General features: G+C 38.8%; 4 protein-coding genes and 1 non-coding gene across 6 annotated transcripts; 4 read left to right on the top strand and 1 right to left on the bottom strand.

The window, feature by feature from the left end:
• Positions 1 to 15,862: 15,862 nt before the first annotated feature.
• Positions 15,863 to 35,301, top strand: LOC149066842 (BRISC and BRCA1-A complex member 1-like). Its single transcript, XM_089253192.1, has 8 exons — positions 15,863 to 16,704; positions 18,117 to 18,175; positions 18,365 to 18,485; positions 22,383 to 22,464; positions 24,941 to 24,965; positions 27,538 to 27,664; positions 29,660 to 29,746; positions 34,963 to 35,301. The coding sequence occupies exons 1-8, from the start codon at positions 16,360 to 16,362 to the stop codon at positions 35,122 to 35,124; spliced, it is 1,008 nt and encodes a 335-aa protein (XP_089109318.1). The 5' UTR covers positions 15,863 to 16,359; the 3' UTR covers positions 35,125 to 35,301.
• Positions 35,302 to 41,644: 6,343 nt separating this feature from the next.
• LOC149066840 (uncharacterized) lies at positions 41,645 to 90,622 on the bottom strand. Of its 2 annotated transcripts, none has more exons than XM_089253207.1 (13): positions 90,525 to 90,622; positions 85,834 to 85,979; positions 84,577 to 84,619; positions 76,472 to 76,526; positions 70,430 to 70,592; positions 62,680 to 62,722; positions 58,593 to 58,688; positions 58,169 to 58,332; positions 54,009 to 54,173; positions 53,803 to 53,866; positions 50,833 to 51,098; positions 45,939 to 46,060; positions 41,645 to 42,292 (listed from the first exon to the last, which is right to left on the bottom strand). In XM_089253207.1, exons 2-13 carry the CDS (start codon positions 85,968 to 85,970, stop codon positions 42,117 to 42,119), a joined length of 1,494 nt encoding a protein of 497 aa, XP_089109333.1. In that variant the 5' UTR covers positions 85,971 to 85,979; positions 90,525 to 90,622; the 3' UTR covers positions 41,645 to 42,116. The 2 variants fall into 2 exon arrangements, with proteins under 2 accessions (XP_089109333.1, XP_089109332.1); XM_089253206.1 differs by having other exon boundaries at positions 89,642 to 90,613.
• On the top strand, positions 75,635 to 75,708 carry TRNAT-GGU (transfer RNA threonine (anticodon GGU)). The gene has a single exon. It is a non-coding gene; the product is annotated as a tRNA-Thr (tRNA).
• Positions 90,623 to 119,598: 28,976 nt separating the features above from the next.
• On the top strand, positions 119,599 to 120,747 carry LOC149066839 (beta-1,3-galactosyltransferase 1-like). The gene has a single exon (XM_089253108.1). The coding sequence runs from the start codon at positions 119,599 to 119,601 to the stop codon at positions 120,649 to 120,651; it is 1,053 nt and encodes a 350-aa protein (XP_089109234.1). The 3' UTR covers positions 120,652 to 120,747.
• Positions 120,748 to 139,384: 18,637 nt separating this feature from the next.
• LOC149066838 (cyclin-dependent kinase 4-like) lies at positions 139,385 to 283,780 on the top strand. Its single transcript, XM_089253077.1, has 9 exons — positions 139,385 to 139,595; positions 157,422 to 157,529; positions 205,855 to 206,301; positions 262,607 to 262,748; positions 264,873 to 265,040; positions 269,774 to 269,883; positions 271,166 to 271,216; positions 281,761 to 281,893; positions 281,994 to 283,780. The coding sequence occupies exons 3-9, from the start codon at positions 205,943 to 205,945 to the stop codon at positions 282,159 to 282,161; spliced, it is 1,131 nt and encodes a 376-aa protein (XP_089109203.1). The 5' UTR covers positions 139,385 to 139,595; positions 157,422 to 157,529; positions 205,855 to 205,942; the 3' UTR covers positions 282,162 to 283,780.
• Positions 283,781 to 288,358: the final 4,578 nt, after the last annotated feature.

Genomic DNA, 288,358 nt, shown 5'->3' with positions numbered 1-288,358 from the left:
TACAACACTGTTGTAAAAATAAATACCAATTAACGATATTAACTTCCTAGTCCTCACGAGTAGATACAGACTCATTGAATGATTGAGGGAAGAGGCGAATGTCCTATGTCAATAATACAACTTTGCACTGAAGATTGTGGGGGGGGGGGGGGTTCTCAGGAGCCCTGTCCCCCAAGCCGACCAAAAATTTTATACTTTCGTAAAAATTTTACAATACCCTTTATATAATATAGTAACCAATTTCTGTTGATTTAAATGCTTTTTTAAAGGGTAGTAAGGGGCTGTTCAAGTATTACATAAGTAAATTTTTAGTCATTTTTGACTCGCCCTTGTCAGCAAAATTTCGTCATCAGCTCTGCCCCTCTGAATCCTAATGCATATTGGTGGGATAAGAGGCGTATACAGGTGGGGGGACCACAAGTCCATATATATATAAAGGGTATTTTCTTGTAAAATTTTCACCAAAGTATAAAATTTTTGGTCAGCTTGGGCCCGACGATCAAAAATTTATTTTTTTAATGTAAAAAATGTTTTTTTAATTGAAATTTTGGAAGAAAATACCTTTATATGTTGTTATAATCAATTTCTGCAAATTTTAATGTTATTTGAAGGCTATAAAGGCTAAATTTAATTTTTAATAAATTCATTGCGACCCACCCTGTAAGCCATATAATGATAAATCGCATAAAGGCCCTTGGCCCGCTGATCAAATATGGCCCTGGGGGTTATCTAATGCGGCCTGCCCTCCTCAAACCTATAACTTTGTAAAAATGAACAAGCGACACATTTACAGTTCGCCTAAATGCCCCATGGTACAATTCCAGAGCCCTTAAGTGGCCCCTTAGTGTGGTTCTACATCACTCAAGTTACCCGCTGCAGATTATTTGCATTCTCAGATTATTTGAGTGTGATCCGCAGCATATAATTATGGATCACTTGAGTGATGCGTGGCACATTTCCAGATCATTTGAGTCCGCGAAACATTTAGAGATCACCAAAGTGGTTCTGTGTAGGGCTTACAATAGTGGGGATTCTACTTCAAGTGCCCTCAAATTATCAAAAGGTTTTTCTCGCTTTTAACGCACCGAGTAAGATGCCATTAAAAATATTTAATATTTTCATAAAGGGAGATTGATGACGTAAGCATTATCCAATCCCCCCTTGTCATAAAAAAATCAGCAGATCGTAAACTCCCTCCCCCATCGATGCTGACGTAAGTTCTCTTTATAATGTCAATACAGTAGATTCTCAGTCTGGCGGGGGGGGGGGGGGTTTGAACATAGAAGAGGGAAAATGTCACTGTATTTCTGTGCACAGAATTTTGCATTATTTACAAATAGACTGTTTCAATTAACTTCCAGTAATCCATCACACTCCTATCTGATATGTGCCAAAATTGTCTAGAGTCTACTGCATATTCATTCTATCTATAACAATATGTCTCCCCAGTCCCTTAAGTATGATTATATAGGCGTTTCACTATATTCATGAACAATTTTGGGCACACCCGTAAAGATATTGCTGACTCTGTGAAGTGGCATGTCACCCACTAATGTAACTGTATTTAGCTACTGATGCAATGCAGGTTACATTTGACATTTTAATGAGACCCTCTGGTCTGTACAACTCACATTTTATCCAAGAGCTTGGCTGGCTGCAAGTGACCCACAGGACATGTGTTGTGTTGACAGGCCTACAAATCGTATAAATATTCAATCCTTAATTACACTTCACTCCTGAAGTAGAGATGGCAGCACCGAAAAATCAGATACAACACTAGGGTTACCAGATTCAAAAACTGAGAAAGGAGGATGCTTGTGGGTAACCCTTAGTAGCATCACTTATTCCAATTTTCACAAAAGATGGTGCCACTATTCCGACCAATAAAACCAGCCACAACAGGTATTCCCTCCTATATGAGCACGTGGGCAAAGAAATTGATTATAGACAAAGAAACAACGTCACAAACCTGACAAAAGAACAATGAAAATGAAATGAGAAAGAGGAAAAAGTTTAAGTCAATCGAAAATGCACAACGAAAATTAAAAAGGTTGGGGGTCATTCAAGTATTACATCATCATCGATGGTGGGGAGGGGGTTTGGATAATGTTTATGTCATCGACCAAACCCTTTATGAAAATATGAGTTAGGATTCAGAGGGGCAGAGCTGATGATGAAATTTTGCTAACAAGAGGGGGCAGGGTTTTGCTTACAAGGGAAAGGGGGTCAAAAATGGCTAAAAATTTGATTACGTAATACTTGAACGGCCCCTTGGGAGAAATAAAAACATATCTCGCAAATTCAATGATGTGCAGTCCTAAAAATCCACAGACAAAATCAAACTAAAGAGTAAATTAAACACACAATCTAAAAATAAAGAAAACACTCCAGAGTATGACCTAAAAAATTAAAAACATGCTTAGCAAAACTCACAAGAACGAAGAAAAAACCTTTTTAAAAAAAAAAAGTTTTTTACTTGTTTGGACATATTTTATGTCTTAAGAAAACTAGATTAACGAAAACCAAAAATACCACTAGGAGTTTGAACACAAACAGGGTCAGATTCCATAATTGCTCTCTGTTGAATCACAGCAATATCATGCTGCATTTGCAACATCACATTGTGTTCAGGGTTTAAGCTGGATAAAAAATTTCTTTCGCAAAAAAGCGAAAATGGGGGGGAAAAGCTTTAGCAAAATGTTACAATGCTAAGGGGCCATTCAAGTCAGCAGATTTTTAGCCATTTTTGACCCCTTCCCAGCAAAACACTGACTCCACCCCTTGTCAGCAAAATTTAGTCAGCAGCTTAGAATATTTCATATCTTCAAAAAGGGTGGTTGATAACGTAAGCAACCTTCAAAACCCCTCCCCCCCTTGTCAGCAAATCAGAAACCCCCCTTTCCCCCCCCCGATTCCGACGTAATACTTGAATGACCCCTAATGTAATGATTGATGGTTAGATGTCTACTCGTTGCCTACCTCCTGTATGCGTTTTTGCGAAAGTGGCTACTACTTTTTTCGCATTCTACGATTTTCTTTTGCATTTTGCAAAAAATGCGACCGTAGCTTAAACCCTGATTGTGTTGCTCATGTTGCATCGCTTCCATGCCATGCAACTGAGAAACCACCCTGTCCTGACCTCTCAGCAGTGATGACTGAGATTCAATGATCTGGTTGAGCTTCCTGCCAATAGAGGCTCGAAATTCAGCTGAAGTCAGGGCTCTTCCTGTTTTCCCGGCTGCAGCCCTGTGAGCTGTGTGGATTCGTCCACCTAGATCCTGCGGGACTGGTTTGTACTGGGGACGATGAGCTGTCGGGAAATTGAAACCTCTTCCTGCAATAACTTAATTCTGCCTAACTGAAAAGAGAATTTTATTTTTTTTCGACAACAAAACATTAAATATATTTAACAAAGCACTTTTTTTTTTGACACTTTCTATTTATATTCCAGTTTTGAAAAGTCCCTGCTTGAACAAATTTTCATTTTTCAATGAAATGTCCTCTTGTCTATCCCAACCCATTTTTCAAATTTTAAAAAGAACTTTCTATTCTAAAACCAAAATATATATATTTTTTCAATATATATTTTTAGAATTGTATACTTTCATGTTCCATCTTTTACAATTTCAAATATTATTTATCAATAGTTTATAGCCAAATGAAAATTTTCCCGGCTTTCTTTTCTTCTGTTTATGACATTTGCAAAACATTGGTTTAAGTCTTACAACACCAGTTGCCACCGATAAAATTTTGCATTGAAAAGCTGAGAAGAATGTAGCTATTACTTGAACCTCCTTTTAAATCAATTAGAATTGTAAATAAATTCGCAAACTAGATTTATTCAGAAAAAAAAAAGAGGCGAGTGATTTTATTAAATGTCCTTCTCCTGTCGTCAACTTTTTGTGAGAAATATATAATTAAAAATTATTTTCATTTTACCATGTGTTTCAGTTCAAAGACATCTATTATTTCTGAAAAGCACATGGTTTTTAACAAACTTAGTTTTTATCAGTGTTACAAAACATGCATAAATGTCTTTCTCTTGACAATAGGTAACCAGAAGGGAGGTTCGATCATAAGTTAAGGGGAAAAAATAAAATAAATCTAAATTTCTTGGTTGCAACATTTCAAAAGCTGCAGTAATGTTTCATCTAAAGACTGCTTTGAGAATGCAACTTATGCACAAACAGAAACAAATTAGAAATCTGTTGCCTCCCATAAACTTTATGAAAAAAGGAGTGAGAAACAAAAAAATAAAAATGTAATTAACAAAAAAATTGTTCAGAGTATCAGTGCGTGTCCAAGTTAAAAATCTGCTACAAAAATAGATAGAACATGTTACGAAATATACCGTAAATATGAAGTTAAGTGATAGGCGAAATGCCCTGCCGGATTTGCCTATCTCTTAACATGTGGTTGAATTTAAATTAATTTTTTTCACCATGAATTTTTAAGAAACTTCATTGCTGATTATATATTACTGGTAAACAGTTGAGCCTAGAGGCATACTTCCAGTTAGAAAAAGTTTTCAAATAACATGTAGTATTCAGATATGTCACTCATGTTTGAATGGGTTGTATATTTATTAAAATAAAACTATCAACTTTTTATACAGCCCCTGTGTGCCCCAAAACCTAATGACAGTTGTTGTCCTGTCTCTTCTGATGCAAACTAAAAAATCATGATTTTAAGTGCAATATTCACTGAGATATTCAAATTCGGAAAATATAGGAAATTTGGTGGGGGGGGGGAAGGGAAACACCATTAAATGTGGATAAAATGGTTTTCCCACATTTAACATTGTTTTTTCTAGTTTTCCTGTGTGTTCTTTGAATTCTAATATCTGTGAATATTGGTTAAATTGCTTGGATTTTTTTTGTTGGGATCAGAAGAGACAGGACAACAGCTTTCTAATTTGATTTCAGGCACATGGGGACTGTATAAAAAGTTGATATTTTAATAACTATACAACCCCTTGAAACATGAGTGACATCTAAATAGAACATGTTATTTGAAAACTTTTTTTAACTGGAAGTATGCCACTAGGCTCAACCGTTTGCCAGTAAAATGTCATACCTCCGTTTGCTATGCACCCAAATATTTCACTTATTAGTAGGCAAAAAAATGTCTATGAATTTTTTTTTAATTTCTTGATTGGCATTTTTTTTCTCATTTTTTTTATCTTATTCTGTAAGAATAACCCATACGCCAAATTTTTTTACTCCAAAACATAATGCAAAAAAACTGTTATAGATGTAGTTGCATCAAAAATGCATTCAATATGATTTCTCAAGTGTCCGAATGAATAAAATCTTTTGCAAGTGCTTTGGTGTGCCATTTAGAAACATAGTAAAAGGATCCTAAGAGAACAAAAAAGTAGTTACCTTTTTTTTGTGAATGTAAAAAAAAATTTCCCAAATGAAAAAAGAAGAAAAGACAAAAATTCATTGTAAGTGCATAACCACATAGGCCTATCTGAACAAAATGCATAACCAAAAAAAAATCTATTGCTTGTAAATTCTTAAATTTCGACCGATTGTCCAAAAATGCTTAAAATATGACCAATAGCTTGAAAATGCCCAAAATATAACTTGTCATAAAAAACATGACACATCATAAAAATCTGAGAAAATGTTATCGCATTCTTGAACATTACTTTGAAGAACAAGAGGCTTACTCATGAGCAGAAGTATGGAGTTGTTAAATAAATTATATTATTCATGAAAAACATGAGACTGGAGTAAGGATTCTTAACATATGGGGTTGCCAGGGACTTCCGAGATGGGTCGTACAAATTCACTTACAGCCAGGGATTCTTGAGCTATGGGTCACGGCCCAAACTAGAACTGCAAGGGATTCCTAGATCAGTCATACAAAAACCCATTTACAATCCTGTTGTAAATGCTTATTGCATCACTGGTTTCGATGAACAAACAGTCCCATGGGTCGCAAAGCTGATCTTTTTGTTGATTTTGTGTCGTGGATGACAAAGGTTAAGAATTCCTCGACTAGAGGTTAATGAGAACGATATTCATCAGTTGGTAAAAGAAAATTGCCAGGAGTTAATCACAGAGGAGCTGACGAATCTGCTTAGCAAAAAACTATTCTTAACCTTCCAAATGTTTTTCCCTTAACCAGTCGTGGATGTATTAGATGGAGTGACATATTATTTATTGACGGTCACTACTGCGTCGTCTCAGCCACCTCGTTGGGCATTTTGCCAGTTGTGGAGTTGTATTTGTAAAATTCATTTTCCCATATAATTAGGCTCCAATTGCCTTCCCTCCCAGAGGCTGCTCTTGGGTTGTGACAGGCTTCACGGGCACCAAATCTGAGTTGAAAGGGGAAAAGTTTTGTAGACTAAAAAAACCATGGTTATAGGAGCCATAAAAAATAACACGTAGTCCCACACAAGTAGAGATTTTTCCAGAGCCTGCCCCTCCCAGAACTTTTACCAAATATTTTACATCTTCACTGATTATTTTTCCTTTCAATGATCATGGCTCCACACAACCTGCTGCATGGCGATTGGACAAGCTGGGCTGTGGTTAGAATAGCATCTGCCCTGCTTAGAGAAAACTTGGAATCTTGTATTCCTGTTAATTTTGATAACAATCAGTCAAAGCATGTGAAAATGTGTGAAAAACACATGAACACTCATATCAATAAAGAGATATATGTTTTAGAGAGGAAAAAATCTCCCAAAAAAATTCTGGAAAGAAGGACGAAAGGGTTAATTCCCTAAAACGTATGAAGATGCTTGAAATGACATGAAAAAGGGAGGATCTCTGGTAACCCTAGTCATGAATGCCACTGCCGTAACCAGTGACATCTTAATGAATGGGTCCAGAACAAACAAGGGTACCTAAACTCAGAGGTTTAATTAATATATGCATGAATACAATATTTTCAATTGGGTCTCAATAAGTTAATAAAATGAACCCTCTGAGAAATACTTGGATCTTGTTGCTAAACTTATTGAGAAGGCTTAGCTGAAGTGATAGAATAGGAACCATCGGCTTAGTTGTGACAACAGACTGATAAAACAAATGCAAAAAGCAATATAGACTAGTCCTAAGATTATAAAACCAACTTCAGAATCCTGGGAATCCGCTATGCAGAGCCAGCACGATATCCACCCAAAAGACATTGTGTAGCAGGTTGACCACTCATGCAGCTGCTATTCTTGTTTTGTTCTGTCAGAATCGGGGTTTAAACTACGGTCACATTTTTCCCAAAATGCGAAAGAAAATCGCAGAATGCGAAGAAGTAATAGCCACTTTCGCAAAAATGCGTACAGGAGGTACGAAACGAGTAGACATCCAACCATCAACATTAGCATTGTAGCATTTTGCTAAAGCTTTTCCCCCATTTTCGCTGGTCATCCACTGGAAGCTACTACGACTGATAACAAGTTGAGTGTATTCATAAATAGCAGTCTTGCCCTAAAAGTTGTTTTGAAAACACAACATTTTTTATGGAAAAAAAGACATGATATACAAATTACTTATAATATACAGTAGAGTCTCGGTCATCTGAGGTTAATGGGACAGAAACTATCTTAGAATTTATTAACATTAATATGGTTATCCAAAACACAATTTAAAATGACTTACAGAGAGGAGAAATAAATATACAGGGTGAACTGCGACTAATCTGCCAAATGAAAGGGAATAATTGACGAGCCAAGTGGAGCATAAAACACCATAGCAACCCTGTCCTATCCTCTAACGTTTCAAGTTATGGTGGATAGAAAGATAGATCTCCCCATTAAAAATCTCACCACAGACAGCAACAGGCTTACAAATCTTTCATCCTCACACTTCACTCATGGTTCGAAAAAATTTATGGCAGCACTATAGCAAGCATTATACAGAAACAAACTTCATGTTAGGTTCATAACAAGTGCACACACATTCCAACATGCACCAATACACTGCACATAGAATCAATTTTATTCAAAAATTCACTGATTTTAACAATTTAAAATCTAGTGTTTTTCATCAAAGGGGCCATTCAAGTATTACATCAGTAGATATTTAACAGTTTTTGAAGATAAGTCCCCCCCCCCCCACCCTGTCAGCGAAACTGTGATCCCTTTCCCCCCAGTGTCAGCAAAATTTTCTGTTTTGCCCTTACCTCCTGATGCATATTGGGATCAAAGACATACTTGGGGGGGGGGGGGTTACGAGCCCCTATGACCCCCGAAAATCAAATTTTTCAAAAAATAATTAAATTAATGGAAGAAAATATGAATATATGTTACTGTAATCAATTTTTGTTAATCTCAATGCTATTTGAAGGCTAAGAACTCAAAATTGTTCGACAAGAAATTCACTGCAACCCATCCCCTAAGATGTTCATGCCTTCTCCAGAGGTTGATCCTGCGTATGCCTCTGAGTGGATTGCCCTTCAAAAATATACATAGGAAGTCTGACCACCACCATCTGACACTGTTGTAGTGAATTTGGCTATGCATGCACAGGGAATATTTTTTCACACGATTATATAGATTGAATACACTATATTTTTAACTTGTGTTTTCAGTTTATTAATTATTGGTTTATGTTACTCATTGATTAAAGGAGTGGTATAAATTACTGCTGCTTGTTGGTGTAAAGTACCTAGTGTATAAGTAACAAGCTCTCGTCTTTTTGTCATCATGGTATCTTTAAATTTCAGTGATGGTGATCACACACAGTCAATGGCAAAATAGTTTCTTAAAAATGCCCATTAGAGTAATTCTGAATCATAATTTAATATGTAGCTATTCGGGTGATTAATGGTAATTATTGCAGATGTGTCTAGTCTTGGCTAGCCAATGATTAACAATGTTTTTCCGAGTGCAAATTGGACCCACGCCACAAGTGATCAAGTATTTCGGGGAATGGTAAACAAATACAAAAAAAGTGGTACGTAAAGGTCTATAGAGGACTCATGAATAGAAGGGAATGTTGGTTCATAGTTCAGGTGCCCACTAGAGAAAGAGTTTTCTTATTTTCGCCATTCCCAGCAAAGATGTCATGAAGAATATTTCATAAAGGGTGATCGATGACGTAAATACCATTCAAACTCCCCCCACCCATCATCAAAATTCAACAAATCCGACCCCCCCCCAATCGATGCTGGCCCTGAAGTATAATGTGAATGTTAAATTGAAAGAAACGTATTTAAACGTGTATAACGAACCAACTTTACTGGGGTTTAATATTTGAAAAGATCTATAATACTATCCATGCAGGTACGTAGCATGCTTTCATGGAGCCCCCTCTGAAAGGGTTATTATTACGCAAATTATTATTCATACATTTTTTGTGGAGCCCCACATTTGGCTCGGAGCCCTGGGGCAATGCCCCGGTTGCCCCAGCCTAGTTACGGGCCTGTATCCATGTATAAGAAACTTCTCTTATTTTCCGGTAAAGGGTGGGGGTTACTAACACACGTTAAAATACGACAATTAGAAACAAACTCAGAGCAAGTAAAACTGAATTGAGGCTAAATGATTAAAATAAATAAGTTGATTGAATTAAATTAGTTAATTAGATTGAATTAAATAAGTTAATTAGATTGAATTAAATTAGTTAAGTTGATTAAATTGAATAATTACTTTAAAAAAAATCTCACTATTGTGACCAGTCACCCAATAACAGCTATTGTTTACAGATACAGATAGATTAACGTCCTCAGCTATTGTTTATTTACTTTAGTAAAAATCAAAACAATACAATACAATAATAATTATACAAGGCTCTCGGCTACTAGGACCATACCCTAATTCAAAACAACCGCCTACAATACAATAACAATTATACAGGGCTCTCGGCTACTATGACCATCCCCTGATCATTAAAAAAAAAAAACTGAGAATAGCGATGCCAAGATCATAACAAAAACATCTAGGAAATTAGAAAAAAGAAATTATGCCTATCAATTATACATTAACAGTCAATAATTAAAAAAATAATAATTGTCAAAATTAAATGACAACAAAAACCATGAATAATACATTGTCGCAGGTGATGACAACAACAAAAGCATAAGAATCATAGCACAGATAATGACAACAATAAAAGTATTGAAACAAAGCAAAGAATAGTAATACTGAAAAATTTATACACATATATATATATATACACACACACACACACATATATATATATAGTGAGTATCGATAGGATGAAACTTGAACACCAACAACTAGACGAAACGGGAACTACAAGTGACGAAACGTTCAAAGAGAGGAATAATAATATTAGGAGGAGTCGACGCAAAATCTCGCCAACAAGAGACCGGAAAATGAAGATTGCGGAAAGTAGCATTACGCACAGAATCATAATGACTGCAATAAAAAAGAAAATGAGAAGCAGTTTCCAAATTGTTACAATGGCTACACAATGGACTATCCGCCCTATTAATGCGATGTAAATACTCAAAAAGAGGAGCCCTGTTACAGAGGAGCTTGTAAAACATATTTTCAAATTTACCGGACGAAAAAAAGGATGAATACAATTTGCAACAATCATAAAATGGACGGAAATCAGGAAGTGTATTTTTAAGTGATTGAGTGAAATATTTTTTATATCGGGATTTAAAAATTGAGATCAGATCTTCTGGGTAGAGGCTGGAAGGGGTTACACGCTGAGAAGAAGCCGCAGTGCGAACGTGACTATCAATAATCTCATTAAAAGTAATGCCAGAGTGACCAGGGACCCAGATAATAGAAATGTGATTAGAAAGAGGGCTTGTGAAAACAAGCTGGTAATAAAGAAGAAAAATGACTGTAGGAGAATGGAATGAGAACGCTCGTGCTGCAGAAATAACAGATTTGGAGTCTGAGATTATGACAATGGGTTGCCGAGAACCAGGAATAAAAAATCGGAGGCCAAGAATGATTGCAAGAGCTTCCCCGGTAAACACAGAAGAGCTAGAATTGATAAACCATGTCTTGACGACGTTAGTTAAGGGACAGAAAGCACCGCAGACAACATGGTTTTTCTTAGAGGCATCCGTGGCGATGATGATGGAAGATGGGTCCAAGGAGTCTAAATAGTGCTGGAACGAAAGTTGCAAAGAACCATGGGGGAAACTTTTCTGAAAATCCAAGTCATCAGTGATGAAGGAAACGTTTTGAAGATGCCAAGGGTAAAAATCAAAAATAGGTTGAAGAGTGCTTGTAAGATTGAAATCAATAGTATCGGAAAAATTTTCCATTTTCGTCCTCAGAGGGGGGGCTAAACGTCTGAAACCTGAGTCCCACAGATTAGAAGGGCCCTGGGAGGGTGACGCCGTTGACCGAATGCAAGCAGAGCCACATCGAGATGAAAGGAGTTCAGTAAGAGTCGGTAATGCCAAAATCATTCTCATTTTGTCAATTCTAGTAGATATAGGTAAACCTAAAATCGAACGCAAAGCAGAGTGATAAATAATATTAATTTTAGAAAGAGATGAGCGAGAGGAATTGAACCAAGCATGTGCACCATAGCATAGAAGACCAGACACCATATTTAAGATAATGGGTTTCGTATACCTGCAAGGAACATTTCGAGAACGGAATGCGATGGACCGACAAATATTTAAAATAAAAGTGCCTTTAGTTTTAATTGTACTGAGTTGTTTTGCCCAAGTCAGAGATCTATCAAAAAAGACCCCCAGAATTTTTATGAAGGGATCAAAAGGAACAGACACTCCACCAATTGTAAATGTAGGAACATGAAAGGAACGTTTCCTAGTAAAAATTGAAAATTTTGACTTGGGAAGGGAGATAGTGAGACCACTGTCTTCGGCCCATTGCATGGTCTTAGATACAGCGAGAGTAAGAGAAGATTCAGCGGAGGATCCATCCGAACTACTTGCGGCCAGGAAAATATCGTCCGCATACAAGAAGAGATGAATGTTAGGAGGCAAGTATGAAGGTAAATCAATCGTAAATAAAGCGAACAGAAGAGGCGATAAAGAAGAGCCTTGAAGGAGACCAGTAGTAGGAGAAAACGTACTGGACTTCCTGCCTCTCCAGTGAATAAAATGGAGACGGTTGATGAGGTATTCATAAAGCCACGATAGGAATTTCTTATCGAACCCCATTCGTGCTAATTTGTTAAATAGAAGATCATGACGAACCGAATCATACGCTGCTTTCAAGTCTAAGGCAATGAGATACAAGACATGAGAGTTCTTGAAAGCATCCCAGATAGTGGACACAATGTCTCATAAACATGATTCTGAACCAGTTTTGGGGCGAAATCCATAAAAGCAGGAAGAGAACAAATTAAATTTGAATGAAATCCAATTTAATCTAAAAAGAATGAGGCGTTCGAAAATTTTGTTCACAGTGTTAATCAGAGTGAGAGGTCTAAAAGCAGAGGGTTCCGATGGTGAACGGCCAGGTTTTGGAATAAAGACAATTCTGCCTTCCTTAAATGAAGGAGGGATATAATTTGATGACCATAAATCATTGAACGCATGTAGAAATTCCAGACCTTTTTTTGGAAGACTTTTATAGACTCGTAGTGGGATACTGTCTGGACCCGGAGTACTCGATCTATCAGTCCGAAGAGCTCGCAGTAATTCTATATTTGTAAACGCCATATCCATATGTTCACCGAATGAATGAGGGGGCCCCACAAAGACATGAGGGGGAACCCTACGACCGCACGGGAAATGATGATCGCGGAAGAGGTCAATTTGATCAAGAGCGTCGGCATAAGAGTTTTGGGCAATGACAAAAAAAAGATGAGAGTTATCAAAAGATTTGTTTGCGACGTATCTATGACGTCTTAGTGTTGAATAAATCTTGGAAGGCGGAGAGAAAGGAAGTATCTCATCTGAAAGAAGTTTGACTCTCAGAGTGCGAAGGTGGCACCGGAATTTAGCAGACAACCGTTTGTATGAGACCCAGTTGTCTTGCGAAGGAGAAAACCTAAAATGACGAAAGGCCAGTTTTTTCTCCTTAAGGAGAAGACGCCCTTCTTTATCAAGAGAAATACGAGGGTAACGCGGGCGCCTGGTGATAAAGGAATTATTTTGAACCATTTCAGAAATGGAGGCATAGAGAGTATCAAACGGTGCGTTAGCGGAAACCCTACTTAAATCTTTAAGTAAGGATGCCCAACGAATTTTGTATGAGTAGTAGATATTGGAACTTGACAATGAGGAGAATGAGATCATAGCAGGAAGATGATCACTACCAAATAATGATGACAACGGTGACCAGGATAGTGAACGATGAACCTCAGGCGATGAAAAACACAAATCCAGATAGGATTGCGTGGTAGCACCATAATAGGTAGGGCAAGTAGGAGGAGTAAGGCAAACATTATTGGATAAATACCAGTTATAAAGAGCTCGGCCAGCAGTTGAATCAAAATGCGAATTCCACGCAGAGAAATGGGCATTAAAATCACCAAGAAGAACAAAGTCCCCGGAAATAAAATTGAAAATTTCATTAATAGCTGTGAAAGAGAAAGGAGATGAGGGCCGGTAAGCATTGATGAGGTATAACGGACGATCTGTAAAAAATATTTTGACAATAAGGAGTTCAAACGATGAATCCACTCTTTTCCAAATAAATTGGGAGGGGTAGATTGAACGAACTGCAAGTACAAGACCACCCCCGAAATCGTCAGGTCTATCAGCACGATAGATATGATAACCCGGAAGGAAGAAATTTTTTGATGGCTTCAAAAAAGATTCCTGAAAGCATAAAGCATCATAATCTAACATATAATTATGTATCGCTAAATATTTAGATGAAATACCCCTAACATTCCATGAGATAATCTTGATATTACTGTCAACATTATTCATTATATAGCAAATAGTAAAAAAAAAAAGGTAAGGAAAAAAAAACATAAAAATAACCGACTTTAGGGGAGGGAAAAAAAACAACAAAACAAGTTTGAGCACAATAACAATGAAATCTTTTCACTGAATGCAGAAAGAAAAACAAGGGGGGAAAAAAAAACTACGCACATAACAAAGGCAAAAAAGACAAAAAACATCGCTATCTACTTGATAACGATCGGGTGCGGGGGCACTCAAGTTCAGGATTGGGGCTCAGACCCCTTTTTTTGTCTTTTAATTGTTCGGCGTTGCTTCGCTCTTTCCGCGGGCGAAATGGAGAAATCATTACACTCGAATTCACTAGAGACATCGGAGATTAGACCTTTCTCAGATGATAGTGTGTCATTAACGTTTATACCAGAAGGACCGGAGGCCTCCATGTCCACAAGTGCACCGTCTGAAGCTGGCATGCACGTATTTCGGAGTGATGACTGAATTGAGCTCACGATCACCGGTATCAAGGATTTAATTGAGTTGTGGAGAGATTCTTGGAGACTAGCATTTAGCTCCTTGAGAACGATTTCTCTAAGAGCGTTTACCTCTGCATGAACAAGGGATCTGATCTCCTGTTTCAAAGAGTTAATGTCCGACGAAGTTGAAATATTGGCTCGACCAGCATACGACGTATCATTGGATTTGCACCTGGCTCGCGCAATGTTTATGGGGACATAATTTTCAGCTTTGTATTTGAGGACTTTCGCTTCAAAAACAAATGTCGGGCAATTACGGTCAGTGGCAAAGTGAGAAGCTTTGCAGTTTATACAAGAAACAGAGTTTTGACATTGGTCATAGTCATGGTTATCGCCACCACACTTTTTGCAAATTTGATTAGTAGCTCTGCAAAACTTTTTTCTGTGCGAATAGTTAAAACACTTTTGGCATTGTTTTGGTTGATCTATGAAACGGCGTGGATGGAAAATTAGGAACCACAATTTAACCTCACTTGGTATATTTTTACCAAGAATCGTGACTAATACCGTCTGCAAGGGATTATTGTCTTTGATGAAACGACGGACACTGATAACCTGGAGGTTTTCACTTTGGAGCTCATCTGCGATTTCGCAAACCGGAATATCAGTAGGGACATTATTGAGAACAAATTTAGATGAGATGGATTCTGTAAGAAGGAAAGGTTTGACAGGAATATCAAATATATTGACTATCTTCAAGATCTCCTTAGCTATTTGTGGATCACCTGTGGTAATCAGAAGCTCACCGGCACGGGTGAAGCGAATTTCATGAATATTTTTGGGGTTTGAAATTTGGCCACAAATGTATTGCTTCAAATCAATGGGTCTTGTTTTCGGAATAGCTTGCGGACCGGAAAGTTTGAGAGTAAAAAGACACGCTAGTTCGGAATGATCGATGATATCCATGTCGCAAATCGAGGACGACCAAACATTAAAAGGGTTAGGCACCTTACCTGTGCTAGCCGAAGCGAAGGTCTCTGACCCGGCAGAATTCATAGTTGTTTGGAACACCTTGACACTATTAGCCAGAAAATCTATGAAATTATCCCTGCTCTTGCGAAGGGCATTGTAACCACGTGGGAGAACAGAGCCCTTACCTTGAGTCCGAACTTTAAAAGATTTCACTTCAAATCGAAGAAATAATTTACGAACTATCAAAATAAATAATCACCGAACCACTAGAAAAGTATAGAATAATTCAAACACGTTGAAAGGAAAAAACGAGAAAAAAACAAATTTTTTTTACGAAAAACGCGAATTAACACTAAGGAACTACCACACGTGCCTTCACGTTCCAACACCGACCATCGAGATCAAAAATCAAAACAACCGCCTCTTTTCAGTTACAGTGGCACGAGGTTGTTGCCAGATGTAGATAAAAAATTCAAGAATATAAAATAATTTTGTAAAGCAATAAAAAAAAATTCTGTACTTGAAACTTTAAAAAGGGATGAAATAAATATTTTATTTATTCATTCCATATACTGTATTTTATTTATTTATTCCTTATTTGTTCTTTTTTTTTTATTCCTCCTGTGTGTTCAGAGTCAAGTGTCACAGCCGTCCGGATGCGTTCTTGAAATCGTTGTTTTGTAAACAACTATTTCGTAGCGTAATTGGTTATCTCGATGTTTTTCTAATTATATTAATTAATTTAGGTTGAAAATAAATTACTTTTAGATAGGAATTGTTTCTTTTTGAATTTATTCACAAATTTAGGAGATTTTTAACATGTTTTGATGTTTATTGCTTTGTTATATGAAACTTATCTTCAAAGTTTCTACGCTTTAGAATTTTTAATATGTTATTGATGCATGAAAGAAAATATAAACATTTAAAATTGTGATAGAAAAAGTTCACGAAAACTTTAATTGTGATTTTCATCAATAGCCATGAGTATTAAATGAAAAAATTGACTTATTCAAGTTTTCCGTTAAGTTTTCTTCGTCTTCTCCAAGTTTGAGAAATTGAAATTAATGAAAAGTACTTATTAAATTGATGAAAAGCATCATTAAGTTGAAAAAAGAGTCATTCGATAAAAGTTATTATTATGGAGAAGCAAGATACTGCATCTCAAGGTAATGAGAGTCCACATTCCCAGTCACGGGATAATGAGAATTTGGATACTGCCTCTCAAATGGAGAGATTATCATTAGAACAGACTGCATTATCCGAAGCGACAAATAAGGCTGCTGGAAGTAGAAAAGATAACGAAGATAAAAAAATGTCTGCAAAAGAGGAACAGATGAGTGATGATTGTGTGTCAAAAACTGCGAGCAGAGAGCCCGAACCATGTGTCAGTGAAGACGTTGCAGTTGAAATTAAGAATTCTGAGATTCAGAATGAATCTGAAGACCCTAGAATCACTCCAAGTGTAGATTGCCCTGAAAAAATAGTGAGTGAATGGATGATAATTTTTATATATTTTGATACTGATACAGTAGTTCTTTTTTTTTTTCTATGAATTTTATTCGAATTAGTTTAACCCCTAAGCTACTGGAATAGTTGGGGAGAACTTGCTCTCAAAATGGCTGGGGAAATTTTTTTCAGTTGTTTTTGTGAAAGATAGCTAGCATTCAAACTCATACGTTGCAAATGCTGTGATACCTCTGCTAATGGAGATAATTCGTTATGAAATCACGTTTATAAGCTGAGGCATTCATTAAACGATGAATCATTCTGCAGTGAGACCTATCCAAGATGGACACTGTATGAGACAAAAGCCTCTCTTCAACTGAAGCAAAAGATAGTTCCTTTGTTGAATAATGCTTTTATGCATGTATGCACCTTTATTATAAAATGGAATATTATCTCAGTCTCTTGAAGTTCCGTTTTGTACAAGTTTCATTGTATAGTATAATCCGAAAAAGGTAAGATACAAACAAGGAATCTGAGTTTGAACTCACAATCACCAACAAAATAGTGATTAAGGGCAGGGGCAGGCACTTTACCACTACTCAACAATGTACAATCATCCCAGGTATAAGCAAACTTGTTAGAAAATCAAGAAATGAGAAAAAATAAAGAAAGGTAGAATATATCATCATTTATGTGACATTTAAAGTACTTCATGTTAAAAAAAAATTCTTATTATCTCAGGATGATGTAGCACACTGCTACTCATCATCCCTGGATGATGGAAGTAGCTCCAGATCCAATGGCAAGCTACAAGCTCTGATGGATTTGTGAAGTGCAAAATCTACTAAAATGTCTACTTCACTTCGGCAAATGCTAATTTCAGTGATGTATTTGCAAACAAAAGGCTAAATTTCTCCTGAACTAAAACATTGATATAGTTTATTATAGGCACTTTTTTTACCACAAAAGCTGGTGCAATGGACAAATGTTTATTAAATTTGCCCTATTGTAGCTAGAAGGGTGTTTACAGAATTGGTGATTAAAAATTTTATCGACAATTTGTTTTTGAACTTCACCAATCTTTCTGTGCTTGTAGCTTGTTATTAAATACAGATAACTTGATGAACATATAGTGTCACCTGATGGGATTTTTTATGCTCTTCCCAAATGTGTGCTTAGTTTGCATGTAAATTTTTTAGACTCGACACATTTTTTTTCCACAACTTGAAAACAGTTCGAGATAAGACAGGGTGGTGGTAGGGGGTGTTTAATTTTCTGTTTGGGCTCGTCTATTACTCATTTTTGTTTGTCAGATTATTTGCAGTTTACCCTGTAAATAGGATTTTCACTGTGGTAATGGAGTTTGCTGTGCTTTGAGAGTATATGTGTGCCATGAAATTTCATTTACTCTGAATTTATTCATATAATTGTTATTTTTTTATTGATTAGGTTTTTTGCATCGACATGTCATCTGATATGAATGAATCACCATTCGATGTAGGAAATGGGTAAGTTTTGTTCCATTTTGCTTTCTTGCTAAGAAATTTGGCTGGTGGCCTAAATTTTTTCCCGATTTGTGAAGTCCTTTAACAGATGTTCATTTTAGGTGTGGACAAAGCCACTGATTTTACATACAATGATTTAATTTAGATCAAAAATTGAAATGTGTTTTAATTAATTAATTTTTTTGTTGATAGGGGCCTGTTTTCATCGCTGTGCATGGTGAAAAGAACGATAGAGATATTTATGTCGAACAAGCTGAAGATTAATAGCAAACATGAATTTGCAGTCATGGGTTTCCACAACACAGCTGTTTGGGTAAGTTTGATGGAACTTAGGTAACAAAGGCTTAATTTAGTTCATGCGTTGTCTTTTTTTTTTGACACAAAATAAAGTGTTCAAGACTCTGCCACGAGCTGGGCTGTAAGAGATCTCGGCAACGGGATAAGTCCAGTGGAATAGTTCTGGCATTCATTCATTTATTGTCATCTGAATATTATTTGTCCAATAATTGTGAGCAGGGTATGACAGGAAGTCAAAGTAATTTTTGTCATGGAAGTGGGCAAACATAATTTTTCCTCCCCTCTCTACTGTAAAAGCCAGTGATTTTACAATTGTATTTTATGTTTTACTTAAAATTTACCACCGGCTCCTCAAGATTGTCATCAGGGAAACTACCTCTAGCTCCTCTGTTCCTGCCCCAATTGTGAGTGGTTGTTACTTTTTTTTCATTCATTGTGAGAGAAAATCAAAAATTAACTTAGAGCAGAAATTAGCAAATTAATAAAATTAGCCAAAAAATATTGTCAATTAAATGCAAAATCTATAAAATTGAAGTCTGTCGAATCAAGGGTTGGTTGGCTACATCAGAGCTGGACAAATCACAAAATCATTTAGGTGCCGGAAAAACTTTTTTGGCATTAAATAAAATTTTCCTTTAGAAAAGGTCTAAAATAATGCTTATTTTGACTTTTTCAGGACATACTGACCCTCTTTTTGTTGGCAGATAAGCTACTATAAATGCCAAGCATTTTGTGCTGCTCTCTGCCTGCAATTCATTAACCACACAAAAAAAATTTTAGGTGCCAATAATAATTTTTTAGTCACCATGGCGACCTGGTGCATGGGATTTGTCCCGCCCTGGGCTACATCGTTAAAAAATCTTTATTTAGATCAGGAGTTCTTGACATGTTTTTTTGCATTCTACAAACACTGTACAAATAATATAGGTGCCAAGTCTCCCAGATTTTCCAGGATGCTCCTAAATTTCTACTCTATCTCCCGGGACTACAGAATTTCTACTCTATTTCCCAGACCCAAAAAATTCTTCTCTCTGGAATTTTGAGTGATAATAAAAAATCCATACTTTTAAAAATTATTCCTAAAGAATTTACCCAGAAAAAGAAATTTTGCTTTCATTTTTATTCCACGAAATGATGTCAAGCATTGTATAAATTGTTGTCATAGCTTCCAATAACAGAAGAAAAAAAACATTTTCGGGGGGGGGGGGGGGGGAGACAAAATTCACCAAACAGCGTCAGTTTGGCCTTTTGACATCAAAAATTGCCAAGATGACACATATCTGCTTTGACACCACATTTCCTTTTCAGGCCCGATGGTATTTTTTTGTTTACTGGTGTGATTTGATGTAAGAGTAGCAACATGTAATTTAACCTACTGGTTGGCGATGATTGGTGACTTAGTGTTAATCTTTGATGGTTTGCACAATGTCACGTTTGCAAAGGGAAAAATCACTGAAATTTTACTTTTAATAATGTTAAATCCCTACTTGTTTTTCAAAATCATTTTTGTTTGTACAGAATTCGGATCTGCATAAAACCTCCCTAATTTCTGATTCTCCAAAGTTGACAGCTATGCAATAAAACAAAGGCCACTAACCCCCTTTTCAGAATAATATTCAATATACAATAATGTAAAAACAATTGTTAATTGTTTTCCTCATCCTAGCTCATGCAGGTCCCCCTCCTCCCCCATCAATTTTGAGATTTTTTTAAATGGAAGACCAGGGCTTGCATTCACGCCTTGAATTCAGAAACATAATGATGCTGCAAAGATGGTGAGACTGGGCAGCGAAGAAACGACACTCATCAGGAAAGTAGACTACGATAAAAATATATTTAAATCATCACAGGACTGAACTTTTTCTGTACTGTATTTACTTCAGAGTATTCTGTATAACTGTAAGTGCATGTGCATTTTCTCTGTTATTTTGTTGTAAAACATGATTATCATGTTTGTAATGTGTAAAATTGTAACATTATTTGATGTTTAATAGGCTTTTTCTTAGCACCTCCCTATTATCTGATATTTTTGCTTATCCAGCATTCGCTGGCCCTTTAGTGTCGTATAAGCGAGACTCTACTGTATTATTTGTGGCTGAAAAAGAGGGGTGACTGCTTCTGCAAGATGTCCATTAAAAGGGGTTTTGATGTGTAAGCCTAATTATTCTAAGGAGTATTTATCCACTCGCTAGTGTTTGATCTGTAGCTTGCTAAAGGTACCGACCGACCTAGTAAAAATTTTAAAAACTACTTGTCAAACATCCTGAAATCTTTTCATCATTGTAATTCAATTTATATATGCTACTGTGTTTTCCTGCATTATGCGTGAATTATATTCTGCCACGTCTTATCTGCCTCTTTTTTTTAGAGGTTGGAAATAATCTCAAATGTAAATATTATTATAATTTATTTTTGTAACAATATTTTTACATGACTTTAACACACCAAAGTGCCAGAAAAACTGACACACCTACATAATATCATGTAGGTCCCCCCCCCCGAGCATTCAGAACTGCTGCAACATGACATGGCATGGACTCCACTAATGCGTGAAGATATCCCAAAGGCAATTAACACCATGATTCTCTCAAGACAGTCCACAATTCCATAACGATGTGAGGTCGTTTTATACAGTGCATTTGCAAAGTATCCCATATGTGCTAAATAATGTTCATGTTTGGGAATTTAGGTGGGTTACGGAGGATGCTGAAGTCAGACGAGTGTTCCTGGAGCCACTCTGTAGCAATATCTTACATGTGTGGTGTCACATTGTCCTGTTGGGATTGTTCAAGCCCTCTCAGAATGCACACAGGATATGAATGGGTGTAAGTCATTGGAAAAGATCTTTATGTACTAGTCACGATTCAGTCAGCTGTAGCCTTATCAGGGGTCCCATATCATGCTGACTACACATGTCTTACAGAGCCCTATGGAATGCCTACCAGCTTAAACAGTCTCCTGTTGGCATGCCGGGTCCATGGTTTTAAGGGATTTTCTCCATAGTCAAACACATCTATCAGCCCGATACAACTGAAAATACGACTCTTCAGACTAGGCAATGTGTTTCAAGTCATCAATAGTCAGATGACATTGCTGGCAAGCCCGAGTTAGGTGCATAGTTTTGTTCCTTGCAGTCATCAAAGGTGCTTGAGTGGGCTTTCGGATCTGAAAGCCCATATCAGGAAGATACCGTTGCACACAGTTCTCATGCTAAGACTTGTGATGACCCCAACATCAAAATCTATAGTGATTTAAGGCAGTGTTGTACATCTCTCTTGAAAAGATTCTTGACAGCCGTTGGTGGTCCTAGGGTTTTTTTTCTGCCTGCACCTTGGAGATTTGAAGTTTTTTTCTGGATTCTTTGTGTTTACAATATGCTCTTTCACTGGTTGTGCGTAAAATTACAAATATCATCTCTACCTCAGAAATGCTGTCACCCATCTCACGAGCGCAACTATTAAGCCACATTTGAAGTCACTTATATTGTAATAACCTGCCATTTTTAAAGCAGTGGAAAATTATAGAATGGTTTTCCTAGCTACCTGTTGTCTTATATAGGTGCGGCTGACCGCATCGAGTGACGTTAATTGGTTGCATTATTTCTTTATTTGCAAACACTTGTCTGTACCAGTTTTCCGGCACTTCAGTGTAGATGCAAAACATGAAAAATGGCCCCCACTTAAATTCCTCGTAATTTTATTATAGGTGAATAAAATTTTCACATGCAGATCACACACACACACAAACTATGACTTCCCCCTCCCCTTCGAAAGTGGTAAAATTTGTGTCTCTGTGGATTATATGCAGAAAATTATACAATACATGGTGCTTTAAGTGTCATATTTCTTATCATTGCTTTGATTGTTTAAAGTGTTAAAATCAAGTCTCATTATTATTTTGTTTGTCTTTAAAGGTGGTGAGTTTCACATCCGATATCAAAAAAATTAGTTCAGCTTTGGATCAGTTATATGAAATGAACATATGTGAAGATAGTGGTATCCTTTTTCTTAAATTTAAAAACCATTTACGATAAAGTATTATCTACCTTATATTTTACATCTTAATTGATAGTGCAAAGGACTTTCATCAGGAGTGTCGGAAGTGTTTTAAAGTGTGTCTACATAGGTCCACTCACTCTGACCTCTAGTTTCCTATGGTTTTGCTTCGCGAATTTCCTGTGCTTTTTATCACTCTATCTTTTGTTTTCTTCTTTTCTCTCCCCTTCTCCATGCACAACCTGGTTTCAACCGCAGCCTTGGCTAGGCTATAAAAAATCAAAGAGAGGCAACACTAGCTCCTCCCCCCTAGAATTTTTATCTTTAGCCTTCAAAAGTTTAGCACTTGTCTAGTGTACGTTGCTTGGCTTGTGGCGAAATAATTTGTGTTTAGCCATACTCATTAGGTTATCCCTTATTTTTCAACTTGTTAAAATTTAGCTCCCACACTATCTTGTTTCAATCAACAAAACAAAAACTATATGTGCAATCGGGTATAATTCATTCGGGCAACTGCTAGGTGACCCTCAAACACCTTGAAATCGAAGCATATATAATAAGCAATGTTAGTTCCCAGAACACAAATTATTAATTCCGTTCAAAAGCGTTATACTCTTCCCTATCTAGATCTTTTTTTTTTCTTAGAAAAAATTTTTAGGACACATCTTGGCAACCCCAGCAGTTAAAAAATCATTTTGAATACAGTTTCTAAAACAAAACTTGTTTCCTGCAACGATTTGTTTCGCAGATCATTGCGGGAGACCATAAAAATACCCAACTGCTACTAAATCCTCTTTTTTAGAAAAAAATAATGTTCAATGTGCATTCATTCACATTATGTTTCGATTCTATAAAAGTTATTGCTGTAAATAAATATGTGTTTCTCTTATAGCAGTTATATGCGTTATTAAAAAAAACTTAATACAGCCCACGCTTATTATAATGAACATTCCATTACGACGACCAGTGAAATAAGTGCCGCTGCGGTGGTTGAGTGGTCATAATGACGGACTCGCATCGCGAGGATCCGGGTTCGAACCCCACCATCACCGCAGTGGTGGTCGGCTGAAGTTGGTTTCCTGTGGTTCCCAACTTCGAGTCGCCAATGCGAGCCAATCTCCCCATTAAAAAGTCTCGCCACAGAGAACAACAGGCCTACAACGATTAATTATTCAATCATTACACTTCACTCATAGTTAGAAAAACTGGTGGAAGATGGAAGCACTACACATAACAAGCATTACACAGAAACAAACTTCACATCAGGTTTCACTACACATACACACATATTCCCGCATGTACCAATTCGTTAGAGGTTCAAAGGAATATGGACGAGGTGCATGTCTGGATTTAGTAGTAGTAGTGAAATAAGTCCCAAATCTTTTCCTGTGATGATATGCTTATATGTTTTCTTTCGATATAACAACCACTCAATATAATGTGTATTTTTGACAGAACTGGGCAGGGGGGTCGTTGTAATGAGTGGAGTGTCGACTGTATTTCTCAAATTTTTCCTGTTATTAAAAAAAATATTTTTCAAATTGAGACAATTTTCTTTCGGGGGGGGGGGGAGAGAAATTAGAGATTGAGAATGTTTTTAAGCAATTGCTTCTCTAAAAAAGTGGTCTAGAGATTGAGGAGAGTATATCGCTTTTGAATGGAATTAATCATTGTGTATAGGAAATCAACATTGCTTACAATGTTCCAACTTCAAGGCATTGAGGGTCGTCTAGCAGTTGCCCAAATGAGCTATGCTCGACTGCACAGATAGTTTTTTTTTTGTTGATTGAAACAGATTAGGGAGTAGGAGCAGAAAAATTTTAATGTTCAGGAAAATTACCTATAGCTAAGGGCAAATCCCAGCAAAAACCAAATCCAAAAAACAACTCAAGGACAACACATAGCACATGTGTGCCTAGGCACCTTTAAACCAGTTGGCTCGACTTGAATTATATATAAGAGATTCTGATTTTGTAATCAATTCCGAGAGTGTCTTAAAAAATATGTAGGAGCTTGAACACCCACTATTTTTTTTTTTTTTTTTTCAGACAAGTGAATGATGTGATGCATTTCTTGTTACCAAGCACTACAAGGATTGACGAATCCAAGTCTCCAGATCATCACAGCAACTAAAAACTTAGTGGATGTTAAATGTTACTGAATTAGAGCTGGATAATACAATTTTTTTTTCAAAAGTCCCAGAAAAAAAAATTTTTGAGCGGTTTTTCTAAAAAAAACTTTTAAGTTATTTTTGTCTGGCACCTATTTTTTTTCAATTCGTGAAGCCTTTTTTTAATTTGTGAATTCCTTACTGCGAAAGTAACAAGTACTATTGCTTTGTGGTTATTGTACTGATTGTTGTAATGGAATAGTCACCATAACAGATTGTCATTATAACATACAATCGTCAACTGTGGTATGATTATACTATCTGCAATTATTAATGAAATATTGTAATTTCTTTAACCTATGATAGCGTTGCCTTCAGTTTTCAAGTCTATGTAAGTATTTCAATCTTGTACGTGAATTCCCAAAATTCAGTATTTTTTCATATGTGACCCAAAAATTTAGGCACCTGCTATTTTAACTTCAAAATATAGAAAACAAATGGCAGCACATTACAAGAAACACGCACATCTCGTTATCATAAATATGTTTGGGCCACACATAATGTATGCTCAAAACCAGGGCTTGACAAATAACTATAAAATAATATTGGCATCTAAAATTTTTCATAAGGTATGTCCTCACTACTGCATCTTCTTTCAACAGCTTTCAACTTTCAATCTTGTTTTTTTTCTTTACCGCTGAACTCTATCACATGCCTCAAGTGGCGTGCCTTTTTTCTGTCTACACCTATATGGCTAAACCTTTTAATTCACATGCCAATGCAACTGCCGCAGTGAATGCAATTTCCACATTTTAATGTGAAAATATGTGAGGGAAAATTGCTCTATAAAAGACGGAATATATAGATGAAATTATTCAAAATTGCTCAACTTTGGAATAAATTAAAAATTAAATCAAGTCATTCGCCAACTTTACCCGAATATAGTCGAGTCAAAGAAATTAAGAAAACTGTATACTTCTATTTTGCTAAGTCGTAATCTCATACGTATTTAAATAATTTTTTTCGTTCAAAATTATATAGTCAGCGCAGCATTATTTTTCTCAAGTGTTTATTCATACACCAAAGCACTAAATCCGTGGTAATAGAAGTGAAAAACTTGAAATTTCCAAATTAAATGATTTTTCAAAATCAAAAGAAAATTATTTTATATGTTGTTTCAATTAATTTTTTAAACTTGAAATACCATACTTTTGACAGTCAGTAACAGAAAATTTCTTGTGCGCTCATCCCTAAACTTGGTGTGTCACTCGAAAGGTTGGTCCTGCGTACGCTTCTGGTTGCAGCTCTGATAATGTTCATGAAAATAAAATCTGCATAAAACTACAGTTTTTGAGAAAATAGCGAAGATTATTAGTGTGCTGAAGGGCTGAGGTCTTTTGAGGATTTATCAATAGGTTAGGGGCCGTTCAGGTATTACATCAGCAATTTTTTAGCCATTTTTGACCCCCTCCCAGCAAAATTTCGTCAGCACTGCCCCCTATCTCCTATTGCATATTGTTGGGATCAGAAACGTAAGTGGGAGGGGGTTATAGGGGCTGGTGCGCTTCCCCCAGTTGAAAAAACAATTTTTTTAATGTAAAAAAACATTTACAAAATATTAAAATTTCAAAAGAAAATATCTTTATATGTTATTATAATCAATTTCTGTTAATTTCAATGATATTTGAAGGGTAAAAACTCAAAATTTCTCTTTGAGAAATTCATTGCGACCCACCCTTCAAGTTAAACCCTTGACCCGTGGACCAAATGTGGCCCTGAAGATTATGTGATATGGCTTGCCCCAATCAAACCTAATTTTGTAAAAATGAACTAAGCAGCACATTTACAAATCGCTTAAATGAGCCGTGGCACAACGCCAGAGCATTTAAGTGGCCAGCAGCACATTTTCAGATCACTGAAAAAGGCCTCAAAGATCACTCTTACATTCAAAAGTCACCTAAGTAACTCGTGACACAGTTACAAAACACTTAAATGATTTGCGGCACATTTAGAGATCCCTTGAGTGACATATGGCACAATTTCAAAGCACTTCAGCGGCTCCCAGTGCGTTTCTACATCACTCAAGTTACCTGCGGAACAATCTCAGATTACTTAAGTGATCTGTGGCATAATTACGGATCACTTGAGTGATGAGTAATGTAGGTTTCCAGATTTGACCAAATCTGGAAACCTCCCCAATGCTGATGTTTCAAAGATGGCCCCTATGTGACAGCCAAATCAGAGTCTAAGAATGGCACAAAATTTTCTGATTTCATAATGATATTTCTTCCAACATAAAAAGGAGGGGGGAGGGGTCAAGTCTTGGGAATGGTTTAAAAACATTATTTAGGACTTTTCATTGGGAAAAACTATGCTTGACTCCTAGAAAAAATTTTAACTGCGGTTTAAACTGTCAAAAACTGCCAACCCTGCCCAGGTGGAGTCTACTGATGAACGGAGAAGTACAAGACAGCAGGTAAACTTGGAATGCTATCAGACAATCTCGACGTCGCCTTCTGTGGTGACCGGCTGCTAACATAACGACGATTCACTTTTGATCGCATCGCATTAGCATGCCTTCTGAAGAGATTACCACGCCACCATGCTGTTTAACGTAAACAATGAGGCAGGTGTCTCCTGATGATGATGTGGGCTCCGTCCAATAACCTCTGATCGCCCTCCAATGATATAACTTGGAACCACAGGTGAATTAATCAATTAATGAAAAATTTCAAATTTATTAATGTAAACAGCACTTATTTGAATAGGGTGATCCCTCTCCACTCGCTGCAGGCTTGATACCCTTACATACATACTCACAAATTAAACGCTGTACCCCTGTTTAGAAATGCAAGAAATTCTGTGTCAAAAAAAGAATTGATTTTTATTATTGCACGGAATTATCAGAAAGTCCTGTGTATATCAGGAACTCTACTTAATTGAACTGCATTTCTTCTCCGTAGATCTGTTGTAGCATCAGATTTACCTTCATTCCAGAAGCCTGAAGTGGTGCCGCCTCCATATGTCTTCAGAGTGATCTTGATTTATGGGAGGTCTCGCTGTCTGCCAGAGAATGATAAAGTTGAGAAGGTATATTTGTTCTGTAAATCAGTCACGCAGTTCTACTATTAGTTGGAAAAACACCAGAGCCCTCATCTTCTCATGTCACTTAGCTAATTTGTATATCTAACATAGATGCCAACTTTGAAGAATTAGAGAGTTTTACACTGATGCAAATTCTGTACAAAAATACAAAAAAGGGATTTTTTAAATGTTTTTCTCTTTACAAAAACATGACATTGTGCAAGCCATCGTCAATCATTGCCAATCAGTAGGTTAAATTACCTGTCATTACTAATTTCAAATCAAATCACGCCAACAAGAGACTCGCCATCGGCTCAAAACCAGACATATAGTGAAAGTAAATACAAGTCATCTCATCATTTCAAATGTCACAAGGCCGAGTCGACGTTGTCTGTTTGATGAATTTTGTCTTTCCCCTGAAAATTAAATATTTTTTTTTTGTTATTTGACGCAATAGTGATGATTTCCATTTTGCTTGCAATGTCTTTTCGGAGATTAAAAATGAAACCATTAGTCTTTTTTTCCAAGTAAATTCTTTGGGAATACTTTTCCCCCTGAAAGTATAGATTTTTTTACAATCACGGTCAAAATTTGGGAAGTATAAACATTTTTCTGGAGGCTGAGAGATGGAGCAGAAATAAGAGTTGGCAGCTATGATCTAGTATTCACCCTAGTACCATTCCGTTGGGCAAAGGAATCAATGCTTCTCCCTACTGCAAAAAATTTCTTAAGAAACACTGTATATCTCTACGGCTTGACATACATGACAGATTCGTGAATCATTCGATGGGATTATTGAATTTTAATGATGTGGGTTGAGGCAAAAAGCTCTCTTGGATTGAGTGAGGTATACTATATAGCCGATAAGTCATGGAACACTTTGGAATTGAGACCTTTTTCGAGTTTCTAGAAAAATACTTGATGAATTGTTCTGATCATGTAAACCTTATGCGTATACTCACTACCTCCAGTGATAATTTAGTAGGTGCGAATGTAAGCTCGTTCCCCATTTGAAAAAGTCTTTCTGCAGAGATCAGGCAGACCTACAACACGAACCTGAAAATTCAAGCATTTCCATGTTTACTTCAGAAAATGGAAGACAGACGACAGCACGAATGCAAACAGGAATAGCTTGACAACATAAATACGTTAGGGCTACAGATACACTCAGAACACACATTCCAGCATGTGCCAATTCGTTAGGAATGCTATAGAGGAATGTGTATAGGTGCATGTACAATTAAGTAGTAGTGGTGATAATTTAGTCACCAGTGTATTTAGCAGACTGACGAAAAATTAAATGAGAAAAATGTTTTGGTCAACCTTGTATCAGAAAAAGCTGCAAACGATTTCAACCTTGACAAAATATTTTACTTGCTATTTCCAAACATTTTTGTGAAAATTGCACGTATTTTCACAAAGATATGAATGTTTCTTTAAACATTTTAATTTTCATTGCACATAAGAACACACTTCTTTCAAAACGAGCACAACTCAGATCTAGTCATGTGCAATATACTACCTAGTGAGTAAATTTGTATGCCTAACAGTCAGAGTGCGTGTCTAGTATTGTCTGATTTTTCTGTGCTGCCATCTATATTTCAGAAGTGAAGTGTAATCAGTACCGTAACTAGCCATTCCTGTGCAAGAATTTGCATTTAAGGCTCCTTCTGGGCCCTGTGCGGGTGCACCTGCCTAGTAGTTACGGCACTGATATTTGTACCGTGTTTAGGTCTGTTGCTCTGTGTGGTTAGAGTTTTTAAAGGGGGAGATCGGCTCGTATTTGCGCCTCAAAGTTGAGAATCACAGAAAACCAACCACCACTGTGGCGACGGTGGGGTTCAAACACATAAGAATGCCCCAACTCATCAAAAATAATGCAGCAAAGCAACGGACTGACCAAATTGTAATTGTATAAATTCTATGTGTCTGTTCAATGTATGTTAAATGAGTTTCGTTTCTTTCTGTGAATTCTATCTATGGTTTGATGTTTTTTTTCAGGTGTTGAGCAAGTTGAAAGATTCACCGTATTTTTTCCTTGATATTTTATATATTCATGAGACACCCTCTGACGAAAATATGTGTCAGGTAAGCGATGAAATCTTATGAGTTAGCTCATTTTTCCCTTTAGACTGCACTAATGGGTTTGAAATACAGTAGACTCTGAATTATCTGGCGGGCTGGTTAACAGAAAAGTTGGATAGGCCAGAGTTCTATAAATATTAACTACTCCTACTCCCTACCCATCAGACACATCCTTTTTATACCAAAATCAGCTCTTACTTATATTTTCTGACCTCAAAGTACAGGCCAGTACTTAATAAATGTTTGTTCTGTACATCTAAACTGTACCGTTTTAAAAATTTACTACAGAAAAAGGAAATCTATCTAGCACTGCACAGCAGTGCTTTTTCATGATACGCCCATCCTTTGGGAACGCTTCAATATCTCTTGAACATGGGAAGCAGGGTGTGTCTGGTCTTCAAAGATCAGTGTTTTTCAACAGACCCCCCGCGTGATCATTTTCATGTACACTATCTACCAATAAGTATTTGGACACCTGTGATAGAAAAGAAAAACTAACTTTATTCAAAATCAATAGTTGGTAGAGCCTCCACGAGAGACAATTACACCGTGAACCCTCCGGGGCATACTTTCCACAAGTCCTTGTGTGACGGCTAGTGGTATTTTCTGCCACTCGGCTTGGAGAAGACATGTCAGTTCCTTCACCGATTTTGGACGGGTAGGGCACCCCTTAATTCGGCGATCCAACTTGTCCCAGAGGTTCTCGATAGGGTTCAGGTCTGGGCTCTGGGCAGGCCAGTCCATTCGATGAACCCCATTGGCACCATACCAAGCCTTGGTTAACCTCGCAGTATGACAGCTGGCATTGTTGTCCTGGAAGTAACAGGGGTCCACCCCGTAAAACTGCCACAACGTAGGAAGCACATTGTCATCCAAAATAGTGCAGTAGGCATCAGCGTTGAGCTTACCATGAATGGGGACCAAGGGTCCCAGTCCATACCAGGAGAAACACCCCCAGACCATAATTCCACCTCCGCCGAACTTGACTGTTGGCACAATGCATTCGGGCAGGAGACGTTCTCCAGGCAGACGGCAGACCCAGACCCTGCCATCCGAACGGTAGAGGGTGAACCTTGATTCGTCGCTCCAAAGAACCCGTTTCCACTGATCTACGGTCCAATTTCGATGTGCTTTGCACCACATTAACCGAGCAACGCGGTTGGCCTTTGTGATCAAAGGCTTATGGACAGCAGCACGACCATGAAAACCAATCAGATGTGCTTCCTTATGGATGGTATTCATTGAAACAATACTCCCGGATGCCTGTTGAAACTCCTCGCGGATGAGGGCCATCGGTTGGGTGCGGTTCTTCCGAATTTCTCTGGACAGCACCCGTCGGTCTCTATCTCCCAGTTTTGTTGGTCTGCCGACTCGGGGCAAATTCCGACAATCACAGCTCACCTTCCACTTCTTAATCACATAGGCCACTGTCGATTTTGGGTACTTCAGCTCGCTAGATATGTCCCTTAAGGATCGGTCATTTTTGTGATACCCGATAATTATACCTTTCTCGAAATCAGAGAGCTCCGAACTGCGCGGCATCTTGCATGCGACTAATGCAGACGTTGTTTCCTACACGATATATACCGGCGGAGGGCGTGACGTATCCCAGGACCGCAGATATCGTCATTTGCATAGGTGTCCAAATACTTATTGGTAAATAGTGTATTATCATTGCATGAAGGACACATTTAGTGTTGTGAAATTGTAATTTATTACTTCAATTTTTTATGATATGCGAATTATAAAAAACAACAAATTTTGTATTTGATGGAAATTGATCTTCCCCTACAGGGAGTCAGTGATGACTTAACCTTCACTAAAGGAGGTCCACTACATCAAAAGGGTTGGAAACCCTGCTATACAGTTCAGATGCATACACTTTCAAAATAAACAAAACATAAACATCTAATGTAGGCTAAGTTCTTATAAAAATTATTTTAACTCATTTTATTTTTCATTGATAAATGATTACACAAATATGAAAAAGGTAATATTCATTTATGTATTGTTTTTAAACAAGGCCGGATAGTCGAGAGTCTACTGTACAGCGTGATATCAAAATTAAACTTCTCCCAACTCACTAAGGATTGTGGAAGGTATTTTAATGATCCAAATACAAACAGACTACACACTGCTTCATTTATGAAAACTGTCTGTATCATAGCTGTAGGGCTTCCATTCAAAAGTGGAATAAATAGAACAGGGAAGAGGTGCTCTTCTCGGACAAACATAATCATAGTACAATTTTTTAAAAAATCACTCAAAAATTAATCTAAAAAAATGGAAAATTTTTCATAGCACTATTTTAGTATCCTATAAGATTGACTCGAGCGAAAACAAAATGTGAGAAATGATTTGCTAAGTTTCTTCCTTGGTAAGTCGTTACCAAAAACAGTGTACTAGCAACCACAGATAGTGCTTTTCTGTCTCCCCTGAGAATATATTACATTCTTTTTCCGTGGAGTCTTCCAAAGTCCAGTCTGTCAAATCTTTTCCTCGTGCATCGCACAGAAAATTATGAGAGAAGACATGTAAGTTTTTTAAATTATGGCCTTCCTTTGAGAACACTTGGGCCCGGTAGCCCAGGTCGATAAGATACCTAAAGTACCAAAGGATGTTTAGAGGTGTTGCGATTTCGATACCCGGTTCATCCTTGCCAAAAAGCTTTCCTGACACAGGGGTACATCAGAAACGGCGACATGGCCGCAGAAAAAGTTGCTACCACAGGGATTCCCCCATGAAGGGGTCAGCGCCCCAACCTCTTTTGAATCGGCAATAAATTGTAGGTCTCTGTCTAATTAGCCGCTGTGTGCAGAAAATGACCGTGGTGTGGCAAAAATGATTGAGAACACTTTTAAAAGCACAGTGCAAAATGTGTAAATTATATGGTCTAATGTGAATAAGTCAAAATGAAGCAGATGGTATTAATGCACTGTCCATCCTTTTCCAAAGCAGTGTTTATACAGGGTGATCCAAAAGTCAACCTGTTATAAAAAATTAATTTCTCAAATTCTACCAAGTTTTTTCATAGACAGCAGCACTATACTGTTCAAGATGGACAGCCTACATGGTGTCCGATTCTTATTGCTTTTCTGAATAGCAATCTTAAGACAGAAAAAGGAAAAGCTTTTCTTTCCTACTTGCCTGAGGTTATATTTCTCCCATGCTACAGATCCTTACCACAAATGAAAGCACTTTTACGCGATGTTCAACAGGCCATGGCAAAATGTCATATAAGAGGAAAAATCGTGCAATTGAAACTTCTTTGAAAATGAACCGCCCCATAGACCTCAAAGAAAATAACAAAAAGTCAATTGTATTTTGTTTCTTGTATAATAATAATTCTTGAGAAAAATTACCCACAACACCAAATTTTTCAAAATCACATTACACCACTGTTGCTTAAATCTTGAGTATTCTTTTTACCTTTTGAAAAGTTTTTTTTTTTGTTTTCAATATCAAAGCAAAGCAGATAATGCATTGAGTCCCCAACTATATAAAAGTTGTTCAAAAGAAAAAAACCGAAATACTGGATATCAGTGTTTCGGAAACCAAGCGTCACGTTTCTCAGAGACATCACCAACCTTTGTCGAGGGCTTCAAGGCAAGGCAAAGCTGCTTGTAAGTTAAGCGTACCCACTCAATGTTAAAGAAAGGCCGCGGAATTGATAGCAGCGCCATCTGAAGTTTGATGTGTCAAACTTGCCGATTGATCACGTGGCTTCCACGCTTCTCTTCCCCCTTCGCTTGATTGCGTTATTCCGATTTCAACCTTGATTTATTTTTCATTCTATTGCTACGGAACCTAAAAATCTTAATTCCCACTAAAGCGTACATTTTTTACTTCTTTATAGGAGACATACTTGTGCATTAAAATATAAATCACTCAGTAACAATAACAATGTTATAGACACTTCAACAGCTAAATCTATACTTGTGAACACCCGTCTTCGTGCCATTTTACACCCATCACATGCACGCAGACTTATTCAATAAATATAATTTTAGTTGGCCCTCAGAAGGCCCGTTTTTATAATTTTAAAGATGAACAATTTGCCAAAATAACCACGAGCAATAGCTAACCAACCTAACCGAGAGTCTTCACGTGAGAGTAAGTAAACAAAATGGCGCTGTGATTGGGAAATGCATTATGGGAAATGACTTTTCTACCCGATGCTAGCAGCCAATCACAGGCCAGCAGGCACCCATCTAAACAAAGAGGGCGCTGATACCGTTTGGCTGCCAGTTTAACGATAGGACTGTTTATGCTTACTCTTAATGCAGCTTTGCGGCAAGGTGTCAACATTGCTGATTGCCTGTTTAGTGCATTAAAAGAGGTTTTTTTTTCTAAACTATTCTGGGCATGGCTGCAACTAGGAAGGAACTTGGGAGTTCTGGTGACCTGGGCACCGGACTCAAATTTCATACTTTTAACTTCCCCCACAACATTAAAATGGGGTGCCTAAATGCATGCTTGCCCCGGCTGACCAAGCATCTGGTTGTAGCCTTGATACCATATCTCTGTCAACAGTCAGTCAATTAGCCAATAAGTTTATTGGGGCTTCTGAGGTGACAATATGCAATGAAAACAAATATTATACCCACACATTTTCTTAATCCACAATTACATTGATTCAATGTATAGAAATTATCATTTTCCGAACATTTGGAGTTTGAGTTCAAGTGAAAACGTCGAGTAATTGAAATTTTTGGGACTCATAAATATCCTGTTGTCTTTTTTGTTCCCGACCTTGTCTATGAGGGACTCCAGTCATTTGAACCACCACACAAATTTTTGAAAATTTGTCATGACCTGCCCTCACAAATTCTCGTGTTAAAAGGTTATTCACCCAGTTTACTAAAATATGCAATTGCGTTAATTCTGTGTTGTGTGTGACCAGTAAGATGCCATCCTCTGTTGTCCATTTTTCTGCAGTTATTTTCCTCCCCCATCCGTGTGTCTATTGCCTTCGTATGATGGACAATACACACAGAATTTGGGTTAGGATGGAGGGAGAAGGAATGTGCTCCCACACACGTGCTTCGATATCGTGACCAGATAAGATACATGTGAAGCGATATGTGAATCTAGTCATGTCAAACCTAGAAGTTTCACTATTACACAGAATTTTTTTAACATTGTATATTTACGAAACTTTTTTTAAAAATTAACATATGAAAGAAATATTTTCATGAATCCAATTATTGAATTTCTAGGAGATCTTTGAGCGACTGTGCGATTTTGATGAAAAGGGTACTTCTTATATATTCGAAGTCGGGCGCAATGCAACCAGCTTACACAACTGCATGGCGAAACTTTTGGCTCACCCATTACAACGGCCATTGCAGAGGAAAGCGTGTTATAAACTGAGAACTTGATATAGTGTAAAGTAGCTGAAAATGTGTTTCAGTTTCATGCGACTCGTCATAACCTGTAAAATGTATAAATTTTAAGTCAAAGTATTCAATTCAGTGTGGTATTTATATTTTGTGCGGGAACAATAATTTTCTTTTCAATTTGTTTTGCTATATTAAAGATTCCCAGTGATGCCTGAACTTGGTTTAATTTGTGCCTTGTATAACTCGATTATTTCACCCTGTTTGTGACAATAGCAAGATATTAAGGAAACATATTTTCTGGATATTATGCTGTGAACTGAGAAAGAAAGGTCATTTGGTCTCCACCAGGACTCTAACCCAGGTCCTCTTGTAAACCAGGCAAGCAAGCTATCATCTAGACCACTTGAGACGTGACCCTGCATTCCTTATTTCACACATTGGGGTGTGAGGAAGTAGAGGTATTAGACGAGTTCATGACCAGCGCAATATACAGAAAAAAAAAGTTCCCTTGAAATCTTGGATTGAGAAAACAAAGCCATCTACCTCTCGATTCCGAGATACATTAGGATGTTTTAGTCATAGTTCAAAGTGACCAAACATTTTTTTCAGCATGCATCTTCGGTAAATATTTCCTTCGCTTGGTTGTAATGTTTCAAGTACAATCAATCTCGTGTATAGAATATGAATGTTAGACACAAATAGTATATAGATAACTAGCTGTTACCTGTGTTCGCGTGTAACACCTAACCTATGGAGGCATCACTTCAAATAAGAATACCAACGGCCAAGAGAGATTGCTTTTTCCATGGGTATAGATGGTGTGTGGCGAGAATATGGAACAGTTTGCCATCAGAACTTGCATGCGCCTCCTATGCAAGATTTGCTTCCGCTATTGAATGTTTTGACTTGGTTCCGTATGCGAAGTGTTTCCCTTGTGACTATTATTTATATTTTTTATTATCATTTATTATTACTTTTTCAGTGTAAGTGCATGCCTTCTGAGATTATTGTAAATTTAAAAAGATCAGTATTGACACTACTACACGATCTATCGCAAACCAAGACCTAGCTGTAAATTAACAATTAGCATTAAGATGGTAGCTCCGCAAATAATTATTTAGGAGCTACCATCAGCAAACCATGTCCAGGAAGTTCTTACCCAAACCTTTTCCCCTCTTGACCGGTTATGGAAACATATTTCTAATAGAAAAGTATCTCGAAATAACATGCCCATTTCATACATGTCATTTACTTTACTAGGGTCCCTAGTAAAATGGGCATGTTATTTGAATTCAATAATTTTGCTACTTGAAGTATGTTTCCATAACCTACAGAAGAAAAATGCCCAGGTAAGAGCTCAAGAATGCATCACATCAGTGAAGTCAGGTTAGAGAAATGCCTCTCTTAATTTCCCCATTTCGGTTTTTGTCATGGATAGACCACCGTGTTGGTCAGTTCCAGGTAATGACTTTCTGGACACGCTGTATATAATATGCCATAAAAACACGCATATTTTCTTTATTACGCACCCATACAGTTATTGTGGTGAGTGGCCAAATGACTGATCCCAGCCTTGTGGTTATTTTAGTAACATAAAAATCTGTCTTTAAGACCTTTGTTTCAAACAGCACAAGAAAGGAATGTTGGAAAAACGCTTGCATCACCGTTGATAATCAATACACGATTGTTTTTACTCCCGCATCGAGCTTGTGGCTGAAAAAAAAATACATGCCCCGGGAATGTTGGGCAATAGATTTGTCCAGTCCAGATTGATAATCACAGCACTGTATGTCAGCCAACTGTCTCCAATATAAGAACAAATTCATAAACAAAATTACGCACTTTATACATAAATATATGGAATCATTGAACTCATGAGCAAAGGAGCATCAGGATACATCTAAACCAGCAATATTCTAGTACAATGCATGGTCATAACACACAAGCTGTGAACTGCTAGAAGGTGCTGTCATTGTGTGTGAAAGCACAAAGAGCAAGGAAAGATTGAGACATTTGTTGCTTTTGTAGTCTAGTATGCTCACCTGACAAGTGAGGACAAGGGTTCGATTCCCCGCAAGGGCAGTTGAATTTTCTCTCTTCCTTAAATACATCTTTATGTCAGCCAACTGTTAAAAACCTTCATATGGATAGTGACATCATCCTCGGATAAGTCGCCATCTGATGGCAGTGTCAGCAATTATGAGTTTGGCCCGAGTTATGTCTGGCCATCTGTGCAGTCCTGTTCAGTGTACACGAGCTCCAAGGAAAGATTTCAGATATCTGTCGCTTTTTTAGTCTAGGGTGCTCACCCGGTAAATGAGAGGATGTGGGTTCTATTCCCCGCAAGGGCAGTTGAATTTCTTAAATACAAATACAACGCCACAGGCACAATGCCCAACGAGGTGGCTGAGAAAAAGATGCCCATAACAAATATGGATGACATATTTCAAAAATACAGTGTCGTATATTTCCAAATACATCTTCACATTAGCCAGCGGTTAAAAACCTTTGTATGGATAGCAGGGAACGACGTCATCCTCGGAAAAAGTGCTGTTTTTGCCACTTATGATTTCTATCATGGATTTTGCTGAAGCTATGACTAAAACCAGACATGGCTTAGGTTCTGTCCCAAGGGGGATATAAGCACTGTACCATGAGGAATTGGGTCACACTGGAGAAGCAAATGAAGCGATGATTGGTTTCATGAATCGAAAAAAATTCAAACTTTGCATTTCATGTATGGTGCTGCAGATGGGAGTGCTCTGAAAACGCAGAGACTGTGAAACAAGTGTTTTCAGATAAAATGTACGTTTGTTAGAAAACCTTTGAGCAATTTCAACACTGTCTACATCAGTGTTTCCGAAAGTGAGCAATATCCCCTGGTGGGCAAGGGAATGGTCTAGGGGAAGGAGGGGGGGGGGGGTGATAGAAGCTAAGGTTATAACAGGATCCTATGGGTTTGCTTGAATTGGGAAGGGGCGATGTGAACAAATAGTTTGGGTTACTATATGATCGTCTCTCTTCTCGGCACTAGCTGAAATTGCTGTGATCACTAAGGGATACATACATTTTGTATTTATAAAATAGATGTGATAAATGTGAAATATATGAATTTCTGAAAATAAATGTGAAATATATGAATTTCTACACAAGTAAATGTGAAAATTTTATTTACTATTAAATCTTGATGATTTGCACTGTTAAAGGTGGAAATTGGTCATAATTTTGATCAGTACTTGCACCTCGAATCCTACTCTATGTGCTTTTAAATAATATTCTCTTTCATAAACTAGATCACTTTGTTGCATGCGATTGTTGAGCAATATATGTGCCTGGTTTAGGTAATCTTCCTTCAGTTTTTTTAAAACGAAGTTCTAAGTCATAAAATATGAGTTTATTTGAATTTTGCTTCCGAGTTCTGTAAGAAAATTGTAGAACTAATCCGCAATTGGAAACGATCAAACTATCCAATTCGAGCACATCTTATGAAGTTCATAGTCATGAAATCTTTTCAGCGCACCAACTGATTTTTCAAGAAAGAGAACTTTTTAAACAAATGCGAATGGCGAGTTGAAGAAGGGCACAATATTATCCTAGACACAGAGCAGCAATAACAGTTCAAATAAATCTACTGTACACATTACATCCAACACATGAAGCTTATTACCACACAGATATTTTGGCTGTCTGAAGCAGCATTATAACATCTAGATCATCTTTGCACCCAAATTTATTACTGGACGCCTTCTCCGAAAAAATATTGTTTCCAAGATGTGAAACAAGAGAAGGGAACTACCATCTTAACAAACAGCTACCTCTAGCAGTAAACCAGCAGACTTACAGTATACGAAGTTGTATACTCATCTCAGTATAACCCGAAACACGCAGAACTTTGGGAACAAGTATGTTAGGACCACGCATATACACACCATATTCCTGCTTGTACCAATTCATTAGGAATTCTCCAAAGAGGAATGTTTACGAATTATATGTACAGTTAAGTAATAGTAGTGTATTTCAAAAAAAAAAATGTTGGTACTATACTTAACTTTTTAAGGACAGCTATTAATTTTTTAAAATTTAAATTCATAACATACCATAATAAAGCAGCCATGATTACGCTTGAAAAAAATAGTTGTACTTATTGCTTTTAACGAACAAATACTAAATTTCAGATTTCGAAACTTTTTTTGCAAGTTACATATCTCTACCGATCACGATAGAGCCTTGTTTAGTGGAAAATAGTCTGTATTAAACCCTTTCTCTTGCCATGCAGGAGTGTGAGGATTACCAGAAGCCAGTTTCGCACAGACCCCAGTTAAATTCCTCAAAGGTTTTCAATCTGACACGTGTAAGGGGAAGCAGCACCCCATTTAATAAGGGCTCTAAAGTTAATTTTTCACATTAATTGAATACTTCACCTAAATATTACGAGGATCATTTGGTGTTGGCCAAAGGTCGTTGATGTCATGGCATAAGTCAATGCAGTGTGATCAGTAAACATTGTTCCTGAGACAAGCAACTTACTGTTTATGGTGAAATGTTGTCGTGGTCAATACTGCCATATCCCCATTCTACAGCAGTGAAAGAAATCCGGAATATATGCAAATCAGTGATGCAATCGCTGGTGATTAGTCGTATAACAACAGCAACCTTTTCACACTCGTATTTCTACCTCACTGGTTAACTCCACCTGGGGGAGTTAGGATGTCAGTCTTGGAACACCTCTCCAGTCCTTCGTGTTCCTGAACTACTAAGACAGCTTTTTCATAATGTAAAATCTACTGAGGTAAAAGAATGGACAAGACAAGTTGACTTCAAAACATCCAGCTACAATGAACTGACTCCCGTTGATTGGAGACAGACGACTTTGTATCCAATTTTATCAAAACTTATAAAATTTCTATAAATCAAACTGTTAAATATTCAGCGGAAACTAAAAGTAATTGTACAGAGTTCAATTCTACCCTCTTGTTGTGTTGTCTCGTGATGCTCATTCATGATCCTGATTGTGGGACGTGCATGCTATCAGAAAACAATTCTGGCCAGAACTTTCCTTACATTTCTCGTTTGCATCATCTATGAAATGCATGTCAGTATTTTTTTGATTCGTGTGAAATCCACCATCTTATTATGTGAAGTGATAGTGGCACTTTATGCATTTAAAGACTGCACCATCTAATAGTTCACAGATTGCATTACGATCATTCATCATGCATTTATGATGAAAATTGCTTGTGTATATAGATTTGTTTTATTACTATTGAAATCAACAGCATAGAGCTAACTTTGAAAAATGAGAATTCTGGGGTAATCGCATGGATTCGAATTCCGTACAAAAATAAATGTAAAAAGGATTTTTGAAAAACAAAATGTATTTTTCATACTGGGGTATGCTGTAAGGTTTTGGAGACCATACCTGCAGAGGGACATAGACTTGGTTGAAGGGGGTGCAGAGAAGAGCTACGCATGTCCTTATTGGCACACGGGGCTTGAGTTATGAAGAGAGACTTCGTTTTTTGAATATGTTTACATTGGATGACCGCAGGTGTCGAGGAGATATGATCGAAGTGTTCAAAATTTTCAATAGGATGGACCATGAATTTTTAGTACACCGCCAATCGACTGCTTTTACAAGGGACACCAGCATCGATTGGTGAGGGGCAAGGCTATGGTGTCGCAAGGAATTTTTCTCTAATAGGGTTGTTAATAAATGGAATAGCTTACCTCAGGAGGTAGTAAATTGTAACACAATTGACACGTTTAAAAAAATACGATAAACATGTTAGGGTAAATCGAGAAGCTATTCATACTTAGAATAAGACAACCATAAGTATTCTTTATGGGCATTGTATAATATTTTATCATGTGTATATATTGTTTACAATTTTTGTTAATTGCATTTTTAATTGGTTTGCTATATTTTTGAAATAAATGACATCCATATTTTTATGGGTATCTTTTTTTCAGCCACCTCGTTGGACATTTTGCCTGTTGTGGCGTTGTATTTGTATTGTTAAAATTGAAGGGATTTTTTCCCTTTGCAGAAATGTGACATCGTGAAACCACCATCGATTAGTGCCAAGTCATCAATCATCGCCAACCAGTAGGTTAAATTACATGCCATTAAATCTCTTAAATCAAATCTTGCCAAAAAAAAAAAATCACCAATTGGGCCCAAAACAAGACACACAGACTAACGGGAAATGGTCAAAGCAGATACAAATCTTGTTAATTTTGGATGTCGAAAGACCACATTGACGCTGGTCGTTTGGCAAAAATTTTGTCTATCCACCCCAAAATGAATTTTTAATGACTTGATAAAATGGCAACAATTTACATTATGCTTGTGACATCACTTTCGACATTAAAAAAAAACAAAAACAATGGTCTTTCCTCCAGTTAAATTCCTTAGGGACTTTTTACAATCACGGTTGAAATTCTGAAAATATAAGAATAGTCCGGGAGATGGAGTAGAAATTTGAGAGCCTCTCAGAAAATCTGGGAGATTTGGCAGCTATCATTGAATTTCGGGACATTACTATACATATAACACAAATGACAAGATCACAAAATTTATTGCTACAACATATTTATGGACAGAAATAGCCTGGTCATATTTTGACAAAACAGAATTTTCAGAAGATAACCTGAACATATGAATGATCAAATAGAGAGACATTCGCTACTAATGCGTAATGATCACAAATATACATATTATATATTTCATATACAGTTTAAAACACATTCAAGGTGCATTGCGACAATTTCCTTTCCAGAAATATGATAAAAATCAATATAATCACTTAGATTCTAAATGTTACACACACACAACACTGTTAAATAAATACACCAAAAGAAAGTATAAAAAAAAACTATTTACAAATTTGAAAAAAAAATCTAGTTGGAATTCAACATTTTGCAAATTTCTCGTTCATATACGTACTGGGTAACAATGAAACAAAGAGATATAAAGCAGTCTTCTTCCCAAAATCCTGTGGACAGCCCAAATTCCTAATATTAACAATACCCTAGTAATGACGTAAAGGTGTCAAATTCCAAACTGCAGAGCTTGTGCGAGGGATCCTCTTTATTCTTCTCATCCCGAAATCATCATCCACATCAATTTCTATGGGTGGGAAAAGTTCTTCAAGATTCTTTGGGGGGTGATAATGCTGCTTTATCAGAGCTTCTTTGAAGCGAATACCTGAAAGTATACAAGCATTATTAAAATGTAGATATGATCAATGAACTAACTCTACAACAGCAGAATAATGAAAAAACCAAATACCGCAAAACCTCCCCAAAATGATACACAATATAATAAATCCCTCACACTGATATTTCTTAAGACTTGTTTTGAAATGTCTAATGTTAGAACTCTGCTGGCTCTCGATATGATATAATCCCTCTACAACAGTATTTTTATTGGCCTGCAGAATATTGTTATATTGAAGTTTCACTACAGATAGCGCAGCAGTTGAGTCAGGTACTCAACTGCATATGTACTGCCTCTACGTGATCATAAGGCAGTAACATTGAGTGAAAATTTTTTGTTTCAAGAGGGAGTAACGTAGTTCGTCAAGATTGGTAAATGCAAGGATGTGACAGCATGGCGAAAAGGCACAATCGTGTTTGGCTGTGCCCATGGGCATACAGTGAGTGAAGTTGTCAGACTTGATGTTTCACTGCAGACTGTTTAACGTTTCTTCAAGTTGTGCAACATGCATGGTCATAAAACACAATGCCAGAACGGTGGACAGAAAAAAATCCTAACTGAGAGGACTAGAGACTAGTTTCACAGCTTGTGAATCAAAATCACTTCCAAACTCGACACGAATTACTGCAGTCAGGGAATAAAATTCCATCCCATCCTGTCTGCGAGAAAACATAGCGACGGAAACAGCATGCAATGGAAATTTGGAGTCTGGTACCTCACAAGAGGGTATTGAAGCAAATAAAGTTACAAGGTGTGTAATGTGGTCCAAGGAATCATATTTTTGCCTTTATTCATATGATGCATAGTGTCAAGACTCAATGAAGTATTTCATCTTCAATGTGTGCAAGGTGAGGTTCAGGCTGGATGTGGGTCTGATGTTTTTGTACTATGGATTTGGTGGAAAAGGTGCATGTGTGGTTTAGTACAGTAGAGCATCAATTATCTAAATACCAATCAACAGAGACGTTGATTATCTGAATACCAATCAACCGGAACATCAGCTAACTGAAAGCATTCCAGTCAGCAAATTCAAATTTGTGAGCCGTGTAATGTAGAAGTTCCGCTAGTGCTTCCCCCTCCTGGAATAAGTTCTTTATCAGATGAGTCTATCATGCATCTGAAGAGCCACCAAACAGCCAATTTGTATCAGAATTGGCTAAGCTGACTAAAGAATCTTCAGGATTTAAAGAATATGACTAGAAAAACATTCAAAACTGGAAAGAATGTGATGTTGACGATCCTGGCTATCAAAGTATTGACGGATGATGAAATCATTGCTAGTGCCATCGACAACCCTTGCAAATGAGGAAGAGCCTAGCAATGACCACCATGCTGAAAAATGACCATTCAGCGAGGAAGCTTTTCACTGCCTTGAGACGGCTATGAAGTGGTTAGAACAACAAGAATATGGTGCTGTCCAATTTCTGTCTTTAAAACGTTTGTGAGATTTTAACGGCAAAAAAAATTAGTCTCAGCTCTAAAGCAAAAGAAAATTTTGGACTTTTACTAAACTGTAGGCCTACTTTAATGGCCATTTTGAATTTGTCAAACTAGACTACTCAGTTCTTTGTCATTTGTAAGACTTGCAATATAAAATATATACAGTTTTGCATTTAATGCAGTACATCACTGTTTCTTTGTTTCATATTGCTCCTATGACACTGCCACAATTTTTTTCCGTGAATGATCGGTTATCCGAACACCCCCAGTCCGCAATTGTTTCAGAAAATCAATGTTCTACTGTACTCACTTCATTGAGGTGACTGCTAACATGAACCAGCATGCTTATTTTAATATTCTCGATGATCAGGTTAAAATCCTCATGATGAGTTTGCTGTTGACACTACCATTTCTCAAGATGACAATAGCAAAGTTCACAGTGCTGATTCCATGTGTGATATGTGTGTGATGAAAACTCACACTGTATTAAACCTCGATTGGCCTGCAAAATCACCTGACCACAACCCCCACTGAAAATTACTAAGTTTGCGTGGTTAATTTACTGTTATATTACTATTAATTTATGTTAAATAATGAATAGGGGTGCCAATTTCACCACCAAGACAGTAATGTTCCCCGTTTTTAAACCAATGAAAGTAATTTGGAAAAGATTTTGGTCCTAAAAAAATACAAGTTCTCTGCTCGCATTTTTTTGCTTTGCATAAAACTCTTGTTCTTTTCACTTTTTCCTGTTTAAGCATCATTCCATCAGATTTGCCATAGATTATGCATTTCTTTTCTTGCCTTTTGTTTTGCTATTGATATGACGATAATAATATTTGATTAATTGTATGCCGATTGATTGTCGCTGCTTTTGCTGTTGTGCCTGCTTCTTTGTTCCCCACTTACCCAGGTGCACTTTGATTCAAGATATATATCTGTTTCATACCCAATAAAATTGGTTTTGCTTATATAAAAAGGGCAGCCAAGTGAGAACATAGGCCAGGCATCAAAAAGTGAGTAACCCAACATTCATTTCTGAGGTAATAAATGTTCTGTCATTATCTCCAAAACTTATTTATCTCACTGAGATAATTTGTTCATCACAAGACAGCCAATCCCATCCTTGAAGAAGTTTGTGGACCGCTGGCAGAATTACATTCTGACCCTTACCTGAATGCATCTACAGCTCCCTAAAGATATGAAAATGGGAAGATTTGACCCACCCACGCAGAACATTTTGTGCTTTTCCCATATTGTTATGGGGGGGGGGAAGAGAAAGACAATGCTGCCATTTTTCCCCCACCAGTAAGCAAAGGGCAGAGCCAATAGTGGAAAAAACCGGATTTCTCGTCTACTGAACAAAAAAACCCAAAGCAAAAACAAGAATCAGATTAGAAGTTATCTGCTACCTGATTGCCCTAAGCATGGGAGAACCACAATCAATGCACCACATGGCAACACTTTACAGAAAATGAGGCACACCATAAAACGAATGAGTCGCGGAATGCTATAGAATAGGGTTATCATGCTTCATGAAACCACTTCGTAATAACTTTGTGAGGGATATGTTAGAAAAATTCGGTTAGGAAAATATTTCAACACCGTCTGTCATACAAGCCAATCTTGGGATAAAACTCTTCAGCAGTGGTAATGTTTGCTAACTGGGGGGTGGGAGAAAAATTCCATTTAAAAACACCTACACAAAACGAAAGCATGGTTATTTTCACTCAAGTTTTTCTTTAAACCCCTCTGCGTAGATCTCAGTATGTAGTGCAGCACCGGTGGCAAGACCCATTTGCGGATCGCCGTACTCTATGCACCTCACTCTACTCTTTCATTTGAAATTTTTCTGCTGCACCATCGCGCTTTATGAATATCTATGGCTAGCCTTAGCCTCTTAGAAGTGGAGTCATCATAATCATTCCCTTCGACAACATTTCTGAACTGGCTTGAAGGATTAATATCATAATTGTTAAATTCCATTAATGCTGAAAACAAAGTACATTAGCATTATATTCTAGGGCATCAGCCGAAACGTTACTTATTGAGGTCATAGAGGTTTTTGTTGTCTTATGTACATTTGACAAAATTATTTTCATAGCTTTGAAGAATGTTTCTCAGAAAATTATCTTAACAAAAAAAAGTTGTACAAAACAAGTATGCAAATCAAAATACAAAACATTGTACATACCCTGAGCCCAGGATGGTATCTGTTTTGATGTAGAGACATCATCATCATCATCAGACGGGTGTAGTTCACTCATGTCATAATTGGTGTAACTCATTTCTTCAGGACGAGGTGTCATTGTATAGCTAAGATATATTAAATAAATTTTTTTTCTTCAAAATGCACATCAACAAAAATTAAATGCATAAAAAGTATTGTACTGTGTTTCTCCAAAAATAAGATCTAACCAGAAAATACGCCTTAGCAGGATTTTTCAGGATGCTCATAATATAAGCCCTATTCCAAAAAAAAGTCCTAGGTTACAGAGATTGCCCCTGACTGCAGGTCTGGGTTCGGGCATGGATGCCTATTAACACTAATTCCCTAGACAGATTTTATGGGTCTCTTGGGAATATGCAAGAATTAAATTTTTTTATTATTTAAAATCATCAGCCAGACGAACACATTTTAACTTCCATTACTTTGACTAATGCATTGAGTTATAAAATGCAGTAAAACACCCACCCTTTTAACGGCCACCCTTCTCTTACCTGAATTAATAGATATTTGAAGATAAATTAATATATAGATTTTTTACATCAGAAAAATAGGACATACCACGAAAATAAACCCTAATGCATCTTCTGGAGCAAAAATTAATATAAGACTGGGTTTTATTTTCAGGGAAACATGGTATCATATTACATAGTTTGGTCTGCTTATAACAAGCTCTTTTGCATGTGTGAAATTCTAGTTAAATTCCTTCACTCGCTGAATTAGTTTTCAAGTCAAAATAATAAAATTTCAAAAATTAAATGCTTATAGCAAATATGCACCATATTGCCAAAAGTCTGTTCTTTTTGGAGCTTAGACATTTTCTCAAATTTCTGGAAAAATACTGGGCAAATCGTTTTGAAATTTTGGCCATAATAACCCTATGCTTGTACTCACAATTTCCAATGCAAATTTAGTCATGACTGCATTTAGAGGACAGAAAAAAACTTTTTATCTCAATCCTGTATGATAAACTGAAAATGGTTTGTAACTTTCACAAAATATTCTACTAACTTTGAACACAAGTATTGCACATTTTCATGAGAATAGCACATATATTCACGAATACATGTGTTTTCTATAAAAATTCTAATTTTCATTACATGTGTTTTCGCTTATAATATTCTTATATAGTGCTCAACAAATTTTTATGAAATTTACAGAAAAATTGGCACTTCACAAGCGACACAGTGTAGGAATTTAGAATGTGTTAATTTATTATTCAATGACACATGAGCATTTTTAGTAAATGATTTTTAATGGTATAAGCGCAGAAAATATCAATTTTATTTTTTATAATTTGGTTGCCAGTTATAGTGTAACTCTGGGTTGGTAAAAAAACTTTTTTTAAAAACCAAATAAAAAAACAGTTTAGTTTTAATAGCATTTGCATTAAAAATAACAAAATTTCTGAGAAATCATTCTAACTCCTAATTATTAAAACAAAATGTTTATTAATGTAATAAACACAATTCCCATATTAATTAATCTATAAATATTTCTTACATTTGAATGAAAACCAACTTTTGCAATTTAGTTATTTTCTAGCTTAACTCAAGGGAATATTTTGTTTGAGAATTCTCTTAATGTTATTATTAACCCTATAATAAAGATGTTTACCTCTCTCAGTTACTCGTTCAATATGCTTAATTAGGACGCTATAATTGTTTAAGCTACGGACACATTTTCCCAAAATGTGAAAGAAAATCGTAGAATGCAAAAGCGGTAGCCACTTTCGCAAAAATGCGTACAGGAGGTACGAAACGAGTAGACATCCAACTATCAATCATTTCATTAGCATTTCGCTAAAGCTTTTCCCACCATTTTCACTTTTTTGCAAAAAGAATTTTTATCCAGCTTAAACCCTGGACGCTAGATTCACAATATGCAGGGTGACTATAACTGAAGTTCTGATTTCAATGATTTCAAAACACTGTAAAATAGAAACCACTGGTCAGAATGACGAAAATTTGCATGAATGTTCTTGAGGCAATGGAATTTTGTATGGCGGGGGAGGGGACTTAAAAATGTAAGACAGATGACACTGTACATGGGAAATTTGCTTGCAAAATGGATATGACAGACAGGATATGACGGCAAAATGATAATGCAATTAGCATGACACAATTTCGTAATTCATGGAAACATCACAAAAATGAAGTCATTTAAACTACAACTTACATAAGAAATGTTAAATGTTGTCCGCCGTGTTCTGGCTGTGAGGTGGAAGAACAAAAGTGCTTGTAAAACGTGCTTGTAAAACTGTAAAAAGTGCTTGTTCAACAGCAGATCAGAGTAGGCCTATGCCATAGTAATGATGTGAATGTGCTTTCAATTCACCAGTTTGCAATCTGACCACTACACAACATTTTGGGGTATCCCCAAAGCCAAAAGTTGCAAGGGTTATAGTAGTGTTCATCTGTCAGGTGAACATGGCAGCCAAATGTCGTGTTATGTTATTATCAAAATGATTCTTCAGCAGCTGCTTCACTGGTGTTGCAATGTGAATCTTGATAAAAGTTGTGCTATCCACCAAGGCTGGACAAATCAAAAAAAAAAAATTCAAGTGCCAGCCAAATTCGTTAAGAGCGAAGCATGTTCCCCCCAAAAAACAGTCCTAATTTTTTTGTTTAAACTTTTCCAGGACTTTATGACCCACTCCCATGTTGGGACACATGGGGAAAAAATTGTGTTACACTTCATTTTAGCAATAATGTGTATAAAAGTTTAGGCGCCAAAACAGATTTTCTAATTGCCCTGGCATTTGTCCAACCCTGCTATTCACACACTGATGCTGTTGAAATGTAGAAATGATGTGGTTGCGCAAAATAGATGATTTCGCCAGCCAAGTACAGCATCATCTGCTTGTACCTTTTGAAGTGTTTTTTTCTTTCACCAAAGAAAATTCCATTGCTTCATGCAATGGACCCATGCAAATTTTTAAGCCATTCTGACCAGCAGTTCGCATTTTGGAATCGGAACTTTAATTATAATCACCCTGTATATAGCTGATTATTTTTCATAAATCACTTACTACTACATCCGAACCAAACGGTGACCCAGTACATTTTCCAAGGAATTTCTAACCAAACATTTTGTTGGGTGGGGATCACTGGTCACTTCACAAACGGGCCAATTTCGGGCTTATACTACTGTATGTACAGTAGAAACTTGATTAACTGTTGGTATTGTTTAAAATATATGGGGGGAAAATAATTCAATATTGAGCCTGGTGGCGATATAAAGTATGAGATGTGCTGCTTTTTATAGAAAGAAAATGAAAATGTCTGTGAGGTAATTAACTACTAGAACACTGGTCTGTCCTTAAGGAGCAGTCGTGTGTCTTTTTGGATTATAAGACAAACTGCCCTTGGCCGTGAAGTCACCACTGTTGTTGCTTCTTTGTGAAGGGAAAAAAAGGATGCAAGATAATACACCGCCACCACATATGTGTGATACAATCCTCATTCATGAATATGCTCAAGATAGAGCATCAGAATGTAGTACAAAGTTAGAAAATGCAATAAGAATGAGAAATTTTGATACTATATATAATTTTCAGCAACTAAGATACAAAGAAAATTTATATTCAGACCACTTTTATGTGATTTTTTGAAAAAAAAACTCCAGTTGGTTTTTTAAAAAAACTACTTGGCTAAAACCAACGTGGTTTAAATTAACAACCCTGGTGCAACTTATATAAAAATTCTGGTTGAATATCGCGCAAATTCAGAAACATGCACTCAATATCACACGCTGTAATTTAAATAACTCGCCGAAAGTACCTTGATGAAAACTGATTTTTTTCTAAGCAAATTTGTACTTTGCCCCAAAAGACTTTCAAATCATTAATAATTTTTATTATTGTTTATTAGTTTGAGACGACGAAAACTAGAAAACTAAAAAAGCAAAAAAATTCTATAAAGTGGGGGTACTTATTACTCTTGGATACTATTAAAATACAGTGCACATTGCTTAATGTGATCATATTGGGACTCTGGGGTTTCTGATAAGATAACCAATTGATACCTATATCTGAAAAGTCCTGGTTTCAAGTAGAATGACCACTGTGGACTACGTACAAAATTATTGGATGTGCTCCACATTTCCGTCTGGCATGAAGGGACAGCCAGGAGATTTCCCTTTACACAGACAACCTGTGTCTCAATGTTTATACCATCGTCTAATGCTCTTTTTGAGTGGTAGGAAGTTCAACACCAGGGTATTGTCAACGAAAAGCACAATGAACAGTTGTTATGGACTTGCACTTTGCGAAGCTTAGAACACAAAACGATTTCTGTTGTGCAGTCGCCATCTTGACAAACACTGAAGTGGCGGCCGAAGGAAGAGCGTTAGCGTTACTTATCGGTAACTGCATGAAACTCAAGATTTCCCTCTTTCTACCTATACATTATTCGATCAAAACGGATTAAAAGGTGATAGCTAATAGTTATGATTTTTTAAATCAGATGATTAGTTTTTAAACACCTTGTATATATTTTTTTTTCATTGGACGTCCCGATAACTAATGAATTTTTCTCATGTTATTATATTGATTCATTCCATACCTTGCGAAAGTGATAACAATAATACCTTATAATAATAATACTTAATAATAAGTATTAAGTATTAATAATAATACTATAATAATAATACTATAATAATAATACAATAATAATACTTAATAATAAGAATGAAAACATTCTTTGTGATTCTAATAAGTGGCATTGACTGTATTTTCAAACAGTTCAAAACTTTAACCACAAAAAAGAAAAATTTTCAATCATTTTATTTAAATTGTGTTTTTTTTTTAAATTGCCTACCATTTGGAAGAGATCATAAATGCATCAAAATGTAACATTACCTCTCAGAATTTTCCTTGTTCTCAGCAACGTAAGTTGTATTTAGCGCCGGTTGATTTTCTGGAACTTTCAGTGAAGCTGAGGCTAATTTGATTTTATCTGCTTTCTTAGCATTTTCTGAATTATACTTCAAAACATTTGCAGAATTGATCTTTGGAGTATTCAAAGCACCATTTTTGACAGAACTCACAGGATCCTTCTTTACCGATTTAACGGTTTCAATTCTTGAGAGGCCATCAATTTTCGTTTCAGGTTTACTGGGAACAACCTGAAAAAAATTTGCAAAGTTACGTGAAAAAAAAAACTATGGTGCTCTATATAACTTAGTCACAGGCTATTGGCAAAAGGGGGGGGGGGTAGATATAAACAGTGCCTGGACACAAATCACTAGAAGTAAAAAAAGAGGTAGGCTGTGTCATAGACACAGTTACAAGTTCTGACATGAATACATACATAATTCCTTGAATCATGTGTTAGATACTGACTTGATGGAATTTAGCATAAAGACTGGAAGAGTAGTTAAACAGAGTGACATCAGTATTCGAGTATGCAACTAATATTTAGTATTATATTCTTTCTTTCTTTCGTATCACCACCAGATGGCACTATATCTAATAATTATTATTGATGCTATTTTTCCGGCCCTTTCAGGCAGTTGTTCGTTTCTATCGGCTTGATTCATTTGTTCCTTTGCTCATGTGTAAATAAATGTTTTATATTATATTTTGAAACCTTGTGTTCTACGTATATATCAGCACATTCATCCATCGCATATAATCTGATTTGTCTTAAACATATCAATCAGACGACACCTCTGGCTTCTATTTGCATTGCAAATATCTTTATAGATGGAATGTAAAACAATTCCATTATGAATAGACCCAGAGTGAGAGGTATCATTGGATTTGTCTTAAAAACATGTATCAGACGACACCATTGACTACTATCTGCATTGCGAACCTCTTTTGAAATATAGCATGAAACAATTTCGTTACAAATTTGGGTTATGAGCGTGGTGTTCAGACTGGAAAAGGTATTAAAACCAGAATAGTATCATTTTAATTTTCTTAACTAGATCCACTCGAAGACATTGAAAACACTAATATATTCTGAATACTCCTCGTGATAAAAGCATTTAAAGCATTCGTTGTGCAACTTTTTGAGGATGCATCCAATATTATCAGATGATTTAAAACACTTACTCTCATAAAAAAAATAAAAACTTGAACCTTGATTAGAAATGCACTCGAAATTTCATTAAGGAATCAAATAACTTGATTTGTATTATTATAGCAGAGTACAGCGAACTCATCAAAATGAATGCATAAATACATAAATAAGCATAAATCAAGTAGAAATTCATGCAAAAAATCTAATCTGAAAACATTCTATTGCTTTGATAAAGTAAACAGTTTTTTAAATGTCCCACCAGGTAAGTCATAGCTGCCAACTTTTGAAAATGAAAATTAGGGAAATTTTCGCCCAGACCGGTATTTTATACTAAAACCACTCCCTAATAAATACAAAAGGGATTTTTCCAAATAAAATAGGGATTTCCCACACATAAAAGTTCAAGTATAGGGAATAAAATCCCTACTCAAAAATTGGAGTCAAATAAAATAGGAATTTTACACACATTGAGAAAGTATCTAGTTGCTGCCCTAGATAGACGGCACCACCTACTGAACACAAAGCACGCCAAATGCTGGGCACACACAAGCACACTGTTAAGTTTCACCATTACAAATCGGACATAGCTACCATATTCAGGTGTGAAAATATCTGGGAGTTACATGGTGACAGATCGAAGTGGTGGATCATCAGAGAGAGGAATTAAAATCATTCTACCAGGAAATCGCTTTACAAGGATTTAAATGAATAGGGAATCAAAAGATAAGTGTCTGACAGAGAGAGAGAATCTCATTTGCTTCAAATTTAAATCAGAAGATATTATTGAAAGAGCTAAGATTTTTTGAATGAAATGGAAAACCAATCAGAAGGGAATTAATAAGTCCATCAGAAGGGAATTAATAAGTCAATCAGAAGGGAATTAATAAGTCAATCAGAAGAGAATTAATAAATCAATCTATTAGTAAATATATAAATGTGTGCCTCTAACTTTCAATTAAAGTGGATCCTGCTTATAAAGTTTTTCAAAAAATTGTCATAAAAACCACTGTAAGCAGGAAAACACTTTAAACGGGAAATCTTAATGAGAATTATTCGAAGTTGGGACCACGAAAATAAGTCGAACCAAGTGGAAAAACATTCTAAATGGGAACATTATAAGCGGGATCGATTGTGTATTTGTTTTAGATTTATTACATGTGCTAAATTCCATGTTAAATTCTCAGTGTTAATGGGCTTCTTTGCAAGCTTTTCCTACTAAGTAGACAACGAAAGTAAATTAACCTTTGGATGGAACATGTTTTTAGAAATGAATTATTTGATTCACAGAGATATCTCCTCCTCTTATCCAGAACATGGCCTGCCACTCTGTCTCAACACAGAGATAGAAGCAGGTGATCAAAGACCTGGGGTATGCTCGAAAAAATTCCGAGATACCAGTGAATTATGGGGGAAGTGAGGCATACTTTTTTCAAGAGGGACCCACTTTAACTCAGAAGAAACCCATATTTTCTGAATAACCTGGGTTCTGGGATCAGGTAAATTATAGTACAGTGGCATCTCTGCAGGTGGGTGAAACCTAATGAAATAACACATAAACGAACTCATTTCTGGGGTAAGGCTACAAAGGATGAGTGAAAACTAAATATGCTTTTGGACCTAAGGAAAAAAGTCCTTTCTCTCTGTAAGGTTAGGAAATAATGATATTAGGATAATGCATCGTTTAAACAAAACAAAACTTTGTATATTTCGCGAGCAAATTCTCTCATGATTGGTTCCGCACATTAATAAATAATGCTGTATGAAGTTTGATTAACAGAAAAAATTCAAACCAACACACAGACCTTGATGACTTTCACAACTGGTAAAGCATTAGGTTTTTCTGAGTCAGAACAATCCGTTTGTTTCCTGCAACGAATGAAAAGGAGGGAAAAAGATTAAAAATGATAACATCAGCAGGATGAGAGAACTTGTCAATGGACTTATCTAGGTTAAAAAAAACTTTTTTTATCTCATCACATGACTTATCCACAATTATTGCGATTTCTACCTCTTTTTATTTTTCGGAATATTGTTCTGCTTTCCTTTGTCCTTTATGCTGTTCATTGTTTTCTCTTCCTTATACAACACACTGATCTTTTTGAGTCGCTGCTCGGTTTCTTGTTCAATTTGTTGGCGAGCACGCAAGTTCCTTTCCATCTTCATTTCTCGTTTCCTATGTGGAAAATGTAATAGGATATAAATACAAATATAATGCCACAACAGGCAAAATGACCAACGAGGTGGTTGAGAAAAAGATGCCCATATACATGGAGATTGAAAATATAATTTACATCTATAAATGAGAGCCTAGAGATTAAAATACCTAAAATATAAATGTGCAAATTATTAAGCAACATCTACCAATCACCTAATGTTACAACTTCCAATACAGTAATACCCTGAAGTTACATAATGGGTAAGACCAACGATAACTGAGTGTAATCCGTATAAGTCAGGTTATGATTCTGCGTGCAAATACATAAGCCGCTGTGGTGGTCGAGTGGTTATAGTGACGAACTCGCGATGCGAGGATCCGGGTTCGAACCCCACAGTGGTGGTCGGCTGAAGTTGGTTTTCTGTGGTTCCCAACTTCAAGGCGCGAATGCGAGCCGATCTCCCCGTTAAAAAGTCTCACCACAGAGAGCAACAGGCCTACAACGTTACAAATATTCAATCATTGCACTTCACTCACAATTTGAAGTATAGATGGCAGCACTGAAATATCATACACAACACTAGCTACACACTCAGACTGTTAGGTGTACACACTCACTTTGTTCCAGACTCTGCCACGAAGCTAGGCTGGAAGAGATCTCAGCAATGGGATAAGTCCGGTGGCAGAGACCCTGGCGTTCATTCATTCATTCGTGCAAATACATATAAATATTGGTTGATTGGGACCAGAATTCAGGGAAAACAATTTTTCTTCTTACAATTACTTTACTATGACTTCAAAAAATTTAACTCGCCTCGTGACCACAATCTAGTCCTTAAAAAAGACTGTATCCAATAAAAATCTGAGAAAAAAACATTTTAAACGCTTTAATAACACCTTCCTTTTGAAAGGAATAAGCTGTTTGTGTTTTGGAAACAAGAAAATAACTTTCTCTCGGGGCTTGAAATTAATTAGGAATTACAGACCAGTAAATTGTTATCAATGAGCATCACACTGAACTTTTTTTTTAGACTGATGATAAAGTTGGACTCCAGATATGAAATTGTGACATTGTCTGCAAAAAATTGCAGATACCATGCTAAAGAATTTCATTTCAATTAAATGGCAGTTTCATCTTTAGTATTCTCTCAAAAATCAATGTAATATAGTTTCATTACATGTGATGTTCTGATCGAATAAAAAAACAATGCTTATTTGATTATCACTTGATAATTTGAAGAATAATCCTGTGATTGTGTCTGAATTTCAGAAATGCAAATACAATGCAAATGCACAGAAAATAGTTTAACTCCAAAACCGCGTAAGTCAGGTCGTAAAGTAAGTCAAAAATGTTTTTCAATTAGTTTATGCTGGGGAATCACCCCCCCCCCCCACAATGGACACAGAGCGAATCAAGGAACCATAAACAATATGCTATACTGAATCACCTCCAGGCATTTGCAATAGTATAGCTCTTGTGAATAAAAGTACTTTTCACTCTATGAAAAATATAAATCCTAGTATTTTGTTTGTTTTTGCAAAAAAAAAAAAAAATACAGCATAGATCAACTTGCATGTTAAGACACTGATTTTTGGCGCTCTCATTTCTGGTCCATTAAAGCTTGTTAGTTTATTCATAAATGGTAAATATCTAGCCCTGTGGAAGGGTTCTATCTCGCCAGTAAAAAAAAGTACCAATACACACAACACTATAGCTTATATACCTAGGCTGAACATATTTCCTTGACTAAAAACAACAAGAAATCAGGATCTATACAATACATTTCCAATCATGGAAAGTTTTCAAAGGTAAGAAAAATTGCTATTTATCATCGAAATCACTTTAAATAATATTACCAATAGTAGGAAATGAAATGCTACTGCAAATTGCAATGGATTAAAATGTAATTCACAGGAAAAAAACCATTTAGTTTGACAAATTTACGAGATGAATACATGAAAATAATCTCAATCTTTGATCTGAAAAAAAAAAAAATATATATATATATATATACATAAAAAAAATCAAATAATGAAAACTTAAATAAGCTTAGTTGAAAATACAAGGGAAAAAATCTGACATTTTCATAATAAAGTCAGTACAGCCAAAATTACAGAAATTTTCTGTGAAATATGTGTAATACTAGTCAGCCTATATACACTGGTTTACTTAGCCATGAGCAATAGCAATGTTGCATATCTAGCTTGTGAACTGAAAAGATTGTGCACCCCTGTTCTATCAGATTGATTAACCGGATTCCTAAGGGAACAAGAATGTGGAAAGACAAATATTCGACATTACTGTAAAATAGCTCAACAAAAACTTAATAAAAAAACAAAACAATCACAGTCGTCCTTCTTTATAACAATCCTTCTTACCTTGAGGAAAACAAACATTATATTGAGAGGCCATAATATCAGACATTTGAAGAAAAATTTCTTCAAAAAGGAGAAACGTGGGTCAACCATTCCACACATTACTATCTAAAATTTTTTATATATGAAGCCCCTGCTGGTGAAATCATTTCACAACAGTTGAACAGAATTTTTCTCAAGAAATGAAATAAAATTAAAAAATGGTAAATAGCCCATCTCAAAAGTATATATATCAGCATAATTTTAATATTTACAGTTTATCAGACACGTCATTGCCATGGATCATTTGAAATAGTCAATCAGACATGAAAAATTATTTGCAACATCACAGTTTCTGGTGAAAATTTGACCTTTGGTTTTCCCTGGACGTATAAGAATGGAATCCAGAAAAAACTAAACTTTGCATAATTCACTACTTCAACATTGTAATACTTGAATACTGATGACATTGGGAGTAAACATGAAGTGATAATAGGCTCATAGATGACTATTCCAGCTCATGTCACTTATTATCGGTAAACCTTGTATGGTGGATGTCAATAAAGGAATAGGGAGCATTGACTTGTTGAAACAACTAACAATGACCCTCTATTGGCCTCCTGATTCGAAGTAGAGAGGTTCAGATAGCCTTTGGACTTCTGCCGACCCCACAAGAAGCCAGTACCAATCATTCCATTGAATCCAAATGTTTTCTATTCCATGGTCCTCCTTGCTGACGGTTGTAGAAAGCACAAGATTCGTGTCTGAAGTCATGCTAATAATAAATAGAGCCATCAGGTCCATCTAACATTGAACGGTTTTCTGTCTCTGAAAACAACGGTGAACCATTGATCCCTCCAATTCATGTCATTCTGGTCCAAGTCAATTGATCATTTTTTCTAGTGCTACTTTAGAAGAGATCTACACTGCATGTTTTGAAATGCATGCCTATTGCTGGACTGCAAACAGCATTGAACAATGTCTTTTGATATAGGAATTTATAAGCTTCATGAAATTTGATGCACAGACAATTCTGGTTAGATGCTGAATGCAAAATTTGGTCACTTTAAGTCTCCCAATTGGCGATTTAACTTCTACAGATATTTTATATACACCTTATCTGCTGCATCCTGCTATCTTTGTCAGCCATAACCTTCAGATTTTAAACGCCAGATTTTAGCCACATCCTTTATGATGTTACAAATGTTGTAAGGAATAATGAAAACTGCTTGCAATATAAGTTTTCGAATGAACTTACTCTTTCAATGATTACATCATAGCAGCCACGTTAAAATATATGAATATCACAATCTTTTGCTTTACACACTTTTTTCAAGTCAAGTCTGTATACTTTTGAGACAAGACTTTCTTACTTTTCAATTTTTGTTATTTTATTTCTTGAGAAAACGTCTGTTCAACTTTTGTGAAATAACTTCACCAGCAGAGTTCATGTATAAAGAAATTGAGATCAAAATGTGGAAGATTGTTTTGTTATTCACAAAAAACAATTGTCTATATACTTTTGCAACAGACTATATTTCCTCCAACCCAAGACCATAAACATAATTAAATTCTATCCGTCGTCCCTGCTGAAAATAATTTTCTATTTTTTCATAGACATGTTTACTATAGATGTAAATAAATTCTGTGACACTCACTTTTTCTGTTCTTCAACTCTTAATTTCAATAAAGCCTGCTTTTTGGCCAGAGCCTCTTCTCGTTCTTGCTTCTCACAAGTCTGGCGTAGTCTCCTAGATTTTCTCACAGGTTTAGAACAAGACGATGCCACAGATCGATTCAAGCTATTACGGTGCTTTGATGCCTTTGACACATAAAAAAAAGAGGTAAAGTATAATATATATATATTTACATTCATGCTCTAGTAACATGCTTTCCATTAATCATAATATTTGAAGCATTTGATATTGCAGTTAGAAATTAGGACTTCATGGTAGAATCTGAAAAGAGCACTTAAGCTTTTCTTGAAAATGCTTTGTAGAAACATTACAACAGATATCCTACCATTTTATAAATCAATATAAAATCTACAATTGTATGGATTTATATTTCTTAAATTCACACCTTTGTCAAGACAAGAACTTTGGGAGAACCTTGCTGTTGGTTCTGCAAAAAAATTATCGATTTCCTAGCACTGTCTTTCTTGATATCTGGAGTTGCCTATAATTTGAGAAAGAAACGGAATAAAAATTAAAGAAGGGTTTTTGTGGATATCTTTTTGCATCGATTCGAACAATATGTAATATATAGTCATGGATAAGCCAACACCCTAAAATTTGACACATTATGGAGAAAAATTATATATTTCTAAACTATATAAAAGTTACAATGAAAAAAATAAACCTTCAAAATCTTTTACCCCTCCTCCTGCTTGTACGGTTGATACTTTACAAGACAGGAAAAAATAAATTTTTCTATTGTATCAATGACTACCACAACAGCATGAATGTTCAATATGTTCAGTCTGCTCTGGACAGACACACAAGATGGCTATCATTTGCGGGCCACAAACCTACTTATGTTGCTTGGATTGGTTTTTTTTGGGAAAACCTATTACAGAGTATACCATCTTGATGCATAGGGGCTCATCTGGACACCGAACATTGATTGTTGAAAAAATAAAAAACCCTGCTCACATACAAAAGTATATGGGTCATTCTCATATGAGTGCAAACCAAATCTTAGACTTTATAATTTTTTTACAAAATTTCATAGCATTATGGTAGTAATTTCAATTTTTTATGGTTCTTCATTTGATTCTGTCATGGTATTTCTTAATTTGTTTAAGATGGTATATAATTTTCTTTTGAATCATTGTGTTTGTAGTAAAACCTCAAAATCTTGCTGGCTGTGCTTGGAAAAAAAATGTTGAACAAGATGACGAAGTTTTGTTAAAAATGAAACCAATAAGCGTATTGGGTACACTCAAGTAAATATGAACAATAGGATTATTGATACAAAGGTTTTTAACAGCTGGCTGATGCAAAGATATTTTTTTTCTTTTTTTGGAAAAAGAGAAAATTTAACTGCTCCTGCAAGGAATCGGACCCACGTCCTTTCACTATCCGGGTTAATACCCTAGACCACACCTTTCCTTGGAGCTCGTGTGCATTGAACGGGACTGTACATGGATGGTAGGAGACAACTGAGGCCAAAGCTCACTAGTGCTGACTAATGTGCGGGGAATAAACGTGCAAGATGTATAAGATACGCTGTATAAGATGTATAAAACGTTAAAGAGGAGTCTCTGGGACGTCTATCACATTTTGTATATAAGTGCTGAGAAAATAAAAGTATTTGCATAGCCTATTCAGAATATTTGAGATATCTTTCTCCAGTTAAATATTTATGCTTCCTGTTATGGAAAGCAGGCAGACCTACAACACGATACTGACATAACATGAAAATTCAAGTATTTCTATCTTTACTTCAGATGGCAGCATGAACACAAAACAAACACATAAATACACCAGAGCCATACACATTCTGGCATGTGCAGATTCGTTAGAAATTCCATAGAGGAATGTGTGCATGTACAGTTAAGTAGTGGTAATAGTTAGATAGCAAAAAATTTTAAGAACACTTCAAACAAAAATGCTGAATTATACATTACCAACCCATTGTCAGTCAGAAGTTTTGATTTTAAGTAGTTAAATATATGTAAAAAATAAACTTTTCTATATGCTAGTTCTATGCTAAAAAATCATGAAAAACCACCAAAATTTTAAGCCATTTCATGTAAAATGAATAATTAAACTGAAAAAATGCATTTAAAAAAAAAACACCTTAGACTTGTCAAAGCAATTGGAATGACTTAATACGAAAAAGAATATTGGACATTCTCGGAATTCTTCCATCCACATGAGCATCAGAGCAATGAGCCGACTATATCACATAACCCACCACCTCACACACTTATTTTATTCCACTATGGCTCACAAACCTGACTGAATAGTGTAAAATAAAAAAGATGTTCACTTTTTCATCTTTCTTTCACCCAATTGTGAAGCTGTTTATCTCAGTCTTCAATTAACCATTTCTATTTACTTTGCTTTTAATAGTGCTTCTTAGTGTTTTATGAGAAAGCTGCTTTGAAATTTCGGGCAGTTCCTGGAACGAATTATCTTTGTTAGCCAAGCTATCACTACCTCGATAGAGCATTCAAAGTGGCTGAAAATACAAGTGTAATAATAAAACCTTCACACCTAAATAATATTCCCAAAGATTGCTTTACACCATAGTTTACCCAAACTCTTTTTGATCCATCGCCCCACTTCAACATTTTTTTCTTCACATCTCGACCCCCCCCCCCTTCCCCGAGGGGGTGATATTGCCCACTTTGTGGGAAACATTGCTTTACTGCATTCAGTGACTGATATCTGCCACTGTGGTGGTCAAGTGGTCATAGTGACGGATTCGCATCACGATCACCCGGGTTCAAACCTAATCACTGAAGTTGATTTTCTTTGGTTCCCAAGTTTGAAACGTGAATGCAAGCAGATCTCCCTTTTAAAAAGTTTTGCCACAGAGAGCAACAGGCCTCAGAGATGCCAATGACGTGCTATCAATTACCCGGAATTTCAGAAAAAGAAGCATAAAAATTTGGTTCACTAGGTGGAACTAAAAAAGAAATAGACAAAAACCTCCCCGACTTTTTTTTCTTCTGTTTACTGTCTATCATGATCATGCCACATTGAAAAAGTGGTTTCATTACATTTCATACTGTACTATATTGATATACATGCGGCTTGTGGAAGAATAAGACGACGGATATCTCTAGTTGCTTCCCTGAATGAAAGGCTTGTGGATTTTCTCCCCTCCAGTTACATACCGGAAATTACAGTACTTTCGCGGCTATCTGCCGGCATTTAAAGACAGCGTCTATATGGCATAAATTCACCTTGTTCCAACAAGATTGCGAATGCGCATTTTTTGAAAAATCTTAAAGGATTTGGAATGCCTGTTCAAACTGTAAAACATTTTCCGAGACCAGTTAAAGAAAAAAAAGAATCTGTGAAACTTTAAAATGAATATGCAGTTTTGTCATCTAAAAAAAGCTGCTATGTGGTAGTCACCGTTTCGCATTGTGAAAATCCCGAGCGTGTACTCAGAATCGGCTTTTGGAAGGCACAAGGATTTCTTCCACAAAAATTGTGGGTCACTAACACTCAAAAAGAATTTTAAATTAACAGATAGTATAAGAATGGTTTTTCCCCAATATTTTAATTTTCTACAACTTTTAAAAATAATTTTCTTTGGGGGGGGGGGGTGTTCACAGGCCCCCATAACACCCCCCCCCCCAATATTTTACCTTTAGTGAAAATCAGGGTTTGGAACCCACGATTGCATAGTGGTAATCGGCTAAAAATATGATTTTCTAAGATTTTCCGATTTTGAGTTGGCTATTTCTTTGAAAAAAAGTGGAAAAGCGTTCTAAATGGGAATGGAGACTGTGCATTTGTTTTAAATTTATTAAATGTTCTAAATTACATATGTCTAATTCTCAGTGTTAATGGGTTTCTTCGCAAGCTTTTCCTACTAGTAGATAATGAAAATAAATGACCCTTTGGATAGAACATGTTTTTAGAAATGAATTATTTGATTCACAGACATACCTCTTTCTCCTACCCAAGACATGGCCCGCAGCTGTCTCAACGAAAAGATATAAGGTGGTGATCAAAGAGGAAAGACCTGGGGCATGCTCGAAAAAATTCATAGCTATACCAGTGAATTATGGGAGGGGAACCATACTTTTTTCAAGATAATTTTTTCTTGAGAGACCCACTTTCACTCAAAAAGGACCCAGATTTTTCGAATAACCTGGGTCCAGTAAATTAGAGTACCGTGACGTCTTTGTGTCTACAACGGTACAATTATTCAATCATTGCACTTCACTCAGTTAGAAAAATGGATGGCAGCACAATAAACATAACGAGTGGTACACAGTAACAAACTTCACGTTAGGTTCACAACACGCACATTCCAACATGTACCAATTTGTTAGATATTCTGCAGAGGATTGCAAATGAGGTGCATGAGTGATTTAGTTAGTGGTAGTGATCGATATTCGGTTAAAATATGATTTTATATTTGTTTACATGGCTGCATACATCAGAGTAATTTTTTCTGACTGTTAAAATTATATAATTACCTTTACTGGTGATTTAGCCGGACTGACAAAGAAGGTCTTGTTTCTGAAATAAATGATGCAAAAAACAATTAAGTGGCGCAACATGAGAAGCACACGATTAAAACACATGGGATTAACTTTTCAAATAAAACTAAAAAATATATAAAATAATGACAAGTATAATTATTTGACTTTTCATGCTACGTATACTACTGAAAAACCTCAGCGTTTTTATATTTGGAGAAAAATATATACAGGGTGATTCTATGATTCCCTTTGTCGCATTTCACTGCTAAACCATTGATCTTAGAAGCGTACTTCCAGTTAGAAGTAGTATTCAAATAACATGTAGACCTCAGATACATCATTCGTATTACAAGGGGTTATATAGTTATTAAAATAAAAAAATTAACTTTTTATACAGACACTGTCCTCAAAACCCAATTAGAAAGTTGTCTCCCTGTCTGTATCCCTGTTTCCAAGTGCAATATCTATATATATATAAATGAATGTATGTCTGTCCTTTATGCATTACTACACCATTCATCCGATCGCCATGAAACTTTGGGAAGTTGTTGAGTACACTCCCGTGAAGGTTTCTGGCATAGTTTTTTTATTTTTTTGAATTTTTTTTCCCTTTCCTTCATTTCCTTGAATTTCCTTTCTTCTGAGATTGCACAACGTGTGACAGGTAAGCTAGTTTACTGATATATTTGAATTGAGAAATTCGAGAAAAGTTGAGAAAGAACAGCATAATGAGCTTGTGTTTGTTGGTTAATATGATGTACTTTCAAAACTTTTCTCCGACTTTTGAATTCAATTATCTTAGCAAATACTACACTTAGAAACATGGATTTTTTTTTTTTTTTTTGTGCTCAGGACAAACAAGGCAACAACATTCTAATTGAGTTTTTGAATTTTTTTCACTTTAATAACTATATAACTCCTGACAATATAGATGATGTATCCGAGTACTAATTATTATTTGGATACTTTTTTTGATTGGAAGTATACCTCTAGGATCAATGGTTCGCCACCAAATAGCAGCAAGGGGAATTGTGAAATCCACCTATATACAGGGTGATTCAGAAAAGATGGGAAAAACTTTAAGAGGGGGGTAGTTACACACAAAAATAAACAGAAAAATAAGTAGAAAAATACAGTAAAACCGTGATCACTCATCACTCAAGTTATCAAAAAATTGTGATGGCTAAAGCGGAGTGCCGTCAGTTTCAATGCACACTACAGTAAAAAACTTATAAAATTTAAATACAATTAAACCTCCGTTTTAGGGAATAAAATAAGGGACAACTCTATTTTAATTCCTCTACTCCATGATTAGTCACCTTCAAATATGAACTAATTTACCTTTGAATAATGGGACACTTCCATACAGGTGCATTTATGATTTTTTTCTTAGGAGTTGAGTTTTCTTACTATGCAGCATAGGCCACACTCAAAGTCTCAAAATTGAAGGCCTTATGCTCCAAAACACAATAAAGCAACAGGAAACAAATACTTGCTATTACCATGAACGATTTAGGAAAAATTTGTATAAATGTCGTAAACCTTGTAACTTTCAAAATGCAAAAAATGAAAGTTCTGCTGCATCATTGAATGTCACTGAAAACGGTGCAACACAAACACAAAACTAATTGCATATTTTTGCTAGACACACTCATTTGACATTTTTGATCGATTCTGGAAGTGACGTGCATGCATACTATCCCCATTGAACTGTAAACTCAAGCCTTTCGATTGACATTTATTTGCTGCCAATGGCACAAAACACATCAAAAAGTATATAAGTTTCGATAGAGAATTACTTGCCATTTATGAATCAGTAAAAAATTTTAAAGCATGCGCTAGAAACACGACTATGCCAAATCAAAATTATACTAATTATTGTTTTGCTGAATTATACGCAAACGTAACATATGGCACAATAACATCTCAATCTTTTTGTTCTGCATTGACATAATAGGCCTAGATTATATAGGTAATGTTGTATAGATAACATATTTGATAGGGCTTTGTTGAACTTCTCTGTTACGCTATTTTTTTTAGGATGATATCCTGTAGTTGGTAGATGAGAAGTTTTGCACAGCTTGTTTATTTCTTTTAGTAGATTCAACAAAAATGATCTACCTCAGTCACTGATAATTTCTCTTTAGATCCATGCTAAGATGACATCTTCAACTAAAAATTTTGTAATTTGCATCGCATAACTGCTTGGTAGAGCTTCCATGATCGTAAATCGTGTAACATCATCTGTACCAGGGTTTAAGCTGGATAAAAAATTCCTTTTGCAAAAAGGCGAAAATGGAGGGAAAAGCTTTAGCAAAATGCTACAATGCTAATGTAATGATTGATGGATGGAAGTCTACTCGTTTCATACATCCTGTACGCCTTTTGGCAAAAATGCCTACTACTACTTTCGCATTCAACAATTTTCTTTCGCATTTTACGAAAAATGCGACCGTAGCTTAAACCCTGATCTGTACATATAATTATCCATTGGTTCAATTGAGTTTCCAGAGGGAATCATCGGAGCAGATCTATCCCTAATTTACGAAACAGGGTGTCAGCAGGTTCAATCAGTTGAAGATATCATGGGGGGTCATTATTGTCAAGAGAATTTTCTTCTTTGGCATTCCTTGCAATGAGTCACATAACGGCGTACAGTTCTATATAGTCCCGATCAGTAGACCTTTCTGTGTGTACTTTGTCATACGTCTTTGCCAAACCTAAATGACCAGCTGTATGTGCGTCATGAAGGCTTTTTATCCATCCAGAGATGTTTTGACAAGACCGAGAGCCATGGTTTTCTCAAAGGATTGTAGTTCTTTCTGCACGAAATCCCATCCAGTATCTGAAAGTTTTGGTAGCCACAAATTTCTTTTAGATTCTTTCGGATATTTTGCAACTGAGAGTCCTTTAATATCGCTCATCTTTAAAATTTGAGATGGCAATGAGAAATAGTATGTCTCCAACCATTTCTTGTTTCAGGTTAAAGCAACGGGTGTCTAGGAAGAGACAGTCAACATTGCTATATTTCTTCTCACTTTTAAAAACCACTGCTACATCATATTCTTGTAGGCGAAATGCCTATTTTGCCAATTTCCTTGACGAATCTTTCTGATTTGTGAGTCAGCATAAAGAATGATGGTCAATTACAACCATGACAGGACATCCGAAGAGGTAAGGTCAAAACTTGTTCCAAACAACCAAGTCAAAGAACAAAGACGGTGCTACAGTGAACCAGATCATATCTAATTGTTGACAGATCGAGAATATGAGGAGGCATATAATCATTTGATCCTTTTTGTACCACCACGTTCGTTTTCTGCACACGAAGACCAATTAGACCAGGACCTACAATTTATTGCCGATTCCGAAAGGCAGCTTTTTTTTATACTCATCGAGAGGTCGGTGCGCTAACCCTTCGATGTGGGACTCCGTGCAATAGCAATCTTTTTCTGTGGCCATGTCACCGTTTCTGTTGTATCCCTGTGTCAAAAAAGTTTCTGACGAGGAAAAACCAGATATTGAACTCATGACACTTCTAACATCCTTCGGTACTTCAGGTGATTATTTTAACGACCTGGGCTACCATGCCCTTGCTCAGTACCAATACCATCTATAGCAGAACGCCTTTGCACAAAGCTTGTGATATCAGTGAAGAAAGTCATCTCACCTATAGCCATTGGATATAGCAAGCCGACATATGTGTTATCTTTACCCTTTTTTGTAGTATATCTAAGGGCTATAGGTGAGATGACCTTCAGTGATGTCATGAGCGAGGCCTTCTGCTATAGATGGTGGTGGGGTGGAGTTTTTTTTAGCAGGCCTTCCATTTGATCAGGATCAAGACTGAGGAGACATCATATAATCAACCAATAGTTCGAAATTCTACCAAACGTAACTGCTGTATTTTCCACAAATGCTGAGAATTCATCCACATTGATCCAAACGAATTGTCAAAGAAGAAATTCAACAAGTGATTCCTCCGATTGTTTCTTTGTCTCGCGCAAAGGAAGCTAAGTCTTAAAGAAATGATCCAAGAAAAGGTACAAAACAATCCATAACACTATCTCCTCTCACTCGACAAAATTCCAAATCCTTGACGTCCATTGGAAGAGGTAAAAGAAATTCCTAGAAAACTAGACCAAGAAGTGTACAGCAACCAGCAACTTCACCCACGGAGAAGAAGACTGATCTTTGACGTACACCTGAAAAGGTACCGGTCTGTTTCCATTGTGGTTGAGCTGGACATGCAAGATATTGCAGCGATGGAGAAGACAAGACCTGACAAAAGCAACGGCCTATGAACGATTAAGGATGGAACATTCGCGCCAAGAACAGTTGCAGTACACAGCTCATCTTCCTTGATTTCAAACATAGCCATCGGATAACGCACTCTTCTAGACGGGGGCAAGTAAGAATCATAACTCATAAGGGATAAATCTTAATAATCTGTTTTAGACAGTCAAGTGGTTACAACGGCGTTTGCCATCGCTGCCATACGTAATGTTGGTGATGACTGCATTTGCAGACACGCAGACTTTTCGGTCTTTTTCACATAGATATGACGAAATAATTGATCCTACATGTGCTGCCATCTCTGTACAGCCATCCTTATACTTTATTATCTCATCACTAGATGAAGTTGACAATTATATTCCAAGGTCTGAGATTATTATTACTATTATCTTTGTCATGTTTTGCAAAGCTGCGTCCCCATAGCTTTTTTTTTTCCGATTTCCAATTCCCTTGCAAAGATGCACATCTGTTTTATTACTCATATATCTTTTAGCAAAGGTTCAACTACTATGGTTCCACATAAATCCATCAACAGCATTTCTTTTAGTTACAGGACATTACGACCGTCCTTCCCCACTTTTGGGGTGTCATATTATGTCTCAACACATTTGAGCTATAAAAAGACATGCTATAAAAAAATATTTTAATATTTCAAACTTCCAAGAAAAGGGAAAAGCACGCACGCATCTTCAAAAAAAAGTGGGCACTGCGGGTAACGCTCGGAGAAATTAATTGGACAGTTGACTGGTTAATCTTAAGGGATTTAGCCCTTATGGTCTGTTGCTAGTGTGCATTGAATTGTTCTCTCTTGTAACAATTACCTTCATGAGTGTTTGAAGAATAAATCCAATTCAAATTCATAAATATTTCTTAGTTAAGCCTTGATTAATTCAACAAACTATGTGACATCTTTGGTGAAGGGGCCAGGTAGAGAAACTTAAAATTAGGAAAGCACAATAAAGAGAAGCAGCAAACAACAAGAGCTGAATCATGAGTTAGGATTGCTCTCTGCCCTATCTAGAAGAGTTTGGTATCCAATGGCTACACCTAAAATGAAGGAAGATGAGCTGTTTACTGCAACTGTTCCTGGCGCATTTGTTACATATTTATTCCCATGCCAAGTGCCTCAATACCACTGCACGTTTTCTGGAAGTGATGGACAAAATCCCAGAAGGGGGTTGAAGGACTACGAAAGAATTTCCAGCTACAACCATTGAAATGATTCAATATGCTTAGCAAATGTAGTTTTCTACTCAACTGACATGGCTAGACAATGGTTTGAAAACAATGAAGGCATCTTTACCAATTGGACAATTTCCCAACTGAATTTCAAAGATGTCACGTAATTTGTGAATTAATCGAGGCTTAGCAATGAAATACTTATGAATTTAAACTGGATGTATTCTTCAAACCAGGCCCGTCATTTAAGGGGGGAGCCCCACCCCCTGGCTTTTGAAAATACACTAAAAATGGTACATATACATACATCAGGGCTCCCACTCAAAAAATGAGAAAAAGTAAGAAAACGCAGGACTAAAAAGTAGGATGGGGGGAGGGTAACCCCCTTAGACAACATAATCATAGCATAATGGGAAAAAAATCCCTAAAAAAAATTTTTTTAATAATTAAAAAAAAATTTTAAATTTTGAATTAACTTTTTTTTCCCCCTAGCACTATTTCAGTCAAGCCAAAACAAAATGACAAATGACTTGGTTACAAAACCAATTTTTGGCCAAAACTGCACTAGCAACCACAGATAATTCTTTGCTGTCTCTCCTTATATATATTACATTCTTTTTCGGAGTCTTCCAAAGTGACGAGCTTGTCAACTCTCTTCATCAAAGCTCGGCAAATTTTGAAGACATACATTTTTTAAGAATGATGCACCTTCGAGACCACTTTCGAAAGCACAATGCAAAAAATGTGTAAATTACAAGATCCGACGTATATAAGGCAAGGTGAACCAGATAGTTTTACTGTGTTGCTCATCATTTTTTAAATTTTTCTGTTTTGTTCACATTTTACTGTTCAATGCCAGTGTAATCATTTTTGACAAATGAAGCACTTCCATTTCTAGCTCTTTGCTGAGCATTGTAAATATTGTTTATGCCTGTTCATGCCTTAAAAATACAAAAGACAACTGAATGCTATTGGGTAGCATCAGAATCACCAAACCTAGAATAGGCCTACGTATCCAACTGCTTTGAAATGCAAACTGTTGTTTCACCTATTTGCACCATAATTTTGAATGATGAAAGTTACTGTCCAAGACCACGAAGTAATAAATACAAAATTATTTTTCCATCCAGACAGAAGTTTTTAATGACTATTATACTTGTTGAACCCTCAAACTAAGCAAATGAGAAATTAATCAATCAAATGGTCCACATACCCCCCCCCCCCAAATTACCTTAAAAATGATACAATTTCTGCTTTGGCAGAATCATTAATTGCATTCTCCAACATTTGTAATATTTGGCAATATATTAATAATTTCCTGCTCAATTAAAATCAATTACACAAATTTTGTCGATAGGATTTGGTAGAAAAGTAGGACAAAACCGAGAAAGTAGGACAGAACTAGGACATTTTACCGAAAAGCAGGACGAGTGGGAGCCCTGACATACATACATTGAGTACATGTGCTTTGCCCCCCCCCCCCCTGGAAAAAGCTGAAATGACGGTCCTGCTTCAAACACACATGAGGGTAATCGTTACAGGAGAGAACAATTTGACAATTACGGGAGAGTGTAATTGTTCAGTGCCAGGTTATACATGTTTCTTTGAACATTCCAGAAACTAGTATGTAAAATCAGCATCAAATGTATTTCTGGTCCGAGAAAACATTCTAGAAAAAACACAAATGCACCCTGAAAAATAAATTAATTTTTGTTTATTCGATCATAGGATGAGAGACATACACACTACCACAATGCTATACCTGCCGCTGTTGTCTTTCTTTGCAATAGTATTGTGGCTACATAACTGTGGAAACAAGTGTAATTTTATTTAATAGATTTTTTTTCATATGGATAATATGATGTATACAATTACTTGAAAATATTTTCAACTCCCAGCAGTTTTTTTAACCGTGTTTTTCAGTTATCAGTTTCTATCCTATATCTGTTTTTCAGTTATCAGTGTTTTCCTTCCTCACCATTAGCCTGGATAAGGTTCTTTTGTAATTTTGGTTACAAACATTTCTACTTATCAAAATCTTTATCCTGCATTCAAATAAATGAATTGTTCTATTTTTAATTTCTCTCCAGGATTACTTTGATAAAATTTATCTAATGATACCTCAATACAAAAAAATTTCAGTGATTTAGCCATTCAAAATTACAGGGAAATTTGAATTTTTTTCAAAAAATAAATATTTGATAGTATTGACTATTAATTCATACAGCACAATTTAATGTCAATACAGAGGAATTCCAAAGCTAATTACCCATTGTCACATTCTTCAAAGCACTCGTTACTTTCTGATTTAAGCTTTGAAATATCTCTATGCTTGGCACAATTACCATCTAAGACATCAATTTCAAGAGCTACAATAGAACGTTTGCTTGACTTTGGTGTAGATGATGGTAGAGGTGTCTGTATAACTGCTTCTATAAAAGGCACAATGGAAGAAAAGGATTTTCACTTAAATGTTTATGAGAAAAAAAATTCCATGATTACACTCAGAAAAACCGAGAGACACATATTCTACAAAGTATAATTGACTAGATACCAAGCAAACATGAATTTCGAAAAGAAAACTCACATTTTCTGTGGAATCGAACCACCTATTTCTTACAGTTTAGGCGAGTGCTCACTATTAAGCTACAAAGGACATATTTTTTCCCCTTAGAACATATGTTCACACTAAACAGAACTGAGCTCAGCCTCTTAACTCAGCAACAGATTGTAATGGCATTAACCTTCCCCAGATGGCACGTTAAACAAAATGAAGAACCCTTCCTTTAATTATATAAAATATGATTGATTGTATACCAAACGAAGATGAATTTCGGAAAGAAAATCCACATTCCTCTGTAGAGAATCACCAATCTCTCAGTCTGGATGAGTGCTCTAACATTAAGCTACTGCGAGAGGTTAGTAGTTTGATTCTGCTCAGAAGAATGTGAATTTTCTTTTCGAAGTTAATCTTCGCTTGGAATCCAGTCAATTTTACTTTGTATAATTAGCTGAGAAATTCACTGGTTCATTGTACATTGCTATCTGGGACTAATGTCTTTTTGAGCTATTGCCGAGTTAGGAGGCTGTCTGCAGCACAGTCCTGTTCAACATAACATAGCTGCCAACTTTTGAAAATGAAAATTCGGGAGATTTTCGCGCAAACCCGTATTTTATGCTAAAACCAATAAATACAATAATAACCTAATAAATACAATAGGGATTTTCCAAACATAAAAGTTAAAGCGTAGGGAATAAAATCCCTACTCAAAAACTGAAGTCAAATTAAAATAGGGATTTTACACACATAGAAGTTAAACCCTTGGGAATAAAATTCCTACGCAAAAAAGTAGTGAAATTGGAGGCCAAAACTTCAATGATGTAAAAATAAATATTGTGTTCAATCAGAAACGCTGTGAACAAACATTCTGCGCGAATGACCCCAAAATCATTGGAAGATGAAGGAAAACACCGTCAATTTTTGAAGAACACTGAATTTTTGTGACACTTGCTTGTCTTTTTTTTCATTTCACATGAGTGATGATGTCACTCTTTCCACCATGACCGTATGTTTATGTCCGTAACACAACTTGTACAAAAAGGAAAAGTCGGCCCTCTTCTGGAACGTTTGATGAAAGTAAATTCATCGGGGTATAAGTATCTTTAAAATTGATTAAATATGTTTTTGCTTATCATTATTCATGCTTTGTTATATTGCACGTACGTAACTTCAACAAAAGAAATTTTGACCATATGCGCGTCACTATAATCTTCAATTATTATCCAGGACTATTGGCTGCTAAGCCATTTCCCTGCACGATAAGACAAACAACTTTCTTGTTACCATCAGAGGGTTTGTAAAACTTCCTTAAAAAGGGAATTTCCCCATTTACGACGTGTGACGTCATTTCGAAAGGGGAAAAAAAGAGGCTTCATGCCCCACAAGAAATTCCTTAGGGATTGTTTTCATAAACGGGGATTTTTTTTAATGAAGTAGGGAATTTTTAGGGACAATTGGGGATTTTTGTAAAAATTCGGGAGATTTAAGAACTTTTCGGGAGGTCGAGCGATGAAGCTAAAATTCGGGAGACTTGGCAGCTATGAATATAAGAGAAGAAAATGCAGCTTAATGGTAGAACACTTGCCTGGACTCAGAGGTTGGCGATTCAATTTCCCACATAGAAATTTGAGTTTTCTTTCCAAAATTCATCTTCGTATCCAGTCAATTACACTTTATAAAATTAGCAAAGAGGTTTGTTTCGTTAACCACATATTCTGTTTAAACACGAAATTATTCAAAACTCTGGGTTCCAGCAGAGTGATAAAGCAAGCCTAAACAAGAATTTTTCATCATAGAATGAAAGGTTAATAATAAAGTCTTGAGGCGCAAACACTCTGTAATAGATACAAATTTTGACAAAGAGATCCCCATAGTTTTAATGGGAGTAACACATTCAATGCCCAGGAGATGTTTTCCACGAGAACAAGCTGAGAGAGCAGAGATCGTGGCAAGGTGGGGAGCCATGCAATGGATCCCATAGTAGTCCACCAACTTGGAATCAAAATAAAGTGTTTAAATTACTCTACATTTCATAGCAAGAACGAGCTTGGTTCACCATACTGGAATAATGTGCACCCTTGGCACATTTTACAAAAATATGGTACTCGCTTCTGATGAATTGCTGTTATACACATTCCTAAAATAGAAAACTCTTTAAAACACACCCCATAGCAAAAAAAAATTTTTTTTCATATGTTTGTATTAATAAATAAAGGGTGATAAACACATAGTAAACAAGTAAAATTATTTGAAATCATAAAATATTATGGTAGATAGATTTCAGGCTATCATAAGAATCAAGGTACAGTCAACGCTCATTATAATAACCCACACCATTCCACCAAAAACGTTATATCGGGTGGTCATAAAATTGGAAACAAAACATAGGACATACGTTACATGAAAACAGTTACCCGCAGCTATGCTCCCATTAATCTAGTTATCTGAAAATTCCCCCTTATGACCCATTTAGGGGTGGAGTTTTGAAAAATCCCTTCTTATATCGAGTGTCTACTACATTAAATGAACCTATCGACCGAATTTCATATTTATAGCTTCAGCAGTTTTGGCTCAGCTACAATAAATTACTCAGTCAGTCCAGACATGTTATTTACTATGTATAAATTTAAGACTCATCCTACTGGTCATTATAGTACGATGGTCACTATAATGTAAGGTCATTTTTATGAGTGTCGACTGCACACTGGCAAACATGTCTTTCTCCAACCCTCAAACTGAAATATTTAGATCTCTGCATGTGCCCCCCCCCCACCACCACCACCATACTGCAATCATCAATAAGCGATTTGGCAGTCTAACTAAGCTGACACAGCTGAAATTGTCAATCAGTGATAGAGTCTGGGCTTGGCTCAGTTCAAAAGAAAAAAGCCTGCGAAGCTCATCACCTGTTCGCCATGGGAACAGTTTGAGAATTAACAAGGAAATATTGATCTAAAGACGCGCATAACATGTATTTTCAAAGAATTTCAACTTCGTTCTAGATTGAGAGAAATGAACTAGTATATACTACATATATATATATAGTAGCAGCCTGATTATCAGAGCCTTGATTAACCAAGTATTGGATTGTCCGAGATACTTTTTATAAATTGATTTTAAAAAGATTTAATTATCGTAAACTGGTTCATAAATGCACACACCACTATTTCAAAAATTCTACAATATATCCCCCCCCCCCTCTTTGGAGAGAACACATCAGGAAAAATGTAAGTAAATACATCATAGTACTTAATGTAATTTTATGCTCTTGAATTTATGATCTTTTCCTCACATTCCATCTCTTTGCGGGCAACAACTCCTGTATATAAGCCACATCAGTAAAATGATCTGGAAAATTCACAGATTTGTATCACTAAGTAACATGGTGAAACAGATAATTTAGTGGTTAAACACTGAGCTTTGTTGCACACCTTGGGGCTTTCTATTCCTCCCCATTTCTCCTTTAATGGATACATAATCACTGTTTATCTTGTGGCATTCCTAGCTAGTTGTGATGCATCAAAAATTGGTTTCTTTTGCAAATTATTCTATCCAATACATTCATAGCTCATATTTCAGCAGACCAAACATTTTTTTCAAATTTTTCTGTAATTGTCATATTTTCACCAGTGATTCAGCACCCCCCCCCCCACCAAAGGCACCAGTGCAGCCGCAGGAATCAAATAGACAGGATATTATGATAAAAAGCCAGTCAAAAAGATCATATTGACCATCGGCTGACATTTTTCAGAATGGGTAAACATGTGATGGTACCAAGATAAGATGAACTAAGCCACACAGATCAAGCTCACTACCTGTTAGATTTGGAAAGGATGCATGTCCACAAAATTACACAGAACCAGAATTGTGACACATATATTCTCATTGCACGAGCTACCTTCTCTATAACCAATACCATACAACATATGTATCTGTGTGGTGGTGTTTTAACCAGAATATCAGTTGTTGGGTTTGAAGTGTCAGTTTGATGCAGTGTGGAATGTAACCAACCTGCCGTGTTGAAATTTAGAAATAAATGTTTTCATGTTTTTGGTAAAAATAACTATCTTGTCCATGTGTGGCACTTTTGCTCAACAGCACAATATCAACCTCACCATCAAATGAGACACATTTATGCCCTTTGTAATTATTAAGCTCTGCATAGCCTAGTCGGTTGAAGTTTTGAGGTGTTTTGTTTGGTAAGCAAAACATCAAATATTGCATGCAAATCTATATACTTGTACAAGGGCAACTAACTTTTCTTCTGAGGTGGTAGGGAGAAAAAATGGCCATAATAAACTTTGTGAGAAATGTGTGTTATAAAAAAAAGCAGTATGGTGAAAAATATTTTCGTCACTAGAAATGATGAATGTAAGTATTAGTTCAAATAATCATAAATTTGAGATACACAGTATTTTTACCTTCTTGGGGGTCACACAAAATTACCTCCCGGGCCACATGTTCGACACCCTGTTCTATATTGGACATCTATATTACCCGAGGTAGTTAAAATTACAGGGTTCCTACAACGTTTGACTGAAAGATTTCTCTGACCATCAAATAGAATAGTTTTTCTAAAACATCAAATTGATGCAGTATCATCTCTCTCTAAAGTTGCAGTTCAATAGTTAAAAGGAAGCTGCTTTAGAGAATTATTTCACTGACCTTGCGAGTTAAAAAAAAGGTAAAAAAATATGACTAACTACAATTGGAAAAACCTGGTCTAACTAGTGAAGAAATCGAATATAGACGAATTAATCATTGCATGTATCTTGTATCAGCACGATTTCTAAATTTGTGAAATAAGTGACCGTCCCACCCGGGGGCCATTTCCTGAAGTTAAGAGAGGCTACTAATGCCTCTACTTCAGCGCCTCACGACACAGTGCGTGAAATTTGGAAGGCAGATTCATGTGTCTCCAGTGGTGTAGATGGTAGCATGCTTGCCCGGTATGCAAGAGGGCCTGGGTTCGAGTCCCGGCGGAGACGTGATGACTTTTCTTTCCGAGCTCACCTCAGCATAATATCCGGAAAATAACTGTTTCCTTGATAAGTGACCAATGTTTGATTTTTATCAAATTTCTGGTGAAGTATGTCCAAAATGTAAAAAATAATTCGTTTAAAAAAAATCTTATATTACATGCTATTAATACAGTAAAATCTCTCTTTTGCAGACACCGGTGGGACAAAAAAAATATTGATAAAAGAGGGGCGACCGTTAATCTCTTAATCCATTAAGAGGGGTTTTACTGTATGTTGAATATATTCCGTGATCTTCAATATTCCCCAACAGGCCCCCCTTATTCCCCAACAGGCTCCAACATTTAAAAATCCGGTGTTAAAATTTTATGAAAGTAAGCAATAGTGGAGACGAAAAATATAGCAATAAGAGTGAGAGAAAAAGAAAGTGAGGGATATCACTCAGGAAAAAGGACCATGATACTGTACATATAGAAAATAAGCTATCGAATTTAACTAAAAAAAGAAACTACTATTTTTTTTTTTTTAATCTGTTTTTTTAATAATCTCTTTGAAGAAATATTCCAGTGTTTAGAAATTTCAGACTTTCAATAACATTCTTGTATGATCCCTGACCACAATTTTTTCCTCTGAGTTTCTAGATTGTAGGAACCCTGCATTAGCTCGGATAATCAGAATGCTACAGAGTAATCAGTTATGTTGTAAAACAAAATTAACTGAAACAAAATTTATAAATAATAATCAATTCTGGAGGTTTAAAATAGATTCTTACTACTTCCAGCATTCGACAAAACCCGCACAGTCTTAGAAAGGGAACCTTTGCTTGGCTGTGAAAAAACAAAACATTACAAGCAAAGATTAGAAATCGTCAATGAAAATAAAGCACCATTTATTCTAAATTATTTCATTGATTTTCAGCTAGAAAATTCAATTATCAAATGTGGGTATAACATAAAAATCACATCGCAAGCACTAGCTGAGCAATAGATTTAAAAGGGCATATAAGGTAAATATACAGTGAAGCTCCCACTGTATAACGATATTGCTGTTTGGTCCAAAGGATTTGAAGTACCAATAATGTATATTAAATTAGGCTAACTGGAAATTAAAACTGAGAAACTGTTGACGCTTGGTTTTATGAACAAAGGCTACTGCAATCAGACAATTAATAAAAAAAACAGAGCAAATACATGGGAAACACAAAATTCCTAATGCATTTTGATACACTACAGAGGATAAATGTAATATAACCACTATCACGCTGTCCAAACGATATCATACTTAATTTGGGCATCTGCATGTAAGTCTGATGTTATGTTTCGATTGGTCTATTTAAATTTTTCTTACAATTCCTGCTTGTAATGAGCATAAGCCATGGTGCTTCGGCTAGTGGTCATCACAAGCAGCAACTGTGAGAAAATTTAAATAGATAAGCCAAGTATCACAAGTAACAAGAAACCAATCAAAACATAGCATCAGACTTAATAGAATGTAGAGACGTAAAATTCTCAAGAATAATCTTTCGGAGAATAATTCTTGAGAATATTTTCTAGTAGGACTATTATTATAAATAATTTGAGAATATTTTTATAAGTTCTTGATGAGAATATTCTTATAAGATCTTGGTGAGAATATTCTCCTGTTATTTATAATATATAGTTACATATAATACCCTTGAGAATATTTTCTGGAAGGACTACTTTCATAAAAAAATAAGAATTATTCTGAAGTTATTAATAATAATGCTTCCAGAGAATATTCTCGAATATTCTCCTCTATGAGAATATTCTTCAGTTACCGAAATCTTTCCAGAGAGTATTATCAAGAATATATGTAATAAGATGTATTATAATAAATAGGCTAATCTTGATAAATAACTTGAGAATAATTATTATTTTCGATAAGAATATTCTCTAGTAATTTATAATAGTAGTCCTTTGAGAGAATATTCTCAAGATATATATTTGTATACATATATATATCCCTGTCTCTCTTCTTGTCAAGAAGATGGATATATTGAAGTTTGTAGACCACAATATTAAAGTTTGAAAGCAAGAAAATTAAACCAACAGGGCTGAATTTCACAACTTTAAAAAAAATATGAGTGATACAGAATTTGAATGTATGTGCATTGAAAAAAAACAACAGTTTTGTATCTTCTTATAATGAAAGTGATTTTATAAGAATTCCTTTATCAATCAACTTTGGTTTAATTTCTTTTGTTGTGAACTTCTGAAAATTTATCTAATTTTAAAATAATTTGTTAAGGTTTCAATATAAAGATTTCTAAAATCTTCATAACCAAACTTTTAAAACCTCTTATGACCTGGAGAATATTCTCGAACTAAAAGTTGTCACTGGGGGGTGATTATACCAAAAATTGTTTTGTTGTAAATGTTTCAGGCAATGAAAACTGATTTATATTTCACAATATAAATAAAATTAGTAAAAAAATTTAATTATTTAAAAGAAAAATGAATATTCTCGATTATTCTCTAATTTTTACATCCAGGAGAATATTCTCACCTCACATCTCTAATAGAATGTATGCACTCAGCTTCATTCTGACCATGGTGTTTGAGTGGAGCAGAAGTATATTTTTCTACTGAGCAAACAGGAGTTAAGATTTGGCAACCAAACCTAAGTGGGATCCCCGGTCAGAATTATAACAGTTATATTATATTTATGTTCTAGAGATGGCACTCATAGTGTCAAAATTCATCAGGAATTTCATATTCTTCCATGTATTTGCTTTTTTCATTGTTCTCTATTTGTTACTGTATCAGGCAAAGGATTATTTACTTTTCCGAATTGGACAATTAATTTGTGAATGGGAAAAATTACATAGCAGAAATACATGAGTGACTCACTTTTTTATTCACAGTACATTTTATCATTTTTTTTGTGAGTGTACTTCACTGTGGTACTTTGGAATAGATAGTACTCCATGGAATCAATAGCGGGTAAAACTTCAGTGTTGCTGCAGGCTTTCAAAAAATTTTCACAGTCCTAACAAACATTTATTTATTATTCAACTGTTATTTTTCAGAAAGCTACATACATGAATTTTGTTAATGCAGGGTGTCTATAAATAAAGCTTCTTCCAAGCTGCTGTCATCAAACCAGAACATGACTCCCACTCTGTCCACAAAGGGGCTATTAGTGGTTACAAAGCTATCTGTCAGACCAGACAAGGCCCTGTCCCTTTTGAGATATTAGTCTTTTACCAGTTTGGGTTGGTCTAAAGCTGCCTAACACTTCAACTACCCATCATGAAAACTACAAAATGTTAGGAATATCTTATGTTAACGTTAAGAAATAAGATAAGTAAGTTGAGATTTAAAAGAAAAATAAATCAGTTCTGACATTCGTCACTCGGAGAGGTTCACCACGTGAATTATAGAGTAGGGTGGAACAAATTTTTTTTTTTTTTTCGAAATTGCCATTGTAATAGAATTTAAAATATGTCTTTATGTCAGGAAATGAAATTCCTAATTTTTTTTTCCCCAAAATTTGAACTTCTTGAGGTTCCTCATCGGCCATGAAGTTTTACGCACGTGTGGAATTCTGTAACATGACACCGCGGAGGAGGCTTTCCCATTCCCCTGAACACGTGATTCATTCAAGGACCTCAATGTTTTTCCCTTGTTTTTGGTATTCATTTGCAATCTTACCCCTTAACTGAGAGAGGGTATTTAGCAGTCAAAATGATGACCAGGAGCTTTTATTGTTGTGACATTTTAGGAAATCCTAAAAAGTGGGATTCTCTGGTCTCGCCCACCTATGGCGATGTTAAGCTTTGTTATTTGCTAACTCAACCCAATATGAAGGCACAACAATCAAGAAAAGATCCAGCTATTGCAGACATTCTTGAAATTATCGTACCAAAGATAAAAAATATTTGGAAAATTGCTTCAATTCCTACGGTTTCTCACCAACGGATATGCAAAATTTTCAAAGACTTTTACTGTAAATACAAGAATCTTCAGAAAAATATGAAAGCAAGGAAAGATTCTCAAATTTTCAAGTTGAACTTGAAATCTTTTCAGTACGAAGCACGGAAATTGTTCGACATTACAGCATGCAAATGTGATTTTGAAGACTTTAAGTGTGACAAGTTAAGAAAGGTCCCAAATTTAGAGCAAGATTTCTTGCAAGATCAAAGAAGTACACGCAAGATGGCCATTGGTCAAGTAGATGTCGTAACAACGAAGAAATTGAAAAACAATGAACAAAGGAAAATGAAAATAATATCCCATTTGAAGTCATCTCAAGAAGAAACGGCGGAAACTAGTTCATCAACTACTGAAAACTCATCTATATTCAACGATTCTGAGGAAAGTGATCTATATGAGCCAAAACACAGTTTACCGTTGAAGTTAAAATTTCCATCTACTAGTACTGAAGCTGGTCCATCGATCGGTGCCGACGCAAGTACTTCATTTACTTTTGAACAACAACTCCAAGAAGCAGTAGAGTAAGAGATATAAAGTCATCAATCCTAGACATTTTAAAGCAAGATTTTGATACGAAGGTATTGATGGCGATCGAATGCGACGGGACTGTTACCAATATTGGTTATAAAAATGGTGTTATCAAATTAATAGAGAAAAACATAGGCCATCCCTTGCAATGGCTTATTTGTCTTTTTCACTTTAATGAGTTACCTCTAAGGCCTCTTGTGAAGCATCTAGATCAGTGATTCCCAATGTGGGCGTTAACGCCCCCTGGGAGAGACGGAATGTTCCAAGGGGGCAATGGAAGCTACAGGTATAACATGGGATCCTATGGGTTAGATTGTATTGGGGGCGATGGAAACTCTCATTACTCTCAGATGAGAATCTCAATTACAAAAAACTGGGAATCAAGAGAATTCTGAAAACTAGAAATGAGGGATTATCAGAAGCAGAAAGCCATCCATACATTCCATGTTCCGAAAATAAACGTTTCTGCAAAGCATTATTCGGAACTAATTGCACGGGATCAAGTGCGAGTGATTGAACCACCTATTATAAAAAATCAGGAAATGGACCCAAAAATGATCTGAACCTGCATTTCCATCTATACCGAATTTTCCGTGTCACACACAAGCAGTTGAACGGTGCGTACGACTTGTAACTGAAACATCTCTTGCTGTATCAACAACCGAGCGTCGTGCAGGCTTCATTCAAGCCAGAATAAAATAAAGGAGTACTCTTCCATCGTTTGAAAAAAAGTTGACTATTTTACAAAAGTGAAATGTAAATGAAATGGGCTGGGTACATGTGTGGTGTAGCAGTAGTAGGTAGGGCTCGGGGATCCATGATGTTCTTAAGTCAGCCATCTTGTTGGGCAATCTGCCTGTTGTGGCGTTGTATTTGTATTGTTTTGTAATAACAGAGGAAGCAATAGAGGCATTCTCCTGACACCTATATCATCAAACTGTTTTTTTGTTTTTATAATTTGGAGCATGGTTATAGTTTTGTCCCCCCCCCCAAAAAAAGGGTTTATTTTCATCTCCCTCTATCGATCACTATATTCGAAGTGCTTGAAAAATTCTCCTTTCAACTGCCATGACAGCTGCAAATATGCTTGTCAGTTATAACATATATATGGAACTCAACTTTTGTGAGTATTTCTCTGGATATATATATATATATATATATATATATATTTTTTTTTTTTTTTTTTTTTTTTCCGTTTTGCTCCATGTACTGAATAACTTTTAAATTAAGTTTTTTTTTTTTAAAAGAATGCTTTTTAAAAATCATCAGAAAGATTTTTATAATGTGTACTTAGAAAAGTCTTTTTGCTCGACCTTTAGGGTCTGTGAAGAACCTCAAGATATTAAAATATTTTCCTAGATTTTGGTATAACTTCTTAAAACATTGAAAGGCATCTTTTGAATACTAAGGCAACATCAATTTCTAAAAAAAGTGAAAAAACACCCTTTTTCGTTCCACCCTATTGTAGAGCACGTTAATTTTTTCCAGACAGGTGACCAAACTGTTTCAGCTTCTTGGCCGGGTATCTAAACATCTCTAGCTGAACCATTTCCATTTCTTCAAGTACCAGTGGGAGAGTACCAGAAAAATTATGCTTTCCCGGTGAAAAAAAAACACTGTGCTTCTGCATTCAAAATCTATGCAGAGATTTTTGTTTTATAGGACTTCAAAAATTCTTTTGATCAATTCATTGAAACACTCCTAAAGTTTCATAATTTTCTGGAGAGTTAAGGCTTTAGAAAGCTCAGAACACGCACAATAGAAAGACAACATTGAGGTTTACAGAATTTAAAATAAAAATAAAAATTTAAATACCAAAGGATAGTCTCAACAGTCAACAATATGGGTCATTCCCAAAAAAAAGTGTACAAACCGTTTCCGAGACTAATTTTTTTAAATAAAATTTCAGGGCATTCTGGTAGTAATTTTAATTTTTTTTTCCAGTTCTTTATTTAATTCTGTCATATGACATTTCTTAATTTGTTTCAGATGGTATCTAATTTTTTTTTAATCATTGTTTATATTACTACTAAACCACACATGCACCTCATCCATATTCCTCTGCGGAACTTCTAACAAATCGGTACATCTTGGAATGTGTGTGCATGTGTTGTGAATCTGATGTGAAGTTTGTTTTTGTGTAATACTTGTTATGTTTAGTGCTACCATCTGCCACTAATTTTTCTCACTATGACTGAAGTGTAATTACTGAATAATTTTATCATTGTAGTCCTGTTGCTCTTTGTGGCGAGACTTTTTAACGGGGAGATCTGCTCACATTCGTGCCTTGAAGTTGGGAACCGATTCAATCATTGTTTGTAACAAAACCTCAAAATGAGGCTGTCCCAGCTTGAAAAAAGTGTTAAAGAGACTTGGTGCAAATCTGGATTTTTTTTCAAAACACTTTGAATCGTATTTTATATATCTGCCATAGATGAACAATTAAATATTATTACAAAATGAAAGTGAAAAATATTTATGACAGGGTTGGTAAAAAAAACGGGTTTTTTTGTAATAAATAGTATTAACATTAAAAACAATAAAATTTCTGAAATTCAGACTTCTAATAGTTAATTAAAATAAAACGTTTATGTAATTAACACTATTCCCATATTTAATTAATCAATAAATATTTCTCACATTTTAACCAAAACCAACTTTTGCAACTTAATTATTTTTTGTTTAACTCAATGGATTACTTCATGTTTGAAAATTCTTTTTTGTTATTAATCATATAACATAAAGATGTTTTCTCCAGTTACTTTTAGTATGCTTAATTATGAAGCTATTTTGCAAAAACTATAATAAAAATTAGGTGAATATAATGTATTTATGGAAGCATAAATAATGCAAATTAATTAGCGATGATTTACAATATACAGGGTGATTATAACTAAGGTTCTGATTTCAAAACACTGTAAAAGAAGAACGATTGTCAAAATGACACGAATATTCCTGAAGAAATGCAATTTTATTTGGTAAAAGGGAAAAAAATACTTAAAAATGTAAAATTAATGACATCCAACAAGTGGGAAATTTGCTCGCAGAGTGGAAACGATAGCCAGTCATGGCAAAATGATAACTTAATTATATAGCATTGCACGATTTCATAATTCATGGAAACATCACAAAAAAAGAAGTAATTGAACAAATAACTATAACTTAGTTACTCAAGAAATGTTAAATGTTGTCCACCATGTTCTGGCTATGAGATGAAAGCACAAAAATTTTGTTCAACAACAGATCAGAGTATGCCATGATGTGGATGCGCTTGCAATTCACCTTTATTAAACCAAACGAGCCTGCATGTTAATATTCCTGAGGAACTGCTAACATATAGGGGATGCGCTGGAGATTGCAATTCACCAAAGTTTGCAATCTGATCGCTGTTACTACCATACATTTTGAGGTACTTCCCCCCCCCCCCCCCACGGCCAGAAGTTGCATCCTGTTATTGTCAAAATGGGTCTTCAGCAGCTGCTTTGCTGGTATTGCAATGTGCATCTTGATAGAAGTTGTTCTATCCACACACTGATGCTATGGAAGAGCCAAAATGATGTGGTTGTACAAAATAGATTATACTTCTGGCCAAGTACACATTTTGCACTACTTGCACTTTTTTTCTTTTGCCAAAGAAATTTCCATTGCCTCAGGAATATCCATGCAAATTTTCGTCATTCTGACCAGTAGTTCTTATTGTATGGTTTTCGAATTAAAACTTTAATTATAGCTTCTTTGTGAAGGGAAAAATAAATCCTGTGAGATAATACACCACTACATTTAGATGTGTCATGCAATCCTTATTCATGAATTTGCTTAAAACAGAGCATCAGAATGTAGCCAAAGATTAGAAAATTTGGTAAGAATGAGAAATTTTGGCTTCTGTATATAACTTTAAATAACTAAGATACTTCATATGAAAAAATATATGTATTCAGGCCACTTTTATGAGACTTTTTGAAGAAAAAAAACCACTTATACCATCTTATGCTATTTAAAGATATACCATCAGAATGTCCCCAAGAATATAAAATGTGGTAAAAATGAAAAAAATTTGGCTAAATAAACCAATATGATATTTTACAAGGAAAAAAATGATATTTAGGCCACTTTTGTTTTTTTGAAAAAACCACTTGGTTTAAACCAAACTCCCCTCATTTATGAAATATTAAACTTCAAGTCATTGGTTATAATTTGAGATGAATTTTATTTTGAAAATTAAATTTTGAATTTTTCATTTCAAAAATGTGGAATGTACACTTTTTTTGGGAATGACCCATATACCTACGCTGACAAATTATTTCTAGCAACACAACATGCTTTAATTAATCAATCAAAAAGAGCAAAAAAATGTTTAATCATACATATTTAATGTAAAATATAAAAACCTCACCCTTTTAGGTGTTTCAGCGATTGCATCAACTTGACAGGAATTTCTAATGAAAAATAAAGAAAACATCCATGATTGTTGAAATAATTAACAGTCAGGGGTCTTCAACATTTCAGCAAGAGTTTACCCGAACTTTTTTTTGTTGTAAGGTCCTGTTTTAGTGAAAATTTTCCTAATTTTTGTGGAGTGGATGATTAATTTTGTGAACAGTGAAACAATCTAGTAAACCGATTACAAAAGAAATGAAATGCCAAATTTATTATTTTATTCATTTTTACTTTGCAAAGGGTCTGTTTTACAGATCCGGAATTTTATGAAGGGTCCGGAAAACAAACCCAAATTTTGGCTGGGTTTCAGGCACGATAGGCTGAATTCAAACTTTAAATGAAGCCTGTAGGCCACCTACTCACGTAATTTAGTGCTCTTAATAGAAGGGGCTGCTAGGGCTCTCAAGTTAAACAGGGACAAAAATAATTGAATACTTTATTATAAAATTATTTCTTTTATTAATTATCAATTTTGATTTGTTCCTAAATAATTTTAACAGTAATTCTGGAAAACATTTTGATTAACATTCTGAGATTAATTTCAATCTGAAATAATTTTAAACGATTCTATAACTATTTTGTTTCAATAATTCTAAAATTATTTTTCCTCTTGATATATCTTGAAATGATTTCTTTCAATAATTATGCAATTACTCTTTTATTGATTGCAAAATAATTTTTATCAGAAATTATGAAATTATCTCATTGATTTGTAAATTATTTTTTCACTAATTCTGAAATTATTTAATTCTGAATTTTCAATTTGTTCTAACATTATTTCTTTTATTTATTTTAGAACTATTTTTTCCTTCATTTATTCTAGAATTATTTCTTCCATTAATTCTGAAATTACTTCTTCCATTAATTCTGAAATTACTTCTTCCATTAATTCTGAAATTACTTCTTCCATTAATTCTGAAATTACTTCTTCCATTAATTCTGAAATTACTTCTTCCATTAATTCTGAAATTACTTCTTCCATTAATTCTGAAATTACTTCTTCCATTAGTTCTAAAATTAATCGTTTTTCAATGCTTTCAACCATTTTCTGAAAATGAGCAGCAGCCATGACAAAAAGCCCCGAGGGTTAAATATGGCAAACGAGCCATGCATTGAAGACACCTGATCTGAGTAGAGACACAAATTTAAAAAAAATCTTCACAACGAAAGTACATTATTCAGTAACTTAATCTAAATACAAAACTTTTCATACTGGTTCAAGACATCCTTTGCATGCTGCAGATAGTCGTAAACCCAACTAGTAGCCCCATCTTGCTTCTTAAATAACGTCCGGATGAGACCACAAGTCTCTCGATTCAAACGCTCGAAATTCTTCACAATATCATTCATCCTTCTTACCTGGAGAAAAAACAATTAAAGACACCATCCGTATGATTATTTCTTTATCGATAATTTTTAATGAAAAACTGAATGCATATTCACACGCACAAATTTTTGTAAAATACTCAGCAAAGGGAGAAAAAATATATAGCGAGATGCACCTAAGTAAAAACGGGCAAATCTAGTAACCAGTGTGTTGGGGAGTAGGGAGAGAGTACTTAATCCCCCGATAGCTCAGAAAAGGCAATTATTATATACAGTCAAACCTCGTTAATGAGTCACTCTTGGGAGAGCAAAAATGTGACTTAGTAAGCGGAGTGACTCGTTAAACGGAGTAAGCCATAACTGTGCCAATTCCTGCCTGAGGACAATTGGGACTTCTAAAAAGTGACCCGGTAAGCGGAGTGACGTGTTAACCGGGTGAAGCACTAACGAGGTTTGACTGTATATAGCTGCATTTTCAGAAACACCTGTCTCGTGATTTTCATTTTTTTTTTTTGCCCCTCTCATTAATGTGGTTTTTTTACCCTTATGCCTAGAGATGTGACACGAGACCATTCTCGGAGAGCAAGAATATTTAGAGAATATTTTCTTGGATGTTAAAATTGGAGAATAATCAAGAATATTCTTTTTTCTTTTAAATAATGGAAACATTTTACTAATTTTATTTATTTAGTAAAACCTATCTTTAACAGAACCTGTATTGAACGGAAACCTGTCTTCAATGAAAAAAAAATCATGGTACCATGATTTCAATGCCAAAATAAAATTAAAATAATCTGGATTAAACGGAACCAGGGGAGTTTTCGGTGAGCAAAAGATAATACGAAATGTTAATGCTCTCCAAAATTTTTTTTACAAAATCCATACTTGCGAATGGGAATTCTACATCATCCACCCTTAGATTAACAAAAACCGTTTCTGTACTTGATGCTGTGGTTCTGATAAGCCATATGTAGTAAAACAGTTGCTTTCTGAAATTGTAACAAGATTTTTCAGAAAAGCAGGCTTGTCCACGGGAGAAATCAATGCAAGCATTGAATTTCCAAATAATATGCAAGACTTACATAATTATGTGCAAACTATGTGCATTCCGTGATCGCAAGGCTGAGCAAGGCCAGAATTAATTAGAGAAAGGCAAACGGAACAACTGCCCTGGCAGAAAAATTTAGGGTTGTGGAAAATTTTAGGTGGTAACAAAAACACCGTTATAAAAATCAAATTTTACAGTGGTAAGGGCAGTAAAATCATGTTGCTCTTTCCCTTACAAAATTCCTGTTATACCTTGCCTTGATACCAAAGATAAAAAAAACGAACACGGACAAACCGAACCCGACACGACAGATACACACACACTAATTGAAATTTTTTATGAAGTTAAAAGAACGTAAATGTCGTCATTTCAGAAGAAAAGCAGTGTAGGTCAGAATTTTATACAGATGCTGCCAAAACCTAAATACAGTGCATTTAGTAATTACAGACTAATTATTTTATTTATTTTATCTATTTTTAATCAACTTCATCTTAATTTATTTTATTTCAATCACACACGAGATCGTTACATAATTTTACACATTATATCAATTGAACCTTTATTAAGCGAAAACCCGGGTTTAACGGAAAAAAATCTTGTTCCCTTGCGATTCCAAAGACGTGTTCTACTGTATTATGAAATATAATTCAGTTTATATTGCCTGAAACAATTAGAACAATCTTTTTTTTCGGCATAATCACTTCATAATGACAAGTTCAAGAATATTCTGCCATAGCGAGAGGTTTCAAAAATTTTTTGTTCCAAAAGATTTTGGAAACCTTTGAAGATTAAAAAAATTCTTTTAAAAGTAGATAACGTTACAGAAATAAGTTCAGAGCACAAAAAATAAAATCAAAGTTGATTGACAAAAAAAAGAGCCATTCTTGCGATCACCTTCATTCTAAATAAGATGAGAACTGTGGCATTTGAGATGTGAGATTTTTTCTTCTGGGGCTACATCAAACATCATGTGTTTGTTCAACCACTGCCAAATGACATCGACAAATTTAAGACACGCATATCTGCAGCCTTTGAAACTATCACACCAGACATGCTGAGAAGAGTGTGGGATGAGTTATCGTACCACCTCGATATCCTTTGAGTTACTAAAGGGACTCACATTGAACACTTATAACTGTCAAATTTACTTTCAACTGTTATTTTTGATTTCCGATGAACATCAAGTTTGTACTTTTAGTTTTCTTTCAATAGCCCTGCAAAAGTTGAGATATTCATTTATGTACACGCGGCATAGTTATCAAATTTGAAATTGGTGTAGGGGCGGCAAAAATCATAGTGACAGCCCTGCATGTACTCCACTACATATTATCACCGATAGATGGCAGTATATTTTTGGAAATCTGCACACCTCCCCCCCCCCAAAAATATCCCACCATGAGCCACCACTGCAAGTCACTTAATTGACCTGTTGATTGGCCAATTCCCAATATAGGGGAACAGCTTTGGTATAAGGGACACGCCAAGTTGACGACTTCTTTCCGACAATATGTCGCCAATGCAATGCAGCTTTTCTAGGCCTTATCCAGATGCTGCTAGTTGTTGTTTCTTCTTGTTTTTTGTCAGCCCCACAGCGTCTCTCTTAAAATTTCAAACTTCAAACTGCCATTTTGTTGTTATACTATGCTTTTCCGCGATTACTAGATATAAATATACCAGAGATTGTACCTTTAATATTTATTACTTTTTTTGCTTACCACGATCGATTTATTAAACTAGAATCCAGGTTTTACTTATACCCTGATCAATTTATTTTTATCCAGAGTTTTATCTTTTAACAGGAAGGGCTGTTGTTTATTTAAAAGCGTCTGGATGCCCTATGTTGTTTTGATTATTATTACATTTGGTAATTATTATGTGCTTGTTGGTTGCCGTTGTTTTTTATGCTGGCAATTTCTTTTTAATGCCCCGTAATGTCTGGCAGCCGCCTTTGCGACGGGCCATTGGATATGTTTGGCGGCGAAAAAAAGAAGTCGCCTACAATTTGAAAGGCCGAGAAACGTTATAAACTTCCATATGAAGATGGGCCCTTTCAATCGTTTTTGGGTGTTCGGGCAGTAACCCTAATGCATAACGCCTTGCCATAGCCTTTCTGGTGGTCTGAGGTTGATATTTTCAGCGGCAGGGGCCGCCCCTTATCAGCACGATGAGCGTGAACTTGGTGGTGAAGCCATTTGTGTGGCACGCCCATACGACATACAGCCTACAGGCGTTTATTGATTTTTATTGATTAAATAATTATTACTAATATATTTAACATGTATACATTTTTTTTACTTCCATTTTTGGGTGACCCTAGTGCTAAAGCAGGTTTGGTGGTGATAATAAAAAAAGTCTAAATCGCAGCATACCATATATATTGGGAGTTTACCTGTTGATTTCGCCACGGATGTTGATTTCTTAGATCAGCGGTTCTTAACAGACACACTGCTGAACCCTTGAAGCTCCATGTGCACTTCCCAGGGGCTCCGAAGCCACCCGAGGAAAATTTAAAATAAAGTTCATTTGAAAAAAATAATTATAAATAATCAAAATATACACCATGGTCATTTTTTGCACACGACGGCTAATTATACTGGAACCTATAATTTATTGCTGATTCTGAACAGCAACTTTTTTTTGTACTCACCAAGAGATTGGTGCATCTATGTGGGAATCTTTTTCTGCGGTCACTTCGCTGCTTCTGCCTTACCCGTGTCAGGAAATTTTCTAACAAGGATGAATCAGGTACCGAATTCACAGCACCTCTAAACATCCTTTGGTACTTTCGGCAAATATCTACCTCAATTACAGCTCCATAGAAATTATATACCAGAAAGGACTCCGCGAGTGATGAACTTCCGCCTTAGATGATTTACTGGGCTACGAGTGATGTACAACAGCCCCACAAGCCACTTAAGTGCTCTGGAACTGCACCGCAGATCACTTGATATGTGTTAATGTGCCACGGGCAGCTCAAGTACTCCGGACCTGTGTCGCGGGTCACTCAAGTGATCTGTAAAGATGCCGCTTGGTTCATTTTCAGAAAATTAGGCTGGAAGTCACGGACCATATAAGATGACTCACAAGCTGTATGGTCTAATGCAGGCATCTGCACCACGGCGCTCTCTGAAGTACACGGAGTGCTCGTGTCCGATTTCGTCCTAGCGAGCACTTGATCACAACGTCCCAAGTAAACACCTTGTACAAATCGCATTGAAATCATCCTGATTTCATGCATGGGTGTCGAACTTGTCGCAAGGGTGCTCTTCTTTTGATGATGGGTGAAGACAGCGCCTCATAACAACCTACTTCAAGACATGGGAAGGATGTTCAGCGCACAAATCGGAACATGTAAATTTCAAGCTTTGTTTTCAATGAACGCCGCCCCCACCTCCCTCCCCAAATGTAAATAAATCTCTACTCAAGTGTCACATTCAATTGGGGAAAAAAAAAACCAATTCTCTCTAATGGAAAGACAAACAATCAATAACATATGATAACATTATCATAGACGTCTTAAAGACACATACAACTTTTTGACAGGATGTCTTCCAGCAACAGTTGAGACACTAAAAAAGTCAAAATGCCGCCATTTCAAATACCGCTAGAAACCTGATATACTTGTTGCAATTCAATTATACAGGACAAGCTACAATAAGACCATTCGCTGCTTGAAGAATAAAAAAGAAAGTTGAAACTGGATTTTTATCAAATTTAATTATTTCATACTTAGATAATCAAAACGTATCATAATAATAACAAAAATGTTTAAATGATATATATTGTATAGGTGTGACGAATCACTTATACAAGAACGTCTTTTCACTCTTATTGTGACCATACGTCCAGAGATAGTCCCAGGGGGATTTGTTTTTTTGGCCATCCCAACTTTATTTCAAATATATCCCGGTGTTGAGGCCATTAGATGGCAGCAGCATACTGTTGGCGAGCACTGACAACGCCTTCTGCTCTAGGTGTTAGCACTGAGCCAATACGTTCTAAAGCAGAAGGCAAAGCCGCTTGAAAGGTACTCTTAATGCAGCTTTGGCAGAAGGTGTTGCTCTAGAACAGTGTTTCCCAAAGTGGGTAATATCGCCCCCTGGTGAGCGATGGAATGGTCCAAGGGGACGATAGAGATTTAACATAGGATCCTATGGGTTTACTTGAGTTAGGGGGCGATGTGAGGAAAAAATTTCTGATGAAGGGGGCGATGGAACAAAAAGTTTGGAAGACTATGCTCTAGAACATAGTCTCCCAGAGTTTTTGTTCCATCGCCCCCTTCTTCAAATTTTTTTCTCTCTCATCGCCCCCCAACTCAAATAAACCCATAGGATCCTATCTAAAATCAGTTGTTTCTATCGCCCCCTTGGACCATTCCATCGCCCACTTTGGGAAACACTGCTCTAGAAGGTATTGACTGAGCTATGTTAGCGAGCGGCCTTCACCTTGGGTGGCGGCGCGCGCAACTCAAAGAAGTGGATTGCTGAGCGGATAGTCTTCAAAAAAGCTACTTTCCGCTCAGTCATGCGCACTAAAAATTTCCCTACATATCCCCGCGTTATTTATATATCTTATAATAGAAGCGTCATTTGCCAACACCTTCTAGAGCAAGCTGCTTTAGAAGGTGTTGCAAGCTGCATTTGCCAACCGGTTCTTGTACAGTCCGTACAGCGTTGGATAAGCAATTCGAAGATTATACAGTTCATCCAGGGCCGGAACTAGAGGGGGGAGGGCAACTGCCCCAGGCAGAAAAATTTAGGGGCGCGGTAATATTAGCTGGGAACAAAGAATACCGTTATACAATTATCGAATTTTAAAGTTTTGGGGCGGCAAAATAATGTTTGCCCCGGGTGGCAAAAATCTTAATTACTGCCCCGAGTTCCTCACATGCAACTTTAAATTTATTTCTGTGTGTTTCAGGCATAGTTGCCTGCATTGGGTGACATGGAGTTTAGATACCCCTCAGAAAGTCGCCAAATGTGGCACCTTGGTCACGTTCGTTTATTTTCTCCGTGCTTGCCTGCTCTCGCTAGAATTTACTGTCTCGTTTGTCTACTAGGACCTGTTCAGTGAAATATTAATAAAGGCGTCATTATAATAATAACAGTAATACTGGTGTGATAGCAAAATAATAATAACAGTTTTTCTGGTTTAATCCACATGTGGTTCAGGTGCATCAATAACAGCAGTTGACAATAATAACGGCTCAGTTATCATTTATTGATTCACAAATACTTTAATGTATTTGCATTGCGATAAGCCGCTGCATTTCTTATTCATTTTTTTTTAAATTTATATTTAGGGGTGAGGGGTCATGACAAAGTAAAAGCAAAATCACATCTATGGTTATAGCTGTAGCAATTTTTTCCCTCTTATGCCTCGTTTGCATATTCTCATGAAGACGTTAGCGATTGAACAAAACGTTTTCTACACTATTGCATTGCTTAATGTTGTGTCATTTCGCTTTCATAGTGCGGTGGTGCTGCATATTCTGCTCTCAGTCGCGTTTCAGCATTGTGGACTAAATCAGTTGACGACACTCATTAGCAGAGTAACAACATTTCATAATTTCTGGCAGAAATTTCCTTTGTCTGTGATTTCAATTTTGTGTGTGTGCATGGTACTCAAGACCTTGATCATGGCCCCCACAAGGGTGGGCTGACAGGGCTCTAGCCCTGGGACCCTGGACAATTCTCATCAATTTCTGCTTAGAATTAACTCTAGAAGGGGGTCCGTGAAAAGTCTGACGGGGGGACCAGCAAAAAATCCCAGCCTAGGGGCCCTTCTCCAGGATGTGGGGGCTATGACCTTGATATCCTCTGCTTTCCAACAGTAGAATAATTTTTTTCTCAGTCGAAAGCATGATATGTTGTAAACTAATCGCTCCTGACATCATCCAGCAGTGCCCCCTAGGCTGGGATCTTTGGTGGGACCCCCCTTTTTTTTAACAGTGAATTTGTAATATGAAGAAACAAAAAATGATAAGAATCGTTTCGGATTTTGGGCTGCACAATATCAAACAATATCTATATCCCACTCAACCGCATTCTCTTGTATGGGCCTAGGGCCAACAATATGGTATGAATAAATCAATAAAAAAGATGCTTGCCGCGGCTGACCAAGCATCTAGTTGTGGCCTTGCTCGTCATTGCCGAAATAAGAGGGTTTTAAAGAGCGAGATATCTTCTAATTGCCGCTGAGAGGATTGTTATACTTGATTCATAAGCGCAAGCAAAACATTATTGCATAGCTGCAGCTTTCTTTGTATATTTAATATCTAAGTCGACGTTTCCACTCAGCCCCAGAACATTTTAAGTATTTTCCTTTAACTCGAAGTTTTCGAGATTGAGAACAATTTAAAACATAGAATTTAGTAGAAGAATTTCGAATTTATCAATTTAATTTAGCACTTAGCAACAAAGTTTTAGCATTTAACAATAGAATATAGCATTTTAGCAATGAAATTCAGCTTTTAAAAAGAAATACGATAAACATGTTGGGGTAAATCGAGAAGCTATCCATACTTAGAGTAAGACAACCATAATATTCTCTATGGGAATTGTATAATATTTTATCATGTGTGTATATTGTTTTATATTGTTTATAATTTTTGTGATTGTGTTTTTAATTGGGTTGCTATATTTTTGAAATACATGACATCCATATTTGTTATGGGCATCTTTTTCTCAGCCACCTCGTTGGGCGTTTTGCCTGTTGTGGCCTTGTATTTGTATTCGTATTTAAAAAAAGAGTTCGGCAGGCTCATTTCGTGGATTCATTTTTCTGCTTTCAAGAAGTAAATGATTTTCTCACGAAAGAGGGACAAAGAAGAGAGACAGTCAAAAGTCACTTCATTTTTGACAGAAAGAAATCTTGTATAGACTTCATTTATAATTTTTTTTCTTTTATACGAGTATTATGTACGCATACTGTTTCCATAATAGAGCATGTACGTCTAGTCTATTTCTAAACATTATCAGTCAGTAATAAAATATGATTAAGTTAGAATAACTTATTTTTTTCAATTCCTTAATCTCCAGTAATTTAATATGTTTTACTAATAAGATATTTGTGTGTGTTGAATAACAGTTATTTTAACAAATATTTCTTTTTCTCCACTCTGAAATCGGAATGGCCGGTAAGTCGAAAGTTTTAACATAGTAAGTTTTTTGTAGGCCCCTGCGCATTCGACTTATCTAGATTTGACTATATTTTGGTAGCTCGTTTTCAACTTGGACAAATACAACGCCACAACAGGCAAAATGCCCAACGAGGTGGCTGAGAAAAAGATGCCCACGAAAATATGGATGTCGTGTATTTCAAATATACAGCAACCCAATTAAAAATGCAATTAACAAAAATTATAATCAATATATACACATGATAAAATATTATACAATGCCCATAAAGAATACTTATGGTTGTATTATTCTAAGTATGGATAGCTTCTCAATTTACCTTGTACCCTCCTAATACTCTGAACAATTTTTTTGTCAATTGCATTTTAATTTCTTTTTTTGTGTTTCTCGTCAAGTTTATGGAGAACAACATATTTTTAATTTGTCTTTGTTTTGCTAGAGCACGAGATGCACTCTCATAACAAAGTCTTAAGATGACACATTACTGCAGCTTTATGTTGTGACCGAGAAATCTGATTTTTATTTTTATTCCCTCCCCCACCCTATGATAAAACCTTCCTTCTGGCTACCTTAAGATTGGAGAAAGACATTTTTAAGTGTTTTGCAACATTGATCAGAAACTAAGCACGTTGGAGAAACATGTGCTTTTCAGAAATGATATGTGTCTGAACTGAAAAATGTGGTAAAGTGAAAATAATTTCCAATGAAATATTTCTCACAGAAAGAATAGCCAGGAGAAGGGCATTTAATAAAAATACTCGCCTCCTGAATACACTAAACTTGTGAAATAATTTAAAATTTTAATTGATTTAGAAGGAGGTTCAATTTATGGCTAAATTCTTCTTAGCACAAAATTTGATAGGGCAACTGGTGTTGTAGGACTTGAACCAACGTTTTCCAAATGCTCCCAATGGAAAAAAAAGCTGGGGAAAATTTTCATTCAGCTATAAAATATTAATAAAAAAAATATTTAAAGTTATAAAAAGATGAAATATGAAATTATACTTTCCTAAAAATATATATTATTGAAAAAAAGTATATTTTTGTTTTAGGATAGAAAAGTTATTTTAAAATTTGAAAAATGAGCCGGGAACAGCCAGGAGAATGCCATTTCCTTAATAAATGAAAATTTATTCAAGCAAATTTTAAAAAATCTATTGATGAAAAAATTAAAAACAGAGTGGCAACTTTTCAGAAACTGGAGTATAAATAGAAAGTGACGAAAAATAAGTTCTGTATCAAATATATTCAATGTAAAATGCTGGGAGACAGTTTTGTCCAATTTCATGGGAATCACCCATGCATAAATACATAATAATTAAAGAAAACGTTTTACCTCTGGCTGAACCATCAATGAAGATCCTTTTCATCAATTTTCCGTCTTAGAGTGAGCTCGAAGTTGTAATTGAATAAGATTATTGAACAATCTTCCAAGATTGTGGCACTCGGACATCATGAGTAAGAGCGAGACAGAGTTCGGAAAATTCAAGGTAATGATGTAATGTTAATGATGAAGCCATTCGCGCGAATTATTTTTTACCCTTTCATCTCCTATGCAGTTCGAGTTTTACGGTATGTAACTTTCTTTTGAATTTTATCAAATAGAGTTGATAGATTAATTGAAATTGCCCACTCAACGATATAGCATGGACCGCGTTCGGATCAAAAGTAAGATTTAACGCTCAGGTTTCATCAGTGCTTGATTTACCATTTTGCTGCCTGTGGGCTACGTAATAAGAATGTTTTCTGTCACGGGGGAAGGGAGGGGAAGTGTATATTTGGTGCCCTCTCCCCAGTAATTGTTTTGGAACAGTCAAATAAATTCAAAGGAAAAATTCGGCTTGAGTCCGGCTCTGGAGCATCAGAAACGAATTTGAAATAAAATTTCTTAATAAAAGTTGTCTCATACTTCCACTTTAAGGGTAAGTGTAATAATCATGACCCCCCCACGAGAGCGAGACTATCACGATTGCAACCAAGGGACGATTCTCGTCATTTCTTTTTTCACACTAAAATTTCTCCTTTCACCATAAAGGAAAGCGCCAAAGGTCCCAGCATAGGGGTTCTGTTGCAGGTTGTGAGGCCCATGGTAATGATCGCTCATCAATAAGAGCTGTAATGAGGTAATGGGGATCAAGTTATCTGGTGTCATTGGTGTACGCAAAAATGGGGGTTGAGGTTCTAACCCCCACCCCCTCGAGAAAATTCTAGGTACGCCTATGTTTGGCGTAATTAAGCGGTGAAATAATCCTGAACCGGGACAGTTCCTTTAAAAGCTAGATGTATGGTCATGCTTATTCTACACGGTGAATAATGATGTGTGGCTTTGTTAAAAAAAAAAAACCAGGTTTATCCCAAGGTCACCTAGGATAACGGTCACTCGCCAGGATAGTCTTTAGGGGCGATTCGAGGCTTTGCACCCGGGCGGCAGGTAAGCTTGAGCCGCCCCTGCGAACAAGGAATTATTGCCACAAGGTAACTGTTTCTCAAATTTATATGGAATTAAATCGATTTAAATGAGGTATTTATATATAGAGCGGTGAGCATTATAAACCAAAATCGAGACCTGGAAGACCCCTAGTGACCAGTTTCCGCAGAGAAATGTGTACGAGGTGCATGTAAGGTTAAAAGTAGTAGCAGGCAGCAAGGTGGAAGTTCGGTAGCGGTATGGGGGAGCGTTCGTTTATAGTTCGTCATCGACAGACCTCATTGGCATTCTTAAATTGCAGTCAGAATTCAGAACTGTACCAAGAAACACTTGAAAGCCATTTATGACTGTTTTGGAGAATTATTAGGTGCTCAGGTTTCACCAGCAGAATAATACTTCCATTCACACGTCAAAGTGGCTCAAATTCACGAAAAAGCGGTCCAGAGCCAAACACGGCTCTGTTCTAAATTGGCCAGTCTTCAATCCGGACCCCAACTCTATAGAAAACCTAGTGGTATCTTTATACCTGTTGTGTTTGGCAGTGGAAAACAATATTTTTCAGTTTCAGAACTGAAAAACGCAATTGATAAAGCGTGGTTTGATTTGTACAGAATTGCTACAAAACCTCGTACTTCCGATGAAAATACGTGTATTTGATGTTATAAAAAGCAATGACAATGACATAAGCTACTAAAATTATTAGTAACCATTTGTTTCCAGGATTCTAGAAATAGAAACGAGCATTGAAAATTTGTGCCTAAACTTTTGTTGCAAGAATTTTCATTGTTTTCGCAATAATGTACTAAACATCCAAGATTTGCAGTTTTTTTTTTGTTATGTATCATTAATTTGTTGCAGGATACCTGCACAAAATGTATAATGCCTCACAATTTATTTCAATAACTTAAAATTAGTGTTGCGCTTAAACGTTTGTGCTTGTGCTGCACTGTACGTCTAAGTCATTGATGCTACGTAAAGTTTCTCAAAATATGGCAAGTTTCCAAATATCTGTGGCATGTTCTCGAAGCTTCCATACTAAAGACTGCATGTGTACCTGTATATTAGCCGTCCAATAGCACTGCGTCACGTGGCTCCGGAAGCATATTTAACATCCGAAATTCCGGAGGAGCTCGCATTTACGCAATATCTACGAACGGCTTCATCTGTAACGGATGTCACTGCATTTTCTGAACATAACGCTGATTAGTAGCATTTTTTACATGACGAAACAGGAAGTTCATACCACCAGTAAGTCCCTTTAACGTTGTTTAGTTTTCAAGTTCCAATTATGTATCTTGCAGCGAGCAACAAACATGTTAGGATGTTATTTCCCTTCCCATATCGAATATCTATTGCTTGATTTCAATGCTGCTTGATTTAAGAGACACAACCATAAGTATTCTTTATTGGCATTGTATAATATTCTGTCATGTATATATATGTATATATATATATATATATATATTGTTTTCTTTAGGTTTTATAATTACAGTTTTAATTGGGTTGCTGTATTTTAGAAATATAATATGTTGTATGGGCATCTTTTTATTCAGCCACCCCGTTGGGCATTTTGCCTGTATTTGTATTTATTTGTATAAATGATGAAAAAATGATGAAATTCAATCCGTAGGTATGTAACTTTGCAAAAAAATATAATACATTTACAGTAAAACCTTCTTAATGGTGCCTCAGATGCGGTCACCTCTCTTTTACGGCCAAATAATAATTTCCGCTTGTATAATAAAAGTATGCATTTCAAACTCCTGGTTAACGGTCACCCCTCTTTTACGAGAGTTTTACTGTATATTATAATTTATTTTTTTGTGTAATACGTATAAATTGTAATTTATTTTTTATGTTGAAATCTGAAATAAACTACAACCCCTTTCAATTCATTTTAACTAAAATATATTCATACTCATAATGTTCATAATACAGAGTGTTCTGTAAGTCCTATTCGGCCTCCATCTCATCAACCGTTCGTCGTAGAGGTACAATTTCAGTTTTGAAAATGCTTAAAATTTGTTCCGAAATCACTCTGTACCCGTTTCATGAGTGAAAATGCAGTATGTCATAAAATTACAAAACATACAAATTTTTATACGCTTCCACTGTTGTCTAACTTCCAGTTAGAAACTTGTTGCCCTGTCTCCGCCGAGGGCAACAAAGAAAAATCCACGTTTCTAAGTGCAATATTCACTGAGATATAGTAAAACCTATCTTTTGCGGACACCTGTGAGACAAAAAATTCGTCCATAAAAGAGGGGGGGGGGATGACCGTTAATCAGGGTTTTGGAAAGCATGCTTTTATTATGCACGGGAAAGTTATTATTTGGCCGTAAAAGAGGGTTGACCACATCTGAGGGTGCCCATTGAGGGGGGGGGGGTGTTTACTGTATAAGAATTGAAAAATCGGAGAACAGTTGGGAAAGAACAGCATAAATGAGGAAAAGGGGCGTCGTCCGTTAGTTTATGCCGTTCTTTCCCAACTTGTCTCCGAATTTCGAATTCAAATATCTCAGCAAAAATTTCATTTGGAAACTTTTTTTTTTGTAGCGTCAGGAGGGAGAGACAGGGCAACAAGTTTCTAAGTGGAAGCCTCCCTCGTGTAGTTTTGGATAATTTTAAAAGGGGAATTTGGTGCCCCCCCCCCTCCCTCTGGTCCAGTGCCCGGTAACTCGATCCTACATTATTCTCCTGGCTGGGGGGGGGGGTTGCGAAAACTCTATGCTAGAGGGTTCGATGGTTGGCTTGAATTTTAGGACGTCTTGTGGCATGCCCCCCCAAACATCCTGCAGCAGAGCCCCTATGCTAGGATCTCTGACGGGCCCCCACCGGTAGTGAATTTATAGTATGAAAATACAAAAAGTGATATGAATCGTGGGTCTTGGACAGAATTTTAAGCTATAGTTTTGGGAGGCGCAGATTTTCAAAAATTATCACCGATAGATGGCGGTTTATATGTAGTCAAGTGCATGCAGGGCCGTAACTAATTAAAAAAATAGGATTTATAGGATTTTTGCCGCCGGTGGTAAACATGATTTTGTCGCCCCCACCAATTTAAAATTCGATAATCTTATATAACGGTGTTCTTTGTTTTCCCCATAAAAAAAACTTGCCGTCCCTAAATTTTTTCGCCCGGGACAATCACCCTTTCTGCTCCCCCCCCCCCCCCCCCAGTTCCGGCTCTGAGTACATGTACTACTTACAATTAGTAAAGTATTGCACTGCATTCGATAATTTTTGTTTATGAAATTATTTTTCACATCTGTACATCTATGCAGTACAAAAATAATAATGCTGTATCAACGCAACATTTATGCAAATAGTTCGCGCAGTAAGCTCAAATGATATCTTAACAACGTTGAAAATCATCATTTAAGTTTAGCAGTTGCCATCGGCAATGGTTTTTGCGAATTGTGAAAATTAATACTCTTATCATTATAAATTAAAAGATTTATTATATTTTAATGATATAGTTCAAAGCATACAAGGGCCCCCGCGAAATGTGAGAAAATGACCGAAAAAGGGAAAAAGATGGCCAAATCCATTGTTCTGTCACTTTGGTCCCCCCCCCCCGAATGAAATTTCTGGCTACGCCCCTGAAAGCATATAATTATTTTTATATTCAAATATATTCTAATTTAAAAGATACAACAGATGAAAAAGATAGCTGATAGATGGCAACACCAACATCCGCGGCGCGTTTTCTTTGAGCGGCCAAAATGAGCGCGGTAACTTGTGTGTTAACTATCCCCTTTCTCACTTCTCCAGTGTTTCTCAGTAATAAGGGTATAGTCCTCCTACTACGAGATGAGATTTGGCTACGGCACGTCATGTCACGTCAAACGATTCTATTTTATCTTAGAAGGACATGCCAATCGTGAAAGGTCAGCCACTGATGAACTTTTCTCGATGTGCAATCGTTTTACCAAAAAAAAAATTGAATAAAATCATCCGACGTGACGTGACGTGACATGACGCAGGGAAAATTCATCTTGTGGTCGGAGGACTATATCTCGTTTGGCAGCAAGACGGAAAGCGCCTAAAGAGGAAAGAAGAACAAGTATCTCTCCATGGAAAGCTCCACCGAACTTTGACCATATGACCCGTACTTTACGGGGCACTTTTTTTATCAGTCTCTTTTGAAAATATTTCTTTTCTCTCTAATTTAACACATTCATTTGAAAAAAAAAAAATTCAATGGTACTGAATTGGTACCAAATCCATTTGAATTATTAAATTTGAATTGCGGCCGTCGCGTCTCCTTCACGAGCCGCCCCTGGCAAAAAAGCCAGTGAACTGACAATTCAAAAAAATTTATCCACAAAGTCCTGGGTGTGGAACCAGTCATATCAGTGATGAAAGATCAGATCTTTCACTCGAATTTCTACGATTCTTAGAACAATGCTGAAGATAAAAATTTCAGAAAATTGGACATTACTGAAAAACACTTGAAGTTAGAAATTTCATTTTACGATTTCGTGGAAATAGACAAGTCCGCAACAAACTTGCAGAACCCCTTGAGTGACACCAAAAGTATTGCTGAATATATGGCCGACTCGGGTGACGAAAGTACAGCAGAAGATGCTCTAAAGCAGTGGTTCTCAACGTGGGGCCATATGGCCTCAGGGGGGCCCTAGGATATTCCAGGGGGGCCACGGATGAAAATCTGGCAAAAGGGGAGCCACGGCTACTGATACGGAGGCCACGAAGAAGTTTGTGGAATTAAATTTCTTTAGTCACTCTGACTAAAAAAAATTTAATTTGAAACAAAAAATGCATAGAATATATTTTTCGCCATTTTTCCGCTATTCAAGTAACATTAACATGAGGAAGGAAATAAAAAAAGCGCGTTGCATGTAATCTCGGTGGGTTTACGATTTGGGGTTGACAGTAGGCCCTGACACAAACTATAGAAGAGGCGCAAAAATTGTGCACATTCGAAGACTTTTCATTCAAAGAGGGCTGTCATAAAGAAAGCAGACAAAGATTTCTTGACCATTCATTGACATTCTTTTGAGTGCTGGTGGTAAATGCAATCCAAGAAGTAAATGGGTAAAAAATGAAAGCTTTTAAAAAACCCCCATCGTTTTCATGCAATTACAGACGGATAGCCATCTAGTTCATCACAAAGCTATCTTCAACCGGCACTGAGTGGTCTGATCATTGATTATTTTTGGCGCACGACGAGGGCTAATTAGACCCCGGGACCTACAATTTATTGACGATTCCGAACGGCAGGCTTGTTTCTTATACTCATCGAGAGGTTGGTGCGCTAACCCCTCGATGGGGGACTCAGCAATTTTGTGCTGCGCTCAAGTCGTCATTTGTTGTTGTACCCCTATGTCAGGAAAGTTTTCTGACAAGGACGAACCGGGTCTCGAACTCGCGACGCCTCTAAACCTGAGTGGTCTGATGGGGAATATATTTATAAAAATCGAATAAGGAATGATTGCTCTGGGGTATTTTTTATGAATTTTTGGGGAAGGGTGTGCCGACCCATTGCCTCCACTGAAAAGAAATAAAGTCGAATTAAGTTATAACGAACTCCATCCAAGAGACCAAATCATACATGAGGAAAAATACCCGTGAAATTACATTTTTTAAAAATGTATAACTTAAGAAACTGTAATTGCATAAATTTGCTGTTGTGTCTCAATCGCAAGTGTTCATATGCCATTCCTTTCAATTTAACAGGAAAAACGTGATTTTAAACATATTTAAGACGGTCTTAACGTCATTTGGTTTGCTAATTGGTTTCTATATGCAGGGCCGTCTTAAGAGCATCATGGGTCCCCGGGGCAGTGATTTCTGTGAGGCCCTAGTAGGCAAATTCTCGAAATTTTCAACAAGATCTAATTTTTGTGAGGCCCCTCTTCTCTTGAGGCCCCCGGGCCGTGCCCGGGTGGGCCCATGCCTTAAGACGGCACTGTCTATATGCAATCCAAGTAGATAATGTATTGGGACTTAGTAGGACTAAGATTGACACCACATCTTTAAAGTTTTTTTTAATCTATACTGTAATGCTTCCTATTAACTGCCCTACTACGTAAGCCTGCTGCTGGCCTGCAACATCCCAAATAATTTCAATGCAATTTTCCTGTACTGCAAGAACAATGTTGTGGACATGAGAAAAGAAAATTCTAAAATGGCGTATGACCACATTTAAAGCAATTTAAATCCGTTTATTTGAGAGTCAGGGCATCTGCTGATTTTTCAGAAACGTGTAAGAAATTCTCACGTAAGTCTTCACTTTGAAATGTCCACAACCGACCGGCTCAATGCGTATCTTTGTATCACTCAACCTAAAATTTGTGGTTTTTAGTGTTCATAATACGCACGCAAAACCAATTCAGCGACGCATTTTTCACAATCTGCAAAAACCTCGTGGATTTGATAGTTGGAAATGATGTCTGAATGCCAAAGATTTGGAGTTCGAGTCAAAATGAAAATGCCAAATAATTGAAATTGTGCTTCGTATAAATGAAATATTTTAATATTGAAAGCTATACATAGAGATTAATCGTGACCGTAGTCAAACGTCTCATAAATGTGAAATTTTGTCATAAAACTGAGAGTGAGGCCCGAATCCCCTTGCGCACAAGTGGAATTTCATGGCATTTACGCACAACCGAGCCCCTCTTGGCCATTTTTCTTTTTTTCTCCCCACCCTTTCTTCCTTTTGTTTCCTTCCGAAATTTATAAAAGTAAAATGACATAATCATTATAAAAAGGACTGTTTTCAGATCAAATTGCAAAAGTTCAATTACTTTAGTGGAAAAATATCAGATTTTTTTTGGTGGGAATACAGTCAAACCCCATTATAATGAACTCCAAGAGACCGGAGTAATAAAGAAATTTCGTTACAAGGGAATTTCAGATTTTTATATTGTTCCTATGTAAACTTATCCGGGGCATTAGAAAAGTTTTCGTTAAAACGGTATTTTTTTCCGTTATAACGGTATTCGTTAAAACGAGAGTCGACTGTATTTCGTCTCAAACTATTTTTTTACGTGCGTATGCAGACTGCATGGGTAACAGGGCGTATGGCACTTTACTGGCGAGTCGTTAGTCTTAAAGACATACCCAACTAGAAAAAGTATCCAAATCACGTGTCCAACTCAGATATGTCATTCGTGTTGTAAGGGATTGTCTAGTTATAAAATAAAAAAACCAACTTTTTATACCGTCCCCGTGTGCCAAAGAACCCAATTAAGAACTTGTTGCCCTGTCTTTTCCGATGGCAACTAAAATAATCTCACGTTTCTAAGTGCAATATTCACCGAGATATGCAAATTCGAAAAATTGAGGAAATTCCGGAAAAAAAACAGCATTAAATGCGGGTAGAATGGTTTCCCCTCATTTAATTATGTTTTTTTTTTCCAACCTTCTTCGAATATCTCAGTGAATATTGCATTTAGAAACGAACAATTTTTTTATTGGAAACCGGGAAACAACTTTCCAATTGGGTTTTAGGGTACAGGGTACAGGGTGTCCACATAAAAAGTTAATATTTTTATTTCAATAACTATATATCCCCTGGCAACATGAATCAAATATCTGAGTACTACACATTATTCGGGTACTTTTTCCAATTGGAAGTATGCCTCTAGGACCAATGTTTCACCAGTAAAATGCCATATGCCCCGTTACCTATTCGCCCTGTATATTAAATATAGTACAGACTATTATGTGAAATATTGTGTTGTGTTTAAGCCAACTTGCTGGTTTCTTCGTTCGCCCTCGAGAGAGCGGCCATATTACGAACCAAAAAGTCACTTGAAGGTAACTTGTCATCCAACGAAATATCAGATTTTCACCTTATCGACCTTCAAGTCAACAATCTGATAAGAGGGGTTTCGGATTTGCTGACACTTTTGATGACGGGGGAGGGGGGGGGGGGCAAAAATGGCTGAAAATCTGCTTACGTAATACTTGAATGGCCCCTTATTTATATTTTCCGATAGACTTGAAATCCTGATAATCAATCATTATTATGTTCACATGAACAGTTTTGTCACTGCGTATGCAATGACAAAATCCGTATATACCGGGTGACTCGAAATGTTACGCCGTCCGCCAAAGCAGTTTTTTTTTTTTTGCCTTGTAGCATTTGCAGCGAATTCACAATGGCACTAACAATTTTAAGGGAATTAAAATTAATTTAATACTCTAGAATACTTTAAGAAATTCATTTTTAAAAATATTGTTGGTGCTGCTACCTACTTTCAAAATCAGAAGTGCCTAGACGAAGCTCGGGCATAAAAAAACTAAATTCTTCATTCAGCTACGCTCCTTATAAACAAATCTTACAAACTGACCTGAAAGATCAAAATTCCAGTTCAATAATTTCTTCAAGACCCAAAGAGACATCCATAATAAAGGTCCTCCACGTCGGACGACAGCTAAGATCGTAAAAAGTGAATTTTTCCACACTGCACCTTACAGCAATGTGCTGCCATCTAATGTCAAATTTAAAAGTGACTCACGTGGTGATGATGAAGTTCAAAGTGAAAAAAACTATATTCTTTATTCCGCTCAGTTCCTTATAAACAAAGCTCGTGAACTGAACTGGAAATTTAAACTATAAGTTCGGTTATTTTATTTGAGCATAAGGAGACGTCGAAAACAAAGAGCCTCTTAATGAGCAGACGACAGAGAAGAAGTCGGTTCCCTACGAGTTAAGCCCACAAACAGAACTGAAAGTTCGAACTGGCAGTTCAGTAATTTTTTCAGGACCCAAGGAGACGCCCAAAACAAGTAACCTGGAGAGAAGCAGACGACAGAGATTATATATTACTGGAGGGAGCAGCATCCAGCCACCGCGACTGCAGCGACATCAAATGCAAGGAAATCACGTGACCCGGTAAAAACAAAATTCCCGCCTGGCAATTTTTCCATAGAAATGTACAGTTCGGTCTCTAAATATTGGGTTTTAAAGATTAAAAAAAGGATAAAGAACTCATCTAAAGGTGAAAAAAGATTAAATTATTTTCATTTAATACCGGAATCATTTCTTTCTTCATTTCTTGAATTTCCCTTCATCAATTATGGAATTTTCCTCCATTATTTTTTGAATATTCTTTCATTAATTCTGGAATTATTTCCTTTATTATTTATTATTTCTTTCATCAATTCTGGATTTGTTTCTTTCATTAATGCTGAAATTATTTCTTTCATTAATGCTGAAATTATTTCTTTTATTAATGCTGGAATTATTTCTGTCATTGATTCTGAAATTATATCTCATTAATTCATTAATTCTGGAATTATCTCTTTCATTAATTCTGGAATTATCTCTTTCATTAATTCTGGAATTATCTCTTTTTCATTAATTTTGGAATTATCTCTTTCCTTCATTCTGGAATTATCCTTCATTAATTTTATTATTATCTCTTTCATTAATTCTTCCACTAATTTTGGAATTATCTTTCATCAATTCTTTCACTAATTTTGGAATTATCTTTCATCAATTCTTTCACTAATTTTGGAATTATCTTTCATCAATTCTTTCACTAATTTTGGAATTATCTTTCATCAATTCTTTCACTAATTTTGGAATTATCTTTCATCAATTCTTTCACTAATTTTGGAATTATCTTTCATCAATTCTTTCACTAATTTTGGAATTATGTTTCATTAATTTTATTATTATCTCTTACATTAATTATACAATATTTTCTTCCATTAATGCTGAAATGATAACGTTCATTAATTTTGGAATTATCTCGTCCATGCTGAAACTATTTTTTCATTTATTATTTTAAACTCCTATTTATGCCATAAGAAAATAACCGGGGGGGGGGGGATCGTGTTTGTTTTCGCCGTGTCACGTGATGTTCCGACGAAAGATATTGGGGGACACAGTTCTTAGCACTGCCAAGGCGGAGACCGCTGACGTCATACTCTCTCCGGATACTGTTGGTGCTGCCATTTAATCTCGAAATTTCAGGCAACTCATGCGATGATGAAAGAGAGTTCTTTATCATTTTTTTGGCATGAAATTTTTTTATGAGACGAAAATTTTGGTAACAAAATTCGTACATTTGCAACAATCGATTTTATGTAGAAAAAGTAATTATTTTTTTCCACAAAAACATTCGGACAATATGGATGATGATCGAACAAATAAGTGAAAACACGGATTATGTGGTCTTCAAATAGGGTTACCAGATTCAATTTACGAATTTTTAGAGAATTTTTCTGGTAGAGCCCCCAAAAATTCCTTTGGCCTATGATGCTATTACGACGACCCTGCCTGTCAGCCCCACTTTTGTGGGGGTCATGGAATTCTAGTACCTGATTCCTTTACTTCTATTAATTTACATTAATTAAACAAAAACATCAATAAAAAATTCGAAAAATGATCGAAGTTATCGAATTGCAACGTATATTTGATAAAGAGATGATGAAGCGCCTTTTAAAAGCATGAAAAAAATTTATGTCTGTTTAATATGATTCGAGCCACGATGAAGTGTCAGCAGGTGAATCACGCGCCAATTATTATTAATAATTTATGAATTTTGTAAAATTATTCCCTCTCAATGGATCGTGTTTGATTACGATCCAGACTATCGACGCGTTCCTGAAATAATGAAAAAAAATGAGTGTGATAGAATTCGTTCTTTTCATGAAAACAAAATTTCAAGATTTATGTTCGTAACTCGAAAAGTTTGTAAGTCGGGGAGCAACTACATAAAAAAATTTTAGAGAGGGCCGCAATTTTTTTTTTTTTTTTTTTTTTGCATTGGGCCGTGAAATTCTCCTAAGCCTGGACTAGCCTCCGATTTTTGAATTTAAATATCTCAGGAAATAATGGAGTTAAAAACATGTAATTTGTTTGTTGGGCTCAGAAGAGAAAGAGCAACAACTGTCTAATTGGAAGTTAGAGGACGGGGGGAGGGGAAGGATCGTATAAAAATTTCATTTTTTATTTTGCGTACACTGTATTTTCATCCTCAAAACTCGTACAGGGTAATTTCTGGTCACATTTTTAGAATTTTTAAAATTAGAGCCATACCACTACGACGAACGGTTGATGAGATAAAGACTGTAACAACACTCCGAGGAGAAACCTTTGAATCTTAGAATGGCCATAATATTACCAATAGGCAGGGCCGCAAGTAGTTGGGGGGAGCAGGCGAATCTGGTGCCCCCCGGCGCATTAAAAAGGGGGCGCAGATTTAACCATTTAACCTATCCTTCAGCATTACGGGGGGGGGGGTGCCTAAATGAGTGGTTGCCCCGGCTAACTAAGTATCTAGTTGTGGCCCTGCCAGTAGGTATATTATTTCTGACGATTCACCGTTATATATATTGGGTATTTTTTATTTTTAGATACATCCTCAAGTTCGTAATTTACACACCTCTGGTAGCATTTCTTTCACTTCTATAGATCAAACTACACAGTTGATCCACAGTTGAGCCACAAAAATCGCGTCCTCATTCTGTAGAACTTGGTTTACTGCGTGGGCCCACCTGAGGAACTTCTGGCAACCAAGTGACAATTAGATCTGGTTCCGATTTTCAAGAGTAAATATGCAAATAGGTAGGTAGGAATTTTTAGCTAGGTTGTAGTGCCTCTCTCAGAAAAATCGCTTTGTATGTGGGCGTGTGATAATGTTAAGAGACAGCCCTGGGCGTACTTTATGAAAATTGTGAAAAACTAATCAAAAAACTCAGCAAAATAATGTGGTCTAGTTTGCGATATTATTAGTTTCTCATCTTTTGTGCCATCCTTGTGATAATGATCTTCAACTATTACAATCAAGTGTTCTTAAAATTTCAAGCCGGGTTTTCCTAGGAATAGGTTTGTTGCGCAGCGTGAACCGAATTAGACAATTTCGCGCCGACAGAAACGTGTTACACAATCACGCCACGCGTTTGTGTTTTCCTAGCGAGGCGCATCAGATCAGGGCGGCTGTATAAAGTATATGACTTTGGCATCAGCTACTCTGTCGTCTGCATGCTCCGGTTTGAAGGGAAGGGAAAGAAAACACAGAATATAGTGAAGAGAATATCGGCAAAACCACGGCGCACGACGCATTTGACTCCTCCAGAAGCAGTCGGCCAATCACGCCGGACGTAAAGCGCTGTCGTCAGGCGTATTGCGCTCTGTAGGAAAACAGTCATGCTGCTTTTCTTACCGGTGAGTGGACGGCGTGTCGCGCTGGGCGAATCACGTTGCGCGTGGCACAGGAAACCTGCTCCTAGGAAAACCCGGCTTTAGGATCTTCTATCGGATGATCGATGTTGAAAAAAAAATCGCGCATTAAAAAAAATACCATATGATATCTTTTTGTGATGTCCCTTTAGTACTGATACCCTAAGCACGTGCTTATTTTGCTTAATGGTTAATCCGGCCCTGTGACTGCGCACATGATTTCTCTGGAATGAATGTTTCAAACAAATATTTAAATATTTTTCACACGTATTTTAGTTCATTTTTTTAAGTTCATAGTATGGCTACAACATGAACCTATATTCTTGATACATTATTGAAAACGATGTGAAAGGTTGAACTTTTCAATTGTGATTCTTTCTGTGTGGCTTTATATACTACTTTTATCCGCATGAAGAGAATAAAACTAATAAAACTGCTTGATACCACTCTTGGCGATTTTTATCACTACAAGAGAATGCGTATTTTGGAAGCTACAACTGACATTTTCTCAACGAAACCATAATCATTTACATAAAAATAAACTAATTTGAAATAATACAAATTTCATCCATGGTGAATTTTCCTACATGTGTAAGCGTAAGAGGGTTCTCATACTAGGGGATTTCAATTACCCAGGTATTGATTAGGTGAACCTTTCATCTAGAGATCAGATCAGATGAAAGAGACTTTCTTAAGTTGGTGCTCGAAAATGTTTTGTATCAGCATGTATCAGAAGCCACTAGGGGTACTGCTATTTTGGATTTAGTTCTTACTAGTTCTGAGGATCTTGTTGAACATGTTTCGGTGGGGGAAGAGTTTTCTTCCAGTGATCATCGTATCGTCAGATTTCACTGTAACTTTTCCTCGGGTAAGTGGATAACAAAAGACTGGTTCCTTGTTTTCGAAGAACTAACTTTGATGTTTTGAGAGGAAGGTTAGCGGAAGTTTTCAAAGACCGGTTGCAATCAGTAGGGGGATAAGTGAATGGGAAGAATTTAGTACGAAGCTGTCCTCTGTTGTGCACGACGTCATACCCTTTGTTCGAAAAAAGCGTATTTGTACATCGCACCCTCTAAGGTTCACGGATAGCGTGCGTAACCTTTATCTTGAAAAGAAAAGAGCATTCAGAGAGTATAAAAGTGGACGACGTGACCTATCATTGTTTACTGATAAAAGAAGAGTGTTGAAGAGAGTGATAAGGGATAGTAAAAAGGAAGTTGAATCTAGGTTGGCAGATAACATTATCTTTGACTTAAAATCATTTTTTCGATGCGTCAGTAATGGATGTAAGGGGACGGTGGGCCCCCTCTCGATAGGAGGGTCTAGGTTAGAGAGCAATGTAGGCATGTGTAGTGCTTTCAATGACTTTTTCGCGTCGGTTTTTAATGGAGATAATGATATTCGATATACGGGTGTTGCATGGGGTAATAAAACCCTCAACGATATTCAAGTAGAAGATGTGGAGGTCCTAAATCTTCTAAGAAATGTATGTGCAAGAAAAGCACCAATATCAGATGATATCAATCCCAGGGTCCTCAGGGAAAGTGCTAACGAATTGTTGGGGCCAGTCGCATAGATATATAGGAGTAGTGTTGCTGAGGGTATCGTCCCAAGGAATTGGAAACTTGCTAATGTTGTTCAGAAGTTGCTAATGTTGTATTTAAGAAGGGTGGTAGAGAAGCGGTGTCCAATTATCGTCCAGTGAGTTTGACGAGCTCCATCTCGAAAATTTTGGAAATTATCATCAAAAGGCAGTTTGTGAAGTGGATAGACGAGAATAATGCATTGTCGGATAATCAGCATGGGTTCAGGAAGGAGAAGTCATGTGTAACTAACCTCCTTTGCTTCTATGATCACGTGACTAAGGCTTTGGGTAAGAGCAAAAATGTAGATGTTGTTTACCTTGATTTCCAAAAGGAATTCTCATTGACGAGCGGCTTAGGTTTTCTCAACATTGTTCAGTGGTGGTGAAAAAAGCGAATAGAATGCTCGGTTTCATTTTCAAAAAGGTCTCTTCGCTTTTTCGAGGCTTAGTTCGTCATGGACTGGAGTATGCTGTAAGGTTTTGGGGACCATACCTACAAAGGGACATACACTTGGTTGAAGGGGTACAGAGCAGAGCTACGCGTGCCCTTATTGGCACACGGGGCTTGAGTTATGAAGAAAGACTTCATTTTTTGAATATGTTTACATTGGATGAACACAGGTGTCGAGGAGATATGATCTATGCATTCAAAATTTTCAATGGGATGGATAGGATGGACCATGAACTTTTAGTACACCGCCAATCGACTGCTTTTACAAGGGGACACTAGTATCGATTGGTGAGGGACAATGCAAGGTTGTGGTGTCGCAGGGAATTTTTCTCTAATAGGGTTGTTAATAAATGGAATAGCTTACCCCCGGAGGTAGTAAATTGTAACACAATTGACACGTTTAAAAAGAAATGCGACGAACATGTTGGGGTAAATCGAGAAGCTATCCATTCTTAGATTAAGACAACCATAATATTCTTTATGGGCATTGTATAGTATTCTATCATGCATATATATATTGTTTATAATTTTCGTTAATTGCATTTTTAATTGGGTTGCTGTATTTTTGAAATATATGACATCCATATTTTTATGGGCATCTTTTTCTCAGCCACCTCGTTGGGCATTTTGCCTGTTGTGGCGTTGTATTTGTATTTACAGTAACTTGATGACATTGTGTCGTCTTCAAGCGCAGAATTTACATTGATTGAAAATAATTTATTCTATTTCTTTACTGTATTCTATTACGTTTATTTTGCTCTTTCGTTATTTTCATAAATTAAAAATTAATCAAATTAAATTCAAAAATATTTATATATTTTAGACAATTTTTGAATAACTATCTTCTAATGGAAAAACGTGGGGAGGGGGTGTAGAAAATTATTCATGTTCGCAAGAGGGGGGCCATAGGAATAAGAAATGGTTGAAAGGGGGCCATGGACAAAAAAAGGTTGAGAACCACTGCTTTAAATGAACCATAGATGGCGTATAAGCATTATATATTCCAGTTTTTATTTTTTTATTGTTTGTCTATTTTCTAACAGGTTTGCTTGCACAGTATAGACAAGTTTACATTGCGTATTGGGTAGTGGCAACGTCTACGTCCAATCACTATTTTGGCAGTGATTGTGAGTTCCCACCCAAATACTGTATTTGTACACATTTTTTTTTTTTCGATTGTATTGTATTTTCAATGACTGAGTTTGATTGCAATCTATCTTTAAAGAATCTTAAAAGAAAACTGAAAAAAATTAATTTTTTTATTACACTCCTGCAGGGAGAGAAGCATTTTCCCGACTATTCTCGAAGCCAAAGGGCTAAACACTCTGTAAAAATTGCATTCAAGAATTACAATTTTGCAGATTTCACGCATAAGTATGTCAAAGTTGCCGTAAAAGGTGCTCTTCGTTTCATGATGGGTACAGGCAGTGCTCGCGACTCGAGAAATGTTCAAGGACCCTGGGTTAGAGTGACATCATTCAAACAACACACGATCAGGTACAGCATAGACAATGAAAGAAAGAGAAATAAAACTAGTTTCTAGAAGAGAGAAGCTAGAGGGAAGCTGTGTGAGAGAGCGAAAAGAAGTTTTTTTAATAGATATTGCCAAGAAGCGCAAGAGGCGATGAGTAGCCAACTGTTGTCATTTTTTTAAGAATTTTTGGCAGCTTTAATAACTGCACTCCGCCGCTAATTTTTTTTGTTTTCATGTGTTTGTGGGTGAGATGAAATGTATACTTAAATTCTTTCATAATTTTTTGAGGACGACACCTTGGGACGCTTTCCTTGTGAGTAGAATGTATCAAGGAGCCTATATCAATTTTTGTCTCTCTTTCAAAACTTTTCCGTTTCTTTTCAGGATTATGAATATGGACAACCGAAAACTACACTCGTTTATTACCTCTTGCAATTCTTCTCCCGAATCGTTTCCGATTCTTAATCTGATCGTTGATAATGAAGCTGTATTAAAACCCATTGAATTCCGGTCTTTCGTAAAATGTCCGGCCATTTCGGGGAGGCCACGTCACCGTATCAAAAACCCCCCCTCACGTGCTCGTGGTCGACTCGGGATGGTTGGAATGTTAATGCCATGGTTGTTAATGAAAATCGTTGTTAGTTAAAAAGAATTTGATTCCCCTCTTCCCCCGGAACTAATAAGGTATGGGCATGTAACTATTTTAAAACAATCCACAAGCACGTATATACCGTAACAACAATGAATGCCGTGTTTCTCTGAATACGCGCATCACTGTAAACATTGTTTTCATAAATATATATATTTTAATAGCTTCACAAAATTAAGACTTCATCTCATTAAAATTACACATAATTCTCTAATAAAGCACAGTAATCTCCGGTAAATAGGCCGCATCCTAAAAGAAACTGAGGATTTTTTTTTTGTTTCATCCATAGAAACACCGCAGCTTCGTATGAGTTGTCTAAATTTTCATTCCAAGAACTAAAGAAATATTAAAATTTGAATTAAACTAAATTTATTCACGTTTCGCATACAAATTAAGTGTTTTTCAGAAAGTTTTGGTATTGAACTGATCAAATATTACACAATAGCCTAGAGCAGTGTTTCTTAACCGGGGGTGCACGATTTTGTTTCGTTTTGCAGTTTTTAATTAATTTTCATAAAAATAGAAGCCAAAATTTTAAACAGTAACCACAGCCGAAAACGGTGTTGAATAATACGTAAAAGATTTTTATAGAAATTAATTAGTGGATAGTTAACGTAATTAGCAGCAGAACAACCTAAATTTTCCAACACAGAAAACGCATTGTCCAAGGGGGGAAGAACCACTGTCCTAGACTAAAATTATTATTTTTTGACTGTATTAGAAATAACTACCTAATAAAGCAGCTCATAAAAATGCCTACACGACGTTAATTCTGAGAAATACGGTGCCTATAATCGACGCATTCCTCTTCATATTCCTTTCAATTTGTCAATCAATCATGTCCTTTGGCAACCGCTGCCTATCAGAAATGGTCTTGATCCTTTAAATAGTTTGAACCCCTTTTTGTACACAAACCACCATTTTCTTGTTGCATAAACTTGCAATTTCCCCACTTCCTGAACTTTAAACTGCATAGGAGTTAAAAGAATAGGAAAACAAATATATATAATAATTTAAACAGCTTCATCATCAACATTTCATCATTTTGGAAACGTTATTTTCTACATCTAATTCTCCTACCTGATGTCAGTTGGTACATTGTTCAAAGACGCTTACAATTTCGAGCTCACTTGGTGATGGACGATTAATGAAATCAAGCGCTTCTAATGGCTGTGCTGAGGAAAGGTGAACTTATTTTTATATTTACGGTACATATTTTATACACAACCCCTCGTATAATTTTAGTTATGTTACGTAAATGGTACATAAAATGGTAAATTTCAATGTCACAGAATTTATAGACTTTTTTTTCATCTTAAAAGGTTTGTCAGCAAAAACAGAAAGTCCGCTGCATGTAAAGTGCTTTTTATATATGTAATTGTATTTATATGGATTATACAGGGTGAACGATCAAGTCCCTTAGCCGCATTTTACTCGCGAACCGTTGGTCCTTGAGCGATGATTCCCAACGTGAAGACCACCTTCCCCCAAAAGGAGGGAATTTGATTTTTAAGAAGGGAAATTTGAGAATGAGTTTTTCTGTTAAGGTTTGGAACTTTTCAGAACTCCTACCATTTTTTTATGTCAGTCCAAATTTTTACTTTTTAAACAATTTGTTGATGACATTCTTTCTTTCAATTGTTTTTTTTCTAAGGGTTTTATTTGGAAGGAATTTGACCAGAAGCTCTTAACGCTTTGTGTTCCATGTTATAATTGTTTAATTGTTATCTCAACTCACGAACGCCCTTGAAGTCTCTCCAAGGACCCCCTGGTTAAGAATCACTGTTTTGACTCAGTGCCGTCTTAAGGCATGGGCCCACCCGGGCACGGCCCGGGCGCGTCAAGCAAAGAGGGGCCTCACAAAAATGACATCTGGTTGAAATTTTCGAGAATTTCTTTGGTAGGGCCTCAGAAAAATCAATTGGCCCGGGGACCCATGATACTCTTAAGACGGACCTGCTTTGACTAAGTAAATGACTTTTCTGGCTGCCTCAATGTGAATAGGACTTTATTTTTTGGAATAACGGGAATCACAAGTAATGAGGGAAAGAGAACTAACTAGATTAGGGAGGGGGTAGAGCCCCTGGTTGCAAAATTTAAGGATGCAAAGCAAAAAAGAATTTTTTTGTTATTTTTTATAGAAAAACCATACTTTTTTTATAATGGAACTATGAAATTTCACCGAGGAGTGAGGGCTACCCCTTCTGACAGCAGAACTCTAGTTACGGCCCTGACTGGGGGACATCAGGATTTCAGAGATGCTTTGGTGGAGCATGGCCTAAAAAAAATTGGGAACCACTGCTCTAGAGGCACATACTTCCAATTTGAAAAACTACCTAAATAACTTGAGACCTCAGATAAGTCATTCATATTGCAAGGGATTGTACAGTTATTTTATAAAATAGAATCCATTTTTTATATGTACACCCTATCCTCAAAAAACCAATAAGAAAGTTATTGTCCTGTTTCTCCCTAAGCCAACAAAAAAGATCCACGTTTCTAAGTGCAACATTTGCTGGGATATTTTAATTCAAAAACGGAGAAAAGTTAGGGGAAAAAAAACCCAGGATAAATAGGGGTAAAACGAATGGAGTCACCTTATTTTTATTTTTAAATCTCTTTTTCAGATATGTGCTTAATTTGTGTGTAGGTCTTTCAGGAACTTTGCAAATTTAGGTTTTATTTCAGATTTGACGCCTTTTCCTTGTATCTACCATAACTCGAAAACGGTAAGAGATAGGACCCATGGGCGGAGATACGGGAGGGAAGCGTCAAATCAGAGCTAGATCTAGTGCATATGCGCCCCCCCCCCCGCTCAGGGTGTCTTTAAGTGTCAGTGTGGTCTTTATCTAATCAACCGTCTAACGTAGAGGTATACTTTCAATTTAAAAAATGCTCAAGAATTACCCTGTACCAGTTTTGAGAGAGTGTCACAAGGTAAGAAATCTAAATTTTTATACGGTTCTTTTGTTCTCTAACTTCTAATTAGAAAGTTGTCTATCTCTCCTGAATGCAACAAAAAAAAATTCCATGTTTCTAAGTGCAATATTCGCTGCGATATTTGAATTCAAAATCGGAAGGACGTTGGGAAAGAACAGCATAAAGGGGGAAAAGGAGAGTTGTCCGTTCATTTTGCTGTTCTTTCATAACTTTCTTCCGATTTTTGAATTCAAATATCTTAGCGAATGTTGCACTTAGAAACATGGAATTTTTTTCTGTTAGCCTGAGGAGACACAGGGCAATAACTTTTTAATTGGAAGTTAGAGCACAGGGGGAACTGTATGAAAATTTAGATTTTTTTTTTAATTTTATCACACACCGTATTTTCACACTCAAAACTGGTGCAAAGTAATTTTTGAAAGCCCTTTGAGCATTTTCAGAGTTGGAATCATACCTCTCTTCGACGGACGGTAGATGAGATAAAAAAAAGCCGCATTTATATATATTTAGCACATGCAGGCAGGCCCGTCATTTAGAGGGGGCAGGGGGGGGGGTTTGCCCCCCCCCCGGCTTTTGAAAATACACTAAAAATGATATATGTATATACATGCATTGAGTACATGTGCTTTGCCCCCCCCCCCCCCCGGAAAAAGTTGAAATGACGGCACTGCGCTTGCAAGACATAAGACGCCTTCATATACGTATAAGTATTGACGCATATGTATTAAGGAGTTCTAGCAAGACATCCTGTATGTGAATTGACATCATCACCACCATGCCTCCCCATAGCAATCATCGTTGTGTTCCCCTCCTCCCCCCCCCCAGACTTCCAAGTCTATCTCCCCCTATCGATAGGGCGATGTTTATGTTCAACCCTAGCTCGTCTATCGCACTCTCCCGCTTTACAGATTAGTTGATATTCACCTGTATATTACACACACACACAGACCGATCTTTTTACTGTTTTTTTTTTCTTCTGAAAACGTGTGGAGGCCCGTAATGACATCCATACCATGTACCTAAGCAAGCATTTTTTTTCGTAACTATGCGTAATTTCAAAATAGTTGTGATAATATTGGTGTAAACGTTTTTCTAACAATTTCTTTTCAAGTCGATGTAAAGATTGGTTGTTGGTTCCCAGGATTGCGGCCATACAGTTCATGCGTACGTAACTCGTCAGAAAACTGGAGTCTCATGAATCTACCAAACATCCATGATCCGTCAGACTCGGAGACATAAAGACAATGGCTCATGTATATGCGAATATGTCGAATCCTACATCGAAAGAGAACGATGAATTGCAGAATGTTTGGAATGCTGCTACATACTGAGTTTTTAAAAGTTATGAGAACATCGATGTTCGGAAAAAAACTGCCTTGTCGTGTGATTTGTAAATATGAAAGGGTTGTTGTATGTACAGGTAACATACTGGATCTCAATATCTGAAATGTTTCAGTGAAAGCGTATGTTATAAGTGCAATCATATATATATGTACATTACCAGTATATTCGTTTTGTTTTTTCGTCTCAAATAAAATGTTGAATAAGGCTATATAATAATGATGATATACGAATAAAACTTTTTTTTTGAAATTCGAATAGTACACGTTTCCTGAACTGTCTCTCTACAATAGCATGAAAGCAGGGACGTAACCAGGATTTAGGGCATTGTTTCTCAAAGTGTGCATCGCGGCTCCTAGGGGCGTCGTCAACCTTTGTCGGGGAGTCGCGGTGAACTAGAGATATTGATTTGTATATCTATTTTATGCTTTGAAGTGGTTCTTTTATATAGGGAAAATATTCATCAAACTGTCCTGATCCACAGATGAACCCATGAATTGGGTAGGGAGCCGTGGGGACAAAAGTCTGAGAACCATTGAGTTAGGGTAATTTGTTCGGGACAGGGTGGGGGTGACAAACATAATTCTCCCCCCTTCCCGCTGTAAAAGTCAATAAATTTATATGGAGATGTTTTTTATCACCCTCCAAAAAGGAAATCTCCCCGCGCGGATCCAGTTGGGGGGATCGACACCTCCAAGAGCCAAAAAATGAGTGAAAAATCTGTTCTGTGAAATACGGGGCGATTCAACGAACCTAATAGTGTCTGCCTCCACTACATTCGCAGCTGATGGTATCTGCCTAGACCTTATTCGCAGCTGAAGATATCTGCCTCGGCTACAGTTGCAGTAATAATGCAAAGGATTAAAAAAAAAACTTGTTATCAAATATGCGCTAAGGATTTTTTTAGCTTTTTCTGAATTTTTAAATATCTTGAGTGGCAACGGTTATCCGTCTTCTTTTATGGGTTTCAAACTTCACCCACGTTTTTCAACTTGTTAGCTCATGCCATGTGGTTTGAAGACGGCATTTGAAATGTCGAATTTTTGGTAGGTTCCATTTTAATTTATTTTATTATTCAATTTTAATATGTTCAACTTTTAAACACACTTTTGTGTAAATATCTATCGAATATTTTGCTACTCATGGTTTTTGGTTGTAATTTTGTATTTTCTCATATTTGCTTTTTGACTTCCAAAGCTTGTTTATCGCAAAAATGTCGGGGGGGGGGGAACTGATGGTAAATTTATGCCTATTAGGCTTAAATTTACTACCATCATTAGAAACATTTTTGCAGTTTGGAGCAATGTGGGGGTTCCCCCTTTGTGAGAACGACCTCCTCATATTGATCCATATTATTTTCCTTTTTTTTCAATTTCTTCTAACTTACTTATTTTACGTCTTCTCATTTCATCCCTAATTTTATAATTTCGAGTTATGTGTATAAAGCTGCCTTTTTGGCGCTATACTCTGACTTTTGAAATGTTTCAAAGAAATCTGGTTTCTGTCAGTTGCTCTTTTATTATGCATGCTATATCTTTATATATATGTATATATCTTTAGTCTATGGTTGAGACACACATCTTCAGCTGCGAATGAAGCCGAGGCATCCCCCCCCCCAATAATTAATGAGTACACAATGCAGCGCATCCCTTAATCTCCTACATACGGACTTGAGTTCTGTTTATTCGGGACGACTCGCAACTCTGTGTCGGGGAAGGAGGATCTTCAACATGTGGACCATGGAGACCCATTTGTTCCCTCGGGGCTTTTCGTCGTAGCTCGAAGGTAATTTTCAGAAAAAGGATGAAAACATTAATTAATTCTAGAATGAATCGTTTTTCAAGACTGAGATTAATGAAAGAAATAATAAAATTCTAGAATAATTAAAGAAAAGTAGTGAATGAAATCTCGTTACAACGGTAAATCCCCCTACAACGATATTTTTTAAAATCTTGTTTGGAATTGCCTATAGTCTAATGTTAAACATCTCTCGATACAACGATATCCTCTGCTACAATAAATCCCTCTATAACGACATTTTTAAGAGATTTTGAAACTGCTACGATATACTTTTATACTTCAGATGCATATTTTACATATTTTTGGAGCATATTTCACCACTATTTTAATGTGTATAATCTGGGCTCTTGTAATGAGTTTATTTTATTTTTAAAGTGCCATTTTTTAAATGAAAGTCTGTGGTTGATTTGGAAATCGCCTCACAGTGATATTACTGAGATGGATGTACGGTCATGCCGAGTATCGATCGAAGTAAGGCTTCATTCAATCGTAAGGCTTCTTTCTGTCTACTTCTTTTAAGCTCTGAATTTTTTTTTTTTTTTTTCCAACTTGAAGACCTCGATCGTCGAGGCGATTTTCGTGTGTTGTTCTTCTTCTGATCGGAAGCACATTCCGAATGTGAAGATGACCGATGGCTGGAGACCGCCTTATATGTTTGGTATCGAAGACGACTCTCACAAGAACTGTCCTGTCGCTGGTCATTTTCGTTATCGTAACTTTCCTCGGAGTTGAAGTGAAAAGAATCCTCGATCTCAACACGTCGTATCTCAAGCGATTCGAGGCCGTTTATATGACGACGAGCCAGCCACCGAAGTCGACGACGACCCCACCTTCGGCCGAGACGATCCGGAGGAACAATAGGATCGAGAACGTTATGGAGATGAACGAGCCGTTGTGCGATCGGAACCTATTATTTTTGGTGCTGGTCGTATCGGCACCGGCCAATTTCGAGAGGAGACAAGCGATACGAGAGTCGTGGAACGATTTGTCCGGCGTTAGTGGCCGAGTGAAAGTGGTCTTCTTGATTGGCAGGGCCAGTAACAACTTCCTCAATGCCATGGTGTGCAACGAATTCGAAAATTTCGGAGATGTCTTGATCGGAAGTTACACGGACACCTACAGGAACCTAACCACAAAAGTTCTTCATGGTTTCCAGTGGGCTCGCGGCTCTTGCTACTCGAGATTCGTGCTCAAGACCGACGACGATTGTTTCGTCAACCTGCCGTTCGTGGTCCGATTTTTGGAAAACTCCGACGATCACCGAGGTTTGTACGTCGGGAGGATCCGCAGGAAAGCAAAGGTGGTCAGGAACAGGAACAGCAGGTGGTATGTCTCGAGGCGAGACCACGACTCGCCTTGCTACGCGCAGTACGCGAGTGGGGCCGGATACCTACTGAGCCGGGACGTGGTGGTGAAGCTTGTCGATGCGTCCGCAGACATAGCGCAGTTCCCGAACGAAGACGCGTACGTCGGTGAAGTGCTACATCGAGCGCGTGTGAAGCCCACGAATAGCGGGAGGTTCGTCAGCAGCGGTGGCGACGTCTGGTCTTGGAAGCCGTGTAATTTCTCGTACTTGTTCGTGATTCATCCGATCAAACCATACGAACAGAAAAAACTTCAAAAATACGCTGAAAACGCTCTACTCCAATGCCAAAGGACGGATGAGCTAAAAAGTTGGAGCTAAAATATTCAGGATACACATAAAGTCGAATTGTCACAGGCAGTGGCATCGTAGCACCACCATCGTGATATCTCTCGTGAGATAACGATGGTGGCGATTGTAGTCTGGGTTGCAGTGGCTGCTAGAGCAGTATTTTGTAGCATGGGGCTGGTGACCTCCCAGCATTATTTCAGAAAACAAAATCACCTACATAAGTCTAAAGCCCACCACCCATAGGTCTGAAAAACTCCCACAGCCACTGCTTACGCTTGTTAATTAAAACCATCAAAATGCTAGAAATTTCTCTGTCACTAGGCTCTACGAGCAACACTGGGTTGGGCTAGATTCTAGTGCGAGAACGGGATGTACCAAAGCCTCCTAGATACTGCGTCTATCTAGGCGGCTTTGAATGTACCCACTGGGTACATTGCATCTTCTTCTTTTACTGCCCTGCTGCATCCAGTAGTAAACGGGGTGTGTCCGGCCCTTCAATGTTCAAATGTTTAATATATTCAGCAGCAGTAGTAGTATATTTTGTACGCGGTTTCATCAAAATGTGTCTGGCTATGAACTCCACCCGTGAATACTAACTAGTCATCCTTCGGTATTCGCTGGGATTACGTTCCTGAGGTGACCGCGAATACGGAAAAACCACGAATAACGCAAACCATAAACTTTGGTTTTTAGGCACATGTCGTGTATATCTGCTTTGTGTGGCAGTAGTAGTAGTAGGAGTGTCCAGTGATTCTCGGCGATGTTTTTTGAAAGAATTATTATAATGTCTGTGAGCCGTTTCTTCTTCATTTAGAAAAATTGGTAGAGGAAGCCTTGTTATACCATACTCTAACAAATGTTTCTACAGCTGAAAAACGTCTCATAGATGGGTCTATGTTATGGAAACAATCCATTGCAGATTTAAACTTTATGAAGTATTTGTTAGTTGCTCATAATGAACTTTTCTTTCATTTCTTAATTTTGCTCATCTTCATGGGGAATCGCTTTGGTTTCAGGATCCGTCAGTTCGATCCTCCTCTGTCGTTTCCCGAATTGCTGTTGATTAATCCACCAATTTCCTCTGAGTTTACATCTTTGAAACTTTCACTTCCATTTCCTTCGCTAACGTGACAATGCCTTTCATGAATTTTGTAGCTAGCTCCGTAGAAATGAATGTGTTCTCGGGCACACATTGGAGCCAAAAGTTCTTTCAATACGAGATGACTGTTTCCTGCATTTGCATCTTCTTTGATCGCCTGCACAATAATCATTGAGCAATGTTTATAGCGAACCATAAATGTTCGCAAAACATCCGATCAAGCAGCTCAATACTAGATGTTGAGTTGGAAGGAATAATAGAGGACATGAACGCTATGGTGTTCAGGGACACCATAACGCAGAGGTTCTCAAACTTTTTCCACCCGCGGTGCTCCTTTACCCTATTCAATGCTTATCCGCGAGCTCTGGTGGTTCTACAGAGCTATTTGACAAAGAATCTTTTCAAAAAACACCGTTTGAGAACCTCCTGCCATAGCGTATGGTATCCAAAGAAATTTGAATAGCGTGTCTTTAATGTCAAGGAACATTCTGACTTCGAGAACGAAACAACGTTTGAACCAATCCAATTTGTTCCGAAAATTATGCCATGACACTACATATGTGTATGAAAAATGAATTTGATCGAAAATAGTTTTGAACAAGCCCTTACTGGTGTGTTGATTCATAATATCACAATAAGCAGTGAATACTACCAACATTAACCCGGGCCGTAGAGTGCCTTCTCGGGAGCCCCGGGGCAAACTTTTTCTTGAGGCCCTTTGAAAAAGTTGCAAAATAAATGTACATTTTTGTGAGCCCCCTCCCCCCTCCCTATTCGGCAGTGCTCCGGTTGACCCTTACGGGCCTGGCATTAGCCTTTAAGCAAAAGTTTCTCATAGAACTTATCATGTAATATAGGTTGTGTGTGGTGACCAGGGCCATCCTTTCCAGACGCGAAGCCCTGTGCGAAAATAATCATGGACTGACTTTGTGGAGGTTGCACAAAGCAGGAGTTAGCACAAGCATATATTCGGCGGGCTCAAAAATATTGGTGAGGGAGGGCCTCAAACCCAATACAAGCTAATACATGTGAAAAATAATACTGGGGCCAAAGATACGGTACAGTATTTGGTTTGTCGGTCGATATACATAGTTCAAATTATGGGTCCCTGAACAAATGTCGCATTTGCTCACGTGGAAGTCGGATTTTTTTATGAGAGGGGGTCCGTTTGTATATACCAATAATTTTTCTCTAATTTTCTACCCAATGGAACGTCCAATAACAAATGTTCCCCGTTAGCGGACATCCGTTAATGCAGTGCTTCTGAAAGTGTACAGCGGTGCTCCTAGGAGTGTCCGCTAAGCTGGCGATATTCATGTCTATTATATGCACGGTGAACGTGATCTGTTTTGCCAAACGAAAGGGGGGTGATAGACGAGCCCAAGTTGAACATGAAACACCCTACCAACCCTGTTCTATCTCAAACCGTTTCAAGTTATGGTGGATGATCGATTATGGAAAAAAAATGCGTCGTCTGGAAAACCCCGAATTTGTAAAGTTTTTGCAAGAGCTAAACGCAAACTAAGCACATATTTGTAAAGACCAGAAAAAACCTATAAGGTCACACCAATTTCAAAATCGAATCACCGCCAATTCCGCAAACACCCTTCTAGCTACAATCAGTCGAATTTACCAAAAACTTGTCCATTCCACCAGCTTTCGAAAGAGCCTATCTTATTTTTAATTGGTCATTTGTTTTGGAGCAATTTCACCAAACTGGTCCTTGCTCCAATAAAACCAAAATCCAATCCAATCGAAAGAACCTATAATAAACCATATCGGTAATCTAGTTCAAGATAAATTTGGCTTTTTTTACAAATACAAATACATCACTGAAATCTGCATTTTTCGAAGTGAATATTCGACAAAAATTTGGAATTGGCGATTACAGATTTTAGTGACAATTTGGTTTTGCACAAAAAATCCAATAAGGCAGTGTTTCTCAAAGTGTGCGTCGTGGCTCCTAGGGGATGTCGTCAATTTTTGTCAGAGGCGTTGCATGAGCTTTAGATACTGATTTGTGTGCCTATTTATGCTTTGAAGTGGTTCTTTTTCAAGTGAAAATATCTGCTAAACTATTCTGGGGGAATGAACCATGAATTGGGCAATGGAGCCGTGGATCACAAAAGTTTGAGAACCACTGCTATAAGGTGACGCTATATAAGGTGAGGTATCCTGTAGATAGAGGTATAGCTGAGGTATCCTGTAGGTAGAGGTATAGCTGAGGTATCCTCCTGTAGGTAGAGGTAGCGTCACCTTATAGCAGTGGTTCTCAAACTTTTGCTAGAAGCGCTGACAGATTAGTGAAATAAAAAATCGAATTATCGCCAAAACGTACTAAAATTACTTCGACGAACGCAGATTTCAGTGATGCATTTCAAACAAAAAGCTGAATTTCTCCTGTGAACTAGACCACCGATATGGTATTATTTATTGTAGGTTTTTCAAAAACTGGTGGAACGGACAAGTTTTCGGTAAATTTGACCGATTGTAACTAGAAGGGTGTTTGCGGAATTGGCGACGATTCGATTTTGATCATTTTTGTCTCGCCACGGTCATTTTCTGTACACGAGGGCAAATTACACCGGGACCTACAATTTATTGCCGATTCCGAATGGCAAGTTGTTTTTTTTTTTATACTCATCGAGAAGTTAGTGCGCTAAACCCCTTGATGGGGAACACCCTGAGGTAACAATTTTTTCTGCGGTCATGTTGCCGTTTCTGTTGTACCCCGTGTCAAGAAAGTTTTCTGACAAGGACGAACCGGGTATCGAACTCGCGACACCTCTTAAACATTCTCTGGTACTTTAGGCAAGTATCTTATCGACCTGGGCTACCACGCCCCATTCGATTTTGAACTTCACCAAGACATCGAATGGAAATATTTTAGAGTTCAAATAAAAGGACTCCATTTTAGATCCAAAACCTCCTTGAACCCAACTATTTTTTTCCTCCTCCTGTTTTTCGGTTGATAGCATTATGATTCATAATGATAGTTTCAAGAGTTTTTAAGAGTCAAATGAAATATTGGGATCACTTTCCACGTATGTAAATTCATAACTTCTTAAGGTATCCGACTACGTTGTAAACGTCATTTTGGAAGAAAATATGGATTTTCATTTTTTTTATTTTTTATAAAAGCCCTATTTGTTGTGATTCCAAAACGGGCCTTGTTTTGTTTATATGATGCTTAGAATCAAAATTACGTTCACTTTAGTGTTGCGTTTTTACATAGAAGTAATACGCGAATAAAGACTTTAAACGTGTTTTACGAAGAATGCTATTTTTGACATTTTACTTGACTTTGACATGATTTGTAAAAATTGGTGCATTGCATCCTTACGAAATTTTAATGTGATATTTTGCTATATATTGTTGAGGTTATGAACCAAAATCTAAGGTCTATCACATATATTTTTTGAATTACAGTGTTTTATAGACAAAATGTAGGATAAAATTTCAAAAAATTCACACGTACTTAAACATATTTTGATGTAACTTATCATGCAATCCTTTAAATTTTGGTTCATAACCTGCAACATTACTAGCTAAATGCACTGTGAAAATCACAAAGCATTTCATTAATAAAATTTTTTGCAATCGTGTTTCGAATATCAAATGAATTTTGCCTAAAATTTGACATAAAAGCGACTTTTTCATAGAAAATATAATAGATAGACCAAAATTTGTCACTGTTTTGACCATTTCGAGACACTTTCTATCAAAAAATGTATTTAAAGTTCACTCCAGAACCATTTCAAAGAAAAGTGACAAGAAAGGTAGTCGGATACCTTAAGTAATCAGTAATATTTTGATAATCAACAGAAATAAATTTTGTTCTCAATTTGTTGAAAATTGTATTTTATTTTTTTCAAAAAAAAAATCTAATTTACAGCCAACTAACTGCATAATGATCAGTTAAACAAGATTGGAAGATAGAGGATTTCACACATTCCATGTATCCGCTTTTTCCTGATGAAAATATGGTCAATACAAGATCCACTGACATTAGAATATGATCTGGTCATGTTATTGATGGAACATAAGAAACCAATACCCCCAGAGAAAATCAAGATAATTCAAGAACAATGTTATCATTATGATTCAATAAATCGATATTTATATCGTCAATGAGAACCACGTTCCGATATCTACGAGTACGTATTTGTAAAATCGAACAAATTTCAAAGACAAAGCAGTCAGAGCTGGGCCGTCTTAAGAGCATCATGGGCCCCATGCGTTAAGATGGCACTGAGTCAGAGGATTATGCGTGAGATCTACATGCACTAAAATCCAGCAATTTTAAGATATGACTATAAAATCAGATTCAGCGGTTTGCATTGTTACAGACAGAGGCGCATTTATGGTTTTGCCGCCTGTGGGCTACATGAATTTTGCCACCCCTCTCTCATTCCAGTCTGATTTTCTTGACCACTCATTCCAGTCTGATTTTCTTGACCACTCATTCCAGTCTGATTTTCTTGACCACTCATTCCAGTCTGATTTTCTTGACCACTCATTCCTTGATTTCCTGAGCAAAAATACACTTGACCCTTACTATGCCTGTATCTCCAAATCACTCTTTTGGTCAATCACATTCTTGCACGACTCCCACGTCCTTAAGCAGCCCCCCCCCCCAACAGGGGATTTTAGGCTGCCCCCACCCAAACCAGACTTTCCACAAACCCTTCTATCGTGAATTTATATCATGGAGAAAAAAACAACAAAAAATGATTGCAATTGTCCGGGGACCTGTTAGTCCCACTTTTGTGGGGAGCCCATACATACTTGCTTACTGTTTTGTTGTTCACGCATGCCTCCCACTAGAGTGTGGCTGACAGGGCTCCAGCCCTGACGCCCTGAACAAAAAAAAAATTACCATCATTTTTTTTTTCATGCTATAAATTCACTATAGAAGGGCCCGTGAAAAAGCTGACTTGGGGACCGACAAAAATGTCTAGGGGCACTGCTCCAGGATGTGGAGGCTATGGGCACTCACATGCTTGCGCACACACTGGACACATTTTGGTTCTTCACTAAACTGGTCCCTCGCTCTCCAAGTCACTTTTTTGGTCATTCACATGCTAAGAACACCATGCCCCCAGTCTATCAACTGATAGACTGGTTGCATGTGGGAATGAAGTATCAGATGCCACTCAGTTTTTCACAATACTCAAAGATGCCAACAATGTAAAATTGTATGAAATCAAAAATGAAGAAATAAAAGGTATGAAAAAATTATCCCGAAAATGTGATATACCTGTGCTGAAATTCACTATGGCAGTCCACCAAATAGTAGCAACTGGTAATGGATTGCTGCAATACAGAGATGTCTCTTGCTTTTGTGAAAGAACTGCTAATCTCTGTGAATGCTACGAAAAGAAAACTTACTCTTACCAAAGAAGTATAAAACTTGAAGTTCCACAACCGATTCCAGAGTTTGAATCTCTGGAAAATGACATTCAAGACAATAGTGAAACTATGCTATCAACTCCAAAGGAAACAAAAATGAAGAAATGTCAACTGGTCAAAAAATCAACTGTCAAAATGTCAGTTGATTTTTTGACCAGTTGACATTTCTTCATTTCTGTTTCCTTTGGAGTTGATAGCATGGTCTCTCTGGGCGGTCAGCGGCCATGTCTGTCTGTCCGTCAAAATGTCAAATTAAAGCTGGTGTTCATCTGCTCGCGAAATTTGAATCTGGCTGTGTATATAAATCTACATACAGCCCAAAATGACATTGAAGATGATGGAGAGGTCAAAGTTATGCGCCTCAAAACTATGAATGATGCTAGGAAGCTGTTCAGAGCTGATGACAAAGATATCTCTCACATCCACTTTGATCAGATTTAAAAATTTTTCCAGAGCCAAAATTCAAACCACGAGGAGGAGGGGGCGTGTGTTTTTTGAATTTCCTCATAGCGTGGATGTTTTTCCAGATGCCATAGAGAAGTCTCTAGGATACCTTTCATATTGTCTATATAATTATTGAAAAAATAGAAGTGTATTTAGAATAATTGTGATCGCTTATTCTAAGTTATATTTCTGTCCTCTCTGTTACCGGAAGCATTTTTGCAGTTCACGGGCAAAAAAATTAAAAAGCACTTCTAACTAAGATGTTAAATTATAAGTTATCAACCCATTGTCTGCCAGAAATAAAAGAAATTAATTTTAAGTAGTTGAAAAAATGTAAAAAATAAACTTTTCTATGTGCTATTTCGAAAAAATCACGAAAAAAAGCGTCGAAAGTTGTTTAAAACAATCTTTTTTTCAGCCTATGTGTAAGAAATAAGCTGATTTCATTATTTTATGGGGTAAAAAAAGCAGCAGAAATAATAATATTTATTTTTTTACAGCGATATTTGTTTTCGTAACAGAAAAAAGTGGACGAAATCCATTATTTTCAGTCATAAAACCCAAAAAATAAAATATTATTACAAAATAAAAGTGAAAAATATTTATGAAATATTAAACTTCAAGTCATTGGCTATAATTTGAGATCAATTTTATTTTGAAAATTCAACTTTGAATTTTTCATCTCAAAATTGTGGAATGTACACTTTTTTTGGGAATGACCCACATAAGTATATATATGAATTGACATGATCATCATCATCGTGCCCCCCTCCAGACTTCTAAGTCTATCTCCGCCTATGGACCTGGGGGGACTTGGGGGGTCTGCCACCCCCGAAATGTGAGAAAATGTCTGAAAAACGGGGGGGGGGGGGGAAAGATGGCCAAATCTATTGTTCGACCACTTCGGTCCCCCTCATCCCGAAATGCAAGTGCTTCCCCTCGGAACGAAATTTCTAACTACGTGCTTGACTATCAATTAAAATGAGATACTGTATTTGTTATACGCTTCAATCGGAAAATTAGTTCATGTTATGTGTTTCAGAAGGCAGATGGCAGCACTAAAACGAAAATCTTCCCCCCCCCCCCCCCAAATTTTTCTTTTTCTAATGTGCATTTTTGCACGCGTCCATGCGCGTATTATTGCTTGGTTTCTATTCCGACTAACTGACAATTCTTCATTTAGTTAGTTTCATTTTGATTCATGAAAGAAGATAGAGAAATTTTAGTTACAGACAAAGTACCGGAACTAAAGTTCGAAGCTGAGCGGTTACACCAGTGTTTCTTAACTTTTTTTCGCCCATGGGCCCTTTTAGGGCCATATTTTCTTTGTCGTGTCCCTCCTCCCTTGACCCAGTCCCCCAAATCCAGGAGCAATGCCAATACCCTTTCTACTTGAAGGGTTCTGGGCAGTTGTTATCCGAAAGAATAATTTCACTCTACTCCAAAATTTAAAGGGGTATTTTTGTAAAAAAAGAGCGGTATTTTTTTAGATGAAAACAGGGAAATAACCATAATATTAAAAAAATAACTACGATTTTTATTTTGTTCGTTGAGGAGTGTGAATACTCCTCAACGAAATATGGAAGAATAATATTGAATTTCGATGCGTGAATCACGCATCTAGATGCGTATTTGGCGAACACTGCGGAGTTCGCCAAATGGTTCAACAAAATGGTGGTAAAACCACTTTGGGGTCATTCAAGTATTACGGCAGCATCGGGGTGTGGGGTGGGGGGTTCGAATTTGCTGACTTTTGATGACAAGGGGGGAGGGGGGTTGAAGGTTGCTTACGTCATGAACCACCCCTTTTTGAAGATATGAAATATTCTAAGCTGCTGACGGGGGGGGGGGGGTCAGTGTTTTGCTGGCTTTTGCTGACAAGGGAGGGGGTCAAAAATGGCTGAAAATCTGCTTACGTAATACTTGAATGGCCCCTTTCCAGCAATGTTTTTCGAAAATAAGATAGCGGTGCCATCTTGTAACATTCAACGAGTACTATCACTAACATGCATTCATTTTTCAGGTAGAATGACTTCAACCCCCTTTACAATGTTCACGGACGTAATATTGCGTCCAAACGCCAGAGAAATGAATTCAAACAAGTTTTCTGTGTTTTCTTTCCTCTCTCTTCACCATCGCGAAGATTTATAGTAACCTTATCAACTGAAGCTGTTTTTTTTATTTCCATCCTTTCGTTTGTATACTCCTTCTTATGATTTTTCCCCACACATACAATGTATCTTTCTGCTATATGCATGTAAGAGCTAAAGAGAACGTGTGGGGTGAGAGTCATAGGCGAAGATAGACTTAGAAGTCTGGGGGGGGGGCACGATGATGATGTCAATTCATATGTACATATATTAGATCAGTCGACTCCACCTTTGACGCTGGGTATTGCCCCCCCCCCGTATACCTGCCCATGGTGAGAGTGAAAAGAGACTCTTAAAAAAAACTCCCTCTTATCTACCTTATCTATTGTACACTTTTTCCTTTTATATTTTTTTCTTACGTGCGGTTAGGTTAGGACGAGGTTACTAGATTATCGTCAAATAGAGATAATCCAAATTTGTTGCCAAAAGTTTATAAGTGAAGTGGTTAAAGCCATAAAAAAGCTATAACGTTTCGGTTGACTGGGGGGGGGGGGCACTTTACTCCACGCTTCCAGGTTCGTTTTTCTCAAAATCTAATTTTGGACGCTAATAAGTGGTTTAACCTTTGATGCTTCATTTATTGAATTAATTTTTTTGAGTAAATTTATAGTGAAAAATTCTTTTTTAAGTTATGATGATCAAACAAAGTGCGACCCTCTTGCACTGTAACTTCAACTATGAATTCGAACGGGCTTGTGGAAAAAATTTCACCAACGTAGCCCATGGGCGGAGATATGTGGGGTGCAGGGCCTTCCCCTCCCTCCAGCGTGAGTGACGAAACCGACTGCTCTAATGTATATGCATATGTGTGAATTGATGATGATGATGCACAAAACATCATCGTTAGGAATACGTAAATTTCGCAAAAAAAAAATCCGAAAATTCACAAAAAAATTCAAAAATCACAAATTTTCCATTTATTTATTCACAAAAAAGAAAAAAAAATTCAGATCAGAAATTTCGTTCAAAAAAAAATTTAATTTTTTCACAAAAAATAAAAATTTAAAAATATAAATAAAATATATTTAAAAACAATAGCATATATCATAGGCCCTCAGCTAAAATGACTTTTCTGAGGCCCCCCTACCTTGCTAGAAATGGTTCCCTTCTGCGTACGCACTTGAATCCCATATATACGAATATACGAAGATGATAGCAGCAACTTTCAGCCGCCCCCGCCCCATGTTTTCTTCATATCTGTGCCTTTGGTCGATAGTATCTAGTGAATAAGAAATCGAACACTCACATGGGTAAAAGCACCACTAGATACAGAAGGTAGAAAGGGGACGCAAATATCTGCCTCTACTCCATTCGCAGCTGAAGATACTTACCTCCACTCCATTCGCAGCTGAAGATACTTACCTCCACTCCATTCGCGGCTGAAGTTGCTTGCCCCCACTTCACTCGCAGCTGAAAATATCTGCCTTCGCTCTATTCGCCGCTGTGAAGATGCTTACTTCCACTCCATTCTCGCAGCTGAAGTTGCTTACCTCCACTCCATTCGCGGCTGAAGTTGCTTGCCCCCCCCCCCCACTTCATTCGCGGCGGAAAAAATCTGCCTTCGCTCTATTCGCCGCTGTGAAGATGCCTGCTTCCACTCCATTCTCGCAGCTGAAGTTGCTTACCTCCACTCCATTCGCGGCTGAAGTTGCTTGCCCCCACTTCATTCGCGGCTGAAAATATCTGCCTTCGCTCTATTCGCCGCTGTGAAGATGCCTGCTTCCACTCCATTCTCGCAGCTGAAGTTGCTTACCTCCACTCCATTCGCGGCTGAAGTTGCTTGCCCCCACTTCATTCGCGGCTGAAAATATCTGCCTTCGCTCTATTCGCCGCTGTGAAGATGCCTGCTTCCACTCCATTCTCGCAGCTGAAGTTGCTTACCTCCACTCCATTCGCGGCTGAAGTTGCTTGCCCCCACTTCATTCGCGGCTGAAAATATCTGCCTTCGCTCTATTCGCCGCTGTGAAGATGCCTGCTTCCACTCCATTCTCGCAGCTGAAGTTGCTTACCTCCACTCCATTCGCGGCTGAAGTTGCTTGCCCCCACTTCATTCGCGGCTGAAAATATCTGCCTTCGCTCTATTCGCCGCTGTGAAGATGCCTGCTTCCACTCCATTTTGCAGCTGAAGTTGTTTGCCTCCACTCTATTCGTGGCTTAAAATATCTGACTTCTCTCTCTATTCGCCGCTGTGAAGATGCCTGCTTCTACTCCATTTTGCAGTTGCTTGCCTCCACTACATTCGTGCCTGAAGTTGCTTGCCTCCACTCCATTCGTGTCTGAAGTTGCTTGCCTCCACTCCATTCGCAGCTGAAGATTTTTGCATTTGCTTCATTCACTGATGAAGATTTTTGCATTTGCTTCATTCACTGATGAAGATTTTTGCATTTGCTTCATTCGCTGCTGAAGATTTTTTGCATTTGCTTCATTCGCTGCTGAAGATGTCTACCTTTGTTCTATTCAAAGCTGAAGAAGACATCTTTTGACCCCCCCCCCCAATTCGCCCCTCCAGACCGTTCTTGATCCTTGCCTGCGCAAATTTCAACCTTTAACCTCAACAACCTTCAACATTACAACGGGGGGGGGGGTTGCTAAAATGCGTGCTTGCCCCTGCTGACAAAGCATCCAATTGCGGCTCCGCAAGTGAATGTTACATGGACTTTTGTATGACATTGTATTTCAGATATCGGAATGTGTCGTTGTGACGACAGCGCTGTTGTGTTTTGCGAGCGACGTTCGTCGGTCTTTCGCTTTTGAACGATTACGTTGCGTATATGGCGCGAATACACAAACAAGAATCTTCAACAGGAAAAGATAAAACACACACATATATACACACATACAACGAGGGGGGCGGGGAGTTAAAAAAACCGACAAAACATGGAGAATGAGAGCGGAAATGTGTTTTTGGCGCCGACGTGTTTGGCGACGTCTCGACCAACGGGGAAAAAAATTGTTTCACAAACATCATCGGTGTTTTTCATATAAACACGGTTTCATCTTCTTTTATGATTTCCATCCTTTTTTTTTTTTTTTGCTCTTATTATAGCGATGATAGTAATTTATATATAAGTAATAACTCTCTCTATATAAGAAATTTCGATTTCCAGAGTCACGGCCGCTGAGATGTCGGTGAACCTGTGAGTACAGTATGTACTGGGTGAGTCGAAAATCGAACCACTCCCTTCCCCATGTCTTTGTTTTTGAAAGGGTTATGTAACTTTGGAAAAAGGTGGTGAAGAGCTATGTCGGCCATCTAGGTTTATCTTTAATAATTTTTTTTTACTGAAATCATGCACCCAGGGCGACACAAAAGCACTTTGAGTGACCCGGTATCCCGTTCATTCACAGCATAATCATTCACAATATTTAATTACGAACAAAAGGAATATTCGCTCCCAGTTCACACTTCCAACGTGAAATATACAGGGCGTCCATAATTAAAAGACCCTATTTTAAAGTAGCCTTCAGGCGAAACCAATCATCAGAAAAGTGTGAAATTTCGTGGAAGACTTCATGAAGTGATGGGTAATTTGTTTCAGGGGGAAAAAAAATTAGCTGCACATGTCGCCAGCAGAGGGCGTTTCACTTTGAATACCTGTAGTAAACATGTAAATTTATGTGATGTCACGCAGCAGCTGTTATAAAGCCTAGAAACATTCGCGGAGATATTGTTTCTCAATGTGTTTGCTGCTCACAATGACGGTAAGTTTACGAGATCGCGCTTTCTTGGTCAAATTGTTTTACCAAAACAGCAATTGCTCTACGGAAATATCGGACTTGGAAGAGGATTTGAACAGGTCCAATGAATGTCAAAAACCTTCGCAGTATGATAACGGAATTTGGAACCACAGGATCGTTGCCTGTTTGTCCTGGAAGAAGATGAAAACCCGTTTCTATTGACGCAGTACAGGAGGTTTCGCTTCAGGTGGAAGAGGACAGAGCCTCAAATTCTCGTGGTAGCATTAATGTCAGGCGTGTAGCACAGGCTTTGGATAGGCCACGTTCAACTGTGCATAACATCATGCCGAATATCCTCCGATATTATCTGTGCAAAATTTCACTTGTGCAGCGATTGCTTCCACATGATTATGACGCTCGACTCCGGTTCTCACTGCAGTTTCTAGCTCGCGTTGAGGTCGATTCAGAATGGCCTTGGAATATACTCTGGACAGACGAAGCGCATTTTCACTTGGATGGTGCAGTCAATACTCACAACTGCCAAATTCGGGAACCAGAAAATCCGCACCTTATCTTAGAGATTCCGTTGCATTCACCAGAAGTGACGGTGTGGTGTGGATTTAGTGCATCATTTATTCTCGGTCCCTACTTCTACGAGGAGTTACTTTCTACAGGTCCAGTGACATGTTCGATCACCGGGAAGCGATATGCTTTGTTGTTACGGAACGAAATAGTTCCGGCTCTACAAGCACGCGTCACTGCCTTGCAGACACAATCTTTACGGAAGACGGAGCTCCTCCACGCATTGCAGTGTGTGTTAAGAATGTTCTTAAAACACATTTTACAGAAGAACGTGCCATCAACCGGTACGTCCCTAATCTATTGCCCCCCCGATTCCCTATCCGTGTGATTTTTGGCTTAGGGGGCATTTAAAACGTCTGGTAAGTCGTGACAATCCAAGTCACGAAAGAGTGACCTTTAAGGCAACATTTCACGCCACGTGCTGAACATTTCCCCGCACATATTTCGGTCAGTTGTGGAACATGCCTTCTTGCGATTTCACATGGTATCTGAAAATGATGGCCATCATGCGGAACATGTTTTGTTGCAGCAACAATTGCAAAAGTGTTTGACAATTCTTAAAATTGTAAACGTTTGCCTAAATGTGTCATTTCTTAATAAAACGCCTCTGGTGGCGACATGTGAAACTAATCCCCCCACGAAAATAATTCCCATCACTTCATGAAGTCCTCCACAAAATTTCACAATTTACTGATGACTGGTTTCACCTGTAGGCTACTTTGAAATAGGGTCTTTTAATTATGGACGCCCTGTATATGTGGTAGCACTCCTTGAACCGGAGGAAAAGTGAGGGGGTTCTTAACCCATGGGCCACGACCCCCAACTTGGTTCGTCACAGGAGCTTTCGAGATAGACCGTACAAGTGTTTACAGTCCTGTTATAAATTATGCATTTATCACGCTGTTGATTTCTTTAGTTGATATCCAAATTACGGGTGCGACATGGAGTGATAAAGTCCTCAACGATATTCAAGTGGAAGATGAGGAAGTCCTAAAACTTCTGAAAAATGTATGTGCAAGCAAAACACATTTATCCTGGGGGGTCCTCAGGTAATATGCTACTTTACTTTACCGCAAACCAACTCCGGTTATATATATGGCCATACGGTAATTTCAAACCAGTGGAGTTTGGGTGGGGAACGAAGTCGCCTTACTCGGTTGGTAAAGAACTTGTTTCTGATGTCTTTTCCCGGATTCGAATCCGTGGACCTTGACGGTAAGTGGTAACCTTCGTAAGATCACAGCGGGTTCTGGTGAACGGGGAATCTTCTGACTAGACCAGGGTCTTCTGACAGCTACGGTCACATTTTTCGCAAAATGCGGAAGAATCTTAGAATGCGAAAGAAGTAGTAGTAGCCACTTTCGCAAAAATGCGTACAGGAGGTACGAAACGAGTAGACATCCAACCACAAATCATTAGCACTGTAGAATTTTGCTAAAGATTTCCCCCCTTTTCGGTTTTTCGCTAAAAAGGAATTTTTTATCTAGCTTAAACCCTGCATTAGATGGGTAAAAAGTGGAGTTTCTCAATGAAAGGTCCTTGAGCACAAGTGTCGCCTCTTTTGAGGTAACGGAAGTAAGTTTCTTTTCATCAGTCCGGGGTTGTGAGCGGTTCTATCTATCTATCTATCCTTGGGCACATACTTTTTCCCTTTTTATTGATAAACTCGATCAGGACATCGATAGGATTGTTAGCAAATTCGCAGATGACGTGAAGCTGATGGGGGTAGTCAGGAATCCAAGCAACAGGTAGATGGTTCAGACAAACTTGAATCTGATTGTAGCATGGATTAATGAATGGAGCATAATCTTTGGTGTGGGTAAGTGCATCGCCGCCATTTTTGTGAAAGGGAGAGGTTCCATACTAACTTGAATATGATTGCAACCCAGCAAACGATTGGAGCATGACCTTTAGCTTTGACAAGTGCATGGTCACTCATTCTGGTTCGAACAACTTAAGTTTAATGGTATTACTATCCCGGCTGCAACTAGGGTCTGGATTTGGGAATTTCTCATTGATGACCGTCATAGGTTTTCTGAACATTGTTCAGTGGTGGTCAAAAAAATCGAATACAATACACGGTCTCATTATTCTTAAAAAGGTCTCTTCGGGTTCTCCTAAAGTCATTCTTCCGCTTTTCCGAGGCTTAGTTCGTTCTGGACTGGAATGTGCCGTAAGGTTTTGGAGTTTGGAGACCATATCATCTACACAGAAACATAGACTTGGTTGAGAAGGGATGCAGAGAAGAGCTACGCGTGCTCTTATTGGCACACGGGGCTTGAGCTTTAAAGAAATACTTGATTTATTGAATATGTTAACATTGGAGGAACGCAGGTGTCGGAGGAATATGATCGAAGTGTTTGAAATTTTCAACTGGATGGATAGGATGGACCATGAATTATTAAAACACCATCAACGAAAGACACGATAAACACCAGAAAAGAAAGTATCGATTGGTAAGGGACAATTCTAGGTTGTAGTGGTGCAAGGAACTTTTCTCTAATAGAGTTGTTAATGAATGGAATTGTTTGCCCCCGGGGAGTGAAAAAGAAGTACGATAGACATAGTGGGATAAATCGAGAAGCAATCCATACTTAGATTAAGAGAACCATAATATTTTTTTATATTATAAATTAGGCCAGTGTATGATATAATATTACTATTAGTTAGTTTTTTCTTTCGTGCTATATGCTTTTATATTGCGTTGCTGTATTTTGGTTATATTTGACATCCATATTTTTTATGGGCATAATTTTTTTCCACCATCTCGTTCGGCAACTCGCCTGTCGGGGCCTTTGTGTTTGCATTTGTATTATTTTCAAAAACAAAACAAATCCGTGGGTCACGGAGTTGATCTTTGGCTATTGGCAAAAAAAAGGGGGGGGGGTTTAAGAATCTTTGTCCTAAACACATACTTGCTCTTTGAGAAAAAGCATCAGTAAACAGCATATGCACCTCGTAAATGAGGAATTGGTCCGTGCTGGAAAGTGTCGTGTGTGCATGTGTGAATGTCTGTCGTATTCATCAGTGTCTGAGGAGCGATTTTCCTGTGTTCGAAGTGATGTCATCTTCTTTCAAATAGGAAGTGTGTGAAAAAGGCAGATGTCAGAATGTATACACTCTATCGAGTTACGAATCTTTTTTGACTGAATTATTCTACTAGAGATTGGCATGCATTCAATCTTTAGAATTAAAAAGAAAACAAAAAAAAAATTTTTTTTTTTGGTTTTCGCTGTTTTTTTATCGGCCACCCACCACTGCGCTCTGCTCGAGGGCATTGAATCCGGAATCGTAGTTTCAAGTTTGCAGACAAATCTAAACCTTTTTTTTTGCAATTATTTTTCTCTTTTACCTTAATTTAGGACCCCTCTCTCAACCGTGCCTGGTTGAGACCCATGTGTTAAGATGGCACTGCCTTGACTATCTCTTGCCTGGAGGGTCCGCGATGCTCTTGAGACCACCCTGCCCGAAGCGAGGATCCAGGACGATGTGATGGGGGGAGGCGAACTGTGTAAGTTCATTCGTCATCCCATATTTTACGGGTCAAATAAATTTTCCCATTTTATTTGGCTCTTGGGAAGGGACGGTCGTCCCCATTGCCCCACTGGATACGCGCCTGAAGGGAATCGGGCATCTTTAACTACGAGTGAAGCTGAAGTAGACATCTTCAATTGCGAATGGAGCTAAGGCAGGCATCTTCAGCTGCGAATAGAGTGGAGACAGGTATTTCCAGCTGCGAATGGGGGGCGGGCAGGCTGCACGCATCTTCAGATTCGCATGGAGTGAAAGTAGACATTTTCATCTTCTAATGAAGCGGAGGCAGGCAAGCATCTTCAGCCCTGAATGAAGCCGAAATCTTCAGCTGCGAATGGAGCGGAGGCAGGCATTTTTAGCTGCGAATGAGCCGAGGCAGGTATCTTGAGTTGCGTATGAAACCGAGGCAGATATCTTCAGCTGCGAATCGTGTGGAGGTGGGCATTTCCAGATGCGAATTGTGGAGGTGGGCATCTCCAGCTGCGAATAGATATCGGTCTAGCGCAAAGCTGCTTGGAAGTTACTCTTAATCATGGACGGAGATACGGGGGCATTGCCCCCCCCCCCCCTCAGCGTAAAAGGTGGAGTCGACTGATCTAATGTATATATGAATTGACATCATCATCGGGGGTACGTTCATTATCGTGCCATCGATAATGAACGATCGTCGATAGACTTGGAACTCTGGGGGGTATCGTGCTCCTCCCCAGACTTCCAAGTCTATCTCCCCCTATGCTCTCAATGCAGCTTCGGTCCAATGTGTATGCAGCCTTTATGTGAAGGTGCATAGGATGATCCCGTATTTTATGGGGCAGATACATTTTCCCCATATTATTGTGCTCTTGGGATGGGCGATCGCCCCGTCTAGGAATAGTTGTTGTGAATGGCAGCGGTCATCGGCCCTTTTCCTGTCCTTAAATAGAGTAATAGTCAATTCAAATACTCTCACAATATTTATACTCAACCAAGGCCTTTGTGAATTACACCTGATTAAGGGCAATACAAATCAACAACCGTTCCAACGAGATAACTTCCCGTATCACGGAAAGGCGTCTGATAAGAAACATTCCCAAATAATAAATACATATATATATTAGATAATATAAATATGGCGGAGCTTTACCCCTAAAAAAAATGCAATCTCTGACTCATTCCGAATTATACACAACTGACAGAAAATAAAGAAAAAAAACAATTTTGTCTTCTTTTTTTTTTTCTTATCATAATAAAAAAAAAATTCATTACTTTTCTTTTCTCCCGCTCCTACTTCTTTCCAAGTGGTAAAAGTTCACCAAACGACAATGACGTCATAAACTGCGAGAGACTCGTTTCCCATTCATAAGATTTCCCGACGGTGAAAGAAGAACGAAAGAATAAAAAAAAAGAAAAGCAGACGACATATCATATAGTAGTGCCATCTATCGAGTTTTGCCATAAACAACCGAACAGCTGTTTTCTTTCATTCTCTCATAAATCCCTTTATTCTCATCATCCCTAAAATATGCAAAGAATTTTTCTCAATAAAATTAAAATTTTTTCAAATAAATACGAAATAAATCAAAGAGATTCTTTTGAAGAGAAAGGATTCTTTTTTGAATTTTTTTGAATTTAAAAACCACGTGTTGCAGTAACTCATAAACAAAAATTTGTCGTCTGGAATTGTTTCTGTTTTAATAGTTGCTTTATTATAGATCATGATTAATTAATTTGGTCAATCCTTCTCAGTTTTTCCATTCCCCCTTTGTAAGAATATACTTTCTTCTATTGATGGTGGTGGTCGGGGGAAAGAGTGGAGGGGATGGAAAGAGAGAGAGAAAAGGAAGAAGAAGAAATTTTTCTCTATGTTATTTTTTTCTCTCTCCCCATTCATTCACTTGCTTAGTTCTCTGTGGTGGCGGTGGTGCTTCGACCTCGTGGTTGCTCTGTGTGTGTGTGTTGTGTTTTTCTTATACACATATTTTCTCATGGTGCGTTTGTGTGTTCATAAGTGTAGTCATGTTGTCTCTGTCGAACGAAATTAATACATGAACTTGAGAACATCTTTGGATTATTTTCCGGGATTGGTTGAAATTCAGGTAAGAGATTTATCCTTTGATTTATATATCATCTTTACATCGGCGTCCAAAAAAAGTTGTGTATATATATAAGCTTCTTTGTGTTTCGGGACGCGGTTCTCTTTAATACCGGGTACGTACTGTGCATGTCTTGAGAGAAAGATCGTGTGTATGTGTATCAAAGGCAGGACTCTCTACCATCCTGGATCCTTGTTGGCAGGCACGGATCGAGATGGGGGGGGGGGAGAAGTGCATCCCCCCCACGAGCAGAATAATATCGGGGGGGGGGGATTTGTCTGTCCCGTAAAATACGGGACAATCCAGTGAACCCAAACAAAAAAATTGCCCACTCAATGGGAGCGTACAGTCGGCCGTCTCCATAGTAACCAATGGAAATATTAGGTTTGAATCCTACCCCCTCCCCAATAACTTTGCGCCTATGGATCCGCGCGTGCCTAGTGGCCGGGATATTCGGTGGTGTTACCCCCCGGCCAAGATATATCATCAGCACCTCTGTAGTTGATGAAAAGTGAAAAATAATTTGATTCATCTTTGGCCCGGAGGGCTGGAGTTGTGTCCGTCACCTATTTAGAGACAAGGGGCTGCATGCCCCTTTCCCCCACATCTTGCAACAGGGCCCCCAAGCAGACTTTTCAATGGGCTTCTCCATAGTGAAATTATAATGTGAGAAAAAAGAATCGTTCCTGGCCCTGAGGCCGGAGCCCTGTCGGCCCCCCACCCTTGGAAGCCCATGGCCTTGAAAGAGATTGTGCGTGTATATCGGGCAAAACACCATCTTCCTAGAGTCGAGCATATCGGCCGGGATATTTGGTAGGGCCACTATATCTCATTGGGACCTCTGTAGTATACTATAAGTGTAAAAACCGAAAAATAATGGGATTCATCGCTGGGCTCCGGGCTGAATGCATATAGAAGGGGAGGTTAAAGGGTAAATTTTGCGCTCCCCGAAGTCCGGCGCTCGGGGCACCAGACTTGCTTGCTCTTCTTCTCCTTGTTTTGGCATTGCTCATTTGGCGCACCTCTATAGGAGACGAAAAATGTAAAAAACCGAAAATAACAGAATTCGAACTCGAACCCTACCCCCGGCCTGCAGTTGTGCACATGAATAATAGAGCACACCTAGAATTTTTTCCCAAATCAAAATTTCCCTTATAAAACTAAAGATGAGCACCCACAAGTTCGAAACTTTTCCGACGTACATGCCGCCAACCGGGGGAATAGGTACAATTGGTGGTTATCGATATAGTCACCGGTGGTGTACTAACACGCACCCCGTCCACATTCCTCTGCGGAATTTCTAATGAATTGGTACATGCTGGAATGTGCTTGTACGTGTAATGCTTAATGTGTAGGTAGTGCTCCTAGCTGCCATCAAGTTTTCCAACTGTGAGTGAAGTGCAATGATTCACTGTTGTACCGTTGTAAGCCTGTTACTCTCTGTAGCGAGGCTTTTTAAAGAGGAGATCGGCTTGCATTCGCGCCTTGAAGTTGGGAACCATAGGAAACCAATTTCAGCCGACCACCACTGTGGCGGCGGTTGGGTTCGAAAGTTTGTCGAGTCAATACCTTCTAAAGCAGATAAATACCTTCTTGCTCTAGAAGGTGTTGGTCGAGTGGTGAGAAAAGGGCTTGAATTGTGTCCATTTAGCTGCATAGCCAGTGTCGTCCCAATGTTTTTGCCAACCCCCAGGTGCAGGGGTGGGGGGGGGGGGGACTCATGGCATCTAATTAAAATTTGTGGGAGTCGAATTGCAAATTGGTAGACACATTTCCAGCATGGTAGGGGCCTCATATAAATCACTCTTTGTGGCATAGGCTCTGGAACCTGGAGCTTGTATGAAACGTGAAAAATACAACGAATAAGCTGATCGGTTACATTCGAGCTAATGCTAATTACTTCTTTTGATGATGGTGACCTTAGCTTGATGCTTGGTTGTATTTTTCAAGTTTTATAAAAGCACTTTTACAAAACTTTTACAGTGTAATTCCGGCCTTAGAAATAAAAATCCTCAGTAATTTTTGGGCCAATCACGCTGAATCAGTGTTTCTCGAAGTGTGTTTTGCGGCTCCTAGAGGCTTCACCGGGACCTTAGCTTGATGTTTGGCGAACTGACTGCGGCAAGAACGCATTTTGGCGCCCCCTTCTGTGTTGGAAAAAGGTTAAATTGTGAAATTTGTGCCTCCTCCTGGGCACCAAACTAGCCCCCCCCCCCACTCTCCCCAGTTGCGGTCCTAGGTGGCGGTAACCTTTTTCAGAAGCATCGCGGTGAACTGGAGATATTCGTGTTCCTACTTATCCTATATCCGTGTGTGCGAGTTGAGAAGTGGTTTTCTTTTATAAATTAAAATATATAACCACTGGATTCTGAACCGCTGAACCATGAATGGGTAAGGGAGCCGCGGGTGACAAAAGTTGGGGACCACTATGCTGGATCAATCATCGTTTAAATCAGGCATCTTCAATCTGTTGGTCGCGAGCACTACGGCGTTCTCTGAAGCACCTCTTGTGCTGTATATCCAGTGTCTAATTTCGTGCTCACGAGCACTCTCAATAAAAGTCCCGATTGAACACCTTGTAGAAATTGCATTCAAGGATTAAAATCATCCTGATTTTTCGTGCATTTGTATGTCAAACTTACCGTAAAGGTGCTCTTCTTAATGCCCATTATTTAAATGCAAACTACATCCCTACCGCAGTATGCAAAGAAAGAGACTCTCTCAATTTTAATGGCTGAGGTGAACTTTAGAGAGAAAGATTGTTTTTTCTAACCCGAGAATCAAACCTCTTACGATTCTGGCAAGCGCAATAACCAATATACCACAGAGACACACAACTGGTTCTTTTCGTTGTGTAGCACGCAAAACGAAAGTCTCTTTTCAATAAGCTGTAGTTTGAGAAGAAAATAACGTCTATCTATCTTGTTTTTTGTTATCATTAACATACTGTATAATGAATAGGTCCATGGACTTCATTTTATTGGCACGAGGTATTCGTTTCCTCCATTCTTTTGGCGCAGGGGGACTGTGGGTTTTCCTCTTATTCACATAAAAGGTCTGAGGACATCAAAGGTTAAAAACCCTTGCCTTATCTGAACTTATTGTCGATGTCGTTTATCTTGATTTCCAGAAGGCATTCGATCGGGTCCAACATGGTAAAGTCTTGAGGCGTTTATGTGAGATTGGGGGCAACTTGTTGCATTGGATAGATTCGTGATTTAGAGATAGATCACAACGAGTTATGGTTAACGGGGAATTTTCTGGCTGGACAGGCGTCATAAGTGGAGTTCCTCCTTGGTCCCATTCTTTTTTTCACTTTTTATTAATAAGCTCGATCAGGGATTGTGAGAAAATTCGCAGATGACGCGAAACTAAAGGGTTAGTTAAAAATCAAAGCGATAAGGAGTTGCTCCAGACTAACTTGAATATGATTGCAGCCCAGCTAACGATTGTAGCATGACCTTTAGTGTTGACAAGTGCATGGTCGCTCATTTTGGTTTGAACAACCCACGTTTCACTTCCGTGGTTTGAATGGTGTTCCATTAGGGATGCATCTAGGACAGGGGTTCTCAACCTTTGGAAGCCCGGGACCCGGTTTCATTTATTTTTGTGAGTAGAAGGCCCGGTCCAAAATACGGCTAACAGTGAATGATTAGGGGAAAATTAAACGACAAATGACTTGCGGCCGGTTTTAATGATATCAGGGCCCGGCGATTGAGAAACACTGATCTAGGATCACCGATTTGGGAATCGTCATTCACGAACGGCTTAGGTTTCCGGAATATTGTTCAGCAGTGGTTAAAAAAGCGTACTCAAGTTAGAATGATCGGTTTCACTCTCAAAAAAGGTCTCTTCGCGTTCTCCCAAAGTTATTCTTCCACTTTTCCGGGGCTTAGTTCGTACTGGACGGGAGTATGCTGTAAGAGTTTGGAGACCTTAGCTGCAGAGGGACATAGACTTGGGTGAGGGTGGGTAGAGAAGAGTTATACCAGCTCTGGTTGGTATACAAGGCTTGAACTACGAAGAGAGTCTTGAATATGTTAACATTGGAAGAAGACTGGTGTCGGGGGGACATGATCGAAATGTTTAAAATTTTTAACGGGGTGGATAGGATGAACCATGAATTATTAATACGCCGCCAATCGACTGCTTTGACAAGGGGACACCGGTATCGATTGGTAAGGGGCAATTCCAGGTTGTGGTGTCGGAGGAAATTTTTCTCTAATAAGGGTTGTGAATAAATGGAACAGCTTAACCCCGGGAGTAGTAAGTACTAACACAATTGGCACGTTTGAAAAGAAATACGATACATGTTGGAATAAATTTGAAGCTATCCATACTTAGAATAAGACAACCATAAGTATTCTTTATGGGCATTGTATAATATATATTCTATGATGTATATATATTGTTTGTAATTGCATTTTTAATTGGGTTGCTGTATTTTAGAACTTTTTTAAGGCATCCATATTTGTTATGAGCAACCACCTAGTTGGGCATTTTGTCTGCCTTGTATTTGTATTTTTCAATGAGTGCTTTACTGAGAAGCGATTGTTAAAGCATAAACTGATACAGAGGGGGATTCCAGAAACAAAGGGTATGAGTTTATACTTATCACATAGATAGAGTCGATGTGATGAGTATCAACCCATACCGAAATTGGTTGAAAGTAGCGCCAACTAAAACTCTTATAGGCTGATCGTCCACTGGAAGCTATCACGAGCGGTATCTAGTCGCGTGTATGTGCAAGACTTCTGTAGCGGTCTTATACATACATGCGACTCGTTTTCGCTCGAGATAGTTTTCAGTAGAGGACCAGTCTTAATGGAAGCTTCACTTGCCCGTATAGAATTGAGATTGAACTGAAGTCTACATGCTCAAGATAGATCTTTATATCCGTAAATTGTCATGAAACAAAACCAACGGGGCATTGATGCTGCTTTATCTGCCTGAGCGAATAAAGCTCTTGCTGTGAAATGCCATTCTCCCGAACATAGCTCCAACATACGAAAGTAGAAAGCAACAGACGTCTGCATTTAGAATAGAGCCCTGTAAAGACATTTGCCCAACAAAATAGCCTGAAATAATTCCGACCATCACAGTGGCAGGGCACCCTAAAGCAGAATATGCCGAAATCTGCGACGTACGTCGCAGAACAATCAGTGCTACTGTAGAACAATCTGGAAGAATTTTAAGAAAAATGTATAAAACACGATTACGTGGGAACTGCAGAGCATTTCCAATCAGCCGAGGGCTCGTCGCAGAACAATGCAAAACATCCTGCTTTGGGGGCAGGGCAGTAGCACAGACTGTCTTGGGCATTCTGTATGCTACACATCGCATAACCGCCAAACACAGAGGTCTTCAATGCTGAGTGGTCCGTTTAGTTTTCTGGTTAAATATGTATAGTAGAGTTTTTTAAAACATCTGGCTGACTTCTCCGCCATCTTTTGAGCAAACAGTGTGACGTTATAGGATCAGATATTATCCTGTACCTATATCAGATATTATCGCTATTGCTAATCTCCGTTCCCTATCCTGCGCTTTTTCAACTTTGTAGTCACGTCCACATAGGTGCACCGTTTTTTTGCTTTGCAATCGCCGTGCTTTTGATCTTTTTTCTTCTGTTCCCCCTTCCCCCCCCCCGACCAATCGTGACCGCTCTGTCTCTTTAGAAGACTCCCCCCCCCCCCCGCAGAACCCAGTTCCGAACGGTTGGTCACAAACGCGACGCGCTCCTTTGATAATGCACCGTCGGAGGGTCCTCCCAAGTTTGAGGTTCACCAACTGCACGTTACTTAGCTTGAAATTACGTGTTTCATGACTTCCATGTCCATATACATAGATGGGAAATCTCAGCAAACCACTCAAGAAGAACGCATAATGCGCTCACGTAGACGCGCCTTTAAGAAGGGTTTTCCTAGGAATAGAATTTCTGCAGCTTGAAAGCGTTAATTGCTAAAAACCTGAAATTCAGGTTTTTTTGACCAATCAGCGTTTTTATGCTACACGCGCTGTGGAAACCTGCTCCTATGAAAACTTGCCTTCAGACGCCACTTGGAGAGGCAGTTTTATGTTATGTTTCCGCTTTCATTCATGGGTGTCTTGGTGTATAGTAAAGCTTAGTGTGTAGCCTGCAGGAGTCATAAAAATTGTAAATGTGCTGCCCGCGTTGGAATTTAAAGGCGCCTGGACCTGTTTCACAATTTCGCAATTTTTTACAATCGATATGCATTAAATCAATGTGATTGAAGAAACCACACTCGGCAGTTGCCCAGCGTGTTCTCGAGAACATGGCCTGGCTAGCTGTAACAGCGTTCCCAGCGACCTAGACAGTCGGGGAATGAAAAATATTCAGGGGAAAATGTAAAATATTTGGTAAAAGTCACACAGAGAAATGTACAAATATTTGATGAAAGTCAGGGAGAAGTTCTGTGAAGAGGAGAGAAAAACTTAAACACACACATGAAAAGCAAAAATTCGAAATTTTGGAAGGTCAAGATTTTGAATCGTATTTCTTCTGGAGCTTTAGGTCAAGGGAATGATCAAGCAGATTTTGCTCGGAACCCCTGTATCAGTTGGCCTACCGTGAGTTTCAGGTATTTTGATCCATATAACTTTTACTATTCCAATTCAATCATAAATTAGTTCATCTGTAAACAAACAATTTAAAAATATTCAGTTGAGAATGAACAATAAATCAGTTAAGAATGTGCTGATATTTTCAGTATAGAAGGCTCTGATGTTTTCAGCTAAGAATGCTTTGATATTTTCCATCAAGAATGGGCTGATATTTTCATCTGAGAAGGGTGATATTTTCATTCAAGAGATGTGGGCTCCCCAAAGCAGAATATGCCAAAATTTGCGACGTACTTCGCAGAACAATCTGGAAGAATTTTAAGAAAAGTGTAGTTGAAAAACACTATTATGGAAATTTTTACTGTCAGAATATTTCCGGTTAGCCGAGGGTTCGATGCAGAACAGTGAAAAAAGATTCTGCTTTGGGGAGTGTTTATCAAACATTTTCAAACGAATATATCCTCCCCCTTATGCCAGGAACATAAATGTGAAAAAAATTGGGAAATGACGTTTGAATGTTTACTCCACCCCTGTTACTCTATGGATGTCATTTCCCTAAGACGTTTTATAACATGTTTTTCCAGGGGGGGGGGGGATACATATTCGCGTTTCTGGAAAAACTTAACAGCAAAATAAGTTATTCAACCAACTGATAAACCCAAAAAGTGAAAATTTCCACATTCGTGTCTCTGGCGGGGGCGGGGGACGATATGCTTGCAGAATACAACAGTATTTGCAGAATAGAACATAATTTGAAAATTGGATTTTCTTTTGAAAAACTGCAGCAGGGATAGTTTTATTCAGTATGGCGTTCAATATGCTTCTCGAACTAATTTCGCAGCGACTATTCACTTATTTTCATCACGATAATGCAATGCGTGTGAGATCAATCAGTTTGCAGCTTTTCTTCTGTAATGGCTTTCGGAATCTTATTGAGAATCTGTTGCTTTTGCACTTCCTTGCAAACCTTTCTTGGAACTCATATGCTTCATTGTGGAGAACAATCCTTCCCTTTGTTCTTTCCCAACCAAAACAGATGTAAATGCGATCCAGGAAGCATTTTCTAACATCTCTCACTCAATGCTGTTTTAAGAAATTTTTCAGGTGCCTTCTGTCACCAAATAAAACTCTAATAATAGCTCCCTATTTTTTTTCCCCGTTACACAAAATTTGTAAATTTGGCTTCACCGACTATCCTTTGTTTTTCGAGCGTTGATACAAAACTGTTTTTCTTCTGTTGCGACCCAAAACGGTTGCTAGTACAATCGACCCAAAACATTAGGCATTCCCTGTAGAAAGACAAGCGTTATCTATATATATAAAATTGATTTTCTGTGTGTATGTTCTCTATACAAATCTACAATTTTTTAGATCGATCGTCACCAAATTTTGCATATATACCAAATGGGACCCGACTTGAACGATAGGCTACTTTAAAATTTCGTCAGCCCAGGGCAAATGCCCCAAACGGGCAAAAAACTGTCCGGCAACAATGGTTTTTGGGCCTCAACAATCACTTTCCGAACGTTTACTTTGGTTACCGTGGTTCCCTAGCAATGCGTTTCAGACGTGTATATGCCTTTACAACGGTTTGTCACTTCTTTAATCCTGTTAGTATATGTATAATAGTTTATGCCTTTATAATGGTTTGCCACATTTTCAATATACTCTCAGTAATGAGGCTTTTTGAATAGATGTCATAATCATCATCAGCATCGCTTTGAGAGTCAGGAAAAGGGTGATCCTCATAGAAATCAGTGCTAAAATTGTCGATTTTACTGTAGAAATGCGGAAATTAGTGCTATTTTCCACCCCATCAATAATTTTAAAAATTGTATTGAATTCTCGATTTTTGAAATGTTCAGTTCGCTTAGAGATATACGAAGCCCAGGAGATTAAATACGAAGTAATTAGCCAAACCTATACTTTTGAGTTGGATATCCATGCAATAACATTGATTTCATTTATATCTTCTCAAGTATGAAAATTAATGTCTCCATATTGTCTCTTTTGATATTTATTTGCATAAATTCATGTTGGTTAGGATATTTTAAAATTAGTTATGAGCCCGTGAAAAGTGCATCGAAAAAATTCCACAGCTTTAACTAAGGATTTTTGGAAGCTGGAACAGACACATGGATAACTTGAAGTTCAGGGGAAGGGGGGGTCGAAATACCTAGCGCCCCTTAAAAAAAGAAAAATATATATTCATTTCTACGTTTCTGTGTAAATCTAGATTTGTTTATTTCATGAATCGCGCAGGTCGCCATATTGGTTAACTTGGACACGGTTTGTATGTCCCTCAAGAAAAAGAGAGGGAGATATCACGTGATCCAAAAAAGCCTCATTGAAGAAAACCCGGGCAGCGCCGGGTATTATAGCTAGTCTTTTATAAAATAGAAAATCTAGGGATGCACCACAGAGTAAGAATAATCTTTATTCTATATGTAGTTATTTAATTATATCTTTAGTCTATGGGATGCACCAATGCCTCGTCTGCAACGAGAAATCATTCTCTAAGCCTTCTGTAGGAAATACGAAAAATAAATTTAACTTGAAAAATCATGACTATGCTATGCAAAATTGAAAGGGAAAAAAAAATCAAAATTGTGGATCATTTTATTCTAGTGTGGCTCGCTTTCTCCAAAAAGTTGAGCACTCCTGCTTTAATTGAAGAATTTTCATTCCTTGCCCAGCTCTTGGGTAGGCATAGTATAAACCTAGGTTCTAAACCTGGGGTCAGATGACTCCTTCGATTTTCTTAGAAGGCATGGGTAAAAATCAAGATGGCCTTTGCTCAGGTGTGGAAAAAAAATACCGATGTAAGAGAAGAAATAAAGCACCTAAATGAAGTATGGTGAAAAGTTGTGACTTCTTTTTTTAAATATCCAATAGAATCCCCCCAAAACGGAGGACGACGGGACCAATACCTCCTTGATACTTTGGCGAACCCCTTCTAGGACAGTGTTTCGGAACTTTGACATCGGTCATTCAAGACCATTAAAAATTCGCCGCCTTATTTTTTCTATTTCAAAAACTTATACGCTTACAAGCATAAAATATTCCATTGTTCGCTACGATACGCATCACAACATCTCTAGCGTTGAAATGCACTTCTCTAGTATTTCTCAACCTTTAAGCCCATGGCCTTTTCTGCTATGTTTTTCTTTTCGTTTCTCCTGTTTTATCCAGGTCCTACCCTCATCCAGGAGTGAGACCTTTCCACTTATTGAATTGAATTTAGTCAAATCTAAATTTATGATGAGCAATTTTTTATAAATGAGACCGATCTCTAGAACCCTGGGCCAGGTACGGATGCAGAAAAGAGGAGAAGAGGTTGATCATTCTTTCCAAGAGCCAAAATATATGGGAAAATGGGTTTGTGTGTAAAAGACAGGAAGATCCGATAAATTAACAGTAAATCACACCTCTCCCCGACACATCAACCTGGGACCGCTCCTACCTTGGGCTAGAGTTCAGTGAGCTTTCTTGTGGGCGTGGGCATCTCAACATCGCGGGTCCTCGGACAAAGTGATGTACTGGGAGCCCCATACTTCGCTGGAAGTAACAGCTATTTACATACATTCGAAAATTATCGTACCATATCATGTAGGCACCCTATGGACCTTCGGGCCATGCCCACGTAGGCTGAGATGGCCCTGGTTCCATGAACAGCTGGATTCTGAAAGTAGCCTAGTTAAATTTTCCCTACACCATATTTCACTAGAAAGCTTTATTTCTTTACAGCTCTTTGTGCCTTTCTCCCCCTTTACCATTTGCCATTTCTCTACTTTCATCTTATTTTCACCCGTGGCCCCTTAGAATATCCCAAGACCGCAAGGGGACCTTGTAGCCCCAGGTTGAGAAGCATTGCTCTAGCCCTGGTGTCTGGAAATCAACTTCATTAATGAAAGTTTTATATCCTTATAAATTTACCCAGCAATCAATTGTATCACTTATTTCAGTACACCCCCCCCCCGCCCATAAATGCGGAATTTCAAATTTCGAGGTATTTGAGAAAACTTTTAACTACACTAACTTGTTTCTGTTCTGAAAAAATATTTCAAAGACGCCACATTTGGGGGGATAGACCTATACAGAACGTTATTTTAGTGGGTTTCTTCACCAATCGATGCGTAAATCAATCGAATACAAGAAACCAGTATAAACTCAATTTCTTATTTTTTGGCACACAGTTATGGGTTTCTGAAATAAGCGGTTCAATTCAAGTAAAACGGATTGTCGCTGGTAGTGGAGGCCAGGCCATAAGAATACATGGTCCGGGAGGAGCATGGGCGCAAAAATATCAAGAAACACTGTTTTTATATACACAGAAAACATAGTTTTGTTTTTCTTTTCTTTTTTTTTCAATGGTATTTGACATTTTATCGTTGGAAATTCCTCTCTCACTTCCATGGATTACAAATTTGTTTACATACGTAGATACAGCACTTTTTTGTGTGGCTTGGCGGTCGACGGAAACGATAATGAAGATGGAACGGTATGTACTTGGCGACGGTTTCGCTTGTTGGGCAACGTCGATTAGTATCGTTTGACAATAACAAATTGTGCGCAACTAACCGAGAAGAGCAAAGAAGAAAGGTGCAAGTACCATTTATTCATCCTAAACTGATGGCTTTACAAGTGTAATACCGTTACAAATGCTTCACGGTAAAGTGGTTTTTACGTCTGATTTTTTTTTTCTTTATCTACATTATTTGGTAAATACCCGAAATCTTTCTGACTATACACTACTGAAATTACACATTTATTATAGGCACAACTTCGCAGTACTTTCATGTATGTATTCAAAACTAATATGGGGGGGGGGGGACTCAGGCGTCAGTGAATGTCCCGAATTTTCTCTCTCTCTCTCGTACGTTCGTAACTTTCCGTTTTAGAGAAGATGGAAACATTCAATGGGAGGACGTATGTTTATAATAATAATAAAAGTTGCTATGGGTTCTTATAGACAGGATCTCATATGGTAATTCACCAGAAAAATAAAAATTCTGCTTTCATGGCACGTACTATTACCTACGAAACGCTCTAGGCTTCGCCAACCGGAAGCCTTTTTTTTACCCAATGGACCTAAAAAAGTGCCCTACCTACCATTACCAAGTAGGGGAAAAAAAGGACCTCTTGGCTGTGTGTGTGTGGAATCAAAGCAGCACCCATGCTGTTCAAGGCCGAACGTGCCTTTTATTTTTTTTACTTGAAGAAAATTCCTCATAGGGTATGAATGAAGGTTCCCTTTCCCTCCGGTCCCCTTTGCTTTGGATGAGGCAAGAGGATGGAGAGGTAGAGTATACATGGTATGCAGTTGGCAAAGAAGACGAATGTGTGTCTGTGTGAAACGTGAAAAACCACATAACCCTTATCGTGGAATTTATATAATCTAGGGAGGAAGGGTACTCCAAATTCTTCGAAGACACCCTCCATCCTTGTTATAGAGATTAGAATTCTTTTGCAAGAAAATAAATTTTTGCATAAATAAAATGTGACGATATTTGTGATCATTTGATGAAAAATAGGTTTCAAGATTACCTATTTGGTTACATTGGTGTTAACTTGTAGTTGGCCTCCATAGGCTCGGGCACCCCACCCCCACCCCAATGTTTGCCTCCATCCCTAAAATACTGTACTTATAGAAATATTAGTTTCGGGACACTCCCCTCCCCAAATAATTTTATTCCCTCCGAATATTTTATATAATCTTACGCCTATGTATGGTTTCTCGTTCTGCTTCAGGAATGAAATACATAATAGGGGCCGGTCAAGTATTACGTCATCATCGACTTTTGATGACAAGGGGGGGGGGGTTTGAATAATGCTTACGTCATCAACCCCCCCCCCCCCCCTTTATGAAAATATGAGTTAGGATTCAGAGGGGCAGAGCTGATGACGAAATTTTGCTGACAAGGGGGGGGGGGGTCAAAAATGGCTAAAAATTTGCTTACGTAATACTTGAATGGCCCCATAGCCACTGCATGCAACCGGATCACAAGCCTCTACCAGACCAGAATCAAAAGTTTATCCCCATGCCCAGCACAGTGGCCGATTATGTGATTTACGAACGGGCCCTAGGCAGGCCTCTTTTTTTTTTTTTTTTTTAATATGCTAACTAGTAAGCCAAAAAGATCACCAGACTTTGTTTGGCCCACCAATGAAGAGCAAAAATGGTCAATGATTGGGTATGACTTTCTCCCATTGGCGACTTCCGTAACACTTAATAAATTATGGAAATTCATTTCATAAATTCAAAAGAGATGCTTTACTGTTTGTCCCGCTTAAACAGATATAAACGATTCCACGGGAGGAGGAAGTTTGAGAACCACTACGGTAGAAGAAACTTTCCCGCATTCAGGTCGTGGTCCATGATATCTTGCCGGCTCATACTGGAATCCAGAAGTCCACGTGCCATGATGTTGTTGTTGTACAGCATAGTTTCCCAAACATTTCGTTCCATCGCCCCATTCTTCAGAATTTTTTTTCTTTCATCACCCCCGAATCAAGCGAGCCCATAGGATCCTGTGTTATATTTGTAACTTCTATCGCCCCCTGGACTATTCCATCGCCCAGTTTGGGAAACTGTTGTACAGCAAGACCTCGGTGTAACGTCCATGATTTTTAACGTTTCCCTGTCTATACTAAGAGCTTTCAAAATATCAGCTCATGGAATGGAAATTATTCGTTGAATTTTCCCCCGCTTAGAATTCCGAAACCGCTTACAAAATCATCTTACGAGTATTTTCCAGCGTTGGAAATGGAGGGGGTCAAAAGGGGCGATTACCTCGCGCTGCAAAATTTAGAAGGTGACTAATTATAGGTGGAAACAACAACGCTGTTGCAAAATAATCAAATTTTAAATTTGGGGGCGGCAAAATTATGCTGCCCTAAAAAAAAAATCATAGTTACAGCCTTGTCATTTCCAGGTAGTACTGCACTCTTGTTTAAGAAACATGGCTCACGCGTGGACGACATTTCGGTTTTTATCAAGTACATCTTCCATTTCTAATCATTTTTTTTTATTGGAAATGATTCTTACCCAGTTTGTTGGTATTTGAAGATCAGCATCAGCATAGGAGAAGGTACGTGAAGGCCTCATTTGCTTCTGGACATTGGCATTCGCAAAGCGGGAGGGGGGGGGGAGCTTAGGGTTCTAACCCCCCTTGAGCCAAGATTATAGCGTTATTTGCAAGAAAAAACGTAAATTCCCCCCCCCCCCCGGAGGAATACCATCTGAACCCCCCGAGAAAATTCTACGTACGTCTATGCTTCCGGAATAGAAATCCAGTATAACTTCATATGGACAAGAAAAGTAGCGCGAGCTCAAACATCTCATTTTATAAAATCTATACTTTGCATTTACGATCGTGCACAAGATGTCCACCAAGTAAAAGAAACTTGTCTTTCGCGTAAAAGACGAAATTTTTCGAAAATTTCAAAGAATCCAATTTTTTCTGAACTTTTTTCTTCAAAACAATGAGCCATTAAATTCATAGACCATCTCTGAACATCATTTTATCGTCACGATTGTTGGTAGAAGACTCGTCAAACTTAAAACACGCCTTAAAAAAGTTAGAAAAAAATGGAAGAAGCTCTTCTAATACATGTATGGATAAAAATTGCTCAAAGTTAAAATGTGCCAATATCAAGTTTTGTTCTTGTGGCCCTCATGCGGTTGGGTGGGCATCAACGATTGCTTTGCAGCTTACTATATTATCAGATGTTGAATGAAATCATTAACTGCTTCAAAACATGCAATTTAAACCCTTTGCATACAGGGGCGAGATATCTCCTCGCTGAGTAGATAGAAGGAAACGCATTTTCATTTTTCTCTCCCTTATTTCGAGTCTCTTCACTGATTACCTCTGTAAACGAAACTTGTTTTTTCTTTTCCTTCACTTCAGTATTATCTTTCTTTTCTCCCTTGCTATGGTTTGACGAATTAAAAAGAAATAAAACGTAGTATTATATACATGTACACATGGGGAAAGAGTGGCTGGGAAGAGGGAGGGAAAAAACCTGCTATCCTCTCGTTTTTTTTACTTCATTTACTGTATGTTAACAATATTACTATTCGAGATTTATCTCTGCTAGTTCAACAGCACATCACACAATCATTTCGAGACGAATGGCATGGCTCTCTTATTTTCGAAAGCTCAAAATCTACATTTTCGTGGGACATTGAATAAGATACTTAATGTAAAACTTGATTGGTGATTCTATACGTAAAATGAATTTTGAAGTTGAAGTGCATTCCTAGACTTAAGTTAGTTAGACTTTCCGTAGTAGTGACGTTATACCGAGGTCTGACTTAAAAAAAAAAAGCGCCTATATGCAAGAGTGGAGATATGAGATGAGAATTTTCTCCTGAATGAAGATGGGGTGAATATTGGGCTGCTATTCGGTAATCGACCGAATATCTGTGTAAATCTAAGCACAACAAACTAATTTAAAAATATTATATTGATTGGAATTTTTTGCCACTAATTAAAAATTTACTGATTATTATATTTTATTATGTGGCGTATATACCTTTCTGTGAAAGAGGTTATGTCAGGGTGAAGAATTTCTAGTATAAGGAAAACATGAAACTGAAAACAGAATCCTACTGCAATATGGTGGAAATGAGCATGAATTACACGTGTTCACTAACTGAAGGATGTACCTAAACTAGATACGTATTGAGCTACTGAAAGAGGCAAAGAACATCTAAAGAGAAAAAAAGAAAATTAGAGTCGTAAATTTTATGATGCATTACTAATTGAGAGTAAATGATGGTTGACATTAAAATTAGGCGTGATATGGGAACAAGTGTTTAAAAAAATAGATTCTGTGAGTTAAAAATACAATATGTCACATCGTTAAATTAGATTGTCAGTATCATGGCAATAAAAAATTTCCAATTACCAGTTTCTTAACACATTTATTTAAATAATAAATTACATAATTAAAATTCAATATCGATCATTTGAAATTACCATTAATTTTATTTTCAGGTGAAAACACCAATTTTTTTTTATAATCGTGATGAATTAAAAAAAAAATTGATATTCGGCCCAAACATTAGAAGAATAATCGGTATTCGGCGAAACCATTGTTCGTCCCATCCCTACATGGGCGGTGATACGGGGGGGGGGGGGGGGCCCAGCGTCAAAGGTGTAGTCGACTGATCTAACGTATATGTGTACATATGAATTGAAATCATCATCGTCTATCTCCGCCTATGCATCCCTGCTCTTGAATGTAAAATTTGAAAAATAATTGAGCATATTCTTTTTCTAAATTATGAATAGAATAATATAAATTTTGTTAACATTATGAAATGTATTTCATTTTCCATTGCTTGAAACACCTGAAATTAAACGATTCTTTTCATAATCACCTTTTGATGGCAACTTTCAATTGGAGAATATTCTCTCTTCCGAGAGGCTTCGGCTAGTTCATTGAAGGTTTTAGCATTATCACCTCATAATGATAATTTTTAATTAGCGAATATTCTCTCTTCTGACAGTTTTGAGTTGGTTGATTTAAGGTTTTTGTAAGAAAAAAGTTTTTGCAATCCTTTTAAAATAAGAAAATTCGTTCGAAGCGAAAACTAAAAATTTATTTGCAAAAAGAAACCTATTCTTAAAATCATCTTCATTCTGAGAATATACAGAATTGCTTTGCTTTCTTTTCAACGCTCAAATACACTCAAATTGTATATCACTCATATTTATTTGCAAGTGGTTCAATTCAGCTGTGTTGGTTTTATTTCATTGCTTGTAAAAGTTGAATTATTCTTCGCTACAAACTTTAGTTCTTCACTTTTTCTATTTTTTTTTTTGTTGAAAATCAGTTGCTTCCTGTCATTGGCGACACTTGTGTCCGACCCACGACCCCCCTCCTTTTATTTACCATCATTCCCCAAATACCTATATTTGGTTACCTATATTATACCCTATGTTTGGTTTGTGATCCTTTCCAATATATTTACTACCAGGGTTGTTTGGTTTAAACCACGGTTTTTAACCAAGTGGTTTTTTTTTCTTCAAAAAATCACATAAAAGTGGCCTAAACATAATTTTTTCACCTGAAAAATATCATATTGGTTCATTATTAGCCAAAATGTTTTATTCTTACCACATTTTCTATTGTTGGGGTACATTTTCTGATGGTATATCTTTAAATGTTGTTAGATAATATAAGTGGTTTTTCCCAAAAAAATCTCATGAAAGTGGCCTGAATATAAATTTTCTTTCATATTAAGTATCTTAGTTGCTGAAAATTATATGCAGTATCAAAATTTGTCATTCTTACTGCATTTTCTAACTTTGCGCTACATTCTGATGCTCTATCTTGAGCAAATTTATGAATGAGGATTGCATCACACATATGTGGTGGTGGTGTATTATTACCTCACAGGCTTTTTTTCCCCCTTTACAAAGAAGCGACAACAGTAATGACTTCACTGGCATGCCAAGGGCAGATGGTCTTAGGGGCGGTTCAAGTATTACGTCATCATCAATGGGGGGGGGGGGGGTGCTGACTTTTGATGACGGGGGGGGGGGTTGGATAATGCTTACGTCATCAACCACCCTTTATGAAAATATGAGTTAGGAATCAGAGGGACAGAGCTGATGACGAAATTTTGCTGACAAGAGGGAGGGGCCAAAACTGGCTAAAAATTTGCTTACGTAATACTTGAACGGCCCCTTATAATCCAAAAAGAAACCAGCTGCTCCTCAAGTAAAAAGACCAGTGTACTGGTAGTTACGTTACCTCATAGACATTTTCATTTTCTTTCCATCGGAAGCAGCGCATCTTGTACTGTATATCGCCATCAGGCTTAATATTGAACTATTATTATTTTTACATATTTTCAATATTACCCCCCAGTTAATCAAGGTTCTACTGTACAGTAATAAAAGCCAGAAATTGACCAGTTCGTGAAGTGATCCAAATAATTTTCAGTTAGAAATTCCTTGGAATATGGACTGGGTCACCGTTTGGTTAAGATGTACAGTAGTAAGTGATTTATGAAAAATAATCAGCTATATACAGGGTGATTATAATTAAAGTTCCGATTCCAAAACACAAGTAAGAACCGCAGCTGTCAGAATGGCTTGAAAATTTGCATGGGTCCATTGCATGAAGCAATGGAATTTTCTTTGGCGAAAGAAAAAAAAAATTAAATGTACAAGTATATGATGCTGTACTTGCCAACGATATAATCTATTTTGCACAATCATATCATTTCAGCACTTCAACAGCATCATTGTGTGAATAGGACAAATCCCAGATGCCGGGGTGACTAGAAAATCAGTTTTGGCACCTAAAATTTTATATGCATCATTGCTAAAATGAAGTGTAAGTATGAGACAATTTTTTTTTTGATTTCGTAATAATGTGTCTTCCAACATGAGAATGGGTCATAAAGTCCCGGAAAAGTTAAAAAAAATTACTCAACACTGTTTTTCTTGGAGAAAAACATGCTTCACTCTTAACGAATTTGGCTGGCACTTGAATTTTTTGTTTTCGATTTATCCAGCCCTGGTGGATAGCACAACTTTTATCAAGATGCACATTGCAGCACCAGCGAAGCAGCTGCTGAAGAACCATTTTGATAATAACATTACACGACACTTGGCCGCCATACACCTGACAGATGAACGCTACTATAACCCTCGCAACTTTTGTCTTTGGGAATACCCAAAAATGTTGTGTAGTGGTCGGATTGCAAACTTTGGTGAATTGAAAGCACATTCACATCATTACCATGACATAGGCCTACTTTGATCTGCTGTTGAACAAGCACTTTTGTTCTTCCACCTCACAGCCAGAACACGGTGGACAACATATTCAACATTTCTTATGTAAGTTGTTAAATGACTTCATTTTTGTGATGTTTCCATGAATTACGAAATTGTGCCATGCTAATTGCATTATTATTTTCTTTGACTGGCTATCATATCCATTCTGCGAGCAAATTTCCCATGTACTGTATGAGTACAGCATCATCTCTATTTTACATTTTAAAGATTTTTTCCCCATCGCCATACAAAATTCCATTGCCTCAGGAACATTTATGCCAATTTTCAAGTCATTCTGACCGGTGGTTTTTATTTTAGTGTTTTGAAATCAGGAACTTTAGTTATAATCACCCTGTATATAGTAAATCATTGCTAATTAATCTGCCTTAATTATGCTTCATTAAACATATTGTATTTGCCTAGTTTTTATCATAGTTTTTTGCAAAATAGTGTCCTAATTAAGCATATTGAAAGAGTAACTGAGAGGTAAACATCTTTATTATAGGGTTAATAATAACATTAAGGGAATTCTCAAACACAAAAATATTTCCTTGAGTTAAGCTATAAAATAACTAAATTGGAAAAGTGAGTTTTTGTTAAAATGTAAGAAATATTTATAGATTAATTAATATGGGAATTGTGTTAATTACATTAATAAACATTTTATTTTAATTAATTATTAGAAGTTTGGAGGATTTTTCAGAAACTTTATTATTGCTTTTAATGTAAATGCTATTAAAACCAAAAAAACCGATTTAAACCAAAAAAACCGATTTAAACCAAAAAAACCGATTTAAACCAAAAAAAACCTGGTTTAAGGTTTTCGGTTTTTTTACCAACCATCTTTACTACCTATGCTTTCTGTGGTATAAGGAAGTGGTTCTCGAACTTTTTGAAGCGCAACCCCCATTTTGATCAAAACATTTATCGGTGGTACATCCCCCTCCGCAACATCGGCTGACCATATGTACCGGTTTTCCGAGGCATTCCGATTTTTTTCCCAGTAAATGTGCTATCCTGTAAGCACTTTTCGGAACGCTTGTTTCGGTTTTAATTAGGCGATAATGACTTTTAACGATATTAAATTGTTATTTTCTTTTTTTACGTATTTAGTGCTCCTTTATGCGAGATTGAAAGTGTAGCGAGGTACATGTTCCGTGATTTTCGTATGCAGGGTTTTTAAGGAAGAATCATCCTCTTTCAAAATAATTCTACACTTGAAATCGACTATTAAAAAATTGTTAATAAAACGTAGACATCCCCCCCCCTTACATTCACATATAGTACTTATCACATTTAAGATTTTTAAGAAATATACAATTTTGAAATCGGGTGATTCTCTCTAAGTCGAATTTTTACAAGTAGAATTTGATAAAATCACATTGTATGGTACATAGTAATCAGCTCAGCTGATTAGAGGCATTTTTTAGTTTTGACGTATTTTTTAAAATAAAAATGAATTTCTTATTTGGATGTTTTTAGAACGGAGAATCTCTCGCGACTCCCCCCCCCCCCCCCCCAGTTCATTGATGCTACCTCCACTTTGGGAACCACTTTGCTATAAGATACTTGAAACTTCTTGCTCTTGCAGAAATTTTAAAAGGCAATTTATTGCAAACGCATTCCAATGCATATTCTTTTCCACTGCGTGACAGCACTAAGATATTCTGCAGACTGCATAACACATAGCTTTAAGTCTTATTTTTCTCAATATTCTGGTAGTTCTGAAACAATTTTTTCCAACTGACTATATACCTTCTATATAAGGTCTATAATTGTGAAATGGTGAACGAATTCTGATCTACGATCATCTTTGCTTAAATTCACACGATTAAGAAATTTAAGATCCAAAATGCAGTATATAAACCTTGATAAATAGGTTTTAAAATGTCATGAATTTTAGTTTTTGTACAGCTACAAGAATGATTTACCCTTCATATTTCAGTAGTGAAGCTGATAGATTTTGCAAGCTTTTACTAATTTCAGAAAAGAAAGGCTTCGGCAACCGTACTGATTATTAGCTTGGCAGATTCTAATGTTGCAATACATTTCATAATGGGAATCAGCGAACGTGAATTTTTTACACATACAGCCAAAATATATCTTAATTTAGAATGCAAGAATTTGTTATTCATACTGTTGTGCGAATACAGTCGATCCCGTTTATAACGTTCCCACCTGGAACGTTTTCCCTGTTAGTACGGCTTATTTTCGTGGTTTCAACTTCTAACTAATCCTCATCAAGATTTCCCGTTTAAAGCGTTTTACCGCTTACAACGTTTTTAATGACGGTTTTTTGAGAAACGTATCCACCGTAATTAAGAGTCAGAGTGTCCAGACTAGTTAAGACTAGTTCTGTGTTCTTTGAGAATGGAGGTGCTCGACTTGAATTATTTTTGTACAGTTACTTTTTCTTGCGGAAAAATCATGCAACAATATGGGTTACTAATGTTATCAGTTTAATTCTAAAGCAGAGTATGCCACAATCAGTGCTACTGCAGAACAATCAGAAAGAATTTTAAGAAAAAGTAGAAAACACTATGATGGGAGTTTTTACCGCAGAATATTTCCGAGGGCTCGTTATAGAACAGTGCAGAACATTCTGTTTTGGGGCAGTTTACTATTATTATTTTTTAAAACTTATTCATAAGCACACATTTTATAGATATTCATTCACAAGTGAAATACTTAAGGTGAAGTTTATTAAACTGAAGAGCCAAAAAAACTGGTACAGGCATGCGTATGCAAATAAAAAGATATGGAACCAATCAGAGTACGGCGCTGCGGTCGGCAACGCCTATATAACACAACAAGTGTCTGGCATAGTTGTTAGATCGGTTACTGCTGCTACAATGGCAGGTTATCGAGATTTAAGTGAGTTTGAACGTGGTGTTATTATAGTCGGCGCACGAGAGATGGGACATAGCATCTCCGAGGTAGCGATGAAATTTGGATTTTCACGTACGACCATTTCACGAGTGTACCGTGAATATCGGGAATCCGGTAAAAAATTAAATCTACGACATCGCTGCGGCCGGAAAAAGATCATGCAAGAACGGGACTGACGAGAATCATTAAACGTGACAGACGTGCAACCCTTCCGCAAATTGCTGCAGATTTCAATGCTGGGCCATCAACAAGTGTCAGCGTGCTTCAACCATTCAACGAAACATCATCGATATGGGCCGAAGTGTACCCTTGATGACTGCACGACACAAAGCTTTACGCCTTGCCTGGGCCGGACACACCGACATTGGACTGTTGAGGACTGAAAACACGTTGCCTGGTCTGACGAGTCTCGGTTCCAATTGCTTCGAGCTGATGGACGTGTACGGGTATGGAGACAACCTCATGAATCCATGGACCCTACATGTCAACAGGTGGACTGTTCAAGCTGGTGGAGGCTCTGTGATGGTATGGGGCGTGTGCAGTTGGCGTGATATGGGACCCCTGATACGTCTAGATACGACTCTGACAGGTGACAGGTACGTAAGCATCCTGTCTGATCACTTGCACCCATTCATGTCCATTGTGCATTCCGACGGACTTGGACAATTTCAGCAGGACAATGCGACACTCCACCCGTCCAGAATTGCTATAAAGTGGCTCCAGGGACACTCTTCTGACTTTAGACACTTCCGCTGGCCACCTAAATCCCCAGACATGAACATTATTGAACATATCTGGGATGCCTTGCAACGTGCTGTTCAGAAGAGATCTCCACCCCCTCTTACTCCTACGGATTTATGGACATCCCTGCAGGATTCATGGTGTCAATTACCTCCAGCACTACTTCAGACATTAGTCGAGTCCGTGCCACGTCGTGTTGCGGCACTTCTGCGGGCTCGCGGGGGCCATACACGATATTAGGCAGGTGGACTAGTTTTTTTACTCTTCAGTGTATTATATCCTACCAGAGAGAGAGAGAGAGAGAGAGAGAGAATTCTCCAAACCATGAGGATATTCTTGAGAATATTTTTTAAAAGATTATTGCCGAAAATTTTTCATCTCTATGCAAGAGTGATGCAAAATTATTAAACGTCGCAGTTTTGGTTGTAGGTACCAACTCATTTGCTCAGGGCATATGCTGTTTCGTAATGCAATGCAGACTCTTCTACACAAATTGTAAATATTTTCAATTTAATTCAATTTTCACTCCAGTTTTGAATATGCCATAAGATAAATCTATAATACATTATTAATCGTCAAGAGGCCGGGGCCATATCGAACATCAGCAAATCAGCTAGGACACCAGTATAAATATTTTTTTTCATCTCTCATTCGGGTATTATATCAATTTGTATTCATGATATTTTCTTCATTTCCAACTGCAATCCATCATCCAAATATTTTTTCGGGGAAAAAATTGCTAGTCGTTTATACCTGATAACTACAAACGGAACCGACAATTCACGACGAAATAAAAGTACTCCTGGTGGGTGCTGCTCGTGCTGCTGCTGATAGTGGTGGTCACACCCCTATGGAGGGGGACACCAATACCTAGAAATCTTGCCTCGTTGTGGGGTCAAGACTTTTTTTTTTAAGGTCGTTTTCGGTATCTTCTATAAAGATAGAGGGAAAAAGAAAAGGAATTTTTCTCTCCATGAAAAGGATGGATGGAAGATGGTGGCAACGGAAGACATACACTGAACGCATGGGCAAGATTAGCGTGTATGTACTGGATTTTCGTTCGTCGTTGGAAAAATACAGTCGAACTCGCTTGTAGCGATATTCAAGGGACGGTGGAATTATTTTTTTTAATTTTGACCTATTGTTTTACAATTGCTAAAATTGAATATCATTGGCATAGAATAGCGGTTCTCAACCTTTTTTGACTCGCGAGCCCTTTTCAGTATATAATTTCTATGGCGGAGCCCTGCTTGACTCGAGGAGCCCTTTTTTGTACATAATTTTTATGGCAGAATCTTGTAGGCCTCTCTCATTTACTTATCTATCAGATTTACTGATTCATTTTATTTTCCTCGAGTCGCCGCGGAGCACCGGTTGAGAACTGCTAGCATAGACCTTGGACCATAGGAGAGACTGTTGTACCTTAGAACATTACTTTTCGACATTTTTCCTTTGTCATTTTTTACCGTAAAACTTCACTAAATTAACCCTTTATTTCGCAGTGTTGCTCTCAAGCAACACACACATGAGTTTCTTATAGTTTTCAAATAACGCCATTGTATATTTTCAGCTCGTTTCGGCGGTGATGCTTGCTTCTAAGCAACTCCTAAACTTTCGATTTTTACTTGTGAGCTGTTCATGAAGTTTCTGTAATTACTAGCAGACCGGCTCACTGGTACACATATCTCGCTATTTCTTGACAAGCTAATCACGTACGATTTTTAACCCTTGCATTTTGAAGGGGAAATAAAACCATGTGTGGAGGAAACATTGCCGTGTACGCTTCAACAATGATAGAAAAGTAAGTTAGCGAACAATAAATGACATTTTTGTACTATTCAAATCTATGTAAATCATATAAATGTAGTATGTTCCCCCTGAACTGCAAATCCCGTATTTTTTTAAATATCGGCAATACATATATATTTTTTGTCATATAATAGCATTCATTCAACAATATTTGCCACCTAAAGGGTTGATTTTCCCTTATCTGTATAATTATTCCCTTATCTGTGTACTACATGAAACATCGTATGAAATGTGAATTACTTTTCTATTCTACTACAACTGTGCGATGTGGATTTTAGAAAAGACAAAAATGTTTAATGGTGAAACATGGTTCTTGTAACCTTGAAACTGGGTAAGATTAGAAATAAAAATATACAAATATTATTGAAAAATATATAAATAATGGCACGTGATTATATCAATATAAACGCACAAAAGTAACAATAATGAAGGTAGGAAAGTATTTATAAGGTGTTGGGAAAAGTTTAAGGACAGTTGAAAAACGTTGAAAACCCCTGATGTATATCTTTAAAACTTGTGCTTGTAGGTGCATGAAAATTTCAGAGTGATAACTGCAAGTAGAACTTAACATTTTTCACTAAAAATAATTTTAATGAGTGCTGCACTTTTCAGAAAAAAATGGGTGAAGTTATATAGTAAAGGTCAAAACCTAGAAAAAGTATAAGAACACGCGTGGTTGCTGACGTCGAAGAGAGAAATTTGCATTTTTCCTCATATTGGCGTAACAGCAGAGACTGTTTCGATCAGGCATGCACTGTGAATTCGATTTTTTTTTTCTGAAAGTGTGAGGATGCCAAAGACAACATATTTATTGGACAATGAAAAGACGAAATATATTTGCTCTCACACAAAGAAACTTCGATGCCTGGTCATGAAATGGCGGGAAGAATTCAAAGATTGTTATAGTAAGTTTCATAAATGTGCCCGAGAATCCGAGAATTATGGACTGAAAGATTGAGTCGTATAATAATCGTCTTTTTCTGACGAATGGTAAGAGAAAAGTCAGAAAAGACTATTATTCACAGTTTTTGCTTGAAAAAATTTTTTCTAGTGTAATGTCAGAAGGAATACAACTTGCCGTCGAACTGTGCCTAATGTGCTAACAAAACTCAAATGTCTTGTATGCAAAACCGAAATGGAAACCTCCCCTTATAAAACAGAGCACATAAAAGTAAAATGAATCTACCAAACAACATGTATTTCTCGGTGCCTAGTAAGATGAGGATGTTTTCTTTGATGAAAAACGAATTAGTTGGACTTGATGTTTTTAAATATTATTGACCTATTCGATGACAGAGCCATATTTTGAGAATGTGGGCATATAGAGACAGTTTTGGAAGAATTTTTATTTTCTGAGGCACCTCATAATTTTTAAACAGTTTTTGTTTCAACGGGATAATGCTTCCCTATACATGTTTTAAATTCTTGAAAGGTATTGCGGTTTGAAGCCAATTCAATGGAATCCCTCGAGTGGTGGAAGCGTGTAGCAATGGTACCCATGATGTTATGCAATGGTACGAACATGATATTATTGCTTTGATCAAAGAAGCTTGAAAGACTTGTCACAACTAGCGTTGACATCCCGAAAGATAAAGCTTATAGAGAAAAAGTGTTTCTCTCGATTAAAACAAAATCTTTGCTCTTAATTTTTGATTGTCCTTATAATTTTTTCTAGGGTTTGACCTTTACTATAATTTCAACAATTTTTTTCTGAGAAAGTGCAGCACTCATGAAAATTATTTTTAGTGGAAAAAATATTTAGTTCTACTTTTAGTTGTCACTAAAATTTTAGTGCACCTACAAGCACAAGTTTTAAAGATATAGAGGTTTTTCATTTGTCCTTAAACTTTTTTCCAACACCTTAAAATATTTTATCATCTGTTCTCCTAAGGAAATTCCCTTAGTGAAATGTTTTTGTAGGATGGTCTACACTGTAAACTTCGTTTTTTTTATAAATTTGACCAGGAGCTAACCAAACGTGGATGGAAGAGAAAAAATGTGGGTAGCAAAAGTTTCTGGTAGAGAGTATAGAACTAAAATTTTAAATATAAATTTCATTTAAAAAGCAAAGGAAGAGGAGAGATAGATATCTTTGAAACGTTGAGAACCAACTCAAACGGACGACGGTCTTCGAACCCGAAAAAACAATTTTTATTTCAAGGTTTACTATTTTCAAGGTACATTACAACAGTTTCCCCATATGGTTTGGGGGAAAAAAGTTACATCTGACGATATATTTTATATTATCTTGAAAACCTCAGCCTCGGCTGTAACGGGACAATTCTGAGTGTCCGTGTTTCGCTGTATATTTCAGTGCTTCTCAAACTTTTGTGACCCATGGCTCCCTTTTCCTAGTCATAGTTTATCAGCGGCTTCCCAGAATAGGCCAGTAGATAGGCTGCATCCATTAAAAAACCACTTCAAAGCACTGGAACGGGGACACATCAATTTTGCCAGCACGCCCTGGTAAAGTTTGGTGACGCCCCTAGTAGCGGCAACTCACACGTTGAGAACCACTCTGGTATATTTGATTCACTCAGATATATTTTCTAGAATATTTAAAATGGCAATCGTAACTTTTTTTCCCCACATGATTGCGAAACGAAAAAAAAAAAAAGGGAGAAATTTTACGAGGCTCCAAAAGAAAGAAATGTTTATCCAGACTTCGATCCAACTCATGGCTTGGTTAAAGATTTCTGACGCCTCCTAACGCCCACCAGTCGTTGGATCTGGCGGATTGTTTGTAAATATCATCATCACAGTTGCTGTGTTTAGTTTTATATACACATGTTTTTATGCTCGTTTTGTGTTTGATTTTTTTCTTCCTCCTGTGTGTCATCGTTTAAACATTAGGCTGTTTCGTTTATGACGCCCGAACGTCCCCGAATGATTCGCATTGTTTGACACTGACGCTATTCAAATATTTCAGATGTTTCAGCTTCGTTTAGGAAAGAAGTTGTTTATGGAAATTGTTGGCCGTTTTCATGGTTTGAAAATCCAGAACGTTTTCAGAACCGAATGCATACATGTTCGCAAACATCCAATCAGGAGATGGTCAATGTTTTCGGTTGAGCAAGTGCGGGAATTGAAAGGCTCTCCCACTCGAGGTAAACGCTGTAGTAATGAATTGATTCTAACACACCTGTAAAAAAGTGAGAGACGTAACCCTCATTTGCTTGGCGATCCTTTTGAAATATTCGGTACTTTGAACACAATTATTGCGCACGCTGGGGTGATATACACGTTATAGCGAATCGCAACGCTTGTACAAATACACTTTGAATCGAGTATCACATCGGAGGTCACGAGAGAATGTTGAATGATCGGAACGACCCCTTGTTTAAGTGACCGAAGAAATTGCGTTCCGATATGTTTTCTAGATTGAAACACGTCCATAATTGACAGTTTGATCAAGAACATTGGTGAATGATAGAAGTTTTGCTGGCTCGAAAGCACAGTATGTATTTGTTGTATTTTGACCCGCTTCCTTTACGAAAGCACATTTTTCCTAGGAAAAGCTATGTTTCATATGCTCATTGTAGCCAATCAGTATGGTATTGAAGGGTGACCACAGAGAAAGAAAAGGCGTCCCTTGGATGACTGAATGAATTGGATTAATCCTTTGACTTCGAATTGATGTAAAGGTTTCTTTTCCTTTTTTAATCATAGAAACGTGTACGTATTCCAGAGGCTACATTCTCACGTCCCGCTTTCGTAGGAAAAAAAAGAAAATCTTTTTTTTTCTGAATATGTTATATACCCTCTAGCAGTGTGAAAAAAAAAAAAAAAAAGAAATGGAGGAAAGATGAGAGAGGAAAAGAAAGAAAAGCTTGTGTCAAAGAAACTCTGGGAATCTTTCACGTACGAAAAGAGATGATGCCCCCGCAAAGAGACATTTCTTCCAGCAGCTGCTTTCATGACGTCACTGGTTTCGCATTTGACTACGTCACGCTGCCTTCCCACTTTGGCGCGATACTTGGCGACGATAGTCGTCGTACTTGGTAACCCATGGCTTGTCGCCAATGGGATGGTTTCTTCAGTGATTTTACTGTGATAGCAGTGTGCATAGTGATTGATCCGTTTATCCAGAGTTAACAATCGCGATAATTATCGGAAATCAGCGAGGAAAATCTGATGCACTTCTAATTTTCGTTTATCGAATATTATTGATGAATAATTTCGATGTGAAAAAAAGGCTGTAATGACGGGCAATAGAATTGACTGATGGGGAGGGGTCGGAACAGGGACTGCTCGGCTGTACAATACGCGCTACCCCAAAGGGCGCCGCTCTCGAAGGAGCACCAAATCTGACTTGAAAAACGGAAAAAGCTTTTTCGACCAAAAAAAAAAAAAAGACTTGGGCGGGTGCGCCAAAAATAAGTTCCGCATTGGTAGAAATTGGTGATTTGCTTTGGTCATTCTCCCTTTTTTTTTATACTTTACCAGTTTTTTTTTAAACGAAGCATATTTGAATTGGCAATCTCTACTGAAATTCTGAATGAAGATAATGTTTATCAATTGTAAATTATATTATGATAATTACAGGGACGTAGCCAGAAATTTCGTTCGGTAGGGGACCACTTTCATTTCGGAGGGGACCAAAGTGATAAATTTGGCCATCTTTTTCCCTTTTTTCGGTCACTTTCTCACATTTCGGGGGGACCGCACCCCCAAGTCCCCCCCTCTCGCTACGACCTTGGATAATTACGTATAAATATAAATATTCATCTAAACAGATTTGTTGTGTTATAAGTTCCTCACCCCCCCCCCCTCCCGTGGACTACATTGCGATTTCAAATAAATTCTTTAATACCCTCTAATTAATAATTTATGACCAATACTGGTAATTTCGCCGTCTTTTGACCAAGTTTTTTAATGAAAATTGCCGATATTATTATACTAAATTTAAGCTCCAAATTTTTTATCGTCGGATAATCAGCATGGGTTCAGGAAGGGGGAGTCATGTGCAACTAACCTCCTTTGCTTCTATGATCACATGACGAAGGCTTTGGGTAAGGGCAAAAATGTAGATGTTGTTTACTTTGATTTCCAGAAGGCATTCGATCGTGTCCAACATGGTAAACTCTTGAAGCGTTTACACGAGATTGGAGTTGGGGGGCAACTTGCTGCATTGGATAGAATCGTGGTTAAGAGATAGGTCGCAACGAGTTATGGTGAACGGGGAATTCTCTGGTTGGACAGACGTCACAAGTGGAGTTCCTCAAGGAAGTGTCCTTGGCCCCATACTTTTTTTCACGTTTTATCGATAAACTCGATCAGGGTATCGATGGGATTACTAGCAAATTCGCAGATGACGTGAAGCTAATGGGGGTAATCGGGAATCAAAGCGATAAGAAGTTGCTCCAGACCAATTTGAACAGGATTGCAGCATGGGCAAATGAATGGAGCATGACGTTTAGCGTTGATACGTGCATGGTCGCTCATTTTGGTTCGAACAACCCACGGCTCTCTTATGAGTTGAATGGTGTCACTATCCCGGATGCAACTAGGGTCACCGATTTGGGAATTCTCATTGACGAGCGGCTTAGGTTTTCTGAACATTGTTCACCGGTGGTCAAAAAAACAAATAGAATGCCTCATTTCAGAAGGTCTCATTTTCAAAAAGGTCTCTTCGCGTTCTCCTAAAGTCATTCTTCCGCTTTTTCGAGGCTTAGTTCGACCTGGACTGGAGTATGCTGTAAGGTTTTGGAGACCATACCTGCAGAGGGACATAGACTTGGTTGAAGGGGTGCAGAGAAGATCTACGTGTGTCCTTATTGGCACACGGGGCTTGAGTTATGAAGAGAGACTTCATTTTTTGAATATATTTACATTGGATGAACGCAGGTGTCGAGGAGATATGATCGAGGTGTTCAAAATTTTCAATGGGATGGATAGGATGGACCATGAACTTTTAGTATACCGCCAATCGAATGCTTTTACAAGGGGACACCAGTATCGATTGGTGAGGGACAATGCAAGGCTATGGTGTCGCAAGGAATTTTTCTCTAATAGGGTTGTTAATAAATGGAATAGCTTACCCCCGGAGGTAGTAAATTGTAACACAATTGACACGTTTAAAAAAATACGATAAACATGTTGGGGTAAATCGAGAAGCTATCCATACTTAGAATAAGACAACCATAAGTATTCTTTATGGGCATTGTATAATATTTTATCATGTGTATATATTGTTTACAATTTTTGTTGATTGCATTTTAATTGGGTTGCTATATTTTTGAAATATATGACATCCATATTTTTATGGGCATATTTTTTCTTTTTCGCAGCCACCTTGTTGGGCATTTTGTCAGTTGTGGCGTTGTATTTGTATTTGTATAAATTTTCGGTATTTTCTGAATGAAATATGTTGGGTGTATAATTAAATATACACCCTCTAGTCATGTTGGAATATATTCTATTGAAACATATCTATTAAAATTATTATTATATTGACATATGGTCAAATATGAATTGTTTCCGACATTTTGCTGGAACGTCAATCACTCGCCTTTCTTCTCAGTGTGAAACCACTGGGTGTTTATCTTGAATGACAGTAATCCAGAGAAGTGGGAGGGGATAGAAGAGATCGGATGAAAAGGGACTATTTTTACCTAAGGATGAATCGGGAAAGGACGAAACGGTACCTAGCCGTAGAAATTTCTTCTCAAGCTGCCCTTGGGATGGAAGACTGATCAAAAGCAGGGGGTAGCCAGCCTTTTTCCAAGCCGGCGACAATTGTGACCATTTTCGATGAGCGCATCACTCTCAAAATTTGAACTCGTAGTTGACCACGTATCCTCTTTTTTTCAGGGAAATAATCACCTTCCTCCCCCACCCCCCGCTGCTGTGTTCTCTTCTTTCATAAAAATCTTCATTTCGTCACGTCTTTTTCAGTAATTACTTTTTTTTCTAGTCGTGAATTCAGTTATCAAAATGCAAATTTTAAATGTGTATTGATGAAAGTTTATCTAACACACATTATATGTCTGGAATAGGCACCAGAATTTGGGACTTAGGGTGCTTGATCCCCCGCCAATGCACTTTGTAAGGTGACTGGGCCAACTTTCAAGAAAAACGAAACAAAAGCACACCGAACGAGAAGTTATTACATAATTATTGTTAAGATATCCCGCCATACCTTGGTAGCCTACGAAACCAATCATCATCTTAATGGTGAAAAAAATCGTTCGGGAGAATTTCTTCGATTGGAAAATTTAATAGAAATACTGTAATTTTTGAAGAAAGTCCTCACGTGCCGATCTAAAGCTTTAGGAAAATACCGTACCATTTGTGTGCACCTTATTTTTATTAAGCTCCCTGGAAAAGGGTTTCAAAATGCGCAATTTTAAAGAAATACATAGTTCGGAACAGTCGTGCCTGCTCTCAGTAGAGTTTGAAGTAACACGAGAGTGGGCCAGTTCAAGTGCTTGTCGTCTTGTTGTGAGTGAGAAGCGCTTCAGTTCGATCTCGAAGTAATTCGGCGGCACCCCCCACCAAATTGCCGCGTTACATCAACTCGAATACGGGCTCCTCAAAATGGGGGAGGAGCGAATGAATCACTGAGGGTGTGTTTTGTGAATGTTTTCTCCACCTCCGCCCTTCCGCCTTATGCCAATAATACAATTTTTTTACTGAACTGGGGAAGGTGGAGGGAGGGCGAGCGTTTCTATCGCCCCTTCCACAAACCACTTATGATCATTACACTCAAAAAGATTTTTTTCCTTAAAATATCTCGTGGCACCTGTAGGATGTGAAATCATTATTAGAATGTAGCTCTGGTGAATTAATTTGCCCACGACACTGTCGAATCATTCCGTGATTACGTTACGGGCCATTCAAGAAAAATAATCATCACTTGGATGAGTCCGATAACTATTGACTCAAGAAGATACCGCGGAAAATAATCCACATTGGTGGAGGGAAAAACTTGAAACTAACTATAACTTCAATAATGATACGATGTGCATGGTGGTGTGGATCACACATACCATCTTATCTATAGGGGGATGTTGGTGCGTGTACATAGACCCCCCACACATTATGATACTCGAAGGATGGGAAGTTGGAAGCTTCCATCAGAATTAATTTGAGTTTCAATGATCGGGGGAGGGGGGGCACAGGAATGGCTCGCTAAGCCGAGCAAAACAAACACGGCCATGGCCCCCCACATCCTGAAGCGGGGCCCCCAGTTAGACTTTTCACGGGCCCTTTCTGTAGTTAATTTATAGCATGAAAAAGCAAAAAATGACGAGAACTGTCCCGGGCCCCAAGGCTAGAGCCCTGTCAGCCCCCCCTATGGGGGGGCCATGAACACGGCCGTAACATCCTTTTCTGGAAGCAGCGTACTTTTGAGCCCCCCATATCTCCGTACTGGGAAATGTTCAGGTATCTGAAACTTGTTATGTCTACAGCTTTCTACAAAATTAAATTTTTAAATTTCACATTTCTATCATCTGTAGTACATGAGAAATTTGAACTCAGTTTCGTTATTTTGCCACTGACTGACTGATCATCAAAAATCCCAGGCACTTCTAGCAGCCCAAAATTCCGCACGAAGCTCGTGACGTCACTGAAGTCGTCCATTTCACATATAGTCATTGGATATACTGCAAAAAAAAAGGTAAAGATTTCGCATTCGTCGGCTACAGGTACGAAAACTGATACAACCCTGCCTGTAAGCAAGGGCGTAGCGAGGGGTACTTGGGATCTGCCCCCCCCCCCCGAAATGTGGGAAAATATCCGAAAAAAAGGAAAAAGATGTCCAAATGTATTGTTCTATCCTCCCCCGAAATGAAAGTGGTCTCTCCCCCCCCCCCCCCGAACGAAATTTCTGACTACGCCCCTGCCTGTAAGTCTAACAATCAGTTCGGTTCCCATTACGATGACTTTGTGCTAGGAACAACAATTAAAATAAAGTATTTCGCTGATGACGTCATAAAACATAAGATTTAAGAAGAAACTCTGTTCTATCATACGAGTACTGCAGTACTGCCAGCTCGCAGATAAGAGATAAGTCGTAAATGTAATCGAATAAGTTGCGATTATTTCTTGGAGTACCGGCATAAAACGATCCCCAACGGCGTATTATATCCTGGCTCACTTCAGGTTCTACCCCCCACACCAAGCCATGATGTCGGCCATCGCCAGATGTGGGCTCAATGGACGGTAATAATAATACTAGACCTTGGTTCTTAAGAAAAAAAAATTGTATTGTACTGTATTCACTTGTATATATTGTATTGTAATCCTCGACGTATTTTGTGTGCGCTGAACATACGGGTGTTATTTTATTAATCGTTTTCGCTTTCGAAATATCGTATTTATGAGAGATTATACTCCCCCCCCCCCCCCCTTTTTTTTTATACATGACTACGAAATCCAGGTAACTAGGCTAGGGCAGGGCCGGAAATAGAAGGGGGCGAAAGGGGAGTGGGGGGGGGGGTAACTGCCCCGGGTGGCAAACTGCAGGAAAGGGGTGAAAATACCATTGTGAAATGATTGAATTTTACAGCGGTGGGGGCGGCAAAATCGTTTTGTTCCCCCCCCCCCCTTCCCCGCAAAAATCATAGTTTCGGCCCTGTGCTGGGGGGTACGAGGGCCCTCAATATTCAGAGGGGGACGGGTCAGCTGATTAGATGTAAATTCTGCGTGTGAGGAAAATGCGGTGACTTGCAGGCAAGTCACCGAACTTATAATTTACCGACATGGCAATTCATCGACAAAGTGGCATAGTCAGTGAGCAGGTGATTGAGCGAGTGAACTCAATCGCTCGTTCATTCATGCTTGTCACTCACTCCCATTCAACAGTTTTCTCACATGGTCACTGGCTCACTCGCTCATATAGTCACTCGATCGTTCACCTACCCACTCATAGGATCACTCACTCATTCAATTCGTAACTCACACACTCACTAATGTGGCTACACAATTTCTGTCACTCGTCCAAGCACTTGCTCATTCACACGGTCACTCATTTAATCGCCTCGCTCACTCGGCGATTCATACGATTACTCACCTGCTCGGTCACTCATATGGTTACTTACTCGCGTACTCATTCATACTGTGAGTAACCGCGCGAGCGGCTGAATGATTCATTTGGTCCTACATATGGTCACTTTCTTTCAAACCGAGTACAACCAAAGCCTCCTAGAAGTACCTAGTAGTATCTAGTAGTATCTAGGAGGCTTTGGTACAACTCAGGTCTATCGCCATCTATGGGCGATTTACTACCTAGTGAGTTGTGCCGGAAGTGTAACTGAGTGCGTATGTAGTGTTGTGTTTGAAGTATGCAGTGCCGCCATCTATATTTCAGAAGTGAAGTGTTATGATTGAATTACATTTGTACTGTTTGTAGGTCTGTTGCTGTCTGTGGCGAGAATTTTTAAAGGGGAGATCGGCTCGCATTCTCGCGTTGAAGTTGGGAACCACACAAAACCAACTTCAGCCGACCACCACTGTGGTGATTGTGGGGGCTCGAACCCCACAGCCACTTCGCGACGCGAGTCCGTCACTATGACCACTCGACCACTACAGCGGCACATATGGTCACTGACTTGCTCAATCGCTCACTTACCCACACACGCAATCGTTCTCTCGGTTGATAACTCACCCACTCACTGGATCACTAATACCGTTACTCACTTACTCGGTTCCACACCCGATCACTTACGGTCACTCATGCGGATACTCACTTACTCAACCTTATAAAGTTACTCGGTCACTCACTTTTTTCGCCAAGTCAATTGGTGAACATCACTCACTAGCTCACATGCTCATTCACTTGCTCGATCGCTCACTCACTGGTGACGAACTGTTTCCCCATCGATGAATTGCGTGGCGGTGAATTAATTTGTTGTTGTTGGTGAATTTATCGTAAATCCGGGAGATCAACCAACGTCTAATGGTGTTGATATTTTCCCTGTGCTCCTCTGCATCCTACGGGCCGTTTAATATCCGCCACCTCAGATATTAATCATTCTGCATCCAATTAGCTAACCGCGGGGGGGGGGGGCGCTTGGATCCCTTGGGCATTGCCCCAGTCGCCAAAGTATAGCTGCGGCCCAGGTAAACAGGGTAATTTCAGACCCGGACCCGTAGTTCAAGATCAGCTGGGGCAGGATTGTCACGTGAGGTATTTCGGGTAGATATGATATCGTATTGAAGTTAGTAGTATAAGGTTTCCCCGCCAGGTGTGTCACGGTAGTTTTGGATTCCATTGAAATTGCTCGAGAGTGAACGGGGGTGCTGCATTTCCTAAGGTGCCGCGGACCTGAAAAGTTCGTTAATCCATGAGCTAGACCAGAGGTCTTAAACCTTTTCCTAGTCACGAGCACTGCCTGTACCCATCATCAAAAGAAGAGCACCTCCCTTAAAACGAGTTCGGCATACTTCAATGCATGAAATCAGGATGATTTCAATCCTTCAATGCAATTTGTACGAGGTGGCTTACTGGGGACGTTGTTCAAGTGCCCGCGAGCACGATCGGATGCGAGCGTCTAGCACTCTGGGTGCTTCAGGGAACACCGTGGTGCTCGCGAGCAACGGGTTGAAGATGCCTGAGCTATATCATAGGTTTTTTCACCCTTTTTTAGCCCATGCCCCCTCTTGGACCATATTTTCTCGTGCTTATCCAGAGCCTCTCCACACCCCATCCAGTAGAGAGAGACTTTTCGCTTATTGAATCCAATTCAAATTTATAATGAACAAAAAATTTTATGAACAAGCTCGATTTCTGCCCCTCCCTTGGACATGGATCCGGATGTGGGTGATGGGGGAACGGGCAGTCATCCCTTTTTGCCGCTGTGCGGTCGTGTGGTCATGGCCCCCACATTCTGAAGCAGGACCCCTAGCCTGGGATCTTTTACGGGCCCCCCCCCGACCAGACTTTATGATGAATTTATAGCGTGAAAAAACGAAAAAAAAATGATTAAAATCACATCGGGCCCCAGGACTGGAGCCTTAGGGGGGGGGGGCATGCGTGTGGGCATCGTGCTGGACTCTCGTCTTGGGAATCCAGGTTCGAACCCCGTTGATCACACAATGGTGGTCGGCTGAAGTTGGTTTTATGTGGTTTCTCAGCTTCGAGGCGCGAATGCGAGTCGGTCTCCCATTTGAGTCCAGGGGTGGGAACTCTGCGCCAATTGCGCCGCATTGCGCCAAAACTAATATATTGCGCCATCCTGCTCCAATAGCGTATTTTCGCATTTTTCTGCGCCAAATAGCGAATTTTGCTTAAGTATGCCCGGAATTTCGGAAAGGACGCCAAAAAATTTTTGTTCCTGCTAGCAGTGGCGTCGGAGCCGGGGGTGCTCGAGCACCCACGGAAGTTTGTAGAATGGGTACCCACAGAATTGATTCAAAAATCGAAATTTCCTACATGAATCTCAAGATGGGCACCCACAGATTCGAAACGCTTCCGACGCCCTTGCCTGCTAGCCACGAAACATTTCTTTCTGTTTTATTCCACTAAAACTATTGGCCCCTGATCGGGCTTTCCATCGCGAAACCCCGATATTGTCCGTGATCGTGGAACTGAAGATGGTTTGCAATGCCTTTCAGCTTTAAAGTGCAAATTCGAGTGTTTCCGTTTAAAAAAAAGTAGTCACTGGAAGCAGCAGAAATGACTGTAGTCGATTGTCATTGTGTTAAATCCCGATGTTTCGTGAAAAAAATTTTCATTCCGGGAGTAAAAAGCGCATGTCCGCCGAATTACGAATGTTAGTTTAGAAACTTTGCCGAATAACGAGCGTTAAATCGCCAATGTTGCCGAATAACGAGCGTTAAATAGCCAATGTTGCCGAATAACGAGCGTTAAATAGCCAATGTTGCCGAATAACGAACGATAATGAGTGCTGAATCGCCAAACATAGAGTTGATTCTTCCGAAATTCTCTCCCATTTTGCAACAATTTCTTTCCAAGTATAAAAAAATTTAAAACTTATAAATTTTTTTTAGCTCATTTGAAGTGCTGCCGTTCAAGGCAGCAAATAGTGCCTTCAGTAAGCAAAAATCATCTTAAATAGACGGGTGCAAAAAATTTTATGACAGCCGCTCTTTCAAACAAGGTGTCAAAAGCCTAAAACACCAAAAACAAAAATCAAGCTGACGAAAAGATGTTTGATAACAAAAGACAGTGCAGTTTTATTTTGAAAAGGGTTGAGGGTTAACGAAAATATTCTTGTTAATTTCACTGCTCCAATTTATAAATATCTGCTCCGAATCCCATATTTTGCTGCTCCAAAATTGCTCCAAATCCTGAATTTGCTGCTCCAAAACTGCTCCAAATCCTGAATTTTGCTACTCCAAAGCTGCTCCGAAATGGACTTGTTCACTTCCCACCCCTGTGAGTCTCTTCCCTCAGAGAGCAGGCAGACCTACAACACGATACTGACATAACATGAAAAATCCAAGCATTTCCATCTTTACTTCAGAAAATGGAAGAAAGGTGGCAACATGAACGTGAAACAAGCGCAACTCTACAACATAGATACGTTAAGGCCACACATTCCGGCATGTGCCGATTCGTTCGAAATTCCGAAGAGGAATGTGTACGAGGTGCATGTACGGTCAAGTAGTAGTAATCCCTTTCAAGAGCTTAATCTAATGGGGGAAATTGGTCCGTCTGTTTTTTCAAGAGCGTGAAACTATAATTTTCAAGAGTACGCGTGTTTTAAACGTAAGCTATTACTTCCAGCTTAGTACGGGTCGCCCAGAACGCCACTCTGCCCCAGGGAGAGGCGCAATTTTGAGTTAGCCGAAGACGTGACCTAATTTATAAAATTTACGTTCACTATAAATTAATTTACTCGAAAAATAAGTTGAATAAGAGGAAGTGCTCCTTTATAATGATTAGAACCCTTGGATAAGACGGGAAGGGTGGGGGGGGGGGGAATACCGTCCTGATGGAACCTTGGATGAAAGAAAGTGTCAAGAACCACTGACCTACACGACCGTACCAAAGGTCTTGCGGACCACAGTTTGAGAATCATTTTTTCCCCGTTTTTTAACAATTGCACCCACTTTTTTTTTGTTAATTTTAAAGATTTTCCTTACGTGTCGTGATCGAAGGACGCGAGATTCACAACCGCCATCAATCGTGATCACCACCACCACACGCTACGTGATACATTCCTTGGGATGAGAAGAAGCCGAAAATTGAACTCTCGAGATACCCGACGCGTATTAAAAAAAAAGTAATAATATCGTGACGGGATGTGAGTTGAGATCCTTGTGTTACGTAACGGTGCCAAGTGTATCCATCTTTCCTGGGAACTGACATGCTGGACAAAAACATGGCCGCCGCCGCCACCACCACAAAACCGCGTGTGACCGGAAGCCGTTTCGGTTTCGAGCCACATCCTCACTTTTCCATGTCTTTCCTACTATAATATGCCTTTCTTTAAGTACCGTTTCTCAATTGAAAAAAAAACAAAACATTTCGAGCCGGACATTTTTCAGCTTGTTGCTCGCGGCACTATACTACAATACCGTACACATTCCATACATTTATATCCAACTTTGTGTTTCAAGGACGGGATGTATCGGGGTGCTCGATTGCTGTTACTTAAATTCGTGCTGCCTAGGTCCTCATCGACACGGTCCACATCGAGTTTCGGTGTTCCATGTCAGGAGTGGCTCTGCGGGGGTAGGAGGCGTATTTATGAGAGAGAGGGCTTAGCCCAAGGCGGAAAGTCCGGAGGAGCAAGTTTTGGTAAAATGAGAGAAGCTTGGCAAAATTTATATTGCGCGCAAGCAGTAAATCAAAAATCTACCTCTGCCTAGTAGAGAGCGAGGGACTAGGTGAGTGATCAGGGTTAGTGACCAAGCGAGTGACCTAGAGAGTTTGCAAGCTTAGGGGTGAACAAAAAAAAGGACCCAGAGACACGGCCGTCTTAAGAGCATCGGGTGCTTCCCTGGCCAAGTGGTTTTTCTGAGGCCCTTACTGGTAAATTCTAGAAATTGTTTACTGGATCTTATTTTTGTGAGGCCCCTTTTCTCTTGAGGGCCCCGGGCTGTGCCCGGGTGGGCCCATGCGTTGAGACGGCACTGTCCAGAGAGCAATGTACCAAGTCAACGAGTGACCAAAATAGTGACTTGACCATTGTCTTAAAGTTCCGCGGGAGGACCTCCTATTTGTCCGTGAAACATTTCTCCCAATTCATGTAGATCATAGTTTCCCAAACTTTTTGTTCCATTGCCCCCTACTTCAGTTTTTTTCCCCTCATCTCTCCCTACTCAAGTGAGCCTAAAGGATCCTATGTTATATAGGTAAAGTAGATTCTATCGTCCCTGGGCCATTCTTTCGCCCACCAGGGGGCGTTATTGACCACTTTGGGAAACACTGATGTAGATGCTACCTAATTTTAAATTTGATAAATAAAATATCGTCTCTGTCTCAATTTCTATTTATATTATACGTCAGCAAGGTCCGCAAGACCTAATGTGACCTAGAGAGTGAGAGACTAAGAGTGTGTGTAAACGGAAATGACCAAAAGAGTGTGCAAATATTGTGAGCGACCAAAACAGTGTAAACGTGTGACCAAAAGAGTGACAAAGAGTGTGCAAATATTGTGAGTGACCAAAACAGTTCACAAACATGTGATACCCAAAACAGTTCACAAACATGTGATACCCAAAACAGTTCACAAACATGTGATACCCAAAACAGTTCACAAACATGTGATACCCAAAACAGTTCACAAACATGTGATACCCAAAACAGTTCACAAACATGTGATACCCAAAACAGTTCACAAACATGTGATACCCAAAACAGTTCACAAACATGTGATACCCAAAACAGTTCACAAACATGTGATACCCAAAACAGTGTGCAAGCATGTGAGTGATGAAAACAGTGACCAGGAGAGAGAGACTAGGTCAGTGAGAGATCAAAAAAGTGCAGGCATGTGAGTGACCGAAAGAGTGACAGGCGTATTTACTGGGGGGAAGGAACTAAGCGGACTTCAGTCCAGGGCCGCAAGTGTGGTCAAGAAAATTAAAGTAGGATTAGAATGTGGGGAGAGAAGGGCGTAAAAATTCGTTCAGCCCACAAGTGGCGAGTACATAAATCCTCCTCTGGCCTCACGATGCGCCTATGTAGGAAGGGCGTCAAATCAAGGGAAAAGGGGAAATATAATTGGAGGAAAAATTATTCAGTCTGTAAAATTTAAACTATGGATGTCTTGGATGCAGCGAGTTTCCGAAGTCTTTTTACTGGTGTAGCTTATACAGAGGATCCACTGCTCCATCCTATGGGCAGTTCACTTACAGTAGTCAAACATTTTCTCGCAATATTTCCCTCTTGAAAGCTTTATTTCTTCCTATTTAAGGAAGAAATAAGACGTAATAAGATGTGAAAAAATTAAATGTGAATTTTTTCACATCTCTGTGCGCCCCCCCCCCTCCTATTTGTCATGGCTCTCCTTCCATGTGATTTTCACCCGTAACTCCCTTAGAATATCGTCTGAGTTGAGAACCACTGCACTAAAGCATCATTTTATGAGGCTCGGGGCAAGTGACGAAGCACGTGGATGAGTGCCAAATTTGTGTGATGGTGGTCAATACTAGAACGGAAGGGTGAGGGAGCGGCAAAATATGTAGGCCTTCAGCCTACTTGCTGTAAAACCATTAATCCGCCCGTTGGTCATTGCTAAGGTTTCTGTGAGAAATATTGTAGTGCATAGGTGGTATGGACCCTCGACCATGTCCGAAAGAACGACCCATGTATTAACCCTTTTGGCGACGCAGTAGAAATCACTAAATCCCCCTTCTAAATGCCATATCTTTTTTTAATTAAGTAGGAATTTTCTTCTCTCTTCGATTTGCAGAAGGTGCAAAGTAAGGGGGTGTAGGGAAAAGTGTTTCATTGGGAAATCAACTTTACAAACTATCTAGGCTTGTCAATGCTAGAATGGGGGGGGGGGGCTATGAAGGAGGCGAGATAACTCATCAAAGGGTCAAGATTGTTTTTTGGAAGTTTTGCTGGATTCTGAACATGTAGTTGCAATTACCCCACCATATTTCATTTGAAAGCCTCATTTCTTCATATCTGAATTATTTTTCATAGCTCTCTGTGCCTCCTCCCCCCCCCCCCAACGACCCGCAACGGTCCCCCTTGCACTTGATTTTCGCTCGCGTCGTCGTCGTCCCCAGAATATTTCAGGATCGGGGGAGGGGGAGATGGCCCCAGGATGAAGATCACTGCCCTAGAAAGGGTTAAAACATCCACCGATTTGTTCAGTGATAATTGCATTTGTGTGGAATGTCTGACCCCCACCATCAGTAGTCTTCTTTCCAGCACCAAGTAGTAGTTGCTATTTACTATTACGTACTTTATAGCGGTCGCCTGTGGTGCCAATAATGTCATTAGGTTTGGTTTGTTTTTTTTTTCAATACGTAACGGTGAAACCAGTTTCCATCATCCGTATATGAATGTAATATCCATCCATACATACTACTACGTTTCCGGTCTTGTAGGAGAAGAGGACACAACTTTCTCTTGTTATGGGAATGGTTATAAGATTTTTCCCAGGGTATGTCTCAGGTAATGATAGCTTCTTCTTTTTCTTCGCTTCAAGAAGAGAAGAAAGAAGACGAGAGAGAAATCTCTCTTTCTCTCTGCAGCATTTTGCAGGAAATACCATTCCACTCCACCATTTCTTTTTCCATGAGGCTGTTTCTTATGACTATAAGGTGGAATGGAAAAGGCCATTGTATAAAACGCTTCAAAGAGAACAATGCATTGGAATGTCTTCTTGAGTGCGTGGCTTTTTTTTTACACAAGGGCCCTTTACCTTTCACCCATGCGCATTTTTTTTCAAGTGAAATGGGTAGAGAGAGATTCCATTTCTCTCTCCCCCCCCCCCCCTTCCATTCTTTTTACGATACCTTTTTTTCATTCACGATTCCAATTCATTCATGAGAATTCGAGGAATGGGCATTTTTAGGAGCGTGCGTGCGTGCGTGTGTGTGTGTGGGGGGGGGGGGAAGAATCTCTGCTTGGTTCTCTATTTTTGTGGGGGGGGGGGAGTAAGGAATCCAAATATATCGTGGGAATCGAACCTGATTTTTTTTTTTTCAACTGATAACACCGGATTATGAGTAAGAATTATTTCGGTTTACGAAGTGAAGTCGTTGTGGAAATTGAAATCTTTGCGTCTGTCCAAAATGTGTGTGGATTGAGTGATATGTTGAACGTGTTCGCAGGGTGGCTATAATTGAGCTCTCTACTCAAAGCATAGAATGAAGATATACTATTATAACTCTATAACTCAAAGCCATCTGCAGCTCGATCTGACAGTCGATCTTGCACAAAATTTCTTATAGAGGTAACTAATAAGGTTATGGGAAGAAGAATTGTGCTCAGGAGAAGTTCTGGAATTCTCTGATAGGGTGAAATGTGGCTCTTTAATGATTAGTAATGGACAGAAAAATTAATTAGTGACGAAACAACTAGAACGTCAGTTAGTTGTATGTATGCCGAAGTGTATCAGTACGCTGGAGTGCTTACGTTGTTTCTTGCGGCAGAGCCTGGGTGTCTCATGGTTTCTCCAGTTTCTCTAGTCACCTGTTCCGTTAAACAAATAGAACTGGTATCGCGAAATACTGAACGGTTTCGTCACCTTCATTTAAAGTGATGTCTAGACGAGATAAACTGAAAAAATGCTCTCAGGATGCAATTCTTGGTCCATAAGAGGTGTGTTCCACACTTACAGACAAAATCGCGCTACACGTGTCTGTTAACAGTCTCGCGATGATGTCTGTGAATGTGGACTTGGCTTAAGAGCAGAGGCCGGATGAGGTAAGTGACTTGATGGAACCCGTCAATGATGGCCTAGAATATTTACATTGGAAGTTGTAACCACACAGTAAGGAATCTTAGTGACTATTCTCATGGGTGAAGGTGGAGTCGACTGATCTAATGCATATGTGTATATATGAATTGACATCATCATCGTGGGCCCCCCCCCCCCAAACTCTCAAGTCTATCTCCACCTATGACCATTCTTACTCTCCCAAATTGAAAATATAGAAATCTTCAGGCAAATATACACAGTTGAGTCATATCAGCCGAATCCCAGTCAACTAATACCCAGAATTACTGTTTTGAGCAGTCTGGACACCGTCATATTGTGTCTGAAACTGACATAAGGTGTTGGAAGGCTATTACGGGCATCATTCACCAAGGAAACTACAGGCCGATCGATCTCTGCTGCATGGCGGAAGATCCATAGGGAGAGAACGTGATGAGTGAGTTGTTAACCATTCTGTGCTCGATTGTGGGCAGGTGATGCCATATCTGCCGAAGCAACTTCCTCGCAATGGATGCGGAGATAATCCATCTGTTTTTTTCGAGTCCCATATACATTGGCATTTCAGACAAAAGTCTGGTAGCTTCCTGGTTCTCTTGGGTACTGGAAGGTTTTTTCATATCAATGGCACGTGGTCCGCTGATTTTCACTTCGCTTATTCGCAGTATCATGTCTAGTTAGGGTACAGTTGATGCATTAATGTCAAAAATAGGAAGTGGCTACACTAATGTGATCCCGACTGCATATAAAAGCGGAAGGTAGAGTCCCGTGCTTCAAGTTCACTGTTTTACCTGGAGAAGTCCTTTTCGTTCATCAGTGAACCATGCCATGTGTACTTGTAGTGAACCTAACGGGAAAGTTTGTTTCTGTATAGCAAGCATTACACAGAAACAAACTTCACGTTAGGTTCACTAAACGTGTACACACTTTCCAACATGTACCAATTCGTTAGAAGTTCCGCAAAGGAATATGAACGAAGTGCATGTGTAGTTCGGCAGTAGTAGTAGTGAATCATGTCATACCTTTCGAGAACAGTCCCAAGTTACATGACCTATTGGCAATATTAGGGTTTGCCTCTGTGCAGGGGCTAGACTGCCGCGGAATATTTGTATTTAGCAGTTTACCATAATTATATTTTTTCCTACGATTATCAATTATTTTAAATTTCAGTGAAATTTTCTCGAGTACGTATTTGTGTAGATATCTCCCGAGAGGCTCAATCTTTCAATTCAGTCGAGGCTCGTTCGCCATTTTCACCTCATGATCATGTCGAATTATCATCTACTCGTTGTCTTCCATGTATCTTACCATCTTTGCTAATCCAGTGTCATAATGCTAATCGTTCCACTTGAGTGTCATCACTAATAATTAGCTTTTACTAAGAGATTTCATATCTCTTCTGCTGCTGCGAAGTGATGGAGATGACCTGTATAGGGGCATTCATTTTGTAGCATAATGAATTGGGGAGGGCTACGGACATCCCCTTATGCACACTCTATTCTTTTTGAACTGGTGAAGACAACTAAGAAAATGTGCATGATTTGTCGTGAACTTCTTCAATCAACTCTCTTCTTCAATCATTATTACGGAGCTTCGCTTTATGGATGCGTTGACAGAGCTCGGCTAGATTTATCATCCGGATCGCACTGATTTTGCCATAGGGTCGAAAGTTTTACTTCAGCGTGTCGCTTGGCTGCTGATGGTGGTAAAAGGCTGGTTAATTGATTGCAGGGGTGGGAACTCTGCGCCAATTGCGCCGCACTGCGCCAAAACTAATATCTTGCGCCATCCTGCTCCAATAGCGTATTTTCGCATTTTTCTGCGCCAAATAGCGAATTTTGCTGCAGTATGCCCGGAATTTCGGAAAGGGCGCCAAAAAACTTTTTTTCCTGCTAGCCACGAAACGTTTCTTTACGAGAAGAGCGTGTTTTATTCCACTATACTTAAACTATCGGCCTCAGATCGGGCTTTCCATCGCGAAATCCCGATATTGTCCGCGATCGTGGAACTGAAGATGGTTTGCAATGCCTTTCAGCTTTAAAGTGCAAATTCGAGTGTTTCCGTTAAAAAAAAAGTCGTCACTGGAAGCAGCAGAAATTACTGTAGTCGATTGTCATTGTGTTAAATCCCGATGTTTCGTGAAAAAAATTTTCATTCCGGGAGTAAAAAGCGCATGTCCGCCGAATTACGAATGTTAGTTTAGAAACTTTGCCGAATAACGAGCGTTAAATCGCTAATGTTGCCGAATAACGAGCGTTAAATCGCCAATGTTGCGAATAACGAGCGTTAAATCGTCAATATCGCCAAATAACGAGCGTTAAATTGCCAATCTCGCCAAATAGCGAGTGTCAGATCGCCAATCTCGCCAGATAATGAGTTCTGAATCGCCAAACATCGAGTTGATTCTTCCGAAATTCTCTCCCATTTTGCAACAATTTCTTTCCAAGTATAAAAAAATTAAATACTTATAAATTTTTTTTTAGCTCATTTGAAGTGCTGCTGTTCAAGGCAGCAAATAGTGTCGTCAGTAAGCAAAAGTCATCTTAAATAGACAGGTGCAAAAAATTTTATGACAGCCGCTCTTTCAAACAAGGTGTCAAAAGCCTAAAACACCAAAACAAAAATCAAGCTGACGAAAAGATGTTTGATAACAAAAGACATGCTGCAGTTTTATTTTGAAAAGGGTTGAGGGTTAACGAAAATATTCTTGTTAATTTCACTGCTCCCATTTATAAATATCTGCTCCGAATCCCATATTTTGCTGCTCCAAAATTGCTCCAAATCTCGAATTTGCTGCTCCAAAACTGCTCCGAATCCTGAATTTTGCTGCTCCAAAGCTGCTCCGAATCCTGAATTTTGCTGCTCCAAAGCTGCTCCGAAATAGACTTAGTCACTTCCCACCCCTGTGATTGTTATTTCCAATCATTGATTCCTTGGCTGCCTTATTACCCCCTTCTTCATCATCTTTTGTACCCTCGTGTCATCATTGAACCGTTTTCGATCGCTTTGCTGGATTTTGGTCATCTAAAATTTTTATAGGCCTGCTTTTCCTTGTGACATGCTTTTCCTTCAGCTAGAGCTCTTTGAAATACCAGGCTCACATATCTACCATCTTTTGGCAAAGATGTGATGTCACTATTATCATTGCAGCCCAATGTTTCCTAAAGTGGTGGATATCGCCCCTGGTGGGCGATGGAATTGTCCAGGTGGGCGATAGAAGCTACGGGTATAACATAGGATCCCATGTACGCTTGAGTTGGGGGCGATTAGAGAAAAGTAGGAAGGGGGCGATGGAACAAAAACTATGCTGTAGCCAATCGCTGTATCTTATCCCGATTTTTTTTTCTGCTTTTTTTCAACGATTTCTCATTACTTGGGGCGGCAGACCTGTTCTTTGCTCAAAGATGGATCACGAGTCCGCTCTCATTTATCCTCCAGCCAGTTCTCTGATCTTGTCACATACAATTGATTTGGTGTCGCCTCTTGAAACGTTAGACATTTCGGCGTGTTAGACATACCAATGTGGAATGTTTAAGATCTATTCGTGATCCTGTCTTCTAGCGATGTGTCCTGCCCATTTCAAATGTTTAATTCTCACTATAATACCATAACCTTCATTTGGCTTCTTATCCGTCCTTAATGTCCTCTTATTTTAGCATTGACTAGCCTAGATATTTTGTGAAGTTGATTTCCCAATGGAAAACTTTTCCCCATCCCTCATTTGTACCTGCTGAAATTCGGTAGAAAACATACTTCATTCAAAATATATATGGGCATTTTACAGGAAGTTTAGTGATTTATATTACGCTGCTTAAACACGGTTGATGGGAGTAAATTATTGTCTATCGCCCTCTGACGCATTTTATCGCCTTACCTCAGAAGAGGTGGTTGTGTCGGAATGTATTAATGTGGACCTAACTGTGCGTTTATGCGAGTTTCATGCAAGGAAATGTTCAAGTGCTGCCATCTATTTTCTGAAGACGAAACTGGTAATAGGGGGAACCCAGCTCGAATTTACGTCTTGATGTTGGGAAACAAAACCCATTTCCACCACTTCACCGCCTGCAGCAATCGAATCCGGCATTTTGCGATTCAAGTCCATTCCATGGGCTCTGTAGCCCATCAGCCGAGTTCTTAATGGGGATAAAAGAACAATTGGCAACAGCAAGGCTTGGATGGAAAGAACAATTAACTTATTGCTTTACGTCATTATCTGCTCGCTATTATTCTGTAAAGATGTGTGACCCTTCATCTTTCTGGCCTTTCGTCTATTTGCAACGAATGGTCCGTAGAACACGAAAGGTAAAGGACTCCTGCCCTAGAGTCGATCGCTCTGCCAACTCAGATAACGCTCCTCCCCACCCCCGGTAACGTTGAAGAACATTTACACACACACACCACACAGTAACATAATACGGGATTTGAACGAAAATCGTAGCAATCGGGGTTGTCGTTCGATAAAACTATGGACCGATCCATTAATGTCTCGTCGATTATCGGGGTATATTTATTTGGGGGGGGGGGGGAAAAGAGGATGATGATTATAATATTATACATTATGCTAAAGCACCAACTTATCTAAGTTTATCATTCAGATATAACAACGGCATGGGAAAATTTTACCCACGCATTTTGACGACTTTTTATTCATTCAAAAATAAAAAAATATATACATTTTCCTCTTTCTAGACAGATGATAGGAAATACTTTCTTTTCTTTTCCTTTTTTTTTTTTTTTGCCCCTTCCCGCATGCTAGAGAAGTGAAGTGCAGTTGTGTGTCTGCCTGCTTGCCTTGTATTAGTAGTATGTATCATCTAGTATCTACCCACGCTGGAATTCCTTTCGCATTTCCCGGTCATTACTCAGCAAACACGCATCTTTTTTTTTCTTCTATTTTGTTTATCATCGTCATCATGCGCACTTGAGTGTCAAATATATCATTATAATCTTTATCGGAACGAGTTCAGTGTTACTTGCAATCGAATCTTTCGGAAATGGATGACCGGAGCAGGACACGTGACCGCCCTCGAAAGAACATGGAAGGCAAGGGGAAATCGAGATTTTGACTTTGACGTGTGGCCTTCTGGGCTGGTCAGGTATCGGGGCATGGGGGGAAAGTTTGTGGTCAAATGTGAAGGTGATGAGGACTGCCGAAATGAAGCATTGATGTAAGACAGCTTGACAAACGGGTAAAAATTCATTCAGGTGCCAGTTTTTGGAGCCAAGCATGGTTTTTCCTCGAGAAAATTTGGTCTTAAATAATATTTTGTTCACTTTTCTGGGACTTAGACCCATTTTCCTGTTGGAGACACGCCGTTATGAAATCGGGAAATTTCGTTTCATCCTTATACGGCGATTCACCAATTAATTAAATATAGAAAATATTCGGCGCCATTACCGATTTTCCGGTGGTCACGATCAGGTGCGGCTTAAGTGAGGGTGCAGAAGGTGCTGTGGCCTCGGGTGGCAGGTTGGAAAAGGAGGCAGCTTTAGCCGGACCAGCACCGTCTTAACGCATGGACCCGGGGGCCTAAATAGAAGAGGGGCCTCACAAAACTGAAATCAGGTTCAATTTTTTTAGAATTTACAAGGTAGGGCCTCCAGGAAAACCACTTTGCCCGAGGGCCCATGATGCTCTTAAGACAGCACTGAGTCGAACAACAAATTTTTTTAAAATTTCCAATAGAGGAAAAATTCACATGGATATATCAGGTTTTTGAGCCATAATCTGACGACGAAATTGATGAGAAAACTAGAGGGAACAGTCACGGCCTTTGACCGCAGTACCAGAAACTGTGCGTGTGAAGTACCAGAATGTGCGTGTACCAATTCGTTAGAGGTTCCTCAAAGGAATATGGACGAGGTGCATGTCTGGGTTTAGTAGTAGTAGTACCGGAAACAATTTACTCTATCACAAAGGGCATGTGTGCATTTTGGTGGCCTCAAATATTAGTTTTTTCGGACACCAATCAGTGCTATTTTGTGGATTGAGTTATCTGGTAATAAGTAAGAGCGGTAAAATAATGGGTTAATTTCAGGGTCCTCTAAGCAAAAGCCCGTCAGCCTCCCACCAGGATCGTTTGTAGGGGTGGCAGGTAAGCTCGAGCTGCCGTTGGCCTCGATGGCCTGGCACCTGGTATCTTTCAGGTGTTGATGTTAAGGCACGTTTACACGATTCAAGTGATAAAGTAAGCCACATCTCTTTTAAGTCGTCAAGTGCTCAAACAACTGTCCCAACGTAAGTTATCAAGTAGTAAGTGCTCATTGGAACGAGGCCACGCCCACTGGTGCATGCGTATAGTACTTACTCAACCGAAAAAATAGACCGACTCCATTTTCATTTGTTACTTAACCTCTTTCCAACTGAACCCGTAACTAAAATTGTTACCCCCATCTGTATGAACGGCCTTCTCAACACCTCAGTGCAGGCAGGTGACGTTGCTGATGCAGTCAGGGTACGCATCAGCATAGCATAACGCACACCTTTGAAGAAATGAGTTCTTCAAGAAACTACGAGAATGCTGTCCGTCCAGTTTGTTCTCGTAGCTTCAGCTTCAACCTGTCTTCAAAGACCGGTGCTGACACGGAGCCGTCTTCAAAATGCAGGATTACTGCAAAACATTTCAACGCGAAGGAATGACTTTCTCGAAAGTTGATTGCAGGGGCTGTTACACGGTAATTCCCGACCACGTGTGTCTCGGCAAACAACCAATCTTCTTACCGAGTATCGTTGGATAGTACTGGAACAGTCGTCCTACAGTGCAGACGTGCCACTATCCGCCTCCCCCCTTCCAAATATCCTAGAAGAATGAATGCTGATTAGCCTCAGATGCTGAGGTGATAGTCTGGTTGCTCTTAGAGCCCAACATTTTTTGTTTGAGAAGTACATATGCACATTTGGTTTATCACAAAATGTGCTTCCAAAACAATGGAAGCCTATTAAACAAACAAATCTCTGACTGACAGGCCCTGGGGCTGAGTTGGTCTGTAAGTTTTATTGTCAGGAACCCTCGTCACCTTCCTTTTCATTTCGCCATCCCAATAAAAGGTTATTCGGGATTCTGCGGATGCCCAGAAAACTTGTGAGGATGGAGATAGGAACCAACTTTCACTGAAGAAGCTCTGTCGCAAGAAGCAACGTAAGCTCTTCGTTCCCCCCCCCCCCGAAGGGGGGAAGGTCCAGGGCATCTCGGGCAAAACCAATATTTATTGATACGTCAAAGATTATATATAGTGAAAGGAAATTAAAAATTAACCTATGTAAAACGAAGAATCAAATTAATCAAGTTAAACCAACTTTCACTGAAGCGTTAACCTCGAGTAAAGCATGGGTTTGGTAATCAGGGTGATAGATGTTTAGTTAGAATATATTCAGTGACATGACATTTGCGGGCGCGGTAGCCCAGGTCGATAAGACATTCGCCTTAAGTACCAAAGGATGTTTAGAGGTGTCGCGAGTTCGATACCCGGTTCGTCCTTGTCAGAAAACCTTCCTGACACAGGGGTACAACAAAAATGGCTACATGACCGCAGAAAAAAATTGCTACCGCAGGGAGTTCCCCCCATCGAGGGGTTAGCGCACCAACCTCTCGACGAGTATTAAAAAAAAACCTGCCGTTCGGAATCAGCAATAAATTGTAGGTCCCGGCCTAATTAGCCCTTGTGTGCAGAAAATGACCGTGGTGCGACAAAAATGATCAAATGGCATGACATTCCCCCCCCCCCCCCTACTCAATGGGCAAATTCCTCACGTGCCCATCCAGACCCAGACAGTCTTCTCCAAAGCAGAATGTTTAGCACTGTTCTGCGAGACGAGCCCTCAGCTGACTGGAAATTTACTGTGGTAAAAATCCCCATAGGTCTAAGTGTTGTTTTTTTTTTTTTTTTGCACTTTTTCTTAAAATTCTTCCAAATTGTTCTGCAGTAGCGCTAATTGGCACATTTTGGCACATTATGTTTTGGGGATTAGTCTCTCTAAATGGGATCAGGATCGAGTTCGCAGGTTTCTAGTCGAAGTCCCAAAAATTATTCGTTGAAACAACAAGTATTAACCGCGATTCTAGAAATTTCAAGAAAAGCAAGTTATGATAATTTATCGGTTATCAAATCCAGATTAAAAATATGCTTATCCCGCGGATTTTTTTCTTTTCTTTTTTTTTTTTTTTCTTTCTTGGCATTGTGTCAGATTCGTTTCTCATTTTTTCCCACGGCTGTTCTTTTCTTTTTCGTCACCCCCCCCCCTTTTTTGTATTTACGAAAGTCAAAAAAAGTGTTCCCCCCCCCCCCTGAAAAAAATGGAGTATTAATTCAATTTTTTTTTTATGCTGCGTGGCATTCTTGTGGTAGCGAGAGGAGAGAGAGAGAGAGAGGAAAAAGGTGTTTTCTGTGATAAGACGTGTGTATGCGTCTTCCTTGGCATTCCTTTACCTCTTCTTGAAGGTCGCGACCTTAACAAAAAAAAAAAAATTTATTTTGACTTTTTTTTTTCATAAAAATACATTATTTTTTTTGGGGTTGTATACAAAGTTAAGTCAAGTGTTTACGTTTAGATTTTCTGACCTAGCAGGAGAGTGAAAGGAAAATATCAATTGCTCGTGACCTTGGATGTGACCAGGTTTTAGTGTCCAAGTGTAGGGTGTCTAGACCAGCTCATGGTCAAGAACGTTTCGTAATGGGATTCTGTTCATCTGTATGCAGCCGAGCCGAACCTGTGGCTATTATAAGGGCGGCTCTTGTGGCTGTGCGACCCGTGTGGCCGCACGAGGTGCCAAATCAGGGTACGAAAAAATAAAATTTTTGAAAAATTCGGAATTTTTATTTTACTTTATTTTTGGTTTTTTGTCTCTCAGCTACATCGTTGGGCATTTTGCCTGTTGTGTGGCCTTGTATTTGTATTTAAAATGCAAACTATGAATGTATTGGACGGAAAAAATTTGGAGGGCCGCATTTTTTTTGCCCCCACGAGCCGTAGTTTGCTCATCACTAGCATATACGAATCTGCGAGTTTTCTTGTACATTCTAGTACTTTTGAGAATTTTGTCTCGAACAGCCCTTGGGCTTAATATGTCTTCAACGTTCTCTTGCTGCTGCTGTTCCGCCATAAATATTTCGTGCTGTCCCCAAATTTTCGACGGACGCGTTTAGTCTCGAGCGCCGAACGGTCAGCACGGATACCATCACTCGTAGGAAGCTTTATAATATGAATACAAAATATCATCAAGCTTTAATCTATTTATCCTAATAATAATAATAATCTAAGTCAGAAATGGGAAGTTGTGCACATAAATGAATATAAACACACAGGGCCGCAACCAGGGGGGGGGGGGAGTAGGCGGGCTCCGTGTCCTGGACCAGAGAGGGCGTAGATTTTTATTTATCCTAATAGGCCATTGAGAATTTTTATCAGATACGGGAAAGCCGAGATGAATGATGAGATTTGGAATCACAATTCAGAATCCAACCAGGAAAATGGTACAGTAATACCCTTAGGTCGATGTTCTCAACACAGAATAAAGTAAGTTTATCGGTCAAAATAAAATTCCAACTGGTCAGGGCTGCAGCTAGATGTTTGGTCAGCCGAGGCAAGCTCGTCCCCCACCCGTGATATCGAAGGAGAAGTTAAAGAGTGAAATTTACGTTCCTTCTGGTCTGGTGCTCCAGACCTTCGTCCTGCTCCCCCCCCCCCCGGGTTGCTGCCCCGTCTGTAATAATTACTACTTGAACGTACATGCACTTCGAACACATTCCTCTGCGGAATTTCTGATGAATCGGTACATGCCGGAATGTGTGTTCTGAGTATTTGTGTGGCCGTAACGCATTTTGTTGCACAGTCGTGTTTGTTTCTTGTTCTTGCTGGTGCTGCAATTTGCCTTCCATATTTTGAAGGGAAGATGATAAATTCCGGAATTTTCATGTTATATAAGCATCATGTTGAAGGTCTGCCTGAATTTTTCCAATGGAAGACTGACTGACATTCTTACCCCGACGTTGGAAAACCGCAGAAAACCAACTTTAGCTGAGAATTAATGACTGAATTTCAAAAATTAAGTCGGAGTACCTGTTTAAAATGGTGTCCGAGGGGTTTTGGCAAAGCTGATGCCTGCGCAGGCGTGGTGTCAAACTTTTGTCCCTTGCCTAATTCATGGTTCATCAGCGGCTCCCCAGAATAGTTTGGAAATATTTCCCCCTATAAAAGGACCACTTCAAAGCATAAATACGGGCACAAATCTCAATCTCCATCTTGCCGCGATGCCTCTGACAAAGGTTGGCGACGCACACTTTGAGAGACACTGGTGCATGGATGACAGGCGATGCTTGGGATATGAGAGGGAAGCGGTTCAGCTCTCGGGGCCCGAGGCTGTTGGCGGTCAGTTTTCCCGCTTTCTGTCACTCTGGACAACGGGGACATCCCAGGGATCTGGTCGGAAGCCTTAGTTCTGGGCCGGGGGCGGGTGTTCTCAAAGTTTCCGCTTCAACACACATCGGGGGGGGGGGGTAACAGGCAGTAAATGGTCCAAGCGATAGCCCTAGGTTGTTGTCGGGTCTTTATTGCCAACATGCGATTTTATCCATTGCCCTGCGATATACTGTAATGATTCCTTCTGAGCATGGGCGTACGCAGGATTTTTTCAAGGGGGTGGTTTTCAAAATTTTTTTTCCCTCTGCCCCTCGTACGCTAATGCCTCTGAGAAAGTTTTTTCCAAGATTTCCCGGTTTTTTTCAAGATGTATGAATCTGGCGACCCTATCTTGACGCGTACTTTCACCCGCCCGCCTTATTTCGTTAGTGGTGTTCAGAACCACCACGTTGATGACGTATCGATCGATATCCGCCAACGCTTGAGCGTTAAAATTAAAATTGCACGCTAATTGTACGTAGTACTGTTCGTCCAACAGGTGATTAACATCCATTCGAACCTCTAATCCTTTCGATCGACTTATAATATCTGGTTTGTTACCCCCTTTTAATAAACGGCAGCCATTTTTTTTATGCGATGCCAAATAAAAAAAAAAAACGAAAAAAAAAAAAAAATGCGTGATGAAGACTCATACCCGGGGCGTTGGTTTGTTTCAGTCGCACAGTTATCGACGGTTACATGTAATTTTACACAACGACAGTAAAAGCTGGTTGGTGTTGGTTGGACATCTGCCTCTATCTCCTATCTCTGCTCTTTTTAAATCCACCGTTGTTGAACCGGACAACGAAAAAAAAAAAAAAAACAAGCGTCACGCCGCAGCAAACATGGCACGTGTTAGGGCTGACTTCACTCTCTCTCTTACACCTTTCTCTCTATTTTTCTATGTATGCATGTATATATATGTACTTTAATAACATCCCGTACGCAATGCTCGGGTATTTTGTATTATACTTCCATCATCACTACTTTCCGTATTTCGGTGGTGATTTTTACGTCGTTGCCACCTGCCCGCACGCTCCTTTGCGTATGCGTATTTTTTGGTGCCGCGGGCGTCTCTCGCTTCTAATCTCGTTGGTTGAGGCAGATGTTGATTATCCGAGTGGTAGTATCCGTTCAGTTGTGGACCAGAGTTTTGAGTGGAACCAGCGCGAAATATCATCTTTCTTCTTTTTTTTCGAGTTTTATAGTTTCTGGAATTTTGGATTTAAAACTGATATTTTCATTGGTAAGTAAAATGTTTTTCTTTTTTTCTTAAGGAAGAATTAGGGGGGGGGGGGTTCCAAACGACGAGTGGAATCCTGGGAAGGTGCCCAGTTTCTCAAAACTTACTCGGTGATAATTATAATCAAAGTTTAGAAATTTGGAGATGCTTGCGCCAATTCGGGACATCGTGCCGCACAAAAACCGAGTGGAGCGCGTGCTTAGTGACGACCATTGTACCAGACAGCTGTGTGTGTCCGTTGGAAGTAGAAAATGCCGCCGTCCAAACAGAATGAGCCAGTTTCTTTGATGTACGACTCCGAGTGTATAGCGCTCCGACTGGAGCTGGAAAACGAGCTGTTCACCGTCCACGCTGTGTGCGCAGCTCCTCTTCAAAAACCCGTTCTCGGTTGTGCCGCGCTGTAGGTGTGGACCCGGCTTCAGCAAAGCCGCTCACCAAAAAGTTTGAAAACCCATGTCATCGTAGTTGAAAAGTCAGCCTGAAATGCTTGGTTTATATAGATCTCAAGAAATCTCCAAGAATCGATCATCTAAGTCAGAGCCTTCAAAACTTACTGCCTTGACCCCCACCCACACACTATTTATAGGATATTGCACTGTATCACAGAGGTCTTCAACCTTTTTCCAGTCGTGAACACTGCCTGCACCCTATCATCGAAAGAAGAGCACCATTACGGCAAGTTTAATATACGAATGTGTGAAATCAAGATGATTTCAATCCTTGAATGCAATTTGTATAAGGTGTATAATTGGAACGTTGATCGAGTGCTCGCGAGCACGAAATCGGGATATGGTCACTTTGCACACTTTAGGGAGCATCGGGGTGCTCGCAAGGAGCGGATTAAAGATGCCTGCTGTATCAGTAACCCTCTACCTCCCCTGGTCATTTCAGATCTCTCCCCCCCCCAAGGATGCGTGTTCACTCACCTCAAGAAACGCTTATTTACATGAAAATAGTCTCACATAATGTTGTGGGTATCGGCGGTTTTAGTTTTTTTACACAGCTCGACCAGAACACCAGAGAAGTCCCCAACCATATGGAACTCGTTCTCAAACTCAATTTGCGCATAATGCTATCCTTAAATGAGTTTCTTTGCAGTCTCTATCAAAATCTTGCAAGCACTTTTGAACTATCTTGCAAGCAGGCAGATTGCCTGTCTTGTGCCTTACACAACCCTTTTCCCCAGATAAGGGGCCATTCAAGTATTACGTCAGCATCGATGGGGGGGGGGGGTTCCCGATTTGCTGACTTTTGATGACAAGGGGAGTTTGGATAATGCTTACGTCATCAACCACCCTTTATGAAGATATGAAATATTCTTAATGGCATCTTACTCGGTGCACCAAAAACGAGAAAACCTTTGGATAGTTTGTGGGCACTTGAAGTAACATTCCCCCTATTGATAAGTGTCCTACAGAGCTACTTTAGTGATTTCTAAATGTTTCGCGGATCCAAGTGATCTGGAAATGTGTCCGGTCCGCTTAAGTGCTCTGGAATTGTACCACGGGACACTTAAGCGATCTATAAATGTGCCGCTTAGTTAATTTTTACAATATTAGGTTTGAGTAGGGCAGGCCTCATCAGATAACCCCCAGGGCCATATTTGGTCCGCGGGCCAAGGGCGTTTATGCGATTTATCGTTATATGGCTTAGTGGGTGGGTTGCAATAAATTTATTAAAGATAAATTTTGAGTTCATAGCCTTCAAATAACATTGATTATTAACAGAAATTGATTGTAATAATATATAAAGGTATTTTCTCCCGAAATTTCAATTAAAAAAATAAATTTTTGATCGTCGGGGGGCACGAGTCCTCCCGTGTACGTCTCGTACCCCACCAATATGCACTGATCCCACCAATATGCGCTAGAATTCAGAGGGGCAGAGACAAGGAGGGGGGGGTCAGAGTTTTGCTGACGAGGGGGTCAAAAATGGCTAAAAATTTGCTTACGTGATACTTGAACGGCCCCTAATGCCTAACGTAGAGATCACTGAAACTTAAGGCTGATTCACCTGCCAGCTTTGAGCTTATCGCATAGTCAATTGCTGTTCCCTATCATGTCTTCTTTTTAACGATTAGACGTCATTTAGAACGGCAAAACCAGTTTTTTTTTTTAAATTCAAAAATGGAGTACGATGCGTTTACTCTACTTTATGGCCTCTAATCCTAACGTGTGTTGACGTGTCTGTTAAGTGTGCTCCGTAATGCGCGTCTGCATCGCATCCACTTTTCATCACAAACACACTTGTTGCTATGTTTTAACCGTAACAAACGTAATGGAACCTCGAAGATTTTTTATTCATCCCAAATGGTCAATATCAAAGGTGTTCAACCTTTAGGGGAGTACGTTGCACTTCTTATTGGTTTGAAAACGTGTCATGGGCTATTCAAGTAATTTGGAACTTCGCCGCATGTCACAAATGATCTGTAAATTTGCTGCGGGCCGTTGAGTTATCCGGAATGGTGTTGCGGGATACTCAAGAAACGCTGGTCTATATCTTTAACTTGGTGCTCGATGCTTGTGCCCAATTTCTTGTCATCAGTCCTATTATCAAACTGGAGTGAAATATCCCAGGAGACATAGGCGGAGACTTGAAAGTCTGGGGGACGGGGGCACGATGATGATGATGTCAATTCATGTATACACATATACATTAGATCAGTCGACTCCACCTTTGATGCTGGGAGGGGGGAAGGAGTAATGCCCCCGGTACCTCCGCCCTTGTCAGGAGAAATGGACATCCGACATGATATGGGGAGGCATTACGAGTCGTGGCAGTTAGGAGCTGCAGCAAACTTATAAGCTGCACACTGCCGATTTTATGCATCCGTGGGCATCATGTGGCCAAACACATCCGTGAACACGATCATAAGCTCAGAAAGGTTGAGTAATGGATTTCGGTAGATCTGACGATATGACTAGTGCGTCCACTGTCAGATCTTTGTTCTTTGGTCATGCACCACCAGCCATCAACTGACTGATTGACTGACTGGAAAAAAAACAAAACAGAAAACCCTGTTTTATATCGGTGATTTTACCCGGTGGACCAAACTTGAAGAGCAGCATTAACTGATGCGGTGTGCGATGTCTCTCTCTTAATGCATTTACCGACACTTTCAATAGCACTCCAGTGATTATGGACGGAGATTTCGCTCTTTGTTGCGCCGCCGCCTGTTGCCGTGTCTCGATGCACTACGTCGTACACGTGACTCCAATTGTCCGAAATTCGAGTGTTCCCGATGCCCCCCGCCCAATTGATGCACACCAGAGCCAAACAGTGATAGATACTGAGCCGTTGCAGCCCGTTACTACTTTTACACAGCTGATAAGAATCGTGCTATTATGACATCACGCGCACGTATTTTCCTGCTCCGCCATCGCGGGTGGAAATACGTACAACATGTATATGCTGCTGTATACCTTAATTTTCCGGTATGAGTCAGGCGTACTGACACCTGTGAACTTGTTCTTGTCCCCGATCAGAATTAACGCAAACAAAAAACCGGAATACTCAATCTCGGGGGGTGGTAATGATGGAACCCGCGCTACTATTTCTTGCATGAAAGTCACGTGCACACTACCCACCAACTGGAACGTTTTACATGGGCAAGTGGGAGATTTTCCCCTCACCATTATCTGGGGGACCTTAAATTTTGACATATATCACATGATTAATCTTTGATACTAGTCCGAGAAGCCATTAAAGCCACCTTTGCTAAGGGACCTCCCTGAAATCACGGTCGGGCCGAATACATTCGATCCTGTTTATAACGTTCCCAAGTAGAACGTTTTCCCGCTCAGTATGATCTATTTTCATGTTCCCAACTCTAATTCTCATTAACATTTTCCGTTTAAAGCGTCTTCCCGCTAACAACTTTTTCTGAGGACAGTTTCTTGAAAAACGTTATAAGCGGGATCCACTGTATATAGCATGGCCAGATTTTAATAAGACCGAATCGAGACATTAGCGAATTCGGGCTGGATACCGTCGAATATAATACCTATTTATGATCGAATCGTATTTTCTTGGGACAACTCAAAAATCGGCCGATACAGTAGGACAGTGGTTCTCAAACTTCTGTTGCTACATACTACTCAGGTCTTGCAGCGCTCCTATTTTTCCTACTTTTCCGAAATGACCTCCTATTTTCCTACTTTCGCCGCAATCGTCCTATTTTACCCCAATTCCCTCCTACTATTCCTATTTTACATCCCTCCCTTCTTTTGTTTACAGCCAGCATCTCACTACGAAAATTCCGGGAAACCGCAAAATGTCGCTACTCAAAAAGAAGAGAAAAAAAAAATAAAATAAAATTCAGTTCCACTGGAGTAGGGGACGAAGACAAGCGTATCTTTTCACCGCCTTTCAAAGTGCTAAAAACTGAAGTCCAGAAGCGAATCCGTTTCGCAGATCGGTTGCCGTAAATAAGGCGGAAAAAAGGGGGGGGGGTACAGAGGCTCTGTCCACACGAGAGAGTCCATGAGTGACTAGGTTTATCTCCCTGGATCCCGTAAGGAGGGGACGTTCATCCCGGAAGCCGGGTTTTCCTAGGAGTAGACTTTTTGCGCCACGTGAACCGAACTGGATCATTCCGCGTCGGCAGAAATGTGTTACATAATCACGCTATGCATTTGTGTTTTCCTAGTGTAGCGCATCAGCTCAGGGCGGCTATATTTTAAAGGACCCTGGCGCATCAGCTACTCTACTTCAACTCTGGCCATATCGCTATATTGCACTTTACTGCCATTAGTGAGATGGGTTGGAATTAAAGGTGTTGTCTATTGGTGGTCGCCTCGAGTTCGTTAGGGGTAATATCTTATCGATATCCTCCCTTGGGTTCGAACCCGGGACCCTGACAACAACCTTTACGATGGTAGACGAGCATCTTACCACCATGCCACTCGGGCACTCATCAGCTATACAGTCATCTGCATTCTCCGGTTTGAAGGGAAGGGAAAGAGAACACAACAAAAATGAAGAGAAGATCGGTGAAACGCGTGGCACACGATGCATTTGACTCCTCCAGAAGCAGTCCGCCAATCACGCCCGGGGTTAAGCGCTGTCGTGAGACGTATTGCGCTTTGTAGGAAAACAGTCATACTGCATTTCTTATTGGTGAGTGGACGGCGTGTAGCGCTGGGTGAGGTCTTTGGCCCGTAAAGCCGGGCAAAACTTTTAAAATAACCTTTAAAACATCTGGTTTTACGGGGGGTGGGGGGGGGACGAGCGGATTAGGCGCTAGCTGAACCCAGTCTTTTTTTAACCTTCAGAAAACAACTTCCGGGTGTCTTTATGTTAGGGATCATTCAAGTATTACGTCGCATACCCCCTCCCCCATCGATGGGGGGGGGGAGGGGTTTCCGATTTGCTGAATTTTGATGACCAGGGTGCGAGGATGGGTTTGGATGATGCTTACGTCATCAACCACCCCTCCCCCCCTTATAACAATATGAAATATTCTTAATGGCATCTTACTCGCTGTGCCAAAAACCAGAATGACCTATCCCTAGTTAGTGGGCACGTGAACTAACATTCTACTTATCAATAAGTCCCCTACAATATCTAAATACTTAGTGGATCCAAGTGATCTGGAAATGAGTCGCTGTCCGCTTAAGCGCTCTGGACCTGTGCCTCTGGTCACTTAAGTAATATGGGAATGTGCCGCGGATAACTTGAGTGATGTAGAACCGCACTGGAGGCCGCACCAGTGCTCTAAAACTGTGCCACATGTCACTCAAGGGATCTCTAAATGTGCCACGGATCGCTTAGAAGGTCTGGAATTGTGCCACGGGTCATTTAAGCGATTTGTAAATGTGCCGCTTAGTTCATTTTTACAAAATTAGGTTTGGGGGGGGGGGAAACTACATCAGATAACCTTCAGGGCCACATTTGGTCCGCAGGCGAAGGGTTACCTATGCGGCTTTGAGGGTGGGTCGCAATGAATTTCTTAAAGATAAATTTTGAGTTCTTAGCCTTCAAATAGCATTGCAATTAACAGAAATTGATTATAATAACATGTAAAGATAATTTCTTTCGAAATTTTAATTTTTTTAAATATTTAAGAAAAAATTTGAGGAATGAGAGGTCAAGAGAAAATTAGATTAGAATAGGAAAAGTGTGAAAAAAATCGGTGCAGCCCCCAGGCGTTGAAGCTATAAATCCGCCTCTGAAAAAACTGCTTATACTCGTTGATATATACATTTCTGCCAATGTGTGTATAAGTTTTTTGCTGGTTGAGGGAAGGGACGCAGGCACGCTGTTTAAAAATGCCATGAATGCGCGAGGACTGTCGGATTCTTGAAAAATATGACAATAACGATAGTCATGGAAACAAATGTTTGTCTCTGGTTGCCACCATTTCATAAACAATAAAATAATAATTTCAATTTCCTGTTTATGCCCAAGGATAAAAAGTAAGCAAATAATTTTCGATCCTGTTTAGGTTATCTATACGAAGTACGTACGTTTTGTGTAATGTATACCTTTTTTTTTTCTTTGCCCCCCGCGCCATCTCTCGGTCTGTTATCATCTGGCGCGGTTGGTGCGTCTGGGTTTTCTTATCATGTTTGGTTTTAATAACTTCTCTCTCTCTTTCTGGGGTGAAATAGTGTCAATGGCTTATCAGCTGGCTCATGAAACAACTTGTTACTTTGTACTAAACATATTTAAGACCGAAGTGGAAATGAAAACAAACAAAGGAGTCTCTCCTATCATCAGTCTGCAACCAGCCCATGTGACGTCATCATCGTCGATGGTGATGATGTTCATTTATTGAACGTTGTTGTTGAGGGGTGAGAGATTGGCAGTAAGTGAGTCTTGTCTTGACAGCAGCTGTATCGAAGCCGGCCATGGTGTGTGCCCACGGTGCGTGTCTGTAGCATACGATTTTTCAACCGGGCATCATGCAGCACTCACATCGCCCAGTACCAACACCATCTATAAGATGGACTTCGCGCGAAGCTCGTGACATCAATGAAGAAAGTCATTTCACCTATAGCCAAGAGATATAGCCGGTGATTTGCGAGACATCACTTAAAGGAACATGCCTGTTATTTGCTCAAAGATGGATGACGAGTCCGCTCTCCTTTCCACGTGCCTTAGCCCCAAAGCAGAATGTTTTGCGATGTTCTGGAACGAGCCCTCAGCTGACTGAAAATGTTCTGCGGTAAAAATTCACATATACGACTTTCTACACTTTTGCGATTTTCTACACTTTCCTTAAAATTCTTCCAGATTGTTCTGCAACAGCACTGGTTGTTCTGCGACGTACGTCGCACATTTCGGCATATTCTGCTTTGGGGTGCCTTAGGTGGCGCACATAGGGGGGCAACCAAGAGAAACGGGGGTGTGTATTAGAGACTAGCGGGAAAAACAATAGTATTGTTTTGTTCTAGAACGTACGTACTCGAGAAGTGAGGCGAAGGAGAGAAAGAGGCCACTCAGCGAAGTGCGTGACGTGAACAAACATGTTTATTTTCATCTCGATCTACTGATTTTCGCTATCTGCTGATTGGTCCTTTCTCTCCCCCCCCCTCTTCCGCACGGGGGACGAACATTTTCAAGAAATAAAATCTTAAGTAACAGGAAAAAGAGCCACTACTCTTACCTCTGTTTTCTCCCTGTTGTGCTACACTGCTTGGTTGGGATTGGCCCGTTGAGCAGGAGCAATGTTGCATTTATGATGCTGTAATGGTACAGCAGTTTCGTCTTACAGGTGTTGTTACTTTTGTCGTGAAAGGGGCTGTCTGTGCTTGACATGAAATGAAAAGATCCAGAAAAGGTGTCATACAAATGTCCATAGCTCCCCACTTAGTTGTGGCTGCCAGGACTCCAGATGACAAATCTCATTTTTTTCCTTCACCTAAATTTGTTTAAGGGTCTTATTGATAGATTTTGTAGTAGTTCATGCACTCAAGGTTCGGTTCTTATTTGAACGTACGCCGGATTTGCCTTAATAGATGCTCTTCTGGCGATGAGTGTAGAAGATGCTCACAACTCAAACCCACCCTTCTTCACTACTATCGCCTCCTCAGTCCTCAATGTCATTTTGGATTCGTAGCTTAATGGTAGAGCACTCGCCCGGACTGCGAAGGGGACCGTGGTTCGATTTCCCGTAGCGGCATGTGAATTATAATTCCGAAATTCATCTTTATGTCCACTTGGTATCCAGTCTCGTTCGTACTTTGCATTTCGGATTTTAAATTTTTTTAACCCTGAAACTCCCAAAATTAGTTTCTACCGATAGATGAGTTACTTATACACTACCAAATATTTATAACAACTAGAACTAATTTTCAAGTCTCTGTGACCATGTCTTTCACAAGCGACAGAGGAGGGATAGATCAGGGGTTTTCAAAAGATGCACCGCCATAATGTTGCCAAAAGGGGGGGGGGGGGTTCGCGGAATAAAATTCAGAACAAAGCAGAAATCAGAGTGAAGATATAGCTTAAGGCTCGGAAGGCCTTGATTCTCTCGGTGTCTTCGATGTCTACCGAGAAAGGGGAGGTGTTAATGGTTCCCACATCCTGAAGTAGGGTCCATAGGCTGAGTTCTTTTGCGGGCCCCCGGTCATACTTTCACGGGCCCTTCTATAGTTAATTTATAGCGTAAAAAAGCAAAAACAAATATTATTAGTAATGTCCCGGGACCCAGGGCTAGGGCCCTGTCAGCCCCTTCCTAGGGGGCCATGGGGGTATCTTCGGGTAAGTTCTAATTCAGAAATGCTGCTATCGATATTGGGGGCTAATTGGAGTTTTTTTTTATATACTGCTTTATTTTTTGTACACCATCGCTGGTCTGATGAACATGCAGATCCGAAGAAGGATCCGAGTACTGAGTGACCTAAATGAATCATTGTTCTTACAAGGGAAGAGCTGACTAGCCAGAGGCCATAGATGATGCATTTTAAAAAAAGGTTCATCGCGGCACCATAGACAAGTGGACAAGTGCCTATCTAGGTGGCTTTGATTTTTTCCAGTCAAAATACCGGAGTCCATAAAGCATTGCTTTCCACATGTGCCGTGATGCCATAGGCGATGCAGGTGTGTGTGAGGGAAGGGGGAGTAGGGGCGACTGTTCCACAAAAAATTTATTATTAGCATAGGCAGAAGTGTGGTGACCTTTTCCAACCCGTGGAAAATTCTCTTCCTCTTTCACAATTGGTACCCCCCCCCCCTGTTCGAGGAGTCTGTATCTGCTTATGTGTGGTGCCCTCGGGTGCCGTGAGATATTTCAGGGGTAAATTTTATTCAAATGGAATTTCCTGTGATTTCCGAACAGTGGCCGAACAAAGGCCAACACCTTTGGGGCCGTTCAAGTATTACGTAAGCAAATTTTTAGCCATTTTTGACCCTCCCCCCCCCCCCCCCCCTGTCAGAAAAAATTCGTCATAAGCTCTGCCCCTCTGAATCCTAAATCATATTTTCATATAAAGGGTGGTTGATGACGTAAACATTATCCAAACACCCCCCCCCCCCCAGTCATCAAAAGTCGGCAAATCGGAACCCCCCCCCCCATCGATGATGACGTAATACTTTAACGGCCCCTTTATATGGCGCTGAAGCTCTTACATATTAGGAAAAGGTGCTGAGAGATATCATATTTGTTTCATGTTCAAGGGTGGAAACGAACGTTAAAAGTTTCGGGATCCCCGCTATGAATAGACCTCTTAAAAAAAGTAATTATAAATTTTTTAGGAAATCAATTTAACAGAAATAGGGGGCCTTCGGAAGGTGACCTACTACTACTACTTCTTAACCGCATATGAACCTCGTATTACAAACATTCCTCTGGGACATAGTTTCCCAAACTTTTTGTACACGCCCCCATCGCCCCCTTCTTCAGAAATATTTTTCTCTCACTACCCCCAACTCAAGCATACTAGTAGGATCCTATGTTATACCCGTAGCTTCTATCTCTTCCCCCCCCCCCCCGGAAAATACCATCGCCCACCTTGGGAAAAACTGCTCTGGGGAATTGCTTACGAATTGGTACATGAGTGTGTGTCATTAACGTATTTATGTTATGCATGTTTAGTGCTCTGGTGATGCTGCCTTCTCTAACCGGTGCTGCCGGAACACGACCCATCGGCCGTGCATTCAATGAGACAGATACTTCAAGTTAGGCTTTGTTGAATATACATTTATTTTCTATTCTTTCACCGGAAAGAATGGAAATATTAGGTTTGATTATCACCAAGACCGAGTAAGATACTTGATATAGCCGGGGCACGCGCTCATTTTAGCAACTCCTTGTAATGCCCTGGCTCCCGAGGCTGCTGCTTCTCCGCTGGTTGCAGCCCTGATTGTTTGCTAAGCCCATTATATATATTACTCGAAATTTCTAAAAAAAATAATTCTCGTGTGAAAATATATATTCACATCTAGTTAATTATTTATTTTTATCTGTTTACGGTCCTGATTACCATGATCATATCACGATGAGGAACATACTGCGGACTATCAACACCATATAGTAGGGGTTCTTAATCACTTTGGTCGTAGGGGTTCTTAATCACTTTGGTCGTAGGGGTTCTTAATCACTTTGGTCGTAGGGGTTTCAAGATGGGTCGTGTTAACCCACTTACAGCCGAATATTCTTGAGCTATAGGGCACGACCAAAAGTTGATTCGTTAGGGGCTTCCAAAATGGGTCATAAAAAATCTTGGCAAGGGGTCGGGACCCAAACTTGATTCGCAAGGGCATCTGAGATAGGCCGTCCAAATCCATTTACAGCCAGGAATTCTTGATTTATCGGTTACTACCCAAACTTGATTCGCAGGGGCATCCGAGATGGGCCGTATAAACCCACTAGCAACCGAGTGTTCATGAGCTATGGGTCACAAACCAAACTTGATTCACTGGGTTTCTCCAAGATGGGTTCTACAAATCTTCCTACAGCTAGGAATTTTTCAGCTATGGGTCACAACCCTAGCTTCATTCGAAGGGCTTGCGAGATGGCTTTAATAAATCCTCTTGCAGCTAGGGATTGTTGAGGTGTGAGACACAACCTAAGCTTGATTCGCAGGGGCTTTCGAGATGAGTCTTTCAAATCCACTATACTGACAGTCAGGGATTCTTGAACTATGGGGCAGTCCTCGAACTTGATTCTTGGGGGGGGGGGGGGCTCCTAGATGGGTCGTTCCCTTACAGTCCTGCTATAAATCCACTTATTGCGTCACTGATTTATGTAATTTTGCAAAAAACAAACAGTTCCATGGGTCGCGAAGCTGATCTTGTTTATTTCGAGTCGCGGCTAAAAAAAGGTTAAGAACCCCTGCCATATACCAAGGGTATTCAATCTTTAGGAGACTGCGGGCTACTTCATTGATTTGGAAACGTGTCACGGGTCACTTAAATGAGTAATATTGGAATTTGTCATGGGCCACTTAAGTGATCTGAAAATCTGCAGTGAGTTGCTCAAGTACTCAAAAGTGTACTACGGTGATCCGTAATTATGTCAGCCACGAGCCACTTAAATGTTCTAGAACTGCGCCGTAGGCCACTCATGTGATCTGTAAACATGCTGCGAGTCACTCAAGTGTTTTGGGAATGTGCCACAGGACACTTGAGTTATGTGATACTTGATGATGCATCACGGTTCATTTAAGTAAACTGAAAGTGCGTGTGTGGGCGCTTGATTAATGTGTAAACGTGCCGCGGGCTACTTCAGCGTTTTGTGAATATTTCATGGGCACTCAAGTGAAGTGGAACTGCACCGCGAGTCCCTCAAGTGATCTAGAAATTTTCCACTTTTTAAAAAAATTAATTTTGATCTCTCGGGCCACACCAGATGACTCCGATGGCCACATTTGGTCCGCGGGCCAGGGCTTGAGCCAGACTTGGGGAACGTCTGTGCGGAAGTTTGTTTCTTCCCAAGGAAGTCGGGCATTACTTGATTGTCCATAAAGGTACTATTTATAGTGATGTCAACATTGTACTTAATTTCAGGGTATTCAAGTTTTTTTTTTCTGTTATTAATTCATAGGATATGAAGAATCCATGCTGGTGACAGAGTTCCTGGGGTGACGGGGGACACCAACTGTCACCAAAAAGAAGAAGAAAAAAGGGAAGAGATGCCTCGCCCCAAGAAAACGCCGTCTTCGTCGAAGACTCCTACGACGTCGTCATCGGGGTCCACCAGCAGCAGCCACCTCAGGCAGGTCGCCAGCGGGTCCGGGATGACTACCAGGTCGCTGCCACCGGCCGAATCACTCATACAGGAGACAGCCAAAAACTACGAGGAGGTGTCCGTCATAGGTGCCGGTGCGTACGGCACGGTTTACAAGGCCAAGGACTTGTTGCACGAGGGTCAGTTCGTGGCCCTGAAGAAACTCAGGGTGCCCCTCCAGGAAGAGGGCGTCCCTCTCAGCACGCTGCGCGAAATCGCTCTTCTGAGACAGATCGAGGCATTCGAGCATCCGAACATCGTAAGGTGAGCTCTTTTTCTTTTTTTTCCTCCATCAAATGCATTTCCCACATTTGACTTCATCTTTCTCTTTTCTCTCTGTGAGTAGAGTTTTATTAAATAATTGAATAATGGTCCCCATTTTTTACCCCACCATCCCTCCTTCCTGCAGTCTTTGTGCGTGTGTCGAGTTTTCCCCGCCTTATTACGTAAGTTGAAATAATAATTACCGTAGTACCAGGTACGCGTAGACATTCAATCCCAGACACTTGCCGAATTCCTTGAAGTCTCTCTTCTGTTCCCGTAACCTCTCAACCTCACTCGTGGAGAGAATTTCAGGGTCAATACGGGGATCGTCCTCAAATTGCTGACATTCTGTTAACGGGGGAAAGACTTCTCTATTTTGTAGAGAAAATCTGTGACCTTGCGTTGACGATAAAGAAGAGTATATGTAGATACGTCTCCTCGAACAGGACGCCATCGACTTCCGCTACGCCACTTGCTAATCGGTCCTCTGGTCTAAAAATATAACGGTCAATGACTTGGGAATTTGTTTCCTGGAACTTGTGACGCATTTTTAATCGAGACACCTTGATTTGGACCGATCGAGTACCGAGTTCAAATCACAAAGGCCGTTGTCATATTTTTCTTCTATAATACCTTTCATTAATTAATACACATCAATCAATACTTGTAATATCGGAACTGTGTCGAACCTATTCATTTTCGCTTTCTGGAACGGCTTGATTCTCCCTCCCCGTAGTTTGGACTTCCATTATATTGAATATTGAAGGACTGGACACACCCCACTTCACATCTCTAAAGGCGCATATATATTAATGCGCGAAGATCATGCAATGAAAACATTTACAATTGGTTGTTCAGTAATTTGTACGGTGTTTTGAATGATTCTTGAGCTGTTCGAACTGGACCCACCTGGAATCTGTTTCTTTCAAGGAACACAATGGAAGTCTGAGCACCCCGAACGGATTAGAACCGCTATAGGGGGTCGTACGTTGCAAGATCGGCTCGCTAATGTATACGCGCCTTTAGAGAGATATTGAAGTGTTCCTGAAGGATGGATGTGTCCGGAAACTTTATTAAATAACAAGTAACATAGAACCGCTTTCGACAAACGCAGTAAAAGTAAATTGATTGATGGCTTCAACAATCATCCATATAACAATATCATGTACTTTGAAACATAATTATAGATTTAGGGCAATCAGGCTCAATAACAATGATGATTAATCCAGAAATCCCGCATACAACACCCGTCAATCGTCTCTCGGCGTCGGGAGCGTCCTGTGTTAAACGGTGAAATAGGACATTCCGCTCGTGGTTACATAGTCAGTAAGTTCTTGCACCGCAGCTTACGTTGTTACGGAGATTGGACGTCCAGCCGCCACGGTTTTCGTTCTCGTTTGGATGAAATGTCTCATTCCTCTATTCTTGTCAAAAAAAAAAAAAAAAACTCATCCACAATGAATAGAGATGTGCTATTTTAGCAGTGGCAAATCTGGAATATAGCAGTTGCATAATCAGGTATCGCGGTGGCCATTGTAAATAAACAGCAAAATCTTTCCTGCTGATTGCGTTCCTGCAGAATTAGATGTAATTACTAGATAATCTTGTTGACAATGATTATAAATTGTCTCAAATTCGAGAACGGTCAAGCCCAATATATGTGGTGATGTATACAATTAGTAACTGATAGATTGCATTCTTGTGTGGCTACAGCTATAAACGTTCAATCGGTTTCAGCCACGAAAACGCCGCTAATTGCGTCTGCGTAATATTATATGAGTACATAGGCAAAGATAGACTTGAAAGTCTGATTGGAGGGGGGTATGATAATGCGCATTTGGTGCATTAAAGGGGCCATCGTATGGAATTCGGGCACCCCTAGCCAAAACATTTTTTGAGGCCTATGATTTCATATAGGCTACATGTTATTTCAAGAGGCCAAAATCGGCATCCAAAAGGTATACATAATTGCAGAATTGACAAAAAAAACATTAATGAAAAAGATAATTTTTGAATTATTGAAAAAATAATTTCATAATTGATAAAAATTTATAATTAATAAAGAACTTGCTACAGAATTACTGAAAGAAATAATTGCAAAACTCTAGCATTAATTTTATAATTATTGAGAATAATTTCAGAATTGTCAAGAGTAATAATTCATGAAAAAAATTAATAAATGGTAAAACGTCAACTGTATAAGATACAGTCGTTTTTATGAACCCGTACGGACGGGAAAAAAAAAGTAGTTCGTAAATGAGAAAGATGTTTGAAAGAAATAGTGCACTATTTGAGATCAAAAGGTTAGTTCGTAGAAGCATGCAGTTCGTAAATTGTAGGTTCGTACAGCCGAGCGTCGACTGTATGTAGCCACATGTCCTTGAAAAACTTTTTCAACACGTGAGTTTTCGATGGGAATTGGTTCGGAAATAAAATTTTATTCGTTCTTTTCCTTTGCACGTTGAAAAAAAAAGGGACACATCTTAAGTGGCTAGGTAAAACAACGTCAGAGGAATAAACAATGCTTCAGCACGATACACCCGAATATTGTAATAGGAAGTTTTTATCAATTTTCGTAGTACAGTTAAATACTGACTTTTATGCTACTCCGATTATCTGTGGAGCCAGTTTTCTCAAATCTTACTAAAGATCACTAAATTGGAAATCAATTTAGGCATCGAAAGAATTTGGAAACAAGGCTTGGATGACAGCTTCCATTTTTAACCCTTTCTACGTGCAGGCTTTTGATAACAAATTTGGACGAGCTTTATTTGAAGTGTCAGTGATAAATCTGAAAAGCTGGTTTCTTTGTTCGCATGCTAAAAATAGAAGGGGGTGGGGGGAGATGAGTGCAGCAGATTTCTCTTTCGTGAACAACCTAACCGTTCACCCTCCCCTAGGGGGCCATTCATGTATTACGTAAGCAGATTTTCAGCCATTTTTACCCCCTCCCCCTATTGTCAGCAAAACACTGATCCCCCTCCTCCCGCTGTCAGCAAAATTTCGTCAGCAGCTTAGAATATTTCATATCTTCAAAAAGGAGTGGTTGATGACGTAAGCAACCTTCAAACCCCCCCCCCCTTGTTATCAAAAGTCAGCAAATCCGAAACCCCCCCCCCCCCGACGCTGACGTAATACTTGAATGACCTCCTGTGTGTCCCCTGTACTTCTCATGTATATATATATACATATATATATTGTTGAAATATCATTTTTTGTGTGAAAACAGAAAAGAAATTAATTATGTGAACTGGAAAGCAATAAAAATTTCAAAAAGGAAAAAAATAGAATTCAAAAATGAAAAAATGTATAGCCAATGTCTAGGGCTCTCATCAGGGGTTGGGGGGGGGGGAAACACACCCTAACATTGGCTTAACATAAAACGTTTCTGAGAGCATATCCTGGAATTCAAATGTACTTTAGCAGAACGTCGGGGGATCGAGCATCTATTTAGGCTATGAGTGCCAGGATATGCTGCTCTCTCAGAAACGTTCTAAGTTAAGCCAATGTCAGGGTGTTTCCCTCTGATGAGAGCCCTAGACCAGTGTTTCTTAACCTTTTTCAGCTCATGGCCCCACTATGGATCACATTTTTTTCTCGTGCCCCCCCGCACCCTCATCCAAGAGTGAGTTCCAGGAGCCAAATTATATGGTAAAAAATGGTGTGTGTGTAAAATACGGGACGAACCTGCACGATAACTCGACCCTCCCAACACATCAACCGTTGCTCTGGCGGCCCTCCATACTTAGCTGGAAATAACAGCTTACATATGAAAATCATAGTACCAGATCCCATATATCCCCTCCTTCCATTAGAGACATGAAGACCTGGGTCATGCCCACATAGACCCAAGGATTAAGATGCCCCCTGGTTCTATGGACGGATCTGATGGATTCTGAATGTAGTAATATTTTTCAACCATGTTTCATTTTTAAAGCTTTTCTCTTCACAGCTCTCTATGACTCCTTTCACCAGTCGTGGATCACCTTACTTCTGATTTTCTCCCGTGGCCCCCTTAGAACAGCCCAGGACCGCAAGGGGGCCATATGGCCCCAGGTTGAGAACCACTGCCCTAGACGTTGGCTATAACTTTTTTCATTTTTGAATTCTATTTTTTTCTTTTGAAGTTTTCATTGCTTTCCAGTTCACATAATTAATTTCTTTTCTGTTTTCATATAAAAAATTGTTAAAATATCATGTTTTTTCACTACACTGCATATTACAGCTGAATATGGCGCTGCTATTAGTGAGTTTCCACAAATTTTAAATTTTCATAAATGTTAATTTTGTACATTTTTCTATGTACTTGATATTTTCAAAAATGCACCCGGTCACTTGCCGACCTCTTTATTAATCTCGGCGCTCTTGAAAATTCGTTTACTTGGCTTTACCCAAAGACACCAAAACTAATTACTAAAATATAAAATTGAATCCTGACTCGCGCTTTTTGTTGGTCTCACTTATCGCGTAATTTCGGGGTATTACGGCGTTGAACATCACCGTTGTTCAATATATGGCACAAGAAAGGTCGTCGAAACAAACACAATTCAGGCTTTATCGCAGATGGGCAATTTCCAATTGGTCCCCCACCATTAATTTATTTCAAGAACTTTTTTGGAAAGACTATATGTACACAGTGAATTCTATCAATATCAAGTAGGTACCTCTGTATTTTCAGCGCTTTCTTGTATTAAGTGGTTGTGATTGAAATCGCCGAAAATCCCTCATTACTTGCCAATGTTTCTATACTCCGCACACACTTTCCTAGTTTGGACAAATCTTCATCACCATAGTTGACCAACCTAGACGGGTTCCACCTCATATGCTTGTATTGCAAGGACGACGGAGACACCAGCAGTGCTACGGTTACGGTTCAAGAATAAAAAGGGCGTGAAGCAAAAAATCATGATTATAGTTGTTTAAAATAGAAAGAAAAAAAACAGAGCTGCTCTCCGGTTACGCCTACCGTTTGTGATGACGGGCGTAGCAGCTTCCATAGGGATGTCCTACAACATCCAAATCAGAATGGAAATAAGTGACCCAGTTCGAAATCTGATTTTTACACCCTCTTCTGGACTCAATAATACAGTCCATCAGACCTAGGGTAGCCAGATCAGGTACTTGAGAAACCGGGACAAATCCCGGAATTCCTAATTAAAAGCCGGGACATTTTAGAAACCCCTTTTTTCGAGGACATTACTGCGTAAAATCGCAAACTTTAGAATGTATTGCGAAAATATTTTCATACTGCTTCTACACAAGGTGCCAAAATGAGTAAAACATCAGGAAACTGTGCTGCAGGCCACTTAAGTGATCTGAAATACGCCACAGATCACATAATTTAAAGTGAGAGTGTGCCGCAGGCCATTCGAGGGATCTGTTATAGTGTCCCAGGTTACCTAGTTCACTTAAGTGATGTGTAAATGTCCCGCGATTCACTTAAGTGATCTTTAAATGTGTCGCGTACTGCTGTCAAATCTGGAACTATGTCGCGGGCCGCTTAAGTGATCTGGTACAGTGCCCCAGGTCACGAAAGTGATCTGGTACAGTGCCCCAGGTCACGAAAGTGATCTGTTAATATACCACGGGCACTTAAGTGATCTGGGAATATGCAGCGGAACACTTAAAGCGATTGGCAACTGCACCATGGGCCACTTTAGTGATCTAGTATTGTGCAGCTTAGTTCATTTTTACAAAATTAGGTTTGAGGTCGCTTGTCACATGAGAACGAGTGAACTACAGCACGAGGGATCAGGTCAGTGAGTGACCTAGTGCGCGTGCAAGTATGTGAGTGACCAAAACAGTGTGCAGGCATGTGAATGACTGCAAGAGTGACTTGAGAAAGACATCTGTACTTGCTGGGGGGGGGGGAGGAGGAGGCAAGCGTGTTACATCACGAGGTGGTGAATTCGAGGAAAGAGCAGTGAAGAAAATTAGAGTAGAATGGGAGAAGGGCGGCAAAATTCGTTTAGCCCACAGGCGGCAAAACCATAAATGCTCGTCTGGACGAACTGTATTTGAAAATGATTTTATTTTATTCGATCTTTGATTTCGCAGAGAAAGATCGGGACAAATCGGTGCCCCGGAAAAGGTTTCGGGACAGTGAAAAACCGGGGAATCGCATTAATAGCGAAAAACCGGGACACCTCACAACCCTAATTAGATCACTGGCCAGATCACGAAAATGCATTGAATACCACCGGAAACCTCTCAAGCACGTGTACAATATTCCCAATCAGTTTATTACAACCTCGATTCGATAATTTGTGGTTAACCACAAACTCAACAAATGCTTGTTAACAAATCGTCCATTATCTCATCTTCCGGCCGCAAAGCATTGTTTCTTCGTTTCTTTCGAGAAGAAATGATGTATTAAATGAAATCACGCTAAACGTTTCAGAGATTTTTTCGCAGTGTCGTAGTTACCGAGTTTTAAGGCGATATCGCGAGTTTTTTCAAGGTGAATGCGTTTCCGGCACATTTTGCGGTGAAGCGTAACCACCAATAAAACAATACAACGCATATATTAATGGTTCGACCTCGACTCTTAGGGGTCAGTGAAACGCCCACATGGTCTCGGACCTCATTGAAGAATCTCCTTTAGAAAAAGAAACAATTTCCGATGAGTATTTGATTCGTCATTTTCCTAGGGTTGTATTAAAACAACCCTTTGGTTCCTCAAAAAAAATGCCTCGGTTTTTTGGTTATTGCTTTTTTCTTCATTCAATGTTCGCCAAGGAAAGGGCCCAAAAATAAGAAAACCGCTTTTTTTTTTTTTGTAGCGAACCGGAACTTGGTGAGAGGGTTTTTTGACCGCTTCAGAGCGGAACCGGGGTTCCCCCTTTTTGTATTTAATTCAGAACGTACTTGTAGGGGAAGTTTTTTTTCCCCTCCTGTGTCCATTCACTTCTTCATCCTTAAGAAAAAAGTACGTGGAATCTACGAGGAATGCGGGGAGGAAATTATCGGTCAGTGGCGTAGTAGCCGCTGCCTCCCAGCATCTGCATATTTCGAACTTCCCGTAGTGGTTGGGAAAGGGAGTCAGTGTGAGAGCAGTGTGGAGCAGCAGCGATGGAATGTGGTCCGACCTGGCTGGGGGGAAAAAACAAGAAATAGTTGTATGTTAGTACGTATGTACATTTTTTTTTTCAACATGCCGGTGGGGGGTTCATCATGGAGGATGTTTCCATGGGTTCGATTTTCTAATATATATTTCTAGTTTTCCGCGTTTTTTAAGAGGCAATAATGATAACATTCGGTAGGGGATGCCTTAACAGACGTGAGCAGATCTCTCGTGATATCTATAATCACCTCTGAATCCGTACCTATTCGAGATGATCGTATCAATTAGGGTTGCGTGTTCTTTTGAGTCGGCGGGGACGGCTAACGCTCGCGTATTACGAACTGTGTCTTGTGTGGATTGATCCATTTTTATTTAACTCTTTCGCGGGCCGGGCGTTGAGCATTCGCTGGTAAAACTTTCAATTCATTCAGCGGGTCACTCTATCCCGGCCATTTCGAACCCACTCTAAAAACGTCATGGCCAGAACGATCAGGGGTATTCTTGTGTCTCACTCATCAGCCCACAATAGCCAATGAGTAAATGAGCTTGCGGATGCGGTGGCCAAAGAAGCGTCCAATACCCTAGCGCAGCGGTTCTCAACCTTTTCTGACTCGCTGAGCCCTTTTCAGTGTATAATTTCTATGGCGGAGCCCTGTTTAACTCGAGGAGCCCTTTTTAGTATATTATTTGTATGGCGATACTCTTTAGGCCTCTTTTTTTGTTTGTTTATCAAATTTATTGATTTATTTTACTATCCTCGAGTGGCCGCGGAGCACTGGTTGAGAACCGCTGCCCTAGCGTTTCACGACAATTTATACCCGGCTTCTTACGGCAAATCACTTCTCTGGAAGGATATGATTGCAAAATGGCAACTCGATTGGGATAAGCAGGAGGCGCCTGGATCAACACATGAAGTTACAAAGAGGATAGACACTAGAAGCAAGGGCTGGTCGCGCGAGCTCATCATATTTGTCACCGGTCATGTGCCGTTCCCGGCAAACCTACATCGGTTTGATTAAAGTGATTTCCAGCGATAAATGTTCTTGTCTTACAATTAACATCGCATGCCCCTGCACCATGCCACACGCTGCCCTAAAACGACTTCTTTTCACTTTCGTTGGCCAGCGAACCATCTGCACACACCGTGGATGCATGACATACATATTACGTCGAGATGATTGAAAAGAGAAGATACATTGGTCAAATTCCTGGACCAAAATCCCAGAGAAATTAAGGTATCCAACTCCTTCCTCTGGCATCAGCAACTCCGTTAAGACGAACGTGACAGGGCGTCTGTGGCACTGTTTGCGAGCGAGGATCCTGATGTATCCGAAACTCAGTGAGGCTCTGAAGGAATTACCATGGTCTCCAAGTGTGGTCAAGAAAGATCTGGGAGAGAGACTAAATTGCCAGTGCGAAAAAGGAACTATGCCCTTTGTGATTGAGATTAATGTGTTACGAACTTTATTGAACTTTGTCTTGATTTCACCTTTTGCGAGTTGATTTTATGCTTTTTCATAGTTGTTTGTTATTGGTGCCCGTTGCACATAGATTTTTACACGATTCGTTGATTTTCATAACGATGCTTTCTATGTAATTTTTAACATATGAATAGAGATTCTGATTTTTGCCGGAGATGCCTGTGCCCTCTCGGAGGTTAAGGAGCTTACGTTGCTTCTTGCGACCGAGCCTGGGTGTCTCGCGGCTTTTCCAACGGATCGCTGTAAATTGGAATCGGCGATGAACTGTTGGTGCCTGTCTAAAATGCCTTTGAATGGGGGGGGGGGGTGCCCCTCCAACGAAAGAACAAAGTCTCATTGGCTGGCCTCATAGTCGGCCAGCAAGCCCGGTACGACTTGAACGCAAGAGAAGACTCAACTGGAGCATTCGGGGAGGGGGTTCCTCTACCTTACTTACCAAGTAAGAGACGATTGACAACTGAAATAATAGACTGTAGCGCAATTGACGTTGACATCACCAAAATAGACCCTACATAATGAGAGGGCAAATGCGCGCGCGCGCGCGCTGTACCGCAAAGGTAATTACCGCGTAACAGCAAGTGAAACTCGCCTCACAGATTGAGGCCGCTGCTCGCCCAGCAGTCGGATGTTTGAGAGCTAGGCCATGAATGGCCAAATGTTGCGTGACAGCCGATATGACCAGAGTTGGTGTGTGGTAAATTAGTAGTGTTACTAATTAGTAAAAAGCCCTCGTGTACAGAAAATGCCCGTGGTGTAGCAAAAATGATCAAATTCAGATGGTCTTCGATCGAATGCTGTATAGTCATAGAATTTATCCGTCCAGCCGCCAAAGCAGAATATGCCGAAATCTGTGCTACTGCAGAACAATCGAAGAATTTTAAGAAAAATGAACAAAACACGAATATGTGGGAACTGCAGAGCATTTCCAATCAGCCGAGGGCTCGTCGCAGAACAATGCAAAACATCCTGCTTTGGGGCAAACTACGACCCTGTCGGAGTTTGCATTAAACCAGGAGATTCCTAAACTTCTCGCGTTCGAGAAGTTATCGGGAATCGCACCAAAATTGCTTCCGCTCAGTTTTACCACCAAAATACCTAGGAGCACTTCTGATTAATCGCACACGGCCGGCCGTTTCGGAACCACTTCTCTAAAGACCGCGGCACAGAGGCGTCAGAAGTGTTTTTGATCTGTGGAACTCGACTTGAGTTTTGCATAGAAAATTTTGATTTCTTAATTAGTTCTGGGGAACTCGGGGGCTCATGCTGCAAAAGACTGGTTGCTCGAGCAACCACAGTACCCTCTGCCGTGACACACATTCAGGTTTATCTGTCGGTTGAGTTTACAGGTAAAGAAGTTGAGTCTGTAAACTTGAACGTGTATAGGGATCATCCGGTATTGCCTGCACACAATTTTTTCTTTTACGTTAGGGCCCTTTCACACGAGCGCTAAAGATGCGTCGCCCGCACCTTTAGTTTGAAATTTGTGCGTAAAAACTATTTTTTTTTGTAATTATTTTTCTCCTTCACCCCTGATTCAGAGTGCCCATAGGCAGCCTAGAGTCATTCTTTGGTGGTTTAATCTAGATAACGTTGTTTAATAAAAGTTTTTTAAGTTTAAAAAAATTAAATAATTTAAAAGTTATTAAAGTGTTTAGTCGATTAAAAATATTCGTAATGAATTACAGAACGACTTATAATTTTGGTCCCCTCAGTGGCCGTTGTTGGCAGGTTGTATTGTATAAAATTGTAAAGTATGGACAAAAGGCAGTTAAAGTTGCTATACCTCCTTTATCTCAAGGAAACGGATGGATAGACGTATGTGGGGACTGATATTTATGAACTCATATGGTGTTTTTAAGGGTATTTATGACAAATAATTAAAAAAATTCCATGTAAAATCATCCTTAAAAGTAGCCAAAGATACGGGCGAATTCCACCCAGACCCACGTCGTGTGAATAGCTCCATATTAACCTAATGTACAACGCTTATATTTGCGGATGCGGAGCCCGCACTTAGGTTTTGACACATGCGGACGATATCCGGACCCGCATGAAAACTTCGAAGTTGCGGGCGAATTTCGCATCGTCTGTTTTTTGTCACCTGAAATCATGGTGCGACGAAGCAAATGCACACTCACAGCTATAATTCGTGACCTACAGGCAGCAAGAGACCCAGAAGAGGATGCGGCAACAAGCAGTTTTTTAATTATTACATAAAATACAAACTTAATTTATTCTCAATTCATAATGCGGTTTCGGATAGATTTTGAGTATTTTTTGCTTGCGAGGAGCTTGAAGTGTAGCCCTAAAAAATGTCATCCTCCCAAAAAAAAAAAGCTTTCCCTTCTTTCAATATGGCCCAGAAAAACCAAAAAATTGGAAGGTGAACATCAACCTTGACGGATCTAGAATTATTCGGTTCTCGACATCCAAACATAATGAGAAAGCATCATTTGACCTCCTGCATCATCAATTCACTTTCATCGGTGTAGCTACCGTAAACGAGACCCCCCCCCCCCCCATAGCCGCAACTAGATGCTTTGTCAGCCAGCCAAGCACACATTTTTACGCCCCCTCTATAATCAGGGCTGGACTTAGGCAGGTAACCGCAAAACGAGATAATACTTTGCTTACATTTTGACTAACGTTCTTAACGTTAAGAAAGAAATGGCTTAAAACTCTGTCCAAGACCCACGGCCCTCATAGGGGAGGGAACTGACAGGACTCCAGCCGGGACGATTCTTATAGCGCTTGTGTTTTTTCATACTATGAGTTTTCTATGGTAGGGTCCACCAAAGATCCTAGTCTAGGGGCTCTGCTGCAGGATGCGGAGGTCATGAACCTAAAATTCAAGTATCGAACCCTCTGGCCTTGGGTTTTCACAGACCCCCCCCTCCTTCCCAAAGCCAGGAGAATAATGCAAGTGGATCTAGCGCAGTAGAACCGGGCTCTGGATCAGAGGGGGACCTAAATTCTCCCTTTAAAATTACTCAAAACTAGCTATAATACCGGCGCTGTCCGGGTTTTCTTCAATTACTGACAAGATTAAAGAAGTGACAAACCGTTGTAAATGCATATGCATGTCTGAAACGCATTGCTTGGGAACCACGGTAACCAAAGTAAACATTCCGAAAGTGATTGTTGTCCCAGAAACCATTTTTGCTCGACAGTTTTACGCCTGTTTCGGACATTTTTCCTGCTCTGTCAAACTTTTAAAGTAGCCTATCGTTCAATCCGGGCCCTGTTTGGTATATATGCAAAATTTGGTGACGATCGATCTAAAATTGACACACACACACACACAAAACAAACGAACAAATCAATTTTATATATATAGATTAGACGAGAGAGGCATAAATACATGCTTGCCTGGTTGAGTATCTAACTGCGGCCCTGTGTAGATTATCGGTTCTACCCCCGATAGCCTCCCCAACCTTCAAGTGCAGTGTTTCTCAAAGAGTGCTTCCTAGACGGCATCGCCAACCTTTGTCAGGGATGTTCTGGCGAGTTGGATATTACTGATTTATGTGCTCATTTATGCTTTGAAGTGGTTCTTTTATAAGTGAAATAATCTATATATATAAAATTGATTTTCTGTGTGTATGTTCTCTATACAAATCTACAATTTTATATCGATCGTCACAAAATTTTGCATGTATACCAAATGGGACCCGACTTGAACGATAGGCTACTTTAAAATTTCGTCAGAGCAGGGCAAATGACCCAAATGGGGAAAAAACTGTCGGGCAACAATGATTTTTGGCCCTCAACAATCAGTTTCGGAACGGTTACTTTAGTTACCGTGGTTCCCTAGTAATGCGTTTCAGACGTGTATGCGCCTTTACAATGGTTAGTCATTTCTTTAACGCTTCCAGTGTATATGTATAATAGTTTATGCCTTTATAATGGTTTGCCGCATTTTCAATACTCCCAGTAATGAGGCTTTTTGAATAGACGTCATAATCATCATCAGCATCGCTTTGAGGGTCAGGAAAAGGGCGATCCTCATAGAAATCAGTGTTAAAATTGCCGATTTTACTGCAGAAATTCGGAAATTTGATGGGGGGTTTTCTGTCACATCAATAATTTTAAAAATTGTATAGAATTCTCGAATTTTGAAATATTGAGTTCGCTTAGAAAAGATACAAAGCTCAGAAAATTAAATATGTAATTAGCCAGACCTATTTTTGAGTTGGATATCCATGTAATAACATTGAGATTACAACTTTTTATTTTTTTATTTAACCTCAAGCATGAAAATTAATGTCTCCGTAATGTCTTTTGATACTCAACTGCATAAATCCATATGGGTTAGGATATTTTAAAATTAATTATGGGCCCATAAAGTACATCGAAGAAATTCCACAGCTTTAACTAAGCATTTTTGGAAGCTGGAACAGGCAGATGGATAACTTGCAGTTCAGGGGGGGGGGGGGGAATCGAAATACTTAGTGCCCCTCGAAAAATGAAAAAAACTATTCATTTCTAATGTTTCTTTAAATCTAGATTTATTTCATGAGTCACGCAGGAAGTCGACATATTGATTAACTTAGACACGGTTTGCATGCCCCTCAAAGAAAGCGGGAGATATCACGTGATAAAAAAGCCTCATTAAAGAAAACCCGGACAGCACCGGGTATTATAGCTAGTATTATAATAATATGATAATATTATAAGTGAAAATGCCTATTAAACTACTCTGGTGCACCGCAGATGTACCATAAATTGGGCAAAGGAGAAACTGTTGACAAAAGTTTGAGAACCACTGGCCTAGGAGCACACTTGCAATTTTTTAGCTGAGTAGTGGTCACTATCGTCCAAATTTATTGTCGAATGGATTTTTATGACCATTAAATAGTATTCTAGTGTAGTATTCATTTTCGGGTGCCAATGTAAACCTGACGTCCACAAGAGTGTTCACGGACACTGGCCGCTAAGCTCTTTTTTCACCGGGCCGCTGAATATATACTTAATCCCGTCCCTGCCAGTAATGTTGAAGGAGAGGTTAAAGGGTGAGATTCGCGCCCCCTCTAGTCTGGCGCACCAGATCCGCATGCTCCCCACTAGATGCGGCCCAGGGCCCCCCCCACCCCCGATCCATTTTGCTGATTAGGTGGGTTCGAATACCGACGGAGCGCTTCAGTTATCGTTCGGACTCAAACTCATCTGCTAATCGGAGAACGACGATCCAACTCTTAAATCCGTTTTTTTAGAGTCATTTAATGATGTTCTCGAATCCTCTTTCGGTATCAATTCCTGTCAGACTACGTGTTCGACACAGATGTTGTTCCGCAGTGGTGTAACTGGATACGCTCGACCGGCGAATGAAATAAAAAGAAGTGTGACTCGAACACACAAGCCACGACTCAATGATTTGATTATCTGATGGATCCATTTTTGACATTGATTCTTATTTGCTTTTGATGTACGTACACACAAAACATGGATGGGGAAAAACCCCACACATCAGTTCACAAAAAAGTAAAAAAATAAATAAATAAATAAAAACCAATTATCTAAAGATTTCACGGAGAAGACTGAGAGAAAGGATTTTGAATTCATTAACTTGATAATAAAGTCACGTTTGTGGAAGATTTATCGCTCGTTGCATTGTGATATAACCAGTCCAGTTATAGTAATATGTGTTCGGAATGAGATAACTGGTTCTTCTGGCTTCTCCGTTTTAGAAAACCTTGATTGATTGATTTTTTTTCCACAGAAATCAATTTTTCCCCCCTCCCCCAAGTTTTCTATTTGGAAGGGGAATTCCCCATTCAAATACATATAAGAATGAATCTCTCCCCTACTAGTTAATATATGTCAAGCATTCAGACTCGTATAAGTAACAAAAAGAATTCTAAATCAAAGATTTAATTCTAAAAGATTTTGGGGGGGGGGGAAGACTGTGTCATCGGCACAGTTTGTCTTATACCTCGTCTGCTGACCAAACCTGTAGACGTATTCGAATAAATAGGGCATCTTGGAAATTATTATGAACAAGAAATGTCCGTGGATACATACCTTTGGCTTCCACAATGCATTTCGTACTTCCTGAGATGTAGCGTAAAATGATTTCATTATGATATAGTGGTTCTCTCTCAGTCCTGGGCCGTATGGTCCCGTAAGTATCCCTGGGATATTTCAGGGGGCTCACTGGCGGGAAATCAAGTGAAAAGAGAAACCGTGCAGGTAGTTAAGGGGAGCAATAGAGAGCTTTAAAAATTAATTTATGTGAAGAAATAAAGATTTCAAGTGAAATATGAGGAGGGGTGAGAGAAATACTTCTGAATAAAGCAGAACTGCCCATAGAACCAGGCCCAACGCATGGGTCTACACGAGCACGGACAGGGGGGGTCTCACGAAAATATCTAGTCAGAATTTCCAAGTGTAAGCATGCAAATTGAAAGGCACGTATCGCTTTTGCCGGGGCCCGTGATTCTGAATTTTCATCCGTTCTGGAAATCTGCATTTTCATCGAGAAAGAAATGGTTCTGGAATTATTTCATAACTTCTGAATTGGTAAACACCATTCAACTCACTTTACGCGATTATTCTGGGGAACCAATTAATCGCGTAAAGCGAGGGACGCCTGTATATAAAATTGGGGCAAAGCGCTCCCCCCTCCCCCGAAATTATAAAGACGTCTATATCGTCCCAGTGTTATTTTCGCACCGGTCCCCGCGTCTGGTAAAAGGGTGAAAGTGCGACAAAAATTTTGAAATAATATGTTATGGCATAAAATCTCACTGTTTTAGAATCAAAATAAGGCAATTAAAAAAATTGGGAAAGGTCCGCTCCCTTCCCCTCCGAGGAATTTTGTGGTCAGCAATGCCAAAACTAGTTCCCGCACGGGTGGATATTGTTCCGAGCTGCCCCTGCGGAGACTGTATATAAAATTTTTATTACCTACAAATTTTTCTGAAACTAATTCAATAAAAGGCATGAAGGTCTTGCTTCTGAATGATGGAGGGGGCTATAAAGGATTCTTGGAGCCATGAGAAGAAAATATGGTCTGGTCTAAAGCAGCGTTTCCTCAACTGTCGAGCCGCGCGTGAATCATTGTTTTATTTTTCCTCATTTATTTTCCATCAGTCTCTCTCGTGTATATCGCCAGGTCTTTCACTCTCTGAAAAGAAATCAGCCGGGCCGATGGCTTCCAAAAGTTGAGAACCATTGGCATAAAGCAAGAGCGCTAAACCTTTAGGTGAGTGCGGGGTCACTTCACTGATTTGAAAACTGGTCGCTGGCGCTTAAAGAACTAGAATAGCGCCGAAGGTACAGGTCTGTAAATGTGCCGTAAATCACTAGAGTGGTCATTCAATGTGTCGCAATTCACTAGAGTGGGCATTCAATGTGCCGCAAATCACTAGAGTGATCTGAGAATGTATTATGGGCCACTTAAGTGTTGTGAAACAGCACCGCTGGTCACTTCAGGGATCTGTAGATATGTTGCGTGCCACTTAATTGATCTGGGATTGTGCTGCGAGTCCCTTAAGTGATCTGTGCCGCAGGTTACTCGAGTGATCTATAAATATGCTGCGGGTCACTTACGTTAGCCCCTCCCCCTCCTACACACGGAGAGGATGCGGATCCAGATCCGCATGCCTTTTCACACGAGCACATATTTGCGGGTGTTTCGCCCGCATCTTTAGACTAGTGTTTTCACCCAGTGATCGCCGTACGTGGATAGCGCGTTGTTTAATAAAAGTACTTAATTTCTTTTACGGTTTTCTCTGCGAGTTACTCAGTCCAGTACGCTCTTAGTTCGAAATTTCGCATAAAAACTTATTTTCTATTTTTTTTTGCAATTTTTGTAATTATTTTTCTCCTTCACGCCTGATTCAGTGCTCATAGGCAGCCTATAGCCATTCTTTGGTGGTTTAATCTAGAGCCCCATAGAATATGGGTATAAAGATGCCTTCAGTTCGATCCTCACAAGTAGTCGATGGGAGAAAATATCTTAAAATATTTTCAAAAGATTTTGAAAAAAAATCTGTTTTTTTGGTAAATATGAAAGAAAAATTCCATAAACATCCAATGATGTTCCAAAAAAAAAAAAAAAAAAAGATATCAAAGACTTCGCAAGTAGAAAAAAAGGGGAGGGGTGGAGACTTTCAAAATGTCTGTGCTTAGAAATATTCACATCACAATTCTGTCTTAAGCCCGGATTACACCTTACAGATGCAACCAGTAAACTGATCGGTTGCATTTGCTCGAATGCAACCGATAAATTTATTGGTTGCTTTTTTTCAAGTTTTATAAAATAACTTTTATAAATCTTTTAGAGTAAAATCCCATCCTTAGATTAGTTACTTCTGAAATATAAAATTTCACTTTTTCTTTTTAGTTTATAGACTCAATATCGAGTAAAATATACACGTATGTGTCGGGGGTGGGTGTGGGGACACCAAAACTATTCAAGTGCTTAGGGCCTTCAAACGTCTTAATCCGGTCCTGAGTGAACGCCGTACGTGGATAAGTATTTAGTGAATTAAATATAATTATCGTAATGAATTACAGAACGGCTTATAATTTTACATGTTATTATAGATCGAAAATTTTGTGGTGGGTTTTTTGTTTCTTTTTCAGAAATAAAATTTCATTCCCAATAGCGGCTACATTTTCATGGTCCCGTCAGTGTGGCCGTTAACAGTGGCCGTTGTTGTTGTTGTTGTTGGCAGGTTTTTAAGTATGGACAAAAGGCCGTTGGAGTTGCTATATCTCCATCTCAGAAGGAAACAGAGGGATAGACGTGTGTGGGTATATCCTATTGATGAACAAGGATCTTCATATGGTGTTTTTAAGGGTATTTATGGCAAATAATTGAAAAAATTCCACGCAAAATCATCTTTAAAAGTAACCGAAGATGCTTGCGAATTTATTTGCGACCTATACTTATCATAAAAATACTGTATATTGCTTGTCACACATTTGTCAAACATTTGCCATACTTTTTTTTGTCAATTACATCTTATGTATTTCGAATTGCAATAGCCCCTATTTTTTCCGAATTGGTGATTTTCCAGTAATTTTTAGCCATAGTTGTCAATTTCACAAACTTTTCACAATTTATTTACATACAATTGGCAAATGCCTTCGAAAATCTGTTTAGCTACAATTTGCAACTTTACTCCGCCTTTGATAATGTTTTTGCGATAATTCGCAGTCCCTCGTATTGATCCTGATTTCTCGTAGATATTTTTATGAAGGAAATATGGTCAGCCTAGGTATTTGTCGTGTATTGATATGTTGAAATCTATATTGATACTTTTATATTGCAGCATTTGACCCGCGGACCGGAGGTTGTGTACCCCTAGTCTAAAGCAAGGATGTTCAACCTTCAGAAGAGTGGGCCACTTCACTTCATTAGTTTGAAAACGTTCCGTGGACCACTTAAATGATCTGGGAATATCCACAAGTTACTCAAGTCATTTGTAAATGTGCCGCTTGGTTCATTTTTAAAAAATTAAGGTTGAGGTCGCGTGCCGAATAAAATGGCTCCAAAGACCACGGGTTGAACATGTATAGTTCAAAACTAGGGCGATCAATTTTTAAAAGATTGTGGGCCACTTCATTGATTTTAAAACGTGTCGCGGGCCACTTGAGTGACGTGGAACTGAACTACGGACTACTCAAGTGCTCGAAACAGTTCGACACATAACTTGAGTTATGTGGGAACTGCACAATCGGGCTGAAGTGCTCTAAAACTGTGCCACTCGTCCAGGGCCGTAACTAGGATTTTTGCCGCCTGGGACAAACATTATTTTGCCGCCCCACAACTTTAAAATTCGATAATTTTGTAACGGTGTTCTTTGTTACCGCCTAAAACTGCCGTCCCCTCTAGTTCCGGCCTTGCTCTCGTCACTTAAGTAATCTTTAAATGTGTCGAGGGCCACATAAGTGATATGTGAACGTGCAGCGGATCACATACGTGATCTGTAAATACAGGGCCGTAGCGTACCTTCTCAGGGCCCGGGACAGACGTTTTCTTAGGAGCCCTTAAAAAGAAAAAAAATTATGCACAATAAGTGTTAATTTTTCGTGAGGCCCTCATTTGGCTCTGGTGCCCCAGCCTAGTTACGGCCCTGTGTAAATATCCCGCTGGCAGCTTAAGTGCTCCGAATCTGCACGGCGGATCACTTTAGCGATCTGTAAATGTGTCGCTTAGTTCATTTTTAAATTTGAGGTCGCGGGCCCACACAACAGACGACTCCGAGGGCCGCATGTGTCCCGCGGGCCATGGAGTGAGCATAAATGGTCCAAAGGCTTCAAATAAATGGTCCAATAGCCCAAAGTGCATATACTTCTCGGAATTATGAAGTCTTTCACCCGAAACGTCTGCTTTCGGGCCAAAAATGAAGTGTCAAAAAAAAATTTGATAAAAAAATATTAATTTGTACCCCTCCCCTTCTATATTTTACATTACGCAACAGATTTGGCAGGAAATCGCCGAAACGTCGTGATGATTGGCGATTGCCAAAAACGCGGATAGTCAGCTGACCGATTCTGCACGTGGGAGAAGGAAAAAAAAAGAATCCTTTGGTTTTTTTTTTTTATTATTATTATTTTGTTTTCTCATCCGGCGCCAGGGGTCATCTGTCTTCTCTTTCGCAACCCCCTTCCCCCCCCTTTTCTGTAACTTCCAGCTGCTCCGCGGTCACATGACCGGAAGTTGGGGAGGGGCAAGTGATTGATGACGTAATTTCCACTAAAAGCTGCTTTTTTTTGTCTACTCTGATTAAGCGATTCTTCTAGTTAAACGTGTATACAATATACACGCGCCCGCCGGCTTCACTGATTATTTGATTCATCATCATCGATGAGTGATCAGGATACATCAGGATTGCATATATGAGTGTGTATGACTCACACCCCCTTCTTTCTTTCTTTCTTCATTGATATACAGGTGTCGCTCATTTAATTAATTAATTGTATAATTGGGTGTAAAAAAAATAATCGCGTTGTCATCTAAATATTGTGATGTTTATTTTACAAGCTTATTCGAAATATTAAAGTCATTAGCATTGATCTCGAAGCTAAATTTATAAATGTTTTTTTTTTCCATCCCCTACATTTCGCCCCTTGCACGTTTCGTCCCGTACAATTTCGCCCTTGACAATTTTTGTCCGGACGGAACCAAGTGAGTGGGTGAGTCACCGTATGAGTGACCAAGTGTGTATGCAGTTGAGCGACCAAATGTGTTTGCGGTTGAGTGACAGCATGAATGACCAAATGTGTTTGCGGTTGAGTGACCGTATGAATGACCAAGTGTGTAAGCGATTAAGTGACAGCATGAATGACCAAGTGTGTTTGCGATGGAGTGACAGCATGAATGACCAAATGTGTTTGCGGTTGAGTGACCGTATGAATGACCAAGTGTGTAAGCGATTGAGTGGCAGCATGAATGACCAAGTGTGTTTGCGATGGAGTGACAGCATGAATGACCAAATGTGTTTGCGATGGAGTGAGTGGCAGTGCCGTCTTAAGGCATGGGCCCGGGGGCCTCAAAAAAATGAGACTTGGTTCAAATTTTCAAGAATTTGCCAGGTAGGGCCTCAGAAATATCACTCGGCCCGGGGGCCCCATGATGCTCTTAAGGAGATCCTGGTGAGTGATCGAGTGATCACTCTGATCTGCGCTATATTCGCACCCTAGCAGTGCAGGTGTGGATCCAACTATTCATTTCTGAGACCAAAACGATTCGAACCAAACAATCACAAGCAGTTTTTCCAACTCTTATTTGTGAAGAAGTGGTCATCGAATAGTGGTTCTTTCAGCATATTTTCTGCATATTAGACCTGTTGTTCGTTGCAAAAAAAAACAAATGGTCGCCGAATAGAGGTGACCGCCTATGGAGGGAGGTCCTACTGCGTATCGATATCGAAGCGTTGCGTTTATCAAAAAACAACGACTCCGTTGGATGTATTGCTACGTATTACAGCGTAGTGGATGTCTCATCAGCTGTGAATATCCCACGTTTTCCCAGGAAAATGGCGTAGTTTTGGTTTCTAGGAAGTATTTATATATGACGAAAATGTATACGAGTGTTTATATTTTCGTGTCCCATATTAAGGTGTATACATGTCTGGATCTAGTAACTTTTAACTACTCGACCGACTCCGTATTTACATAGCGTTTGTCCACCTGTTCCGTTGTTAAATAACGCTGAGGAAAGAGGAGCAAGAGGAGGCAGTCGATACACGAGATATGTACGTATTAAAAAAAAAAGCCTCACGAGAGTGTTTTTTTTTATCCTCCTGGAAAAAGTCCATTTTTATGGGTTTCTCGACCCTGTGCTGCTTAAAACAAAACACGCGCGTCACTTCTGGGTAAACTGTGTGTGTGTTGTCTGGGGTTGCCCGTTTGTCGCGAAAGGTTAGACCGGATTCCCAGGAAATGCATACTCCCACGTGAAATGCGTGTTTACTGTGAGATGATTTATAGGAATGCCGCTGCCATATGTATACATGTACACACGCACACTCATCGATAGCGGATCAGAAGAGTGAATGCGTATTCATTTTAACTGCTTATTAGATGACGCGCCCTCGTGCGAAGAGGTTCGGGTGAATATGTATCCTTGCACCACTCAGCCCTTGATGACTTACTGTGGGTTTTTGGAATTCGTTGAAAAATCAAGGAAATTTTCGGTGACGATCGGAAAGCTCAACCATAAGTGCACAAATTTCTGGCGGATCCGGCTCATTTCGAAGATCCCATTTCGGGGCGTCCCATGAATTAGTTAATAGCTTAAAAATTGAAGGAAGTGTTTTTTTTTTTTTTAAATTTGGTTTGGAGAAAAGTTATTCTCACACAAAGGGTGTTTTTTTTCATTTTTTTTCAGAAAAAATATTCCATTTTTTTGCCTATTGAGGGCCAGAGAAACCAGTCCGGTTGGCGTGATTTAACCTGAACATTTCTTTAATCGTTTGTGTGTCCGAAACATTCATAAATAGAGCCCGGAAGTTCTGGCGAAATGCCATAAGTGCCAATTTTAACATAGTTTTAAGTTTATTAGTGAATTTCAGAGGCCATAATCTTTATAACTAACATTGATATTTTAAACATTGAGAACAAAGTAATTGCTCTTTTTAAAAATGTTCCAATATTCTCAGTACTATTTATCTCAGAATCGTCCAGTAGATATTCTGCATTTGGTGAACCACTTCAAAGCACTGAGGATAGGGACGTATCAATATCGCCGCGGTGCTCCTGACAGAGGTTGGCAAAGCCCCCTGGGAGCCGTGGCGCATACCTTGGGAATTGCTGGTATACTTTATTGCACCATGCTCTTTCCAGCTTGAGAATTCCGGGTTCGATTGTAAGATAATTGAAAATGCTTTAATTCCCCACCAGTGGGCGCTGGCTCAGTGTTATCTTGGTTGAGTGTAGGTTCCCCATAGCATTTTTTACAAATCGGGCATCTTTAATTCTTTCGTTCTTCCTAACCATTCTCAGAACAGCGTTTCTTAAAATTTATTTTCGTTTTGCCCATTTCGTCTCTACTGGAACATATTTTAACTCTCGTGGCCCCCATCCAGGAGCCATACAATTTCTACTTATTGAATCGTTTTGTTTCGAGTAAATTCATAGTGAGCAAAAGGATTCATTTTCAGGATATTTTTACTAACCTTCAAAAAGCATTTTGAGTTAACAAAAATTGAGATCGCAAATATAAAGGATTTTCTTCATATTTTGATTTTTTTTACAAGAAAATTTGAAAATATTTTAAATTTTTGGTTGCCTTGTGGGGGGGGGGGGGGGCGTGTTCTTTTTCCTCTATTTGCGTACGTCTCTGTGATGGGGTGTGTTTCCGTGTCAACAGTGTTATCCGGGAAAAAAAAATTTAAGAATAATTTCACTGTGTGTGTATGTGTGTTCTCCAAAATTTTACGGGTTATTTCTTTTGAAATTCAAAGGATTATTTTCAATCCTCAACGAAATTTGGGGGAGCAAAATTGAATTTTGTTGCGTATTGGCGAACACTGTGTGTCAGAAGTGGTGTGTTTGTGGTGTTTTTTTTTTGTTTTTTTTTTGGTGGTAATAAATTCCTTGTGGAAGTTACTTGTTTTGATCCTGGACATTGTGAGGATTTCGTTGAAAAAGTTTCTTTTTTGACGAACAGCGAGACGCTATTTCTACTTCACCGCTCACCAAATCGTGTCATATCGCCATACAGCTATTTACTACTGATCGAGTTGGGTCGGAAATGAAGGTGACATCTATTGATGGTCACGTCAGGTTCGGTAGCACTTGTTATATATAGTCTTCCCCGGGATCGTACCCGCTGAACCAACGGTAGCCTTTATGATGGCAGACGAGCATTTTACCTCTGCACCAATAGCGACGCTGGGATGACAGGGGTTTTTCTTTCTTTCAAACCGAGCACAACTCCGTTACATCGCCATGGGCAATTCGCTAATGAATTAGTTGTGCCGGAAGTGTGCATTTATCCCTAACAGTGAGTATTATACCTAACTCCGAGACCGTCCACCCCTTTGGGAAAGAGTGCAAACCATCCCAAGATAGTCTCTCTGCTCAGCGGTCATGTTCTCTACTTCTCTACGGTCACTACCTAACAGTTTGAGTGCGTATCTAGTGCTGCTCGTGAATTGTCAGCGCTGCCATCTTTTTTTCAAACTATTGAGTGATGCGTAATGTTTGAATATGTTTACCGTGTAAGCCTGATGCTCTCCGTGAGTGAGGCTTTTTAACGGGGAAGATCGATTCGCATACGCTCCTTGAAATTGGGAATCACAGAAAACCAAATTCATCCGATCACCAACTGTGCCGCCGGTGGGGTTCAAATCCGAGAGATAACAGGGGCTACTTCCTGAAGTCCGATCTTCGAGAGGGCCTATAGGTAAGCTGTTAACCACTTCATGTACAAGCTTTTGGCAAGATATTTGGATTATCTCTATTTAACGAATCTGCGATAAATCTTGTAACCTCGTCCTAACCTAACCGCACGTTAGAAAAGGGGAGGGAGAAGGGGAAAGGGAAAAATATATATAAAAGGAAAGAGTATAATAGATGAGGTAGATAAGAGTTTTTTTTAAGTCCTCCTTTCACCCTCACTCTACGTGTTTCTTTTCGCTCTTATATGTATAGGTGTATATGTGTGGAAAAAATCATTAACGAGTATAAAAAAAAAAGAAAGGGCAACTCTTCAGTTGATGAGGTTAATATAAAACTTCGCGATGGTGAAGAAATAGAGAAAAAGGAAACACAAAGAACTTGTTTGAATTTATTCCAGACGTAATAGTACACTCGTGACCGTAAAGAAATTAAATTCAGTGGTGTAACGGATAATTCATTGCACAAGATGGGGGAGCAGGGTGTAAAGTCTGGTCTTTCTGGATAATTCAGGAACTGGGATTTTCCCTCGGCCCTAAAGTATCTGGGGAACTCGGTTCTCGTAACCTCCTACAGCTTGGAAAAATTTTGAATATTTCATTCAATCAAAGAAGAAAAAGGAAAGACTTTCTTTTCCTCTCTCTCTGCTCTCTTTGAAGAGAGACAAAATCAGCAGCGGATCTGCGAGAAGAAGAAAGAGCCTGCTTAGGAATTTCAGTTATTCCCACCCCAGCTTCTTCTGAATAACTTCCCTCCAGGACCTTAGAGAAAAAGAAAGGGAAAGTGAGAAGAAAGAAATGCCTATAAACTTACATATGCACACGCACAGTTTTCCAAGAAACTGATGGCGGTGGTACAACACCGTAGGTAGATGACACGAGGGGTCAGAACACAAGTGCGAGAGTCATACGTGGAGGGCGTTGGATTTCTACTCTAGAGCGTGTGAAAAGATATGTAAAATTTTCCAGCACAAAAATTTTCTGTCCGTCATTTTTTTTTTTTCACGTAATGGTTTTAGACATACGAATGGAATGACTGAAATGTAGTAGGTTTTTTGTGCTTAGTTCCTTGCTAAGTTCCTTGAGAAATATCACATATCATCGCGATGTTTCCCTTTTGAATCATTTGATTGATATATCGTCGAGATGGCTGACTTGTACTCTTTTCGGAAACTTAAAAACGCTGGACTAACCTTATTTTTACATTTGTTCCAGTCAGTGTCCTTTCTAAGGTGCGAATTTCTCGAGGATGCACAAACCTCTAAAGATGCATCTTTCAGTTTAGGACAGTGTTTCCCAAAGTGGACGACCCCAAAGCAGAATTTTTTGCGATGTTCTGCAACACGAGCCTTCAGCTGACTGAAAATGGTCTGCGGTAAAAATTCGCATATACATAATAGCGTTTTTTTCTACACTTTTCTTAAAATTATTCCAGATTGTTCTGCAACAGCACTGGTTGTTCTGCGACGTACGTCGCGCATTTCAGCATATTCTGCTTTGGGGGTGGACGATATCACTCCCCTGGACCATTCCATCGCCCACCGGGGGCTATATTGCCCACTTTGGGAAACATTGATTTAGGACAGTTAGTTTTTACTTCAAAATATGGAAAGCAAATGGCAGCACCAACAAGAGCACGAAATATGCATAATTCTGAAAATATAAATACGTTAGAGCCACACATACACTCAGAGCACATATTCTGGCGTGTACCAGTTCGTTACGAAATTCCGTGGAGGAATGAGTACGAGGTACGTGTATGATTAAGTAAGAGTTTAGGATAGCCAGATCACAACTACTTAACCGTACATGCATCTGGTACAGATTCCTCGGATACCCAGACCACAACATGGCCCTACTCTGTCTCCCGAGGAAATATAAGTTGTTAGAGATACCACGCTGGAGAAATCTATAACGTTGTCAAGACCGGGTGAATCCCCGCATGGTACCCCAGAAACCACCCAGAAGTCCCCACCGAGACACCAGGGAAGACGGGACAGAAACATGCCTGGCATCACGCCCCTCCAACCTTCGACTCAATCAGGAAAACATTCCCGGTGGTCATCGAGATAACCTCCAGAACGGACGCCCCAATAAATTATTAACTGACAGTTTAGAGTCGAGTCAATTTAGGACACGTACTAATTTTGTTAAGAGTTTGGTTTGACGGTATCTGGATAATAGCGGCATATGTTCACAGGAGCTACATGGTAAGCGACCATGCTGTGGAACCATCACAAAAAATATCCGTAGTCAATAACTGACTATTGATTTTCGACGAGCACTGTGTCGTCAGCAGTGGATTTTGCGACAAAGTTGCGTCCTCCAGCAACGTGTCCCCTCTCCTTCAAGATTTTTGTGATTGACCCGTCCACGTGCCGAACATCGGTTCAAACAACAGTGACCACCACCGAAGATCGAAATCCTATTGATATTCATCGTGCGATCCTGTCTGTCCGTGTGTAACGGGACGTAGTAAAGTTTGTAACAACGCGTGGACGTGACTCGGACACGTACCAGTGAGCACCAACGAGCGTAACAACCTACAAAACATCTGCTCTGGTGCCGCCGCTGCTGCTGCTGTTGATTTGTTGTTTATTCCGGTTTCGGTGCCTTGCTGACTGACCGGTGATGCTGATTCAATCCTATATCGGCTGTGGTTGCTCAATTAGCTCTACCGGTTCAGTGATTCAGCCACGGTACCATCTTGCCTAATCCACTTTTGACTCCTTTGGTGGGTATCTTGCGTCAGAATTGAAATGAGGATTCATTTTATCTTAAATAGGGCTGGGAATCGATTGAACTATAACTGGTTAATCAAAAAATTTAATCGATTAATCTAATTTTAATCAAATGTTTTCAATTGATAACCATTTATAACAAACATGGTATTGGTCAGGTGGATATTTGAATCGGTACTTGAGGTCAAATTTCTCGACACGAAGAAGTACAAGTCGATTCAACGAAAACTATGATGATTTCAGTTTGAAATTGAGTCGGAGATGAGAGTTTTAGAAAACAAGATATCTCTCTCTCTCAAAACCCACACTATGAGAAGTAATATTATAGCAGGGGTTCACAACCTCCGGCCCGAAGGCCAAATTTGTTCCACGCAGGGATTCCGGTCACCGGATGTACAGTCGCGAAAAGTGTTTCGGTAGAAAAGTATCAGTATATACCTATAAGCTGACTATATTTCCTTCATGAAAATTATGGAGATAAAAATTCGGGATCCATATTGGGATCCGCCAATTATGCCAAAAAAATTTGTCAAAGGCAAGTATAGATCTATAGCTAAAATTTCATATATTATGCTTGACAAATAGATGAGCTGGATATATTTATGTGAATATATGAAGAAATTATATTATGATAAAGTTATGAAAATAATCATACTTGATTTCAAAATAATTCCAACTATAAGCCTCGTTAAAAATAAGGGGGAAAAACGAGGCATTTTATAAAAAAGTTGGGACAGCCAGAATTACGGGAATATCTCGTAAAATACTACAGGTGACATGGTCACCCCCAAACATAAAATTTTCTGGCCTGCGAGCAGCAAAAATATTGCATATCTGGCTCGCGGACTGAAAAGGTTGTGCACCCTGTACCATAGTATTAAGGAAGCAATTACCCAATCCCCCCCCCCCCCTCAGTACCATGTGGAGGAGAAACTCACTTTAGTGTTGGATTTTCCTATAGTTTATAGTTTTAAAGAGCAACACGAGCATAAGTATGAAGAAAGTGCAGTGGTTTCGAAATTAGTGAATGCGAATGACATAAAATAACTGGTTTTATGAAAAAAAAAAAGACGAGTGAAGAAATTCCAGGATTTGACAAACATTTCAACATATTAAATTGCTTCAAAGCGCTGATAGCCTTAATTTTTTAATTATTACATCCAGCGAATAAGTGTACGGAATAAGTAAAATATATTTACTATGTATCAACAACGTTATATACTTTTCCGACTTGAACATCCTGGGAATGTTCAAGATGTTTATGCATTTTTGATGCTCAAAAAAAAAAAATTCATTAAGCCGGGATTACATTATAAAAGTTTTATTAAAGTTCTTTTATAAAACTTGAAAAATACAACCAATAATCGCATCGGTTACAAAATAGGCTTATTGGTTGTTTTTGTTTTACTATTTGTAAAAGATCTTTCATCAAGCTTTTATAGTGCAATCCCGGCCTTGAAAACAAAATCTCATCAAATCTTTATATTGTTCCCAATGTTTTTTTTTTTTAATTCTCAATTTTTAACATTTTTTTTTTTGGAAAAATGATTTCGTTCAAATCTTTTCATCCAAGATGAAGAAGGATATATTCATCTTCATATACATTTTTCTGCAGAATTTTATTGCTACATTTTATGTAATAAATCACGCTTTTCCGGAGTCTTTCTCCTGGAAGCTGTTAAAAAGCCCCTGAAAGTTCAACTTTCAATGCTTTCAAGAGTGCTGTCATCTGATGAAAGCCCCCAAAGTTCATATCACCATATTTCTAACTCAAAACTTTCACAGTCCTTCAAGTAAGGGCTTAACTCCCTGAGGTCAAAAGAAAAAAACTCTACAGTAAGAAAAAGCAGCCCAGTTGAATTTTTTAATTGGATTCATCCAGTCGATTAACTTGACAAAAATTTTTGACTGCGACTAATCATTGATCGATTAATCGGTCCATCCCTAGCTATTTTAGGTTAGTCACTGATTTCGAAACTAATTTCGTTCATTCTGTGTTGCTTGTGTTTTCCTATACAGAAAAATCTTCCCAAATGGTACATATGAGGAGAGGAGCTGATGCTTCTAAGAAAAACTACTGTACTGCAAGTACGAAAGACTACTATTCATAGTAGAGACAATGATTTCTGGTCCTATCTTCTCAAACTTCCATCAAACTCAGTTTGAAACTGAAATCATCAGTTTTCCCTGAATCGACATGCATTTTTCCATGCCGAAAAATTTGATCAAAAAATTGATTCAAATATGTTTGAATATGGTCACTTATATATACAGGATGCATAGCTACCAGCACGCACCACATTTTACTGGTGATCCGTTGATCGTAGAGAGGCATACCTCCAATTAGAAAAAGTATCCAAATCACGTGTAGAACTCAGATGCATCATTCATGTTGCAAGGGGTTGTTTTGTTATTGAAATAACGAAAAAAAAAAAAAAAATACTTTTTATACCGACACCCTGTGCTCAAAAACCCAACGAGAAAGTTGTCCTGTCTCTCCGAGGCCAACAACAACAAATACATTTCTAAGTGCAATATTCCCGAGATACATGTATTTGAATTTAAAAAACAATAATAAGTGGGAGTGAAACGCGTTTTACCCGCATTTATGCTGTTCTTTCTCAACTTTTCTCTGGTTTTTGTAGTACTATATCCCGACGACTGTTGCACTTAGGGCGGTATTACACTATAAATTTTGATAAAATTTCTTTTATAAAACTTGAAAAAACAACAAATAAGCCCATTGTACATTCACTTGAATGTAACCGATGCACTTATTGGTTGCATTTTTCATGTTATATACAGTAAAAAAACTTTTCTAATGTAATCCTGACCTTAGAAATGTGTAATTTTTTTTTTTCGTTGGCCTCAGCAGAGAAAGGGCAACAACTTTCTCATTTGGTTTTTGAGCACATGGTGTTCGTATGAAAAGTTAATTTTATTTTAGTAGCTATACAGTCCCTTGCAATATGAATGACTTATCTGAGGTCTACACAGGGTTCGCGTTGATGTATATCATGATTAGAGCCCGGAAGTTTGGTCGGAATAGGAAGGCAAAAAGGCACCAAAAATGCCTAAAATAGGCACTATAAAAAGTCATTTATAATTTTTGGAAGGAAGAAAAATAATTGAAAACAAAGGTATTAGGGGGCCAAAAACTAGCTGAAAAATTGGTTGCACTTGATCCGTCTATTGTTTTAATTATGGTTTCTAATAATTGCATTATTATCCAAGTTAAATTGATTTCAAGCCCACAATAAAATGTTAGTAGACCCTCAGGATTAAGCCAATTCCAGGGCGACCATTACCAGACGCGAACCCGGTAGTGAAAACTATTTGTTAGGCTCCTTCGAGTTACGAATAATCCTTGTTCATTTGTTGTATTACTATGAATAATCTTTGTCATTCTATAGTTGAAACATGGCCATCTTGTTCTATTTTTGTGTTAAAAAAATTAATTTTTTTTTTATATTACCACATATTGCAGGACTCCTTCAAGCGCGGGGCCCTGTGTGGCCGCATCTATCACACACCCCTAAGGGTGACTTTGGTCAATTCAATCTTCTTTAAACCGAGCACAACTCAGGTCTATCGCCATGGGCAATTTACTACCTAGTGAGTTGTGCTGGAAGTGTAAGTGTGTGTACCGTACCTAGTAGTCTGAGTGCGTATCTAGTTGGTCAATTCAATCGAATACAAAATATGTATGTTTAACAAATAGCCATGGTGGTTTGCAGTGCATTTATGGTACAAAAAAAAATCAAAACAACATGGGTCCCAGAGCCCTCTATGCTCCTACTCCGCTTTTTGTGAGCCATTACGTCAATTCATGACCTCTTGGGGCAGTCATCGGTCAGCTATACATAAAAAACGCAGTCCAATGCCTGAGCTAGACATGTGAAGCATGTGGAGAAACAAAAATTTCAAATTTTCCTCTGCTTTCCTAACACGGACTTTGTTGATCTGAAGCAAAATCATTCACGTCAAACGCCATCCGGTGAAAGCAAAGCTAATGCATGGCAACACTATTATCTCGGATCACTTATTTGCGTCTAAATGTGGGCTTTAAAGGGGAAGGAGAGGGGGCTTTGTGATGATAACTAATACTGAGAGTTATAGAAAATTTTAAGCAGAGCACTACTTTTGGAATTCTCAATGCTTAAAATATCTAAGTTTTATAGATTATGGCCCCTGAAATATACTAATAAACTTTAAACTATGTTAAAATAGGCATTTATGGCACGGAAATTTCAAAAAAGACATTTTTACCAAAAAAGTTTGAAAATAGGTATAAAAAAAAGGCATTTATGTGGCATTTGCCTGAACTTCCGGGCTCTAATCATGATATATATCGCGATATATTTTCGATATCTTCAGTCAAAAATGATTTGATATTTTCATGGGTAAAATGAATTCATAAATTAGTTCACCTGTAAATAAATAAACAATTCAAAAATAAAAATATTCTGTTATAAATGGGCAAATACTGATATTATCAGTTGAGAAGAGTGATATTTTCGATAGAGAATGGTCTCGTATTTCCTGTAGAGAAGGGTGATATTTTCAGTTGAGAATAGCGATATTTTCAGTCGAGAATAACGATATTTTCAGTCGAGAATAACGATATTTTCAGTCGAGAATAACGATATTTTCAGTCGAGAATAACGATATTTTCAGTCGAGAATGGTTTTTCTATTTTCAATTGAGAATCAACTAATTTTCAGTCAAAAAGAGTATGTATTTCAAAATTATCATATTCACAAAGCCTGCTTCTCTAATTAAGTACGAAAATGACTTAAAATATCTTATTAATAATTATCAAATGTAAATCTTAATGTCAAGTTGGAAATGTTCTAAATTTTATATTGTACACCATTTATGAAAATATTTTAAATTTACAATAACTTGACTATTCTATCGAAAATATCGGATATTTTCAAAAATATCTTGATGTTTACGGACCCTGGGGCTACACGTTATTTGGATATTTTTTTTCCTGAACGGAAGTATACCATTAGGATCAACGGTTCACCAGTAATTTGCGGTGTGAGGAGTTGTTGTATACAGAGTGATTCTAAGTTCATTGGACAAATTTTTAAGAGAGAAACTATGACTCCTAAAAAAATATGTTTTTGGTAATAAAATGTGTTGTCGAATAGCAAAGGCGGTAGAGGGTGTTTTTAGAGTGTACAACAGCACTACACTAAGAGCAAATATCATATTTTTCCTACGAATCTGAAGAGAAACGTGCTATCGACCATTCGAGGGTGCAGGGTATTGTTATGTGTTATACCTTCTATGAACCTGGTAACGCAAACTTTGCCACAAGCCATTATACCGCTTGATCATTGTTTGGCGCAGCATAACTTTGATGGTGCTTGCACCAATAAATAAAAAAACTCGAAGGTGCGTATGTACCCTCAAAAGGTTGATAGCACATATCGCAACAAATCCGTCGGGAAAATGTGATATTTGCTTTTGGTGAAGTGCTATTAATCTCTAAAAACACCCTTTACCGCCTTTGCTGTTGTGATTCTGACGCACGTTCTATGATCAAAAATGCTTGTTTAGGTGTCTTATACCACTTCTTAAAGTTTGTCCCATGAATTTAGAATCACCCTGTGTACTGTATAAATGCGACATAATTTAAGACATGTGTAAAATCGGTTTCGTTAAACAAAGCAAATTAAATTACAAATTTTAATCTGTTGGATCGAGTCGATTAAGGGCCGTATTTACCGACATGGTTTAAACTGTAGTCACAATTTTTGGAGAAAAGATCAACATCAACATAGATTGGTTAAAAACCTGAATTTAACCAATCCGTATCGATCTCTTATCAAAAAATTGTGACTAGTTTAAACCATGTCGGTGATACCGCCCTATAAGTCAACTAAACTTTTAACTGTGATTAACCATTGATTGATTTACCGACCCGATTAATCGGACCAGCCCTTATTTTAAATGATACGGATATCGAGGATTGAAATACCACATTGTTTCACTTTGTGGCGAGTCCCGTTTCTCTTCTACTGGTATGTATTATTATATCAGATCTACGTCACGATCAGGGCGTTGATTTTATATATAATATTTTCGTTTTTTTTAGTATTTTTTCCTCTCCTCCGCCTGCTCTTGAAGACACTTTGCTCCAGGATGTGATCGGTAGAGTTCTCATATGCTCCGTAACAATTGTAATAATAATGACGGGGTTTTCTTCTGGTTCGTTGTTCTTGTTAAACCATTCCAGAAGTGTCCTGCCCTTAATTTGTTCCGTTTTTCAGCTGAGTAAATGCGTGTGCACACACACACACACATTATGCACCTTCTGGTTTTTTCTTTCTCTTGCTGACTCTGCTTCCACTCCTACACATTCCGTATCTTTTATACAATACTCGTTTTCTTTTGTTAAGAGTAATCAGAGTCCGGTTGGTTTGGGTTTTTTGTTTGTTTCCAGTTTTTGAATGGATTCACGAGATTTTCCTATTGTAGACTCGTCCTTGTACAATTGTTAACCTCAAGAAGTTCCTTAAAACGGGAATAAGACTTTTTTCCAACATTATTTTGATAGTAACAGGGCGTGGAAAGGGCGCCCGCATTTATAAAGCTTAGAGAAGCCCCTACAGCTGAAAATTTGAAAATCCCCAGTTTGAAAGAAATTTCTTTTCCATAATTCGAATGGGTTGAATATGGAAACATTGAATCTGAGAGTAGTCTGGGTACGCGCGGAACGATCGAAACTGAGAATAGTCTGGATGCGGAATGGACAAAGCTAAAAGTGGACGGGGTATAAATTCGATCGATGGTCAAAGCTGAGAATGGTCTGGGTATGGATGCGGACAGCTAAGCTTAGGGTATGCGCATAGTGCATCCCACGCGTGTTTCCCACTCTGGAAACCCGCATCGTTTCTAATTGGTTAAAAAACATGAATTTCAACTTTTTTTAGTTTTCAGGTGGAAAAATGTCTTGGTGTTTCCGATTCCGGCAATCGGTAGTGATTAGACGGGAATGGGGAACGCTCCGTCTATTTGCTGTCGACACTTTGCAGGAACCAGCTATGAGAAGCAGAAAATTCAAACTATGGATAGATTTTGATGAAATAATTTGCAGAAGAACTAATTTTTGATGCATTACATGTGGCTTGGAACGCAACCAAATTAACAAACAATATGATTTTAAAGATGAAAGGGCTTCTCACGCCCGGAGCTGTTGTGCAAGACGAAAGGGAATACAATGGCCGCAGTGTAAAAAGTTTAGTGACTAAATTTCCCAACGATAACCGAAGTCAACGAAAACCGACGTACTGTACTTTATTGGCAACTCTGGAATCGAAAATGGTTTTTTTTCTTTACGTCAGCATTTTTTTTTTTCGTTTTCTTCTCTCTCGCCGGTTTGACGAGTGAAAAAAATATATATGCAACATAAAGTACGGCAGCCGAAAACCGGCAACAATTAAGCCGATGGTCTCCGAGCTACATCAGCGAATAAGCCACGTCGAAACCGAGGTCGATGCGAATGCTGCGGTAGATAAATTTATGTCCCAACTTCAGTCATCATGCGTCGATACCTTGGGCTTCACACAGAGGCAAAAGGCCCATATTCTGAGTTGGTGGACGCAAGAGCTGGCTATCGAGAGGAGAAAAGTAAGAGCTTTAGAACGCAAGCTTTTGAAGGCACCGGAAAATACCAAAGAACCTCGTATAAAAAAACCAAGGCGAAGTATACGCGGCTGGTGAAAAAGACAAGGAATACTTGTTGGGCGAACTTTTGTGCCGAGCAGAACCGCCCCTTTGGACCAGCGTACCGCTCGGTCTTCAAGTGTCGCCGAATCTCGCCGCAAATTACCATACGACAAAGTGATTCAAACGCTACAATCTTGGAAGCCGCCGAACTTCAGCTGAACACTATTTTCCCGGACCCCACAGACGATATAATCTTGGTACCGCGATCCAGTAATACTTTGAGTGGCGACCTCCCAATCTCGACATCTGAAGTGCTGAACATCGTGGAGAAATTAAACAACCACAAGGCTCCTGGATTTGACAACATAAGTACCCCAATATTGAAGTCACTCTTCAAGAGATACGCTACAGAGATTACATCTATCTTCAACAAGCTACTAGAGATGTCGGTGTTCCCACATCATTTCAAAATAGGTAAACTGCTTCTGTTCTTGAAAAAAGATAGGGACCCGGATTCTCTAAGGTCGTACCGCCCGATATGCCTGCTGCCTACCATAGGGAAGGTTTATGAGAAAGTACTGGTGTAGAGAATCGTATTTCACTTAGAGAAGGTCAATTGGCTGAGTCCTCTTCAGTTTGGATTCAAAGCTGGTGGATCAGCAGAAAAAGCTATCGCTGAACTCCTTCGAATTATTCGACAGAAGCATGTCCAGGGCCAGTTGACTGGATGTCTCTGTGGATATACGTGGAGCTTTTGACTCCTTGCGACACGAAGTCATTATCAATCAGCTCCGAAGAATGCCTCTCCCTGAGAATCTGGTGCGTACAACGGAGAGCATGCTACAAGGTAGACATATTACAATGACCACCGATGGCGGCTAGACGACTGCGAGTTGCAGACTTCGAAAAGACGCTCAAGACCTGGCCACAGCTCCCAAGTATGGACATACCAGTAAATCAGACAATACTATCCAATAGTAATCTTGTGATAGCGCCCGATACAAGACTAGTTTTTACGGATGGTTCAAAGACCCCAGAAGGAACCGGTAGTGTATTCGTGGTTTTGCGGCAGGATGACTCTCGTGAAGTATCTTGGATGAGAAGGCTTGCTACTGAGACCAGTGTCTTCCAGGCTGAGGTATATGCAGTTCAATGGGCGCAATCCAAACAGCATCCAGTGCTCATATTTTCAGACAGTGCATCAAGTCTGTGGGCCATAAAAAATCCACGTTCACCGTATTACAACGTCAGAGAGATTCGTCGCATCCTGTGTGGAAATCCAAGAATACGGTTGGCCTGGGTGAAGGCGCACTCTGGAGTAGCTGGCAACGAGCAAGCTGACCAACAAGCCGCTAATCTTCAAACTCCAGGTGAACACCCATGGCCAAGGAGTTTTGCTCAACGCTTATTGCGTGAGGATCTGTTGAAGACGTAGCAGTGTAGTTGGAATTCTAATGCGGCCAAAGACGCCTATAAATTCCAACGACGGGTCCGTTGGTACCATTATGTTTGGCCCAGAGAAAAGATAATAATGGTAACAGAGCACGGTCCATTTCCGTTCTATTTCGAACGGTTTAAGCGCTCAACTCACTCTGCTTGTAATTGTGGAGCTTCTGGATCTCTCTGGCACTATGCGACGCAGTGTCCAATGACGGCTCAGTTCCACTTTGGTAAGATGCCAGAGTCTTATACCTTAGCCTGGAAGATAAGGACCCTTCGTAGTCCTACGAACTTTCACCGCCTCATAGGTCTTGTCAGGTTTCTGGAGCAGAACGTTCACCATATGCACGACAAAACCAGAGGAGCACGTGAACCGAGAGGAGGCACCGACCCGACTATGTGCCATCAAGGGAGTGCAGCAGTCAGGTGAGACAGTACGATTTGCGGCCAAGACTTCCCTCGCGAGAGAGCGGCAGCCAGGCGATGATTTACAACCTGCGGCCTAGACGACGGTGGACCGATACTAGACCGATTCACTACTGAAGACCGATACCGACAATCGAACTGATATGTGGGAGCTGGACAATGGATGGCTGAGATTAGCTGATTTACTCTGCGATTCGAAATTTCATATTTATTATTGACAATTACTAGATTTAGATTATTGACAATCATCATATTTAGATTATGGGCGCGTGTGTGTGTGTGTGTGTGTGTGTGTGTGTGTGTGTGTGTATATATATATATATATATATATATATTTTTTTTTTTTTTTTTTTTTTTTTTTTTGGTTGCCTTCGTATGTTTTGTTTTTTGTTATAATAAAACTTTCCGAATACACCCATCCTCCGGGAACGCTTCGATATCTCTATGAGATGCGTCTTCAAAGTTCAAAGCCGAAAACCGGCTCGTACTACATGCATCCTCCCGGCGCGAGTAAACCACAAACACTACCTGGATCGGAAATGCGTGCACTATGCGCGTACCCGTAGCATCCGTATCCGGACCATTCTCAGCTTCGACCGTTCAGTCTAGATGCGGAATGGTCGATTCGGGTACAGAAGGGCAAGGATCAAGAAATACGGCTGAGTGGATCGGTACAGAATGGTCAAAGCTGTATGTTATCTGGATATTGAACTGTCTAAACTAAGAGTAATCTGGATACTGAACGCTGACATTGATCTGGGTATGGACGTGAACTAAGCTTTGAACATTCCCCATCCGTATCCAGATGCGGAATGGTCAAAGCTGAGGGTAGTCTGGATACGAACGGTCCGAGAATGATGCGATTCAAAACATAGAATTATAACAAAGCAAAGAGCAGTATAGATACGGATCGATGTAACCGGTCGGGATTACGTCAGAGTGGGGGGGGGGGCAAATAATCGAATTATTGGAAGTGAAAAAAAATTGTTGAAATTGCTATTCGTGTTCATATTTTGTGGCAACTCGTCTTATCACCCAGGTGACATATAATGAAGCAGTAGTATTTATTTATGACTAACGTGACATGAATGGATTTGGTAGTTCATTGCTTGCGATTGCAATTACCCCAACCAGCGTCAAATCTGTAGTTATATTTGCATAAAGCGCGCGCACACACGATAAATAAGATCTCGCAACTCGTTACGTGACACGAGATTTCCCTCCTCAGCAACGCCGTTCTTCCAAGGAATGTGTGTATATATTCTAGAAACCTTGGTGTGTGTATATTCATCCGCCTACTTGTTGGGCTAGCCCCGAAGCTCCGCTGTATTTCCCACGCTCTGCTAGCCGCTCTGGAAAAAAATGCGGGGATTTTCTTTTTATATTTTATTTTCCTATTACACGTACACACACATCCACCACGTATAGGGTGTATCCCCGCCTGACCCGCGATACGAAATATGGCGAGTGTGTGGGGAATGGATGAGACGCAAGAAGAGGAGGAGGAAAGGCGGCTTGACTAGACCTCAAGAAGCTTCTTAATTACAAAGACCAATGTGCCGTCTTCTCTCTCTCGCGGGTAAGACAGAGAGAGAGAGAGAGAGATCCACAGAAATCAGTCGCTGTCTACGCAATGGTGCTGGTGGAAAAAAAAAAAAATATGGGGTGGCGCATTCCCAAGCCGCATTCCCCACCGCCATCATCGCACACGTAACACTGAGGGCAAACCACTTGTAGGTGGTAGTAAATATAAAAGAGACGCTTTTTTTTTTATTTTGCTTTCACTGCATTTCCTTGAATTTCTCTTCAACTGGTTATGTTTTCGGCTGTCACGTGACTGACTGACGTAAGTAGTCGACCCCTGGTTCACGTGTGCCGTGGCCTTCTATGTGGGAAACTGTGAGGCAGATCTCTATTTCTATCATTTAACAGGAGGTGTTCTCAAGGTTTATTGCTATTATTATTTTAATTGGTGTGGTCACCCATCCTCTATGTGTTATGTGCACGCGGGAATAACGCCGAAAGGTACAGTATACAGCATTTGGAGATTGGGGTGACCGATTTACTGGTTTAAAAAAAAAAGAAAAAGAAGGGGGTCACATTGAGAGTTGGTGCATCTTCCCACGATCCAATTTCTCTGGTGTATTGGACATAAATTTTTCTCCTGCGTTTGAATTTTTTTATTCTTTCTTTTTTTGTTTTAATCCCATGTTTAGGTCAATGCTCTTTGAAGAAACGTTGTAGTGTATTTCGAGAAGAGGTGTCGGTCAAATACGTATTCCGGTTTTCCCACCCGCACATGCCAAACATTCATGGAGCGATATTTGCGGATCGAAATTTACCTCAACCGGTGGAGAGCATTGTGGACATGCTGATGTCTTGCAGCGTTTCTCAACCTATGGTCCGCGGCGATGGCACAGGTGGTCCGCAGACAGACTTGATAATTGAATTCTAACTAACCGAAAAATTATAGATTTCTTGTAATGGATATAAGCTCATCAATATCCTCATGGTTTAAAATAGAAGATTAGACCTTCATTCTTATGATAACCATATCTCAACTAAGAAAAAACAGGAGATTGTGATTCCCAAATATGGGACATCATTTTAGGCAAAAAATGTAATTTACGGACGAATTTGCTGAAGGAGGAAGAAGTAAAGCAGCAGCTGCAAATTTCAGTAAAAAAGAATTTATGTCCTCAATGGAATTGATTTCATCATGACTTGAAATGACTTGACCATATTTCATTCAGAAAAACGCGGGAAATGAGAGCCCAAATACGGTATAAAATGGAACATCGACAATTTTCACCGAACTTTGCCATAATTCGGTGAAATCACCAATTATTACTAAAAAAAATTATCAATTAGTGGTTGAAGAAGAATTACTGGAAATCTCAATGAATTTTAAAAAAAAATGTAGTTCATGGATAAAACTTATAGAACATGACAAATATGTTCAGATGAATATTTATATCATAATATAGTGATGAAATTATTTACATTCGTAGTTTTCAATAAAGTTTGCAAATCCAAATATGCCTCGTTGAAAAAAATCGGGACAAATCTATGAAACATTGAAAATGACCAGAAAATACGGGCAAACCGCTAAAAATATATGGCACATTCCTGCCTAATATGCATTTTATTTCTTAATTTGATTGTCCTTTATCACGGGACATATGGTCTCGCCTCTCATACTGGAAGTAAGTGATACATCGAATTGTTTCAGAAATTTTACTGGTCTTTGGGTTCAAAAAGGTTGAGAAACGCTCGGATTATTAAAAATGAGAAAATTTCAGAAATGGTATTTTTTAAGTTTGAAATACTCGTACTTAAAGAACTGTGTAGAGCAGTGTTTCCCAACCTTTTTCTCCCGTCGCCCCCACAACGCTATCTAACCCATAGGATTTTATGTGATACCCGTAGCTTCTACCGATCCCCCCCCCACCTCGTGGGGGTGTTAGCGCCCACGTTGGGAATCACTGGTGTAGAGTCACTCTGAAAGTTTTGAGGAGCCCTTCACTAGCCGATGCACGAGCCTTTTATTACTGTCAATATCCGTACATGTTTTGTGGAGGTTTAAAAACTTCGTCCTTGGTGAAGAAGGGTTCGAACCTAGTGCAGTCTGGTTTCCGATTCAGTGAGCCGGCATCGAATTCATGTTTTTTTAAACAATCTATAACACCGACTCGCAGAATCGGAAACCAGCGTGCACTGTTTTCAATCCCGAAAGCAGGAATTTCATCTGAGGCAAGGGGGCGAAGCAGAATTAATTAATCTCTGTGGTTTCCCATTCCGTGTTATTTGGAGCGGGGCTTTGCTGTTGTGACTGTGTTTGTTTATGGTAGGGGTTCTTTTTTTTAACTTTTTTTCACCCGTGAACCCGTGAGATAAAATTTAAATCAAGATCATCTTTGCGACTCATGGGACTGTTTGTTCTTCGAAATTAGCGAAACCAAATACGCAATATGTGCATTTTTATAACAGGACTGTAAATTGTCCCATCTTGGCAGCCCCTGCGCATCAAGTTTCTATGACCCATAGGAAAAGGAACCCCTGGTTTAGGAGAAGCGAAATGTTACTAAGATTTCCAGCAGATTCTGAGACATTAGATCATCTCCAGTGTGAATATTAATATTTCAGGGTGAAGAAAGTTGCAAGTTCTCACATCTGCCTCTGTGCGATCGTGTAAGCAACGTGCTGGACTCTCGTCCTGGGGATTCAGGTGGTTCGAATCCCGTTGGCGACACTGTGGTGGTCGGCTGAAGTTGGTTTTCTGCGGTTTTACAGCTTCAAGGCGCGAATGCGAGCCGACATTTGAAAAAGTCTTCCCACAGAAAGCAGGCAGACCTACAACACGATACTGACAAAACATTCAAGCATTTCCATCTTTACTTCAGAAAACGGAAGACAGATGGCAGTACGAACACGAAACAAGCACAATTTGATAACACAAATACGGTAGGGCCACACATACACTCAGAACACACATTCCGGCATATGCCTATTCGTTAGAAATTCCGTAGAGGAATGTGTACGAGGTGCATCCACGGTTCAGTAGTTGTCCTCACATCTGCGGACAGAAACACTGAAATGGATCCACTAGGACCAGTTCAGCATAAACATCGAATAATGCCAGCAATAAAATCTATCTGGGATCATCATTACCGTAATAAGAGGGTTTTAAGGAGGTGAGACATCTCGTAATTGCCGCTGAGAAGGTTAATAATTCAGTTTTTTTTTCTTTGTCTCGGCTGCTTCGTTCGTCAAGATCTGGCCCTCTTGGCCTGTCTTTGTTTTCTCGGGGGGGGGGGAGACTTTTACGGCCTCTTATAATTTGTAAATGCAAAAACATGATCGTGATGGCCTCGCATAACGAGGGCATGGGTTTTATCAGGGTTTTTTTTTGGCGGACTAGCCACTCACGACCTTTCCAAGGGCTGCCCGCAAGGCTCTTGCTCCGGGCCAACACTTTGGAACGCAGTCATAGACAGCCTACTTAAAACAAAGTGGCCAAACAACACCAGAATACAAGCGTTCGCTGATGATATTGCAGTGTTGGTATCGGATCATACCAAAGAAAAGACAAGGAAAAGGGCTATGGGGGTCCTCGACACAATACATAACTGGATGGAGGCACATGGATTAGAGGTGGCAACGGAAAAATCCAAATTTTTATGGATCTCCTCCAAAAACCCCATATCGCTCCGAATGAATGGCTCACTAATAAAGAGAACCAAGGTACTTAAATACCTCGGAGTACACATTGATGGAAAGATGTCGTTTGTGGACCACATTCAGCAACAAGGAGACAAGGCCAATAGAATTCTCCCCACTCTACTCAGCTGTGCGGGCAGAAACTGGGGAATAAACAGCAGAATGCGGCGAATATTATACATCACAGTCATCCAAAGAATTCTCACATACGCGGCACCAGTCTGGGGGAAAAAACTGTCCCAACAAGCCAAAAAGAAGCTGGATTCTACGCAAAGGGGCTTCTTGCTATACATCACGAAAGCATATTCGACGACCCCGACCAACGCCCTTCAGACGATCACGGGTCTCCCCCCACTAAGTCTCTGGACAGAGTTTGAAGCCAAGATAGGACTGCTGACCAGGCTTAAAAGACCCGCCAGACCGGAGAGAAGCTGCGGGATAGTCACGCCCTCACAAATAGACCAAAAGGCTACAGGATGGTCGGCCCACCCAGCCACCAGCACCAAGCAGGGACAAATCTGTCTGAAAGAGGAGCAACCAACAACAGAGACAGAGATTTACACAGACGGGTCTAGAATGGATGAAGCCACGGCGGCAGCTCTCGTCATCATCGAAAAACAGAAAATTACACACAAATGGGCCCATAAACTAAATAACGAGACCTCGGTCTTCCAAGCAGAGATGTATGCCATTCTGGAGGCAGTCAAAAAGGCCCAAGTGATGAATCGACCAGTCAGAATAATAACGGATTCTCTCTCATCACTTCAATCGATTGCTGACCCGCTATCCAAAACGGAAGCAGCCAGAATTATCAGAGGAATTCTTATTAATAGCTCAAACATCTCGCTCTCCTGGGTGAAGGCGCACGAAGGCAACTGGGGAAACGAGGAGGCAGACACACTGGCTAAACAGGCCACCAAGAAGGAAACCGTGGATCACCACCTCCCGTTCCCCAGAGCATGGGTTAAAAACAAGTTTAAGCAAACCATGCTTCGAAAATGGCAACAACAGTGGGAAACCAACACCAAAACAGGAAGAAAGATCTATCAGATCCTTCCGAAGGTCAAGATTGGTGACAATGGCTGGTCAAGGGGAATGACCCTGTACCTTACAGAGCACGGGCCCTTTCCCGCCTACCTCAAAAGATTTCATGTTCGATCAACCGACAGCTGCAAGTGCGGGGAAAAAGGCACCCCCATGCACTACTCCACAAAATGCCCCCTCACAAAGGAGTTACATTTTGGTGCGCCTTCAGAAGAAAACATATCTTTATGGAGAGCGGAACTTCTGAAAAGGGCAGACCGCACGGAGAAAATAGGAAAACTTATACGCCTTCTTGAACATAACCAAAACGACTACATGCCTATAGAAGCTCGTCCACAAAGTAACAGAACACCCTCGATGGCCGCTTCGTCAGAGGAAGACTCAGACGAGGTGGAGGAATAAAGTGATAAAAGGACGCTCAACATCGCCAGTGAACCGCCCTCCAACACATCCGAAGATACGTTTTCAACTCTCAGCTTAGATACGAAAGCAAACGACAAGCACCGACAACATCATCTGCCCCCGAAGTGGCACAATGTCGCGAGGCAGAAGATGAACTGCACACAGGAAACGCTGCGCCCCGAGGAGCCGAATGCTCGCGAAGCAGTTCCTGACATTTTTGTAATTAATTGTTAAATATGATATTTGATGATGAAGAAATTCTGGAGAGGTAGGGCTTCGCTGGGTGGTGCGCATGTGCAACATCGGGAGCCACAGCTTGGTAAGGAGCCAGATGGCAGGATTGCATCAAATCAGGTCGGAACGAGCGGCCCACAGGGACACCACTAATGCTAGGCTGCTTGATGGGAGGGGACTGGATAGTGCCCTCATCATGGATAAAAAGAGGAAAGGGGGCTGGATGTGCCGGACCGGATGGCCTTCGAATGTATCTCGAGGGCTTCCCGGTCGGACACCTTCAGCACTCTCCAGCACGGACCAACTCTGCCGAGTAAATGGCTAATATCCCTAGCGGGACAGAGCCAGGTCCCTGCCTGGTAAGAAGAAGAAGGGTTTTTTTGGGCAGGATGCACAGTAGTGGTTATCGATTTTACAAACAGACCAACTTAGAGACGCAAATGCTAGATGGTGTCCCCTTTGAAAAGCCATTCTAAGGAATGCAGGCAGATCCGCATCACGATACTTACAAAACTCGGGCATCTCCCAATTTAGAAGATAGATGGCGGTACTTTTAGCAGCAGAAGATAGTGGCAGCACTGTTTTTTTTTTAGTTCAAGAGATCCAGAATTCTTTCAGAAAGTGATTTGAAAGAAACTAATGTAATGGCACACACACTGACTTTAAAATAATGTGTAGTTTCAGTCCGATAACTGTGAAGATGGATTTGCTGCTGAGAAACTATCGGAGTGGCCTATGCTTTTACAGCATTGCTCAGTTCCGTTTCATATGGGAAGTCTAAATACAGGAAACAGATGGTGGAACTGAGACTGTATGTGCGTAATGTAATAATAGTTTCGAATCTCTTGCTGTTTTTTTTTCCAGAGTCATCTTCACACATGAATGCATGAATGGGTCCTCTCCCAGTACGGTTTATCCACCTTTGAAATTGTTTCACGGCTGTGAAACCGAAACCAGCTGGTTTAAGAGGAGAGATGAAAAAGAATGAATGGTCTCTTCAGCATATGAGAGAGGAACGAATAAATTACGTTACGTGTTTACGATGGCAGTGGAGTCTTGGTCCATATGTGTCACGTTCCCACGCGTGAATATCCAGAATATAGGAGTATAACGGCGATTATAGATTCTCGGTCGTGGTTGCGCTACGACCTCCAGAGATAAATTGCTCCTCCGTTGATGCGCGTAATATGTATTATTAGCGTTGTTTTTAGAACGTCATCGTCAGTGAAACCACCCAATTGAGTTCGGATTGAGTCGTCAAATAATCTGGTCAGAAGATACACCTCAAAAGTCATGCACGTAATTGGGAATAAAATCCTCCTCTGCTGTTGCGTTGAAGGTTGTGTCGGCCTTATAAGACGTAAACATAAATACAAATACAACGCCACTACAGGCAAAATGCCCAACGAGGTGGCTGAGGGGAGAAAACGTGTTATATGAGCTCGTATCATTCATCCAGTTATTTTAGGTCACGTGACATAACACCGTACCTCAATTCTGTCCATTTTGTCTTTCAGAAGATATATCCGTACAGAGTTCGGGAATTTCGGAGATAATTTTCACGAACGTGTATTTTTCTTGATAGCATTACTGCGTTCTATTCAATTCACGCATTTCCAAACAAAGTGGATGTCTCACAAGACTCCTCTTAACCCCTTAACGATAAGAGACGAGATATCTCGTCCAAACGCAAAGAAATTCTCATTACAGCTCTCCCTCTACATTTTTACCTTTTTTCTCAATTTTTTTTTTTTACAATGAAGCTTCATTGTAATCCTGGAATGGAAGTGACTTTTTTCCTCCTGGTTTTTTCTGTACTTCTGTTTAGTGGTTTTTTTTCTCAGTATATAATGTACACTGCTGGCCACCCAAATTGCAACACCAAGAAAGACAAGAGATATCGCAACAATATTTATTTTGTAGATAACATGTTGACCAAGCATCAAATGATTAAATTTATAGACTTCTGTGAAGTGTGGTTCCTGCCAAAATCTGTAGCCAGAGTAGCCGCCATTGTTGGAGATCACCGCTGCCACACGCCTCGGCATTGATTCAAAGAGACTTTGGATGTGTTCTTGGGGTACAGCAGACCAAGCAGCTTCCACGCGTTGCCAAAGTTGATCTGGTGTGGCAGCTGGGGATGTAATCTGGGTCAATCGTTGAGCAACCATGGACCACATGTTTTCTATCGGCGAAAGATCCAGAGAGCGAGCTGGCCAGGGAAGCAATTCAATCTGGCGATTGACGAAGAACCTTTGGACAATGCGTGCCACGTGTGGTCGCGCATTATCCTGTTGAAATATGGCTGTGGGCAAGCCCTGAAGGTAAGGAAGGACAACTGGCTCCAACACCTCGGAGATGTAGCGCTGGCTTTTTAAAGTACCGGCAATGCGTACTAGAGGAGTGCGAGAGTGATATCCAATACCGCCCCATACCATAATACCCGTTGCAGGACCAGTCTGGCGGTGCATAACGCAGCTGTTCCGCATCCTCTCTCCACGGTGTCTCCAGACTCGAATCCGACCATCGTGGTGTTGCAGACAGAAGCGTGACTCGTCAGTAAAGACAATTTCATTCCATTGTGCCGTCCACATCCTTCTTTCATCGCACCATTGGCGGCGGAGACGTCTGTGGTTCTGCGTCAAGGGTAGACGAAGCAATGGACGTCTTGCGGACAGACCACTCTGCTGTAAACGGCGTCGAATGGTACGCGCAGACACTGGATGATGCGGTACAGACTGAATGTGCTGTGCTATGGTTCGTGATGTGGCTGAGCGATCCGTCACTGCCATACGCACAATACACCTGTCATCACGTGAAGTGGTGCACTGAGGTGAATGCGATCGAACACGTCGGTCCGTCGTACCCTCCTGCATCCAACGATCACATCGCATTACAGTTGTTTGGTTTCGTCCAACACGACTACCGATTTCCCTGAAAGATAATCCACAATCTCGGTAGGCCACTATCCTTCCTCTGTCGAACTCGGATACTTGATCAAAAGATGATCGCTGTTTTCTACGAGGCATAATTGATCGTTTTTTTGAAAAAACCACAAGAAAAACACAATTGCCGTACTTCAAATCGTCGAAATCTCCAAGCCTTAAATAGCGCTTTGAAGTGGCGCCACAGGCGCGCGTGGTGTGCGTCTGCGCTGAAATTCTAATCATTTGCATATCTCACATCCGCTAATGCATGTTGTAAATTTCATATTATTTGCATGCTTCCTTCAGGGTGTTGCATTTACGGTGGCCAGCAGTGTATATTGTATAAGAAAGAATATATATATATATATATATATATATATATATATATATATATATATATATATATATATATATATATATATATATATATATATATATATATATATATAATGTAAGAGAGAGAAAGAGAACACGTAGGGTATATAAGATGAAGGCCGAAACAGAAATACACTGCACTCTTTTATCTACTTCACCGTTTTCCCCCTTCTATTTTTTTCTTTTCCCAACATGCGAACAAAGAAACCAGTTTCTTAGAATTATCGTTATCGCCGATACTTCAAATAGAGGTCGTCAAAATTTGTTGCCAAAAGCCTGTGCGTGAAGAGGTCGATTTTTTTAATAGCTGTTATACAACTTCGTTAGACTCGTGAAATGAGTTGATCTCCCATTTTGAACAAATCTGTCCGCAGAGAGCAAGCAGTCCTTCGAGACGAAATTTTGAATATTAATCATCGGCTACTAGAATTTCAACTTCACCATGGAAATTCAATACGCCAATTAACATGATTTTAATGAATGCTTATACAGGTGTTGTGCAAATGTTGATCGATCGCCATCTTTCGTAATTTTGACGATTTACTTTTAATATTGGAATATTTCTTGAATAAAAGTTGTTCCAGAGGTGCCCATGCCCGTTATTGACCCGCGGACCAAATTTGGCCGTGAAGGTTATCTGATGTGGCTGGCCGCACCTCAAACCTAATTTTGTAAAAATGAACTAAGTGGCACATTTACAGATCGCTTAAATGACCCGTGGCACAATTCCAGAGCATTCAAGCGGCCCGTAGCACATTTTCAGATCACTGAAATAGGCCTGAAAGATCACTTTCACATTCAAAGATCACTTAGGTAACCCGCGACAGAGTTCCAGAACACTTAAACGATCCGTGGCTTATTTAGAGATCCCTTGAGTGACCCGTGGCACAGTTTTAGAGCACTTAAGCGGCCCGCGGAACATTCCCAGATTACTTAAGTGATACGTGGCATAGTTCCAGAGCACTTGAGGGAAAATGTTAGTTCAGGTGCCCGGTAACTATAGAAAGGTTTTTCCGTTTTTGGCGCACTGAATAAGATGCCATTAAGAATATTTCGTATCTTCATAAAGGGTGGTTGATGACTTAAGTATCATCCGAACCCCCCTCTCCCTTGTCATCAAAAGTCAGCAAATCAGAAATCCCCTCCCCCCCCCCCACCCTGACGTAATACTTGAATGACCCCTTACAGCATTTACATTTAAACTTCTCTCGTAAGAATATCCGTTGCTAGTTTTGTCTTTATTAGATAGGGGGCAGCACTTAAACACGTACATTCACGAAACTTACTTACATGCATAGTTAAATTCCACAGTTGATTCCGAGTTCGGACGTAGAAAATTAGAGTAAATTTCCTCTGAGCTGATAAACCAGCGATGTGTACGGTTAGTGAAGTGATTGCCATCCAAGACAAATCAATGATATGACATGAAATTGCAATCATTCTATAAAGAGCCTCGAATTCCCACGTCCATTGAAGTAGTAGTAGTAATAAAAAGAGCTGATGACCTTCCATGGTTTGACCTCACCCACCTATCATTCTCTCTATATCCCTAGCCTAGAATCCCCTTGATGTTGCCACCCAAAAAAGCGAAATGAAAGAGAGCGGAGAATAATAATAAAAAAGAAAACACACACACACGGGGTCAACATTCTTATTGGACGTCACAAATTTCTCACTAAAAAGAACTTTCCAGAATTATTTTTACTGCATACTTATTCACTGGCTTTGGAAGGAAGAGAAAGAAGAACGGAATCCGCTGCTGCCATCATCACCAATCTTGAGAAATCTTCGGCTTCAAACGTTAAGTTTGTGTTGGGGTGGTCTCGTCTCCTTTCTGGTTGTACCAGAACACCGACCGACCTGGGCGAAAAGTTCTCCTATTGGTAGTTCGACGAAATAGAAGTAGTAAAAAAAAAGGCGACCCTCTCCCCCTTCTTGAGGGAGGGGTGATATAAGTGGAATGCATTTTCTAGGAAGAGTTAGTTGTGACTTCTTAGAAAAAAGTATTCAAGGATATTTGATCCGCTATAATGAAAGGTTTCGCGTAAAAATGAGGCTGTGTGTTATTTTGAAGGAACTAGCAAAAAAAACGCACCAACAAACAAGTTTGTTTTACTCACATATGGGTATTCGCATATATCAAATCTAAATCCTGGTTAAAATACCCCCTCCCCCCGGCTTGATATACGAATCGCGTGTCAATTTTAAGAGAATATAGCTTTATATAGTGATGAATGTGCGTACTAATTCTGTGTGTGTGTGATTTAATGTATATGATTTCGATTAAACTTTGGACAACGGTAAGACATTCATTTCTGAAGCAGTTGTGACAAGTTCACGGAAGCTTTGCCCCCGCCATTTCGCCTCCTATATCTCGCCCCTAGCACGTTTCGTCCCCGGTACATCTGACCCCCGGAAATTTCGCCCCTGATATTTCGCTTGCCCTGACCATATCAGCGACCCAGTGAGTGACAAATTTGGTGACCCTATCAGTGATCAAGTGAGTTGGACATTTACCCCCGACATTCCGCCTGCCTTGACTGTATGAGTGATGGTATGAGTGACCATATGAATAATCAAGTAAATTCGATATTTACCCCCGACTTATTGCCTGCCCTGACCTTGTGAGTGACCAAGTAAGTTCGACATTTACCCCACTGACAATTCGCCTGTCCTGACCAAGTGAGTTGGACATTTACCCACTAGCATCTCACCTGCCCTGACCGTATGAGTGACCAGAGATGCCACCGTACTCTAATTTGTTTATTCGGAAAATCTGGGTCTTTTTTAAGTGAAAGTGGGTCCCTCTCGAAAAAAATTATCTTGGAAAAAAAATAGGGTCAATAATTCACTGGTATCTCTGAATTTTTTCCAGCATGGTCTGCCCCAGGTTTTTGATCACCTGCTTCTATCTCTGTGTTGAGACAGAGCGGCGGGTCATGTTCTGGGTCGGAGAAAGAGGTATCTCTGCGAATCAAATAAATAATTCATTTCTAAAAACATGTTCTATCCAAAGGTTCGTTTACTTTCATTGTCTACTTAGGGGCCGTTCAAGTATTACGTCATCATCGATGGGGGGGGGGGGGTTTCCCGATTTGCTGACTTCTGATGACAAGGGGAGGGGAGGGAGGGTTTGGACAATGCTTACGTCAGCAACCACCCTTTATGAAAATATGAGTTAGGATTCCGAAAGGCAGAGCTGATGACGAAATTTTGCTGACAAGGGGGGGGGGTGTCATCGTTTTCCTGACAAAGGGGGGGGGCGTCAAAAATGGCTAAAAATTTGCTTACGTAATACTTGAACGGCCCCTTAGTAGGAAGAGCTTGCAAAGAAGCCCATTAACACTGAAAATTTAACATGGAATTTAGCACATGTAATAAATCTAAAACAAATATACAGTCGATCCCGCTCATAACGTTCCCATTTAGAACGTTTTCCCACTTGGTTCGACTTATTTTTGTGGTTCCAACTCTAAATAATTATCATTAAGATTTCCCATTTAAAGTGTTTTCCTGCTTATAACGTTCTTTTAAGACGGTTTTTTGAAAATGTTATAAGCAGGATCCACTGTAATTAAAAGTTAGAGGCTCACATTTATGTACAGGGTGATTATAAAAAAACTATCCCGACATATGGGCCCCTAACTATCATACCATTCACAGAAACTGAATGAAATTTCGGCATAAGGTATTTTGATGTATGCGCTCAAGAATGATATGGAAAACAACAGTGTCACTCTAACAGTTACGGTTACAGTGAGAAAATTTCGAAAATATCAAATGGCAACACCAAGTTTTTTGTATTGGAATGTGATCTCCATTGTGAAAACCCCTAAATAGCGTTCGAACGGCAACTGTAGCATGAAAATCACCGACGGTAGATAGGCTAAAAGTGAGGACAACCAATAAGGACAGAGAAGCAGCATGGCGAGACTTTTCAATGGGGAGATCGGCTCGCATTTGCGCCCATTAAAGTACTGCGTAACTACAAAAGGGGGGTGGGGTGAGGAGGGGATCGTCTTTGTAGACGATTTATCCAATTTCGAAGTTCATTTTAGCTTTCGATCAGTTTTTATCTTTTTTAATGCGCTCACTGACATTTCGCCTGCCCTGACCGCATGAGGAACCAAGCAAGTGACTGACTGTGTGAGTGACCAAGTGAATGTGTGAGTGGCCGTATAAGTGGGTGAATGACTATATGAGTGAGTGACTATGAATAATAAGTGAGTGTGAGTGACAGTATGAGTGAGTGAATGATCATATGAGTGACGGTATGAGTAAGTGGGAGTGACGGGTTGAATAAATGACCATATGAATGATTGAGTGAGTGATCGTATGAGTGACTAACTGCCTGACCGTATTAGTGATCAAGTTAGTGACCGTATGAGTGACCACACTCACTTGATCTCTCATACTGTCACATTGTCACTCATACGGTCACCCACCCCTTCACTTGGTCACTCATACGGTCACTCACGCATTCACTTGGTCACTCATACGGTCACTAACTGACTCACTTCGTAACTCACACGGTCAAGGGCGGCGAAATGTCAGGAATGAATGTCGAGGAGTGGGGGGGGGGGCGGTAGCAAAATGTCGGAGGTGAAATTTCCGTAAATCTTTTAAAAGCTAATCTTTAAATTTTGGGCAGTACCTGATACGAATGAAACGACTTTCCATAGGATCGCGTTTCGGTTAACGAAGATTTCGGCTATCGAACGTGATTCCGGAACAAATCGTCATTTATAGTCGAAGTATTAGTATACCGAATCATCACTCTTCCTGCTTACGCTCCCGGACAAAAAAATTCAATTCCGAGAACCTCAGTACACGAAATCTTCTTTTCACCGCGTGTATGAAGTACGTTCTGTTATAATTATCGCGAATATTTTCAAGGTACATCTACCGATATCTTGAACTTTTTATTCATACGCATTCGTTTTATTTATTTACTAGCTATAATACCCGGCGCTGCCCGGGTTTTCTTGAATGAGGCTTTTTTGTATCACGTGATATCTCCCTCTTTCTTTGAGGGACATGCAAACTGTGTCTAAGTTAACCAATATGGCGACTTCCTGCGCGACTTCATGAAATAAACAAATGTAGATTTAAAGAAACGTAGAAATGAATATATATATATTTTTCCCCCTTTTTTAAGGGTCGCTCAGTATTTTGACCCCCCCCCCCGAACTGCAAGTTATCCATCTGCCAGTTTCAGCTTCCAAAAATGCTTAATTAAAGCTGTGGAATTTTTCGATGTACTTTTTACGGGCCCATAATTAATTTTAAAATATCTTACCTCACATGAATTTATGCAGTTTGAATATCAAAAGACAATACGGAGACATTAATTTTCATGCTTGAGAAGATATAAATAAAAAGTTGAAATCAATGTTATTGCACGAATATCCAACTCAAAAGTAGGTTCGGCTAATTACTTCATATTTAATCTCCTGGGCTTCGTATACCTCTAAGCAAACTCAATATTTCAAAAATCGAGAATTCAATGCAATTTTTAAAATTATTGATGTGGCAGGAAACTCCCAGTAAATTTTCGCATTTATGCAGTAAAATCTGCAATTTTAACACTGATATCTATGGGGATCATCCTTTGCCTGACCAAAGTGATGCTGATGATGATTCTGACGACTATTGAAAAATGTGGCAAACCATTATAAAGGGTATAAACTGTTATACATATACACTGGCAGCGTTAAAGAAGCGACAAACCATTGTAAAGCCATATACACGTCTTAAACGCATTGCTAGGGAACCACAGTAACCAAAGTAAACGTTCGGAAAGTGATTGTTGAGGCCCAAAAACCATTGTTGCCCTGCGGTTTTTTGCCCATTTGGGGCATTTGCCCTGGTCTGACGAAATTTTAAAGTAGCCTATCGTTCAAGTCGGGTCCCATTTGGTATATATGCAAAATTTGGCGACGATCGATCTAAAATTGTAGATTTGTATAGAGAACATACACACACACACAGACACACACACAGAAAATCAATTTTATATATATAGATTAGTTCTGTTCCCCCCCCCCCAATTCGGGTCCGAAGAATATCTATTTTTTCACCCCATTTAGTGAAGAAAGATGAAAGCCATTTCTGAAATTACACAGCAGTGGAAAGTAAAGGCTTGCATGCAACGACCCGCTCCCCCAAATACCAACCCATTCGGCCGAAATTACTTTTACCTCTGCAGATTTTTTCTAGGAAAATTGTAATACTGCAGCACACACGCACTCATTTCATGAATTTTTTTCGCACATGGGCATTTCTCTTTCCCCCAATCAAATATCGCTTTATCCTAATCAAAAAGGGGGGAAAAAACTCTTGAAGGGATGCTTAGGATTTTTCTTATTTTTTGGTTGACCGGATCGAACCACGATTTCTTAGAAATGGGATGACGTCTTTTTCTTTTACCCATCCCCGATGTTATAATCAGGAAGAGTGTGTTCGGTATATTATATAGTACAAAGAAATAAGAAACGCCGAAGAATCAGTGTTTTATAAGAGAAGGAGGTGATGAGAGAGAAAGAAAGAGGAGTGTGAGTGAGTGCTAAGGATGTTAACTGGAAAAAAAGGAAGAAAATTAAGAGGATGTTATAAAAGAGTTGAATGACTGTTGTATGTAGAAGGGAAAAAGAGAGTCGAAGAAAAAGAACCATCTACGACAACGCTACGACATCCCACTACTGGTAAGGAAGGAGTGTGAGTGAGTGCGAGAGAGGTTAATGTGACCGGCGATCAGCTGTTGCAGCAGATTGTTTTCTTGGAATTTTGCCAGGAGGATGTGCGAATGTTGGTGGTGGATTATATATTATAAGAAAGTTCTTTTTCCTTTTTTAAACTTTTACTGCCATCGCAGATATTCCACATACTTCCTTTTTTTTTTCTGATGAGAGTCAATTTCAATCAAGGAGAGAGAGAGAAACTGTTTCCTCCTTTCGGATCCATTGATGAAAATGTGCGTTTTGCTACGCTACTGTGTTTTATTATTACAGTACACGTCGCTTAGTGTGATCACATCGGGACTAGGGTTATTTTTTAATAACAATCCGGAAAAAGTCCCAGTAGTAAATACGATAGCATCGAGCTTATATTATAATATAATAAGCTCGATGTACGATGGTCATGTATCCTTGGTCGAACGGGACGTATGGGAACGGAACAACTCCGTTTTTTCTTTTCTTTAATAGGTTTCAAAATGTTAGATCTTACAGTTTTTTTTTTTTTTTCAATTGTTCCAAAACGGAGTGTTTTTCCCTCTTGAACTAAAATCCCTTTTTTTTTTCTCTCTTTCAAAAATTGTGCGGATTCTAACGTATCCGAGACACGGTCTAACGTGCGTCTCGAATTGCGATACTTTTTATAAAATGTATGGTACATTCCACAGATTCTCTTGTATAAGTCTTTCAGTCATCGAGCCGCTGCGAGGGATCCAACATCGAATGCAAGGAAATCACGTGACTTGTTGAGTAACAGAGTTTGTGTCTGGAAATTTCCCCATTGGTTCAGTCTCTAAGTATTGCGTTTTAATAATTGAAAAAAAAGAAGAAAGAATTTTTTTATATAAAGATAAAAAAAGATTAAATTATTTCTTTCATTAATATTGGAATAATTTCTTTCATTAATATTGGAATTTTTCCTTCATTAATTCTGGCATTTTCTTTCATTAATTCTAAAATTTTCTTTCATAAACTCTGGAATTATTTCCTTTATCAATTATTATTTCTTTCATTAATTCCGGAGGTATCTCTTTCATTAATTTTGTAAATATCTCTCTTATTAATTCTAGAATTTTTTCTTTCATTAATTTTGGAATTCTCTTTCCTTAATTCTGGAATTATCTTTCATCAATACTGAAATTATCTTTCATTGATTTTGGAATTATCACTTTCATTTATTCTCAAATCATCTTCCATTAATTCTCGAATCATCTTCCATTAATTCTCGAATCATCTTCCATTAATTCTCGAATCATCTTTCATTAATGCTAGCATTATCACTTTTATTTATTTCGGAATTATCACTTTTATTTATTTCGGAATTATCACTTTTATTTATTTCGGAATTATCACTTTTATTTATTTCGGAATTATCACTTTTATTTATTTCGGAATTATCACTTCATAAATGCTGAAATTATCTCTTTCATTAATTCTGGAATTATCAATTCACCAATGCGGAAATTATGTCTTTCATTAAATCCAGAATTTTTCCTTTCATTAATTCTGGAATTCTCTCTTTCATTAATTTTGAATTATTGTTTTCATGAATGCTAAAATGATCTCTTTCATTAATTCTGGAATTATCTGTCATTAATGCTAGGTTATTGCTTTCATTAATTTTTGGAATTATCGCTTTCATTAATTTTGGAATTATCACTTTCCTTAATTTTGGAATCATCTTTCATCAATCTGGAATTATCTTTTGTTAATGCTGGAATTATTGCTTTCATTAACCTTGGAATTATCTCTTTCCTTAATTCTGAAATTATCTTTCATTAATTCTGAAATTATCTTTCATTAATTCTGAAATTATCTTTCATTAATGCTGGAATTATCTCATCGATACTGAAATTATTTCTTTCATTTATTGTTTTAAACCCCTATTTATGCCATTAGAAAATAATGGAGATTGCACCAATATTCAATGAGTCACACACACACACACATGATCTACCAACGAATGATGTTGGTGACACCGTTCTCAGCACTGCCGAGACAGAGACTGCTCCCTCCAGTAATATAAGCTCAATACTTCTGGCCGAAGAACTGTGAATGTAGTCCATTCAAAGAAGCTGACCATAAACTGAAAAAAGGACAGAAGAAAAAATCCCTTCAAAAAAGTGATACATGAGCCTCCACTGTAGGACAGCCATTCCAAAAGCAGCACAACACGTGCATAGATCATAGCGGCTATTACGGCATGATAAGTACATTATGAACAGAGTACGGAAATTTTTGTCAATAAGAGAGCTTTCTGACCTACATAGTCTTACAGATTAATAGCAATAACTTATGGGGGGAATGAGTCTGGTTCACCCTTATCTTCAAAATATGCAAAATGAAAAATAAATAGAAGAGAATGAATAAAATAATGTATAGAAGGAGATGCCAAGATAGCTGCCCCAGCAGACAAAATACATCTAGTTGCGGCCCTGATTACAAATATTGGGAGAGCTCAAAAATATTGGGGGGGGGGGGAGAACAAAAATGAATTTTATGAGAGTGAAATAGAACCTATGCAGTGGGTCGTCATTGCGGGTACCCCATGCATGGTTCAAAAAGTGTAGGCATTTCTGAAGGGTGGCTATGCATAATTGCATTAAAAATGCCAACCCTTGCTCCCGACGCCTATCTTCTCAAAAACATGTTGGACAAAAAAAAAGACAATGAAAAAATGTTAAAAATACAATATTCGAAAAATATATAAATATTTAAATATTTTTTCATTGTTTTTTTTTCCGTCCAACATATTTTTGAGAAGACAGGCGTCGGGAGCAAGGGTTGCCATTTTTAATGCAATTATGCATAGCCACCCTTCAGAAATGCCTACACTTTTTGAACCATGCATGGGGTACCCGCAATGACGACCCACTGCATAGGTTCTATTTCACTCTCATAAAATTCATTTTTGTTCTCCTCCCCCCCCCCCCCCCCAATATTTTTGAGCTCTCCCAATATTTGTAATCAGGGCCGCAACTAGATGTATTTTGTCTGCTGGGGCAGCTATCTCAGCATCTCCTTCTATACATTATTTTTTATTTTATTCATTCTCTTCTATTTATTTTTCATTTTGCATATTTTGAAGATAAGGGTGAACCAGACTCATTCCCCCCCCCATAAGTTATCGCTATTAATCTGTAAGACTATGTAGGTCAGAAAGCTCTCAAAATTTTTGAAGGGCCAAGCATTCCCCCCCCCCCCCGACAAAATTGATCCAAAATAGTGCATTCTTTGACATTTACTGGATTGGGGGACCCCTTTCCCAGCTAGCAGACATGCTGACATAATTTTAGAAAATTTCCTGGTTTTGAGACTACAATTCAGTTATCAGTCATAAAAAAAGTTAAGTGCAAAGCTCAATTTTTTTTTTAGTTGCCATGGTGACCTGGCACCTGCCCTGTATCGGCCACACACAGGCCGGTAGCCAAAAATTTTGTTGGGAGAGGGACTGAAGTAATACAACAATAGATTTGGCCATCTTTTCCCCTTTTTTTGGTTATTTTCTCACATTTACCGATTTGATAAAAATTCTGCAGTGGAAAATGTGTACAAGGTGCATGTTCGGTTGAGTAGTATCAGTGTTCAGTGTTTGGTCCTCACGTGTATATATAATGTTCTGTTCCCATCACTGAATGATATTGTAGTTATATATTTCTTTAATGTTGCATTTTATCCAGGTTATTGGATGTATGTCATGGCCGTCGTCTAGAAGAAGAAAGACAACTTATATTATACCTCGTTTTTGAACACGTAGATCAAGATTTGTCCACATTCCTTGAAAAGTGTCCACCTCCAGGCCTTGGTCCAGATAAAATTAGAGTAAGTTGGAAACTTTTTAATCCTAATTAAAAAAAGCATTCTTGTTATATTCACACAGTTGACTCTTGGATTTTGCTTTTGGGCATTTACTCACCAAGAGTACTTACCCTTCACAAAAAAATTTCTAAATTGGATAAGAAAGTCCTTGTTTTGCATGTGCATCAAAGGGACTCTTCCCCCCCCCCCCTCGAAATACAGTAAAAGTTTAGCTTATGAATTACTCAGTTTATGAGTGTTTCGCTAGATGTGAGCAGATCATTAAAAAAAATGTTGACCTGATAAATGAGCAATATCTTGCAACATGAGAAAAATTTTAAGCAAATCTTAATGCAGTAAACTAGTGATATCTTGTAACCATATACATGGGCAGAATTTTCTCGGGGGAGGGGGGTTAATTTTTTTCTTCTTCTCAGGGGGGGGGGTTACATTTTCCCTGCAAAATAACACTATAATATCGGCTTGAGAGGGGGGGTTAGAACCTCAAAACCCCTTTTTGTGGCGTATGCCAATGCTTGTAATACAAGTAATGCAGATATATACTGAAGTCTCCTAGAAGAGGACTAGTCTGTACTAGACAATTGAAATTCAATTTTTCTCTGTTAATTTAAAATTCAAAATTTGAGACATCTTCTAACCTCTAGAGCAGTTTTTTCAATTTTTTTTCCATTCTCTCCTCTTTTAACCGGAGTTCCAGTATCCAAGAGTTTCAAATTGCATAACTGATGAACCTGAACCTAGGTGCATCTAGTTCTTCAGGTTCAGTGTCCAAGAGCGAAACTCTTTGTACTTATTAAGTTGATTTCTAAGTAAATTTACAGCATACAAAAATTTAGAAATAAGAGGGATTTCTGTACCCCATGCTAGATATATCTGTCAGGTCTGTATGTATGTGCTAGATATATCTGTAGGTCCTTGAAGAGATTTAATTGTTTTCCCACTATTATGTGCTTAATATTATTCTGTGAAGAGGTCCGTGACCTTCATCTTATTATTCTCCTTAGACTTTGTCTTATTGGTGCAATGGGTCTGTGAAACATAGAAGGTCAAAACTCACGAGGTATGTTTCTCTCCGGGGGCGGGAATCAAGCTTACCTACTGCATGGTTACAAAGTCGCGTGTGCAGAGCTGCAACTGGGAAGGGGGTCTGGTGCCCCAAGTGCTGGACTACTTTACTGCCCAACAACTCTGGTCATATATCGCCATACAGCAATTTCCAACCAGTGGAGTTGGGTCTTAATCTTGAAAATTGCGTTCAAAAAATTTAGTATTAATTTTAAAAAATCACATAAGTCATGTATCCCTTGTATCCCTCCATTTACTCCATTTATCTCAGATGTGTGTCTTAGTTAAAAACCATTTTTGAGAAAATAATTGAAGAAAATTGAAAAATTATTTAGTGACTTAATTGATAGATTAATGAAGTCATGCAAAAAACTCGTTGCTTTTTTATGAAAACTCTTTTTGTTGATATTTTAAATACATTAATGTTTGCTGGGGTCAAAATGGCACCACGACACGCTACACACAGAATTTTCACACCAGTAAAGGGTTAAACAAGATATACGGAAGACTGGATGTTGTGAAGATATTTATTATTTGAGATGTTAATTTTTTTTTTTAAGGAAGGAAAAAACTCATCACTACCTCTACCGGGAGTTAGTTAGTTAAAGGGTTAAACATCTGCCATGCCCCCCACTTAATTTTTATCCATTGCCCCTGGGTTGAGAACCACTGTTCTGGAATTTTCTTGTAGTGGTAATTCCTCTTCCTTGTAGTGGCAATGAAGGTAGATATTAGAAAAGGTTTTTTTTTTTGAACTGGTCCATAAAATGTTTAAGCCAATCTCTGGGCGAAAAACTAATGTTTTTCCTCCTGTATTGGAGACAAGGAATTTGTCAATTTGTGAGAACAATCTTTCCATGGTCATTAGAATGAAGTTGAACCAGCGGGCTTGGTGATGATTTATATGCTGATACTCAATAATTAGAATATTATGTTCTTTGATATAAACATGTGCTTTTTACCTATATGTATTTCTATGTTATTGAAATCATGAAATGTGCTGGTGTTGCAAGTAGCAGCAATGCAAAAATATTTTCATTTGCTGTCTTTTTAATATTTAAGGATATCATGTATCAATTACTGAATGGTATCGATTTCCTGCACTCAAACAGAATCGTGCACAGGGATATGAAACCTCAAAATATACTCATCACCAACAATGGCCAAGTAAAAATAGCTGACTTTGGTTTAGCTAGGATCTTTGAACACCAGATGGCTCTCACATCCGTGGTAAGAAACAGTTTCAATGTTCTCTGAATTGTTGTCATATCTTTTTCACTCTCTCTGTAGATATGTTCGATGAATTCTCAAAATGTTCATCTTCCTCTGCAATCTAATGTAAGCAAAGTACAAAATCAGCAGTCATTTTCTGCAGCATCACTTCTAGAATGACTTCACATTCATGGCTGAGTATTAGCTTCACTTCTACAAGCGTGATGGAATTTTGTCAGTTCACCACATTCTTCATGTGGCCACAAAGAAAGAAAACACTATGATTGAAATCCAGCGAATGCAGCAGCCAATCCATACCCTCCCCCATGGTGATGTGACACCATTTGTCTAGAGCTCAGTGTGATGACAAAATGAAGTGTACCAACTTCTATTTGGAGGTTATAAAAAAATTCGAACCCCACACATTAATCTCCTTTATACGAGACTGTGATTGGGGGCAACTTGCTGAATTGAATAGAATCGTAGTTAAGATATAGGTCGCAACGAGTTGTGGTAAACTGAGAATTCTCTGGTTAGACAGGCGTCACAAGTGGAGTTCCTCAAGGAAGTGTCCGTGGCCCCATACTTTTTTTTCACTTTTTGTCAATAAACTCGATCAGGGTATCGATGAGATTGCTAGTAAATTCGCAGATGACGTGAAGCTGATGGGGGTAATCTAGAATCAAAGCGATGGGGAGTTGCTGCAGACCAACTTAAACAGCATTGCAGCATGCACAAATGAATGGAGCATGACGCTTAGCGTTGATAAGTGCATGGTCACACTCATTTTGGTTCGAAAAACCCACGATTCTCTTACAAGTTGAATGGTGTCACTATCCCGGAAGCAAGTAGGGTCACTGATTTGGGAATTCTCATTGACTAGCGGCTTAGGTTTTCTGAACATTGTTCAGCGGGGGTCAAAAAAGCGGATAGAATGCTTGGTCTCATTTTCAAAAAGGTCTCTTTGCGTTCTCCTAAAGTCATTCTTCCGCTTTTTCGAGGCTTAGTTCGTCCGGGATTGGAGTATGCTGTAAGGTTTTGGAGACTATACCTACAGAGGGACATAGACTAGGTTGAAGGGGTGCAGAGAAGAGCTACGCGTGTCTTTATTGGCACTTGGGGATTGAGTTATGAAGAGAGACTTCATTTTTTGAATATATTTACATTGGATAAACGCAGATGTCGAGGAAATATGGTCGAAGTGTTCAAAATTTTCAATGGGATAGATAGGATGGACCATGAACTTTTAGTACGCCGCCAATCGACTGCTTTTATAAGGGGACACCAGTATCGATTGGTGAGGGACAATGCGAGGTTATGGTGTCGCAGGGAATTTTTCTCTAATAGGGTTGTTAATAAATGGAATAGCTTACCCCCAGAGGTAGTAAATTGTAACACAATTGACACGTTTAAAAAGAAATACAATAAGCATATTGGGGTAATTCGAGAAGCTATCCATACTTATAATATGACAACCATAATATTCTTTATGGGCTATAATACTATTATAATACTTTATCATGCATATATATTGTTTATAATTTTTGTGTATATTCCTTATGGGCTATAATACTATTATAATACTTTATCATGCATATATATTGTTTATAATTTTTGTGATTGTGTTTTTAATTGGGTTGCTGTGTTTTTGAAATATATGACATGCATATTTGTTATGGGCATCTTTTTCTCAGCCACCTCGTTGGACATTTTGCCTGTTGTGGTGTTGTATTTGTATTTAAGAATAACTTTAATAACTAGCTTTAATTTGCTTACTATTCCACTTTAAAAGCCAATAATCCATTTTGGGACACCCTGTGCAAACTATTATTACTAACTTTGATTGTTATTTCTCTTTATCATCTTTTTTTAAATGCCTACAAACAGTCTGATGAGGATTGTCAGCTAGAAGGAATTTGTTGGAAGCAAAATGTGGTTTCATGGACTAACATCGGGGATAACCTTGTTTGTCCTGAATGCTTGTAGTTTTTGTCTGATACCATCCGGCCAGGCGCGGTAGCCCAGGTCGATAAGATACTTGCCTAGAGTACCAAAGGATGTTTAGAGGTGTTGCAAGTTCGATACCTTATTCCTGCTTGTCAGAAACTTTCCTGACATGGGTACAACAGAAACAACAACATAACCACAAAAAAACATTGCTACCGCAAGGAATCCCACATCGAGGGGTTAGCACACCAAACCTCTCAGTGAGTATGAAAAAGGCTGCCATTTGGAATTGTCAGTAAATTGTAGGTCCCTGTCTAATTAGCTCTCATATGCAGAAAATGACCAGGGTGCGACCAAAATGATCAGACCATCCTGTCTATTAATCAATAGTAAATCACATTAGTAATAGATCAGGATGGTGCACAGTTTATGTACACTGCTCAAAACAATTAGGGGAGCACATGGTTTTAACAAAATTACGCAAAGATGTATACCGATAAGTAACATAAAATGAATCATCCATAATTTAAAGCCTAGCAGGAAACGGAAGAAGAAAACTTCATATGCAAATCAAAGTTCATGATGTCAAAAACCAGAAAAAGGAGATAAGGGCAGAAATCGAGATGTTGCAGAAACGTCTGTTTTACTGCCGTAACTGTGAAATTCGATTGCGCAGTATTTTTTTTTGAGACAAGGTGACTTGAGGATGTCTCAACAACGTGATTTACCGGAATCCATGGCATGGCGTGTTATAGGCAGACTGGAATCCAGGCAAACACAACGTAGTGTCGAGGACGCTGTTGGAGTCGCCAGAAGTGTTGTTGCAAGGCTGTTGTTTTACGGCAGTAAAACAGACGTTTCTGCAACATCTCGATTTCTGCCCTTATCTCCTTTTTCTGGTTTTTGACATCATGAACTTTGATTTGCATATGAAGTTTTCTTCTTCCGTTTCCTGCTAGGCTTTAAATTATGGATGATTCATTTTATGTTACTTATCGGTATACATCTTTGCGTAATTTTGTTAAAACCATGTGCTCCCCTAATTGTTTTGAGCAGTGTACATAAACTGTGCACCATCCTGATCTATTACTAATGTGATTTACTATTGATTAATAGACAGGATGGTCTGATCATTTTGGTCGCACCCTGGTCATTTTCTGCATATGAGAGCTAATTAGACAGGGACCTACAATTTACTGACAATTCCAAATGGCAGCCTTTTTCATACTCACTGAGAGGTTTGGTGTGCTAACCCCTCGATGTGGGATTCCTTGCGGTAGCAATGTTTTTTTGTGGAATCAATTCCAAGAAACAGGAAATGTTAGACCTCGACCAGGGCAAGGTCGGCCATGCGCCACTACAGCAACTGATGACCGGTATATGCGGTTAACGGCCCGTCGAAACAGAACAGAGAATGCTACGCAGCTGCAAAGACGGTTGCTCTTGGCAACAGGACGAAGGGTGTCCAGCCAAACAGTACGTAATCGGCTTCATGAGGGAGGGCACTATGCACGTAGGCCAATGGTCTGCATTCCGTTGACCCCACGCCACCGTGCTGCACGAAGAAGATGGGCTTCTGAACATCGAGATTGGGAGCAACATGATTGGAGCCAAGTGCTGTTTACAGACGAGTCCCGATTCAGTCTGGAGTGTGACACCCGACGTGTTCTGGTATGGAGGGACAGGGGCACTCGAAATAACCCCGCATTCGTTCGTGAAAGGTCACAATACAGACGAGCTGGTTGGATGGTATGGGGTGGAATCAGCATAGGCGGACGTACGGACCTGCATATCATTCGGAATGGCACTTTGACGGCCCGAAGGTATGCAAACGAGATACTGCGACCTCATGTCATCCCTTACGCTGGAGCCATTGGAGATTCCTTTGTTTTCCAGGTTGATAATGCCCGACCGCATAGAGCTCGTCTGGTGGAGAACATGCTTGAAGCTGAAACAATACAGCGTATGGAATGGCCAGCGTGACCTGAATCCAATCGAGCATGTTTGGGACATGCTCGGACGACGCATTGCTGCGTGACCAAGGCCGCCTGTTACTGTCCGAGACTTGCAGATTGCATTTCTTGAGGAGTGGAACAGTATTCCCCAAAGTCTGATCGATAACCTCATCGCATCCATGGCAAACGTGTGCAGTAGTCATAGCTGTTCGAGGAGACCACACGCCCTATTAAAACTCATGCATCATGTCTAAACAGTACTTTTTTTATCGTTTACATGTAACCAAATTGTTGCCCTAAATCATCTTTTCATGTTTTTTCCATATTTTCAAAGAATTAAAGCTTAATTCCAAGTTTTTTTACGTCTTTTTTCTGTATTGCGCATTGATACGCGTGTACTATCCATTGTATGCCAATACGTGGCTGTCTCGCACGGTTTTCTTCACTTTTTTGCTTGCTCCCCTAATTGTTTTGAGCAGTGTATGTTATGTACGTTTGATATGAACAGAGAGTCTGTTTTTTTTCAATTAAATATAAGTTTACTGGAACTCCATCATTAACTTCACAGCACAAAAACGTTTTAAACTTTTTTTTAATTTAACGTCTATGACCATAACTGAAATTTTAAACTGAAGGGAAGTTAAACCAATCTCGTTAATGCTTGTAAGATATGCCTTTAGGGATTATAAAAGTCCTAAAAGTTTGCAGGAATGCATTCTGGCTGGAAAAAATGTCTTCATTACGGGCATTTGTCCCTTTTTTTTTTTTTGATAATTGTTGCTGATTAATATTTTAATTTAATTTGTATGATTATTCCTTCATATGATTATTTTTTCTTCCCCCATGAAGGTTGTAACATTGTGGTATAGAGCACCAGAAGTTTTGTTACAGTCGTCATATGCAACAGCTGTCGATATATGGAGCTGTGGATGTATTTTTGCAGAGCTCTTCAATAGAAAGTAAGTTTATTTATCTCTTATATACACACAAGTATTTATTGCTTTTAATTGTTTCAGTATTAATATTCAGTTAGGACTCTTTATAGTAGTTGTCAAATTATACCAATAAGAACATGTTTGAGACTTCATAAAAAAAAAACATTGCTTGAATTCCTAATTTAACCTGTAACGTAGAAAAAGAAGAGGATTTTAAAAATATTCTCTTTTGGTGTTAAATAATAATTCAAGAACATAGTGCCTATATATTTTTCAAGTTATCTATGCTTATTCCCTATGTATCACTCTCAGGAAAAAATACTGTCTTTAAAATGGAAAAAAAAAATGGTACTACAACACTGCATGTTGATTGGATTGTTGATTAACTTGCAGGAGTGAAAATTTTTGCCAAAATTAAAAATAAATGTTTTTTTATACTTTATATCATGGTAAAAGTGTCATTCAATTGATATAAATGCAGTGCGGGAAAAAGATATAGAAATGATAAATTGGTTTGGAAAAAATTATAGACGAGAGATAAGAATTGTCATTTTGAAATGTAGTGCTGATGAAATTCACAACCCCTCACTTTGGTGCTATATAGATTCTCTCATGATTATATATTTCTTTTTTTTATCAGAAAAGTTATGAGGGAATTGAATTCAAATATTTTTCTTTGGTCAATCTGAGCTAGCTATACTAATCTCACAAATATATCTTCAATTCACTAGTAAGTTAATGTGGGGAAAAGTATATCTTTCCATTAACCATCCTTTACACCACATTTCATTTTTCTTCTGTACGGAAGGATGTAAAGCAGCCAAAGAGGCAGACCTACAACACGATACTGACATAACATGAAAAATACAAGCATTTCCATCTTTACTTCATAAAATGGAAAACAGATGACTGCATGAACACTAAACAAGTGCAACTCAACAACATAAATACGTTAGAGGCTACACATACACTCAGAACACACATTCCGGCATGTGCCGATTCGTTAGAAATTCCGCAGAGGAATGTGTACGAGGCGCATGTACGGTTAAGCAGTAGTGGCCAAAGAGAGGGCCTAGCTCAAAATATTCCAATTACAAACTGATACTTGTGCAAGCATACTTTTATAATGCCACCTTAACATGAAAAATATAAGAATAAAATATATTGGAAAAAAATCAAAATGTCAAGTAAGAACTTTTCTTTGAATTGATATTCTATTTGTATCAGGTTTTTTTATCACTTTATGATAATATTTTCATGTAAACTTGTATCAAACAAATGTTAATCATTGAACTAATTTTTTAAGGCCTTTATTTCGTGGCCAGTCTGAAGCAGACCAGCTGCGGAAAATATTTGAGTGAGTTTTTTTTTCCCTTTCTTTATGTTTGTTCAATGATCAAGTACAATATAGTCATTGCTCTCTTTGTATTTTAGGTTTCTTCACTGAAATTATGCATTTTTCTTCATGTGTAGATCACTATATTGTAGTAAATTTACTGAAGATGGTTCACAGCATTTGGAACACATAACAATTAGACTTCAGACACTCATGAACACAGTAGAACCCCCAATTATCTTGGGTACTGGTTAGGGGAAGAGAATCACAGATAACCAAAGACTGTGATTAAACTGCAGTGAATGAAAAATAAGCTGTAACACAACAGAGGGAGAGAGAGAGAGAGAGAGCAATCACAAAATAGTTTGAATAAAATGTATATATGTTCATGCATTTTGCCAGTTTAAAATTGATATTCAGTGTATATCCTAGTGTCAGTCATATCAAACAATCACAATTTAAGGTATCCGACTACCTTTCTTGTCACTTTTCTTTAAAATGGTACTGAAGTGAACTTTAATAACATTGTTTGACAGAAAGTGTCTCGAAATGGTGAAAACACTGATAAATTTTGGTCTATTATATTTTCTATGAAAAACTCGTTTTTATGTCAAATTTTAGGTAAAATTTATGTCATATTCGAAACACGATTGCAAAAAAAACTTTTTAATGAAATATTTATTGAAATATTTTGTGATTTTCACAGTACATTTAGCTAGTAATATTGCAGGTTATGAACCAAAATTTAAAGGATTAAGTCTTTATTCATGTATTACTTGAATATAAAAATGCAACACTAAAGTGGATGTAACTTTGATTCCAATCGTCATATAAACAAAACAAGGCCTGTCTTGGAATCACAACAAATAGAGCTTTTATAATAAAAAAAATAGAAAAAATTAAAATCTATATTTTCTTCGAAAATGATGTTTTCTACGTAGTCAGATACCTTAAATTAAAGAAAACAAAAATATATAAAAGAGTTGATTGCACAATTACGTAGTTACTGTACCAGGGCTTGAAAAATTAAGAAAAAAAATTTAGCGCCCATGGTGACCTGATGCCTAGGATTTTGCAAGCCCTGTCCTAATGCAGACCTAATTTCCACTCCAACAAGCAGGTCATTTGCTCACAATTGTATTTCCCCGAATTTAAACAATACATACAAGGATGAGAAGCCATTAAAAATCTGATATCTGCAGTCAAATCCTCTGAATTGAATGCTTAAATTTTGTCATAAGCTTCAGTCCTTGTCTGTATAACAGTTAAGATGACACTACATTACACCAAGTTCTTGTGAATCAGGAATATTATCTTACAGTTCTAAATACTACAGTAGAAAAATACTCCATAGTTACTCTAGAGTTAGTTTTACTGTGAAAAATGCACATTTCTCAAATTCACAGGGTTATTTTACTGATAGGGTAATGATTATTAAGTGATTAATTAAATAAGACTTGCTTGGTCAATCAAAATATGTTGTACGTAACGAAAGTATGCCGATTTTTAAAAGTTAAGGAAGCTGCTACAGATGAAAACTCTAAGCTTTGTGATTTCATTTCTAAATCAAACAATAAATGGCATGTGCCATCTTTGCAAATGGTTGCAGTTTCATATCTGATGTTCTATATTATTGCCAATCATAGAAAAATGGTTTGATGTTATGTTTACCATTGGCAATGAACTGGGGCTGAACAAATCTTATATGCTTGCCTTGGCCATACAAGGCCATATTCGGGCCTTGTATGTTTTTTCTTTTAGTAAGTGCATGAACATCGGAAAATTTTTTCATCTTTTTTTTTTTTTTTTTTTAACTATTTCAAAAAATAATTATCTTCAAATAATCCCAAAAATTTTTTTTGATACCTCGCTTTATTCTTCCATTTTTGGCTTTTAACTAACTTTCTTTGATACCGAGCATAATTCTGGTTTGTTGCCATGGGCAATTTACTACCTAGCTAATTGTGTCGGAAGTGTGTGTGTTGCGTGCCTTACAGTCTGAGTGTGTATCTAGTGTTGTGTCTAATTTTTCAGTACTGCCATTTTTATTGCAGAAGTGAAGTGTAATGATTGAATATTTGTACCATTGGTAGGCCCTATGCTCTCTGTGGCAAGACTTTTAACTAACTAAGACTTTTTCAACTATGGCTTTTAACTAACTATATAGCTATGATTCTTGAAGCAGTAAGTAGTATTTTGCACTTGAGGATTCTCAAAATTAATTTGCACATGGTGAAACTATCACAACCAATGTTCAAATCTAGCTTGAGATTTTTTTTACTAATTCTGGAATTATTTGTTTTGAAAATCCAAAAATTATTCCTTTCAGTGATTCTGAATTTTCATCAATTCATTCTGGAATTATTTCTCACATCTATTCTATAATTATTATTTTTCTTTAATTCTGAAGTTATTTCTATCAAAAATTTGAAATTTTCATTGATTAATTCTGGAATTATTTCTTTCAAAATTCTGAACTTCTATCAATTTATTCTGGAATCATTTTTATCATTGATTCTAGAATTATTTCTTTCATTAAGAAATTATTACCTTTATTATATTTAAAAGTTTTTCTTTCATTGATTCTGAAAATATTTCTTTCATTCATCCTGAAAATATTTCTTTCATTGATTCTGAAATAATTTCCTTCTTTGATTCGGAAAATATTATTAATTTCATTAAATCTGAAATTAATCATCTTTCAATGTTTTAAACTATTTTCTAAAAATAGTCTGCAGGCCAGGATAACCAGCTCTGAGGGTGAGATGTATCCCGTGGGCTGAACATTGAGGCCCCTGGGTTAAGGCCGAAACACACTGATACAATGTTATGAATCCTGATTTGTGGAAATTCTGAGACGTGGGAATTTCACATCGCATAATTTCATGTTGTGAATCAGAATTATTGTGTACTACAGTGTTACTACAGTGTAGTGTGTTTCATCCTTTAACCATTTAAAAGTTTAGTTTTTTTTTTGCCATATTGTATCCAAAAAATAAGCAAATTTTTTATCAATTTTGTATTCAAATCTGCAGTCAACACTGTTAGAAGTATTGCATTTATTAATTTATTCTAATTTTTAATTACTGCAAAAAATGACATTTTTACTTGAAGTTTACTTTTTCTGAAAACCTGACCTTGAAACTGGTTTACACTACTACTTCATCAAACACCAACTCTGGCCATATTGCAATTTACTGCCATTAGTGAGATGGGCTGGAAGCGAAGGCGCTGTCTATGGGTGGTCACCTCGAGTTCATTAGAGAAAATATCTCATCGACATCCTCCCTTGGGTTCAAACCCAGGACCCTGACAACAACCTTCATGATATTAGACGAGCATCTTACCACCATGCCACTTGGGCACTGCTGGTTTACACTGGTTTTGCAATTCAAACTTTACTGGACAATTCAAAGCCATCTATTAGAAACACTGAAAACTAAAAAAAGACAAAAAGCCGGGCAAATCAGAGGATTGGTGTAGAAAAATATGCTGCCTGATTGGCGTCTGAGCAAATCAGAAAAAGACCCTGAACAGTGTTTGGGTAAAACTGTTAAGTGGTTACGGTTGCATGATGCATTTGGAGCTTTGTGCTATGCACCTAGTGTATGATTGTCAGTTAATTTCATTTCCCCAGGGGGAACTTTTCTTCTTGTTTTCATATATAAGCGATTTATTTCTTTCAATGGATCAAGGTGTTATAGAAGCATTCAGAGCTTACTAAACATTATGTTCATTGTCACAGATTTAGGGAATACCAAATATAAGTACCAGATTTCAGTCACAAAGCAAATTGAATTTCTCGAAGCCGTGGAAGAGTACCCAGTGTTACATACAATCATAGTAGGATAAGAAAAAAAACTGTTTTTCCTAATTTTGGTTCCAATCAACTAATATTTATCAACAAAATTGTATCCAGAACTCACTCAATTATCATCTGTTTCACCTGTTGTGTGACTTTGAGGTAATCTATGACTTGTTGGCCTGTGTGTGGGCATACCTTAAACACTTCACTTGGGATATCAGACTACTCTGTTACCAAACTTATATCTCCCCCTTCTTTCTTACGCTGCTGGAATCTGGGACCCCTACATCTCCAGTAATATAGACAAACTCGAATCAGTCCAAAATAAATCCGCCTGATTTGTTCTCACGACTGCTGGACATCTTTCATTTCCGTGTCCAAACTCAAAAACGAACTTCATCTCCTCCCTCTCTCTACTCTTCGTCTCATTTCTCAATTAACATTGTTATATAAAATTTTCCATGGTCAATTCAACATAGATACTTCTGTTATCTTAGCCAAACCATCCTATATCTCTAGAAGACCCGACCATTCCCTTAAAATGAAACCTATTTTTGCTTCCACTGACTGCTTTAAATACAGCTTCTTTCCTCATACCATTGGTGAGTGGAAAAAACTCCCAAGCTCTACTGTCGAATCCCCCATCACTAGTTTTTTGCCTAATAATCAAACAATATCTTTGTCATTTTCAATCGCATCCTCTTGTATAGGTCCCAGGGCCAACAATAAATAAATAAATAAAATAAATAAATAAGCCCTACCCCGAAAGTAAGCCCTAGTTGAAATCGTCAATCAGACACACATAGTGCATCATTGCAACACACGAAGGATGTATTGGATATATATAAAATGATGACTTTTTATTACTTATTATCAATCAAAAATGTAAATGAGCGATTTCATTGAAATTAATACAGTAAAACCTCTTTTGCTGACACCGGCCAGACAAAAAAATTAGTCCATGAAGCAGTGGTGACCGTTAATCAGGGATTTGAAATAACGGGGGAATAATTATTTGGCAGTTTTTATAAAAGAAGGGTGACAGCATCTAAGGGGTTTAAGGTACATCAGAGGGGTTTTACTGTACTTGAAATAAATTATAATATAAACTACAGGGCTCCCATTCAAAAAATTAGGAAAATGCAGGACTAAAAAGTAGGATGGGGAGGGTAACCCCTTAGACAACATAATCATAGCATAATGAGAAAAAATCCCTAACATTTTGTTTTTTGATTTGTAAATTTTTTTTTCATAGCACTATTTCAGTATCCTGTAAGATTGACTAAAGCAAAAGCAAAATGACAAATGACTTGATTACAAAACGAATTTTTGGACAGAACAGTGTACTAGCAACCACAGAGAGATAATTCTTCTCTGTCTCTCCTCATATATATATTACATTCTTTTTTTGGAGTCTTCCAAAGTGCAGAGTTTGTCAATTCTCTTCGACAATGCACAGAAAATTTTGAAGATGTACATTTTTTAAGAATGGCACCATTTCGAGACCACTTTCAAAAGCACAGTGCAAAATGTGTAAATTACAAGATCCGATGTAAATAAGACATGGTGAACCAGATAGTTTTACTGCGTTTTCCGACCTTTTTTAAAGGAATTTGTTCACATTTTACTGTTCAATGCCTCAATATATCAATCATTCCCTGCCCAATTAAAACCAATTACACAAAGTTTGTTGATAGGATTTGGTAAAAATGTAGGAAAAGTAGGACATTTTTTACCAAAAGTAGGAGCCCTGAAACTATAATTAAAGTCTGGTTAATACCCAAGCAGGCATCCGTAGATAAGAGGTGAATGTCTATGAAAACAGATAAATTTGAGGGTTTGAATTTTATCAAAGAAAAATGAAGAAAATTAATGGAGAAACTGTGAGACACCCAGGTTGTCTGTCTCAAGAAGCAATGTATATAAGTACTTTGGCCTCCATGGGGAAACTGGGCATATCCGGCAAAACCAGAACTTATTGATGTGTCAAAAATTACATATAGTACACCATAGTTAAAATTATGTGAATCAAATGAATCAAGAGAAAGTCAAAGTGCAGCAGGTACCAATAATAAACATTTATAGAAAATTGTATATAATCGCATCACAAAAGGCACAGTCAGAAGTTTGATCGATCAACAATTGTATGACAGAAGGGCGGATCACCCTATTCCGTTCAGACTGTTCAAACTACCCAGTCTCTTGAACACGTGTTGAAGGTCTTGAAAATTTCTTCAAGGCTTCATTAGATTACGGATTCATCCTGATCCTCTCTTGCAAACAGTGATTTACTGCCACATCGTTTCTAACATTAAATAAAAATAGCTAGTAATATATGACATATTTTGGCTATTACAACAGAAACTGCGATATGACCACAGAACAAGATTCTTTTTCCTGTATTCCCTTCATCAAGAGGTTAGCGCACCAACCTCTCAGTACAGACCTATGATGTCAGAGTTATGCATGCTTTGCGTTGGAGAAGTGCTGTCATCTGTCTTCCATGCTGAGGAGTGAAAGTTTTCATGATTATGTTTTTCTGCCTGCCCTGCTAGCTGAAGGGGGAACATTTGAGAATGAGCATGGAAAACCAACTTTTCAGACAACCACCACCGTGCGGCCAGTGGCGATTGCACCCGAATTATCACAATGCCCACACAGTGATTAATTATGAGACCACCCACTGCACAGTTCCATTTAGTGTTCGTGTACATTCTAAAGAAAGAAAATATCTGTGTTTCTGTAACATCACACTCAGATTGCAAGCGGTTTGGTCCCCCTACCTGGAATTTCTTTTCTTAAAATTCATCTTCGCATTGCATTCAGATATGGTTTCAATGATACCTCGGCTAACAAAGATAATTGGTTCTGGAATTACACTGCTGGCCACCCAAATTGCAACACCAAGAAAGACAAGAGATATCGCAACAATATTTATTTTGTAGATAACATGTTGACCAAGCATCAAATGATTAAATTTATAGACTTCTGTGAAGTGTGGTTCCTGCCAAAATCGGTAGCCAGAGTAGCCGCCATTGTTGGAGATCACCGCTGCCACATGCCTCGGCATTGATTCAAAGAGACTTTGGATGTGTTCTTGGGGTACAGCAGACCAAGCAGCTTCCACGCGTTGCCAAAGTTGATCTGGTGTGGCAGCTGGGGATGTAATCTGGGTCAATCGTTGAGCAACCATGGACCACATGTTTTCTATCGGCGAAAGATCCGGAGAGCGAGCTGGCCAGGGAAGCAATTCAATCTGGCGATTGACGAAGAACCTTTGGACAATATGGCTTGTTGAAATATGTTTATTTATAACAATGTTGAAATATGGCTGTGGGCAAGCCCTGAAGGTAAGGAAGGACAACTGGCTCCAACTCCTCGGAGATGTAGCGCTGGCTTTTTAAAGTACCGGCAATGCGTACTAGAGGAGTGCGAGAGTGATATCCAATACCGCCCCATACCATAATACCCGGTGCAGGACCAGTGTGGCGGTGCATAACGCAGCTGTTCAGCATCCTCTCTCCACGGTGTCTCCAGACTCGAATCCGACCATCGTGGTGTTGCAGACAGAAGCGTGACTCGTCAGTAAAGACAATTTCATTCCATTGTGCCGTCCACATCCTTCTTTCATCGCACCATTGGCGGCGGAGACGTCTGTGGTTCTGCGTCAAGGGTAGACGAAGCAATGGACGTCTTGCGGACAGACCACTCTGCTGTAAACGGCGTCGAATGGTACGCGCAGACACTGGATGATGCGGTACAGACTGAATGTGCTGTGCTATGGTTCGTGATGTGGCTGAGCGATCCGTCACTGCCATACGCACAATACGCCTGTCATCACGTGAAGTGGTGCACTGAGGTGGATGCGATCGAACACGTCGGTCCGTCGTACCCTCCTGCATCCAACGATCACATATCCGCATTACAGTTGTTTGGTTTCGTCCAACACGACTACCGATTTCCCTGAAAGATAATCCACAATCTCGGTAGGCCACTATCCTTCCTCTGTCGAACTCGGATACTTGATCAAAAGATGATCGCTGTTTTCTACGAGGCATAATTGATCGTTTTTTTGAAAAAACCACAAGAAAAACACAATTGCCGTACTTCAAATCGTCGAAATCTCCAAGCCTTAAATAGCGCTTTGAAGTGGCGCCACAGGCGCGCGTGATGTGCGTCTGCGCTGAAATTCTAATCATTTGCATATCTCACCTCCGCTAATGCATGTTGTAAATTTCATATCATTTGCATGCTTCCTTCAGGGTGTTGCATTTACGGTGGCCAGCAGTGTACATTCGTTAGTCGAAATCTTTGTTAGCTTTTCCAATGGGAAAAATGTTTAATTTGTTCTAGGGACTGTCCAAAATAACTTTCATACAACTAAGGAAGCACTATAAAAAAATTAAAACTGACCCCAAAGGCTGAGTAAACAACTCCACAACTGTACGATGGAGAATTTAATGGAAGATGAATAGCTCATGATGGGGACTGTTTTATGTTAATACAGTAAAACCTTGATAAGTCGACACCTCAAGTTATTGAAAAATTATGAAGGCTTAAGCGGAGTGCTGTCAGTTTCAATGTGCAATGTTGTGAAAATTGTATAAATTTAAAGTAATATGAAATTTATTAAAGTATGAATTAAAATAATAATATTAATAAAATTTATAGATCGCGAAAGAGTAAATAACAATTTTTTACCTTTTTATCTCTTATTACTTAAATTATTGTGGTAAAATGTACTGTACACTTTGATTTATAATTGTAATTTTTAATTTAGACTAACAGAGCAACTATTAGTCTAAAGTTATAAGTAGCTATAAGTAGCTTTTCTCAATAATAGAACTCTCTATTGCACATTAATTTTACATAGACATCAAAAATTTAAAATTTTAGTGTTTTAATTCTTCATCAGTAGTTCATGATACAACTACACAGTAATCTCAAACACTTTTGACTTGGTGGAGGGGCCCTGGGCAGGGAAAAGTAAACAGAAGACCTCAACTTGGGAAAGAATGTCTAATTTTTTTACAACAAAGATATTTTGTTTAAATTTCAAGCCCCAAATTAGTAGAGTCCATGCTTTCTATGATAATTTATTATCCGTAGCCGCTGCACTTTGACTTTAACTTGATTAATTTGATTCTTTGATTTACATAATTTTTGATGTCCTTGCACTATATGTAATCTTTGACGTATCAATAAATTTTGGTTTTGCCAGAGATGCCCTGGTCCCCCCCCCACCCCCGGGGGGGGGGGAGCGACGAAGTGCTGACGTTGCTTCTTGCGACAGAACCTGAGTGTCTTACAGTTTCTCCAGTAGAGCCCATGCTGAAATGAGATCTAGCTTGAACAGTCCCCAACGTTCCAAAAACCTTAGTCTGCAAATGAACTTCCCCAGCATAACTTTCGTTACTTAAACAGTTCTGTTTCGGTATATAGGATTTTATGGTGACTTTTAAGAATATGGCAATGTTGTTAATAAGCTCTTTTTTTAATGGAACCATAAAAATAGTCTGTTCCACTTTCTCAAATTTTTTCATAGTGACAAGTTAACCGAAATTAGCGACGAGTAAACGAGGGTTTAATAACATTGTTGTCTATGAGAAATTAGCGACGAGTAAACGAGGGTTTAATAACATTGTTGTCTATGAGAGGTGGAAGGGCCTGAAGAAAAATGACAACTTATTGGGGTGACAACTTAACAAGGTTTTACTGTATATCAGGGAAACCAACTTGGTTTCCCGATATATTATCTCACCCAATTTTCTCTGTTTTATGTTAGCACATGCATCCACATCCATTAAAATATTCATTAGCCAAATCCTTATTTGTTAGTGAAGGCAGAAAAGTGTCGAGAGACAAAATCTTTGTTAGCCAAGGTATCGATGTACTTTGTGTGAAGTAACATTTGGAAGTTTCATGTATGCACAGTTTCCAGGAGTTTGAGCATCAAATTCTGGTGCACCGCTGCATTGTTTTGCAATCACAGCATATGTATATGCTGCTGTGGTGGTCGAGTGGTTATAGTGACGGACTCGCGATGCGAGAATCCGGGTTCGAACCCCACAGTGGTGGTCGGCTGAAGTTGGTTTTCTGTGGTTCCTAACTTCAAGACGCAAATGCGAGCCGATCTCCCCATTAAAAAGTCTCGCCACAGAGAGCAACAGTCCTACAACGATAAATCATTCAATCATAACACTTCACTCATAGTTAGAAAAACTGGTGGCAGATGGCAGCACTACACATAACAAGCATTACATAGAAACAAAAAAAAACTTCACGTCAGGTTTCACTACACGTACACGCACATTCCCGCATGTACCGATTCGTTGGGGGTTCCGCGGGGGGGGGGGGGAGTGCATGTGTGGTGTAGCAGTAGTAGGTAGGGCCTCCAAAAAATGGCTTGGGGATCCATGATGTTCTTAAGTCAGCCACCTTGTTGGGCAATTTGCCTGTTGTGGCATTGTATTTGTATTTGTATATGGACAGCTAGCTCTAGTATGAACAAAAATACCAGACCTGCCAACTTCTCCCAATTAGCTTAGAATTCACTGCCGTCTGGAAACATTTTCCCGATATGAAGGGGGGGGTGGTTCTGTGGTCTTTCCGTGCCCATGAATATTCACATTTAAAATTATATTTTTCATGTTATCGTGTGTAAATACTTTCATTGTGAATTTTGTATTTCCAGAGAAAAAAACCTCATTGTAACAGCATGTTAGTAACGTTGTTTCTTTATCATTTCTGAAATATTTAGAATTGTTGGATCGCCGAAGGAGTCGGAATGGCCACACTGTTCATTACCGTGGACGTCATTCAAATACTGTAAAGGTGTTCCATTAGAGACGATTGTGCCTGAAATTTGCCAGGATAGCAAGGATTTAATGCAGGTGAACTTAGGTTTTGGCAGGTTTTCTTTTGTTGCTCTTATGCATTCTCCCTGAAATGGTTTTTTAGTTGAACAAAGTTGCGTTCGTTTATTTTTTTTAGAAAACATTCACCTTCAACCCAAAGAAAAGAATATCGGCCAAGGATGCACTCAACCATCAATATTTCAAGGAACTTTTGTTGCACCCTCCATCGTACGTCACGAGAAGACCGAAGCGATCTACAGTTTCTATCGGCACGCAACCGGGCACGAGTCGAGCAAGGAAATGACCATCGGAGTTATATTCTCCATAGGATTGTTTTTGTTTTTTTTTAACTCCATTTTTTTTAAATAACGTAATTCGAAGGAAGGAGAAGAAAGCTTTTTACTGCCATACAATGCATACGTGCATGTTTATCGAATGCAATATGCCATATTATGTTTATATATATATATATATGCAGTTGCGTGTAGACTGCACCCCCATTTTTTTAAAATATTTTTTTATGTACTTTAAAGCCATAGTTAGTATAACGTACAGGTACTTGTACCGTATTTTTTTTTGTAGTATTTTTGTATATATATATATTGTATGTTATCTCGAGAATGTCATACATTCGCAATGTTTTAATCTTTTTTTTTCTCCCCGTTCTCCCTTCCCTACAAGTTGTCAAACATATTTATTTCCGCATACCTCAGAGCGATTTATCACATAAGGTGACGAAAATGACAACAAGTATCATCCAATAATAGCCGAGATTGTCGGGTAGAAGCTGCCATCGAGGTCTGATGCGTGGCGATCAATGCACAATTTTTTTTGCGCCAAAATATATTACGAGTACAAAGACGGCTGATAAAGTTGATCACATATCAGTATTTTTCACCCCTTATGATGTTAATGTTTGCGAGTTACCTTTTACCATGAAAAATCGTCACTGGTTTTGTAAGTTTATAGTTTTATACTGGATTTTCTTTCTCCCTGCCCCTCGTTCTTTTAACATCATGTTTGTAAGCTACATAATCAAAGTGGAAATATATATTTTTATAGTCGAGTATACACACTTCATATGTACCATTTTAACGAAAATGTATGCATTTATTTTCAATAACACAGTACCTGCCGCTTAAGAACATCACTTTTATCTTGGCAATTTAATGTTCAATTTTTACAACTGAGGAATGACATTTGAAAAATGTAAGCTTTGAAGAGAACATACGGTTATGCAAAAATGTGACATGTGCTAGACTGACATCATTATTTATCACTGTTGATCAATGACACTATATTGTTTACATACCAGGGTGTTGCACAACCGTTTCAGTCATTGTCCTGAGGACCTCCCTCTGCCCTTGAGACCCCGGGCTGTGCCCATGCATTAAGACGCACTGTTTTTTTGTCCAGTCCTGTAAGTTTTTAACATTAGGTCTATTCACTCAGGCACAACAGTCACGGCTCGTCTTTTCAAAACATTTTAAGATTTTATATTGAACTGATGAGTGTAACCAAGTCAGACAAGCAATGTCCAGGTTCCAACAATAAGACTAAATATAAGTTAATAAAATTTTGTCTCAAGTTTCGCTCAATTTTTTAGTGAATGAAATTAAATCAGATGGTTTTATCAATTACAAATTTTAATGTTATACCGTTGGTTTGAATCCATTCTTAACAATTCAGTTTTATAAGGTAGTTGATTTTATTACTGGTTGGGTACTGTACCAATATACATATCAAATGGAATTTGATCGAGTTAGACAACTAATGGAACTGCAATATTGTCAGTCTGTATGTCATTATTATACGCATCGTAACATGTTTGTGTATCAGGAACGAAGTAAGTTCCTTGTGAATCAGAGTTGTCAGGTGTCCTGTATATTACCAGTTTCCTCAAAAAATATATTGATCACAAGCATCATTGTTTCTAGCGTGCTTGTTTGTGTCAAGTTTACATTTTTAAAGAAAGAACTAACCATATTAAACCATTCCAATTTATTTGCCACTGCCATGAATGTCATGAATGTTTGCTGACCAGTGACGCACCAATGTCTAGAGAAGTGGTTTCCAACTTTTTTAGGCCATGCCCCACCGAAGCATCTCTGAAATCCTGATGTCCTCCCTGTCAGGACCATAACTAGAACTGTTATCAGCAGGATATATATTACCCTACCCTGGAAACTATATCAACGCTTACAGTGGTTCTCAAAACTTTTGTCACCGGAGTATCCAAGTTCTTTACCTACCGAGCCTGGGGTGACCACAGATGGATGGCGACTTCGTTCCCCCATTGATTGGAAATTGATGTATGGCAATATATAACTGGAGTTATTGTGAAGTGAAGTGGGGTGTCCTTTGCCTCAATTCATTGTTCATCCACTGCTCTTCCAAATAGTTTAGTTGGGATTTTCACTTATAAAAGGACCACTATAAAGCATAAATAGATGCGAAAATGAATATCTCCAGTTTGCTGTGACTGCTCTAACAATGGTAGGAAATGCCCCCTAAGAGCTGTGACACACACTTTGAGAAACATTGCTTTATAACAGTGGTATATATACTAATATATCAATGCTGCTCAGTACTGAAATACCCTGCACCATTTTCTTGCTGCAATCAAGGCCAAAACAGCCTTTCCTATTTTCCTCTGGAGTGGTTTTCCTGCATGACGATGCACAGCTACATATGACTGCTATTACACAAAACCATTGGTGAAATTTTGGTAGACAGTGTCGGAACACAGATCATATATATAGCCCGGATCTATTGCCATATGACTTTCACATTTTTGTTCCACTGTGAAAAACATTGAAGGGTTGAGACATTTTTACTCGAACAGCAAAGTCATGGACAATGTTCAAAACTGGTTCTGATCTCAGTTAAAGGACTTTTGCGAGCAGGGCATTCACCACTTAGTGGAACAAGTGCTCGAGTAGCTTTGGAGATTACGTTTGAAATAAACTGTCATTTCATTCTGTGGTTGCTATTTCATTTTCACTTGATCCACCCTTACATAACTGATATGAAAAGTTCTGAAAAGCTCCAAGCCTCAATAAAAAACTCATTCTCAGATTGACCCTCCTAAAAATGCTCCCCTTGTGGGCAACTTTCCGATAGATGTCTCAACCTGGTCATGCGATCATGTATAGTGGTGTAGATGCTTCCATCTGTTTTCCAAGTTGAAAGTCACTGTGAAAAAACTAAGATTTTAATCTGGCAACCCTATCATCAGTTGTATTTGATCGTTCATTTCTGAGTTGGTTAGGACATTATTTTCTATATTGTAAAAACTGATGTAAAATTATTCCTGTAACCTACTCTTGTCTGTGCTGTCTTAACGCATGAGGGCCTACACAAGCACAGTCCTCATGATACTTAGATCTGGTTAAGATTTTTGATATTAAGCATGCAAATTGGTTAGCGAGTATTTCCCAGCAGTTGGGGGTCTAAAAAAATTTATTTTTTTCCTCGAGGGCCTCGGATGCTCATAAGATGGGCGCCCGACTCTCGTATTCACCCAGGATGTTTTATAAAAAGTTCTGCTATATGGCTAGTTGACAGATTTCAGTAGCTAGGAAAAACTGTATTGATCTGTTTCCGTAGTTGATTTATGCTATCAATACAGGGTGCCTTGTTTTGAGAAAATATGGTTTGGCTGAGAGAGTTCAGTTCTCGTTACAGAAATGAACCACATCTTGTTTGTATTTTACGTATCTTTTATTTATTTTTTTTTGTCTTTCTAGCATATTTTTTGCGTGAAATATTTATGGTAATTTCACGTCTGTTCTTTTTTTTGACATTGAACTATTCCCTAGTTTGTCTGAGGAATAGCTATATGCTTAACCATTGAGAATGTACAGTTCACATTGCATGCGGTAGGTTGAGTGTTCCCTTTACAGCTTGCGATTTTCTTCTGTGCTGAATAATTTTTAAAAATTCAGAATAACATATTTGGCATTGTTTAGATGATGTGTAAACTTGTTGCAAAAGATATTTATCGGTTCATTTCTTTAGTGAATGTCAAGCTACAATGGTACTTTTGGAATCGGGGGTGAGGGGACACTTATTATATTGATTCACTCAGCTGCTAGATTCTGGTTTTGTAATTTACAGCCTCAAAGAGGCCTCCAAGAAAAAGTCTGTCCCAGGGCCCTGAGAAGGCATGCTAGGGTCCTGAAGGTAATCCATAGCTTATGTTCAGAAAGGCATTTTATGATGCAACATTAAGGATACTAGGTATAAAGAGAATAAATGCAAGTAAATATAATTGTAATGGAGGAGGGCTCTAATATAAATGTGCCCACAAACAGAATGTATGAAACGCTGGAAAAAACATTGTTAAATCTGAAATTTCAGTTTCGCATATGCCTATTTCTGCGCATTCATTTTTCTGTGTTTCCATACATTTCATTCTGGAATTAACGTATTCTTCAGAATCTTGCTGTGTAAGCATTGATCAGAGATGGGCAGTGATATGAAATTTATGTTTCTGCTATTTTTTTTTACTGAATGACATACTAATTCTGGTCTGTGTATCACTGAACAAAATCTTGTCTTGCTCATGTATTTTTTCTGCTTAAATTACTACTATAGCAGATGCATACTTCACATAAGTGAGAGCTAGTTCATTGATATTAATCCGAGAGATTTATGTTGAAGAATCTGGCACAGACTACAATAGTCGAGGAAATCAACCAATGAGTTCAATCTTCCCCTGCAAAGCACTGATTTGACATATTTTGAGGAAAGTCTGCATCTGAACAGGTATACAGTGAAACACCTCTCAATATGGGGCATTTATGGGACCACACTTTTTGGCTGTTAAATAGAGTTGTCCTTTATTCGAGGGCAAATTTCTATTCTAAGAGACCCAGATTATATAGGACATCCATCCATTGGAATAGAGGTGTATCTTAAACTGGCGCCGTCTTAAGACCATCATTGGCCTCCAGACAAAGTGATTTTCCTGAGGCCCTATCTTGGCTAGAAATCTTTGTCCACCAATTTACATGCTGCTACCGAAAATTTTAACCAGATCTCATTTCTATGAGAGCCCTTCTGCTCTTGAGGCCTCCAAATAGGCCCCCATGTGTTAAGCCAACATTGTCTTAAACAGAGGTTGGACTTTAAACGAAAGAAAAATAATTCCAGAATAAATGAGATTTCAGAATTATATATAAATAAAAGGAAAAAATTCAGAATCGCAATGAGAATTGAGAGCATAACACAGTAATAACTGAAAAGTTGGAGTTTTAGACTCTTCATGCCAAGAGGTGCTTGAACACCCACAGTATTTGGTTGCACCACCAGAATCGATTGAGGAAACGAAATTCTCCTGCATAAGCAGCGTGCTTTCATGTCTCAAAAAAACGTCCATCAGCTTTGTCTTCATGCATTGATAAAAAAATTATCTATTAGTATTTTTGGCTTCTAATTTGGCGACAAAACTTCACAGCTGAAATTATCCGTAACATTGCTCTCTTGGTACTCTTTACCCTTCTTTAGAATCACTCTCCTGTTTGATGCAGGCAGGCAGCTTCAAAGCGAAACACTCGACTGTGTACACAATGACTTTTAATCAGTGCTCTATTCTCTTTTTATGAGGTCTCGATGAACAGCAAATTGAACTGATCCCTCTCAATTATCAGTATAATTAATGCTGGTATAATATGGTCTTACATCACAGTTGCCAAGTGTATACAGGGCCAGGACCAAAGGAGAACTTCCCCCCTCCTCAGTCAGCCGGTCTTGACCAGTGGTTTTCAACCAGCAGCCCACGGACCCCTTAGGGAGTCCCTTGAGGTTAGATGAGAAAACAGTTTATTACAAAGTTCATACGTTTTGGGCTGTTATGGCGTGTTCCAAGCAAGCTTCTTTGAAGCAGACTTCATCCACTACTGTGGTGGACATCTTCAGTGCAGTTTTCGCCAAGTGTGGAGATGAAACGACCTCCTTGGATGACCGTTGTCCAATGATGCTTTTGCTGGAGATACGGAAGCATCAGCTTCATCATTATGATGAGCAAGTGACGTGTCGCTGTTGATAAGACATGGTGGCTTGCGATTGGGTGGGTGGAAATCAGAGTCTTCAAATCCAATCAGAAGCCACCACTTCCCATCAACGTCATAATGACGAGGTTGATCCTTCTGCGTCTCCATCAAAAGCATCAGTGGATAACGGTCATCCTAGGAGGTTGTTTCGACTCCTCGCTTACTGAAAACTGTATTGAGTATGTCCATCGCAGTAGTGGACAAAATGTCTGCTTCACAGAAGCCTGGAACATGGCATAGCAACCCGAAGGGTATGAACTTTAGTATAGACTCCGACCATGAAAGCCTGCCTTCTCTTTTCAAACAATTTATTGTTCTTACATTATAGCGTGCTGAATGTTATTTAGTAAATGGGGTCTGCAGCCTTTGCCTTGGTGGCACTAGGGTCCACGGAGCATACATGAACGGTTAAGGACCCAGATTAGTTCTTTACCTGTCCATGCAA

The sequence above is a fragment of the Pholcus phalangioides genome, unplaced genomic scaffold, assembly GCF_987345545.1.
Source record: "Pholcus phalangioides strain wild (caught in Gottingen) unplaced genomic scaffold, Ppha-v1.0 ptg000032l_1, whole genome shotgun sequence".
In the NCBI taxonomy this organism is placed as follows: Eukaryota; Metazoa; Arthropoda; class Arachnida; order Araneae; family Pholcidae; genus Pholcus; species Pholcus phalangioides.
Note: the sequence above shows the minus strand (reverse complement) of the source record. Positions and strands in the feature narration are given on the sequence as shown.

Excerpts from the sequence above, each read along its gene's own strand:
- LOC149066842 (XM_089253192.1), top strand. The coding sequence starts at position 16,360 with ATGGAGAAGCAAGATACTGCATCTCAAGGTAATGAGAGTCCACATTCC. Across the intron at positions 22,465-24,940 it reads GAACATATGTGAAGATAGTG|CGTTGCCTTCAGTTTTCAAG; the intron begins GTATCCTTTTTC and ends AACCTATGATAG. Across the intron at positions 29,747-34,962 it reads CTGACGAAAATATGTGTCAG|GAGATCTTTGAGCGACTGTG; the intron begins GTAAGCGATGAA and ends TTGAATTTCTAG.
- LOC149066840 (XM_089253206.1), bottom strand. The coding sequence starts at position 89,767 with ATGTTTAGAGGTGCTGTGAATTCGGTACCTGATTCATCCTTGTTAGAA. Across the intron at positions 84,620-85,833 it reads GCAAAGGATGTCTTGAACCA|AAATTCCTGTCAAGTTGATG; the intron begins GTATGAAAAGTT and ends ATTTTTCATTAG. Across the intron at positions 62,723-70,429 it reads TTTGAAGAATGTGACAATGG|AAACAAGACCTTCTTTGTCA; the intron begins GTAATTAGCTTT and ends CATTTATTTCAG.
- LOC149066839 (XM_089253108.1), top strand. The coding sequence starts at position 119,599 with ATGGCTGGAGACCGCCTTATATGTTTGGTATCGAAGACGACTCTCACA.
- LOC149066838 (XM_089253077.1), top strand. The coding sequence starts at position 205,943 with ATGCCTCGCCCCAAGAAAACGCCGTCTTCGTCGAAGACTCCTACGACG. Across the intron at positions 265,041-269,773 it reads AGATGGCTCTCACATCCGTG|GTTGTAACATTGTGGTATAG; the intron begins GTAAGAAACAGT and ends TCCCCCATGAAG. Across the intron at positions 269,884-271,165 it reads GCAGAGCTCTTCAATAGAAA|GCCTTTATTTCGTGGCCAGT; the intron begins GTAAGTTTATTT and ends TAATTTTTTAAG.